The sequence below is a fragment of the Corythoichthys intestinalis genome, chromosome 14 (assembly GCF_030265065.1).
Source record: "Corythoichthys intestinalis isolate RoL2023-P3 chromosome 14, ASM3026506v1, whole genome shotgun sequence".
Lineage (NCBI taxonomy): Eukaryota > Metazoa > Chordata > Actinopteri > Syngnathiformes > Syngnathidae > Corythoichthys > Corythoichthys intestinalis.
This window is the reverse complement of record NC_080408.1, coordinates 12,878,227-13,166,584: the sequence shown is the minus strand read 5'-3', so window position 1 is coordinate 13,166,584 and position 288,358 is coordinate 12,878,227. Positions and strand designations below refer to the sequence as shown.

General features: G+C 39.4%; 6 protein-coding genes across 12 annotated transcripts in view; 4 read left to right on the top strand and 2 right to left on the bottom strand.

Annotated features, from left to right (window-relative positions):
- The window catches only part of skila (SKI-like proto-oncogene a), a 96,152-nt gene extending 5,915 nt beyond the window's left edge, over positions 1 to 90,237 (top strand). Inside the window, exons 2-8 of the mRNA XM_057856482.1 lie at positions 4,436 to 5,717; positions 66,919 to 67,023; positions 67,481 to 67,566; positions 69,736 to 69,878; positions 77,286 to 77,611; positions 77,885 to 78,115; positions 80,081 to 90,237. Of these exons, the coding sequence (XP_057712465.1) occupies positions 4,436 to 5,717; positions 66,919 to 67,023; positions 67,481 to 67,566; positions 69,736 to 69,878; positions 77,286 to 77,611; positions 77,885 to 78,115; positions 80,081 to 80,311 (2,404 nt within the window). The 3' untranslated portion in view covers positions 80,312 to 90,237. The remainder of the gene's footprint in view (positions 1 to 4,435; positions 5,718 to 66,918; positions 67,024 to 67,480; positions 67,567 to 69,735; positions 69,879 to 77,285; positions 77,612 to 77,884; positions 78,116 to 80,080) is intronic.
- Positions 90,238 to 99,282: 9,045 nt separating this feature from the next.
- Positions 99,283 to 130,344, top strand: nadkb (NAD kinase b). Of its 2 annotated transcripts, XM_057856856.1 has the most exons (12): positions 99,285 to 99,497; positions 104,228 to 104,497; positions 104,581 to 104,664; positions 109,105 to 109,234; positions 109,537 to 109,645; positions 114,271 to 114,356; positions 114,430 to 114,532; positions 116,821 to 116,999; positions 124,206 to 124,305; positions 124,377 to 124,534; positions 124,612 to 124,694; positions 129,616 to 130,307. In XM_057856856.1, the coding sequence occupies exons 2-12, from the start codon at positions 104,229 to 104,231 to the stop codon at positions 129,764 to 129,766; spliced, it is 1,452 nt and encodes a 483-aa protein (XP_057712839.1). In that variant the 5' UTR covers positions 99,285 to 99,497; position 104,228; the 3' UTR covers positions 129,767 to 130,307. The 2 variants fall into 2 exon arrangements, with proteins under 2 accessions (XP_057712840.1, XP_057712839.1); XM_057856857.1 differs by lacking the exons at positions 114,271 to 114,356; positions 114,430 to 114,532 and having other exon boundaries at positions 99,283 to 99,497; positions 129,616 to 130,344.
- On the bottom strand, positions 128,377 to 171,739 carry sec62 (SEC62 homolog, preprotein translocation factor). Of its 2 annotated transcripts, XR_009066922.1 has the most exons (9): positions 171,545 to 171,739; positions 160,027 to 160,135; positions 155,655 to 155,760; positions 148,835 to 149,024; positions 145,836 to 145,922; positions 139,120 to 139,180; positions 138,845 to 138,964; positions 129,240 to 136,897; positions 128,378 to 129,053 (listed from the first exon to the last, which is right to left on the bottom strand). XR_009066922.1 is itself a non-coding variant. In XM_057856858.1 (8 exons), the coding sequence occupies exons 1-8, from the start codon at positions 171,578 to 171,580 to the stop codon at positions 136,398 to 136,400; spliced, it is 1,209 nt and encodes a 402-aa protein (XP_057712841.1). In that variant the 5' UTR covers positions 171,581 to 171,739; the 3' UTR covers positions 128,377 to 136,397. The 2 variants fall into 2 exon arrangements, 1 of the variants encoding a protein (XP_057712841.1); XM_057856858.1 differs by having other exon boundaries at positions 128,377 to 136,897.
- Positions 171,740 to 172,642: 903 nt separating this feature from the next.
- samd7 (sterile alpha motif domain containing 7) lies at positions 172,643 to 276,982 on the bottom strand. 5 transcript variants are annotated; one of them, XM_057857963.1, is made up of 10 exons: positions 276,903 to 276,982; positions 276,408 to 276,524; positions 181,343 to 181,474; positions 181,140 to 181,266; positions 180,935 to 181,059; positions 180,781 to 180,862; positions 177,100 to 177,758; positions 175,537 to 175,652; positions 175,342 to 175,452; positions 172,643 to 173,321 (listed from the first exon to the last, which is right to left on the bottom strand). In XM_057857963.1, exons 3-10 carry the CDS (start codon positions 181,443 to 181,445, stop codon positions 173,067 to 173,069), a joined length of 1,578 nt encoding a protein of 525 aa, XP_057713946.1. In that variant the 5' UTR covers positions 181,446 to 181,474; positions 276,408 to 276,524; positions 276,903 to 276,982; the 3' UTR covers positions 172,643 to 173,066. The 5 variants fall into 5 exon arrangements, with proteins under 5 accessions (XP_057713946.1, XP_057713948.1, XP_057713945.1 ...); XM_057857965.1 differs by lacking the exons at positions 276,408 to 276,524; positions 276,903 to 276,982 and adding an exon at positions 197,296 to 197,546 and having other exon boundaries at positions 181,140 to 181,263; XM_057857962.1 differs by lacking the exons at positions 276,408 to 276,524; positions 276,903 to 276,982 and adding an exon at positions 197,296 to 197,545.
- LOC130930193 (apolipoprotein D-like) lies at positions 210,021 to 219,832 on the top strand. The gene is made up of 5 exons (XM_057857968.1): positions 210,021 to 210,029; positions 210,305 to 210,439; positions 216,682 to 216,803; positions 216,885 to 216,970; positions 219,246 to 219,832. The coding sequence occupies exons 2-5, from the start codon at positions 210,326 to 210,328 to the stop codon at positions 219,503 to 219,505; spliced, it is 582 nt and encodes a 193-aa protein (XP_057713951.1). The 5' UTR covers positions 210,021 to 210,029; positions 210,305 to 210,325; the 3' UTR covers positions 219,506 to 219,832.
- Positions 248,679 to 270,086, top strand: and2 (actinodin2). Its single transcript, XM_057857966.1, has 6 exons — positions 248,679 to 248,923; positions 248,988 to 249,064; positions 259,605 to 259,649; positions 262,084 to 262,247; positions 266,989 to 267,882; positions 269,511 to 270,086. Exons 2-6 carry the CDS (start codon positions 249,007 to 249,009, stop codon positions 269,886 to 269,888), a joined length of 1,539 nt encoding a protein of 512 aa, XP_057713949.1. The 5' UTR covers positions 248,679 to 248,923; positions 248,988 to 249,006; the 3' UTR covers positions 269,889 to 270,086.
- Positions 276,983 to 288,358: the final 11,376 nt, after the last annotated feature.

The window sequence follows — 288,358 nt, the reverse complement described above, 5'->3', positions numbered from 1 at the left end:
TATGTAAGTCGATGCCATTGACAGCCGTGCATGTCCAAATTTCCCATTCATTTTTAATGGCAGGATAACTTAGGTCTTTGTGATTTTTGACCATTTACCATGACAGCCCATTAACATTAAACTGGCACCCTAGTAAGTCGATGCCAATAACAGCCATCCACGTCCATGCCATTGCCAATCATTGCCAATGGAATTTACATTGCATTGAAGTAGGGCTGCAGCTATCGATTATTTTAGTAGTCGATTAATCGATGAGCTAGTTAGTTCGAATAACCGAGTAATCTGATATGGAACATGAAAAATTACAATACCTGAACTGAGCCTCAAATGGTATAAAAAAAAATAAATAAATGAGATTCTAAGTCCAACAAAAGAACAATTGGCTAACTTACATAGAAAAAGTCTGCTAGCTTAAACGCAAGAAAATGCTAACTTTTTTTTTTTTTTTGCAATGCTCCTAACAAATGGTTCAGACTCACTGACCTATAAATATACCTATAAACTAAATTATGAATGCATTAAAAACATTAGCTCAAACAAAAACTTACGTTGGTCTTAACATGGAGCAGTTGGATTCAGCCATGTGAAATTAGGCAGACCAGAGGTCAGTGTATCCACCCTACTCAATAAAACTAAATGCAAACACTTTCAAAATAAACCATTACAACGCCACTTTAATTAAACGAATATTCGAAGCAACAAAATTTAATATGAATATTTTTTTCTAATCGAATACTCGAGTTAATCGATTAATCGTTGCACCACTACATTGAAGCCCATTTACACGGATGCTATTGACGGCCATGTATGTCAATTCTATTGATACCAATGTACTTGGACTCCATTGACGCATATGTAAGTCGATGCCATTGACGGCCATGCATGTCCAAATTTCCCATTCATTTTCAATGGCATTTACATTGAATTGACGCCTATGTACACAGATGTCATTGGCGGCCATGTATGTCAATTCTGTTGATACCAATGTACTTGGATTCAATTGACGCATATGTAAGTCAGTGCCATTGACGGCCATGTACGTCCAAATTTCCCATTCATTTTCAATGGCACAAAAAGATCGAAGTGAAAGGATTAGCGTTGCCCCCGATTTCCGATCAGGTGATTGGATCGGGGACAGCCGTAGTCCTTTCACCTCTGGAATTTTTTGTTGCTTGTCATCCTTAACGTGTTCACTGCCATTGACAGCTATATACTGTACGTTAAATTTTTTAGAACAGGGAAGTTGAATAATCGTGTTTTCCTGCTATTCTAGATGATAGACATCCAGTCCTCCTAGTCAAAATTGATCGGGCGTCTATCGCCGTCAATTGCAGCCAATGAGTTCATACTTAACAATAAAAACAAAAAAAGGTATAAACCCGATCTTTTTCATCCGATGCCGATCTTCTAAAAATGACGTGATCGGGTCAAACCAGTTGATTAAAAAACTAAATTCGGGTGATTGCAAAAAAAAAAAAAAAAAAAAAAATGAAGGGAGGTAAAAATTAAGTCAAAACTTTTAAAAAGTTAGCAAACACAACATGACTAGCATAACCAGCAAAATCCCAGTTCAGTTGTGTTTAACTTGAAAGGGAATTTATTTGCATTTTTCATTAAGAAAACTGTAGTTTTGAAAATTTTTCATTAAAAAATGTGTTCACCTGAAATGTCTGCGCTATAAGCGAAATCGCGATGAGTGTCATATTGCGTAGCCGAAGCTAGCATGATGCATGCAGCTACTGTAAGTGGTGTTTACCTTGTTCCGCATGGTAAATTCTACCTTAAAACACATCCACACTGTTGTCTATCAAGCTGTTATAGAAGGGGGGTTCAATTGAGGCGAGATGGGCTTCTGTTAAGGCTTTCATGGAGTGTTTTTCATTTGCTTGATGGAACCAGCATGGGGTAAAAAGGCACAGTGTGGGATTTTTTTGGGCAGAGACATTTTTACTTGCTAAGTGCAAATCTTTGCATGCATAGTGGTTGGTGGGCTGGCGTTTAACAACGCAATGGTCGTGTCGCATCCACAGGTCGGGATTCTCTCTTGCTCACTTGGAGGGGAAAAAAATGAAATACCCCAGCAAATTTTGACCCCCACACACACCCAAGCACCCGGGTTCAATTACAAGTGCTGCAAAAGACTTCCTTGTGTTTGTGTGAACTATGTTAATGGCCATTTGGCTCAGTGGTGCATGCAAACAGCCATTGACCTCATCAATCCCCCCTCGTGCAGTAGCAGCCATAAAGCATTTAAAGGCTTTGCAGGCTATTTCATGCTCTTGGGTTATTTGGTTGTTTTTTTGTTCCTACCATTACAAAGGTTTAGAAAAAGTCATTTTTGTTAACTTTTTTTGTAAAAAGGTGTATTTTTCCGGAACAAAACATATACAGTATATAGTTTTTCAGAAATTTAGTTTGGTGTTTTAGAAGTAAGTTGGTATTTTGACAGGAATTTTTTGTATGCATTCCCACCAAAAAGCTGTACTGTGTTTTCTAGAAACAAAAAAAAAAATTCTGGGAATTGTTGTATTCTTAAATAATTGTAAGTAATTTTATTAACTGAAGTAGTATTTGTCAAAAAATATAAGAAAAAAAGTAATATTTCAGTGAGGGCTGCAGTTATTGATTATTTTAGTAGACGATTAATCGATGAACTAGTTAGTTTGAGTAATAAAGTAATCTAATATGGAACATTAAAAAAATAAAATGCCTGAGCTGAGCCTCAAACAGTATTAAAAAAAGAATAAATCAATGAAGATCTAAGTACAACAAAAGTACAATTGGCTAACTTACATAGCAAAGTCCACTAGCTTAAATGCTATAAAATGTTTTTTTTTTTTTTTAACAATGCTCTTAAGAAATGCTTCAAACACATATTCCCACAAAAAATGCTAAATATACCTATAAACTACATTATGAATGCAATAAAAAACCATTAGCTCAAACAAAAAATTAGCTTATGTTGGTCTTAACAGGGAGCAGCTGGATTCAGCCATGTGAAATGAGTTATGTGATATTCACTGCTGCCACAAAAGGGCAGTGTATCCACCCAAATCACTAAAACGAAATGCAAACACTTTCAAAACAAAGCATTACAACTCCACTAATTAAACGAATACTCGAAGCAGCAAAATTTAATTCGAATCTTTTTTTCTTAATCGAATTACTCGAGTTGATCGATTAATCGTTGCCGCAGTAATTTGAGTAGATATAGGTTAATCTATTGCTATATTTTAAAAAAAGGTTTAAATTTATGAAAGAAATGCATTTAAAAAAGTTTAAAATTTGCATTTCTCAGAAAAAAACTAAAAAAGTGATGTCTTGACAATTATCCTGTGGAATTCATGGTTTTAAAAGCTGTATTTTATGACTAAAATCTTTCAACATTGTTAAGACAAAAAATAATAACAAAGGCTAGGTAAAGTCGTGTATTAAGTCATCCCGTTAAGAGTGTAAAGAAGTATTTTTTTTTTCTTCAAGAATTAGTACTGTTTTCCCAGGACAGTCATTTTCTCAATGAAATTTTTAATTCAAGAGTAAACAAGACAGTCTAGAAGACATTTTTGTAACTAGAAACTGCAATTTCTGGAGAAATTAAGATGAAATTATGATGAGGCTTTTGCTCTGGTAGATACAGATCTATCATGTATCACCAGTTGATTTTGGGACATTTTGAGGACACGTCCTGTTCATATCAGATCACTTCCTTTTGATTTGGGAACATTTCGGGGACACGTTCTGTTGCATCAGTCAAAAATCACAACCATGCAGGTTTTTCTGCCATTGAAAATGAACGGGAAATTTGGACGTACATGGCTGTCAATGGCATGGACGTCGATGGCTGTCAATGACATCGACTTACTTGGGTGCCACTTTAATGTCAATGGGCTGTCATGGTAAATGGTCAAAAATCACAAAGACCTAGGGTTTTCTGCCGTTGAAAATGAATGGGAAATTTGGACGTGCATGGCTGTCAATGGCATCCCATTCAAAATGAATGGGCAAGTTTTTGGGAATCGTTGGTTTTTGCCAAATTCTGTATACAACTTTTATACCCCTTACAGTCCTGGAATTTTTGGTGTGGAAATGTTGTGATTTGGTCAAAAATTGTAGGACCAGTAGCGTTTAGATTTTTTTTTCTTTTAAAAAAACCTACATTTGCGGGCAAACGAAAAATTTTGCGGGGTCATTTTAAAAATTCTCTGCATCGTGCGAAAATGTACAGAATTTTACGACTGTATGTGTTGAAAAGCCCCATCCAACAAATCAAACTGATCCCCAATAGTTCCTGGACCTTAGGAAAGTTAACTGGTTCATCTTTACCTGCAAAAGTTGCTTTTTCTGATTTTAAGTTGCCTGTATAAATGGTGAGATGTATTTTCTGGTGTCTCTCAGTTAATTATTTTTCTGTTCTTGACTATTTTTAAATCACCAGGAAGCCTACGGGAACATCGCAGATTCTCCACGATGCATGTGTCCATCTACCGGAGGAAGAGTATCGTTTAAAAAAAGAGAAGAACAGCCCGCGGGATAAACAAAAGGAGTTGTTCCAAAAAGCCAGAAAGGAAGAGACGAGAAGAGCCAGAGCGCGCTCAGACATGGCCGGCACGCAGACCAGCTTGAAGAGCCCCTTCAAAGGCCTGAGCTCCTTCAAGGGCAGCATGAAGCGCCTGTACCGCGAGCGTCCGGAGGACGCGCCTATCAAAAAGCGAGTGATGGCCGAGATTAAGCTGAAGCGCCGCGGCTTGGAGTCTTTTCACAAGGCGGCCAAGGTAAAGCGGGAGCAGGTGGACGAGGCGCACCAGCCACTGCGACGCGCTGATGCTGAAGCCGAGTTCCTCGCGGCCGCCTCAGCCAAGGCGCTGGACCTGAGCCCGGGGCTCAAGCATACGCTGGCCCAGTTCACGTTGAGTAGCCAGAGCTCCCTCGGGGGACCGGCCGCTTTCTCGGCGCGCACCGGCCACGAGCACTCCCACGGCGGCGTGCCCCCGTTGCCCTCCCCTCCCGTGTTGGGAGGCGGCCCCCTGCTGGTCCCCTGCGACAGCTCCACCGAGCTCACCCACTCCCTGCTAGAGGGCGAATCCATCTCCTGCTTCGTGGTGGGCGGCGAGAAGCGGCTGTGCCTGCCCCAAGTGCTCAACTCGGTGTTGCGCGACTTCTCGCTCCAGCAGATCAACACGGTGTGCGACGAGCTCTACGTGTACTGCTCGCGCTGCGACGCCGAGCAGCTGCACATCCTCAAGGTGCTGGGCATCCTACCCTTCAATGCGCCGTCCTGCGGCCTCATCACGTTGACCGACGCGCAGCGGCTGTGCAACGCGCTGCTACGCCCCGGCGCCGCGCCGCCCGCAGAACTGGGCGCCGACTTGTTGGGGCGCGGCCCGCTCAAGGAGAGCGAGGCCGGCTTCCGGGTGGAGCACCAATGCCTGGGCAAGTGCCAGGGCCTCTTCCTGCCACGCTTCTACACGCAGCCCGAGGCGCCATGCGTCCAGTGCGTAGAGTGCCACCTGCTCTTCTCGCCGCAGAAGTTCGTCATGCACTCGCATAAATCGCCTGACAAGAGGACCTGCCATTGGGGATTCGACTCGGCCAAGTGGCCCTGTTACCTGCAGCTGGCCAGGAAGTACCAGGGCTCGCCCGAAGAGGGCGAGCTCCAGCGGCTGCTGGACGAGGTCAAAGACAAGTTCCACTACCAACTCAAGAGGACGCTCGACAAGGTGAGTCTTCGCTATTGTGTGATGTGTTGTCATCCTGCTCGGTGATTAGGAAGCTATGAAGTGGTTTAACTGGTCGCATGGAACGAGGCCCTCATGTCATTTGGTCATAAGCTTCCCACTGGATCTTAAAAAGGAAAACCTAACCTTATAAAGACTTTGTGTGGACATCACATTCGGGGTCCTGTTGGCCACAATGTCAACAGTTGGTATATAAGTGTCCTACAAGAGGTACAATGTGATGTCTGTCCACATATATGGATTGATAACTGCGTTACCAGAAAGAAATAGTTACTAAGAAAACTAGAAAAGTAACAAAATACAAAAATCTTTGCAAAAGACCAGCAAAATGCATCTTGGGAATTGTCATTGCAATGGCATGTCCTACGATTGGCCCAGCTTTTACTCGCTGGCTTGAACAGAGTTTGGGGGTGTGGAGGGGTTAGCCACACTAAGCCACACGGTTGCTAACCGTCATATGCTATTCTTTAGCTACAACTGGATTCATTACCTTATTACTTTTCATCCTTCACTAGGCCGCTGTAAACAGAAATGTTGTTTAATTCATCTGCAGGCAATGAGAGATCATGATTTTAGCACACTGTGCGGGTTTGCGCTGGTGCTCATGGGAAAAGGCAAAACACTACAGCTTTTGTCCAACATTGTCGCTAAAATCGACCAAACTGAAAAGCTACCAGGTGTTGCTTTAAATATGGACATTTTGGCTCATTTCAATTTGTATCATTTATATGGGACATTTATTTTTTATAACTTCAGTTGAAGTTCTCTTGTTTATCACAGAATGTTAATTTTATTTGGAAAAACTTGTAGTTGTTACATTTATCATTATTAAAGCATCCAGTGGGGCATCACAATACAATCAGCCATAACACGTTAAGGGCACGACCATGTAAATCGATATCGGTTTGATATCTGTATCGGATTTTTGGAGTTGGACGTTATCGGTTATAGCGCTGCAACGATTTAACTCGATTAATTCGATTTGAAAAAAGATTCAAATTAAATTTTGCTGCTTCGGATATTCGTGTAATTAAAGTGGCGTTGTTATGGTTTGTTTTGAAAGTGTTTTGCATTTAGTTTTATTGATTTGGGTGGATACACTCGTGGCAACAGTGAATATGACATAACTCATTTCACATGACATTGAACATTTTTTTTATGCATTTGTAATTTAGTTTATAGGTATATCTAGCCATTTTTTGTGAATATGTGTTTGAACCATTTGTTAAGAGTATTGTAAGAAAAAAAAAAAAACTTACATTTTATAGTATTTAAGCTAGCGGACTTTTGCTATGTAAGTTAGCCAATTGTTCTTTTGATGTACTTAGATCATTTTTTTTTTTTTTTATACCATTTGAGGCAGTGTTGTTTTTGGCAGTCTCAGTCTGAGTCTTGTAGACGATAATACTTATTAGTCGTAGTCATATTTTAGTCATTTCAAAATAAGTTTGTCTTTGTCCAGTCTTTATTGATGAAAACTCGAGAGTAATTTCGTCTAGTTTTAGGGTTAGGTTTACAAAAAATGTTTTCGCCTGTAAAATTAAAATGATTTACTCCATGAATAAATAAAGGTTTCCAACTATTTCAAATGAAAATCGACAGACATGCACATATTGTTGCATCCACATGGACAACGCCAACTTGGTGATAATACACACTCAGCAGGAAAACAGTACATTATTCGCAATGGATTATACCCACCTGGACGCCACGAACTGTATGTAACAAAAAAAAAAAAAAAAAGTTTTTTTTTTAAATTGTCCAACAGTTAGAGGATGCTAATGCTAACGCGAATGCTATGCTAATGCTATAAGTTACAGATAAAATGTCACATATTGTGAACGTGACGGAATTATTGCGCAATTTTGTCTCGTTCTCGTCTCGTCAGATGAAAACTGGCATTTGGCTCGTTATGTTTTAGTTTCCCAAAACTTGTTTTTAGCTCGTTATCGTCTCGTCATCTTCATGAACAAAGTGTTCGTTGACAAAATATTTTGGTTATCGTCATCATTGATGAAAACAATACTTGATTTGAGGCTCAGCTTAGGTATTTTTAAAAAGAATTTATGTTCCTTCTCTGATTACTCGATTATTCGAACTAACTTGTTCATTGATTAATCGTCTATTAAAATAACCGATAGCTGCAGCCCTAAAATCGGTTAAAAAGTAATTATCGGACAACTCTAGTTTTAATCCTTTGATTATAGTCGTATCATTCGGTACAAGCTGTTATTATTTTTATCCAATCCTTCAGGAGGATAGATAATTTTTAGGGGGGTGGTAAAGTCATGTTTTCACAAAAAGACTTATAAATATTTGATTAGATCAAAATGAGGATAAACAGTTATAAAGGCCCCACCCCAATGCCATGAGTATTTTTCCCCCCCCCCGACTAAAAAAACACGGTCGCGTGGTCATTGACTGATCAGGTGGACTAGACAGGATCACGCCTGGTGTGTTTTCTTAAACCACTGTTGACCTATTCAGTGTGTGTGTGTTTTTGAGAGAGGTCTGGGACAGGTGGTCTCTTCAGACAGATGAGGTTAGACCAACTGGTCACAGCTGAAGGGGAAGTGCATCATTTGTCCCCGCTCAGGTCACCCTGGGGTCACTGGGAATGTCACTGAACAAAAGGCCAATACATGAACCTCATAAACTGCCCGGCCGTAACCAAAGACCAGCGTTGAATAGACTCAGTGCTGTCAAAAATAGATGCGACTTTTTCAAAACGGGGGAAAACCTCACTGCTCGGACTAGTTTCTGCTGTGAATTTCAGTTAGTTTGTCACTTGTCGACATCAAATCCATTTGTACTTGGAGTGATCAAATGGATTGGATGTTTACTGCTGTCAATGACAGCCAATGTGTTAACATGGCAACACTGGTCTGAACTACATAGGGTTGTACATAAGACTTTGATTGATTCAACATGACCACATTTTATTCATATAATAGCGTTTAATCCAGGCTAAGGGTGTTCATCTGTGAATGATGACGATTGCTGCATATAAAAAACAGATGATTTATTTAACACTGTATTTCACACTTCAACAGAAGCAGAAATATGTAACATATTTTAAACAAAAAAATAAAAGAGCAGGTGCTCTACACAGCCTCGTACACGCTAAAACACACTGTCAGTTTTTCCATACCTTAATCGGGTGGATATGTGTTAAAAAACAACAAAACAACCCCCCCCCCCCCCCAAAAAAAAACCTAGAAAATGCAATTTCTTCAGGAATTGCAATATTAGCTTTACTTTGGCAGATATGTGACTTCCTGTTGATTTGAGGGCGATTTGGGGTCGCTTCCTGTTGATATCAAGAAGGGCTGCAGCTATTGATTAGTGGTCGATTGATGAACTATTTAGTTCGAATAACCGAGTAATCAGATAAGGAACATAAAAAATGTCCTAAGCTCAGCCTCAAACGGTGTAAATAAAACCCAAATGAGGATCTAAGTACAACAGAAAAACAATTGGCTAACTTACATAGCCAAAGTCTGCTAGCTTAAATGCTATAAAATGCTTTTTATTATACCTAAAATGCTAAATATACCTAAAAACTAAATTACGAATGCATTAAAAAAATTAGCTCAAACAGAAACTTAGCTTATGTTGGTTCATAGACTTCATAATATATTGACATGGCACAGGGCCAATCCATTGGGGGCCTATTTTCAAAAACTTCAAGTTCAAATATCAAAACCAAAACCAACCGACGTAAAACCAAAAAAGCCACTTACCTTAGCCATATATAAGTCTCCATGAGCAGCGGCATAAAAAAATTCAAAGTCGTTCCCTTATAAAAATCCCGATTCATTATTTTTAGTATAACAAAACCTAAAATGGCTATAAAATTCTCAGATTTTACACTAGATACACAAAAATCACCAAATGCAGAGATAATCACCTATATTTTCAAAAACAATAGTAATATTTAACATATCATATACGTTTTTGCCCAAAATAGCAACTTAATTTTTTTTCAATACCTAATAAATCACTCAGTTTTCATGTAAAAAACTTAATCATTGAGGAAAACATGCAGAACCAATTATAAATAATTTATAAATAGATTATTAATAAATTCTATATGCAATTACAACTTATTATAGAATAGGTAAGGCGTGACAAAAAAAAGACAAGTGTCAAGTCAATAGTTTTGAAGTCTATGGTTGGTTTTAACAGGGAGCAGTTGGATTCAGCCATGTGAAATGATTTTTCATATTCACTGCTGCCACTAGAGGGCAGTGTATCCACCCAAATCAATAAAACTAAATGCAAACACTTTCAAAACAAACCATTACTCAAAGCAGCAAAATTTATTTTGAATCTTTTTTTTCTAATCGAATTAATCGATTAATCGTTGCAGCGCTAATATTAAGTCACTTCCTTTTGATTTAGGGGCATTTCCGGGTAATTTCCTGTAGATATCAGATGTTTTCCTGTTGATTTGGGGGCATTTCGGGGTCATTTGGGTTGGTTTGTGTGCCAGTTTGTTTTTGTGTTATTGAAATGCATGGGAAATTTTGGCCATTGGAAATGAATGGGTATGTTTTTTGGCAAATTGTGGCCAAACTGTAGTGCATCTTAGCATCCTGAATTTTTTGATGGACCAATGATGTGATTTGATTCTTGGACAACTAGCGTTTTGAAATTTCAATTTAAAAGAAAACCAACACATTTTTGGGTGAATGGTCATTATAGGAGTGTCAAATGAATCAGAAACGCGTCACATTAGAATTCCGGTTGTTTTAGTGTATGAACCGTGTCGGTAGGTCAAACGATTTTGGCTGGGCGGCGCGTTGAAGAAACTCCATTGGGGGGAAAAAAAAGGGACATTGTAGATGGTAGCTTTTGTATTACATGCAAGGCCTAGTACAGATTTACTGTAATATGAGGTGAGGTAAGTCTTTTTTTGCCCATGGATAAGAAGATGTCCTGTCTGCTTCGGTTGTGATTAATGTTACGCGCATCTCCTGCCCTGCCTTCCTATTTGTCTTCCTCTTCTGGACCGAGAATAAGCGCGAATAAAGGTCAACAGCTGTTACAGATGAGTGTACGCTAACCTCTTCGCAAAGGTGTCGTTCACGGGAAGCTACGTGACTCGTCACCGCCGGTCGCCCTCGTAATGCTGTCTCAGCACCTTGTCAGAGGTTGTCATCCTTCTGCAGAATGTTATTTTTTGGCTGTCTGTCTTATTTGGTTTTTAACCTGTGATTCTATCGTTTTAATGACAGGTGCAGCTTGAAATTAGACTTGGAAAAGTAGATGGAATCACCAGTCTCGGACGAGCACTCACTCAGTCATTTTATCATGTAGAGCAAACTCAGATAAAAAGCTTGAAAAAATAATGAATTAGTTCAAAAGTGCAACTCTTTAGAAATGAACAAAAAACATTGTGGTGGTCAATGAATGTCAGTTTTATAGAGCGAGTTCAGGGAAAAATACAGTATATGGAATCACTCTATTCTGAGGAAAAAAATATGGAATGATGAGAAACAAACAAAGAAATAACAATCGAAACATTTCTCTACTATTTAGTAGCACCAACCTCTGGCTTTTATGACAGCTTGCAGGCTCTGAGGCATGGACTTGATGAGCATTCATCATCAATTTGGTGCCAACTCTTTCATTGCAGTTGCCAGATCATCCTTGCAGGTCGGAGCCTTGCTGTGGACCATTTTTTTAAATTTCCACCACAGGTTATCAATAGGGTTGAGATCTGGGCTATTTGCAGGCCATGGCATTGACTGGATGAGTCTTTCTCCAAGGAATGCTTTAACAGTTTTAGCTCTGTGGCATGATGCATTGTCATCTTGGAAAATAACATATTTTCAATTGAAGGGATAAGAAAGCTGTCTAAAATTTCAATGTAAACTTGTGCATTTAACCTCAGCCATCTCCCCAGTGCCTTTGCCTGACATGCAGCCCCATATCATCAAGGACTGAGGGAATTTTGAAGTCTTCTTCAGGCAGTCATCTTTGTAAATCTCACTGGAACAGCACCAAACAAAAGCTCCAGCATCATCACCTTGTCAAGAGTCAAGAATCTGCATTGGACAAGGTGTCAAGAGTCAAGAATTTGTATTGGACAAGATAGATAAATATATCAATAGACACAAAAACATGTACGTTTGCCATTTTCCCACTAAAATTACTGCGAACCGGCTGTCTAGTCGTCGGTTGTAGTATATGGACTACGTGTCCCATGATCACCCTGGGCTCACGCAGCCAATGGCATGGGACTTGGGGGTGGGGTGGGGGGCGTCTAACGTAGCACGTCTAGGTTGCTATTTGATATGTAGTGCGAAGTGCGCGAGTGTTGTTGGAGCATTAAAAAGTTAACATACGCCGCAAAACTCAAGTCTGCTCATTACTGCACAACAACAGCAAATGGCCGGTGACCGTCGCCATTTCGCGCAATGCTTAATAATAATAAATAAATAATAATTAAAGATTTGTATGCGAGCCAGATGCCGTCAAAAGAGTCAGATCTGGCTCCCAAGCCATAGGTTCCCGACCCCTGATATACTAGTATATTATAGGCAAACAGTTATATTACAGAATGGATTCTCGGCAGGAGCCTATCGATAACCTTTTTGGATACAAAGTATCACGATAAATCTCCATTTCGATATTTTGTCACATCCCTAGTATGATGTCTAGTTCCAGATGTGAACCACAAGCCACCTATTTAGTATCTCTTCATCACTCCCAGATTCCTAGAAATGATTTTAAGAAAGCGGATGTCTTTCCTCAAAGAGCCGATATGTGTAAAAGAATTAACCGAGCACACCACTTGTCTGCGTCTGTGCGGTTTCCCGAACAGGAAGTGAGGCAGACAGACTCGTCTCTCAACCTGAACATCCTCCAGACTCCCGCAGCCGCCGCCTCCGTGGCGGTGACTCATAATTTCCACATCCCAGTGGATGTTAGTAGAAGCCAGGCAGCTTATAGTAACACATACTTTTTCACACTGGCTTTTTGGGGGCTTTGGCATGTTGTTCTAACCCGTTTCCCTTTGGCCCGAATTTACACACTGCGGCTTTTTAGAAGCAGTAGAGACTCAAGCGGGGGGGGAGGGGGGTGGGGCATTCTGGAACTTTGTCACTTTTCTTCGCCGGCGACTGCTCCCGTATCCTGTTTGGTTTAAGAAAGTGCAGTTCAAACTCGCCTGCCTCTTGTGCTCTACAAACAGCACTCTGTGCCCCGCAGCGCTGCCAGTGTAAACACAGACGCAAGACACGCATTTACACCACTAATCTCACTTGTTTTAACTCATTAGCTGCCATAGACAGAGATGGATGTCCAATTCTATTGAACTTTGTTCATTTTGGGGCTGCAGCTATCGATTATTTTAGTAGTATATTAATCTATCAATTTTTTTAGTTCAAATAATCGAGTATTCGGAGTGGGATTTAATGCGTTGGGGAATACATTTTAGGAGATGTAAAGCAAAGGTTTGCTAAGGTTGCACTTTTAAATATGCGAATACAAAACAAAATTGTGTCTTTTCAAACTATTCAGAATTGCACTTTCATTTAAAATTAAGTTGAAATACCCGATCATAGCCGCTAGCTTAAATGCTATAAAATGTAAACAATTTTCTTCCATTGCTCTTAACAAATCGTTAATACACATTCTCCCACAAAAAAAAAAAACGGCTAAATGCACCTATAAACTAAATTATGAACGCATTAAAAAAACATTACCTCAAACAAAAAGTACCTTATGTTGGTCTTAACAGGGAGCAGCTGGATTCAGCCATGTTAAATGAGTTATGAGGTAGCTCATAGATAAGAAAAATTTAGCCAGGGGTGAATGTAATTAGCTAATGTTAGCACCACTCTGTTCATAGGTACCATAGGTGTGTACATTAAGGCTGCGGCTTTCAATTATTTTAGTAGTCAATTAATCGAGAAAGTAGTTAGTTCAAATAATCAGTAATCTCATAAGGTACATAAAAGATTAAAATACCTGAGCAGAGCCTCAAACGATAGAATATATGAGGATCTAAGTACAGCAAAAGAACAAATGGCTAACTTACTTGGCAAGTCCGCTAGCTTAAAAGCTATAAAATGCTAACTTTTTTTTTTTTTTTTAACAAAGCTTTTAACAAATGATTCAATCAGATATTCACAAAAAATGGTTAAATATACCTCTAAACTAAATTAAGAATGTATAAAAAAACATAAGCTCCAACAAAAACTTACCTTATGTTGGTCTTAACAGGGAACAGCTGGATTTGGCCATGTTATATGTGTCATGTCATATTAACTGTTGCCACTATAGGGCAGTGTATCCACCCAAAAGTAATAAAACTCAATGCAAACTCTGTCACAACAGACCATTCCAATGCCACTCTAATTAAACGAATCCTCGAAGCAAAAAAAACGGCTAAATACATCGATAAACTAAATTATGAATGCATTAAAAAAACATTCATAACATAAATATACCTATAGACTAAATAATGAATGCATAAAAAAACATGTTGGCTCAAACAAAAACTTACCTTATGTTGGTCTTAACAGGGAACAGCTGGATTCGGCCATGTTATATGTGTCATGTCATATTAACTGTTGCCACTATAGGGCAGTGTATCCACCCAATAGTAATAAAACTCAATGCAAATGGTACTCTGTCAAAACAGACCATTCCAATGCCACTCTAATCAAACGAATCCTCAAAGCAAAAAAACAGCTAAATACACCGATAAACTAAATAATGAATGCATTAAAAAAACATATTCATAATATAAATATACCTATAGACTAAATAATGAATGCATTAAAAAAAAACATGTTAGCTCAAACAAAAACTTACTTTATGTTGGTCTTAACAGGGAGCAGCTGGATTCAGCCATGTTATATGTGTCATATCATATTAACTGTTGCCACTAGAAGGCAGTGTATCCACCCAAATCAATAAAACTAAATGCAAACTCTTTCAAAACAAACCATTCCAACGCCATTCTAATGAAACGAATCCTCGAAGCAAAAAAATAGCTAAATACACCTATAAACTAAATTAAGAATGCATAAAAAACATAAACATAACATAAATATACCTATAAAGTAAATTATGAATGCATAAAAAACATGTTAGCTCAAACAAAAACTTCACTTATGTTGGTCTTAACAGGGAGCAGCTTTATTCAGTCATGTTACATGTATAATATCATATTGACTGAGGGCAGTGTATCCACCCAAATCAATAAAACTAAATGCAAACTCTTTCAAAACAAACCATTCCTACGCCACTTTAATTACACGAATACCCGAAGCAGCTAAATTTGATTGGAAGCTTTTTTTCTAATCGAATTACTCAAGTTAATTAATCGTTGCAGCATTATTTATATGAAAGTATTATTTTTACAGATCCTTTCATTTGCAGACATTCTTGAGTCACTTTCTTGTCAGTAACCCCAAATCATGTAAGTGTCCCAAATGAGAAAGTAAGTGACTGAAAATCAACAGGAAATGACGTGAAATGACCTAAAATGAACTCATTGCTGGGCATTGCCTATTCATTTGGGAAGACAGGAATTTTGTTCGTAAAGAATCCAGTCATGAAGACAGCACAAGTGTACAAGTGTTGGGGGCTCGGGGGTCTATTGACCTGTCGACGGACACTCGTGGGCGACAGCTGAAATGTCTGAGTGCAGATGTCAAACTGCATAAATAGAGCTGGACGTGAGCACAGGACAAGAGCTGGAGGAGGAAGAAGACGAAGAATGATTAGCACGAGGGCTCCAATCCAATTACGTCGATGACGCCCGGGAGAGCGAGCCGCCAACAGACAGATAGCCAGTGAGTGCAGCTGCGTCACTGCAGTAATGAAGTCACTGGCTTCCAAACAGCCAAATAGAGAGATGCAGCTGTCTGCCGTCTGTGCCGCAGACTCTCAGTCAGGCTGACCGCGATAGAGGAGAGCGGAGGGGGGGGAGGTCAGACAAGTGGGGAGCTGTTCTCTTCGTCTGACACTTGACTGAGCCAGCGCTACAGAACAAGCCACAACACACACACACACGCACACGTACGCACTCCCTCGCCACGGTTATGTCGACAAGGCTGGTTGAAAATATCAGGTCAGAGCGTCTGAGTCTACGTTCAACAAAAACAAAGATTACGTGACAAAACAGTCAATAAGTTGCCAAATGTTGGACAAAATCAAAGACACAGGCTTTGGCAACTAAATTTGTCCCACTGAGTTATCATTAGTAGACGTCCATTTGAAGTGGAAGCTGCCATCCCTCCCACTTCAAACGAATTGGACGTCTATGGCCGTCAGTGGCAGCCAATGCCAGGCAATGAGTCCAATTTGGCGCATTTCATGTGATTTCCTGTTTATTTTTGGTAACTTACTTTTCCTGTTGGGACATTTACATGTCACTTCCTGTTGATTTCGGGGTTGTACGAGTCACTTCGTGTTAGTGGTGCAACGATTAATCGATTAACTCGAGGATTCGATTCGAAAAAAATATTCAAATTAAATTTGTTGCTTCGAGTATTCGTTTGTAAAGCGCTTTGAGCGCCTTGAAAGGTGGAAAAGCGGTATATACTGTAAGTATAACACCATTTACCATTTAATTAAAGTGGTGTTGTAATGGTTTATTTTGAAAGTGCATTTAGTTTAATTGATTAGGTGGATACACTGCCCTCTGGTCTACCTTTTTTCACATGGCTGAATCCAACTGCTCCCTGTTAAGACCAACGTAAACTAAGTTTTTGTTTGAGGTAATGTTTTTTAATGGATTCATAATTTAGTTTATAGGTATATTCAGTCGCTTTTTGTGGGAATATGTGTCTGAACTAGGGCTGCAGTTATCGATTGTTTTAGTAGTCGATTAATCGATGAACTATTTAGTTCGAATAATCGAGTAATCGGATAAGGTACATAAAAAATTAAAATACCTGAGCTGAGCCTCAACGGTATAAAAAAAAATAATAAATATGGATCTATACACAACAAAAGAACAGTTGGCTAACTTACATAGCAAAAGTCCGCTAGCTTAAATGCTATAAAATGCTAGCGTTTTTTTTTTTTACACTGCTTTTAACAAATGGTTCAGATACGTATTCCCACAAAAATTGCTAAATATACCTATAAACTACATTACGAATGCAAAAAAAACCCCAAAACATTAGCTCAAACAAAATTTTAGCTTATGTTGGTCTTAAAAGGGAGCAGATGGATTCAGTCACGTGAAATGAGGTAGACTAGAGGGCCATGTATCCACCCAAATCAATAAAACAAAATGCAAACACTTTCAAAACAAACCATTACAACACCACTTTAATTAAACGAATACTCGAAGCAGCAAAATTTAATTTGAATCTTTTTTTCTAATCGAATACTCGAGTTAATGGATTAATCATTGCAGCACTAGTCTGAACCATTTGTAAGAGCAATGTAAAAAAAAACCTTTTAGCATTTTAAGCATTTTATAGCATTTAAGCTAGCGGACTTTTTCTGTGCAAGTTAGCCAATTGTTTTGTTGTACATAGATCCTCATTTAAAAAAAAAAATTGAGGCTCAGCTGAGGTATTTTAATTTTTCATGTTCCTTATCAGATTACTCGATTATTCGAACTAACTAGTCCATCGATTAATCGGCTACTAAAATATTTGATAGCTGCAGCCCTACTTCTTATTGATTTCAGCTCACTTCCTGTACATTTAGGGCCATTTCCTGTTCATTTCGGGGCATTTCCACACCACATTCTGTTTATCAGTCACTTCTTGTTGATTTCAGAGTATGTACGAGTCACTTCCAATCGATTTTGGCTCACTTCCTTTACATTTTGGGTCATTTCCTGTTAATTCTTGGGCATTCCCAGGTCACTTCCTGTTCATTGGTCACTCCTTGTTGATTTCAGAGTACGTACGAGTCATTTCTTATTGATTTTGGCTCACTTCAGCACATTTTGGGTCATTTCCTGCATAGACTTCAAAATATATTGACAGGACGCGCGGCCGATTACTAGGGGGCCTGTCTTCTTCAAAGCTGACTGAGTGGAAACACATACAAAGAGCTTTTTACGTTGAAAATTCTTGTGAATAAATGCGTAAATCCCTGAATTCTTTATAGATATGAATGTAAAAGTCTCGATTCTTTGTTAAAAGCAAAAATCCAGGCAGTTAACATTTTTTTAATGTAAACATTGCAAATTATGATGCTAATGCCGTAGCGGTTAATTTCTCCCATTTATTTATTTATTTTTTTCACGTTTCAAAATCCATGCATGGTACGAAAACTATAATTACCTTGAATCCTCGAACAAATCACTCCTGAGACAATCCTTCCTGTTTGTATGCGGTACAGCTTTCGTACTTTTTCAACCTAAATCCGGTGTGGGATCGCTGCATGTGTTTGTGAATAACTGCGACCGACTGACGCGGAGTGTGGGACGGCCCCCTACTTGAAGGCGTGGCGCAATGTCTGGGGAGTGTGTCCCGTCAATATAATTATGAAGTCTATGTTTCCTGTTGATTTTCCGTCACTTTCTCATGACGTCGGGGCATTTGCAGGACACTTCTTGTTGATTTCGGCTCACTTAATGTACATTTTGACTTTTTTTCCTGCTGATTTTGGGGCATTTCCGGGTCACTTCCTGCTCATTGGTCACTTTTTGTTGATTTCAGAGTATGTACGAGCCACTTCCTATTGATTTTGGCTCACTTCCTGCACATTTTGGGTCGTTTTCTGTTGGTTTTTTGTCACTTCCTGTTGATGTCGGGGCATTCTGTTCATCCGAGGCATTCCATGGTCATTTCCAGTTGATTTGGGGCATTTCGGGTTCATGTAGGGTAACTTCCATTTGATTTTGAGGCATTCCATGGTCACCTCCTGTTAATTTGGGGGCATTTCGTGGTCACTTCCCATTTCTACAGGTAACTTCCTGTCAATTGGGAGCATTTCCTTGTCACTTTCCGCTGATATCAGGTTGCTTCCTGTTGATTTGGATGCGTTTCAGCATCACTTGTTGATATTGGGTAACTTGGGTTGGAAACAATAGGAGTTAATGGAAGTTTCTGTGCTATTGAAATGAATGGAGCTTTTGGAAATGAATGGGAAATTTGGGCCGTTAGAAATGAATGAGTATGTTTTTGGCAAATTTTGGCTCAACTGTATGTTTTTAGCAAAAAACTACATAGACCATTTGTGCCTGTTAGCTTCCTGAATTGTTTGACGTATAAATGATGTTATTTGGACAAAAATTATAGGACAACTAGCGTTTTGAAATTTTACCCCCGCCCCAAAAACCTTCAATATTAGGCGAACGGTCATTTTTGGGTTGTCAAACAAAAGAGAGCCCGGGTCACATGAGAATTCCGGTCGTTGTGGTGGGTCAAATGGTTTTGGCTGAGCGGCGCGGAATATAAAAGATGGTAGCTTTTACATGCCATGCAAAGCTACCGTCAATGTGTTTTTAGGAATAGAACGCCCCCAAAATAACATGGGTAGGTTTTTGCAGGCAAATTCTGAGAAAATGTCCACATGTGCAAACAAGTCAATAGTGCCAGACACATTTCCACAGTAGTCCCCACCAGCCCCGGGCCTCAATCAGCCGACAGTAACAAAATAAGCATCAAAAGGATCCGATAAGTGGACTGTTACGTAAGCAAAGAGAGCGCTTGTGTGTCTGCGAGGCAGATGAGCGGAGAACCCAGTGGCTATCGATCCGCCCGGACCAATGCGGCGCGCTGTTTGAAGAGGAAGTGCACGAGAGAACCCGAGTCGCTATTGCGTAAGTGCTACATGTTGAGACTCGCTCTGCAATCCAGTTAACCTCACCGCTACCTTCTTATTGCGGTTCCCCAGACAGTCCGCGGTTCAGGCTGGCACTTGTGCTCAAAACAGCCGAGGAAATTGAGCATCGGTTTGTATTTTTTTGCCTGAAAATGAACACAAACCGCTCGCAACAGCCCCCTCGAACCACCAATCACAGGGTTCTCCCTTGTCTAGCCCTCCTCAGGCTAGTCGTGTACATATTTCATGTCATTTTCCAAAGAACAATTATCCATTTATCCTGGATACACAGCAGCTTCTTTGATCCTCCAGTCTGCATGTAGCGCCAAGCACAACAAGCCGGGCCTGTGTTTGCTCGCTCTTGTAAAAGGGGGCCTCGGCCATGTAGGAGGGCCCGACCCTGGGGGGTATGTCGCCATCAGGTCAACGGCAGCGGCGTAGCCGTTCGATGGCCCAATGAAGAGGCAGTCTTCACTGAATAATCAAATGACAATTGGGAATGTGCCCGTATGAGATTCTGATGGTATGACAACTTTAAGCCAACATATCATGGTTTCATGGTATCAGGATTTGTATTTTTCAAAACATATTTGCAAATTGGAACATAAGTATAATTTTAAGTTAAAATACATAAAAAAAAAAGTAACTGAAGTATTCAAAATAAAAATTAAAATAAATGCAGTCCTGTAGATGAACGTAGACCCACAGCCACAGCTCAACATTATTACCATCAACAAATATAATTGAATTATTTCCCATAAAAAGCATGTCTGTATGACTCGTATTATGTTTACATTACGCACGCACTCTCTTTCTCAACATACAGTTGCCAGAGAATTAAAAAACACCAAATTTTACCACCGCTGGACACACTAAACACACTGGAGTTAACTCTCGTTGCTGGTGGGAAACGTATGTGACAGTGTTTACTCACCTTTAATTTTGTCTATATGCAAAATCATATTGGAGGTATTGCCTCCTCGGCAGCCACCCTCCGCAAACATGTTTTACATGTCGTTTGGCCTTCATCATCTAAGCCGCGGCCGTCTGTAACTTTTCTGTAGGCAAAGTATTCCCAGTAAAGGAGTTTACCCTCCGCCAGCCATCGTGTAGCACAGCTGACTCACTGACACTGAGCAACAACAGGTGGGGGGGGGGGCTTGAGCCTTGCAGCTGCAAACGAGTGATTTCTCCCTGCATTTTTGGCACATAAAAAATAGCTAATAAGGGACGGTATGAAGGAAAATGTTTGCGGTTTTGAAACCGTGGCGTTTTCGTACCACGGTAAACCTTGAAACCGGTAATCGGCACATGTCTAGTGACAATATTATGATAAAAACATCGTCATGTTTAGGGAAAAACTGAAATCTTACAAATTTTACAATACATATGGTAGTATAGAAAAGAGATCAGTCAAGTTGTAGTTTTGCAAGATGAAAGTCGTCGTATTATGGGAGCATTCCACACAGAAATTAATTGGATGCCGGGATCAATGCAGTGTTTTTTTGGCAGCCCTTTTCATTTTTATCTTTATCTCAGTCATGTTTTAGTCATTTCAAAATATGTTTGTCTTCGTCTAGTTTTAGACAATGAAAACTCAAATTCGTTTGTCTTAGTCCACAATTGCTAAAAAATGTCGTTTGTAAGCTTCAAAAGTTTTATTCAATGAATAAATAAATTAAAGGATTGCAACAATTTCGAATGAACATTGACAGACGAGCACAAAATTGTAGTCTACAAGGACATCACCATCTTCGTGATATGCTAACATTGAAATGAGATGATAATGCGAGCACTATGCTAACGCTACAAGTTACATTTAGTGTGTGATGATCACTCACCACAGACCTTTAAAGGTGAAAGCAAGATGGCATATTGTCTCTAGCCAAAATAAGAAAACAAATCTGTTTCAAAACAAGCAAGTCTGGAGACGACACAGGTGAGTGTGTATGTGGGGTGGGTGGGCGCAAAAAAAAAAATAAAAAAATATATATATATATATATATATATATTAGTGCTGCAACGATTAATCGAGTAACTCGAGTATTCGATTAGAAGACAAATATTCAAATTAAATGTTATTGCTTCGAGTATTCGTATAATTAAAGTGGCGTTGTAATGGTTTATTTTGAAAGTGTTTGCATTTAGTTTTATTAATTAGGGTGGATAAACTGCCCTCTGGTCTGCCTCATTTCACATGGCTGAATCCAACTGCTCCCTGTTAAGACCAACGTAAGTTTTTGTTTGAGCTAATGTTTTTATGCATTCATAATTTAGTTTATAGGCATATTTAGCCGCTTTTTGTGGGAATATGTGTCTGAACCATTTGTTAAGAGTATTTAAAAAAAAAAAAAATTTTTTTTTTTTTCTATAACATTTAAGATAGCGGACTTTAGCTATACTAGTACATGTTAGCCAACTGTTCTTTTGCTGTTCATAGATCCTATTAAAATTTTTTTTTTTTAATGCCGTTTGAGGCTCAGCTCAGGTATTTTAATTTTTAATGTTCCTGATCCGATTACGCGATTCGAACTAACTAGATCATTGATTAATCGACTACTAAAATAATCTATAGCCGCAGCCCTAATATACAGTGTGTGTATATATATATATAATACTTTGGGGTAAAAAAGTGAAAAAACATGTCTAATATATACAGTGTATATATATATATATATATATTTCCAATGCTAAATCTAGATAAATACACACATACACACATTTTTGGCGGGGGTGATCACGTCCGAATGAAAAAAACAACTCATAATTACAATGATGCTTCCCATAAAAAATAAACTGCCATCTCAAAAGTCCAAATAATAAACAAACAAAAAAAAAAAACATGAAAATTCTACGATGTGTAGTCTGTTATCATCAATGTATTTTCACAAGAAAATGTTTGCAACACAAACAAGCATTATTCATGGGATTTGGGCAGTTGAAATAATTTAGCATTTAAAAATTCAACATTTTCACAGGATTTGACCTTATCCTCAAACTTCATAATTGTGTTATTTTCTGTGTACGCCCCATCTGTATAAGAAGCGCAAATCGCAGTTAGAATACAAGAGTTGTTTTTGGAAAAAGGGGGCCTCCACGAGGTTGGAGGGGGCTTCTGGAATGTGGCTATCAGGTCAAAGGCAGCCAACATGGCAGCAGTGCCACGTTTCCGCGGCTCACTGGAGGACCGCCAAATTCACCGCTTTGACGAGCCTTCGCCTTCAGTTTTGGCCACCCTCGGATTAGTTCCGCACCAGCTAACAATCGGGCCGGGAAGCAAAAGCCCATTATTCACCCGTCGTATTTAAAGCGCGCCGGCGGTTGGCGTTCCCGGCTTAGCCGAGTCTTTCCCGACTCGGGGCCCGCCGAAAGAGGAAGACGATAATGTCAGGGCTTCTGCTGCGAGCTGGGCCGCAGTGTGCGTGAGGTCGGTCAGCCGCTGGGATAGAGCGGAGCATCCGCCGCAGACTAAACAAACACAACTAAATATATTCCAGGCTTTAAAATAAACCTGCACTCAATGGCTGTGCGCGTGTTCACAGTACCGTGACACCCCAAGCCGGACTAGTTTACACACGGTTAAGTTCACACGTACGTGGACAGCTTTTAAAATATACTAGTCCAAATTATATCCATGTCAATGTACCATGTGGTTTAGTAAAAAGGAAGCCTCTCTGTGGGAATAGAAAATCTACAAGAATCTTACAATAACATGTAAATGTTCAAATACGAGAACAGGTTTGCTAGACGTCATTGCACCAAATGTCGATTAAACCTATTTGGTTTATAATTGGACTGAAGTGTGCTAATGACGCACTCACTGTCATCAGTTGTAGTTGCTGAGCTAGCATGGTTATCAATTGGGCATGTCCCAATCATATATGTTTGCGTCCGAGTCAGATCATTTTGAGGATCTGACGATATAGGGTACAAATCAAGATACTTAAAAAGCGTGTCAAAATGTCAAAAAAAAAGTTTGCGTTTATTCTACGTAAATATTGTGAACTATGATGCTAGTCAGTAAGCAAATTAGAGGCCGCCATATGTTAACAAAGAGCTTTTCCGTTGAAAATTCATGTGAATAAATGCTTAAATCCCTGAATTCCCAATAGATATGTACGTAAAACCGTCTCGATTCTTGGTTAAAAGCAAAAAAAAAAAAAAAAAAAAAAAAAAACGGTCAGTTAGCATTTATTTTACGTAAATATGTCGAATGTGCTGCTCGTTATATCACTGTGGCGGCCCCGTTAGTACGACAAATAGCTTTTTGCGTTGAAAATTCTTGTGAATAAACGCTTAAATCCCTGAATTCTTTATAGATATGGATGTGAAACACTCTTGATTATTTGTTAAAAGAGCAAAGAACCGGGCAATTAGCATTTACCCTATTGGCCCGAATATAAGACTGCCCTGATTATAGGACGACCCCCCCTTTTTCAAGACTCAAGTTTGAAAAAAGACTTTTTGAACACCAAATTAGTTTTTGTACAGAAAATAATTACAGTACAGCCGAAACAAATGATTATAACAATATATTTGGGAGAAAAAGCATATTATTTTGCCTCATTCAAATCTTATTATCTAAACATTTGAATATGTAAACTAGTGCTGCAACGATTAATCGATTAACTAGAGTATTCAATTAGAAAAAAAGATTCAAATAAAATTTTGCTGATTCGAGTATTCGTTTAATTAAAATGGTGGTGTAATGTTTTATTGTGAAAGTGTTTGCATTCTGTTTTATTGATTTGGGTGGATACACTGCCCTCTAGTCTGCCTCATTTCTCATGGCTGAATCCAGCTGCTCCATGTTAAGACCGACATAAGCCAAGTTTTTGTTTAATGCATTCGTAATTTAGTTATAGGTACGGGTATATTTAGCCGCTTTTTTGTGGGAATTGGGAATTTTTGTGGGAGCATTGCAAAAAAAAAAAACAAAAACAAAAAAAACGTTTTATAGCACAAAGATCCTTATTTATTTATTTATTTTTATATTGTTTGAGGCTCAGCTCAGGTATTTTAATTTTTCGTGTTCCTTATCCGATTACTCGATTATTCGGACTAAGCAGTTCATCGATTAACTGACTACTAAAATAATCGATAGCTGCAGCCCTAATGTAAACTAAAGTGCAATCACATTCGTAAATGAATGTCTTCTGGTTTTTGAAATGTAAATAAACCAATCTATTGTGATAAAACAACAAAATTGCAATAACTGCATTAACCATAAGGGGTTCGCTTTAGCCTGGGGAGTCAAGTTCAGCATTCGCTTCAATGATATCTGGCGCCATCTAGCGTCTTGAATGGGTATAGTGTCTAGACCCTGAATATAAGACGACCACCACTTTTTCAGTCTTATTTCAATGCAAAAAAATACTGTCTTATATTCGGGCCAATATGGTATTTTACGTAAAAATTGCGAACTATGATGCTAATGTCGTAACGGCTAATTTCTCCCCTTGATATTTTTTTCACAACGGCATGGTACGAAAAATATAATAATTACCTTGAATTCTCCAACAAATCACTTCCGAGCCAATTCTTCCTGTTTGTATGCGGTACAGCTTTTGTACTTTTTCAACCTAAATCCGGTGTAGCTAACTCATTGACTGTCATTGGCTGCCACTGACGGCCATAGACGTCCAATCTGTTTGAAGTGGGAGGGGTGGCAGCGAATGAACGAAAGTTCATTCGCTGCCACCCTCCCAGTTCAAATGGATTGGATGTCTACTAGTGATAAACTCATTCCAATTAACAGCAATTGTTGTATTGCTATATCATGGGATCGTTATAGTGAGCCTTGTATCGCATATCGTATCAAGTATAGGGACCGATTCTCCCACATGACTCCTCTACAAGGAAAAAAACAAGTGTTAGTGGGATCCTGGCTGTAGTGAAAGCATTTGTTTGGCAAATAGTTCAAAGAAGTCTCTAAAGAATCCAACGAAAAACAAAATGCGGGAACAACATTCGTAGTCTCCGTCCGGTTTGTTTTGGCGCCCGGTCTGAATAAGTAGGTGTCTCGGCAATGATGAATCGATTTGTTGACAAGGAAGTGACGCTTGGGCCGTCTGGTCTCCGTGGGAGACGCAAGACCAGGTTGTCTTTTTCATCGGAACTGATGCGTTTGCATTTGAAAGACTCCTGCGTGCCTGTCTCCCTCTGGCAGGAGCGCTGATTAATGAAGATAGAAACGCCAGAGACGGTGCTTTTTTCCATAGGCGCGTACACCATACAGGCACTTAAGAGCCCCTCTCTAATATTTCATCCATGCAGATGGGGAAGATGAGCGCCCGATATCAAAGACGTGTCACAAGTCCCGCCGGAGCACCACCGAGACGTTAAACACGGCCGCCACGCTCATCAATTATGCATGTTACAAACAACCCCGAATCAAGGGAGAATTGTCAGTGCTCGCCATAATGGGAATCCCCATTGCCCCACTTATTCCTGTAATTTATTTCACGTGTTCCGTAATTGGCCGTCGTCTGTCGTTCGACCGGACGTCTGCGTTTTTTTCAAAACACGTGAGGATTTCACCTTGCTTTTTAGCCCCGCCAGCTTCTTTACATTGCAGCTTTACCTTTGCTCCACTAACATGGAAAAACACCCTCAGCACTCCCCTCGTGCTGCCTGTAAATCCTTATCTTGCTAGTGGTTTGACTGCCTGTATGACTGACTGACTGATTGACTGCTTACAGAGACTTGCACGGTTATGTGAAGGTGAATCGACTGCCTCGAAGACTAGCATTTTACCCGTTGTTGAGTTAATTATCGAGGGTTGATTGAATATTTGCTTGATTGATTGAATATTTGCTTGTGCTCATATATACCTAATACATACATAATACATATTTCCATTTTTTTTCTTATTGATATAACCAGTAAATGATTATTGCTTGCTATAATAAGTTGTAGTATAATGTTTAAAGTGTTATAAAGTGTTAAAGAGGGTCAGGGTGACAACTGCCTTGCTTCATGGCCGCAACATTGCGTAACTACACCTTCTGGGACATCTTCAGCATCTTACGTCTAGACTTTCGAGGACATCTTCCATTCGAGGACATCTTCCATGGCCGCAGCGTTGCATAACTGAAGTGTCTGGGTCATCCTGACCACTTTATCTAAGTGCCTTTGCTTACACACATGTATTTAGTTAGTTCCGCCTACATGCTCACACATAGCCAATCAAAATCACATGGGTGTCTTCAGCTTGCTTTCCCCATCCCTTTAGGGTGGCACCTTTCTGTGTTAGGACAAGCCCCTAATAAAAGAAAGAGCAAGGAGTTTAGTTTTAGATCAATTTTGGTGACTAAACAGCGTAATCTAGCATTTCACTGTCTAGTCCCTCCTTGCTTTCCTTGGCCAAGAAAACTGAGTGTCTTCTCTCCTTATTTTTGGGTAATTTTACAAATGTCTACCTAAGGATCTATTTTTGAACTTGACAATATACATTTTGGCAATGCATTAAGAAAAAAATGAATAAAACTCAGACGAATATATACATTCAACATACAGTACATGAGTACTGTATTTGTTTATTATGACGATAAATCCTCAAGATGGCATTTACATTATTAACATTCTTTCTGTGAGAGGGATCCACGGATAGAAAGACTTGTAATTCTTAAAGGATAAATGTGACTTTGTATATTGTGACTAATATTGCCATCTAGAGTATTTGTTGAGCTTTCAGTAAATGATACTGTAGCCATTTAACTGTTCTGCCCAAATGCATGATGGGAAGTGCAACCATGACTGTGCGTAGTGGTACCAATTGATATATCTTCTCTGCGTTGGGAGATAACATAGGGTGTTAAGAAAAAGATCAATTACTACCTTTCTTCTCCACATTGCTTCCCACGATATTTCTAATCGTAGGGAGAGGGATTGTAAGGCTTTAGCCAATTAAAAAAATGCTCCAAAGGCTGCCAAAATTCACTCTACTCATTTAATGCTGCCTTTTAGCTCTATATATAGGTAAAACGGCGCCACTACAGATTCAACGCGACAATGCGTGAGTGGGTCGTGCAGCGCATGCGTTAATTGTGTTAAATATTTTAACATGATACATTTTTTGAAAAATTAATTACCCCCGTTAACGGGATACATTTGATAACCCTACCTTAAGCCTAAATTAAAGATTCTCTATGAGTGTAACATATTATGTCTGTAACGTTAAGTACAATTAGAAAACTCATTCTCATTGTGCTACACACAAGGACACAGGACAGATGTTGAGTCAGCTTTAATCCATTTTAACTGGCTGAAAGTGTTCATTTCATTATTGCCACCACCTATTTTGTGCCACAGGTCAGTAACAGTTGCTGATAATTACACAAATTAGAGAAGCATCACATGATTTTTCAAAGGGTGCCAATACTTTTGTCCAGGCCCATTTTTGGAGTTTTGTGTAAAATGATAATGATTTAAAAATTTTCCACCGTTCTCTTTTGTGTTGTTTCATTGCATGCTTCCTGCGCCAAAATAAAAGCATGCATCACACACACACACACAAAAAAAAACAAAAAAACGCCGAGACAGGCGTCGTAAAGTCGAAATCACGTAAGTCTCGTGTGTCGTCACACGGGGACGACCTGGAGGCTGGAACACTACTCCTTATTTGAATTTTTGGCTACTCTACCCACCTCTGGTAATTATCATGTAAATATGTGACACTGCCATGTAAATATGTGATAACTAGCATGTAAAGACATGATATATATAAACCTGATATGCAAAAACATACTATCAAGTAAAAATGTGATATTTATCGTGTAAAAATGTCATAATTATCGTGTAAAAACATGATTCAATCATGTAAAAACGCGATATGTAAATAATGATATGTAGAAACAAAACTACCGTAACTTTCGGACTATAAGGCGCACCTGACTGTAAGCCGCCACCCACCAAATTTGACACGAAAGGGCATTTTGTACATTGATAAGGCACACTGGACTATAAGCCGCAGCTGTCTTCACTGTATTATGGGATATTTATACCAAAAGATATTAATCGGAAACACTTTATTTGACAGCTGCATCATACGACTGTTATAAGACTAAATGAACAACCATGAAGCTTTGAACCAATTGGCTGCATAGCCTCATTGCTTCAAGAAGCTTCATTTGGCCGTCACTGCTCCCTTGGGGGAGACAGTCAACCTCTGCTGACAACACTATTGTTGTCCAACATGCCTCCTAGCATGCATTGCAGCGCTACAGATGTAAATAACAATCAAAATTCATGTTCTGTGCTAATTATTTCTTCAGTTACTGTTCCAGTTGTTTTATTAATTGCTACTTTTTAGTTAGTGACATAATTTGCCAAATGACACTTAGTGACATCTATCATAAGCGTTCATTTATGCCCATGATATTCTTTATGGCAGTGTCATGACGCCACTGTTAAATAAAGTGTTGCCTCTTAACCCAAATAAATCAACAAATGAGCCACAGCGGACTATATTCAAAATGAGGGGAAAAAAACGTCTTATCGTCCGAAAATTAACGGTAGTATGTGAAAACATAATATGATCATGTAAAAAACGTGATACTGGACTTTTTAAAAAATTTTTGGGTGGCAGCAATACGCTTCCATATAACAACAACAAAAGACCAATAGTTAAATCATTAATACAAATCCTGTTCCCTATTTACAAAAATCATTTGTAAAACCGAATTTAAAATATTTTCCACCAAAAAGGCTGTGAATAACCAAATGACAAATTTTACCAAAACAAAGTTTAATTATAATTGTTGCACTGAAAGAATAGCCCCATCACTGATAAATAAGATTTTTAATGATAATATCCATCTAAAGTAAAATTATGGTTTAAAGTCAGTTGTGCTCGAGCCTAAATTTCAGTTGCATATGTAGGCGGACGACTTTCAAGGCTGTCTGCGACTTGCGTACGTGATGTAAAGACGTGGCGCGGTGTGCAGCATTGGGAGGCGGAGCCACAGGGAAGAGCGACTCTATTTACAGGATGTAGATGAGCTAGCGTGAAACCCACAGGGAAATGAAGCAATAAGACTTATGTTTGCATGTATGCGCACCCCCTCCCTGCCCCAGACGGATGAGTCCCCTGAGCGGCGCCACACTGCAGGTGGCATAAAAACGTCAAAGCCTTTAACTCATTGACTTCCATTGACTGGGATACACGTCCAATCCATTTGACTGGATTCGGGAAAAAATGTAATTCACAGTCTAAGCTAAGCCTAAGCAACCCTCTGCGACAAGTACAATTTGTAACTTTTTTCCATTTGTCACGGCCGTCAAAACTATCGAGATGAATCACATCCCCGTCCCGGCTGCTTCGTCATTCGGCGGTAGAAAGGACACGAGGCCAGACGCTGACCTCAGCGTGATAACATCCCTCATTAAAGACATGACACACATACACACATACACTCGAATTCACAAAGATAAGCAGCTGTGTAGACCCACCCTGCAGCAACTCACTAAAAAACACACAAAAAAAAACCCTAACCAAGATGAGGTTTCACTTCTGTCACTTTGTGGTCTCGTCTTCTCCCCGTCAATCCGCGGACAGGACCAAGTTTGGTCGCTATCCTGCTCTGGTGTGTTTTCCGCCCAGGTGTGTTGACTCGGATGACTCAACTTTGATGACATTCGAGAAAGTTGACTCAGAGACGGAGACCCGACGGATAGTTGGGTTTGATCTTTATAAAAAGGGAGTGTTTACAAGCAGGACAAATGTTCTAATCGTTTAATCTATTGTTTATATTTAGCTGGCTTCAACAGGCACATTCACGGAAAGTGACTAGACTGGCAGGAGTTGAGAACATTCAATGTGAGATACTCCCAATTTTCATATTAGTTTATCGCAACTTCAGTTTCAGAATTTTTTAATTTTTTTTGTGTTGTTGTATTTGTTTTTTTTTGAGAGACAATTGTTGTCAAATGAAGCTTTTTAATCCCAGGAAATGATCCATAAAATAAATTTGCCAACCCTTTTTATTTTGGTCCTAATCTTTTGGACGATAATACTTATTACTCATAGTCATGTTTTAGTCATTTCACAATGTATTCGTCTTTGTTTAGTTTTTGTTGACAAAAACTCAGACTAATTTCGTCTAGTTTTAATTGACGTTTACTCAAAATTGTTTTCGTCTGTAAAATAGTCCAAAAAGAAATGAATAAAGGTACGGGTCACATTCGTTCGTCTAGTTTCTGTTGACTTTTTGTCTGTAAAGTCAAAGGTTTTAGTCAAAAAAATAAATAAATGAATAAATGAGGGTTTCCAACCATTTTGAATGAACATTGTAGTGCTGCAACGATTAATCGATTAACTCGAGTAATTCGATTAGAAAAAAGATTCGAATAAAATTTTGCGGCTTCCAGTATTCGTTTAATTGAAGTTGCGCTGTAATGATTTGTTTTGAAAGTGTTTGCATTTAGTGTTATTGATTTGGGTGGATAAACTGCCCTCTAGTAGCAACGGAGAGTATGACATGACTCATTTCACATGGCTGAGTCCAACTGCTCCTTGTTAAGACCAACGTTAGTTTTTGTTTGAGCTAATGTTATTTTAATGCCTTTGTAATTTAGTTCACAGGTATATTTAGCTGTTTTTTGTGGGAATTTGTGTTTGAACCATTTATTAAGAGCATTGCAAAAAATAAAAACGTTAGCATTTCATAGCATTTAAGCTAGCGGACTTTTGCCATGTAAGTTAGCCAATTGTTCTTTTGTTGTACTTAGATCCTCATTTATTTACTTTTTAATACTGTTTGAGGCTCAGCTAAGGTATTTTAATTTTCGATGTACCTTATCTGATTACTCGATTATTCGAACTAACTAGTTCATCAATGAATCGACTACTAAAATAATCGATAGCAGCAGCCCTAGAACATTGACAGGAAAACAATATATTATTTTTAAGTAATTATACCCTCCTGGATGCCATGAACTGCATGTAAAAAAAAAGTTTTCATAGAGTTTAAGAGGACGCTCTCCTTTAGCTTTAGCCTAATGCGAATGCTATGCTAAAGCTATGAGTTACATTTAGTGTGATGATCACTCAGCACAGATCTTTACAGGCTACAGCAATATTGTATATTTTCTTTTAACAAAATAAGAAAACAAATCTTACCGTGTGTGTTTCAAAACAAGCAAGCCTGGAGAAAGGATAAGTACACATAAAAATGTCACACATTGTGATCATTTGACAGAAACTATGGCACATTTTCGTCTCGTTCCCTATTCTCTAGGCTGCGTTTCGTTATGTTTTAGTCTCCTGAGACACGTTTTTATCTCGTTGTTTTATCGTCATGAAAAAAGTGGAAATATTTTCATTATCGTCATTGTTGACCAAAACAGTGCTGCTGATTTAATACTATGATTTAATTTAAGACTTTTTAAATCTTAACTTGTTTTCGTTTGATTGCTCACAACTCCAATTTATTTCTTGTACAATTATAACAATTTTTCAATACTGCTCATATAACTTTCTTACCATTGTGACTTATTTCTGATTCAGACATTCAGAGGTACGATAATCCCAGATTGTGCCACCCGTCTTTTCTCATACTGCAAATTAAAATCTGCACACAGGAAGTTAATTCAGGGGCTCTTTTTAGAGGAAGAAAGAGATGGATTTGCAGCACTGTAGCTCTGCGTGCGTGTTCGTGTGACAGAGACGGGCATGCCTGAGGGGTGCTGGGTGGTCTGCAGTAGGCGGGGGAGGCTGAGGGGGGGCAGCAAAGCCAAACTGGCCATGCAAAGAGAGGAGCAGTGGAGGCTTCAAACAAGCACTGCATGTAATATGGATGAGAGCCTGCACAGTGTTTCTCTCACTCTCTCTTCCTCTGTGCGCCTGTGATACATTTGATTTCCTCTCACATGAGCTCATATTTTTCAACATGATCCATACAGTATTACATGACTTCAACCACTGACGACGCTATGGAAGAAACAAAGCGCGTAAACTGCTAGACACAAAATGCAGAAAGTCCAAATCAAAGTATTTTCTGAATAAAAAAGTTCTAGGTGAAAGTCCTGCAGCAATCGATTATTTTAGTAGTCGATCAATCTATCAACTAATTAGTTCAAGTAATCGAGTAATCTGATTAGGAACATTTAATGCGTTGCTTAATCAATTTTGGGGAGTTGTACAACCAAACTGGTAAGATTGCACTTTTCAAAGAGCATTAAATGCAAATACAGAATAAAATTCCTGAGTGTTTCTTCAAATGTAGAATTGCACTTTCATTTAAAAATGAATTAAAATACCTGATCTTAAAATAAATGCGGGTCTAAGTACAACAAAAGAACAAATTGCTAACTTGCATAGCAAAGTCCACAAGCTTAAATGCTAACGTTTTTTTTACAATGCTCTTAACAAATTGTTCAAACACGATATTCCCCTAAAAATTGGCTAAATATACCTATTAACTAAATTACGAATGCATCAAAAACTTATGAGCTCAAACAAAAACTTATGTTGGTCTTAACAGGGAGCAGCTGGATTCAACCTTGTTAAATGAGTTATGTCATATTCACGTTTGCCACTAGAGTGGAGTGTATCCACCCAAAGCAATAAAACTAAAGGCAAACACTTGCAAAACAAACTATTATAACGTCACTCTAATTAAACGAATACTCGAAGCAGCTAAATTTGATTTGAAGCTTTGTTCTAATCGAATTACTCGAGTTAATCGATTAATCGTTGCAGCACTAATACATATAGTTATTTTTTGTAACATTCAACTTTTATTGTTAAAAAAAACATTAGGGAAAAGTTGCTGTATTTCATCTTTCTGTCTGCCAATGACGGCGGCAGACAGCTGGGGATGTCACCGATCAGATGACGTGATCGGAAAATGCGCCGATTGTGCCATTTTTCAGAGGATCGGAATCGGGTAAAATGGATTGTGTAATCCAGAAATACAAAGGTATTGCCAAAAGAAACAAAAATGTATACGTTTTATACTCCGCAACACTCCCCGAAAAAGCGGAAAAATTACTGTAAAAATACTGTACTGTAACATGTTTGGGACTTTTGTTTTTCTGGTATCGGATCGGGACTCTATCGGCAGATTCTCAAAATCAGGTGACTGACTCAGGTAATCCATTCTGAAATAGATCAGACATCTGTAACTCAATGGCAGTTAAAAAATATCACAATTATCCTTCCCTTTCATACCTTAGTCATAGACTTCACTATCAGTTGACGGGGCTTGGGGCCGATCTTTTTTTTTTTTTTTTGTATGGACGTAGAAATGTCTAAATTACATTAATGCAAACTGGTTAAACTTGAGAGTAGCTTAGATCTGTCATGACAGAACATTACTCCTCAAGTTCAGCATTCGCTTCAATTATATCTGGCGCCATCTAGCGTCGTGAATGGGAATAATGTCTAGACCCCGAATATAAGACGACTCCCACTTTTTCAGTTTTATTTCAATGCAAAAAACACTGTCTTATATTCGGGCCAATACGGTATATGGAAATTTTTAGCAATGAATGAGGTGACATTGAAATCAACATTTTTTTGTTGAAATACCATATAGTGTAACAACAAATGTTTTTTGAGTGAGTCCTTTTTTTAACATTTAGAAATTGTATAATGTCGAAAATCAACTAGAACTGACCTGTAAATGCTCCAAAAGGAAAAAGAAGTGACCGAAAATCAACTGAAATGATGTTAAATGCACCAAATTGAACTCATTGCCTGGCTATGGATACCACTGACGGCCATAGAAGTCCAATCCGTTTGAAGTGGGAGGATGGCAGCGAATGAACATTCATTCGCTGCCATCCTCCGACTTCAAATGGATTGGACGTCTACTAGTGATAAACTCATTCCAATTAACAGCAGAATACTGAAAATATCTTTGCTTTTCCTATTTATTAGTAGTATTCAATTCACATTCCCTTATTAGTGGAACACGCAACGAGTTTGTTCAAAAAACCTTTACAACAAGCCTCGGACTGCCTCGGGGCCAGACTTTTTGGGCCCTTTATCCACGTACAGTCATTTATTTCAACTCCACAATACAGAGAGGCTTGGGCCGCATCTCTACTTTGTATCGTGAAAGCAGAGCCGCGCTGGCTCGCTGTCAGCTTAGTAACGTCGCGTTCTCTCTCCTGCTCCTCTCCAGGCTTTTTTCTCTTGTTCATAGCTCTCCATCTTTTTTTGTGCTTCTATTCTGAGTTCACGAGTGTCCTCTGGCAGTGAGATTCTCCAGACTCTTACGTCCACGTTGGCCCAGTTGACGAGCACAGTCATAGACAAGATAAGAGCCCACTGGCCTCATTCGCCGTGTCCTCTTTTATGAAGTCTGTCTGTCTTTCGCCCGCGTCATCCTTCTCTTGTTTGCGCACGACCCGCTTAAGTTACACAGGTGAGCCCCGACAACTAGGCCGCGATATGACTCCGTGAAAGGAAAGTGGAGCGAACTCGCCGAGCCACAGGCGATCATTTTGTTTAATGTCCTTCACTTTACTCTGAGGCTGGGATTAACTGCTGTGCCGTAAATGTGTCAGAATTAACTTAAAGAAAATATACAGTAGGAGTCGCATCAGCAGCAAAGCGGTGATTATTGGATGAATATGCGGTCATTTGGTTTGTAACAAGCGAAACCAGATAATGAGAGGGGTGCTGCTTTTTTTTTTTCTTAACGTCTTGTACGATAGGTTGTGATATTACAGTTTTAGCACTCCAAGGCTAGGTTCATACCGCAGGTCTTAATGCACCATTCCGATATGTGTTTTTTGGCGTGCCCGTTCAGACTGCCTATGTCCACTGAGCCCGTTCAAGTATTACGCATGCGCACTAACTCGCAGTCCGACATGCGCTGAGCAAACTGACCTGCATGCGCAGAAGCATCAAAACAAATGACTAAACATGCAGACTGTACGTCACTCCAGGGTAATGCTATTTTGATTTACAAAAAGTAGAGGCGTGCGAAATTTCCTATTCTTAGATCATTAGCGATTCAGCCGGTGAAGATTCGAGAACGACTCACAAACATCCAAATTTCGAAAGCCCACCCGTCTCATCAGACAATACGACATGGTTCCAGTAATCCATGTGCTTTGTTGACATGTTTTCAGCAAACTGTTTGCGGGCTTTCTTGTGTACCGTCTGCAGAAGAGGCTTCCTCCTGGGGTGACAGCCATGCACACCAATTTGATGTAGAGTGCGGCATATGGTCTGAGCACTAACAGGCTGACCCCCCACCTCTTCAATCTCTGCAGCAATGCTGACAGCACTTCTGTAACGAGTCACATAACATTTTTGAGGAAAAATGATAAGCAGTACTTAATTTGGACATTTAGGGATGTACGTAGTTTCTAAGGGGTGTACTCACTTTTGTTGCCAGGGGTTTAGATTAGTGTTGCACCGATACCATTTTTTGGCCCCGATACCGATGCCTGGCTGTGCAGTATCGGCCGATACCGATACCATACCAATACCACCCCGATTATATATAAAAAAAATCCCCCCCCCCCCCCCAAAGAGCTACATAATTGGATGTGAAATCATTGCTATCAAGGCTTTGTCAGGCTGTTGCTTACCTTTGCAAAATAGGAAAAAGACTAGTACAAAGGATAATACTAGCCCAACAGTAAGAAAGTAAAAATTTTTCAGTTCATAATAATAAACTCTGAATGAACTGAGTAAACTTTTTTTTAAACCTCTCAAAGGCCAAATAGTGCAACTTTCATGAAATTATTGTCACATTCTGCTGCTGGTTAGATTGTGTTTTGTTGCTGGGCTGTTAGTGGCTGACGTCACACCTGAATCCAATGCGGGCTCATCAACGCAGCATTTAAGCACGGGTGAGCTCAGAGAAGGCTGCTGAGATATTTGCTTTGCTGATCGCCATTTGACATCTCGCACTATAGTCTCGCTACATTTGCTTGTTACGCCCCTGCATTGGGTTTTTTCTGGTAGTGTGCTGCACTCGTTTGTAACCTCTACCCTGTGCAGGTATTTGAGTGTTTTTATTTTGGCTTTTTGGCTCGCTGCCTATCGTCTTTTTTATTAAATGTTCGAGTTTGTAGTATTGAGCTCCGTCGACCTGCTGTCACGGACTCCTTTTGTTATTTCTACTATCCCGCGATTGCGTGTTATTTTTTGTTTGCAATCATTAAACCCTTGTACTTATCCCCCGCTTGTTGTCCGCTTCGAGGTCCAACCTTGTTTCCGCATTTGCGGACGCTCACAATTATAAGTAATATTAATTGACCACAGCATCCCGTCTCTCTATTAGCCTCGTTTTTTCGGGAGGGGGTGGGTCCCTTATTTCTATTTCTGAAAGGTGGCAACCCTACTTTGGAAACAGTTCCCAAATTACTGCAGCATTTCTTTCAGTAAAAGACAATAAAAGTTAAGTAGACGTAGTGAACTGACCAGAGATTGTTGCACCTGTCCAGCGCCCTTCCTCTGGATAGCAGTCGTGCTCTTGCAGGCTCAAACTCGTTGTGTTCGTTCACGTTTCGTCTTCACATGTTTTATCAAGTTCGAGGTATTGAAACTGGCCGATTTAACTCAACATCTCGAAACTTTCAGGCCGCAAATTTTTGCACGCAGCCATTGATTTTAATTGACGGGATTTCTATTTTGAAATATTTCCCGACCGCCGCCATGTCAGCCATGTCGGCCATGTCATTGGTCAGAAGTGGCTATTGGCCCGTTCTCATTGGTCTGGAGCAGGCCAATAGCGATAGCTGTTTGGTGGTCACGTGTCATCACACAACACAGAGACAAATGGTAGTGAGCGCCAGGAGGAAAAAAAAAGGCTGCGGTCAAATGTTATAATAATGGACCGGTAAATGGTATCGGCGCCGTCTTTGTTGGTACTCGCCGATACCGATACCACCATTTTGGGCCGTATCGGCGCCCCCTGCCGATACTAGTATCGGTATCGGTGCATCTTTAGTTTAGATATTAATGGCTATTAAGGGTGTAACGGCACATGTATTTGTATTGAACCGTTTCGGTACGGGGTGCTCGGTTTGGAACGGAGGCGTGCCGAACAAGTTTCTGACGTATTGTAACCCTTACTTTTCGAGGCTGTGAGTCGATCGGGTTACAGTTTCTTTGTGTAGATTATATTTACTCCGTCTTCTCTACTATAATGAGGACCAACAAGGTGGGACAGTATATAACCCATAAACGTCAACGGCGCAACAACGTGGCTGCCACGAGAACGCAGTGAAACTTGGGCGTTGAAGTCAATAAGCCAATGCACACCAGTCGCAGTGGGGCCGCGTGTTAGACGCTTCCCAGAAGCGGCTCAACGCAACGCACTGGAAAAGAACGGCAGAGTTTATTATTTGACACGAGACGAAATGAACCGAACCGTGACCTCAAAAACGAGGTATGTACCGAACAGAGATTTTTGTGTACCGTTACACCCCTAATGGCTGTATTTTGAGGTTTTTTGAGGGGAAAATGAATTAACTCTATTATATATGCTGCCAACGGACTACTTTTCATTGTGTCAACGTGTCATTTTGTCAGTGTTGTCACATGAAAAGATATACTTTACTTTTGTGGTACACTGTAGTTTGGTGTAGCCTGAGAGGATTTTTGAACAATTTTGGAGCTAATGTACGAAACATAAAAAGCGTGGGGGGTGGAGGGATGCATCAATAATCGATTCATAATCGAGTCGTAGCCTCTGAATCGTAATCAAATCGTTTGGTGCCCAAGAGTCACATCTCTAACAAAAAGAGTACACAAATAACAGACATTAATAATCGCTGTTTAGTTTTATATTCAAAGTTTACAAGGATTGATAGAACGCATGCACGCAACCGTGCGTGCGTGACGCACACAAATAAGTCTGCCCATGCTCGGCCATGTAAGCAAGACTGAAATATTGCTTAATTGGTGCACAGAAAGAAAACCCAACATTATCAGGCTTATAATTTTCTTCATTTTATTTATTTATTTTTTTTACTATGGTCAAGCCCGCCTCCTGCGTAAAGGCCAAGTTCAAGCTATGCGCTAATGCTAATGCACAGCTACCGCTGCCGTACTACCTGCCGCGCTCGCGCTCCTTGCTGACGTAATTGCTGTACGAATTCCGATTAGGGAGACTTGACAGTTCAGACCGCTGGCACATTTTGGAAAAATGTGACCCAGATCGGATTCAAACCACATATGAAGGTTACCCAGATCGGATTTGAAATGGTCCACTTCGATGCCAATTTTCCCGTTCAGACCGTCAACTTAATGCCTCACTCGAGTCGGACAAACACAAAAAAAAATGGATTAATGCAAGACCTGCGGTCTGAACCTAGGCTAAAGGAGGACTTTTTTTTTTCAGTGACAAACTGGATTCAAATTTGAATTTGTTAAATAAATTGAACTCAACATTTTAAGTCAACAGGTCTTCCGTTAAGTAGTCTGAACTCAAAATTGTAAGTATACTGGACTTAAATTTAAGTACAAGTGCTCTCCGGGTTACGACATACTGGACTTACGCATTTCGACTTTACAACGCCGGACTCTCGTCCACCATTTTGTTTCCACTCTTTTTTGTTGTTGTCACATGAACAGTACCTTATTGTACATCACAGTATCTTATTTTTTACTTTATTAATATGACGTGTTCTGTCCTCACTAAACGTAACATTTTTCAGCTTGACAGACATCAAACAAGGTAATTGTGCTTTTTGAAGCTTTTTACTTCATTCACTTTTGACAATTTGTAAAGCTCTAACACACATATGGACATTTATGTTCAAAATGGCATGCATTTTAAAAATACAACATTTGACAAAAAGCAATTGGTGTTCAAACGTCCATTTCATCTGATCAATATGTAAATTAAGTAATTAAATTAGCCCAATTTCCCTAACAAAAGTCCGCTCGCTTAAAAGCTACGAATGCTAACGTATTTACAGTTCTCATAGCAAATCGCTCACACGCAACTCCATAAACTGTATCAGTAAACCTAATTACAAATGCATACACAAACATATGTCGGCTGAAACAACTTACAGCCTTATGTGGGCCAAACCAGAACGCACTTGTCGTTTATCCATCTCAGACGACAGTCTGCTCCTCACTCATAGGCGACAGTCCAGCCAGTCCAAACTCTGCCACGAAAGGGCAGTGTACCCCCCATCATTAAACAAAATACTTTTGGACTTTTTGGAAAGTTATTTCGGGGTACTTAAAGGGTTAATTCCAATTTACACCGAGATTCGGTTTATGTCGCCAGCGTAGGAACGGAACTCGTTTATAACCCAGGGACTACCTGTATAGTGGTACCTCGACATATGACGGAAAATTTGACTCGCCATCGGTCTCGACATATGACCACATTTATGACAGCGTTGCAATTTCATTGTTTTTCCGCAAGACTGCAGCACATCGGATTTGAAGGTTAGTGCAGGTGGTAGTTGTGGTAAAAAAGGAAGCCATTGAAATAAAGAGAGAAATCATAGAAAAATATTAGCGTGGTGTGTGTGTGAGTGAATTGGAATTAGACAGAACACGGCTCACCGTATCCTCCAACCTCTGCCAGACTAAGCCACATGGTTGCTAATCGTCATATGCTATTGTTTAGCTACAACTGGATTAATTACTTTAATACTACTCATTCTATGCACAGCTGCCGGAAACAGAAATGTTGTTTTAATCCATCTGCAGGCGATCGAGAGTATGATTTTACTACACTGTGCCGGTGTGCGCTGGTCCTCATGGGAAAAGCAGTCTTCTTTAAGGCAAAACTTAGTCCACAGGCATTGCTAAAATTGACCAAAACTGAAAAGTTACCTAGTCTTGCTTTAGGGTACTTAAAAACTTAAGTTAGCATTTCCAAGTGTTATTTTTTACAGTGTAAAATTCCGATTTTCAAACTGTGTCTTCATAACAACACAACTTTGTCACATAATTGACTATTTTCTGATGACATAATTTACATAATATTTAAATTTTAAGAACAAAAAGATTTTTTTTAAAATAAGAACTTTAAAAGAAAACCTAACATGACCTGCAAAGTACTTGTCGGAATGTTGTTTAGCTCGTAACGCTATGATTACCAAGCGTATAAAGCAATCACTGATGAGCGTAATATAAAAGAATGTTTTGTGTTTGTTGCAATCACTCTCAGGAATGACAAACATTACCGCCTGGTGCATTATGCGGTCTAGACACGCATCATTACTAGCACATGTCGCCATCATCATCATTATTGTAATTATTGTTAACGGCTTAATTTATAGTCACGGCCAAGTAAGAGCAGCTGCACAGCGAGACACGACGTAACACTTCCAGTTTGTCATGTTTCAGTGCCATTGACAGCGACAGACGTCCAGTCCATTTGGAATGAACGTTGACAGACAAGCACATATTGTAGCGTCTACAAGGACAACACCAACTTGGTGATGACACTCAGCAGGAAATATTTTCAGGACATCGTTTTCAATTAATTATATCCACCTGGACGCCACGAACTGTATGTAAATAAGTTGCCTGAGAGTTTGAAATGACGCTTGCCACGTGAAATGCGAATGCTATGCTAACGCTGCTAGTTACATTTAGTGTGTGATGATCACTCAACACAGACGAAAGCAGCATGTGCGTTAGCAGGTTAAAGCAACATTGCATGTTCTCTCTTGGCAAGATAAGAAAACAAATCTTTCCATGTGTTACAAGCAAGTAAGCCTGAAGCCTGGAGAGGATATCAGCGAGTGTGTGTGTTTGTGTGTGTTTGGGAAAGGTGTGTGTGTGTGTTTGGTTAGCATGTCACATGAGTTACACAACCAAACACTGCCACGATGCAGGCGAACTACACACACAATAAGAAAATGTCACACATTGTAAATATATGTGATGGAAACTGTGGCACATCTTCGTCTCGTCAGATGAAATTTAGCATTTGTCTTATTATGTATCCTAGAACATTTTTTCAGCTTGTTATCGTCCCATCATTGCCGTGAAAAACTGTTCGTTGACGACATATTTTCATTGTTGCCAACGTAAACGAAAAAAACAACTGTCCAAAATGAATAGGAATGACTCAAAATCAACAGGAAGTAACCTGTACATGCCCACAAAAGAATGGCTGTGAATGTTCTGGTTTCTGTGCCATTGATGGCGCTAGACGTCTAATCCAATCAAAATGAATTGGATGTCTAGCGCCAACGTAGACACGATTCTAATAGATTTTGGCAGCAACCTGTTGGTTTCTTTGTTTTTTCTTTTCTTTTCAACAGCATATCAATAACCTTTTGGGGTACTAAGTATCGCAATGTATCACCTTTTCGAAATTTTTCACACCCCTAGTGTGCAGTATTTTTGCTAGACTATCAGGTTTTCCAGATGTATTTATAAATATATATACACACACATTTATTATATATACCATAATTTTCGGACTATCTGCCAGTATTTTTTTCCCTTCATTTTGAATCATGCAGTTAATAGTCCATTGCGGCTTATTTGTTGATTTATTTGGGTTAATAGGTAACACTTTATTTGACAGAGGTGTCATAGGACTGTCATATGACCGTCATAATTATGACATGACGCTATCATGGGCATTACTGAATGCTTATGACTAATTATGCCACTAACTCCATTTATGTCCAGTTCGGATCTTGTACATCCATTCAAAAGTGAGACAATTTGCCTTGTTGCCAATTTGTCATGAGCATTCATTAATGCTCGTGACGGTGTCATGTAATAATTATGACAATACAGTGACAGTCATATGCCACCACTGTCAAATAAAGTGTTACCAAATACCATAACTGGCAATTAACGAAACAACTGGAACAGTAACTGAAGAAATAATTAGCACAGAACATGAATTTTCATTGTTATCTACATCTGTGGCGCAGCAATGCATGCTAGGAGGCATGTTGGACGACAACAGTGTCGACAGCAGGTGGCAGCATAGGTTGACTGTCTCCCCCAAGGGAGTTGTGATGGCCAAATGAAGCTTCTTGAAGTAATGAAGCTTTGCAGCCAATAGGTTCAAAGCTTCATGGTAGTTCATTTGGTCTTATGACAGTTGTATGATACCGCTGCCAAATGAAGTGTTACTAGTTAATATCTTTGGGTGTAAATATCCCATAATACATTGAGGATGGCTGCGGCTTACAGTCCAGTGCGGCTTATCTATGAACAAACGCCGTTTTCGTGTAAAATTTGGTGGGTGGCGGCTTAGTCAGGTGTAGTGCTGCAACGATTAATCAATTGACTCGAGTAGTCGATTAGAAAAAAAATATTCGAATTAAGTTTTGCTGCCTCGAGTATTCGTTTGCTTAAAGTGGCGTTGTAATGGTTTGTTTTGAAAGTGTTTGCATTGAGTTTTATTGATTTGGGTGGATTCACTGCTCTCTGTCTCATTTCACATGGCTGAATCCAGCCACTCCCTGTTAAGACCAACATAAGCTAAGTTTTTGTTTGAGCTAATGTTTTTTTAATGCATTCGTAATTTAGTTTGAAGGTATATTTAGCCGTTTTTTTTTTTTTTTTTGTGGGAATATGTGTTTGGACTCTGTGTTAAGAGTATTGTAAAATTTTATACTTTATAGCATTTAAACTAGCGGACTTTTGTTATGTAAGTAGTATATATATATATACAGTATACTAATATATATACATATATATATATAACAGTGACACCTTTTCAAAACTACATATCAATTTTTGATGGGAGCTTATATCGATAACCTTATGGACTACAAAATATCGCGATATATCACCTTTTCGATAGAAAGTCACACCCCAAATTCCAGTAGTACAAGCGCAAATTAACCTAGATACACACTTGCAGTGGGCGTGTGTGTGTTCAGCCTGCCAAATGTATTCTCAGGCAATTTGTCCATTCATGAGCTAACGTCATTAAGACTCCCCTCGCGTACAACATTGACGTGAGCTGCCACCACCCCGCGAGGGATTTGACGTGGAGCACAGGAGATGAATAGAAAAAATTGATTGAGACAGTATATATATATCTTTTTGTATTAAGGTGTGGAAAAATAGGGAAATAAAAGGCAAAGTGCTGCAGTAAAGCAAAGAGTAGTGAGACTTTGTGCAGTTATGTTTATAACTTAGGCACTTTAACCCGCAAGACTGCAGAAGGGTGGGTTGTAAAATGGCTGACAGGTGCTGAGTGTGTGTGGGTGACGTTTTATCAATTCCTCCGAGGGCTATACAAAATTTACGACAAAATATAATGCAACGATTATCATATACTATGTAGGTCTCTGGGTAACATGAAATTTCTCTATCATGAGGAGAAAGATATAAAAGCAATGACCTAATAGACACAAGAAATCAGCCATTCTGGTTTTCACGCAACCTTGGTAGTACTAAAATAACATTTGGTAGGGATGTCCTAGGAAGCCATGCCCAACAACACATCGGAAGTACTATTGGGCAAATAAGTATTTAGTCAACCACTAATTGTGCTAACTAAAGTTCTCCCTCTTGAAAATATTAGAGAGGCCTGTAATTGTCAACATGGGTAAACCTCAACCATGAGAGACAGAATGTGGGGAAAAAAACAGTAGATCACATTGTTTGATTCTTAAAGAATTTATTTGCAAATCATGGTGGAAAATAAGTATTTATTCAATACCAAAAGTTCATCTCAATACTTTGTTATGTACCCTTTGTTGGTAATAACGGAGGACAAACGTTTTCTGTAACTCTTTACAAGCTTTTCACACACGGTTGCTGGTATTTTGGCCCAATCCTCCATGCAGATCTCCTCTAGAGGTGATGTTTTGGGGCCGTCGTTGGGCAACAAAGACTTTCAACTCCCTCCACAGATTTTCTATGGGTTGAGATCTGGAGACTGGCTAGGCCACTCCAGGACCTTGAAATGCTTCTTACGAAGCCACTCCTATGTTGCCCTGGCTGTGTGTTTGGGATCATTGTCATGCTGAAAGACCCAGCCACGTCTCATCTTCAATGCCCTTGCTGATGGAAGGAGATTTTCACTGAAAATCTCTCGATACATGGCCCCATTCATTCTTTCATTTTCACAGATCAGTCGTCCTGGTCCCTTTGCAGAAAAACAGCCCCAAAGCATGATGTTTCCACCCGCATGCTTCACAGTGGGTATGGTGTTCTTCGGATGCAATTCAGTATTCTTTCTCCTCCAAACACGAGAACCTGTGTTTCTACCAAAAAGTTCTATTTCCTATTTTCCCAGTCCTCTTCTGGATCATCCAAATGCTCTCTAGCGAACCGCAGACGGGCCTGGACGTGTACTTTCTTTAGCAGGGGGACACGTCTGGCAGTGGAGGATTTGAGTCCCTGGCGGCGAATTGTGTTACTGATCGTAGCCTTTGTTACTGTGGTCCCAGCTCTCTGTAGGTAATTCACTAGGTCCCCCTGTGTGGTTCTGGGATTATTGCTCACCGTTCTTGTTATCATTTTGACGCCACGGGGTGAGATCTTGCATGGAGCCCCAGATCGAGGGAGATTATCAGTGGTTTTGTATGTCTTCCATTTTCTAATAATTGCTCCCACAGTTGATTTATTTACACAAAGCATTTTACCTATTGCAGATTCAGTCTTCCCAGCCTGGCGCAGGTCTACAATTTTGTCTGTGATGTCCTTCGACAGCTCTTTGGTCTTGGCCATAGTGGAGTTTGGAGTGTGACTGACTGAGGTTGTGGACAGGTGTATTTTATACCAATAATGATTAAAACAGGTGCCATTAATACAGGTAACGAGTGGAGCCTCGTTAGACCTCGTTAGAAGAAGTTAGACCTCTTTGACAGCCAGAAATCTTGCTTGTTTGTAGGTGACCAAATACTTATTTTCCACTCTAATTTGGAAATAAATTCTTTACAAATCAAAATCAAACAATGTGATTTTCTGTTTTTTCTTTTCCACATTCTGTGTCTCATGGATGGTTGAGGTTTACCCATGTTGACAATTACAGGCCTCTCTAATCTTTTCAAGTAGGAGAACTTGCACAATTGGTGGTTGACTAAATACTTATTTGCCCCACAGTATGTCATTTCGGTTCATGGCTGTTGTTGGTTGTCATTTGTTTTTAAAATTTCCCTTCCCGTCAAGCCTGTGCCCATGTGGTGCGAAAATGTGCCAGCGGGCCTGAAGCCAAAGCTTATCGGGCAGAGATGAAACACACCTTATCTGTGTGTGTTTGTGTGCACATGTTGGAGGATGGGGGGACTGACATCAGGTCACATCATTGCATCCGTCTCACCTGTCTGCTGTCTCCTAAAGCTTCCTGTTTGTCCACCTGTTCAGACCTGAACGTGTGACACGCTACTTTTATTTTCCATGGCTTCCTTCAACATCTACAGAGCTTTTACATGATAAAACACGGCAATGGATATGTTACTGACATTCATTTACATCCAAAAAGTGTATTTATTTAGATGCCACAGTTTAACGTTAGCTTCCCTCATGGGATCTTTTTGATTTGGCCATTGAAACAAAGTGGAGCTCCCAGTCAGTGAATAAATGGCTTAGAGGGTTAAGTGTTTGGGGGAGTGAGAGTGGACCACCATGTACTGTATGAAGCAGATAGATGGGAGGTTTTTATGTCAGATTGTCACTGAGAAATGAAGACTTGAGTGGTGACTGTCAGCAGACAAATGCCGTCATGACATTGTTTCCATTCATTTTTGAGGGGAATTCTAAATCAGGCTGCCTAAACAGCTATGCTTTTGGCCAGGATCGTCGTCCATTGAATATGGTACGCCCGATGGTCGCTGTGTTGTACAATTAACATCTTTAGTGGGGCAAACTGAAACTCCACTCAGCATTTTGGCGGTGCTCTACGGCGTTTCATGGTCCACAAAACAAGTTTGAAAAAAATTCTGTTATCCATTTTGCATCTTCTGTCCTCTGGTGGTTTTGGCTAAGCAAAGCAAATGACCGTCTCTAAGGTGGTAGTCACATGATCTGTTTGAATTTTTTAAATTTTTGATACATTATTTAAAAAAAAAAAAAATGTTCATTTCGTTCATTTTTGTTGTTTTATTGCTTTTCAACTTTTAAAGACAACATTTTACCGGCAAAGTCTTAATTTTGAATTCATACTGTATGTAGAAACTCAATTAAATGCAATGGCATATTTGGCCACCGGGGGGGCGGTTCCCCTCTTTATCTCCGCGTATGGTCTAACCTAGCGGTGTGACAAAATATCGAAAAGGGTAATATAACATGATACTTTGTATCACAAAAAGTTATCGATATGCTCCTGCCAAGAATCATCACTTTTGTAAAATATATATATATATTTTTTAAAAACTCAATGGATGCCATTGACAGTGCTAGATGCCCAACCCATTTAGACTGAGAGGGGCGAATGAACTTTGCTTCATTTAAAACCAGCGCATTCGCAAGTCTTTTCAATTTTCAAGGCATTTACAGGACACTTTCTGTTCATTTTAGGGCATTTACACATCAAATACACGCTTCTTGTGGCTTCTTTTCTTCTTCGTGGTTTCGGACAACAATTTTTTTCCGCTCGAGGGTCAGGGCATCGAAACATGGAATCGAAATTTTAAAAATCGAACGGTTCCGGGAGCATCGAAGTGTTAAAACCAGATCCCATCGATGCCCAACACTAGTCACATAGCGTATTTAAACCACCCTTATTTGAGATTACTATTTTTTAGTGTTTTCTTAAGGCATAGTTAGTACAGTGCTGCTCGAAAGTTTGTGAACCCCACAGCGATGGTCAGATTTTTTGTAAAAAAAACTAAAATAACCTTATTAAATGTTAAGTTATACCCAAATCCACAATACTGACATTCCAAATAATGGACTGAAACAAAAGAAATAGTTATATTGTCATTCTTTATTTAACAAAAGTGGTTGATTTAAGAAAAACTCAGATATCATGTGTGCAAAAGTATGTGAACCCCTTCAGTTAAGATATTGCGCCTCCTTTTGCAGAGATTACCTCAACCAAACGGTTTCTGTAGTGACTAATCAGCCTCTCACATCTACTTTGGGGGATTTTTGCCCATTCTTCCTTGCAGAACGCAGTCAGTTGAGAGAGGTTTGATGGGCGTCTGGCATGAACTGCTCGCTTCAGGTCCCGCCACAGCATTTCAATGGGATTTAGGTCAGGACTTTGACTGGGCCAGTCCAGAACACGAATCTTCTTCTTTTTCAGCCATTCCTTGGTTGTATTGCTGGAATGCTTTGGCTCATTATCATGTTGCATGATCCACCTTCTGCCAAGCTTTAACTTCAAAACAGATGGCGTCAGGTTATGTTCTAGGATTTGACAATATTCCTCAGAATTCATGATTCCCTGGACTATGTGGAGTTGTCCAGGTCCTGAGGATGAAAAGCAAGCCCAGATCTTGACATTCCCACCTCCATGCTTCACTGTTGGGAGAAGGTTCTTTTGGTGGTATGCAGTGTTGACTTTTCGCCAGACATGGCGGTTTTGGTTGTGACCAAACAGTTCAATTTTGCACCTACATCAGTTGATGAAAACTCTTTTTAATTTAGTCTCGACAACACAACTGTTAAAAAAACAAAAAAAAACTACTGAATTGATTGATTAGGAAATCAGGTTGAAATAATAGAAAATTCCAAAATGTTGAGGGGGTTCACAAACTTTTGAGCAGCACTGTATGTTCTGTCTGTGTGCATCTAAACAAAACAAGCTGAAACCGCACGGTAGTACTTTGGGTGTCAAATTCACCTCTTGTTGGACGTTTCGACGATGTAGCACATTTTGGCAGAACACTGTTTTTTGTCATACTCTCGTCTCATTCAGTCTTTCCCGTTCATTTTGCTTTTGCTGCTCGTTTTGTGAAATATTGACAGTGCTGTCATGCTCCTTAATATCACTCTCGGGTTCGAATTGAAAGTGTTGAACAGATGACATATTTATGTCGCTAGAGTCATACTCTGGAAGCACGGCATGTGACGTCAACAGCAATGGCGACCTACTAGTCAAACTAATTTTACAAATTGTATAAAAACAAAAACATCAAGAGGGGTTTATTTTAACTAATAATAACGTTTATCTTTTAATAACTACAAGTCTTTCTATCTGTGGATCCCTTTTAAAACTCTTCAGACCATAAGGACACTCAGATTCCTATTCTCCCTGTCTAAGCAGCATTAAAATATTTTTCTTGATTTGTTTCAACTTGCAGAACAAGTTTGAAGTGTGTGCTACCGACACTTGCACGACTAGCCAAACAGCAACTACCTGAACATTTCGTTGGCTCTTTAATCCATCTTCAAAGACAGCTTTAACTTTCCGGTGCAGGCGATTAACTGGCGCAGTGCCAAAACACTTTTCAAACGGTCGACATGTATTACAGCGCTTGTGGAACATTCGGGAAAGAAAGAAGCCTCTTCCGCGCGTGATGCTGTCGAGCAGCGGAGACAGGAAGTGTGTATTTCGACAGCCCGGCGTCTGACACGGCCCGACAGACTGCGGCAGGATGTGGTGGAAGCAGACAGGGCGTGACCGTGTCTCTGCGGGCGACTCTTCCAGCAAGAGCGCACCCAAATAAAGTTGACTTCCTCCTTCTGACAAGACGCTTAAAAAAATAATATTGTCTGCTGCACAGACTCTTACTGAATGCAGAGCACATGACGAGGCCCTAAGGGTGAGAATGGAGAGACCGTATGGGTGACAGTGTTATGGTTTTCACTGAGTAATTTGAAATATACTCGTTAAAAGAAGGAAGCTGTAAAAATGTTCAGCCCTGAAGCCAATTTCAGTAAGTACCATGACATTTTGTAGGCATGTTAATCATGAGTAGTAGGGATGAGAACCTCTGCGTAGCTCACAATAACGATTATCTCACGTTAAGGGGATACAACAATTACCGTAATTTTCGGACCATAAGGCGCACCTGGCTATAAGCCGCCACGCACCAAATTTGACACGAAGACAGCATTTGTTTGTAGATAAACCGCTGCTTACACTAAAAGATATTAACCGGTAACACTCTATGTGACAGCGGCATCATAAGACTGTCATAAGACCAAATGAACCACCATGAAGCTTTGAACCAATTGGCTACAAAGCTTAATTCCTTCGAGAAGTTTCATTTGACCATCACTGCTCCTTTGGGGAAGACAGTCAACCTATGCTGCCACCTGCTGTCAACACTGTTGTCGTCCAACATGCCTCCTAGCATGCATTGCATCACTACAGATGTAAATGACAAAAACTTCTCTGCTAAATATGTCTTCAGTTACTGTTCCAGTTGTTTCATGAATTGCCAGTTACAGTGGTAACACTTTATTTGACAGTGGCGCCATAAGACAATCATAATTACGGCATGACACTGTCACGATAGTTTCATGTCATAATTATGACGGTCTTATGACGGTGTTACCTATTGACCCAAATAAATCAACAAACAAGTTGCACTAGACTAAAAGCTGCAGGATTCAAAAGAAAAAAGTAGCGGTTTATAGTCTGAAAATTACGGTATCGATACACAGGTCAGGAAATCATTCTACAATACTCTACAATACAAAAAAAAGCTGTAAATTGAAATAAGTATCACTACTGTATTGGCCCCAATATAAGGCGGTGTTAATTGTAGTGCTGCAACGATTAATCGAGTAACTCGACTATTTGATTTGAAAAAAAAGATTCTAATTAAATTTTGCTGCTTCGAGTATTCATTTAATTATTGTGGCGTTGTAATGGTTTATTTTGAATGTGTTTGCATTCAGTTTTATTGATTTGAGTGGATACACTGCCCTCTAGTCTGCCTCATTTTACATGGCTGAATCCAGCTGCTCCATGATAAAACCAACATAAGTTTTTGTTTGAGCTAATGTTTTTTTTTTGTTTTTTTTAAAAAATGCATTCGTAATTTAGTTTATGGGTGTATTTAGCCGTTTTTTGTGGGAATATGTGTCAGAACCATTTGTTAAGAGCTTTGTAAAAAAAAAAAAAAAAAAAAGTTAGCGTTTTATAGCATTTAAGCTAGTGGACTTTTGCTACGTAAGTTAGCGAATTGTTCTTTTGTTGTACATAAATCCTTATTTAAATATTTTTTTATACCGTTTGAGGCTCAGCTCAGGTATTTTAATGTTTCGTGTTCCTTATCCGATTACTCGATAATTCGACAAACTAGTTCATTGATTACTCCACTACTAAAATAATCGATAGCTGCAGCCCTAGTTTATTGCATTGAAATAACACTGAAAAAGTGGGGGTCGTCTTATATTCGCGGTCTAGACATTATACCCATTCACGACGCTAGATGGCGCCAGATATCATTGAAGCGATGTTCTGTCATGACAGATCTCAGCTACTCTCAAGTTTAACCAGTTTGCATTATTTTATTTCAATGTTTTTCCTTATTCAGATTTGTTTCAAGACTACAGTTTCAGTTAGACTTCACTTTGATGGTTAATGCAGTTATTGCAATTTTGTTGTTTTATCACAATAGATTGGTTTATTTACATTTCAAAAACCAGAAGCCATTCATTTACGAATGTGATTGCACTTTAGTTTACATATTTAAATGTTCAGATATTAAGATTTGAATGAGGCAAAATAGCATGCTTTTTCTCTCAAATATATTGTTATAATCATTTGTTTCAGATGTACTGTAATTATTTTCTGTATGAAAATTAATTTGGTGTTCAAAAAGTCTTTTTTTCAAACTTGAGTCTTGAAAAAGAGGGGGTCGTCTTATAATCAGGGCCGTCTTATATTCGGGCCAATACGGTATTTCAATATGTTCAATCCAAACAGATTTGATGTCTATTGCGGTCAATGACAACCTATGAGTTTCATGTCATTTACTGTTAATTTTCCATCACTTCCTGTTGATTTTGTGGCATTTCTGGGTCACTTCCTGTGATTTTTGGGGGCATTGACGTGTCGCTCCCTGTTGATTTTGAGTTACTGAATAGGAAGTGACCCGGGAATGTCCCCGAATGAATAGGAAGTGACTTAAAATGATCAGGAAATGACCTGTATATGCCACCAAAAATGGGAAGTGGTCATGTTTGAGTGCTATTGACGGCGCTAGACGTCCAATCCATTTTGATAGTCGGGATGAACTGAATGTTTAGAGCCGTCAATGGGAGCCAATGAGCTAAGATTGACACTATTCAGTTACACTTTATTTGAACTCGATGTCATAAGACTGTCATAATGCTGATATGACTCCTGTCATGAATATGAATGATAGCTTATGACAGATGTCATTGAGTGTCATTTAGTAAATTATGCCACTTTTGATGCAATATTGAGATTTTTAAAATCAAATGACTTTGGGTTGGGATTAAAGTTTAGGAACTGTGTTAGGACACTTGATGACATCTGTCTTAAGCATTAATGTTCATGATAGTGTCATGTTATAATTATGACGGTCTTATGAGTAAAAACGTGTTACCTACTATTGTACTGGTAGATTTAGGTAGCAAACTTTCCTTTTTTTTCAACAGTGACACTCTTTTAAAATGATATATCAATTCTTGGCGGGAGCATATCGATAACCTTTTGGGATACAAAGTGTCGCAATTTAGAGCAATTTCAATGGTTCTCAACCCCTGTGTACATACATCTACAGATGCACCTGGACACATCTTCAGTGATGTTCCTGGAATCATTGGGTGTTTTGGGTCTTTAAACATTATACACCCTCTTCCAGTTGACCCTTAGACCTGGCTTGTCTCCAGATGGCTCTCCTCTCTTGAGCCACAGCCATCTTGAGGTTCTCTCTGCCGCATCGGTTATACTGCGGATGGCTCTCCTCTTCCTCTCTCCCCCGTGCCTAAAATATTGAAGGCCTTGGCTAGAGAACGGGCTGAGAAACCCCTACATCCGACTTCAACTGGGAGTCTGGGAGACATCTTGCTCTCCACCCAGCTTGCTGGCAGTCACTTACCAGTCCCACGTACTTGGCTAGTTTCCTCTCAAAGGCTTCCCTCCAATCGATCTTCCCATAGGACTGTTAACTCAAGCAACTCCACTTGGTTGGTGGACTCAGACATGAGGACAGTGTCTGGCTGCAGGGTGGTGACAGGGATGTGACTGGGGAACTTCAGTTGTCGACCGAGGTCCACCAGTAGCCTGCCAGTCTCTTGCTGAAGCCAGAATGCCAGCAGATGTTCTTCCGGCAGATAAAGGTGATGGTTTTCCTTGAGGGTCGGGCCTGTTTAGCCACACCCATCCAGTGCTGTTAGCTTCAGCAATGGTTTTAAGGACTTGGTCATGCCTCCAACGGTACCTTCCATCTTGAAGTGCCTTGGTGCAGCTGCTGAGGATATGCTCCAGGCTTCCTTGCTTGGAACACAAGGAGCAAGCTGGTGTTTCGGCTAAGCCTCAAGTGTTCAGAATTTGTGGGCTGGGTAACACATCGTAGATTGCCTGGATGACGGACTTAATGTGCTGAAGCTCAGCTCTCCAGAGCTCGTCCAAGCTCCCTGTTGTTGCTTTGCCAAGGCCTTGACTCCTCTTCGACTGCCCTCACCTTCTCCTGAACTAGGTGCTTCCTCTCCTTTCCCTTAATCCCCTAATGCAGGGGTGGGCAAACCGGTCCTCGAGGGCCGCAGTGGCTCCTGGTCTTTGTTCCAACTGATTCAGCACAGACAGTTTAACCAATGAGGTTTCAGTGGAAACAAGAAGCACCTGACTGCAATCAACTGATTGCACTTGTAAGAAACCAGATTGGTGAAAGGTTGTCCTCATGATGAGTATGAACAAAAACCCGCATCCACTGTGGCCCTTTGTGGAATAGTTTGCCCACCCCTGGTCTAATGAGTAGACCCACGAAAAGTCATCATATGGTTGTTTTGTTTTCAAGTAAACAGATTCTTTCTGTTCAAAATATACGTTTGCTAACATCTCCTTAAAGTTTTTAATCCAGCCCGAGCTAGCTATGCCTGTAAAGGCAGAGAGTCTGCAATTTCGGTTTGAAGCGGCAATTTTGGGGTCATTTTGTTTTAAATCTGTTCTGTAGCATCTCTGATGGATTTTGACAAATTTCAGAATCACTTAGCAACATGACCTTTGACTATCACGAGTAGAGTGAAAACATCTTGACAAAGCATGCCTTAAAAGACCAGAAAAATAAGACCAGAATTTTCTGTCATTTTGTCCAAAGTACTACTCTAAGGTTTTTGAAAAACCAGCCCCTGACGCCTGTTTCATTTAGCAACATGACATTTGGCAGACAAAACTCATGCCTGAAAAGACTTCCATTTTGATTCAAAGCAGACATTTTAGGGTCATTTTTGCAATTTCCAGGGGACCTTCAAAGGTGATTACCTAGTAGAGATATACGATATGTGTGAGTGTGATGCTCCTGAGATGAAAGTTCAAACTGAAGGCCCTGCTCTCTTTTTATTATCCCTGCGATAAGATATTATGAGTATGTTTTTTACCAGCAGGTTAGTGTTTCATTTTTCACGCATACACATATACAGTAACGGCTTCTAACACAACACGTGCAACATTCCCTACACCCTACACTAACCACGCCATAAAAACTCTTATCTAAACAGCTACTTAATCATTGTTTAAGCTCCACAATTACAGTGTGTAGTTGTGACAAACGCACAAATGAGTGGTGGATTGTTGGCATGATTCATTCATGATTGACCGACATAGCGCTCTTCTTTGCACACACACTTCCTTCCCACTAGACTGCACTTTGTATGTCTGTTATGTATACAGAGTGTATATAGACTGTACATACATTATATATTCAGCAGGAAGGCTGCTTGGGTATTTATAACTGTGTGTGTGTGTGTATGGATCCACGTGAGGGAGTGGGAGCTTGACCTCAGTACTCGATTGCTGTCTGTGAGGCGGCGTGTTGGTCCGGATGAGTGTGCGTTATGTGGAAACCCAACCGCTTGCCTGCGTCGCATAACACCCACTCGCTCCAAATGGCAAAACTTCTTTGAATTTACTGGATTGAACATGTTTTGTGATGTGAGACCGCTACCGTTCCACATTATTTGTTTACGCGCAACGTGAGCACACACTGGCAGACACCTGCTTATTCCACTTGTGACAAATTTCAGCAGGTAGTCGTAAATCAGTGGTTGTCAAAGTGTGTCCGAGGGGCCGTTTACACGTTGTCTCTCCGAGAATACGAAAAATTTCAAATTTGCATTTATATGGGCCCGTCTCCATTCGAGCAATGTCGCAATTCCTCATCAAAACGATGTAGTATTCATGCCAGGCCCTAGGGGGGCAGTGCAGATTTACAAGGCGACAGCGAATGATGCACTTTGACCCCACCAAGCTCTTCAGCCCGGAAAAAAATATGCCCACCCACTCGAAGCAATGGCATTTTTCTTTTGTTCAAAAAGGCACAAAAATGGAAACATTCAACATATTTAATTTAAAAATATTATTAAAACAGTAAATTAAAGCCGACATTCCGCCATATTTGCTGTTTTTAATGTTTAGTAGCACCGCTGCGTACGCCCAATGTGACATGTACGAGTGCTGACGTTATCGGTGCGGTTTCGCGCCGCGGGAGCCTTTGATATGCATGCGGAGCAAGCCACCCTCAATCCCCCGCAATTGAATTTTTCCACTTTGGAGGCAGGATTCAGAATTTTTCGTCTTCGCCGACCCCATATGCACGCGAGTCCATTCTGCTACTCAGTCATTGCGTCTTTGTGTCGCAGAGTCGCCATGTAAACTGCCCCTGAGGCTAAATCCCTTTTTTGATTGACAGCCAAATGAGTGATTCAGTGGTCTTGTCATATTATCATCCGCGGGAGGCATTTTTTAATTTTCATTCCGTTGTTCTGAGTTGAACAAGAGACCTTAATAATCATCCTAGCGATACTTGCCTTGTTAAAAACGACGAACGAAAAATTAGGTTTATTTCTGCTGCATTTGTCTATTGTAGTGGCTTGTGTTTGGAGACTTGACTTCGAGCACTCGTTTCTTTCCCTACCGAGCAGCGGACACGCTTTAAGCTTCCACTCATTGAAATACCTGCATCCGGACCGCCACTGCTCTGATTGGATACAAGACTGAATTAAATGTTTTAACAACTTTTTTAGTATTTTCTCGACGTTCGAGCAGTTCAAAAACTGTGTGCAAGTGTACCTAGAAGAATTGATGCTGTTTTGAAGGCAAAGGGTGGTCACACCAAATATTGATTTGATTTTCTCTTCTGTTCATTCACTGCATTTTGTTAATTGTTGAAAATAAACTATTAACACTTCCATTTTTGAAAGCATTCTTAGTTTACAGCATTTTTTCACACCTGCCTAAAAGTTTTGCACAGTACTGTATATGTATATATATATATATATATATATATATATATTTTTTTTTTTAATTTAAATCGTTTTCTAATTGTATATAACGTTACAGACAAAATGTCTTACACTCATCCAGAGTAGTTTTGGCTTAAAATAGGGCTATCAAATTAATTGCGTTAACGGCGGTAATTCTTTTTTTTCTTTTTTTTCTTTTAATCACGTTAAATAATTAACGCATGCGCTGCACGACCCACTCACGCATTGTCGCGTTCAATCTATAAAGGCGCCGTTTTACCAATATATGGTAAATGGTGTTATACTTATACAGCGCTTTTCCACCTAGAGCTAAACGCTGCGTATAATGAGTAGAGAGAATTTTGACAGCCTTTGTAGCCTTTTTTTTTTTTTTTTTTTTGGCTAAAGCCTTACATTCCCTCTCTCAGCAATTAAAATTAACGTGGGAGGCAATGTGGGGAAGAAAGGTAGTAGTTGATGATTTTCTTAACACCCTATGTTCTTTCCCAACGCAGAGAAGATATATCAGTTGGTGCCCCTACGCACAGTCATGGTTGCACTTCCCATGATGCATTTGGGTTGAATGGCTTGCTGTTGGCTTCATCAAGCCATGATCTCCAACTCTCACTGGGGCGGTTTGCAGCCGAGTGTGAAGCGGTTGGGATGAAGATCAGCACCTCCAAATCCGAGACCATGGTACTCAGCCGGAAAAGGGTGGCATGCCCTCTCTGGGTTGGCGATGAGATCCTGCCCCAAGTGGAGGAGTTCAAGTATCTTGGGGTCTTGTTCACAAGTGAGGGTAGGAGGGAGCAGGAGATTGATAGGCGGATTTACTCAGTTTACCGGTCGATCTACGTTCCTACCCTCACCTATGGTCACGAGCTGTGGGTTGTGACCGAAAGAACAAGATCCTGGATAGAAGCGGCGGAAATGAGATTCCTCCGCAGGGTGTCCGGTCTCTCCCTTAGAGATCGGGTGAGAAGCTCGGTCATCCGGGAGGGGCTTGGTGTCGAGCTGCTACTCCTCCGCGTTGAGAGGAGCCAGTTGAGGTGGCTCGGGCATCTGGTTCGGATGCCTCCTGGACGCCTCCCTGGAGAGGTGTTCCGGGCATGTCCCACCGGCGGGAGGCCCCGGGGTCGACCCAGGACACGCTGGAGAGACTATGTCGCTCGACTGGCCTGGGAACGCCTTGGAATCTCGCCGGAGGAGCTGGCTGAAGTGGCTGGGGAGAGGGAAGTCTGGACTTCCCTGCTAAAGCTGCTGCCCCCGCGACCCGACCCCGGAATAAGCGGAAGATAATGGATGGATGGATGGATGGATGGCTGCAGTATCATTTACTCAAAGCTCAACAAATACACTAGATGGCAATATTTAGTCACAATATACAAAGTTATCCTTTAAGAATTACAAGTCTTTCTATCCGTGGATCCCTCTCACAGAAAGAATGTTAATAATGTAAATGCCATCTTGAGGATTTATTGTCATAATAAACCAATACAGTACTTATGTACTGCATGTTGAATGTGTGTATTCGTTCGAGTTTTATTCATTTTTTTCTTAATGCATTGCCAAAATGTATATGATCGGGAAAAATTATCGGGAATGATAGGAATTGAATCGGGAGCAAAAAAAAAAAAAAACAATCGGATCGGGAAATATCGGGATCGGCATATACTCAAACTAAAACGATCAGGATCGGATCGGGAGCAAAAAAACATGATTGGAACAACCCTAATTGCCACACCCCTAACTAGTACATGATCTGTTTACTCTAAATGTGAACGCCACTTGCCAGACTCATCTGTATGTTTATTGTTGTTTTGGTTGTTGTAGTATTTAGCAGCCTACACGTTACACAAACGTCTTTCTGCTCCAATAAAGTCGTCTGCTGCGGAGGCGTCACGTGTACTAATGGTCTGGGGAATATGCCGAGGCTGCGGAAATGGGTCACCGTCAACGTTCACATGGCCGAGTCTGTCTAGGGCAGTATGTTTCATCGAGTTGCTGTTGCCGCTACATAGTGTGCGCACATGCGTGTGTGTATGTGTGTGTGTGGCTGCAGCAGCAGGCAAGCAGACTGCTGGTGATTAGGAACAACGGGGCAGAGTTCAGCTGAGCGAGTGTGTGGAATGCTAATCCACATTGTCACAAGGCGAGGTTCGGCCTCACAGTGGGCCGGAGACGTATGCGTGTGTGTATGTGAATAATGTGCCGGGGGCTTGTATCCCCCCACATGGATGTGTGTTAGCAGCTCACATAAGAGCGCTTCATTACGACAGATTAGGACAACATGGTGTTTGTTAATAAAAACAGGGCAGGGGGGAAGGCGGTGAAAGAGCGATGTGCAACCAGGCTGGCGCGAGACAGTTGTGTTGAGGTGTGCAAACACACTCATTAAGCCAGCACAGACCTGAGGGAATAATGAGCCGAGCAGTGTTTTCGTCTGTGCGTGTGTGGGGGAGAGAGAGACAGAAAGAGTGGGTGGTGGGCGTTAAGCCGTCAACTGTCAGGTAAACTAGAATCACACGAGCAGCCATTAGCTAAGCGCGTACATCCATTTGAATATAAATGCTTATTCTACTGCATGGTAGCTGTCACAGGGACAAACATATTGTCAAATATATGGATAGTGTCTGTATTTATACACACATGAGCAGAGCAAAATTGTAGCAGTGTATCTTAAATACAACTAGAGGGGCAACGATTAATCGACAACTAATCGATTAGCAAATCGACAAATATTTTGATAACCAATTTATGGTTTAGGGAATTCGTCACCTTAAACTTATCTAAATTCTTGAAATTATAACATATATATGTCTTTTCTGTTGTAAATATTCATTATATTTTTGTTAAGTCAAAGGAGCACATGAACAAAAATCTGCTTTTACTTTGGTAAACAACAATTCACATTTTTGCCAATTTTCAGACATTTTACTGTCTAAACTAGCTTCTTAACCCTTTCAGACCCACATTTTTTTCTGCTGGGCAAAAAAGAAAAAAAAAATCTGCGCTGACTTTTACTCCCCTCAAACACCAGAACAAAGTGCATTTTTTTTGGTAGGAGATATTTCATGCTTTTATTGGTTATTTTGAATGTTATCGTTAGTGTGTTTTTGATGAGAAATGAGCACTTTCCGCTATCCTTTTTGAAGTTAACGTTTGGTCAGCCATTTTCAAGGAACCAAAAATAGCAAAGAGGGCGTGCCAAACCTTATAATTTGATTTCGATGGGTAAAGTTTCATCCAGTCATCTCCCAGAAGTGACAACAGCAACTAGATTCAGTGTATTTATTGATTTAGAGACACGCAAACGTCATGTCCTTAACTCTTTTGCTCCCAAAAACGTATCAATACGTTCTATTTTTAATTGTTTCAGCGTCCCACAAACGTATTTATAAGTCTTTTACGTTTTTTTGTTTTTTTTTTTACAAAGAAGACATCTCTGGGTCATGATTCAATTTAGCTCCAAAGCACAAAGCTTAAAATCCATTTTAAAGCAATAAAATTGGCCACTGGAGGGCAGTTGCGCATTTGGTAAGACCCGCAACCTGATTCAACGGCAACGAATGGCCAAGCCCTACAGCCGGGCGCCGGCAGAAGACGACTGAATGGATGCCAGGCGGCGGACGACCAAGCAGAACAACCGATAGGACGCCCGGGATGCGAGGCACTGGACGACCGAGCAGAACGGTCCACTAGTGCAGCGGACGTAGCCTTTGAGTCCGTGCTGCTCGCGAGCAGAGCCAGCAGGGAATTAATCTTTATGATGGGACAATGGCACTGAAACATGATCATGCACTCTCTCAAACAACTGAAAAAAAAAAAAACGTTTTAAAGCAGTACTCGTAATGAGCTGTTATACTGCTAGCTTTAACCTTCAAACAATTCTTAGAACGTGGGCCTCAGTGTCCTTCCTATACATGTCATGTGATGTTGTCTTCTCATAAAGACTACATACACACACCGCCGTGCACTATAATGAGCTGTCTCATCAGCAAAAAGCACGCCGTCGTGAGGGTCAAGCGGAGGAACGACCACCGGGCGACCTGTCGTTAGCGTGGTTCTTCTAACTTGTTTTTGTCGCCTACCGACATACACACACTGACAGGCTTCCAAGACGCACCACTGCAGTGGCTTTACCGTCGCTTTCAGTCAGTCTCTGGACAAGCGTCTCTCCCACCCTCTTCCCCCTCCCCTTCTGTCTATTGCAGCAGTAAGGAAGAAAAAAAAAATCCAGCCAATCCGGAGACAGCATCAACAGACGAGCCCCTTCGTTTTTTTTTTGCACATACACACACACCTGGCTGTGCATATGCCTCCAGGCTGTTACATGTGCAAACACAAGCTCATTCATGTGAATCTTTGTAAACACACTGCTATCCCTGACAACGCACTCATTAGGAATACATGATCAAACCTCTTTGGATGGGATCCAACATTGACGGGATCCAGTTTCATTTCATTCAGAGATGTTGGTTATTTTGAGTGGTTAGCGTTTGGGCCAGACGTTCTTTCGTCTGTGATATGGCAGAGTGTTGAGTATGTTAAATGCATACACATTTACACAACACCTATCAATATGTAGTAATAACAACATTTTGTTTGCCTACGATGTCTATATAATATCGAAAAACATCTCATTGTCCAAAAAACTCGATATGGCATTGCTTTTAGCACGTTCGTCTTTAAAAAGTTGAATGTTCATTCGCTGTCATCCCTCCCACTTCAAACGGATTGAACGTCTATGGCGGTTAGTGGCAACCAAATGAGATCAATTTTCGGACATTTCAGGTCACTTGCTGTTGATTTTCAGTAACTTCCTGTGGATTTTGGAGTCACTTACAGTTGATTTTGGGGTATTTATGGGTCACGTCCGGTTGAGTTTAGGTTAGTGAAAAGGAAGTGACCTGTAAATGCCCACAAAACACTGCTCTGGTTTCAGTGCCATTAATGGCGCTAGACGTCTAATCCAGTCAAAATTAATGGATGTCTTGCGATTCTTGGTACGACCATATTGATAACCTTTTAGGTTACAAAGTGTCACAATATATACTAATTTGATATTTTGTCACACTCCAATATATACTATGGGTGTAGCGATTAAATCGTGAATTTCTTTATTAATCTAAACATGGATTGGCAACATTTCGATATGCAGTTTTGTAAAAAATAATGGTTTTCATTAGGCTAAAGCTACCGATTAATTTTGTAGTCGATTAGTCGAACTATTTAGTTCAAATAATCGAGTTATCGTACAAGGAACGTGAAAAATTAAAATACCTGAGCTGAGCTTTAAACGGTATAAAAAAATACATGAGGAGCTAAGTACGACCAAAAAAAAAACAAAAAAACAATTGGCTAACTTAGTACATTACAAAAGTCTGCTAGCTTAAATGCTATAAAATGCAAACTTTTTTTTTTTAAACAATGCTCTTAACAAATGGTTCAAACACATATTCCCACAAAAACGGCTAAATATACTAGAGCTGTCAAATTTATCGCGTTAACGGGCGGTAATTGATTTTTTTAATCAATCATGTTAAAATATTGGACGCAATTAATGCATGCACGGAATTACCCGTTCATGCATTGCCTCAAACAGTTTACAATGACGCCGTTTTAGCACATTGGGAGCAAAAAGGCAGAGAAATGCGAGTGGACACAGGCGTTCATTGATGACCTTTTTCTTAACACGCTTAATTGAGCACAACGCAGACCATACTGTATACCATTTGCAGCCACCACTGACAGTCATGATTGCCCAACTTCCCATCATGCATTTGAGCAGAGAAGGAGATGCTCTTTTTCTTAACACGCTTAATTGAACACAACGCAGAACATATTGTATACCATTTGCAAACACTACGGACAGTCAGCCCAGTATGCATTTGGGCGGAGCTGGAGACGATCTTTTTCTTAACACACTTAATTGAACACAACCCAGAACATACTGTATACCATTTGCAGCCACCACTGACAGTCATGGTTGCCCAACTGCAACATCATGCATTTGGGCGGAACAAGTCGCTACAGTATCGTTTAGTGAAAGCACAATAAAAATAATATTCCTATTTCTCAAAAAAATAATGTTCACAAAAAGCGTTCAATGCAAAGAGAACTGGCATTCCCAATCAAAATAGCTATGCAAAATACACATAAAACTTACTCAAACTTTGCCTTGGCTAGATCTCTAATTAATTTAAAACTCGCCATTGACACCTTGAGGTGTATTTTCAATCACTACTTTACTTATCTTTCCATTCCAACAATAATTTACAGAAAATTATGGCATATTTTAGAGATGGTTTGAATTGTGATTAATTACGATTAATTCATTTTTGAGCTGTGATTAACTCGATTAAAATTTTTAATCGTTTGACAGCCCTGAAATATACATATAAACTAAACTACGAATGCATTAAAACAACACTAGCTTAAACAAAAACTTAGCTTATGTTGGTCTTAACAGGGATCAGCTGGATTCAGCCATGTGAAATGTGTTATGTCATATTCACGGTTGCCACTAGAGGGCAGTGTATCCACCCAAATCAATTAAACTAAATGCAAACACTTTCGAAACAAACCATTAGAACGCCACTTGAATGAAACAAATACTCAAAAGAAGCAAAATTTTATTTGAATCTTTTATTCTAATGGAACTACTCAAGTTAATCGAGGAATTGTTGCAGCACTATTTTTCATTGAAATGACTGAGTGTATCAGCAGCATAATGGTCAAAAACATCAAAATTGCTTTGTATTTTTATGGCTTGATGTCTTTCCAACAGGTTGTAAGTGAAATATAACTGGTTGTTTTAAATGTACACATCATATTAGGGCTGCAGCTATCGATTATTCTAATAGTCGATTAATCGATAAACTAGTTAGTTCGAATAATCAAGTAATCGGATAAGTAACATAAAAAATTAAAATATCTGAGCTGAGCCTCAAACGATATAATGAATAAATAAATAAATGAGGATCTATGTACAACAAAAAAACAATTAGCTAACTTACATAGCAAAAATCAGCTAGCTTAAATGCTATAAAATGCTAACTTTTTTTTTTTTACAATGCTCCTAACAAATGATTCAGACACATATTCCCACAATAAAATGGCTAAATATACCTATAAACTAAATTACGAATGCATTAAAAAAAAAAAACTAGCTCAAACAAAAACTAAAAAAATTAGCTTATGTTGGTTTTAACAGGGAGCAGATGGATTCAGCCATGTGAAATGAGGCAGACTAGCGAGCAGTGTATCCACCCAAATCAATAAAACTAAATGCAAACACTTTCAAAACAAACCACTGCGACGCCACTTTAACTAAACGAATACTCGAAGCAGCAAAATTTAATTTGAATCTTTTTTTGTGTGTGTGTAATCGAATACTCGAGTTAATCGATTAATCGTTGCAGCACTACATCATATGGTAATAAAACAATCAAAAGCTCTTAAATCAAATCAAATCGTTGCAGATTTACCGTATCATTATCAAAGAATCTTTATTATATTGATGCAAAATTGCAGATTTTTCACCACTAATTGATACGTCTCTCAACAATGATGCACAAAAAGTCTCAAGGACACATGCCCAGAATTAAACAGGACTATCTTGGCATTTATCACTTACCACTGGGGATACTTTTTATCCTTAGTGCTAATGACCAATGTAAGAAATAATAAAGGAGCTATTGAGAACGTGTAATCCCTCTGCTGTTACCATAATCTGCTAAACAAAACCGGATTATCCACCGCGTGTCAGGTGGTTGCTACCTGCTTGTCACAGTCATTTAAAGCTTTTGTTCTACGCTAATAGCGACATCGACTGGGAGTCCCAGTAAAAATGGATTGGATGTCTAACCCCTTGAAACGTGAACATTCACTGTCAGCTTCGTCTCTTTAAAATTCGCTATGTATTGAGAGATGCGCATCAACTCTATCAGGCCTCTTGCTGAGTGTGCCCTGGTTTTGCTGAACACATGCAAAGGCAACGGGGCTAGTATTTACCAAGCACACACACACCGGTTAAAAAAACTGATATAATGAATCATAAAGATCCAACAGCACACACATAGACATCTATAGTGTATAATATGTAGCACATCCCTACATTGAAAGAGACTCCCAGCTGTGTTGTAGCCTGCCTAGCAATGAATCACACGCACACTAGCCCGTAATGGCAGCCCGCTCGACTTTGCTCCTCTTTTATTCATAGAGCTTCCTCAGCGGCCTCCTTCACCCCTGCTACGTGCGCAATGCTTTCTGATGACATTCCTCTCAGTTTTCCATCTCCTGGATGTCATTTGTACCTCTGTCCTCAATTTCAAAAGGTGTTCATTTCAATCTTGTCTTTTCGCCTTTTCGCCGTTCCATTTTTGCACTGCTGTCAGCATGGTTTCTATCCATGGATCGAGAAGTTCACGGTGGTCACTAATGTGCCACAGTTAGCTCGTTGGCCGCCACTGACGGCAATAGACGTTCAATCAAATTTTGCTGCTTCGAGGATTCGTTTAATTAGATTGGCGTTGTAATTAGGGTTGTTCCGATCATGTTTTTTTGCTCCCGATCCGATCCCGATCATTTTAGTTTGAGTATCTGCCGATCCCGATATTTCCCGATCAGATTTTTTTTGCTCCCGATTCAATTCCAATCATTCCCGATAATTTTTCCCGTTCATATACATTTTGGCAATGCATTAAGAAAAACATGAATAAAACTCGGACCAATATATACATTCAACATACAGTACATAAGTACTGTATTTGTTTATTATGACAATAAATCCTCAAGATGGCATTTACATTATTAACATTCTTTCTGTGAGAGGGATCCACGGATAGAAAGACTTGTAATTCTTAAAGGATAAATGTGACTTTGTATATTGTGACTAAATATTGCCATCTAGTGTATTTGTTGAGCTTTCAGTAAATGATACTGCAGCCATTTAACTTCTGCCCAAATGCATGATGGGAAGTGCAACCATGACTGTGCGTAGGGGCACCAATTGATATATCTTCTCTGCGTTGGGAAAGAACATAGGGTGTTAAGAAAATGATCAACTACTACCTTTCTTCCCCACATTGCCTCCCACGATATTTTTAATTTCTGAGAGAGATATTGTAAGGCTTTAGCCACATAAAATATGGCTCCAAAGACTGTCAAATTTCTCTACTCATTATACGCTGCCTAATAGCACTATCTATAGGAAAATCGGCGTCCTTATAGATTGAACGTGACAATGTGTGAGTGGGTCGTGCAGCGCATGGGTTCATTATTTAACGTGATTAATTTTAAAAAATTAATTACCGCCGTTAACGCAATAAATTTGATAGCCCTACTTTAAGCCAAAACTACTCTGGATGAGTGTAAGACATTTGGTCTGTAACGTTAAATACAATTAGAAAACGATTTAAATAAAAAAATAAAAATTTAAAAAGCCATGTCCGATATTTTTTTGCCGATTCCGATAGTTTGAAAATGACGATGGTTTGTTTTGAAAGCGTTTGCATTTGGTGTAATGAATTGAGTGGATAGACTACCCTCTAGTGGCAGCAGTGAATATGACATAACTTTTAACATCAAAATGTAAATTTAGTAAATTAAATTAGCATAATTTGCTTGTCAAAAGTCCGCTAGCCTAAATGCTACGAATGCTAACATATTTACATTTTTCAAAGCAAATAGCTCACACAGAACTCCACAAACTGTAGCTTTAAACTTAATTAAAAATGCATACACAAACATACTGTATATTAGCTGAAACAACTTACAACTTCTGTGGGCCAAACCAGAGCACAGCTGTCGTTTATCCATGTCAGACGAGAGTCTGCTCCTCAGTCATAAGGTGACAGTCCTGCCAGACCCCACGCTGCCACCAGGGGGCAGTGTATACTCCATCATTAACTCATTCACTCCCAGCCATTTTCACCGGAGCAAGGCCCTTCGCTCGCGGCTGTTTGACTAGATTTTGACTGATATTGCAAGGCCCACAGAAAATTCTGTTCTATTGCTATATAAACATGGAACCCACCGAAAGAAAGATTAGACTCTTTTTTTTCAGCAGAAAAAAAAGTTAGTTCATGTCTTTTTCCATTCTTTAGAAATCAGCATTAGAAAATAGCTTAGTTTGAGCAATTTTCCAATTTCTGATGAAAAAACAGAGAAATTGAGCTTTTTGTAAAAGCAAACATAATTTTGACTTTAACACAACTATTTTTCGCTTTTGTGACACCCCAAACAACATAAACAACAAGACAAATAGAGCTTTTGATCGCAAAGTAACAATTTATTTACACATAACTAAACTATTGAACTGTGAACTATTTGCGCACATAACAACACGGGAAGGCTCTCGGCTGCTCCCGGTTGAATGAGGTGGCTCCCACTAATCTAATGAGTCCGGATCAAGATCGGTCTCACTTTTTTCATCAACTTCATCGTTGGTTTCAACTTCGGGCTCAGGAGTAACGCAACGTGAGCTCTGCAGAATGCGTGTGGAACTTGAAGCTCTCGTGGCAGTCACTGTCTGTCTCATCAAGATAGATTTTTTTGTGTCCTTCTTTGACGATGGTTTCGTTTTCTTTCCAAAACACTCCTCCAGTGTCGTTTGCCTTTTTTTCCAATCGTTCTCCACATTTTTCTCAAATTCTCACGCGTCTTCACAAGATCCCTCCAACTTCCATTTCCTGACAATTTTTTCACTTCCTTTCTTGGCCCAAGATGAGTTTACAAAATGCACTACTGCCCTCCAGTGGCCAGTTTTATTGCTTTAAAATTAGTTTTGAGGATTGTGCATTGCAGTTTAGGTGCAACAGAACCCAGAGATGCCTGGCCAAAAAAAAAAAGTAAAAGACGTATAAATACGTTTTGGGGACACTGAAACAATTAAAAATAGAAGATATTTATACGTTTCTGGGAGCAAATGAATGAAACAAAATAAAATACTTTTGGGAGTTTTTGGATAGTTAATTTTTAAAAGGTTAATTCCGACTTATGCGGAAATTCGGTTTTCGTTGCCAGTGTAGGAACAGAACTCGTTCGTAACCCAGGGACTTATCTGTACTAGCTATTTCTTAATTTTCAATTTTTTTCTCCCAGTACTCGCTAGTTTTTGAATGATTGTCCAATGTAATGAATAAAGATAAGCTTTATCAAAACTTCTTTTGCAGTTTCAATTTCATTTAACCTTGACGTGTCCTTCCTTCTCCCTTCTTCCAGAAGGCGGCTGCGGGGGATGAGGACCAGGAGAACCAGTCTCGCAAACCCTCGGCGGACCTTTGCTCCCCCAGCGGCAAGTTGGCTGAAGCCGAGCCCACGAGGAAGGTCAGTCTCTGAGCCGCCCCCCTTCCCCCTCCCAGTTTGCAATCTCTCATCCATCAAAATCCGTTGCTCCTGCCGCCCTCCCGTACACGCGGGTCAGCTCTCTGGGTCAACTACCTCACATACACACACACAAGACAGTCATTTTGTGATGGCACGTGCCTGCTCTGTGCAACTTGTCAGAAAACGCACACACAATAACACAGCTGCAGAGACTTGTCTAAGCTCTTTATCATGATTATCTCTTTTTTTTCCACGCACACACACAGATGCCTAGTGTTCCGCAGGTGATCCCTCATCCACAGCCACTGGCAGCATATATTAGCTCTATTAGATCAGGATCCCGACAGTGCAGCCAATTTCCTGCTTCTCGTCTCCACGTAGCGCGTACATGCTTCTAATGACCTTTTCTAATCGTTCCCCCATTCAAAATTGCACGGTGTTTTCGTTTTGTCTACAGGGTAAGACGTCTCCAACCTTGGTGTACAATCATCTTTTTCCGGACATCAAAGAGGAGCCGGGGCACCCCACGCTGGTCCACCCCAGGTACTACAGCCTCAGATGAACTGTGTGTAACATGACCGGCACAGATGTAAAATAGTCTCTGAGAATGTCGTTTGACATTATACTCGGGCATAAAGGAGAAAACAGGTTTTGAGTTGCTCTCTGATGACTGAAGCACAACTTGGCGTCAATAGCTCTTTTACATGTTTTTCTATATTTTTTACACACACAACTCATTAACACTTAAAGGGGTAGACAAAACCATTGCTTTGTGCGTCCCATTAGAAAGAATTTTGCTTAATAAACTGAAATATATACCGTAATTTTCGGACTATAAGCCGCTACTTTTCTCCCCTCATTTGGAATCCTGAGGTTTATAGTCCAGTGCGTCGTATTTGTTGATTTATTTTGGTTGATAGGTAACACTTTATTTGACAGCGGCGTCATAAGATTGCCATAAGACGATCATGGGCAGTAATGAATGCTTATGAGAGATTAAATAATTAAGTATCATCTGACAAATTATGTTACTAACAGGCTCGGATCTTTTACATTTATTCAAAAGTTAGATAATTTGCCGGATAACACAATGACATCTGTCATAAGCATTTATTAATGCTCAAGGCAGTGTCATGTCATAATTATGATGGACATATGACAGTTTCATGGTGCCACTGTCAAATAAAGTGTTACCAAATACCATAGCTAGCAATTAATGAAACAACTGGAAGAGTTACTTAAGAAATAATTAGCACAGAAGTTTTGATTGTTATTTATATCTGTTGTGCTGCAGTGAATGCTAAGAGGCATGTTGTATGACAACAGTGTTGACAGCAGGTGGCAGCAGAGGTTTACTGTCTCCTCCAAGGGAGCAGTGATGGCCAAATGAAGCTTTATGAAGCTTTGCAGCCAATTGGTTCGAAGCTTCATTGTGGTTCATTTGGTCTTATGACGGTCATATGATGCTGCTGACGAATATAAAGTTACAGGTTGAGATCTTTTGGTGTAAATATCACTTAATAAGTGAGGACAGTTGTGGTTTAGCTAAGCAAATGTCGTTTTCGTTCAAAGTTTCATGGTGGTTCATTTGGTCTAATGACAGTCTTATGATGCCGTTGTCAAATAAAGTGTTATCGGTTAATATCTTTTGGTATTACAGTGAGAACAACTGTATCTTATAGTCCAGTGCGGCTTATCTATAAACAAATGCAAATTTCCTGTCAAATTTGGTGGGTGGCTGATAGTCAGGTGCGCCTTATAGTCTGAAAATTACGGTAAGTCACAAGGCAAGCCACACTATGAAAAAAAAGTGCGACTTATAGTCCAGAAAATACCGTAGATGTCCAATCCATTTGGACTCGGAGCGATATGAAATCAATGACAGCCAATAAGTTAAAAACGGATGTTTTCTTCCCCTCCTCACCTATTTGCACTGAAGCATAAACCCGCCTGGACTGACAAACACGAAACGCGCAACCTTGGGCCGCCGTGGCCCGCACGTGACCTGCGTGACGCACTGACCGAGCGGCAACCCGCTAACATCAATCCGTCGGCGGGATTATCGCTTTTACCTCTCACCCTGCCAGAGTCGCATGACCGTCACATACGCAGCCGCCCGCATCCCTCAACCTCAAACCGGCCCGCGCCAGTTTGTAGGCATCGCGTCTGTGGCAGCGAGCCATAACCAACACGGCGCTATACATCCGTAGCACTTAGCATCACGTTCCATGTCCATTAGCGGCGCACTTGTCAACTATGAGCCGGGTGTGCATTATTCAATCAGGCCCGGGTCGCTACTGTTGTACTTTTCTGCTTAACCTACTTCGCAGAGCCTGTCTGGAGGGAGTGGGGTGGCTCTTGATGATTATGATAGTGAGGGGGCAGGGTCTCCACTAGCAAAGAAGCAGATAGCGCCACCTGGACATTTGTGATAAGCCCAAGGTCTGTTTAGGCGGAGCCGGTGTAAACACAAGATAAGACCGACCCCGATTTTCAGCGACAGTGTGCTTTTTACGGCTCGCGCGGCGTAAATTACGGCGTGTTGCATATCATCCCTGCAAAGTCCATCGCTCATAAGATTTTATAAGACCGTGAAAGGTGACATTGCTCGCCGGCAATGATGAGTCGGTCAATTATGAACAAACGGTATTAATTAAAGCTGTCTCAATGTGTATATCGGTGTTTAATCTGTTTTCTTGCTCTCTCCTATAGCTATTACCTGTACACGTATGATAAGATGGTGGCTCCCAACGTGTCCCTACGCAGGGAGGCGGAGATGAGCCCCGAGATGCTGGGAGCGCTGCTCAAGCACCACTACAGCCGAGGGGTGCCGCACCATGATGAGCCTCCCATGGGTTAGTAACTACTTGTGATAAATAAGTGGTGACAAGCATCACACTAAATTGCTTATAAAGTCACGCTTCTGCTTTTCATAAATAGGATTTTATTTTATGTAAACAGGAACACATTTAATGAAACATAAACCTGCCGGCAGTAAAGTCGGCAATAAATGTCATTTTTAACACTTTTAATGTTTTGATTGCAGTCATAATAACCCCTTAAGGGGGAAATTGTACTTAGGCTAACTAGGGCTGCAGCTATCGAATATTTTAGTAGTCGATTAATCGATGAACTAGCTAGTTCGAATAATCGAGTAATCGGATAAGGAACATAAAAAATTAAAATACCTGACCTGAGCCTCAAACGATTTAAAAAAAATAAATGTGGATATATGTACAATAAAAAAACAAATGGCTAACCTACATAACAAAATTCCGCTAGCTTAAATGCTATAAAATGCCAACGTTTTTTTTTTATTTTTTTTTTTTAGTTCAAACACATATTACCACAAAAAAACGGCTAAATGTACCTTTAAACTAAATTACAAATGCATTGAGAAAAAAAAAAGTTATCTTAACAGGGAGCAGATGGATTCAGCCATGTGAAATTAGGTGGACTAGAGGGCAGTTTACCCACCCAAATGAACAAAATGAAATGCAAACACTTTCAAAACAAACCATGACAACGCCACTTTAATTAAACGAATACTCGAAGCAGCAAAATTTAATACAAAATTTTTTTCCCAATAGAATACTCGAGTTAATCGATGAATCGTTGCAGCACTAAGGCTAACCATACGGCCTGGGAGTTTGGTGGCGTCTTGCTTAAGGGCAGATTTTTGTTCTCAGCAGGCCTCCACGCATGACCCTAACCCTTACAGAAGAGCTACTGCAAACAAAAACTGATTGTTAATTTTTTTTTTCTAGGGTGCTTAAATGTTAACATCACTTGAATGTTAACCATTTAAAGTGCCTGTGACACGATAAAAATCTTAAATATCATTATTATGTGAATTAAAATCATATTTTGAGACGATTCAACTATACGCAACAATTTGGCAAAGTGCAGATGATGAGAAATTAGTCGTTTAATCTGCCTATTAGCCCCATCTGTCATTATAGCCCTATAGCACCTCCAGCAGGGTGATGATGTCGGCAGAGTAACGATTTCAGCTACCGTAATTTTCGCAATATAAGCCGCACCTGACTACAGTGGGGCAAATGAGTATTTAGTCAACCACCAATTGTGCGAGTTCTCTGACTTGAAAAGATTAGAGAGGCCTGTAATTGTCAACATGGGTAAACCTCAACCATAAAAGACAAAATTTGAAAAAAAACCCCCAGAAAATAACAGTTTGATTTTTAAATAATTTATTTCCAAATTAGAGTGGAAAAAAAGTATTTGGTCACCTACAAACAAGTAAGATTTCTGGCTGTCAAAGAGGTCTAACTTCTTCTAACGAGACTCCACTCGTTACCTGTATTAATAGCACCTGTTTTATCTCATTATCGGTATAAAAGACACCTGTCCACAATCTTAGTCAGTCACACTCCAAACTCCACAATGGCCAAGACCAAAAAGCTATTGACAGACACCAGAGACAAAATTGTAGACCTGCACCAGGCTGGGAAGACTGAATCTGCAATAGGAAAAACGCTTGGTGTAAAGAAATCAACTGTGGGAGGAATTATTAGAAAATGGAAGAAATACAAGACCACTGATAGTCTCCCTCGATCTGGGGCTCCATGCAAGATCTCGCCCGTGGCGTCAAAATGACAACAACAACGGTGAGCAAAAATCCCAGAACCACACGGGGGGACCTAGTGAATGACCTACAGCGAGCTGGGACCACAGTAACAAAGGTTACTATCAGTGACACAATGCACCGCCAGGGACTCAAATCCTGCACTGCCAGACATGTTCCCCTGGTGAAGAAAGTACATGTCCAGGCCCGTCTGCGGTTCACTAGAGAGCATTTGGATAAGCCAGAAGAGGACTAGGAGAATGTGTTATTGTCAGATGAAACCAAAATAGAACTTTTTGGTAGAAACACAGGTTCTCGTGTTTGGAGGAGAAAGAATACTGAATTGCATCTGAAGAACACCATACCCTCTGTGAAGCATGGGGGTGGAAACATCATGCTTTGGGGCTGTTTTTCTGCAAAGGGACCAGGACGGCTGATCTGTGTAAAGGAAAGAATGAATGGGGCCATGTATCGAGAGATGTTTTTTTTTTCCACATTCTGTCTCTCATGGTTGAGGTTTACCCATGTTGACAATTACAGGCCTCTCTAATATTTTCAAGTTGGAGAACTTGCACAATTAGTGGTTGACTAAATACTTATTTGCCCCACTGTATATCAGCCACCGCCCACCAAATTTGACACAAAAAGGGCCTTTTTTCACAGATAAGCCACACTGGACAAGAAGCCGCTGCTGTCCTCACTGTATCATGGGATATTTACACCAAAAGATATTAACCGGTAACACTTGGTTTGACAGCGGCATCATATGACTGTCTTAAGACCAAAATGAACCACCATGAAGCTTTGAACCAATTGGCTGAAAAGCCTCATTGCTTCAAGAAGCTTCATTTGGCCACCTGTTGTCAACACTGTTGTTGTCCAACATGCCTCCTAGCATGCATTGCAGCGCTACAGTAAATAACAATCAAAATTCATGTTCTGTGCTAATTATTTCTTCAGTTACTGTTCCAGTTGTTTCACTAATTGCAAGTTCTGGTATTTGGTAACACTTTATTTGACAGTGGCGCCATAAGACCATCATTAGACAATCAGAATCATAACATGACACTGTCATGGGCATTAATGAATGCTTATAATAGTTGTCATTTAGTGTTATCCGGCAAATTATCTCACTTTTGAATGGATGCAAAAGATCCGAGCTGGACATAAATGGAGTTGGTGACACGATTTGCCGGATGACACTAAATTACATCTGTCATATACATTCATTAATGCCCATGTCGTAATTATGACTGTCATATGGCAGTCTTGTGACGCCTCTGTCAAACAAATTGTTGCCTATTAACCCAATAAATCAACAAATAACCCGCACTGGACTATAAGCCACAGGCATCAAAATGACGGAAAAAAGTAGCGGCTTATAGTCTGAAAATTACGGTAATTTAGAATTCAGACCAATGGGGAAGATTCAGAACGAGGAAAATGCGACAGAGAGCAGCAAAAAATCATTTTTTAAAATCTCTCTACGCAAATATTTTTACAGGATATTCTTTTGATCTAAGTATTTTTTCCCCAATTGCTAAATAAATTGTATGGGCATGACAAAAAACAGTCTTGCGCCAAATGGAAAATGAAATATTAAAAATGCATTTATTCAGTACGACAGGGCTAAATTACTGCATAATGGTCAAAACTGCCGACTTCTTAAACCTCCCAAACAGTATTTTATGCCACTGGGTTAGTCAGGCTTTTATCATTTCCCGGCTTCGGAGCTGGAGGAAAGCAAAACAGAAGGCGTGAGAGCGACATGCTAACCCGAACCGAGCGGCTCGTCCAAGTCTTTTTGTCGTTTACGAAAACGAAAAATCACACAAAACTCCCCCGACTCGTGTTACACATGGCAGTGGGGTTGTTTGTGTTCACCGATCGGCCAGCCCCCGGCGGCGAGCAAGTTTCGGCACATTGGTGTGACGCAAAAAAATAAACGAATTAATCCCCAAAATCAGCTGAATCCGCAGTCCTTCTGCACAAGATAGCAATGGCTGTATTATCAACCAGACACTATAGCAGAGGAAAATTTCAGTAGCAGCCTTTTGAATTCTTTACTAAAGTGACCCCTATTTATAACGAAATATCAATTTTTGACTGGAGCATGTCGATAACCTATGGGATACAAAGTATCGCGATTTATCACAAACATCAGTGTATTGTCACACTTCTATTTGTGGCATTGATTTCGACCGCCTGCAGAGAGTAATGCTGATAGGCATGCTAATAGGCTCAACATTTAACCCTTTAGCTCATTGGCTTCCAGCGATAGACGTTTCAACTGGGGTGGCTGGCAGCGATCATTCCCACTTGAAACGGATTGGACATCTATCGCCGTCAATGGCAGAGAATAACTGAATATCTACTTGTGACATTTAAGTACGTACGTAAAAATGAATTAGCTGCTGCATGTATGTAAATAAATGACACACATACGCGAGCTATTATCATTCTTCCGACGTGAGCGGGTGAGACAAGCATGCTTATAGGGGAAGCGTGCGCGCTGTAAACAGTAAACGCACGTGCATGCCTGCAGCCATGCACATAATCATGTGCTGACCTTCACTTGAAGACTGGGGGGAACCTCACTATTGATGAGCAAGAGGGTGGCAGTGACCTCCTTTTCCACACTTGGGCTGTGCGTCTTTCATGTATATATGCGTGCGTGCATGTTGCTAGCAAACGCCAGGAATGTCTGCACTATGCAGCATTCCAGGCTGTCTCTCCGCAAGCATTTCTCCTTCCATCCTTTTCTCATCTCTGCCGCCCACGCAGTCTGCTGTCACTTTCTCCTCTTCCCGTCCCGCAGATGCTAAAATGGCCACTTCGCACCAAAATGGTCGACTTCCTGTGTCTTTTCAGGCACTTTTTGGGAGACTTGAATTTTCAGAGATCTTCTGTCACTTTCTTTTTCTGTCAGACTACCTTTTCATCCATTAGCACATGATTCACTGCAGTTCACACATAGCATGTACGGTATGCGCTATGCATTTATTTGATCCGCTTTGTGAATAAAAGGCAAGGCAAATACGTATGACGCGGCCTGTGATGCTTAGACACTCGCTTGTTAATGTAGGGCCTGTATGCTACAGTACGGAAGCGTATTGCTGCCACCCCCCAAAAAAAAAATTAATTAAAAAAAAAAATCCAGTTACATGTTTTTACATGATAGTTATCACATTTTTGCACGATAGTATGGGTTCTTTGGCAAACCCATGATATCATGTAAAAACGCAAGAATTATCATGTAAAAACATGATAATCATCATGTAAAAACGTGATACTATCATGTCAAAATGTGATACTGTCATGTAAAAATGTGATAATTATCATGTGAAAACGTGATACTATAATGTAAAAATATGAAAATTATCGTGTAGAAATGTGATACTATTGAGTAAAATTGGGATACTATCGTGTAAAAATGGGATACTATGGTGCAAAACCGTGATCATTACCGTGTACAAACACGACGATTATTGTGTAAAAATACGACAATTATGTGTTGAAACGCAACAATTATTGTGTAGAAACGTGAAAACTATACTGTAAAAATGTGATACTGGACTTTTCTTTTTTTTTTGGGGTGGCAGTGATATGCTTGCGTACTATTGAGTATTTGTTTTTTTTTGTTTTTTTAAAAAAAAAAAACCTACCATTGTGTAAAACCGTGACAATTATCGTGTAAAAACACGACAATTATCGTGTTAAATCGTGACAATTATGTGTAAAAATGTGACAATTATTGTGTAAAAACGTGACAACTATCGTGTAAAAACATGAGAACTATTGTGTAAAAATTTGATACTATTGTGTAAAACCGTGATAACTATCGTGTAAAACAGCAATAATTATGGTGTAAAATAACGCAACAATTATCGTGTAAAAACGTGAAAACTATCGTGTAAAAATGTGATAGTATTGTGTAAAAACGTGATACTATCATGTAAAAATGTGATAATTATCGTGTAAAAACATAAAAATTATCGTGTAAAAACGGGATACTATTGTGTAAAAACGGGATACTATCGTGCAAAACCGTGATCATTAGCGTGTACAAACACGGCAACTATTGTGTAAAAATGCGAAAACTTTAGTGTAAAAATTTGATACTGGACTTTTTTTTTTTTTGGGGTGGCATTGATACGCTTGCGTACTATTGAGTATTTATTTTTATTTTTTTTAAAAACTACTATCGTGTAAAACCGTGACCATTATCGTGTAAAAACACGACAATTGTCGTGTTAAATCGTGACAATTATCATGTAAAAACGTGACCATTATCCTGTAAAAATGTGATTCTATCATGTAAAAACGTGACAATTATTGTGTGAAAATGTGATATTGTGTAAAACCATGATAATTATGGTGTAAATCGCAACAATTATCGTGTAAAAATCTAACCGCTATCGTGTAAAAACGTGACAATTATTGCATAAAAACGTGACAACTATCGTGTAAAAATGTGATATTATTGTTTAAAAACGTGATAATTATCGTGTAAAAACGCAACAATTATCGTGTTAAAACGCGACAATTATCGTTGAAAAACGTGACAATTATCGTGTAAAAATGTGATACCATTGTGTAAAACTGATAATTATGGTGTAAAAACCAAGTTATTGTGTAAAAATGTGACAATTGTCGTGTAAAAATGTGATACCATTGTGTAAAACCGTGTTAATTATGGTGTAAAAACCCACCAATTATCATGTAATAACGTGACAATTATTGCTTAAATACCTGACAACTATCGTGTAAAAATGTGATACTATTGTGTAAAAACGTGATAATTATCATGTAAAAACGCGTCAATTATCGCGTTAAAACGTGACAATTATCGTGTAAAAATGTGACTATTATCGTGCAAAAATGTGATATTATTGTGTTAAAACGTGACAATTATCGTGTTAAAACGTGACCATTATCGTGTTAAAACGTGACAATTATCGTGTTAACATGTCACAATGATTGTGTAAACATGTGACAATTATCGTGTAATAATGTGATACTATTTTGTAAAACCGTAATATTTTTTGTGTAAAAACGCGACAGTTATCGTGTAAAAACACGACAACTATCGTGTAAAACCGTGATGATTATCGTGTAAAAAGGTGATACTGAACTTTTTTTTCCCCCCCGGGTTCCAGCAATACGCTTTCGTACGACTGAGTACCGAGTAAAAAAAAAAAAAAAAAAAAAAAAGAAGAAAAGTCAAGCAGTTGGTTGCCTGTACGGCGATAGACGTCCAATCCATTTTAAGTCATTCAGTGCCATTTTGTTTTCATGGGAAAGGTGTAGGAATTAATTCCTAAAATTATTAATATTTTTTTGTTAGTACATTTTGTATTTCAAAAAAATATATTTCTAATGTTTTAGATTTTTCATTCATGGTCATGTTACGTGCCACTGACGGCAATCCCATCCATTTCAATAAGGAGGGCTAGCAGCGAATGATCACTGTCAGCCCTCCCAGTCAAAATTAATTGGAATTGTCAATTGCAGCCAATGAGTTTTTGAAAAAATCAAATGTGATCCACCCTTGTTTTAAAGCAAAACAAGTTGACAGTTGCTGCATCTGCATCACTTACTTTGCTTTCTCCAAGCTTGAGTGAGTTTTTTTTTTTTTTTTGCTAACTCACTTCTTTATCCCTCTTCTCTTCCTCAGATCTTCATGCGTCTCCTCCACTGGCTGAGGAGGCCAAATCCCAACACGACGCCGAGCGGGAATGCAAAACCCAGGCAGTTTCCATGGAGACGAGCAACCTGAGCGGCAAGATAGCCGCCCGCGCCCGCAGCCCTCCTCCTCCTCATCCCGCATCGCCGCCGCCCGTGACCGAGGCGGCAGAAGACGACACGGGATGTGCCGTCAATATGACGATGGGGGGACCGGAAGACGACAAAGACAGGATCGTGGTTGAGATCATGCAGATGTACAGCAGGCAGCAGGAGAAACTCAACTCCACTTTGCATAAGCAGCTACAGTTGGAGATGGTGAGAAATCAAGCCCAAAAGAGATTAAAAGCAGTTCATTTCAGTAAAACACAAAAAAGAGTCAGTTGCCTTCAAATACAAGACAAAAAGATGTTTGTGTTGCATAGTGAAAATGCATTCTATGCGAAATTTTTGAATGAAAGTTTGACCCCTGAAAATAACCCAAATGTCCCTCAAAGGACTCCTTCAAAAGCCCAATCTGCGCATTTCCTGTGTATTCTCAGGCTTGACTTTTTTTGGGGCTAACCCAATTTGATGCCCGTATGTTTACAGGAGCTGGAGGCGTTACGTGGCGGGGAGGCGGCGCGGCTCCGCGAGCTGAGCGCCGAGCAGAGGGAGCTACGCAGCGAGCTGGAGGCGGTCCACAGCGAGCAGGCGCGCCAGCTCGGACAGGCCCGCCAGGAACAGCTGGAGCTGGAGGCGCGTCTGGAGCAGCTTCGGCGGCAGGCGTGCACTTGCGAACCCTCCGCTCAGCGACAGCAGGAGGCGCATTATGCCGCGCAGGTACCATGTCGCACTGCACCGACCGACTACTGTGAATAGATGGAAAGAATCACTTTATTCTCATATGGACTTTAAAAAAGCTCACAGAAAAAAAGCTTTAAATGCGAATACAAAATAAAAGTGTGTTTTTAAACCTGCAGAATTGCACTTTCATTTCACAAGAGCAATAAATTAAAAAATTAAAATACCTGAGCTTAGCCTCAAATGGCATTAAAAAAATTAATAAATGAGGATCGAAGTACAACAAAAGAACAATTGGCTCACTTGCATAACAAAAGTCCGCTAGCTTAAATACTATAATAATATTTATTTAGTTTTTAAACAATGTTCTTAACAAATTGTTCCAACACATATTCCCACAAAAAACTGCTAAATATACCTCTAAAAAATTACAAATGCATAAACAATCATACTAGCCCAAACAAAAACTTGCAACCTTATGTTGGTCTTAACAGGGAGCAGCTATATCCAGCCATGCTAGATAAGTTATGTCATAATCACTGTTGCAACTAGAGGGCAGTGAAGGAATAAAACTGAATGAAAATACATTCAAAACAAACCATTACAATGCCACTCTAATTAAACAAATCCTCAAAGCAGCAAAATTTGTTTTGAGGGTTTTTTTCTAATCGAAATACTCGGGTTAATTGTTGCAGCACTAATAAAGACTTCTATTTTCGGGCTGTCCCAAACGATTAGGTTTTCTCCCGATTAGTCTGCAGACTTTTTTAACAATTAGTCGACTAGTCTAATAATTTTTGGTTCATTTAATGGTCTGTTTTGACAGTGTTTTAGTTTTTTTGTTTTCTTGTTTTATTGGTTTTGGCGGATACACTGCCCTCTTGTGGCAACAGTGAATTTGACATAACTCATTTCACCAGGCTGAATCCAGCTGCTCCCTGTTATGACCAACATAAGCTAAGTTTCGTTTGAGCGAATTTTTTTTAATGCTTTCGTAATTTAGTTTATAGGCATATTTAGCCGTTTTTTTTTTTTTTTTTTTGTCGGAATATGTGTTTGGACCCAAAAAAAAAAAAATTTGCATTTTATGGTTTTTAAGCTAGCGGACTTTTGCTTTGTAAGTTAGCCAGTTGTTCTTTTGTTGTACTTAGATCCTTATTTTATTTTACTTTTTATGCCGTTTGAGTCTCAGCTAAGGTATATTTTCTTTTTTTTAATGTTCCTTATCTGATTACTCGATTATTCGAACTTGTTCATCGATTAATCGACTACTAAAATAATCGATATAAAAACCTTCCTTTGTTTCATTGAAATAAGTCCATGCTTTGGTCACTCTGGTGCGCTTTTTTTGGCTTTGTGCCGCTTTGCCCGCTTGAATCCCGAGCGTCTGCCATTTTTTTAACCCTTTATTAACCATTGACGGGATGGTGTGCTCGTGGATGCATTTACGTCATCGATGACGTCGACTACTTCGAATAGTCGAGACAGCTCGATTCTATTCTAATCTTGGAAAATACTCATTTTTAAAAATCAGTCGATCTTTTTTTCCCTCTTTTAAGTAAAGCCATTTTACGAAAGATATTTTGTACCCAAATTTAAGTGTTTATTTTGTTATTTGAGGAAGGCCCTTATTTGGGTTAGTGTGTCTACAAGACAAATGGAGACCAATTGTATGTCATGTATAATTGATATCGTAGTAATGTGGTGTTTGCGTATCACAGTGTAGATGCACGGTGACTATTTTGAACACCAACATATGTACTGTTTAGTATTCAGCCATATGATGTTTTTTTTTTTTTTAAATTGGCGCCGGGCCTCACAGACTGTTCATTCAGTTTTTGTTAAGGGGCCCGGTCTTACTGGCTGGCCTCGCTTGTTTTTGATCTTTCCGTCTCCGCGTGCCAACAATTTCTGGCTCCGTGCCAAACCTGAGGAAAGAATCAAGTGCTTGTTGCGTTTGCTTCCTGAGATCACAATCCTAAAATGTTCTCCTCGTCTGTCCAGTTGTCGGAGCTCCGTCAGAGGTTGGAACGCGCCGAGGCGGACCGACAGGAGCTGCAGGACGAGCTGAGGCGGGAACGGGAGGCGCGCGAGAACCTAGAGCGCACCATCGGCCAGCTCAAGCAGCAGATGGCCCAGTCGGGAGGCGCCGTCCCGGCCGGGGGCAGCCCCTCGCCTCCCCTCACCCCATCCACCGGACCCCCTAACGCCCATTCGCCGGCCTCTGAGAAGTAGCCGTCCTATTTCCTCATAGAACTTTTAACATCAAAGAAGAAAATCGTCTTTTGTATTATTATTATTATTATTATTTGTAACCTTCCGCTCTGTTCTCAACAAACAGTATTTAAAGACTATTTTTGGTTTGTTCAGCATGTGATATTAATTTATACCCTTTAAACGGACACCTCCATCACCACCATTCACGCTGCTCGGTTTGGATTTCCTTAACGCGCCTCCTGAACAGCAAAGTCACGTAAAAACGGATGGGATATACTTTCGCCACCTCGCTTTTACAAAGCCGTCCTCCCGCAACACTGTGCCCCCCCCTCCATCCTTGGAAATGAAACACTGTGCTCCTTTGTTCCGGTGTACTTGACAGACCACCGCCCCGGACCCGTAGCCCCCCCTCGGGAAAGGAATGTGTTTGCATCCAGTGGGGCGTTTTTGTTTGCTTCCACGAGGAAAACAAAGGCAGCTTTTGATCATAACGCAACCGGGCGCAGAGACGTCACTCATAGTTTTTGACAAGACAACTCCCACCAATATTGTGCCACGCCTTCCCGTAGGGGGCCACCCTAGGCAGAACCTTGAGTTGGCTTTCACTGTGATAAATAGGGGTGTGACAAAATATCGAAATGGTGATATATCGTGATTAGGGGTGTCAAACGATTAAAATTTTTAATCGAGTTAATTACAGCTTAAGAATTAATTAATCGTAATTAATCGCAATTATTCGCAATTCAAACCATCTATAAAATATGCCATATTTTTCTGTAAATTATTGTTGGAATGGATAAGATAAGACCCAAGATGGATATATACATTCAACATACGGTACATAAGTACTGTATTTGTTTATTATAACAATATATCAACAAGATGGCATTACCATTATTAACATTCTGTTAAAGCGATCCATGGATAGAAAGACTTGTAGTTCTTAAAAGATAAATGTTAGTACAAGTTATAGAAATTCTATATTAAAACCCCTCTTAATGTTTTCGTTTTAATAAAATTTGTAAAATTTTCAATCAAAAAATAAACTAGGGGCAGTTTACATGGTGACTCTCCGAGAAGACGAAAAATTTCATGTTTGCATTTATAAGGTTCCGATTCCATTCGAATAATGTTGCAATTCCGTATGAAAACGATGTAGTATTCATGCCAGGACCTAGGCGGCAGTGCAGATTTACAAGGTGACAGCGAATGATGCACTTTGACCCCCTCAGCCCGGAAGACAACATGCCCGCCCTCTCCAAGAAATGGCATTTTATTTTGTTCAAAAAGGCACAAAAAAATTGTAAATTAGTAAATTAAAGCCGACGTTCCGCCATTTGCTGTTTTTAATGTTTAATAGCACCGCTGCGCACGCCCGTGTGATGTGCGCGAATGCTTCCGTCATCGAAACGAAGGCAGTTCCCGTGCATCTGAATGCACTGCAATCCCCCGTAATCGAATTCGTCCACTTTAGAGGTAAGATTCAGAATTTTTCGTCTTCGCCGACACCATATGCACGCGAGGCAATTCCGCTACTCAGTCATTGCGTCTTCATGTCGCCATGTAAACTGCCCCTAGTAGCCCTCCATTGTTGATCTCAATAAATACTTCCACAATGCTCATGGGTGCTGAAGCCTATAAAATCAGTCGCACCCAAGCGCCAGCAGAGGACGATAAAGCTCCGAATAACACAACAAGTACACATTACACTTTGCTGTCATATTAATATGTTTGAGCGGGGCATTTGTGCGTTAATTGCATCAAATATTTTAACGTGATTAATTTTAAAAATTAATTACCACCCGTTAACATAATTTTGACAGCCCTAATCGTGATACTTTGTATCCCAAAAGGTTATCGATATGCTCCTGTCAAGAATCAAGATATCGTTTAAAAAAGGTGTCAATTAGAAGGGGAAAAAAAGGCTGCCATTGACTGTGCTCGACGCCTAATCCATTTAGACTGCTAGCGTTCGTTCATTCAAAACCAGAGTATTCACAGTCATTCGGTCCGATTTTCGGGGCATTTACAGGTTACTTTCTGTTCATTTTAGGGAATTTACAGGTCATTCCTGTAGAGTTTGAGTCACTGCCTATTCATTTGGGTGATTACCAGGTCACTTCCTGTTTTGTAACGCAAAATAAACAGCAAGTGACCCATAAAATACCCCAAAATCAACAGATAGTAACTGAAAATCAACAGACCTTAAATGGCCCAAAATTACTCATGGCCTGGCATCGGCTGCCATTGACGGCCATAGACGTTCAATCCGTTTGAAGTGGGAGGGATGGCAGCGAATGAACGAATGTTCATTCGCTGCCACCCTCCCAGTTCAAATGGATTGGACGTCTACTAGTGATAAACTCATTCCAATTCACACTAGAAGCTTGTTTTCTGTTAATTAGTTTGTAGAATATCCCAGAATGATTTCCTGACCAATGTATCGATCGTCGGATCATCATTATCGTGAGCTTTGTGTCGCAAATCGTATCGTATGGTGAGGTACCAAGAGGTTCCCACTCCTAGTGATAAACACGCTGCGTTCAAACGCCGGATTTAGGTGGAAAAAGGACGAAGGTTTTACTGCATACAAGCAGGCAGGAGTGTCTCAAGAGTGATTTGGTCGAGGATTCAAGGTAATTATTATATTAAATAGCACCATGCATGCACTTTGAAACGTGAAAAAAAAACTGGATAAAATTGTTGTAAGTTTGGTTTGAAATATTCACGTAAAATGAACCATAACTGCCCGTTTTTTGCTTTCAACCAAGAATCTAGACTATTTTACGTTCATATTTTTAGAAATTCTGCGATTCAAGCATTTACTTGCAAGAATTTTGTACTTGAAAAGCTCTTTATTCCCTGACGGGCGCCATGTTGGATTAAACAATACCGTAACTTTGGCTTGAAATATTTACGTGAAATGAACGATAACTGCCTGTTTTTTTGCTTTTAACCAAGAATCTAGACTGTTTTACGTTCATATCTAGAGAAATTCAGCAATTTAAGCATTTATTTGCAAGAATTTTCAACTTAAAAAGCTCTTTGTTTTGTGACAGCCACCATGTTGGATTTTGCATCTCTAGACAATAGCGGAATTCAACCTAAATAGATTGTGATTGTATATAGAAAAATGCAAGTTTTGCTTTTGTTGAGTAAAAGTAACAAGATTCTGCATCCTCTCCTCAAGTATTAAGTTTCTGATGTGAAAATTGAGTGATTTATTAGCTCTTGGAAAAAAAAAAAGAAAAAATTCAGTTGCTGTTTTGGGCAAAAATTTATACGATATGTTAAACATTGCTATTGATCCTGAAAATATAGGTGATTATCTCTGCATTTGGAGATTTTTGCACATCTAGGGTAAAATCCGAGAATTTTATAGCCATTTTAAGTTTTGTTATACTTGTATAAAAAAAATAATTAATCGGGATTTTATCCGGGGACGACTTTTGAATTTTTTGATGTCGCTGCTCATGGAGACTCACATATGCCTAAGGGAGGTGCCTGTTTTGGTTTTAGGTCGCTGGCGGCTTTGGTTTTGAAAATACTTTAATTTAAAGTTTTTTTTCTAAATAGGCCCAAAGCCCTGTGTCCCCGATCGTGAAGTCTATGCTTCACTATGTAGATTCTTGGTGAAAAGCAAAAAAACGGGCAGTTATCATTCATTTTACGTAAATATTTCAAGCTAAAATCACGCTAATTTTTTTTTACATTCATTTCATTTTTTTTCACAATATTTCAAAGTGCTTGCATGGTGCTATTTTATGATAAAAATTACTCTAGGGCTTTCCTGTGTGGAGAGACAGATCTTTACCCCGCCCAGAGCGATCAATAGAATGGACAAACATGCCCGTCATGTTTGCCCGGCATTAAACAAAGTAAATGCCATTAGAAATGAATGGGAAAAAATTTGGACGTCCATGGCCGTCAATGGCATCGACTTACATAGGTGTCAATGGAATCCAAGTACATCAGCATCAGTAGAATGGACAAACATTGCTGTCAATGGCCTTAAACATAGTAAATGCCATTAGAAAAAATGAATGGGAAATTTGGACGTCCATGGCAGTCAATGGCATAAGACTTCTAATATATGCGTCAATCGTATCGGGGGATTTTGGGGGACACGTCCTATTGATATCTGGTCATTTCCTGTTGATTTGGGGACATTTGGTTTTTGCCATTAAAAATGAATGGGAAATTTGGGCATCCATGGCCGTCAATGGCATTGACTCACATATGCGTCGATGGCATCTAAGTACATTGGCATCAATAGAATCGACATATATGGCCGCCAATGGTATTAAACAAACTAAATGCCATTAAAAATGAATGGGAAATTTTGACGTCCATAGCCGTCAATGGTATCCAAGTATATTGTCATCAATGGAATCAACATACATGGCCGTCAATGGTATTAACGTACATAGCCCTCAAATACACGGCCGACAACGACATCAATGCAATTTGAAGGACATTGGAAATGAATGGGAAATTTGGACGTCCATGGCCGTCAGTGGAATCGACTTACATATGCGTCAATGGAGTCCAAGTACATTGGCATTAATAGAACAGAATCGACATACATAGCCGTCAATGGCATCAATGCAATGGAAATTCCATTGAAGGTGAATGGGAAATTTGAACGTTGCAACCCATTAAAAATGAATAGGAAAATTTTGGGCAAATTTCCGGGGAACCGTAATTTTTTTCCCATATTCTGTATACAACTTTTATGCCCCTCAGCGTCACGGAATTTTTGACACCCAAATTATGTAATTTGGTCAAAAATTGTAGGACTAGATTTTTTTTTTTTTGTTCTGAAAAATTGGCGTTTACGGGCAAATTTTTCGGTGCCATTTGAAAATTTACCTGCGTCGCGCAAGATTCCGGCCGTTTCAATACATGAACGGTGCCGATCGGTCAAACAGCTTGGGCTGTGCGACGTGCCGTTTTTCCCCATTAAAAATGAATAGGAAAATTTTTGGTAAATTTCTGGGGAACCGTAATTTTTTTCCATATTCTGAGTACAACTTTTATCCGTTGTTATGTGATTTGGTCAAAAATTGTAGGATTACCTTGAATCCTCGACCAAATCACGCTTAAGCACTCCTGCCTGCTTGCATGCACTAAAACCTTCATCTTGTTTCCACCTAAATCCGGCATTAGAACGCAACGTGTGTTTGAGTTCATCACAATGAAAGCCTCCTTGATGCTCTGCCTGGGTCGGCCCCCTACGGGAAGCCGTGGCGCAATTTCTGTAGGAGCTGTCTCGTCAATAACCGGGCCACCGCCCATTCTCGTGGCTCCGCCCCCATGATTTGATATGGCGGTTACGTTCACGTTATTCCTCCAAAGGAGTAACTCGGGGGGGGCAAATGGTGCCACTTTTATTCATGTTGCCAGGCGAAGTGCTTTTTATTGCCTCTTAAGCGATCCCTATAACAAAGAGTGTGTGTGTGAGTGAGTGTATTTGTGTAAATAATATTTTATGAGTAAAAAGTAGGGGTCCCTTGAACTCATTGGCTGCCATTGACGGCGATAGACGTCCAAACCATTTTTATTGGCACGTCTATCACCATCATTGGCAGCCAATGGGAACCTTTTATGCATCTGCTACAAATGCAAAATGATGACATTCCACTGTGCTCCATCACAAAGGCAGAATTTCAGTCAAGTTACCAGGGTCGGGAGGGGGCGGGGCTTGAAAGAAAATATTTAACATAATATTAAACTAAAGATTTTTCTATTCACTTTGTACATATACTAGCCATTAATATATTAACTCTTCTTCTATGGATTAACTTCCGAAGGTTAAATGAATCTGGAGAAAAGCGGCTTTTGCAAAAATATGCAAGCTCGTCGAGTGGATGTGGAGGAATAAGAAATTTAACGTCACACGTTTTCTATCAAATCCAACCAAGGCCATATGAAAATTTCTGTACAAAAAAAAAATAATTGGTGGCCTTTTTCATAACAATTTCGCTGACGTTTCTACAATTATTGCCAGGCTAGATCACACACAATGCCCGGTCACGTGTAATGTGAAAATTCATCAATAATATTGTGTACAATTGCATTTTTGGGCAAAAAAACAACCACAAAATAACAAAAAATGTACAGTTTTTTGCAGGTTTTTTTGGTGCATGTTTCGCTGCCCCTCATGTTTACGTCACATGAGATCCCACTTACACAAAAATGTCTCCCAAGCGCGCGTTAAATATTAATGAGCCGGTGAAGTTCACATGCATGAAGTTTTTGGAAATCTGATCGAGAGTATGGCTTAATATAAGGTCAGTGTGTGTGAATGCGTGAGTGAGATTGCGGCGGTTTGAAAACTATGTTTGTACATTCTTGACGCCACTGAATTCATATTCAGTAGTAGTGTTTTTTTTTTTTTTTTTTTTTTTTTGGTCTTAATTTTTTGGGGGGGTCTTAATTTCAGCAGAGCCGAGAACTAAAAAAGGTATTTGCCATGTGGCAAAAATTTTTGCCATGTGGATGCCATGGATTTTTTTTTTTTTATGTGGCATTTTTTGGGGGGGTTTAATGTCAATGCGCTGTAATGGTCAAAAATTACAGCCACACATGTCTTTCTGCCATTTAATATGAATGGAAAATTTGGACGTGCATAGCAATCAATGGCATAGCCTGACTTGGGTACCAATTGAATGTCAAAGCGCTGTAATGTAAAGTTGATGGTCAAAAATCAAAGCTACACATTTTTCTGCCATTTAAAATGGAAAAAATGAAAATTTGGACATGCATTGCAGTCAATGGCATGGACGTGCATTGCCTGCAAAAATGCCGTATACCCCAAAAAAGTGCCACATACCAACAAAAAAAAATGCCACAGACCAAAATCCATTTTGCCACATACAAAAAAAAAAATCCCACATGTCAAAATCAATTTTGCCACATAGGTAAACGAAATGCGACATGGCAAAAAAATGTCTTATGTCACATGGCAAAAAAAAAAATGCCACATGACAAAATCAGTTTTGCCACATGACAAAAAAATGCCACAAATCCATTTTTGCCACATGGCAAAAAATGTCACATGGCAAAATCCATTTTGCCACATGGCAAAAAAAAAGGTCAAATGGCAAAATCCATTTTGCCACATGACAAAATCAATTTTGCCTCATGACAAAAAATGGCACATGGCTAATAAATGCCACATGGGAAATATCCATTTTGCCACATGGCAAAAAAAATGTCACATGGCAAAATCCATTTTGCCACATGGCAAAAAAAAAATGCCACATGGCAAAATCCATTTTGCCACATGGCAAAAAAAATGCCACATGGCAATATCCATTTTGCCACATGGCAAAAAAAATGTCATATGTCACATGACAAAATCAATTTTGCCACATGACAAAAAAAATGCCACATGGCTAACAAATGCCTCATGGCAAAATCCATTTTGCCACATGGCAAATACCACTTTTGGTTCTCGCTGTCTCTCCTTGGTTTAGCAGAGCAACATGACCTTTTCAACACACGGGGGCTGCTGTTAGAGTGACGAAAGGGAAACCCCGCCCTTTCACTATGAATGACATTTAGCAATGTTACAACACACATATATTTAACACAAGAGCGAAGTTTGCCCCAACATGACGACATTTATGTATCGCCGTCAGGGTTTCACAATGACGTGGGAGGTCGAAATTATGGCACTCCTGGAATTTTACCAGAAAATACACAATTTCTCCCAGACATTAATGCATTTACAAATGTTTTCAGTACGAATGCTTTGATTTTTTTGGGGATTTGCTTTGGAAAATCACAAAAAAAAGCTGGTTCCATGAGAAAAAAAAATCTGGATTTAACTAGGGTTATAGATATTAGAGCGCTTATATTACACATATTCATTTTGATTTTTCTTTTTCTACAAATTTGAAAAAAGTACCATTTGGACCTTATTTTTTAAGTTTTGGGATTCTCTGACAATTACTTCATGTTGCAGGCATTAAGGGGATAATAAACGGTCATATTATAGGCTTCACTGTTGCATTATAATTATGCTGAATGCTTTACCCTCATAAAAGATATCAAAGAAATCACACACACACACACAGATACAAAGCCGTTTTGACAAGGTCAGAGCCGCTATCCGACTCCATCATTTTCATTTCATAACGTTAGCCTGTGGCCTGGCTACCAGTAGAAAGCACCCTTTCCTAAAATTGTGAGAACCAGGGAGGAAAGCAGGTGAAAGCCCGTTTGGAGGCCGCCAAGAGTCTACTTAATGTCGGGTGAAAGTTTGGCGAAGTTCCCTCAAGCCCGACTCCATCACGTTTGTTTGTAGCGTTAGCCGCTAGTGTTAGCCTCCCGGGCTTCTGTTTGTTCAAGTTCCTGATAACCACGTAACTTCATACCTGAGCATACCGACTACTTTCTTAAAGGGGAATGAACATAGCTGAAGAACACTGAGTCAAAGCGGGATTATTTAAAAGACGATATTGTCTTGTTTTATTAAATTACCGAATTTACCGACATGGTCAAAATTACGTCGGTCATCGTGAAGAATTTCGGTAACGGTAAATTTTCGGTATACCGCCCGGCTTTATAGTCCAGTGCTATGAACAAATGCCGTTTTCGTGCCAAATTTGGTGGGTGGATGATTAAGAGAAATAAAAAAAGCCAGATTAGTGTTTGCCTAAATGTACCTGAGTAAGCCTCAATCCTTCTGGGAGAAAGTTTTTCAGGACAGATGAGACTAAAGTACTGCTTTTTGGAAAAGCACGTCATTCTACTTTTAATAGATAAAAGAATGAGGCCTACAAAGAAAAAAAACACAGAGCCTACAGTCAAACATGGTGGAGGTTCAATGATGTTTTGGGGTTGTTTTGCTGCTTCTGGCACTGGGTACGTTGACATAATGTAAGCAGTCATGAAATCTGGCGACTATCAAAATGTTTTTGGCCGCAATGTAGGGTGTAGAGTCAGAAAACTGGGTCTGCATCAGAGGTTATGGGGGTTCTAACAGGACAATGACCCAAAATATTGCAATGAAGTGTTCCAAAATTCCATTTTTCCAAAGGATGTGCAAACAAATATTGAATTGAGGGTGCCAACTATTTAATCCAGCCTAATTTTTTTGTCTAAAATGGTGTCAATTTTGGCTTTTTTCCCCCTCAGCTTTTTTGTTTTTCCAATGCACCTCCAAGAAATAAACACAATCGTACTGAACACATTTGTAATTGTATTAATTTCTGTGAAAAACACTGTATTTTCTGGAAAAATTCCAGTGGCGCCAATTATTTCGTCCATGTCTGTATACTGTACATAAAGCAATGCTGTTAACTGAAAAACTAAAGGTGATTTCCTGACAATTAGGACAATCGGGTAACTTTCCTAAAATTTAACCACTTTGGGAACTCTTGGTGGCATGCTATTGTCATCCTTAACTAGGTACATTGTGTTTTCACTTATACACTTTTTTTCCAAGAAAATGATTAAAATATATATATAAATGTATATTCATGGCAGTGCCCATGCCGCCACACAATGCTAAAACATGACTTGCAGTGTCCGTGTATGAATATGACCATTGCCAATAACCATGTGATGAGACTCTTTGTTCTTTGCATGACTCGAGACACTGATCTCCTACCTCATGTTGTGATATATATAAATATAAATATATATATATTAAAGATGTTTTTTTAAATGCAAAGGACACTCTAACTGTTAAATGATTTAACATTGATAAATACATGATCTGAGCTGTAAATGCTTTTTTTTTTCTCCTCCCCTCTATAATACCTCACTTCTTGTATCTTAGTGGATTTTTTTTTTTATTTTTTGGAGGGGGGTATTTTTATTTTCCTGTTCTTTGCCCTCATTTTCATTTTACACCTTGTACATAGGACCCTGTGTATAGACAATGAACTTGGATCCAATTCAAGTAAAGTTCTGTAGTGTTAAGCCATCAACGCTTGTCTCCTGCTGTTCATTTTTACTAAAGATGCACCGATACCGATACTAGTATCGGCAGGGGGTGCCGATCCGGCCCGAAATGGTGGTATCGGTATCGGCGAGTACCAACAAAGACGGCGCCGATACCATTTACCGGTCCATTATTATAACATTTGACCACAGCCTTTTTCTTCTCCTGGCGCTCACTACACTCTGTCTCAGTGTTGTGTGATGACACGTGAACACCAAGCAGCTATGGCTATTTGCCTGCTCCAGACCAATGAGAGCGGGCCAATAGCCACTCCTGACCAATCAAAAGGGGGCTTTTTCATATGGACGAAAAACAAACCAGGAAATATGGCGGCGGTCGGGAAATATTTCCAAATAGAAATCCCGTCTATTAAAACCAATGGCTGCATGCAAGATTTGCGGCCTGAAAGTTTGGAGATGTGGAGTTAAATCGGCCAGTTTCAATACCTCGAACTTGATAAAACATTTGAAGAAGAAACGTGAACGAACACAACGAGTTTGAGCCTGCAAGAGCAGGACTGCTATCCAGAGGAAGAAGGCCGCTGGACCGGAGCAACAATCTCTGGTCAGTTCACTTCGTCTACTTTACTTTTATTGTCTTTTACTGAAAGAAATGCCGCAGTAATTTGGGAAGTGTTTCCAAAGTATTGTTGCCACCTTTCAGAAATAGAAATAAGGGACTCCCACCTCCCGAAAAAAGGAGAGACGGGATACTGTGTTCAATTATTATTACTTATAATTGTTAGCGTCCGCAAATGCGTAAACAAGGTTGAACCTCGAAGCAGACAACAAGCGGGGGATACATAAAAGGGTTTAATGATTGCAAACAAAAAATAACACGCGATCGCGGGACAGTAGAAATAACAAAAGGAGTCCGTGACAGCAGGTCGACGGACAAACTAAGACGATAGGCAGCGGTTACAAACGAGAGCAGCACACTAACAGAAAAACCCAATGCAGGGGCATAACAAGCAAATGTAGCGAGATTATTGTGCCAGATGTCAAATAGCGATCAGCAAGGCAAATATCTCGGCAGCCTTCTCTGAGCTCACCCGTGCTTAAATGCTGCGTTGATGAGCCCGCATTGGATTCAAGTGCCACGCCCCCACGCCCAGCAACAAAACACAATCTAACCAGCAGCAGAATGTGACAATAATTTCATGAAAGTTGCACTGTTTGGACTTTGAGAGGTTGAAAAAAGTTTATTCAGTTCATTCAGAGTTTATTATTATGAATTTATTTTTACTTTCTTACTGTTGGGCTAGTATTATACATGTTTTATTAATTTCACAAATTTAGCACTATTTTGGCCTTTGAGAGCGGAAGGTTTATTCAACTATTGTCTACTAGGGTTTAGTGTACTTTTTCCTATTTTGCAAAGGTAAGCAACAGCCTGACAAAGCCTTGATAGCAATGATTTCACATTCAATTATGTAGCTCTTTGGAAAAACAAAAAAAGAAAAAAATATATATATATAATCGGGGTGCTATCGGTATGGTATCGGTATCGGCCGATACTGCGCAGCCAGGTATCGGTATCGGGGCCAAAAAATGGTATCGGTGCAACACTAATTTTTACGTGCGCCGAATCGGATGTCTGTCGATGGCGGTGAATTATTTTAGAGTAAAAATGATGAACACAACACAAACTTTCAAAATTAATAAAGTAAATCCACATTTGTATTATCTGGCAACTAGAACAAACTAGATATACACCAAAATACTAGTCCTTCTCAAAAAATTTGCATATCGTGATAAAGTTCATTTTTTCCTTAAATGTACTGATAAACATTAGACTTGCATATATTTTAGATTCATTACACACAACTGAAGTAGTTCAAGCCTTTTATTGTTTTAATATTGATGACTTGGGCAAAAAAGTCAAGAAAAAACAAAAATCCCTATCTCAAAAAATTAGCATATTTCATCCGACCAATACAAAAGTGTTTTTCAATACAAAAAAAGTAGGGCTGTCAAATGATTAAAAATTTTCATCGAGATAATAGGCTGCTTAGGCAATACTTTTCGCCAAGATCGTCATCCATTGAATATGGTACGCCCGCCGGTGTCGTGCCCTAGTCAAAAATTGTATTCCCTGGGCGGAGCCATATGAAGGTAGATTTGTGTCTTTATTATTCAATCCAAAAAAAAAAAAAAAGTTGCTTCAATCAAAATGTATATTTTCAATCAATAAAAGTCTCTTCAATCAAAAAAAAAAGTTTGAATGCAAAAATAAATATGAAACACATGTGAAAGCTATTTTTCTTTGCTTTAATTTTTTGGGGGGGATTGGAGTCACTTTTTTGATTGAAGTAATGTTGATTTGTGTTTGGGCCACATTTTGGCTAGGCCGTTTTTGTCTTTATTATTCAATCAAAAAATAAGTTGCTTAGAAAAATATATATTTTCTAAAGGAAAAATTACTTCAATCAAAAAAACAACAACAACAAAAATAAATAAATCATAGAAAACGTTTTTGAATGTGAAAAAATATTTGAGATTAAAAAATTTGCATTTCAACACTTATTTTTTCATTGAAAAAGTTTTCTTTGATTGAAGCAATCCTTTTTGTCTTTGGGCCACATTATGGGTAGGACATTTGTGTCTAAATCATTCAATCCCCAAAAAAGTTGCTCCAATAAAATAAATATTTTCAATCAAAGAAAAAATCATTTGAAAAATATAATTGCCCCCCCCCCCCTAATTTTTGTTGTTGTTGAAAATTATATGCAAAGTAGAAGACCGTCTAAGGTGCTAGTCACATGATCTGTTTGAAAAATAATTTTGACCCATTATAAAAAAAATATTTTTTTGTTCATTTCATTCATTTTTGTTGCAGTTTCATTGCTTTACAACTTATATATATAGTGGGGCAAATAAGTATTTAGTCAACAACTAATTGTGCAAGTTCTCCTACTTGAAAATATTAGCGAGGCCTGTAATTGTCAACATGGGTAAAACCAGGGCTGGCCCAGGCCATTTGGGGGCCCTAAGCAAAATAATGCAAAGGGGCCCATATTTTTGGTTCACGATTTCGTCACAGTGTACTGTAAAACCCATACATGCAATCCAACCCATACGTCCATATTTTGTATATTAATCAGATTTTGTTGCACTGCATACTTCAAACTTCTCACCCCAAATGATTGTCAGTACTTACATTAGATAGCGCCAAACCTTTTTTCTAAAAGAGGAAAGAAAGAAGTTAAGGAAGAACCTTTATTTTTCAAGCTTGTAATCAAGTATCAAAACTCACAAAAGTCAAATAAAGCAAACTGTAGTAAACAAAATAGAATATAAATTAAACAATTGGCAGATTGGGGGCCCCCTAGTGGTCAGGGGCCCTAAGCAGCTGCATAGTCTGCGTATAGGCTGGGACAGCCCTGGGTAAACCTCAACCATGAGAGACAGAATGTGGAAAAAAACATCACATTGTTTGATTTTTAAAGAATTTATTTGCAAATCATGGTGGAAAATAAGTATTTGGTCAATACCAAAAGTTCATCTCAATACTCTGTTATGTACCCTTTGTTGGAAATAACAGAGGCCAAACGATTTGTGTAACTCTTCACAAGCTTTTCACACAATGTTGCTGGTATTTTGGCCCATTCCTCCATGCAGATCTCCTCTAGAGCAGTGATGTTTTGGGGCTGTCGTTGGGCAACACGGACTTTCAACTCTCTCCACAGATTTTCTATGGGGTTGAGATCTGGAGACTGGCTAGGCCACTCAAGGACTTGAGATGCTTCTTACGAAGCCACTCCTTTGTTGCCCTGGCTGTGTGTTTGGGATCATTGTCATGCTGAAAGACCCAGCCTCGTCTCATCTTCAATCCCCTTGCTTATGGAAGGAGATTTTCACTCAAAATCTCTCGATACATGGCCCCATTCATTCTTTCAATTACACAGATCAGTCGTCCTGGTCCTTTTGCAGGAAAACAGCCCCTAAGCATGATGTTTCCACCCCCATGCTTCACAGTGGGTATGGTGTTCTTCAGATGCACTTCAGTATTCTTTCTCCTCCAAACATGAGAACCTGTGTTTCTACCAAAAAGTTATTTTTTGGTTTCATCTGACCATAACACATTCTCCCAGTCCTCTTTTGGATCATCCAAATGCTCTCTAGCGGACCGCAGATGGGCCTGGATGTGTACTGGCTTCAGCAGGGGGACACATCTGGCAGTGCAGGATTTGAGTCCCTGGCGGCGCATTGTGTTACTGACAGTAGCCTTTGTTACTGTGGTCCCAGCTCTCTGTAGGTCATTCACTAGGTTCCCCCGTGTGGTTCTGGGATTTTTGCTCACCGTTCTTGTTATCATTTTGACGTCACGGGGTGAGATCTTGCATGGAGCCCCAGATCGAGGGAAATTATCAGTGGTCTTGTATGGCTTCCATTTTCTAATAATTGCTCCCACAGTTGATTTCTTTACACCAAGCGTTTTACCTATTGAAGATTCAGTCTCCCCAGCCTGGTGTAGGTCTACAATTTTGTCTCTGGTGTCCTTCGACAGCTCTTTGGTCTTGGCCATAGTGGAGTTTGGAGTGTGACTGACTGAGATTGTGGACAGGTGTCTTTTATACCGATAATGAGTCAAAACAGGTGCCATTAATACAAGTAACAAGTGGAGCCTCGTTAGACCTCGCTAGAAGAAGTTAGACCTCTTTGACAGCCAGAAATCTTGCCTGTTTGTAGGTGACCAAATACTTATTTTCCACTCTAATTTGGAAATAAATTCTTTAAAAACCAAACAATGTGATTTTCTGTTTTTTTTCCCACATTCTGTCTCTTATGGTTGAGGTTTACCCATGTTGACAATTACAGGCCTCTCTAATCTTTTCAAGTAGGAGAACTTGCACAATTGGTGGTTGAACATATACTTATTTGCCCCACTGTAGATAGATTCTGCTTTTTACTCCTTACTCAATCCTCACAATTACATTTCATTAAAAGTGTTTTTGCATGGGCCTCACAATGGACCATGAACACAATTAGTTCTGCATTTAGCACAAAGTTCACTAGGAGAGCCAAAATGGATTTAAGCCTCACAGAAGTGGTCTGTCTGAGCGAGTGGACACACTACAAACAGAAAACAGGCTTGCTGTCCCATCCAATGAAGCACAGCCAGGCTGCCGGACACTTCACACACAGGACCAATCCCCAAAAACTAGGGTACTAAACTTTTCTTGCCAATGATCTTGAATGGATTTGGAAGAATTAAATAGCAAGCGCCTTGGCAACCGAAGACAGAAATAGACTTGGAGTAGCGGTAGGTGGGGAACCAAAACCCACCGACCGCAGGTTCCACACACCTCTGCTTTGAATGACGATAACTCGGGGGCGGTGCCTGGGAGGTCAAAGACCCCCCTTGAAGCGTTCAAAAGTTCAACGACTGAAAGTATTTGCTTAAGTACGTGTGGGGAAGACAGTAGGAGCACAAGCACTGGGTATCAAGTTCTGTGGAAGCTTACTACAAATAGCACACACATAAGAAATAGCGCTTTTTTTTTTTTTTTGCAATGCCATACAAATTTAGATCCAGCTAAATAAGAATGGATAAAAATTCTGAATAATGATAATTGAAAAAACATTTGTAAAATATTCATTCACAAAAACACTTTTATTTGAGCTGATGATTTAACTTTTATTCTGATTCATGTCAGGTCAAATGAATTTAAAGCCCAAATCATCAAATGTGTAGCTGCTAAAAGAAGGCTTCACAGACAAAAATTCTCAACATATATATATATTTTCAACCAAAAAAGTCACTTCAACAAAAAAAAATGTGAACGCAAAAAAAAAAAAAAAAAAAAAAAAAAAAAAAAGCATGTGAAAGCTATTTTTCTTTGATTTTTTTTTGGGGGGGGGGATTAAAGTCTTTTTTTTTTAATTGAAGCAACTTTTTTGATTGAAGTAAGGTGATTTGTGTTTGGGCCACATTTTGGCTAGGACATTTTTGTCCGAAATAATTTTGACCCATTATGTTGAGTTAATTATCAAGGGTTGATTGAATATTTGCTTGATTGATTGAATATTTGCTCGTGCTCATATATACTTAATACATACATAATACATATTGCCATATTTTTTCTTATTTGATATAACCAGTAAATGATTATTGCTTGCTATACTAGGTTGTAGTATAATGTTTAAGTGTTAAAAAGTGTTAAAGAGGGTCGGGGTGACAACTGCCTTGCTTCATGGCCGCAACATTGCGTAACTAGACCTTCTGGAACATCTTCAGCACCTTATGTCTAGACTTTCGAGGACATCTTCCATTCGAGGACATCTTCCATGGCCGCAGCGTTGCATAACTGAAGTGTCTGGGTCATTCTGACCACTTTATCTAAGTGTCTTTGCTTACACACGTGTATTTAGTTAGTTCCACCTACATGCTCACACATAGCCAACCAAAATCACATGGGTGTCTCCAGCTCCTTTCTGTGTTAGGACCAGTGTTGTTAATAACGGCGTTACAATATAACGGTGTTACTAACGGCGTTATTTTTTTCAGTAGTGAGTAATCTAATTAATTGCTTTTCTCATCTTGGCAACGCCGTTACCGTTACTGAGGCGGGAAAGGCGTGCGTTACTATGTGTTACTAAGTTGGTTGAATAAAAAAAGTCGGAGACGGACTCACGGAGACGAGAGAGCAGAGCAGGAGTGCGTTGCAAACGCGATGCTAGGTGGCTCTAATAATACCTGACTGTAGCCTACAAACTACGCCCACATGATACGGTAGATATCACATATTATAGAACTAGATGCAAATGTTAGACGCGGCTGCATTGGCAACATGTTTAAGGACAACATGCGTTAGTAAACAGCTGCCATCTTAAAGCAGTAGACCTCTCAGGAAGGCTCTGTTGTAGAGATCCTTCCCAGCGAACCTAACTTTTTTTTCTTAAATCTAAAATGCTCATAAATCGGCAAAATTTTGACTTAAATCTATCTTTAAATGATGAAACAGTTTTAAAACTTACACATGTTGAAAGTAGACAGAAGGGAACTAATGCAATAGCGGGAGCAATTTTAACAACTTTAACAGTTGATTCACAACTTTAAATGACTTCCACACATAGCAAAGGTTACTATCTAGTTATCGCAATACCCTTGTGTCTAGTTAAGTGGAGGGTAAAGAATTGGGCTAGGGCCAATTGTCCCAAAAACCCTTTAAACTTCACATTGTGTGTTTTTTTTTTTTTAAAAAAAAAAAAAGAAAATGATCACTAGTTACTTTGCCAAGTGACTAATTACACTTAAATTCAGGTAACTGAGTTACTAACGCAATTACTTTTTGGGAGAAGTAATTTGTAACTGTAATTAATTACTTTTTTAAAGTATAATTAACAACACTGGTTAAGACAAACCCCTAATAAAAGAAAGAGCAAGGAGTTTAGTTTTAGATAGATTTTGGTGACTATACAGCGTAATCTAGCATTTCACTGTCTAGTCCCTCCTTGCTCTCCTTGGCCAAGAAAACTGAGTGTCTTCTCTCCTTATTTTTGGGTAATTTTATAAATGTCTACCTAAGGGTCTATTTTTGTACTTGACACATTACAAAAAAATTTTTTTTTTGTTCATTTCATTCATTTTTGTTGCAGTTTTATTGCTTTACAACTTTTATTTATATAGGAAAGTCAATTACATGCAATGACACTTTTCGGCCACCGGGGGAGGGGCTGGCCTCCCCGCCCCCCCCCAATCCGCTTTTTAAGCAAATGACCCAATAATAATAATAATAATAATAATAATAATCATTTCAAAAATTCCGATTGTATGTAAAGCATTGAGGGAAAAAACCTAGGGCTGTCAAACGATTAAAATTTTTAATCGAGTTAATTACAGCTTAAAAATTAATTAATCATAATTAATCGCAATTCAAACCATCTCTAAAACATGCCATATTTTTCTGTAAATTATTGTTTGAATGGAAAGATAACTAACACACAAGACGGATAAATACATTCAACATACGGTACATAAGTACTGTATTTGTTTATTATAACAATAAATCAACAAGATGGCATTAATATTATTAACATTCTGTTAAAGCAATCCATGGATAGAAAGACTTGTCGTTCTTAAAAGATAAATGTTAGTACAAGTTATAGAAATTGTATATCAAAACCCCTCTTAATGTTTTCGTTTTCATAAAAGTTGTCAAATTTTCAATCAAAAAAATAAACTAGTATCTCGCCACTGTTGATGTCAATAATAATTACGGTGCTGAAACCCATAAAATCAGTCGCACCCAAGCGCCAGCAGAGGGTGACAAAACACCAAAAAACACAAGTAACAAGTGGAAATGACACTTTGCTGCCATTTTAATCTGTTTGAGCGGGGCATGTGCGTTTAATGTGTCAAATATTTTAACGTGATTAATTTTTAAAAAATAATTACCGCCCGTTAACGCGATAATTTTGACAGCCTTAGTTTGAACGCAAAAATAAATTTGAAACTAAAAAAAAAAAAAAAAAATCTGAAAGCTATTTTTTTTTAATTTTTTGGATTGAAGTCTTTTTTTTTTTTTTTTTTCTTTTTTAATTGAAGTAGGACATTTTTGTCTGAAATAATTTTGACCCATTATAAATATATATATATATTTGCCATTTCATTCATTTTTGTTGCAGTTTTATTGCTTTACAACTTTTATATACATATAGGAAAGTCAATTACATGCAATGACACGCTTCGGCCACCGGGGGGGTGGCCCTGGCCCCCCTTAAAATCCGCTTATGACCCAATAATAATAATCATAATATCAAAAATTCTGATTGCATGTAAAGCATTTTGGAAAAAAAAAACTGATGGCAGATTTGACATCGGCTACCAAAAATAGAATAAAAAATTGTAAAAAGAAAACTCATGTTAGAGAAACTTGAAAAAAATGTTGGCCTCTGTAGCAACTGCAGTATGCGCCGATCCTCACTCATGGTGTAATTCTCCATCTAACCGCTAACGGACCAAAAACGTCGCTGTTGCACTCACTGCGTACCAACTCGTGTCTGAATACGTGTACGAGTGAGTTACGCGCGCGTGACCGCGCCGTGACGTCAGCTCACTCTCGGTCACGCGGTGCTTTAGCTAATGTCACTTTCGGTGTTGTTTTGGCACCGGTTTGTGTGCATGTAAGACAGTTCATGAAGAACATCCGTTTCCCTTCAGACTTACGACGCTGCTTCGAGTCCCGACGATGTCATTCATCATGAGCCTTCATCTTCATTGTATTGCATTGTCGTAACTACGGTGCGTACTTCTTGACAGCTATCTGGCTAGTTATGTTAGCTGTCAACAAACGAGAAGAGGCAACTATTATGTTTATATTTACGACAAACGTGTCTTTATATACAAGTTTCCATACTGTTATTGGAGAAATGCTGACACAAAAGACTGAACAAATAATTTAGCCAGCTGGTTAAGATTAAAGGTTGTTTGTAGGACACATGTTGTATAATTGCGTCTAATAACGTCATAAGTTTAGTACTGTGAAGGAAGTTGTGTTAAGGTAGAGCCACCAAGGTAATTATTACTTTTTTTGTGTGTGTGAATGTGGTTAAAACAAACAAACAAAAAACCCTCCTGCTACAAGTGTCGAAAAATTATTTTAAAAATAAGCTCAGACTCATTTTTTAAAAACTTTATCTAATTGTAAACATGCGCTGTTAACCTTCATTAAGAGTAGCAAAACATAATTAATTAGGGCTGCAGCTATCGATTATTTTAGTAGTTGTTTAATCGATGAACTAGTTAGTTCGAATAATCGAGTAATCGGATAAGGAACATAAAAAAATTAAAATACCTGAGCTGAGCCTCAAATGGTATAAAATAAAAAACGAGGCTCTATGTACAACAAAACAATTGGCTAACATACATAGCATAAGTCTGCTAGCTTAAATGCTATAATCCTCAAAATTTTTTTTCTTTTACAATTGTCTTAACAAATGGTTCAGACAAATATTCCCACAAAAAAAAAAAACGGCTAAATATTCTTTATGAATGCATTAAAAAAAAAAAAAAAAACATTAGCTCAAACAAAACTTTAGCTTATGTTAGTTTTAACAGGGAGCAGCTGGATTCAGCGACGTGAAATGAGGCAGACTAGAGGGCAGTGTAGCCACCCCAATCAATAAAACTAAATGCTAACACTTTCAAAACAAACCATTACAACGCCCCTTTAAAAAACGAGTACTCGAAGCAGCAAAATTTAATTCGAATCTTCGATCAATCGTTGCAGCACTATAATTAATACCCCAAAATATCTATTTTTTACAAAAAGATCGGTCAGTTTGACATCTATGAGTCAATATCCTAATATAAAATAACCCAGTAGTAATTTCACTGAAAGATATGTGTTAAAATTAGGGGATAATCCAACAACAATTTGCCTTTCAGACCCCGCATATTGGTCAGCTTTCTTTCTGAAAGAAAAAAAAAGTCCTGTGCTAAAGAGAAAAGCAATCCCAATGACAAAGATTTTAACATGTATTTTACAAATGAAATGCCTCAATGAATCATTTTTTTTTCTAAATAATGCGAACTTTTGCTTCTCGCCCGTCTCCCTCTCGCTTCTCACTACTCGGAGCTTTCCAGTCCCAGCATCTCTCTCTTAAACTGATCGTGCATAGTGTCTTGTTTTGAGCTTTTTGTTGACAAAGGTATATAACACACAACGTGCTGAAAACTTTGTTTCTTTATTAACACACGGAGCTAACAGCACGAACAGAACTTGTGGCTCTCTGCAGGCTGTGCCTCTCTATCTCACTCCTGCATCACGTGACCAAAACAACAGTTCCGTTGCGTGCACTTCAGGGTGCCTGGGAACACATTATATCAGAATATTTCACATAGTTACGGACATTACAGTATAAAATAAAATAAAATAAAATAATAATATGCATGAATTCCTTTTCAAAACAAATCCCAAGAATTGCATGTTGTTTATAAAAATTTAACGTCATTTGAAAGAGTTGGAGATTTGTTGATGCACTGAAAAGCTGGACCAACAGATCACGCCCCTAACATTTAAAAAAAAAAAAAAAAAAAAAAAAAAAATGCTTGAAATTTGCGGCATCTGGGGAGCAAGCAGCGAGGCTCAAACGGTAGAAGGAAGATGGTTCAAAATGAGTCGGAAAAGCACAAAGAAAAGAAAGAAAAAAAAAAAAGTCCCACGGCATGGCAAGTGGACATTTGAGTGTTGTTTTCGGCACCATTTTCGGCGTATGTTATGGGATCTGTGCCGATCTCGTCATCCCTGCGCTGTCATATGTACTTTGCGTTCCGGCACCTTATGATTTACAAATTAAGCACTGGCTGCAATGCATGTTAGGAGGCATGTTGGACAACAACAGTGTTGACAGCAGGTGGCAGCAGAGGTTTACCGTCTCCTCCAAGGGAGCAGTAAGGGCCAAATGAAGCTTCTTGAAGCAATGAAGCTTTACAGCCAATGGCGAACCGCAAGCAACACGTCGCTTCCGCTCATTAATATTCATGACATTAGCTACTGTTGCTAAGTAGGGAAAAGCCACCGTTTGTCCCTAATAGGAAATGAATGGAAATTGTGTACGAAGGAGATGTTTACAGAGCTAAACCTACCAATTCTCTCCGAAAATGATGTGCCTGGTGCCAAATTGACTGGCAAAGATGTGGAAGAATATAAAAATGTTCAGTTAAAGAGATGGCTTTAGTAGCTTTAATGTCGAAGGCTGAAAAAGACGAAAAAAATTGAGCCGACCTTAGCTTTTTTATCGACGCGACTGACAATGACATTCTTCTGTTTCAACAAGCTATCCTTTACCATCAGCCCCGTCTTTCTTATTTATCCTCTGGTTGTCCTACGTCTCTTACTGTTCTTGGGGGTAATTTAGTTAGTTTTGTGTAGCGATTGCAAATGCTACTCAGTGACAGCCAAAGAACACTTTTTTATTTTTTTCATTGATAACACATCTTAATCCTATAATTTCCCCCTTATTAAAGTTGTTTTTTTCATATATATAACAGAAACGGTAACAGTGGCAGTCAGATACCATTGTAATTCTTTTCAGGTCATTCATTGTCAGACAGAAGCAGTACGGCACAACGTTACGCTAAAAAATAAGTTAAAAATATAAAAATGGCTTACCTCCTTGTCCTCTGAAAGACCATGCCAACCCAACATAAGGTTTACTGCATATGAAATGTGAATGGATTCACCGAGCTGGTGTTAAAGTCCGCGCAAGTTGATTCGGTCTTCACGTTTTTTCCTGCCGAGTTTTTGGTGTCCGGAAACGTATGAAGAAAACATCCTTTATGTGTCGTAATGTCTAGAGTCGTTTTTACGAGGGTTGTTCCGATCATGTTTTTTTGCTCCCGATCCGATCCCGATTGTTTTAGTTTGAGTATCTGCCGATCCCGATATTTCCCGATCTGATTGCTTTTTTTTTTTTGCTCCCGATTCAATTCCAATCATTCCTGATAATTTTTCCCGATCATATACATTTTGGCAATGTATTAAGAAAAAAAAATGAATAAAACTCGGACGAATATATACATTCAACATACAGTACATAAGTACTGTATTTTTTTATTATGACAATAAATCCTCAAGATGGCATTTACGTTATTAACATTCTTTCTGTGAGAGGGATCCACGGATAGAAAGACTTGTAATTCTTAAAGGATAAATGTAACTTTGTATATCGTGGCTAAATATTGCCATCTAGTGTATTTGTTGAGCTTTCAGTAAATGATACTGTAGCCATGCCCAAATGCATGATGGGAAGTGCAACCATGACTGTGCTTAGTGCTACCAATTGATATATCTTCTCTGCGTTGGGAAATAAAATAGGGTGTTAAGAAAATGATCAATTACTACCTTGCTTCCCCACATTGCTTCCCATTATATTTTTAATTGTAGGGAGAGAGATTGTAAGGCTTTAGCCATTCAAAACAAGGCTCCAAACGCTGCCAAAATTCACTCTACTCATTTTACGCTGCCTTTTAGCTCTTTATATAGGTAAAAGGGCGCCATTACAGATTGAGCGCGACAATGCGTGAGTGGGTCGTGCAGTGCATTCATTAATTGCGTTAAATATTTTAACATGATACAATTTTTAAAAGATTAATTACCGCCGTTATCGGGATAAATTTGATAACCCTACCTTAAGCCTAAACTAAAGACTCTGGATAAGTGTAACATTATGTCTGTAACGTTAAATACAATTATAAAACAATTTAATTAAAAAAAAATAAAAATAAAAAAGGCATGTCCGATATTTTTTTGCCGATTCCGATACTTTAAAAATGACGTGATCGGACCCGATCGATCGATCGATCGGGACATCTCTAGTTTCTACAAGTTCCAAAAAAGCAATGTGTGATCGGCATGTTCGTTTTTGAAAGATTACTGGAGAAATGTAGCACAAATTACGTTGTGCCTATGCGAGGGCGGGTCTATAATGTCCCACTTAGGCTTTACTTCTGCTTTGCGATGCGACGTCACGGTCTAAAAATAGCCTGCGTTCGGTACGCCATTGGTTAAAAGCTTCATGGTGGTTCATTTAGTATTATGACATTCGTATGATGCTACTGTAACTGTATATAGTGCGACCAGTTAATATTTTTGGTGTAAATATCCCATAATACAGTGAGGACAGCTGCGGTTTATAGGCCAGTGCGGCTTATCTATGAACAAATGCCGTTTTCGTGTCACATTTGGTGGGTGGCGGCTTTTAGTCAGGTGCACCTTATAGTGCAAAAATTACAGTACATAAATATTATTTTAAACTCATTCTGTGTCAAAGACATGCTTTTATGGGATTTTTCCACAGGAAGGGTTGTTGGATTGTCGGCGGATGCTCTACTATGAATTTCAACTTGGTAGACAAAGTCAATTTTATTACTAGTAGGAGTCTTGTGTAAATGAAAACTGAAGAAAAATGATGTTTGCCTTGTTAGATGCGCAGCAACAGTTTGATGTTTTCGCTTTTGCCCCGGCGCAGGATGGATAACTCTGAGGGCGGCACGTCATCCGAGCCCGAGAGCGGAACGCCACGGCCGTCGTCCCGGCAGCCCTCCCGCTTCTCCGAGCACGGCGAGCCCGGATTACGACGGGAAACCAAGCAGCAGCGACGACGGCAGCAACGACGGCGGCGGGGGGATGGTCAGGAACAGCTGCTCCGGGAGACGGCACGGCAGAGGTTGCCGGGCCAACGCGAGCACTCGGAGGCGTGCGGCTCAGTGAGCGACGCAGCGGAAAGTTCGCCTAAGAGGTTTGCTCGGGCCAAATGCCAGCTGGTCGCTCATGCCACTGGCACAAGAGGGTTGACTTGACTTCTTGCTTCTCCCTTTGTAGGAGAGCTCATTTCCTTCATGGACCCTATCCAGCCACTAACTTCGGACCCAAAGCCTGCATTCTGCCTAACCCCACTTCAGTCATGTAAGCGACCGCGTGTTTGTGCACTGAAAGAAAAAAAAAAGAAAATGTACATTGTCTGCAAATAACTCAAATGTGGTCAGGTGACTTCAATTCCCCTTTTTCTAAATCACTTAAAGGAATGCTTGGAAATCCAACCTAGGAATTATGTTGGTGTAGTCAGTGATGTTACACATCTTTATGTAACACTAAATTAATTCCAGGCTACGTGAGTTTAATAAGCTCTTTATGTTAATATTCTTTGAAAGTATTATGTTGTGTTAAAACTGAGTATGTTTACATGGACAAAATTCTTCAATCCGATCAGCGTTTGGATTAAAGTTATGATTGGATAATCTGTGTTCATGGACACTTAAAATATTAGGTCTAGCGAGTTCAGAATGTCAGTTTGAACAAATTATTTTGACGTGCACAGATTGACGAAGCGTGATTATTGTAAATACGGTAAGAAGCTAAGTTTTTAAAGAAGATTATAATCAATTTGCAGGTTTCTTTGACGCTAGCATAATAATGTAGTGTACACATTTATAAAAATCTTAATTTTTGAACCAAGTGCTCGCTAAAATGTTCAGTTACAAACAAAAACTTACCATTTGAATTAGGACTGCACAAATCAATTATTTAATCCTCTAACACTTGATTAAGCGTATTTTGTCTAAATTTACATGCCTTTGATTTTGCCTTCATATTTCAAAGAAAAAAATATTCACAGTGGCCTGGTTGGGTCTCTTTTTAGGACACCATAACTAGAGATGTCCCGATCGATCGGCATCTCGTTCGATCGGGTCCGATCACGTCATTTTCAAAGTATCGGAATCGGCAAAAAAATATTGGACATGCCTTTTTTTTTAATATATACAGTTGGGAGAACAAGTATTTGATACACAGTCAATGGGAAAACCCATTGGCAGTGTATCAAATACTTGTTCTCCCCACTATATATTTTTTAATTAAATCGTTTTCTAATTTTATGTAACGTTACAGACATAATATGTTGCACTCATCCAGAGTCTTTAGTTTAGGTTTAAGGTTGGGTTATCAAATTTATCCCGTTAACGGCGTTAATTAATTTTTTTTACAAATTTATCACGTTGAAATATTTACCTCAATTAACGCATGCGCTGGACGACCCACTCACGCATTGTCGCGTTCAATCTGTAATGGCGCCGTTTTACCTATATATAGAGCTAAAAGGCAGCGTAAAATGAGTAGAGTGAAATTTGGCAGGCTTTGGAGCATTTTTATAATTGGCTAAAGCCTTACAATCCCTCTCCCTACTATCAGAAATATGGTGGGAAGAAAGGTAGTAATTGATCTTTTTCTTAACACCCTATGTTATTTCCCAACACAGAGAAGATATATCAATTGGTACCACGACGCACAGTCACGGGTGCACTTCCCATCATGCATTTGGGCACAACAGTTAAATGGCTACAATATCATTTACTGAAAGCTCAACAAATACACTAGATGGCAATATTTAGTCACAATATAAAAAGTCACATTTATCCTTTAAGAATTACAAGTATTTCTATCCGTGGATCCCTCTCACAGAAAGAATGTTAATAATGTAAATGCCATCTTGAGGATTTATTGTCATAATAAACAAATACAGTACTTATGTACTGTATGTTGAATGTATATATTCGTCCGAGTTTTATTCATTTTTTTCTTAATGCATTGCCAAAATGTATATGATCGGGAAAAATTATCGGGAATGATTGGAATTGAATCGGGAGCAAAAAAAAGCAATCGGATCGCGAAATATCGGGATCGGCAGATACTCAAACTAAAACGATCGGGATCGGATCGGGAGCAAAAAAACATGATCGGAACAACCCTAACAATAACCTCATGTCCAAACTGTTTTTTTTCTATTTGGGACCCAAAAAGACAAAAAAAATCCCTTTTTTTTGTTTGTTTTTTTTTGGTCAAAATTTGTAATATTGATGTCCTATTGACAACCAAACATGCTGGACGAACCATTTTGAAGCTTGATAATATTTATTCAACTTGTTAGGATAAACATTCAACAGAAAAATGAGACTGAATTGTTTTATATTTGACAATACAACACAAACAGCAGGTATGGTCATAGGCGTTTTTGGCACAATTATAACTGAACTACAGCTTAAATAATGGTTTCGTTTCTGTCAATAAATTTAAGGACCTACATTTTGATGTTTTTGGCTTTAAACAGCACAATCATGAACACTCATTAAGGGATCAAAAGTAAAAGATCTCATGTTAGAGATCCAAATAACTGTAAAAAGCGTAAATGTATAAAAAGTAATTTTTCTGAGCCACAGCACAAAAGTTGTTTGAGCCGAAGAAACTGTTTGGAACATTCTTGCGGAAGGAGTGCCCTTGTAAGCTCAGTGTCCCTAGAAGACCTGGAAGGTCATGGAAAATAACTGTTGGCTGACTGAACAAATATTTTTCCTGCTGAAGAAAAAAAAAAACTTTACAACAGTCGGCCAAATCAAGAACATTTTCCAGGAAATAGGTGTTTGTGTGTCAAAGACAATCAAGAGAAAACCACCAGAGCGAAGACCGGATTCACCACAAGTGTCATGGCCAGGTGGGCATGTATAGACCCTACCCACGTGACGTCACAACTCCTTCCTCCTGACTGGTGCCGCCCAATTGTCCGTCAACACATCATGTTTCCCTGTTACGGCTACGTACATTCCTCCTATTTACGACATGTTTTTCTGCTCGTTAACATTAATAATCAAAATGGTGAAGGCGTGTGTGGCGGTCGGTTGCAGTAACAGAGAAGATAGACGGAGAAGACGGAGAGACTTGAAGTTCTACCGGATTCCGAGAGACCCGGAGAGAAGAGAGCGAGATGGGCTGCTGCAATTCGACAAGAAAACTGGGCTCCAAACGATTACCACAGATTATGTAGTAGTCATTTTATATCTGGTAAGATGCATTTAATATATATTTAGAGGGTTTTGGGCTGACAACCACAATTAAGATCATTGCTAGGCTAATCGCCGACAACATACACGTATGTATGTAGTGAGAGTGCTATCGCTAAACCATATAAACATTAAAAGCCCTAACTCCATTGACAAACGACATGAAATACATTAGACTTGACAGTGGATGTTAGCAAGAACAAAAGATTTTGAATTGAAAATTTCGTAACTCACCTTTCCAAGCACAAGATAGATTCCTGCCGAATTTTTGTGGACGAGGACCTGTTTCACCCAACCAGCAACAAAGTATTTATAAGCCTCCAAGCTCTTAAAGTTTTTCAAACTTTCGTGAGAATAGGCTGATTTTGTGTGGACAAGATAGTTGTACAGTTCAGGGTAGCTAGCAGATGTCAGGCAAATATGGCGGAGACAGCGGGTCGAAAAACATCGATTTAGGCATCAAATATGGATCTGGCGAATGGATAAACTGAAGCTTTTCCACATAACGCCTTTTATGCAACGCATCAAGTGAGTTTACGGCATCCGAAAGCACCGGGTCTTCCATGAAATGCGTTATAAATTGCTCGATCAATTGAGACCATTGATAATACGGACACAAAATGACGGACAAGTGGGCGGAACCATACAGCGAGCACGGGATTTTGTGACGTCGGTGGGTAGGGTCTATAGCTCCCAGTAAAACTGCTTCCCTTGTGTTTTTTGAGGGAGTGACTGCTGACAAGAGCATCAGAATGGATTTCTGAAGCATTTCGGGCAATATCGTGATGCCAAGTGCTTCGAAAGTCATTGGCCGCCGCTTTGCAGTGCAGATGAATAATGAACCCAAAGCACACTGCATAGAGGTGTGATGTTTAGCAACAGTAGAGTCAATCACCTGACTTCAATACAATTGAACATGCATTTCTCTTACTGAAGAAAAAACTGACAGTAACATGCCCCAAAAACAAGTAAAACAAACCAGAAGAGAAGGCAGGTTTGGAATATAAAATTAGTGAAATTGACTTGAAATTTCAAGTTAAGCTAACTTTTTTGTTATTTATTTACAGTATTTACATCGGAGTAATCAGTACTAGACTGTTCGACTGATAGAAAATGCTGTCTTACGTTTTCGTAAAACATTTTTTAAATCACGTGTGTGTGCATATGGACATTGACACTGTACGCCTTGTGTAACTCAGTGAGATAAGGGGGGGGGGGGAACCAGGAACGCCGGGATTGGTTGTTTTGACTCGGAATGGGAATGGCTCATCGAGGAAGCGAGTACAGATGCTTTACTGTCACTTGGTATCACTTTGTTAGTTTCCCTTTGAGTGTGTGTTTGCTGTTTTGTTAACACAATGCCGGTGAGCCGACACGCCAAGCAGGAGCGAGAAAAAAGGTAAAGAAAATATAAAATGGGTTGTTGTTTCTGGTTGGCAAGCTTATGTAACAGCTTAAAGAAATTCCATGTTGCAATGGCGCTAATGACCATTGTGTGTGTTTGTGTGCATTACAGGCACATCCAAGACCCGGCAAGCCAGCGCCTCACCTGGAATAAACCTCCCGTCAATGTCCTGGTCATCAGGAAGATCCGAGATGAAAGCTTGGTAGAGCCTTTCAAAGACCTGTGTCGCTTTTTAGTGGAGGTGAGGCCAGCAACGCCGAACACGTGCCTGTGTGTTTGGATGAAAGAGCGTGTTTGTGTGTGACCGCGTTGCGTGACCGTTGCCAACAAACGAGTCCTTTGTACACATATGCTGTACTAAATATCGGAACTGATATGCAAGTGTAAGGAGATTTGAACCATATAACGTTCACTCTTTGGCTGCCATTGACGCCGTTCGAAGTCCAATCCTTTTGAACGCAGTGGATGTTTGGATCAAGTGGATTGGATGTTGATCGTCATCGATGGCGGTAAATGAGTTCCATGTTCTAATGTGTAACTCAGGAGAAACAAATGATGGTGTACGTGGAACGGCGGGTGGCCGATGACGGGACGCTGTCCAAGGATGAGAACTTTGGCTCCATCCGGAATCAGCTGTGCACCTTCAGAGAGGGTGAGGATGTCAGTTCTTATCAGATTTTGGGTGACTGAAAAAGGAAGTCAAATGGCAGAATTATCAAATCCAAAATGTTAATTTGGAATCATCAAGTTAGTAGGCAAAACTGACATTTCTGAGTAAACTGAACTTTAATTGTGATGTGGAGATTTTGCCTTGGCCTTACTTCCAGTGCTGTCAAAAAAGTGTACTGGCATTAGCGTGGTCATCCAGGCTGCTTTGTTAGTGGGAGGGAGCTAGACATGTGCCGGTTACCGGTTTCACGGTTTACCGTGGTGTGAAAACGTCGCAGTTTCAAACCCACTAAAATTTTCCGTCATACCTTAGTACGGTATTCGCTATTTTTCATGTGCCAAAATGCAGCCGAAAAGTGGCTTGGTGCGGCAGCGCTCACCCTTCCCCTGTTTGTTGCCGTGAGTGTTAGTGACTCTATCCTGCTAAACAGCCAGCAAACCCAAAAACAAACCCTCCAAACACAAGGCGTACTTTTCTTCAATTTATTGAGCTCTCAAATCGTGGTGAAATATACAAATGAATACATTTAAAACATTATACAATTGTATTTTTCCACATGTGAGTAGGTTCAACAGGATAGCAGTAGCACCATGAAAAAGGTCACCAAAAACAAAACATATATTTTCCTTTCAAATTCAATATACAAACTAACTTAAACTTACAAAGACGAATGTTAGCCTAGGCTAAGCTGGGAGAGCAGCTTCGTTGACGTTTTATGTCTCACAGCCGCTGAGTGAGAAACAAGCTTGAATGAAGGGGGGGAGAAAAAAAAAAAAAAGGATCGCGTCAAAGATCGCTAATTGCGAAAGGAGGTCTCACACCTCACTTTTTGTTTTAGATGAAACCTTTCCTCAACAATATTTACATTTTAACTAACTTATACATTTTTAACTAACTTATTAACTTATGAATTCTTTGTTCTTTTTAACACAAAGGCATGACATCATGTAGAAGAAAGTTGACACAGTGGCTGAAAATGGCAAAACTTCACTTGAGCTCCCCCCCCCTCAAAAAAAGTCATACAGTATATATTTTTAATTTATTTAAAAGTGTTTTACTTTTTTATAGCAATTATTTTGTTCTTGCTCTAATATTGAGCAACTTGAGCTGTGGCTGTGGGTATAGTCTAGGTTCTATTTATTTTAATTTTATATAAAATATTTGTTATTTTTTGTTAATTTATTTATTTTCACATTAATTTATTTTCACATTATATTCATGTTCCAATTTGCAAATATGTTCTGGGAAAAAAAAAACTGTTCAATGGAAAAACGTTTTTTTTTCTTTTTCTTTTTTTTTTTTTGTAAAACCCATACATCTCAAAATTTTGGAGCTATAATTGCAATACCGTGATACCGTGAAACCGCGGTATTTTTGCTCACGGTTATCGTACCGTCAAAATCTCATACCGGCACATGCCTAGAGGGAGCTACATGTTTATTTTTATTCTAATAGTGGTTACAGCATGTTCAAATAGTGCCCTGTAAAAATTCCTTTAATATTTCCTGTTAGTCATACTAACTTAACTTTAAGTAGTTTAAAGCAACACTAGGTGACTTTTCAACTATTTGTGATAATGTCAACTAGGGCTGTTCCGATCATGTTTTTTTGCTCCCGATCGTTTTAGTTTGAGTATCTGCCGATCCCGATATTTCCCAATCCGATTGCTTTTTTTTGCTCCAGATTCAATTCCAATCATTCCCGATAATTTTTCCCAATCATATTTTGGCAATGCATTAAGAAAAAAATGAATAAAACTCGGACGAATATATACATTCAACATACAGTACATAAGTACTGTATTTGTTTATTATGACAATAAATCCTCAAGATGGCATTTACATTATTAACATTCTGTCTGTGAGACTGATCCACGGATAGAAAGACTTGGAGGATAAAGGAAAGGATAAATGTGACTTTGTATATTGTGACTAAATATTGCCATCTAGTGTATTTGTTGAGCTTTCAGTAAATGGTACTGTAGCCATGCTCAAATGCATGATGGGAAGTGCAAGCATGACTGTGCGTAGTGCTACCAATTGATATATCTTCTCTGCGTTGGGAAATAACCTAGGGTGTTAAGAAAAAGATCAATTACTACCTTGCTTCCCCACATTGCTTCCCACGATATTTCTAATGGTAGGGAGAGTGATTGTAAGGCCTTAACCAATTAAAAAAAGGCTCCAAAGGCTGCCAAAATTCACTCTACTCATTTTACGCTGCCTTTTAGCTCTTTATATAGGTAAAACGGCGCCATTACAGATTGAGAGCGACAATGGGTCGTGCAGCGCATGCATTAATTGTGTGAAATATTTTAACGTGATACATTATTGAAAAAAATTAATTACCGCCGTTAACGGGATAAATTTGATAACCCTTCCTTAAGCCTAAACTAAAGACTCTGGATGAGTGTAACATATTATGTCTGTAACGTTAAATACAATTAGAAAACGATTTAATTAAAAAAAAATATATACCGTATATTAAAAAAAGGCATGTCCGATATTTTTTTGCCGATTCCGATACTTTAAAAATGACGTGATCGGACCCGATCGATCGGCATCTTGGGACATCTCTAATGTCGACTGACAGTTCTTGGCGAATTTTTGGGAACTGTACATTATTGCCAAATTCTGAAACCAACTTTTATGCCCCTAACGTCCTGGAATTTTTGATGAGTAAGTTATGTGATTTGATAAAAATAACTTGTAGGACAAGTAGCGTTTTGAAAATTTTTTGTTTTTTCAAAAAATACACTTTTATGGATAAACGGAAAATTTTGAGCGCTTGTTCGAAAAATTCCCTGCGTTGCATGAAAATTCTGTCATTTGAACGGTGACGGTTGGGCTGTGCGGCACGCCGAAGAAATGGCATTTTAAAAAATGGGCCTTGCAAAGGCCTGTCAAAAAAAAAAAAAAAAAAATCACATACAGGTCTAATTATGAACCAATTGGAAGCACGTTTTGAGCTTTATGGCCCACCCCAACTACAAATCCCGGATGTACAGTACATCTTTTAGCAATATCTTAAAAATATTGATAAGCAAACTACCATTGTGTCACACTGATTCTCTTGGTGTCGCATACTGTACAGTCCCTGACAAAAGTCTTGTCGCTTATCCATTTTGTAGAAACAATTGCAAATAACCTGACTTTTAATTATTCAATTGGTTTCAGAAATGGCTCATATGAAAGCTTAGACCCTCCCAAATGATGTTGAATGTACAAAAGTATATTCTTCACTGTTTTCTGAGTGAATCTTGGATCTATGCTGGCTCCAGTAGGTCTCCAGCAATATTTGCAGTGACTGTGGTGTAATTCAATGGAAGATTCATCTGAAAAATCCCCCTTTTGCCACAAAACAGTGAAGTTTGGTGGTGGCGAAAGCATGGTCTAGGGCAGGGGTGGGCAAACTGTTCCACAAAGGGCCACAGTGAGTGCGGGTTTTGGATCCAACCCATCATGAGGCTAGCCTTTCACCAATCTGATGTCTTACAAGTGCAATCAGTTGATTGCAATCAGGTGCTTCTTGTTTCCGCTCAAACCTCATTGGTTTTAACTGTCTGTGCTGAATCAGTTGGAACAAAGACCAGGACCCACTGCGGCCCTCGAGGACCGGTTTGCCCACCCCTGGTCTAGGGTTACATCCAGTATGGGGGTGTGCGAGAGATCTGCAGGGTGGAAGGCAACATAAATAGTCTGAAATATCAACAAATCTTAGCTGCCTCTTACATTCCTAACCATAAAAAGGGACAAATTCCGCAGCAGGATGGTGCTCCATCACATACTTCAATCTCTACCTCAAAGTTCCTCAAGGCATAGAAGATCAAGATCCTCAAGGACTGGCTAACCCAGTCACCAGACATGAACAGGATGAAAGCGGAAGCATGGAAGACGAAACCCAAGAATGTTGATGAACTCTGGGAGGCATGCAAGACTGCTTTCTTTGATGTTCCTGATGACGTCATCAATAAATTGTATGAATCCTTGCCGAACCGCATGGATGCAGTCCTTCGACCCTATGGAAGTCATACAAAATATCAAATTTGGATCTCACAGCACCACTACTTTAATTCGCTTATGTTATGTGACATATTTTTGTAGTTGAAGTACATGTTTGTTCAATTTTCACACTACTTTCTGTAGGCGACAAAACTTTTGTCTTGCCAAAATTTGACCTTTGTCTTCATTAAATGATAAATCTTTTTTTCAGTGAAACAAATATATTTTTGTACATTCAACATCATTTGGGAGGGTCTTAGCTTTCATATGAGCCATTTCTGAAACCAATTGAATAATTAAAAATCAGTTCATTAGCAATTGTTTCTACAAAATGGATAAGTGACAAGACCTTTGTCAGGGACTGTAGATACAGAGATCAGGATACATTTCTAAACCTATCCAACACAATCGAAAAACTCAAATGTATGTTCATCTTAACGAGAATTACTAGAAAAAATCATGAAGACAAGTGTACTCTTATCACTGTTCAGGATAACAATCACATTCAAACCAATTAGGTTAAATGGGAATCATCAAACAGCTGTTCCAATTCATACACAATTTGAACAGGACTGTGTGCTATTGTGGTTTTGTGATCCACCACAGGCTACGATGACATATCGAACTGCATCGACCTGATCATCTGCCTGGGCGGAGACGGCACGCTGCTCTATGCCTCTTCTCTTTTCCAGGTACATCAAATTGCCTCTTTAGCATATAGTGCATTAGCATCCGGGCTGTGCTTGACAACATTTCTGGGTCCAGGGAAGCGTTCCCCCCGTGATGGCGTTCCACCTTGGTTCGCTGGGCTTCTTGACACCCTTCAAATTTGAGTCGTACAAGACCGAAGTGGACAAAGTTTTTGAAGGTTGGCTACATTCCAAAATATCAGTCTAAAATAGGGGTCAGACAATATATGGAAAAGGTGACATCACGATATTTCGTATCCCAAAAGGTTATCGACATGCTCCCACCAGGAATCAAAAAGGAACCAACAGGTTGCTACCATAATCTTCCACTAGAATAATGTCTATGTTAGCTCACGGCTGCCATTGACGGCGCTAGACATCAAATTCATTTTGACTGAATTAGACGTCGAGTGGCGTCAATGGCACTGAAACCATAGCATTCACAGCCAGTCTTTTGTGGGCATTTACGGGTTATTTCCTGTTAATTTTGAATCACTTCCTATTCGTTAGCGGACATTCTTAAAAGGAACCACGGACAGAAAGATTTGTAGTTCTTAAAAGATGAATGTTAGTATAGGTTATAATAATTTGATATTCAAACCGCACTTAATATTTGTGATTTTGTAAAATAAAAATTTTTTTAAAAAATTAGGTCAACTAATCGGTTGCCATTTTTGTTGACGACGCAATGCTGTGACGTCACTGGGCAGTGCTGCCGTAGTTCCACAGTGTCACTCGTTAGCTAAACATGTCGTCAGTTCTGTCTGTCCAATTTGAACTCGAGCGGAAAAGTGATGAGCAGGACAGCACAGTCGATACTTCACAAAACGAGCAGCAAAAGCAATTAAATGAAAGTCTCCGGCGGGAATCAAACCCGCATTTCCTGTGTGACAGAGGAGCACTTAGACCACAGGACTAGAAGTATACTAGAAGTAGTGTTAAGTTAAGAGTCATGATTTTCCTTATAAAGCAATCGCAACCCAAATGCGCTATCTGGTCTGTGCGCTAAAACCTGAAAGGGAAACGCAACTGAAAAGAAAATGCGGCTGGCTTGACAACGTAATTAACTCATTCACTCCCAGCCATTTTCACCAGCGCAACCCCATTCGCTCCCGGCCGTTTTACTTGATTTTGACTGATTTTGCAAGGCCCACAAAAAATTCTGTTCTATTGCTATATAAACATGGAACCCACCAAAAGAAAGATGAGTTCGTATCTTTTTCCATTCTTTAGAAATCAGCATTAGAATATAGCTTTGTTTGAGCAATTTCCCAATTTCTGATGAAAAAACAGAGAAATTGAGCTTTTTGTAAAAGCATACATTTCAAACATAACTTTGACCTTAACACACCTATTTTTTGCTTTTGTGACATCCCAAACATCTGAATAATGTTTTCCTTCTACAAAATAACATAAACAACAAGACAAATAGAGCTTTTGATAGCAAAGTAACAATTAATTTACACATAACTGAGAGATGACGCTGTTGTGGCCGCGACAGCCGGGGAAACTTTTCCTTCATGGCGGCCTGTCTCATCAAGATGGATTTTTTTTAGTCTTTTTTTTTTTTGTTTTTTTTGTTTTTTTTGTGCTGCTCACTGCCTCGTGGCGGAGTTTGCCTGGTTAAATTGTGTGGGGCATGTTGTGTTCCTGGGGGGCGAACTGGTTTGGCCTTGCCCGTTTCTGGCTGAGTCGCGGAACACTGGAGGGTCGTGTGGGACGTGAGCGGCCGAGCACGGCGGCGGGGGCTCTGCTCGGCAAGCAGCACGGACTCAATGGCATAGTCCGCTGCACTGGTGGTCGTTCTGCTCGGTCGTCCAGCGCCTGGCATCCCGGGCGTCTTCAAGGTTGTTCTGCTCGGTCGTCCGCCGCCTGGCGTCCCAGACGTGCTCCCGGTCGTCCTGCTCGGACTTCCTGCGCCTGGCGTCATGGACGTCCTCCTGGTCGTCCATTCGGTCGTCTTCCGCCAGCGCCCCGGACGTTCGTTCCGTTGAATCGGGTCGTGGGTCTTACAAAATGCCCTACTGCCCTCCAGTGGCCAGTTTTATTGCTTTAAAATGGATTTTCAGCATTGTGCTACTGAGCGAAGTTGCATCAGAACCTAGAGATGTCTCTTGTGAAAAAAAAACGTAAAAGACGTATAAATACGTTTTTGGGACACTGAAACAAAAATAGAACATATTTATACGTTTTTGGGAGCAAATGAGTTAAAAAACGCGGCAGGGAATGTTCAAACGGATTGGATGCCTACTAGTGATAAACTCATTCCAATTGCAGCAGAAGGATGAAAATAGCTTGTGTTTCTGTTTATTAGTTCTGTATAATATCCTAGAATGATTTCCTGACCCATGTATCAATAATTGTGCAAATCGTATCGTGAGGTTCCCACAGTTAACCTAAAAATGCTCTGTTTCCAGTGCAACTCTTGTGTTAAGACTGTTCAAGATCCTCCACTTGATGTGTTCAGGAAACGCTGCCATCACCTTGCGCAGTCGCCTGAAGGTGAAGGTGGTGAAGGAGATGTTTGAGAGGACGGCCGCCGCGCAGCTGCAGCGGCAGGGACAAGACGGCGAACAGGAGCATAACGGCCTTGTTCCTCACCGCTACATCAGCAGTGAGGCGGGGAAGGTCACCTTGCAGCTCCAGGTGAGCGCTTCATTTCTTCCTACGTCATTGAACACCATACATGTTAACATCTGCCAAACCATAATGTTCAAGGAACTGTTTAGACATTACAGGCATATTGTATAAATAACATAGTTAAAAAAAATCAATTTTCCTACTGGGCATAATACGATACGACTTGCGATACAAGGTTCACGATAATGATTATCTCACAATATGGTGATTCAACAATTATCGATATATGGGTCAGGAAATCATTCTACAATATTTTACTATACATGAAATAAACAGAACAACAAGCTCGTTTCATCCCTCTGCCCTAAAATTAATTGAGTTTATCACTAGTAGATGTCCAATTCATTGGGAGGGGAACGGATGTCTATGCGGTCAATGACAACCAATTTGTTCAATTTTGGGGCATTTCAGGATATTTGCTGTTGATTATTAGCAGAGATTGGTAGTAACACGTTACATGTACTCTGTTACATTTACTTGAGAAACTTTTTGAGAAAAATGTACTTTTAAGAGTAGTTTTACTGAGCCATACTTTTTAGTTTTACTTATATAATTATAGATACAGTATATGGCGGAAAACACAGACAAGACTGAAAAAGCAGCTTCTGCTCTTGCACTCATCCATAAAAGAAACTGCTGTATTTTAAGCCAAAAGAACTGTTGTGTTTGATAGAACAAAATGTCTATATGCTGCCATAGCAGATTCATGGGGCATTAAGCCTCTGAACTATTTTTAATTTGTCCGTTTTACCCCGGAAACCCCCGTTTACAGATGTCGCGCAACCGTTTTTGTTTCAACCCAGCCATAAAAAGGTAATTATATTTATTATTCAAAATGTTTGTCATTTTTAACTTAAAATCATTCATTGATGTCTACCGTAATTTTCGGACTATAAGGCTCTACTTTTTTCCTTCATTTTGGTACCTGTGGCTTATAGTCCAGTGCAGCTTATTTATTGATTTTTTAAAAAATTTTATTTGACAGCGGTGTCATAAGACTGTCATAAGATAATCAAAATTATGACATGACACTATCATGGACATTACTGAATGCTTATGTCATTAAGTGTCATTTGGCAAATTATGTCACTAACTCCATCTTGGATCTTTTGCATCCATTCAAAAGTGAGATCATTTGCTGGATAACACTTAATGACATCTGTTATAAGCATTCATGAATGCTCAGGACAGACACATGTCATAATTATGATTGTGTAATGACATGACTTATGGCACCACTGTCAAATAAAGTGTTAGCAAATACCATAACTAGCAATTGATGAAAGAACTGGAAAAGTAACTGAAGAAATATTTAGCACAGAACAGGATTTTTGATTGTTATTTACATCTGTAGCGCTGCAATGCATGCTAAGAGGCATGTTGGATGACAACAGTCAACAGCAGGTGGCAGCAGAGGTTGACTGTCTCTCCGAAGGGAGCAGTGATGGCCAAATGAAGCTTCTTGAAGCAGTAAAGCTTTGCAGTAATTGCTTTAAAGTTTAATGATGGTTCATTTGGTCTTATGAGTCAGTCGTATGAGCCGCTGTCAAATAAAGTTTTACCGGTTAATATCTTTTGGTGTAAATATCCCATGATACAGTGAGGACAGCTGCGGCTTATAGTCCAATGCGGCTTATCTATGAACAAATGCCGTTTTCGTGCCAAATTTGGTGGGCTGCGGCTTATAGTGCGAAAATTTGGGTAATATTTTGTTGAAAAAACAACTTTAAAAAATTATTCACTTGCATATTTTAAACTTTTAAACAAATTTCGTCATAATGAAAAAAATGGCGTCTGTATAAAAAAAAAAAAGTCACGGATATCTACCTCATAACATCGCTAAATTGTTTTTTTTTTTTGTTACTGACGCATTTTCCCCAATATGTTAGATGATAAATAATCGATCCAAACAAAAAAAATTGAAAAAAAAAAGTTTAAAAATGTCAATATATGAAAAAGAACATCTCTACCACTCCTTGATGTCCGCGATTTCTGCATCGCGACCCTTGTTATATTACCATGTTTCACCCATAAAATAAAATTTAAAAATCCAGCTGTGGCCATTCACAGCTGTGTCTTGACACTCAGTGGTACATGCGACATGGAGTTTTTGGATCGAAACAAGGTAAGTACGCGATAATATCTCGTTAAAGTCATGGCGTCTGTAATTCTGCTCTCGCGTGCTTTGTCCTCCAAATAGGGTTTTGCAGTTTTTTTTTTTTTTAAATGCCCTCCTGTCCAAAATGCTTCTTCCCCCAGAAAATTAAGATTTTAAGCTTTCCAATAGGCCTGAACGATATTGGAAGAAACTATTGCTGCGGTTTTTTGGGAGTTTGTGATATATTGCGATATTATATTGCGATATTATATTGCGATATTAATATATATATATATATATTAGAGCAGGGCGGTAAACCGAAAATTTACCGTTACCGAAATTCTTCACGATGACCGACGTAATTTTGACCATGTCGGTAAATTCGGTAATTTAATAAAAGAAGAAAATATAGTCTTTTCATCCCGCTTTGACTCTGTGTTGTTCGGCTATGTTCATTCCCCTTTAAGAAAGCAGACAGTGCGCTTACGTTTGGAGTCACATGGTTTTCAGGAAGCCAATCAAACAGAAGCCCGGTAGGCTAACGCTAGCAGCTAACGCTAGCGGCTAACGCTACAAGTAAACGGGATGAAGTCGGGCTTAAGTTAGCTTCGCCAAACTTTCACCCGACATTAAGTAAACTCTTGACGGGTTCCAGATAGGGATGGAAAAACCGAGGCTTTCTGAAACAATCAACCACTTTTAAGACAATTGCCCTAAATTGAATCACTGTTTGACACACTGCAAGAGCCCCATCTACTGGATAAACTGTGCACGTTTCTTTTTAAAAGTAAAGTTGACAAATTGCCTCAGCATTACATATCTTCAATAGAATTAAGTGGATGTCGTCTATTTCAACCAGGAGATCGTGTCGTTATTAAGTGTGATTTACACAATTAAAGTTGACCTCTTTAAGCCTGTGTCATTGCTTTTGTCTGTGAAGATGTGTTCAAAGCAGTATTTGTAATACACGACAGTGCTAGTCTTGTAAGTGGCTCGTCCTAGATGACGGGGAGTAACTATGTATTGTTTATTTTTTGTAAAAATTACAGTAGAGTAAGCACAGTGCTTGGGAACAGGAATATTATTTATTGCATACTGTAAGGATTTCCAAAATCATAAGATGTAAATAATTGAGCCGAATAAAAGAAAGGAAAGGTTTGTGAAACATTTTATTTTTTTAATTAAGTATAATTTCTGGGGGGCGGGTGGATGTGTCGTATTTGTATCTATTCTGAATATCTAAACGTATGCCACTATCTAGTGTATAACAATGCGGAATGAATTTAATGAAATTCAAGTGATGATATTTTTCAAGTCATACAAGCTGTTATAAATGTTCACACAAGAATTCTTATTGTTTACAAGATTTTTTTTAATACCTAATGTTTAGACTGCATGTGCAATTGTTAAATTGAAAGCTGGTAAATAAATTTAATGAGAAACTGTTAATTTGTATTCCATGCATTGATTCAAATTTTCAAATTATATAACAGTTTGCTTGGGCGAATTTATCGTCATTTATCGTTATCGAGGTAAATCTGCTCAATTTATCGTGATACGTACTAAAGGCCATATCGCCCAGCCCTAATATATATATATATATTTATATTAAAAAAAAAAACATGACTCAAAAGCGTGGATTTAAACCTTTCTCCTAGTTTTTATTCGGTGCTGATTGACCAGATAAACAAAGATAATATCCTTTTAATTTCATAACAGTGAGTATGAAGGAACTATTCACTATTTGAACTAGGAACTATTTTCTCCACTAGTGGGGACTCATGCTCATGGGGGGGTGTGGTGGGGTGACGGATCTTGTTGTATTAACATCCATAGGAGGCATTTTTCATTCTGTTGTTCTGAGTTGAACCGAAGACTTTCATAATCATCCTAGCTAAACTCGCTTTGTTAAAAACAGCGAGTGAAAAATTTAGCTTCTATTTCAGGTGTTTTTTTTTTTCTTGTAGCTGCTTGTGTGTGTGACTTGACTTATGGCACTCTAGTTTCTTTCCCTATTGAGCATCGGGTGCCACTGAGCCCCTCCATCGTCACAGAGCACTCACATTCGGACTCACTTTAAGCTTCCTCTTATTCACTAGTATCCCCAAAAAAAAGCTCTACATGCGTATTACCACCCCATGAAGTCAATCAAATGCTTTCATCGCAACCAACTGCAGTTCTTTTTTTTTTTTAAACTACGTCACTGCGTCAAAGCATATGCAGTTGCGCAGTCCTCTTTACTTCCCCTGAGCTTGGCATGTTTTCATTCCCCGGCCTCTTGTGTGCACGCTAGCTGCTTTGCCATGGCAACAGTCATAATAAAGCCGGCGGGCCAAGGATGTGCAAGGAAAGCGGACGTGATGTCGTGTGCTTGTGTTGAGCCCGGTTACCGCGGAGACGATGGCGTCAACGCCAAATGGATGCTTAATGGAGTCTGCTAATACACACACACACACAGCTGCAGTGGACCCCCCACCCTTCTTCGAGTGTCTGTTCTCATGGATAGACTGAGGATGTTGATTGACGATTCTGCCGTCACAACCTCGATCCGACCTCCTCTCGGGGGCTGACGTCACCGCACCTGTCAGACGTGCGCAATACTGATCTGTATGCGCCACACACAGCCTCGTGATGATTTATTGTTTGGGTTGATATTCAGCTGGAGGGAATTTTTCACATTGAAGACTGGAGCTACTTCGGAGAAAATGTCCAGCTGTTCTCATTTGAATGAGCTGGAAGTTGACTTTGGGATAAAATATGTCATATTATGGAAATAAGATGTCATATTTGATACTTTAATGCATGGGTCTCAAACTCAGATAGGTGCGCACCTAAAACAATCTGGTGCGCACCTGAAACCTTAACATTAGCGTTATATAGCATTTAAGATAGCAGACTTTCGCTATGCAAGTTAGCTAATTGTTGTAAACATTAGCATTATATAGCACTTAAGCTAGAGGACTTTTACTATGCAAGTTAACCAATTCTTCTAAAAATTAGCATTGTATAGCACTTAAGCTAGCGGACTTTTGCTATGCAAGTTAGTCAGTTGCAACAATTGGCTAACTTGCATAGCTGCTAGCTTAAATGCTACCTAATGCTAATGATTACCAGACACAGTAATTTCCCGAACATAAAGCGCACTTTCCCCCCCCCAAAATCAACTTGTAAAATCATGGTGCGCATTATACACGGGTACAGGGATGGAGACAGAAATATAAATATATATAAATATACGGCCATGTTGTGTTGAAGAAACGTATGCGGCGATCCGTTGCCGACCATTACGGTACGTGACGTCACAATTTTGTTTCGGTCGTGGCGAGCTAGGGAAGGAGTCGGAGGCAGAGTATCAAACAACGGAGCTAATCTGCGTTGCTTTATTGACATTAAGGCTGCAACAAAATACGGTAGCAATGTCTGTCTCACATGCAACCCGCGGAAGATAACTATCTTTTCGGCTGTTCCCTCAACTAAAATACCTCCCCCCGGGAACTATGCAACGTGCCAACATAAGTTCCGCTGGTGAATTCTGTTATAACTCACTACATGGTAATACTTCACTCTGATTGGTCGAATGATTTCGTCTGTGTTAAATTCTGCTTTTTTCCACTCTTCATAAAGCACAGAATTTAGTTTCGTGAACTCATTTGAGTCAACGTTTATTGCAGGTCTACAACTTGGACCATAACAAACGTAACACAACACAGACTTCCTGTATCCGTCAACTATATCTGTCCCTCGGGAAACTCAAACCCAGATAACAATAGTTCCTATTGTTAGTCTAGTCTACAGCGATGCACTCTTCTGATTTCCGACCTAAATCACCACTTTTATTTTACCATATCAATCCATGAAAGAAACATTTATTCATCATGATGAAACGAGCAAGTTATACAGCAGGCTTTCAAAGAAAGTCAAATCTATTTTGTTTTCTCCTGGATTCTGCTAGGTTGAAGAAGTTGTCAGATCATACTATTACCGTACATATTGTCAGTTTACGGTAATGTTTTGAACTACCAATGTGCTATGCTTGTGCTGTGTTTCACCAGTCAGTAAAATTACATTTCTGTATCTGTACACAAGCTCAGTTTTCTTGTATTCTTCTATTTATTGGTGCTAAATTAGGGTGCGCGTAATACATGGGTACAACAATTTTCCCTAAAAATTCTACAAGTAAATTTGGGGTGCGCGTTATACACGGGTGCGCCTTATATTCGGGAAATTACGATAGTTTCTGGTGCGTACTAGAAACAATCTGGTACGGACTAGGTTGCTTCAGGTGCGCACCAGAATGCTTAAATTCGTTTTAGCATTATATAGCATTTAAATTAGTGGACTTTAGCTATGCAAGTTGGCCAATTGTTGTAAACATTAGCATTGGATAGCATTGGCGCTAGAAGACTTTTGCAATGCAAGTTAGCCAATTGCAACAATGTAACAGTTGGCTAACTTGCATAGCAAAAGTCCGCTAGCTTAAATCCTATGTAATGCTAATGCGTACCAGATAGTTTCTGGTGTGCACCAGATTGCTTAAATTTATCTTATTTCTGTGTATGTCTCTTTAGGGGCTCCGTAAGTCACTTTTTGTTCATTTCAGGGCATTTACAAGTATCTTCCTGTTGAGTTTGATTCATTGCCTATTCTTTTGAGGAGATTCCCGGGTCACTTCCTGTTCTGTAACCCAAAATCAATAGAAAGTGACCCATAAATGCCGCGAAATCCAGGAAGTGACTGAAAATCAACAGCACATGACCTGCAATGCCCAAAATTTAAACTAATTGGTTGCCATTGATCACCATAGACGTTCAATCCGTTTGAAGTGGGAAGGAACTTCCCAGTTCAAATGAATTGGACGTCTACTTGTGATAAATTCATTCCAATTATTATTATTATTACTCTCGTTAGGTAAAACAGCGAAGTCCTTTTTCTCCTCTAGTTTTCTCTAGAATTTTTTGTTTGGAATTTTAATTGTTTTGTCGGAGGAATAAACTAGTTTTTTAATGTATTTTTTTTCTAAATTATTATATTTCTAAGTTCTTACCAAGTGAGTTCAAATAGATGGAGCGCCTATAGCTGTCAATGCCAGATAATGAGTTCACGTGTATGTGCAGGTCCTCAATGAGGTGGTGGTTGACCGCGGACCTTCATCCTACCTGTCCAACGTGGACTTGTACCTGGACGGCCGTCTCATCACTTCGGTGCAAGGCGACGGTGAGAACCGCCGGCGGACTTTTGGTGCTTTTCTCGGCGTTTGCGTGAAAGCGGCAGCGTTTCCTCCACAGGCGTGATCGTGTCCACGCCGACGGGCAGCACGGCGTACGCGGCAGCAGCAGGGGCATCCATGATCCACCCCAATGTGCCGGCCATCATGGTGACGCCCATCTGCCCGCACTCGCTCTCCTTCAGGCCCATCGTGGTGCCTGCTGGGGTGGAGCTCATGGTAGACCAGGAAAACACAAACGTTGCTTTGGTGTACAATACACAGTATAGTGAATTAGTTGTTTTAATTTTTTTAAGATCACCTTGTCCCCCGACGCCAGGAATACGGCCTGGGTTTCATTCGATGGCAGGAAAAGACAAGAGATCCAACACGGTGATTGGTACGTCTGCTATTTGAACACAATAATAATATATATACTGCTAATAAGCAAAGATGGGTTGTAACTAGCTACAGCTATCGATTATTCTATCAATTAGTTCGAATAATCGAGTAATCGGATTACGAACATTTAATGCGTTGCACAATAAATTTTAGAATATGTTAAACAAATAAATATATTTTGGCTTGCTTAAATTAAACTTTCAAAAGAGTATTAAATGCAAATCAAAAACTTCCTGAGTTTTTCTTCAAACTGTCAAGAATTGCTCTTTCATTTGACAAAAACATATATTAAAATACCTGAGCTTAGTCTCAAAGATCTAAGAACAGTTAGTTAACTTGCATAGAAAAAGTCCGCTAGCTTAAATGTTATAAAATGCGTTTATTTTTTATACTGCTCTTAACAAATCATTTAAACACATATTCCCATGAAAAAACTGCCAAATATACTTCCAAACTAAATAATGAACGTATAATCAAACATATTAGCTCAAACAAAAACATTCCTTATGTTGGTCTTAACAGGGAGCAGCTGGACCCAGCCATGGGAAATGAGTTATGGCATATTCATTGATGCCACTAGAGCACAGTGTATCCACCCATATATATAAAACTAAATGCAACATTTAAAAAAAAAACCATTACAACATCACTTTAATTAACTGAATCCTCAGAGCAGCAAGATTTGACGATTAATCGATTATTGGATAAATTGATTAAGTGTTACATTTACTTAAGTAACTTTTAGAGAAAAATGTACTTCTTAAAGTAGTTTTACCACACAATACTTTTTACTTGAGTAGATTTGTGAAGAACACTTCTCTTACCCCTCTACTTTGGGCTACACTAGAGTCGTTACATTTTTCGTCTTTACATATTAGGGCTGCAGCTATCGATTATTTTAGTAGTCGATTACTCGATGAACTAGTTTGTCGAATAATCGAGTAATCGGATAAGGAACATGAAAAATGAAAATACCTGAGCTGAGCCTCAAACGGTATAAAAAATTTAAAAAAATTAAATAAGGATTTGTGTACAACAAAAGAACAATTCGCTAACTTACATAGCAAAAGTCTACTAGCTTAAATGCTATAAAACGCTAACTTTTTTTTTTTTTTTTTTTTTTTTTACAATGCTCTAAACAAATGGTTCAGACACATATTCCCACAAAAAAACGGCTAAAGGCACCCATAAACTAAATTACGAATGCATTAAAAAAAATTTGCTCAAACAAAAACTTAGCTTATGTTGGTTTTAACATGGAGCAGCTGGATTCAGCCATGTGAAATGAGGCAGACTAGATGGCAGTGTATCCACTCAAATCAATAAAACTGAATGCAAACACTTTCAAAATTAACCATTACAACGCCACAATAATTAAATGAATACTCGAAGCAGCTAAATTTAATTCGAATCTTTTTTTTCTCATCGAATACTGGAGTTACTCAATTAATCGTTGCAGCACTACTACATATTGAATTAATTTTTGCCCGAGATGCCGACAGTGGCCGTCTCAGTTTCTCCATTGAGACGTCGCAACATTAACCACATGACTACATTATACCAATCAGAGTTAACAATGTTTTTTCTCCACTAGAGAGCACTCATGCATTTTCGACAGTTGATGTTTCACAGCGTTGTTCTGGTCTAAATTACCTGATTTTTGTGTCATCTTTTTGGCCTAATATGTTCATGTAATAAGTTGTACTGTAGTACAGTATAATAATAATAATAACAGTTCACATAGATGAAGATGTGCTGAGGATTTTTTTTTTTTTTTTTTTTTTATCGGACATTGTGAGCTGTTACTTACAATGACTTCTTCTTAAGTCTAGTCTAGTCTACGGATACAAAATCCAACATGGCGGCCATCACAAAACAACTTTTTAAGTTGAAATTTCTTGTAAATAAATGGGGAAATCCCGTAGTTTCTATAGATATGAATGTAAAACAGATTCTTGGTTAAAAGCAAAAAACCGGGCAATTATTGATTTTACGTAAATATTTCAAGCTAAATTTCCGCTAATTATTTCCATTTTTTTCGCAACGTTTTAAAATGCACTCGTAGCGCTATTTTATTTAACTCATTCACTCTCAGCCATTTTCACCAGAGCAAGGCCCTTCGCTCCCGGACGTTTTTCTGGATTTTGACTGATTTTGCAAGGCTTACAGAAATAATCTATTGCTATATAAACATGGAACCCACCAAAAGAAAGATTAGACTCTCTTCTGTCAGCAGAAAAAAATGTAAGTTCATATCTTTTTCCATTCTTTAGAAATCAGCATTAGAAAATAGCTTAGTTTGAGCAATTTTCCAATTTCTGATGAAAAAAACAGAGAAAATGAGCTTTTTGTAAACGTATATATTTCAAACATAACTTTGACTTTAACACAGCTATTTTTTTGCATTAGTTAACATCCCAAACATCTGAATAATGTTTTCCTTTTATAAAATATCATAATGAACAAGACAAATAGAGCTTTTGATAGTAAAGTAACAATTTGTTTACACATGACTACTGAGAGATGATGCCGTTGTCGCCGCGTCTGCCGTGTAAACTTTTCCCTTATCGTTGTCTGTCTCACAAAGATGGATTATTTTTTCATCTCTGCGGGGTCTGCTTGGCGAGCCCGCTGCATGGTGGTCTCAGTCGTTTTGCTCCGTCGTCCAGCGCCTGGCATTCCAGGTGTCCTCTCGGTTGTTTTGTTTGGTCGTCCGCCGCCTGGCATATTGCCGCCAGTGCTCCGACCGTGCTGCCCGGCCTTTCATTACTGTTGAATCGGGTTGCGGGTCTTTACAAAATGCGCTACTGCCCTCCAGTGGCCAGTTTTATTGCTTTAAAATGGGTTTTGGAGCCTTGCTTTTTGTTTTTCAGATAGATCGCGAGCTATAGATTCTATTTGTAAAAAAACCCCACAAAAGACGTATCAACCGATCGATGGGGTTCGATCACGTCATTTTCAAAGTATCGGAATCGGCAAAAAAAATATCGGACTTGCCTTTTTTTAATATATATATATTATTTTTTAATTGAATCGTTTTCTAATTGTATTTAACGTTACAGACAAAATGTCTTACACTCATCCAGAGTCTTTAATTTTGGCTTAAAATAGGGCTATCAAATTTATCGTGTTAACGGCGATAATTAATTTTTAAAAAATTAATCACATTAAATTATTCGGTAAATGGTGTTATACTTATATAGTGCTTTTTAACGCAAATACTGCATGCGCTGCACGACCCACTCACGCATTGTCGCGTTCAATCTATGATGGCGCCGTTTTATCTGTATATAGAGGTAAAAGGCAGCGTAAAATGAGTAGAGTGGATTTTTTGCAGTCTTTGGAGCCTTTTTTTTAATTGGCTTAAGCCTTAAAATCCCTCTCTCAACAATTAGAAATATCGTGAGAAGCAATGTGGTGAAGAAAGGTAGTGGTCGAGCTTTTTCTTAACACCCTATGTTATTTCCCAACGCAGAGAAGATATATCAATTGGTGCCACTACGCACAGTCATGGTTGCACTTCCCGTCATGCATTTGGGCAGAACATTTAAATGGCTACAGTATCATTTACTGAAAGCTCAAAAAATACACTAGATGGCAATATTTAGTCACAATAGACAAAGTCACATTCATCCTTTAAGAATTACAAGTCTTTCTATCCGTGGATCCCTCTCACAGAAAGAATGTTAATAATGTAAATGCCATCTTGAGGATTTATTGTCATAATAAACAAATACAGTACTTATGTACTGTATGTTGAATGTATATATTCGTCCGAGTTTTATTCATTTTTTTCTTAATGCATTGCCAAAATGTATATGATCGGGAAAAATTATTGGGAACGATCGGAATTGAATCGGGAGCAAAAAAAAAAAGCAATCGGATCGGGAAATATCGGGATCAAAAAAACATGATCGGAACAACCCTAATCAATACGTTTTTGGGACAATGAAGCATTTAAAAATAAAACGTATTTATACGTTTCTGGGAGCAAATGAGTGAATAATTACCTTGAATCCTCTACCAAATCACTCGAGACACTCCTGCCAACTTGTATGCACGAAAACTTTCGTCCTGTTTCCACCTAAATCTGGCGTTAGAATGAGTTTATCGCAGTGAAAGCTGCCGCGACATTTTGCCTGGCCCGGCCCACTAAGGGAAGCCATGATTCAATGTCTGTAGAAGCTGTCTCGTCAACTGATAGTGAAGTTGTGCTGTCCTCACAACACGTCACGTGTGTTGCTATACAGCCAGCGAACCAAAAAATGAAACTCTCCAGAGACAAGGCGTACTTTTCTTGATTTTATGGAGGTCTCAATTTGTGTGTATAACGTGTGTTGTTGTTGTGATGCGGTAACTGAAATACAATACGAAATATAAATTAATAATACATTCAAAATGTTATACATTAATATCTTGCACGTGTGAGTAGCTTAGCACAAACACAATGTCCAGTCATATCAATGAATAACGAAAAAGTTCGCCATAAACAAAACACACATTTTTCCTTCAAACTCAACATACAAACCAACTAAAAACTCACAAAGACGAAGGTTAGCCAAGGCTTAGCCGGCAGAGCAAGTTCGTCGATGTTTTAAGCCTCGCAGGCGCTGAGAAACATGCTTGGAAGGAGGAAAAAAGGCTGGCGACAAAGATCGCTAATTGCGACAGATGCTCTTGCTTTGAACATAAATGCACGTTTGCTGGAAAAGGCGAGGTCTCACTCGCTATCATTTTTAGATGAACTCTTTGGACTACAATATTTACATTTGAACTAACTTACAGAATTTTAACTAACTTATTAACTTATGAATTACTTTAGTCTTTTTAACAAAAAGGCATGACAGAAGTCTATGGACATATATTTTTTTCCAATATTTCCACTCATTTGTAACCCTCGCTTTCCCGCCTTTCCTCAGCATCAAAATCACGACATCATGCTTCCCCGTGCCGTCCATCTGCTGCCACGACTTGGTGTACGACTGGTTCGAGAGCCTTGCTCAGTGTCTGCACTGGAACGTGCGCAAGCGCCAGACGCGCCTGGCCGACGCGTCCGACACGGAGAACTGAACCCGCTCTTGCCGTACGCCCGCTCCCCTTTACCGCAGCTCCTGAGCCAAACAAACACCGTGCCCGTGACGTCCCCAGCGGTGTCCCTTTTTACATTCCACATTACGTTGATTCATGAAAAACATCATGTATATATTTGTACAAATGTTTTGAGTTATTTATTGTTATATTTCAAAAGCGTAGCCTTGACTGAGCCGTGGCGCGTTCATATTTCACACTAGAAAAATGAATGCCTGAAGTTTGCATTTGTGTCGATGCCACAAGGGGGCGGCAAAGCACTTTAAACTAAGAAGCTGTTAAAGCATCAACGCCATGCTTTGAGCTTGTGCACAATGTTGAACCCATGTTACATAAATTGGTTGCAATGAAAACGTGATCATTCACTGCCAATTCAAAAATGTTTATATTGCTTTAAACAAAAAATAAATAAAGCTAAAACACGTCATGGTGCCTTTCATATGTTTATTGTAATAAGATATTTCCAGACATCCATTCTTTTTTATTATTAAATTATACTCCAATATTGCATGAGAATTGAACATGAACAACTACGAGAGAACATTGACGTCTACACTTTCCGCCTGCTGTGCGATGGTCATTTTTATGTCTTTATAATATACTACAATGTACAAGCGCAAGTGGAGAGCGAGACGCAACAGGTTAAAAAAAAGTGAATGGAATAAATTAAAGGGCGTTGGAAGAAAATGTAGTTGATGGGTATATTATTTTGACGTCAAGTCAAATAAAAACTAAACAGGACTGCAAAGCAGGAAATAAGATGAATACATATTTAACAACTCCTAAAATAGAGAAGACTTAAAGAAGCAGTTATATAGACTGCAAAATTACAGCTCGTAGATCCAACTATTACCAAGGAGCAGAAGGGGCACACTTAGTGACAACATAACTCCATTTTTTGGGCAGACAAAATTTTAACAAAAATTTGTGATTCGTTTTTCCTAGAGGAAAACAAAAGCCTATACAAAATGATGGTAAAAAAAAAAGATTGGACTTTTCCCATGACGGTTTTGATTTTAGCGACACCGGTGGACAACAGCGGTAGTGTTTTGCCTTAAGGATGCGTTTCCCATGAGGCCCAGCGCACACCCGCACAGTGTCGTAAAACCATCAATTATTCAAATATCAATCTCCCGGTTGGCAGCAGATGGATTAAATGACATTTGTTTCCAGCGACCGTGTGAAGGATGAGTAGTAATAAGGCAATGATTTCAGTTGTGGCTAAACAATAGCATATGACGGTTAGCAATTGTGTAGCTTAAGCGAGTGAAAGCCGGGCCAATGTTTATTCTTGAGCCTCCCTTTTTTCCTTCCTCGGACAAAACTTTTTTTCTCTTTTGTTGCCCTGCCATCTTTGCAGAATTCGCACAAAACCGTTAGCATCGACTCCCGTATTCATAATGAATGGGGAAAGAGGGAAGTGACATATGCCGAAAAGCAGTACATTTGTAGTTTTTTTTTTGTCACCCTCCACAAAGTTAATTAGTGCTGGTGAACATTACTTGGTCATCTTTTTTATTTATAGAAAATTTTTATTCATATTTTATTCGTTTTGCACAAATGACGCTGCTAACTTCAGGACTGTATTGCACTATTTCTGTGTTGCACATACAGTATTCCGTTCAAGCAAGCTATAATTACTCACTTATAGCCCTAGATTATCTATTTTCCTGTTATTCTATTTTTTTTAAGACATATTTTTATACTGAAGTGCCACGTCAAATTTCGTTAACAACGTTCTTGCTGACAATGACAATAAAGTTCTATTCAACAAATTGTCAGTCGACATATCACAAATGTTATGATTTTATAAAGGTTGAAAAGTTACCTAGTGTTGCTTTGAAAACATTATTAACACGTATTAACCCTTCCAAAATTTAAACAATCAAATTTAGGTTAAAATAGAACTTTTATGACTAAATTCATAAAGTTTGTCTTTTGTAATTCAATCCAAAAAGATACTTCGTAATTATATGGTAATTTTTATTCTAAGGATGTTTTAAATCTGTGTAGCCTATAACTATTATTTTTGTAAAGATGTAATCCCCCCTCGAAAAAATATTTCGTAAAAAGTATACAGTATTAGGAAAAGTCATCCAAGATGTATAATTTTTGATGAAGTGGTAATACTTGATTTTATAATAAATTGCACATTTACATATTTATTCTGGCAACCTTGCGTTACTTCACTTTGTATAGATTTCGATCAGTACAGGTAGTTCCCGGGTTACGACGTACTCGATTTAAGCGATTTCGATGACGTCTCGTCTGCCATTTTGTCTCGTTTTTTTTTTTTTTTTTTTTTTTGGTCGTATAACTATAAACAGTACCTTATTGTACCTCACTGTATCTTATTTTTTTACTTTACTTTGTCAATATGACGTGTCCTTTTCTCACTAAACGTGAAGTTATTCAGCTTTACAGTCAGCAAATTGTGCTTTTGAAGATTACTTCCTTCACTTTTGACAATTTGTGAAGCTAACAAACAAATGTACATTTATGTTCAGAACGACACGCATTTTAGTAAAAAAAACAAAAAAAAAAAACAATAGGTGTTCAAACGTCCATCTAGTCTGATAAATATGTAAATGTAGTAAATTAGCCTAATTTGCCTAACAAAAGTCCGCTAGCTTAAATGCTACGAATGCTAACGTATTTACAATTCTCATAGCAAATTGCTCACACGTAACTCCACAATGTCTAGCTGTAGACTTAATTACAAATGCATACACAAACTTAAATTGAAACAACTTACAGCCTTATGTGGGTCAAAGCAGAGCGCAGTTATCATTTATCCATGTCAGACATCTGCGTCTGCTCTTCAGTCATACAAGAAGACAGTCCAGCCAGACCCAACGCTGCCACCAGAGGGCAGTGAATCCTCCATCATAACACAAAATACAGTACTGTTAGGACTTTTCGGGAGTGATTTTGGGGGTACTTAAAAGGTGAACCCCTTCTTGCCAAATGTATCACATTTGATACACTTAGAATTTCATGATTTTGAGACCAATTCAGAATTTTGAAATATCTTATATTTATATGTTTGAAATAATTTATGTAAAAAAAAAAAAAATGAATGGCTGCAAGTCAACTCATGCCATCTGCAGGTTCTATGAGGAAAAAACAGATTTAGCAAGGGTTATAGACATTAGAGCGTTTATTACACCCCCCCCCTCTTTTTTTTTTTACAAATTTGAAAAAAAGAGGTTCCATTAAGACTAGAGATGTCCCGATCGATCGATCACGTCATTTTCAAAGTATCGGAATCGGCAAAAAAATATCGGACATGCCTTTTTTTAATATATATATTTTTTAATTAAATCGTTTTCTAATTGTATTTCACGTTACAGACATAATGTCTGTAACTCTTCCAGAGTCTTTAGTTTAAGCTTAAGGTAGGGTTATCAAATTTATCACGTTAACGGCGAGAATTAATATTTTTTACATTTATCACGTTACAATATTTAACGCATGCCCTGCACGACCCACTCACGCATTGTCGCGTTGAATCTATAATGGCTCCATTTTACCCATACAGTATATAGAGCTAAAAGGCAGCATAAAATGAATACAGTGAATTTTGGCAGCCTTTGGAGACTTTTTATAAATGGCTAAAGCCTTACATTCCCTCTCCCAACGATTAGAATAATCGTGGGAAGCAATGTGGGGGAAAAAAGGTAGTAGTTGATCTTTTTCTTAACACCCTGTTATTTCCCAACGCAGAGAAGATATATCAATTGGTACCACGACGCACAGTCATGGTTGCACTTCCCATCATGCATTTGGGCAGAAGTTAAATGGCTACAGTTTCATTTACTGAAAGCTCAACAAATACACTAGATGGCAATATTTAGTCACAATATACAAAGTCACATTCATCCTTTAAGAATAACAAATCTTTCTATCCGTGGATCGCGCTCACAGAAAGAATGTTAATAATGTAAATGCCATCTTGAGGATTTATTGTCATAATAAACAAATACAGTACTTATGTACAGTATGTTGAACGTATATATTCGTCCGAGTTTTATTCATTTTTTTCTTAATGCATTGCCAAAATGTATATGATCGAGAAAAATTATCGGGAATGATTGGAATTGAATCGGGAGCAAAAAAAAACAATCGGATCGGGAAATATCGGGATCGGCAGATACGCAAACTAAAACGATCGGGATCAGATCGGGAGCATAAAAACATGATCGGAACTACCCTAATTAAGACCTTATTTTTCAAATTTTGTGATTCTCTGACAATTGCTTCATATTTATTAAAGGTTTAATTCCAATTTGCGTGTAAATTCGGTTTACTTCGCCAGCATAGGAACGGAACTTGTTCATAACCCGGGGACTACCTGTTCATCGACTGGTTCAGCAACGATCCACCTAAATTGATCGAAACGAAAAACATCTTTAAAATATGTTTTGATAAAATTTTGTATTTTACTTTTGAAATCTGTTTACATCAAATCAGATTGCTATTGAATTTACTCTAATTGTATTTTCCAAAGAATTTCTCACATTTTGCGTTTAAATCGGTGATTTACACCCCAACTTGTAAAATGACAACTTTTATTCTCCTAGTTTTAATTGTACAACCCTTTTGCTTATACGATTAGTACTTTTCCGAGTGGAAAAATACTTTATTCATGTAACATTAAAAAAAACTTTTAAGTGTGCCCCTTCTCCTCCTTGGCAAATTACAAATGAAACATTTTAAATATAACACTTCCACCCTGTACTCTCGTTTATGGGACGACTTGAAACTGTTGTGTAATCGGCCGCCGTCACGCCTTAGTTTGGCACCTTTTATTTTGAAATTGGACTACCACCAACGCAGGGAGAAATAAAAAATCAAGTTCACCTTGGCGGATTGCCGCTCGCCTTTTTAAGTAAGAAAAAAAAAAGTTTGGTCCCTCTGGGTTGCGTCGGATGTCTGCCAGGATGATGGGACAAGAGACTTCTGTTGGACCTTGATGTATTTAGGAGAATTTCCTGGGGGATCATTTTGGAAATACTGTACTCCAGATTAGAACCTTTCCATGGGAATTGAAGTGGAAAACGTACATTGTTTTATCACAATATAGCAGAAATGTAAAATAGCTTGCTCTCCTTGCCCGCATGCGAGGGCATCATAGTACCAAAATATTTTTCCCCCTTCATATAGATGTATCTTAACAATGATCAAGTGAACACAAATAACCCTTTAACAACCCACTCGGCCAATCGCGACATATAAACTGCCATCGTTTCATGTGCAATGATGCCAGTGAATGTGTCGGCGTGGTTGGTGGTGGTAGATGTCCAATCCAATCCAGTTACCGTAATTTTCATACTATAAGGCGCACCTGACTATAAGCCGCTGCCTACTAAATTTGACACAAAAATGAAATTTGCTCATAGCTAAACCGCAACTATCCTCATTTTATTAAGGGATATTTACACCAAAAGATCTTAACCTGTTACACTATATTTGACAGAGGCATCATACGACTGTCATAAGACCAAATGAACCACCATGAAGCTTCGAACCAATTGGCTGCAAAGCTTCATTGCTTCAAGAAGGTTCATTTGGCCATCACTGCTCCTTTGTGGGAGACAGTCAACCTCTGCTTCCACCTACTGTCAACACTGTTGTTGTCCAACGTGCCTCCTAGAATGCATTGCAGCACTACAGATGTAAATAACAATCAAGATTCATGTTCTGTGCAATTATTTCATTTACTGTTCCAGTTGTTTCATTAATTGCTAGTTATGGAATTTGGTAACACTATTTGACAGTGGTTCCATAGACTATCATAATTATGACATGAAACTGCCATGAGCATTAATGAATGCTTAAGACCGATGTCATTTTGTGTTATCTGGCAAATTATCTTACTTTTCAATGGATGGAAAACATCAGAGCTGGACAGAGTTAGTGACATAATTTGCCGGACGACACTTAATGACATCTGTCATAAGCGTTCAGTAATGCCCATGGCAGTGTCATGTCATAATTATGATAGTCTTAATGGCACCAGTGTCAAATAAATAACTAGCATTTAATGAAACAACTGGAACAGTAACTGAAGAAATAATTAGCACTGAACATGAATTTTGATTGATATTTACAACTGTAGCGCTGATATGCATGCTAGGAGGCATGTTGGACAACAACAAGTGTTGACAGCAGAGGTTGACTGTCTCCCCCAAGGGAGCGGTGATGGCCAAATGAAGCTTCTTGAAGCAATGATGGTGGTTCTTTTGGTCTTATGACTGTCCTATGATGTCGCTGTCAAATAAAGTGTTACCGGTTAATATCTTTTGGTGTATTAACCCAAATAAATCAACAAATAAGCCGCACTGGACTATAAACCGCAGGATTCGAAATGAAGGCAAAAACTAGCGGTTTATAGTCCGAAAATTACCGTACATGGATTGTATGTCTATTGCTGTCAAGTGAAGCAAAACCCTGTGATTTAAGGGAAAAAAAGAAAATATTGGTCGTGAGAGGGTTAAAAGCCAACCTTGATTTTTGTCAATTCCAATGAAAAGTTTCTAACTTTGAAACCCCCCTAATGTTGTACTTGTAAGGTGAAATGGCGATGATGGTGGGGCGGGCAGTCAGGAGTTCATGATTGCTCCTCGCCGAGCGGAGTTTCTTTGGGCTCCTCTTTCTCCTTCCGCTCGTCATCGTCTTCTTCCGTGTGCTGGTCCAGTTCCTCCCTGGTGATCATCTCAAAGTCGTTGCCGTTGCTGTGCTGCGATCCGTCCTCCTCCTTGCGCTCGCTGTCCGTGTCCGAGCGCCGCTCTTCCTCCTCGCCGCTTTTCCGCTCCTTGTCATCCTCTTCTTCCTCGTCCTCCTCCTCTTCCTTCTTCTCGCTGTCCGACTTGTTGTCGTCGCTGTCTGACTTACGGGCCTCGACGCCGCCTCCTCCGCTGGCTCCACCCTTGTCGTCCTTGGCCTTCTTGCTGCCGCTTTTTCCTCCTTCTCGCGGGCCTTTGTACTCGTGCGTGTAGAGCGGGCGGAAGGAGTCCAGGAAGCCCACGTCGGCCGTCAGGTTGGGCAGGAACCAGAAGTGGTGGCGCCCGGCCGTCACTAGCCAGATGAACAGGAAGAGGATGCAGCGAGCTGGAAGGAGAGTCAACAGCGCAAATTCAATTTTAGCGCAAAAAAAAAAAACAAAAAAACAAAACTCTTCCCTAGCTTCGTTTTGGTAGCGATTTTTGGTCTTCGTTAATCGCCGATTACCAATTGTTTTTTTTTCATTTTTCATTGGTTGATAATATGTGTCAATAGGACTGTCAAAATTACAAATTTTGACAAACAAATTTAGGATTTACAGTGGGGCAAATAAGTATTTAACCAACCACCAATTGTGCAAGTTCTACTTGAAAAGAGGCTTGAAATTGTCAATATGGGTAAACCTCAACCATGAGAGACGTGGGGAAAAAAAAAAACAGAAAATCACATTGTTTGATTTTTAAAGAATTTATTTCCAAATTAGAGTGTAAAATAAGTATTTGGTCACCTACAAACAAGCAAGATTTCTGGCTGTCAAAGAGGTCTAACTTCTTCTAACAAGGTCTAACGAGGCTCCACTCGTTACCTGTATTAATGGCACCTGTTTTAACTCATTATCGGTATAAAAGACACCTGTCCACGACCTCAGTCAGTCACTCCAAACTCCAATATGGCCAAGACCAAAGAGCTTTCGAAGGACACCAGAGACAAAATTGTAGACCTGCACCAGTCTGGGAAGAGTGAATCTGCAACAGGTAAAACGCTTGGTGTAAAGAAATCAACTGTGGGAGCAATTATAGAAAATGGAAGACATACAAGACCACTGATAATCACCCTCAATCTGGGGCTCCATGCAAGATCTCAGCCCGTGGAGTCAAAATGATAAGAACGGTGGGCAAAAATCCCACAACCACACTGGGTGACACAGTGAATGACTTACAGAGATCTGGGACCACAGTAACAAAGGCTACTATCAGTAACACAATGCGCCGCCAGGGACTCAAATCCTGCACTGTCAGATGTGTCCCCCTGCTGAAGCCAGTACACGTCCAGGCCCGTCTGCGGTTCGCTAGAGAGCATTTGGATGGTCCAGAAGAGGACTGGGAGAATGTGTTATGGTCAGATGAAACTAAAATAGAACATTTTGGTAGAAACACCGGTTCTCGTATTTGAAGGAGAAACAATACTGAATTGCATCCGAAGAACACCATACCCGCTGTGAAGCATGGGGGTGGGAACATCATTCTTTGGGGCTGTTTTTCTGCAAAGGGACCAGGACGACTGATCTGTGTAAAGGAAAGAGTGAATGGGGCCATGTATCGAGAGATTTTGAGTGAATATCTCCTTCTGTCAGCGAGGGCATTGAAGATGAGACGTGGCTGGGTCTTTCAACATGACAATGATCCCAAACATACTGCCAGGGCAATAAAGGAGTGGCTTCGAAAGAACCATTTCAAGGTCTTGGAGTGGCCTAGCCAGTCTCCAGGTCTCAACCCCATTAAAAATCTGTGGAGGGAGTTGAAAGTCCGTGTTGCCCAACGACAGCCCCAAAACATCACTGCTCTAGAGGAGATCTGCAACGAGCAATGGGCCAAAATACCAGCAACAGTGTGTGAAAAGCTTGTGAAGAGTTACAGAAAACGTTTGGCCTCCGTTATAGCCAACAAAGGGTACATAACAAAGTATTGAGATTCACTTTTGCTATTGACCAAATACTTATTTTCCACCATGATTTGCAAATAAATTATTTAAAAATCAAACAATGTGATTTTCTGGGTTTTATTTCCACATTCTGTCTCTCATGGTTGAGGTTTACCCATGTTGACAATAACAGGCAAGTGGGAGAACTTGCACAATTAGTTACTGGATTTATCCTTATAGGCCCAAAATGTGGATATCATTGGTCACAGTGAAGAAAATAACAGTTTACACATGAATATTATGTTGTCCTGAAAAAAGCAATCAGGCCAATGTGAACAATTCTTTCTTTGAAATATAAAGGCAACATTAAAGGCATGCAAAATCGGACAAAAAGGGTAATGCGAGTGATCTTACCTATGGCGAGAAGTAGAATGGTCGCCACAAAGACGCCAGCGGCCACGCTCAAGTAGTACACGCCCACGCGCATCTCGGAAGGCCACAGCGGGAAAAGCGTGGCGGCGATCACAGCGATCACTGATGACGACACATAAACAAGTTCAATTCATCGCCTGCTGTTGACGGCCATGGACATCCAATCCATTTAAACGGTGCAAATGAATTGGATATGGTGTTGTCTGTCAGCCCTTCCAACTAAACCCTAACCCTGGAGAAAAGAAAAGCCAACTGACCCAAGATCAGTCCCATGGCGAACGTCTTGAAGGGGACAGGATCATAAATCCAAACGTACACCTGAAGGGAAGAGAATAACAATTTTAAAAAATTTCTTCATCTACAAAATAGTGGCCATTAGTGTTGCACCGATACGGCAGTAAAATGACGTCATCTGTATTGGGGAATACCAAGAAATTTTAGATGGCCGCCAGCTACGCACGCCACAGTAAAAAAAAAAAAAAAAAAAAAAAAAAAAAAAAATCGAGTCAGACTCTGGTGCAAAAATATGTGATCGGGAAATCCCGATTTGCGATACAAAGCTCACGATAACGATGATCTGACGATATAGCGATACAACGATTTTCGATACACTGGTCAGGAACTCATTCTAGGATATTCTACAAATGACTACATCTCTCATTTTGAGAACGATTCATTTAGTGTTGACTCCATTGAGCTTGGCGAAACACTAGCAAATACCATCACCGATATGACTCATAGTAGTAGGAAAGCCTGGAAGACTGTCCGTATCATGGGAAACGACTACACCAAGTCAAAACCAAGGCCGCAAGTCACCGCTGACCAGGTTGCCCACCAACTCCTTATGAATAGTCGGGGTAATCCTCAACAACGTACTCAAAGGGCTAAACTACCTCAAGTGTCTGATGCGCCTTCAGAAAACTTCACAAGGCCCTTCACCATGGTTGAACTAGAATCTCCAATGAAGTCCATGAAGAACAACAAAGCTGCGGGTCTGGATGATATCCTTGTGGAACAGATCAAACACTTCGGATCGGGTTCACGCAGATGGTTTCTCAGTCTGATAAATGAATGTGTCGCCTCCAACAAGATCCCAAAGATGTGGGGGAAATCACGAGTCATTGCCCTACTGAAACCTGGCAAAAATCCTGCCATCCCAAAGAGCTACAGACCAAAATTGTTACTCTGCCACATGTCCAAGTTGTTCGAACGCCTCCTCATGAATCGCATAGCTCCCTTTGTTGATGACTTACTTATTCCAGATCAATCAGGCTTCAGACCTGGGAAGTCATGCACAGGCCAATTGTTGAATCTAACCCAGTTCATCGAGGATGGTTTTGAGAAGAAGAAAATCACAGGTGCTGCGTTTGTTGATCTATCTGAAGCGTATGACACAGTCAACCACCGTATACTAACCAGGAAACCGCATGAGATGACGTCAGATGTCAGGCTCGCCCAGCTGATCTGCAATATGCTATCAAATCGCGGATTCTTCTTAGACCTCAATCAGAGGTTGCGCTAGACTTTTTCGTTGTCTGTCATTTTGACTGACAGGGTCATAAAAATCCAGTCATAATCTATTTTTACCCGTCACTTAAATTTTTAAAATGATGATAATGACATTGTGGTGACCCTTTGTTTGGCATAATTCACCTTCCGTACTTGTGTGTCCATTTGGCCGAGGGCGTTAGCGGCTACGACACAGTCACGTGACAGAGACACTTAAGAGCCGCGCGCATTCCGGCTTGAATAGAGAGTTCACAGAGAGCAGCAGAGCTACAGCAGCTGGACACAGCAATTCGAGCTAACAAGACTCTTAACACTGCATACCGCTTCAACATATTCAATAGTATTTGGTTTTCATTCATTTTAAATTAATATTCTGTCCAAACAAGCTTAACAGAGAATCCACACCGTGCCATCACACATCAAGCAGATGAATATGTAACTTTTTCTCCGCAGTGACAAAAACAGCTGACTGTGGCCCCAGTAGGTAGGCTACAATATGGAACAATGAAATTAACAGTTCACCTGCTGTGGCCTGAACGGAGTCTTACACCTTCCTCCTGGTGCGCATGGACTTGAATTGCGTGCCCGCTTGTGCAGTCCCTGTTTTTTGACCTCTTTTATCAACACCATCGTCGTTTTGGGGCTTTTTGAAGAAACTTCGGACACTCAGTTGCCTTGACATTTTTCAGAGTAAGGCCAACGACGTCATGCATCAAGAGAGACGATAGCTAATTAATATGCTCACTCGCCACCCTGTGGTCTGGAGTGTGAATTGCAACCTGTCAAAATGACAGGTGGACTTCAGTTTTTTCCGTCACCGTTTTAAAAAATTGGTCAACGACGGAAAATATTCGGTTAACGCGACCCCTGACCTGAATGGTAGTCGGTGTAGATGGAGAACACAGAAGAACGGACTCCCTCAAGGTAATGTACTCGACCCCCTGTTGTTCAACATCTACACTAATGATCAAACTACCCAACCAGACATAAGACGTTTCCTATATGCTGATGATTTGTGTATTGCGTCACAGAAGAGTACCTTTGAAGCAGTTGAAGTCTCCCTTTCAAATGCACTGGACCTGCTCATCCCTTACTATTCCATCAACCACCTAAGAGCCAACCCAGACAAAACACAAATTTGCACGTTTCCCCTGAACAACAGGGAAGCCGATCACGAGCTACAGATCAGGCTGCAGCCAATCTCAAAACCAGTCTACTTAGGGGTGACACTTGACAGGTCTCTAACCTACAATGAACACATCACAAAGACCAAAGCCAAAGTGGAATCAAGAAACAGCATTCTCAGGAAGCTTACTAACACAAAATGGGGTACTGATGCCAAGACAGTACAAACAACAGCGTTGGCTTTATGCTTCTCTCCAACGGAGTATGCATCACCTGTCTTGTGTAGATCAGCCCATGCCACCAAGATTGATGCAGCACTAAACTCTGCTTGCCGTGCTGTCACTGGCTGCTTGAGGCCTACAAAGGTTGATGACCTATACCTACTGAGTGGGATTGCTCCACCAAGCATCCGGAGGACAGTTGCGTCCCAGAAGGAAAAGCTGAGAGAAGAAACTGACACCCGCCACCAACTCTACAACCATAAACAAACAATAATTCCGATGTCACACCTACGTACCGGTGCCCTATATTCGGCTTGGACTCCAAGAGACTCCAATGGCTGGATGGAGCCCTGGTGGCCATTATTCTTGCTTCATACTTTTATGCCATTGGCGTAATCACCTGCCACTCAAACACACCGGAACTGGCGTTGAAGTTGAATCTTTGTGTCAAAATGATTCAATCGAAAAAAGTGCCTTCAAAACTTTTTCCACTTCAAAAAAAAGTGTTCAGAACTTTTTCAACTTTGAAAAAAAAAAAAGTTTATAACTTTTTGCTTTTCAAAAAAAGTGACACTTTAATAAAAAATATACTTCAAATAAAAAATATATTTTCAAAAAATATATATTTTTGCAAATGATTTTTTTTCTTTGATTAAAAATAGTGTTTTGATTAAAGCAACTTTTATTGCGATTGAATGATTTAGACACAAATGTCCTACCCCTAATATGGCTCAAACACAAAAAGGATTGCTTTAATCAAAGAAAACACTTTGAATGAAAAATAAAGTGTTCAAATGCGAATTTCTGAGTCTCAAATATTTTTTTTGCACATTCAAACCTTTTTTTCTACGATTGAATTTTTAAAAAATTTTCATTGAAGTGATTTTTCTTTTGAAAATACATATTTTTTTTAGGGCTGTCAGAATTAACGCGTTAACGCGCGGTAAGTAATTTTTAAAATTAATCACGTTAAAATATTTGACGCAATTAACGCACATGTCCCGCTCAGACAGTATTCTGCCTTTTGGTAAGTTTTACAGCAAGGCTTTTTGCGCTGTCTAACAGCGAACTCTTGTGGTCGTTTTGCGACATGGTTTATTGATTTCTTGTTGCCAGTTCAATATGGCTGCACGACGTCTCTGTTGTGCTTATATGATCCTTGGACAAGATTTGTCCGTAAGTATGGTTGTTGTAAGGAACGTACATATTATGTTAGTAAGCGAAATGTTATATTTTTTGTATGAGACGCTTTTTGTTTATCATTAGTTAACCTGTATAGCGTGCTAAGCTAACGTTGTTGCTAATGCAATGCTTGTGGAATTTTTTTTTGGTTGTTTTAAGACGGTCTAAAGAGGACAATGGTTTGAGGCCATTTTATTAATAAATCTGATGAAAAAGGAAGAAGTCTGATTATTAAGGCGTCGTTCACTAGCTGTCTAGCTTTGGAAAAGTAGACGCTTCGGAGTGAGGACAGCATAGACAGATTTAAATGACAGTAGAGTGAAATGCTCACTACAGTCCTTATGTACCGTATGTTGAATGTATATATCCATCTTGTGTCTTATCTTTCCATCCCAACAATTTATTTTACAGAATATATAGATAATTCACTGAAAAATATGGCATATTTTATAGATGGTTTGAATTGCGATTAATTGCGATTAATTACGATTAATTTATTTTTAAGCTGTAATTAACTCGATTAAAAATTTTAATCGTTTGACAGCCCTAATTTTTTTGTTTGAAGCAACTTATTTTTTGATTGAATAATAAAGACACAAATGTCCTAGCCAAAATGTGGTCCAAACGCAAAATTACATGACTTCAATCAAAAATGGCGTTTCAATAAAAAAACTTGACTTAAATTAAATAAAATAAAAAATGTCAATCAAAGAAAAATAGTTTTCACATATATTTTTTTGAGTTTCAAATTTATTTTTGCATTCAAACACATTTTTTTAGATTGAAGTGATGTTTTCTTCGATTGAAAATCTGTATTTTGATTGAAGCAACTTTTTTTCTGATTGAAGCAACTTTTTTTTTGGATTGAATAATAAAGACACAAATCTATCTCCATAGCAATGCACAAACACATGCTTCTTGTCCCTTCTTCTTCGTGGTTTTCAGCAGCATTTTTTTCCCGCTCGGCGGACAGGGCATCGAGAAATGGAATCGAAATTTTAAATTTCGAACGGTTCCGGGAGAACCACAATGCTCGATGCCCAACCCTATCCGACGACATGCTCTAAATACAACGATCTTTGACAGCACCGCAGTTTGTTTTTCGACAAGACGGACGCATGGCAGATTTTCTTGTGAGAGGACCAACATGGGTTCCAACAATGCTAGTGCAGGTGGTTAAAAAAAAAAAAAAAAGTAAAAAAGGTGATGCTTACTGTTACCATTGACATGAAAATAGATATGATAGAAAAATATGAGCGTGGGGTACGCATCCGTAATATGGTTCGCTCAACAATACAGCCGTAGACGGTCTATGACGGTCCTCCTCCGTTCGCCAGTCTTTATAAGTTAAGGTGGCAATTATTATTGTGGTAACATCGCCAAAGAAATCGCCAGCTTCGTTAGGTTTCTAATCATTTATTCCATCAACTTGTGCCTAGTGTCCCCCGCAGCAAGTAAACAAAGTGAAACTAAAAAGTCTCACTCTATCAAGTCAGCCAGGCGATGCGTTCAGGTATAGACCCTACCCACCGACGTCACAAAATCACGTGCTCGCTGTATGGTTCCGCCCACTTGTCCGTCATTTTGTGTCTGTATTATCAATGGTCTCAATTGATCGAGCAATTTATAATGCATTTCATGGAAGACCCGGTGCTTTCGGATGCCGTAAACTCACTTGATGCGTTGCATAAAAGGCGTTATGTGGAAAAGCTTCAGTTTATCCATTCGCCAGATCCATATTTGATGCCTAAATCGATGTTTTTCGACCCGCTGTCTCCGCCGTATTTGCCTGACATCTGCTAGCTACCCTGAACTGTACAACGATCTTGTCCACACAAAATCAGCCTATTCTCACGAAAGTTTGAAAAACTTTAAGAGCTTGGAGGCTTATAAATACTTCGTTGCTGGTTGGGTGAAACAGGTCCTCGTCCACGAAAATTCGGCAGGAATCTATCTATCTTGTGCTTGGAAAGGTGAGTTACGAAATTTTCAATTCAAAATCTTTTGTTATTGCTAACATCCACTGTCAAGTCTAATGTATTTCATGTCGTTTGTCAATGGAGTTAGGGCTTTTAATGTTTATATGGTTTAGCGATAGCACTCTCATTACATACATACGTGTATGTTGTCGGCGATTAGCCTAGCAATGATCTTAATTGTGGTTGTCAGCCCAAAACCCTCTAAATATATATTAAATGCATCTTACCAGATATAAAATGACTACTACATAATCTGTGGTAATCGTTTGGAGCCCAGTTTTCTCGTCGAATTGCAGCAGCCCATCTCGCTCTCTTCTCTCCGGGTCTCTCGGAATCCGGTAGAACTTCAAGTCTCTCCGTCTTCTCCGTCTATCTTCTCTGTTATTGCAACCGACCGCCACACACGCCTTCACCATTTTGATTATTAATGTTAACGAGCAGAAAAACACGTCGTAAATAGGAGGAATGTACGTAGCCGTAACAGGGAAACATGATGTGTTGACGGACAAATGGGCGGCACCAGTCAGGAGGAAGGAGTTGTGACGTCACGTGGGTAGGGTCTATACCACGCAAAAACATTTGCCTAATTAGAACCCGGTTTGTTACATTATTAAAGGTATTGTTATTATTATTGTTATTATTATATTATTATTATGATTTTTGTTCATAATGTATTTGTTTTGCTCTTTGTGAATGATATTTGCAATAGAAACACCAATTTTTATTGAGAATTTAGTGTAGGTTTTCAGATTGTGGAACGAATTAATGGAATTATAATGCATTCATATCGCAAAATCCTGCTCGACATACGACCATTTCCATAACTTCCAAACAATGTCCTGGAACAAACTTTGTATGTAGAGGTACCATTGTAATTTTTTACAGCCCTGTATCGGAATCAGTTTTCAGGAACCAAAAAATGGTATCGGTGCAACGATGGCATGTGTGGCTTCATACCTCATTTCCGTCGACGAAGATTTGGTCCTCGTGCAACTCCAGTTTAAACTTTTTCTTCACCTCCTTCTTCTTCTTCGGGCTCTCGTCCTGCAACCACCAACATCAAACTCATATGAAGCACGTATCAACACTTTGTCAAGATGACGTGCGACATGAGTTAAATTCATTCAAAGAACAGTGCTCTACATGACCCAGTAAGATGTTATTACCGTAGTCATTTTTAAAAAAGGATAAAGAAAATACCGATATGCATACGAGTATTGTTTTTTTTTTTTTTTAAAAAGTGATTATGTCCCAGGGGTTCCCAAATTACAGCCCGCGGGCCGGATACGGCCCGCTTCCACATTTAGTCCGGCCCCCCTGAACAATACCAGAGAGTATTTTGTTTTTCTTCTTTTTTTCCAATAGTGTTATTTATTTCCTGGCTTTTTTCTGTAAAGAACCCAGAGAGGGTATTTGGTTATTATCAATTTAATTAATAGTGTTATTATTATATTATATTATATTATACTATATTATTATTTTTATTTTATTTTATTTACTTTGGTTCCGTGAAGAATCCAGAGGGGGTCATTTGATTGTGGCTTTCTGAAAAACACAAAATTTTTACATTTAGGCACTCCTGCAATCGTCACACTTTTTATGTTACAAACTGACCCCGGCCTCTCACCAGAGAAGGGAAAAGTTATGTGGCTCTCACAGGAAAAAGTTTGGGGACCTCTAATATACAGAGTTTGTCATAGAGCTGTGACAACATATTGTTGTTTACATTTGCTTGGAACGCTTTGAGGTCGGAACTGGTACCATCCGAGTGGGATAAATCCGACTTCCCACTTATCTGGAATGCAGCATAAACATGATGCTTGTCTAATAGATATCATATGTATATAGAACTAGATGCAAAATGACAGACTCGACGCCGTTGGCAACACATGCATTGAAAACTTCGTGCGTTAGTAAACAGCCGCCATCTTAAAGCTGGAGACTTCCCTAGTAGGCTGTTGTAGTGAACCTTCCAAGCGAACCTAATTAACTTTTTATCTAAAATACTCCTAAATCAGCAAAATCTTGACTTGAATCTATCTTCAAAACAGTTTTAAAACTTTCACATGTCAAAAGTAGACAGAAGGGAAATTATGGAATAACGGGAGCAATTTTAACAACTTTAACAGTTGATTCGCAAAATTAAATTAATTGAATGTACCGTATTTTTCGGACTATAAGTCGCGGTTTTTTTCATATTTTGGCTGGGGGTGCGACTTATACTCAGGATCGACTTATGTGTGGAATTATTAACACATTATGATATAATTTCACATGTTATTTTGGTGTTTTGCAGTGACACTGATGGTTTTGTAAAGTTGTTAGCATGTTCTTATGCTATAGTTATCTGAATAACTCTTTATAGCTATGGCCACGTTCGCGTTCTGCCTTTGGCAGTGTATGTTCAATTGTATTATTGACTTTTTTATCTTGAAATGGATGCATTTAGTTTGTGGCGCTTTCATGCCCACGTGAGGGCGCACTCGCGCTTGTTTACGTGGAGAAGAGTGCTCACACGCCAGAAGAAGACGGACAGCTACGTAGCTCTGAGTGAGTGAGTCAGTGAGTGGGCGAGTTACAGCGAGAGAGAATAGACGGCTGCGAGCCTACTTTCATTGTTTATGCTTTAAAATCATCTCTGCAGAGGCAACGCCTGCGTGTATCATCTTTTCTGTTGTTGTTGTGTGTTTTCCACCCGCGATCGGACACTTAGAGCCAGTTGTGTGGTTGTTTGAACGATGTGCTAATGATAGCGAACACATGCTAACCTGTTACTTATTACTAATAGTACCTAATTACCATTTATTTACGTTGATGCGAACCTGTTTTCTATCGAGGACCAAATTGATTCAGCAAATTATACGGACGTCCAGCATTGTCTTTTGGGAGTTCGCTGTACAGCCAGGACCGAGCTGTAGCGTAGGACAGTATATTCCCATTTCGTTGTTCATGCACTGTACACTGTATATTTATTTAGCATGTTGTTCTCTGTTGTATTTTTATATTAAATTGCCTTTCAAGATGACATGTCTGTTCTATGTGTTGGATTTTATCAAGTAAATTTCCCCCCAAAATTCGACTTATACTCCGGTGCGACTTGTATATGTTTTTTTTCTCTTCGTTGGGCATTTTATGGCTGGATCGACTTATACTCAGGAGCGACTTGTAGTCCGAAAAATACGGTAGTTTAAAGCTGCTGATACAGAATGGGGACTTGAGTATTTTATTTACTGTTTTAAAATGTTAACTTGATACTGAAATGGTTGTTTATTTAAACCTGAGAGGCGTTTTATACAAATATTGTAACTAATGCACGAAACAATAAAAGCATCTAATAGCTTGGGAAGTTTGTGGGATTTTCCACTGACAGTTTACAATATTATTTGCACGTTTTACTGACTGACTATGCCATTTCTGTTTGTTATTTAGAATGTTTTGTGTTTGTCACTGAATAAACAGGTCAGTTTCTTGTTACCAACGATTGTGTGTTATTCAAACTCACCTAATTCAGCTGGCTAGTTGTTATCAAGAGTACTAAAACCCTTTTCAACATGAGTCTGACAACTAAGTAAGGAGGCGAAATAACTTTAAACTTTTAACACATGCTCAGATAGGCTGGTATCGGTATCGGCCAGTATCGGTATTGGATCAGAAGTGCAAAACAATATCGGTATCGGATCGGAAGTGCAAAAACCTGGATCGGGACATCCCTATTCACAGCCAGTGTTTTGTGGGTATTTACAGGTTACTTCCTGTTCATTTAGGGGTGTACTTTATGAGCTCTTTTAAACACAATGTATATTTCTCAAAATGTTACATTTGATGGTAAACTGGGGAGTTTAATTGAATCATTTTTAAATTAATTGTTTGATATTTACCAAATGGCTAAATGGTGGGAAGTTAGATGGAGCTAACGACCACCAAATGTGGAAAAAAAAAAGTGTCAGCAAACGTACGCTCTTGTCTTTCTTGGAGTCACCAGCATCCGTCACGTCCTTCTTCTTGTCTTTATCCTTTTTCCCCTTTTTGTCTTCCTCCTTAGCACTGTCACCTTTGGCCTTCTTGTCCTTGTCCTTCTTGATCTCCTTCTCAGTCTTCTTCTTCATTACTTTGAGCGCTCGGTCAAAGAACTTCTTCTTCAGGAGTCTGCAAAGCCAAGGAAAAGACAGGTGTCATTTTTAACCGTCCAAAATGTGTTGTGAACGTGCAATGTTGCATACTTTTGAAGTTTGAAATCATTAGCGAAAATATCACTCCATTTTGATTAAAGTTGTGTACCTGTTCTTACGCAACTGATTTTAGGTGACAGTGCACTCTATGGGTGACGTCTCCTCAGTCTCAAATAAAAGGCCAGTCGCAAAAGAACAGGTTTCTCAATACTTACTGTATAATATTTAGAGCTGTCCCGACTAGTCGATGTCATCGTAAATGCAACGACGAGCACAACATCCGGTCGACGGTTAATGAAGGGTTAAAAAATATATATATATGCGCAGAAAGTTGAGAATGGCGGATGCTCAGTATGCAAGCGCGGAAAGCGCACCAGAGTGGCCAAAACATTGACTTATTTCAACAAAACAAAGGAGGGTACACTGTTGTGTCCTGTCTCTTCAATACCAAGCCAGGTTGCACGCTGGCTGTGAATGAAACCCTAAAGTAGCGTCACCCAGTTGTAATTTTGGAAGACGACAGGAGACAACAAGCTGGCAGATCGTAAGTCCATCTAACTAACTAACGACATTTTTTATTGAAGTTGCTACGCCTGTCGCAATATGCAATAAGTCAATTTATCGCACGGTAAATAAAAATGAGGGCGGTAATTTTCACTCCTGCGTTTTATCGTCGCGGGCGTGCGTGCGTGTATACATTTGTGTGTGCGTGTTGATGGCATATGAGACTTCAGTTCCTTTCACAGATTTTCATTGGTAATCAACACGCCGTAGAATTAAAGTTCAGACATACAAAATAAGGAAACACATCTACCGTAATTTCCGGACTATTGAGCGCCCCTGATTACAAGCCTCACCTAGTACATTTTTAAAGGAAAAAGCATTTTGTACATACATAAGCCTCTCCTGCCCAGAAGCCGCATTTGCCAACATAGTAAACTGAAATATTTATAAAGAAATACACAGTTTTCTAAGTTTTAGTACCATACTTTAATGAATCGGGTTATGACTTACAGGGGTAAGGGAGGTGCGGAAGAGCAAGAGACATGCTGTTGTTGTTGTTGCGGGTTTGTCTGTGTGTGTGCGTCGGCTGCTAGAGGCAGTAGTCGTGTGTTGTTCCACGAGTTTCCAAGATAAAGAATTATAACCTAACTTAGCGGGTTACTCTTTGTCATCGTTACAATACCTTAACTTTTCTTTTCAAACAGCGCCAGCAACAGGGCACTTAGCTGACTCCGCAAGCTCACTCCTGAGCGTGTGTCGTCCTCTTCGTCACGCAGCCGACCGGGTTTTCGAAACGCGTTAGTGATGGTGGATTTTTTTTCACGCTGCTCCACGATGTCAGACTTTTGCAAAAGTTGCTCTTCGCATCCGGCCACTTTTGTAAACGATCTGACGCCGCTGGCCATCAAAGCCTTCAATTCAACCCGGCACGTCATATCCATTTCTTCTAGCATTTTCCATGATGCGGGTATGCTAATTTTACCAATGTACAAAGATGAGGGTCTGCTACTTTTATTCGTGCACAAAGTTAAAATAAGGGTAAGAGTGCAAACTAGCGTCTTCCTCGACACATATATTCCACATGTCTTACGCTTACATTTTATGCTCGAGCGCTCCTGGCGGTTGTGAGAAAAATTGATAAATTGGCCGCATTATTTTATACGCCGCAGGATTCAAAATGAGGGAAAAAAGTAGCGATTTGTAATCCGGAAATTACGGTATATTAAACACTGTAAAACGTTAGCATTGCTACATTGAGGCTAACGGGGAAAAATGGGATATGAGAATCCAGTTCCTTTCACAGATTTTCATTGGGAATCAACACGACGTAGAATTAAAGTTCAGACATACAAAATAAGGAAACACATCTATATTAAACACTGTAAAACGTTAGCACGGCTACTAGGGTTGTTCCGATCATGTTTTTTTTGCTCCCGATCCGATCCCGATCGTTCTAGTTTGAGTATCTGCCGATCCCGACATTTCCTGATCCGATTGCTTTCTTTTTGCTCCCGATTCAATTCCAATCATTCCCGATAATTTTTCCCGATCATATACATTTTGGCAATGCATTAAGAAAAAAATGAATAAAACTCGGACGAATATATACGTTCAACATACAGTACATAAGTACTGTATTTGTTTATTATGACAATAAATCCTCAATTTGGCATTTACATTATTAACATTCTTTCTGTGAGCGGGATCCACAGATAGAAAGACTTGTAATTCTTAAAGGATAAATGTGACTTTGTATATTGTGACTAGGCATGTGCCGGTATGAGATTTTGACGGTACGATAACCGTGAGCAAAAATACCGCGGTTTCACGGTATCACGGTATTGCAATTATAGCTCCAAAATTTTGAGATGTATGGTTTAAAAAAAAAAAAAAAAAAAAAAAAGTTTTTTTTTTCAGAACATATTTGCAAATTGGAACATGAATATAATGTGAAAATAAATTAATGTGAAAATAAACAAAAAATAACAAATATTTTATATAAAATTAAAATAAATAGAACCTAGACTATACCCACAGCCACAGCTCAAATTGCTCAATATTAGAGCAAGAACAAAATAATTGCTATAAAAAAGTAAAAACACTTCTAAATAAAATGAAAAATATATACTGTATGACTTTTTTTGAGGGGGAGAAGCTAAAGTTTTGCCATTTTCAGCCACTGTGTCAACTCTCTTCTACATGATGTCATGCCTTTGTGTTAAAAAGAACAAAGCATTCATAAGTTAATAAGTTAGTTAAAGATGTAGAAGTTAGTTTTATAAGTTAGTTAAAATGTAAATATTGTTGAGGAAAGGTTTCATCTAAAACAAAAAGTGAGGAGTGAGACCTCCTTCCGCAAATAGCGATCTTTGACGCGATCCTTTTTTTTTTTTTTTTCTCCCTCCTTCCTTTAAGCTTGTTTCTCACTCAGCGGCTGTGAGACATAAAACGTTGACGAAGCTGCCCTCCCAGCTTAGCCTAGGCTAACATTCGTCTTTGTAAGTTTTAGTTAGTTTGTATATTGAATTTGAAAGGAAAATGTGTGTTTTGTTTTTGGCGACCTTTTTCATGGTGCTACTGCTATCCTGTTGAACCTACTCACATGTGGAAAAATACAATTGTATAACGTTTTAAATGTATTCATTTGTATATTTCACCACGATTTGAGAGCTCAATAAATTGAAGAAAAGTACGCCTTGTGTTTGGAGGATTTGTTTTTGGGTTTGCTGGCTGTTTAGTGACACTCACGGCAACAAACGGGAAGGGGTGAGCGGTGCCGCACCAAGCCACTTCGGCTACATTTTGGCACATGAAAAATAGCGAATACCGTACTAAGGTATGACGGAAAATTTTAGTGGTTTTGAAACCGCGACGTTTTCACACCACGGTAAACCGTGAAACCGGTAACCGGCACATGTCTAATTGTGACTAAACATTGCCATCTAGTGTATTTGTTGAGCTTTCAGTAAATGATACTGTAGCCATTTAACTGTTCTGCCCAAATGCATGATGGGAAGTGCAACCATGACTGTGTGGAGAGGTACCAATTGATATATCTTCTCTGCGTTGGGAAATAACATAGGGTGTTAAGAAAAAGATCAATTACTACTACAATTCACTCTACTCATTTTACGCTGCCTTTTAGCTCTATATATAGGTAAAACGGCGCCATTACAGATTGAACGCGACAATTCGTGAGTGGGTCGTGCAGCGCATGCGTTAAATGCGTTAAATATTTTAACGTGATGAATTTTTTAAAAAATTAATTACCGCCGTTAACGGGATAAATTTGATAACCCTACCTTAAGCCTAAACTAAAGACTCTGGATGAGTGTAACATATTATGTCTGTAACGTTAAATACAATTAGAAAACGATTTAATAAAAAAAAATATATATATATATATATAAAGGCATGTCCAATATTTTTTTGCCGATTCCGATACTTTGAAAATGATGCCAATCGATCGGGACATCTCTAATGGCTACATTGAGGCTAATGGGGAAAAAAGACAATCTACTAACCACTTGCTATAAAACATTAGCAGTCTTCTCTATAACGCAAACTTGCGGTTAAAAGGTGACACTTCAAACATGAAAAATCGCTGGTAACAGCATTTGCAAACGAAAAAAAAAAGAAAATTAAAAAAATCTATGACTGACACCACATGCAATGAAAAAAAGTACCCTTTTTTACGGAGCATAAAGCTTACGGCTAGCGGTTTAACGAACATACTTCCGGTGAACATTTCAAAATAAAAGCACGTCATATTCAACATATAAATACCAATTTCTGGTGTTAATCTCACATACTTCAGAATTCAGATTCTACACTAAGAATAGCTTTAAAATGGCAACTTTTATGACAAATGATTGGCAATGGATAATTATTATGATTATTATCATACTATTATATATAGTAGTATACTGGAATATTAATGTTAAATAATTTTACTTTTTTAAGAATTGTTTTGAATCATGTTGGAAAGGCGAAGTCGGTGTACTGAATCTGTTTACAATCCATTCTTTTGAACTAGTTAATGCTATCAGCATTTGACTGCATTGCTTATTTGTGATTTATTATTGTTGTTTACATGTTTATTTGTACTTTAATAAAGAAATTAAGTGTTTCAAAATGTTTTTCTGTCAATATAAACGTCTTTGCTAGATTCGTAAATAAAAAACAAACAAAAAATTATTATAATTGACTAATTGTTAAAAAAAAGTCGGGGGGAAAATATTAAAATTTGACATTTAATTCCTCTAAAATATGTATGGATTAGGCCTGTCGCGATAACAAATATTAGTGTGCGATAATTATTCTCATAAATTATTGCGATATGCGATATTATTGCGCCCCCCAATTTTTTTTTAACCAATTTACAATAACAACAATAAAAAATAACAATATTGATACCGCACAGCACCACAGAATAAATAAAATGTGTTAAAAAAATTAGAAAAAAAGAGAAAAAAAAATTGCACTTAATAACTTAAGCATTTAGGCAAATGAAAACTTTTCCCCGTCATAGCTTCTGCAGTGGTGTTCCATAGGGATGCAACGATACAGTTAAGTCACGGTTCGGTACGATTTTTGATACGGGTGTCACGATTTTCGATCCGATTCAATACATTTAATGCTCCGTAAAAAAATATAACAATTATATTTTTTGTTTCGTTTTTTTTTTTTTTTTTTTTTTTTTTGCTAGCGAGCAAAAATTAAATTGCCATCATATAAACATGCATTTTAGTGCATAATATTTACTGTATGTGCTTACTTCTTACTGATCTGAAAAATGTTTGTACAAAAATGCTGAGAACAATATTTACTGTTTGTAAAGTGAGGCAAGGCACACTGTTGATTGCTACAGCTTTCTTAGCAGCTACGTTTACTACATGAGCAAGACATCCTATTTGTGGTCCGAATCCATCTGTGTCACGTACTGAATTAACAATATTTGCAACATTATCTGTAGTCACTAGTATGGAATGATTTGGCCTTCCTAACTTCCATTCAGTCATGACAGTTTAGAATTCATCGATGTAGTATATGGACTACGTAACCCATAATCACTCTGTGCTCACGTAGCCAATGGCATGGGACGTAGCACATCTAGAGTGCCATTTCATGATATCTAGTGTGTGCGCGCATTAAAAAAAGTTAACAAGCGCCGCTTAAGTCACGTCTGCTCATTACTACACAACACCAGCATATGACACAGCGCTCTTAATTTCAGTCAGCTGTTTATTGTCAAAGCGAGGTTGTTCGTAGCAGCCTAGTCGGTAACAATGTTTTGGCGGACTTCGTTGTAAATATCTGGCGTTGTGCCGAAAAACAGCCACCAGCATGAAATGTTACTCCTGACGGGAGCGCCCACACGTCAACGACACCGGCGCGCTGTAGATGGTCCACAGTCACTCCGGAGCACTGATGCGGCCGGTATACATTGAACAACAGGATATAATGGGAACGATTGGCTCCGGCGCTAGTTTTTGCCGGACTTGGAACGAAGATGCATTTTGCGCAGTTGGTAACGAGGAATCCGAACTTTTAACAGCATGTCTGCCGCACGCGCGCACGCATGTGCACGCGAGGCGATAAATCGCAGCGGAAAAATTACCGCCTTCATTTTATATATCGCGCGATAAATGGAATTATTGCATATTGCGACAGGCTTAGTATGGATGTGACGAAAAAAAGTTTTGCTTCAGTTTCATTATGTAAAGCACTTTGGACATTTTACATGCTATATAATTACAGGAGCCACATTTAAAAGTTAAATTTTACCCATTATAGAACAAGGGACTTTATATTATTGATAGAACATAAGACTGTCTTCTACTGTTAGCCAATGGAACAACTGATCGGAATTTGTAAATTCCGGGCTGTTCGCTGCTAACATATGACATATCTTTGGACTCGATACGGTCAGCTTTTATATTTTACAGGCGCAAAATGCGAATTGAAGGGTTCAAATCTGCGCTCGCACTCGTGGGCACTCCTGCTCTTTTTTCTCTACTCGCAAATAATTTTTTTTTTGCCGCAAATGCGAGCAAAACGCTCGCACTGTACAGCCCTGAATCGGCTGGTATGGTGTGGGTACCTGTTGCAGTAGTCGACCACTGATTCTCTGGTGGTAAAGAGTGCCTCTTCGCCCTTCTTGGCCTTAGCCCACTTGGAGTCCAGCATACAATCCACAGCCTTGGACGCTGGTTCACAGAACAGACAGAGAGTCCACACAGAAACACACACTATCATTACTTTTCCTTAAACAGATTAGGATTACCTACAGCTCCCTCCACGGTGTTCGGCACCCGTGACAAAAAATGTGTTCTTCAGCTTGTAAATAAATTCACCTTTTTTTCTAAATAACATAGGATCACAATAACAGTGAAATCAAACCTTAAATTCAAGTGCACTTACACGTTGAGTGCCATCGACAAGTTTCCTTGTTAAAGAGAACCTCAGAGTTAAAGACTTGTAGGCTCTAATAAGCCACAATTGTTCTCTTTTACTATGTTACTAGAAACTAGGGCTTTCAAATGATTAAAATTTTTAATCGAGTTAATCACAGCTTAAAAATTAATTAATCGTAATTAATCGCAATTCAAACCACCTCTGAAACATGCCATATTTTTCTGTAAATTATTGTTGGAATGGAAAGATAAGACAAGACGGATGTATACATTCAACATACTGTACATAAGTACCGTATTTGATTATTATAACAATAAATCCACAAGATGGCATTAACATTATAAACATTTTTTCTGTGAAAGGGATCCACGGATAGAAAGACTTGTAATTCTTAAACGATAAATGTGAGTACAAGTTATAGTAATTTTGATAGTTTGTATATTGTGACTAAATATTGCCATCTAGTGTATTTGTTGAGCTAAACCAAGTGTTTGAATAGAGTTTGACCAACGTCTGAGTATCATTTTACATAGCTATTTTGATTGGGAATGCCAGTTCTCTTTGCATTAAGCGCTTTTCTTTTCGTGAACATTATTTTTTTGAAAGATAGGAATAATATTTATGTTGTGCTTTCACTAAATGATACTGTAGCGTCCTAACTGTTCTTAACTGCCGAAATGCATGATAGGAAGTTGGGTAACCATGACTGTCAGTGGTGGCTGCAAATGGTATATCTTCTCATGTTTGGTTGTCAATGGGACATCAACATTACAAATTTTGAAAAAAGATTTGGAGAGGTTTTTTTTGTCTTTTTGGGTCCAAAATGTGGCTTATAATTGGTCAGTGAAGAAAACAACAGTTTGGACATGAAGTTCAAGGTGTCCTGAAAAAAGGGACCCAACCTGGCCATTGTGAACATTTTTTTCTTTGAAATATAAAGGCAACATCAAAGGCATGCAAATTCGGACAAAATAGGATTCGGTGTTAAAGGGTTAAACTAATTTTACAAATTTTATTAACGGGTACCTCGGACTTAAAGACTTTTAGGCTCTAATAAGCCGCAATTGCTCTTTTTAAATTTTTTTTTTTTTTTTTTTACTAAAATACGTTTAGAAACATAAAATATTGCCATTGATTTAAAAATCTATGATATTTAGTACAGGTTTTAACCTACGGAGGGCGTCATGTTGACGTAGATTGTCAGTGTCACTCGATGAATACTTTCGGGTTACTGCAATTCCTTCTATGCTTCGAGAAGTCCAACACATGCGCTTATCAGTATGAAGCGGCGAGTACTTACTATGTGTGATTTTGTTGATTCTTTTCTTACCTTTTCATTGCCTCAAAATACTTTTTGCATGTGTTTCTCCCTCATACTTTTAAGCGTTGTATTTTGTGGTAGCAACAGATTGTCGATCTGTTGACCACATTAATCACGTAACATATTTAATCCACCCCTATTTGATATCACAATGTTTAAGTATTTTCTTAAGCCATCTTTTGTCTGTATACATCTAAACAAAACAATCTGAAAGCCCACGGTAGTACTTTGAATGTCAAATTCGCCTCTTGTAGGGCGTTTCGCCGGTGTAGAACATTTTGGCAGAACACTCGTCTCATCCCGTCTTTCCTGTCCATTTTCCTTTTCCTGCTCGTTTTGTGAAATATTGACAGTGCTGTCATGCTCATTAGTGTTCCTCTTGGGTTCAAACTGAAAAGGTTGAACAGATGACATGTTTATGTCGCTAGAGTCATACTCCGGCACCGTAACCATGTGACGTCGACCTACAAGTTAAACTAATCTCACAAATTGTATAAAAACGAAAACAATAAGAGGGGTTTCAATATCAAATGTTTTTAAATAAAGATGTCCCGATCGATCGGCATCTGATCACGTCATTTTCAAAGTATCGGAATCGGCAAAAAAATATCGGACATGCCTTTTTAATTTTTTTTAATTTTTTTTTATAGTTTTCTAATTGTATTTAACGTTACAGACAAAATGTCTTACACTCATCCAGAGTAGTTTTGGCTTAAAGTAGAGCTATCAAATTTATTGCGTTAACGGCGGTATTTTTTTAAATTAATCACGTTAAGTAATTAACGCATGTGCTGCACAACCCACTCACGCATTGTCGCGTTCAATCTATAAAGACGCCGTTTTGCCTGTAGATAGCGCTAAAAAGCAGCGTATAATGAGTAGAGAGAATTTTGACAGCCTTTGGAGCCATTTTTTATATAGCTAAAGCCTTACAATACCTCTCTAAGCAATTAATAACAACATGGGAGGCAATTTGGTGAGGAAAGTAGTTGATCATTATCTTAACACCCAATGTTCTTTCCCAACGCAGAGAAGATATATCAATTGGTGCCCCTACGCACAGTCATGGTTGCACTTCCCATCATGCATTTGGGCAGAAGTTAAATGGCTGCAGTATCATTTACTGAAAGCTCAACAAATACACTAGATGGCAATATTTAGTCACAATTTACAAAGTCACATTTATCCTTTAAGAATTTCAAGTCTTTCTATCCGTGGATCCCTCTCACAGAAAGAATGTTAATAATGTAAATACCATCTTGAGGATTTATTGTCATAATAAACAAATACAGTACTTATGTACTGTATATTGAATGTATATATTCGTCTGAGTTTTATTCATTTTTTTCTTAATGCATTGCCAAAATGTATAGGATCGGGAAAAATTATCGGGAATGATTGGAATTGAATCGGGAACACAAAAAAAAAGCAATCGGATCGGGAAATATCGGGATCGGCAGATACCGTAATGTCCGGACTACAAGCCGCTACTTTTTCCCCCTCATTTTGGGTCCTGGGGCGTGTGCAATGATGCGGCCAATTTGTATATTTTTCTGATGGCCGCCAGGGGTGCTCGAGCATGGAATGTGGGAGTGAGACACGTGGAATATATGTATCGAGGAAGACGCTAGTTTGCACCATTACTGGTAGTTTAACTTTGTGTGTTGTGCATGAATAGAGGTGGCGGACCCTCGTCTTTGTGCATGAGTAGAATTGGCAGACCTGCATCATGGAAAGTGCTAGAAGAAATTAAATTGGCTATCCGAGTTGTATGGGAAGCTTTGATGACGAGCGGCGAGTGATCGTTTGCCAAGACTCGCGGCATGCGAAGAGCAGCTTTTGCACAGGTTTGCCGGGGGAGCCTGGCAGCGTGAAGCGCTGTGAAAGTGTCCGCCATTACCAACGGGTTTCGAGGGGGCCAGTCTCCTGCATGACGAGGAGGACGGCACAGGCTCGGAGTAAATTTGCCTCATTATGGGAGACATTGAAGGTGACAGCGAAGGAGAGACTAGGTGCGTGGCGAAGTGCATCTGAGCGTCTTCATATCCAACACTGAGGGCGAAGACTTTCAAACCATTTGAATGCACAGCAGGAAGATGAAGATTGCTAACAAAGACTTTTATGTTTTTATTAACCAGCACAATTAGCGCTGCACCGCCATAACACAGGTGTGTTATTAAAACTTTGAAAACTGTGTATTTCTTTGTCAATGTCTCTTGTTACTAAGTGGGCACACGCGGCTTATAGGCAGGAGAGGCTTATGTGTGTACAAAATGGTTTTTCCTTTAAAAATGTACTGGGTGAGGCTTGTTATTAGGGCCGCCCAATAGTCCAGAAATTACGGTACTCAAACTAAAACGATCAGGAACGTATGGGAAGCAAAAAAACATGATCGGAACAACCCTATTTTTAACCCATAATAACATTTATCTTTTAAGAACCACAAGTCTTTCTATCCGTGGATCCCTTTAAAAAGAAAACATTATGAGGGGATTTAATATCAAATTATTATAACTTATACTAGCATTTATCTTTTACAAATTACAGGTCATTTTATCTGTGGTACCCTTTAACTGTATTTTTTAATGAATAGACAAATGACACTCTTAGCCAGTTATCCTATCAAGCCCGGAGAGCACTTAAAGTGTTCGCTGTGGCTGGGAAACGAGTTGTGGCCTTTGATTGCCTGAAAACGCCCAGTCAGCTTGCCGTCACTGTTGCTATGGCAACCACTCACCGGTGAAGTAGTCAACTCTCTGGCCCATCATGTTGGTGGACTTGGTGGGGCAGTTAAAGCGCAGGTACTTGGCCACCGCCTTCTCCTCCTTGGTGGGATCGCTCACCTCCTACACACACATAAAGATGAAGCTTTGATTAACTTAAAAGTCGCAGGAGGCGCCCGCGTGTCCTCAGCGCATTTAGTCTTTGAAACCCCCTCACTAGGAGTGGAAACCTCTTGTCACCTCACGATACGATATGCGATACAACAATTATCAATACATTGGTCAGGAAATCATTCTAGGATATTCTACAAACAACTAATAAACAGAAAAACAAGCTTCTGCTGTGAATTGGAATGAGTTTATCACTAGTATAAATCCAATCCATTTGAACTGAAAGGGTGGCAGCGAGCCATCCCTCCCACTTCAAATGGATTGAACGTCTGTGGCCGTCAGTGGCAGCCAATGCCAGGCAATGAGGTTAATTTGGCCCATTTGAGTTTATTTACCTGTTGATTTTGAGTTACTTCCTGTTAATTTGGGGGAATTTTATGGGTCACTCCCTGTTTATTTTGAGTTACAGAACAGGAAGTGACCTGGGAATCACCAAAATGAATAGGCAGTGAGTCAAACTCAACAGGAAATGACCTGTAAATGAAAAGCGAGTGACCTGTAAATGCCCCCTGCGAATGCTCTGGTGTCAAATGAACGAACATTCCCAGTCTAAATGGATCGGAGTCGAGCACCGTCAATGGCAGCCTTACAGTTAACTGAGACAATATTATGGTGGAAGATTTTGGTAGCAACTTGTTGGTTCCCTTTTTTTAATTTTTTTTATTTTTAAACCTTGACACCTTTTTAAAACGATATCGATTCCTCGATTCAAGGGTAAGCATCACTTTTTTCCCTGTTTCACCGACTGTACCCACTTTTTTTTCAACCTGTGTTGATTTCTCACACAAGGAAATCCGTCGTGCGTTCGTTTGCGGTGCGGTGCGGTCATGTCGTCGTATTTCGAGCATGTCGCTGGATGTAGAAACAAATGGCGAGTCAAATTTTACGTCGGATGTCGAAAAGATCGTGTGTCGAAGCGATCGTATGTCAAGGTACCACTGTATATAGAGATGTCCCGATCGATCGGGTCCGATCACGTCATTTTCAAATTATCGGAATCGGCAAAAAAATATCGGCCATGCCTTTTTTTAAAACATACAGTGCCTTGCAAAAGTATTTGGCCCCCTTGAATCTTGCAACCTTTCGCCACATTTCAGGCTTCAAACATAAAGATATGAAATTTAATTTTTTTGTCAAGAATCAACAACAGGTGGGACACAATCGTGAAGTGGAACAACATTTATTGGATAATTTAAACTTTTTTACCAAATAAAAAACTGAAAAGTGGGGCGTGCAATATTATTCGGCCCCTTTACTTTCAGTGCAGCAAACTCACTCCAGAAGTTCAGTGAGGATCTCTGAATGATCCAATGTTGTCCTAAATGACTGATGATGATAAATAGAATCCACCTGTGTGTAATCAAGTCTCCGTATAAATGCACCTGATTTGTGATAGACTCAGGGTTCTGTTTAAAGTGCAGAGAGCATTATGAAAACCAAGGAACACACCAGGCAGGTCCGAGATACTGTTGTGGAGAAGTTTAAAGCCGGATTTGGATACAAAAAGATTTCCCAAGCTTTAAACATCTTAAGGAGCACTGTGCAAACCATCATATTGAAATGGAAGGAGCATCAGACCACTGCAAATCTACCAAGACCCGGCCGTCCTTCCAAACTTTCTTCTCAAACAAGGAGAAAACTGATCAGAGATGCAGCCAAGAGGCCCATGATCACTCTGGATGAACTGCAGAGATCTACAGCTGAGGTGGGAGAGTCTGTCCATAGGACAACAATCAGTCGTACACTGCACAAATCTGGCCTTTATGGAAGAGTGGCAAGAAGAAAGCCATTTCTCAAAGATATCCATAAAAAGTCTCGTTTAAGGTTTGCCACAAGCCACCTGGGAGACATACCAAACATGTGGAAGAAGGTGCTCTGGTCAGATGAAACCAAAATGGAACTTTTTGGCCACAATGCAAAACGATATGTTTGGCGTAAAAGCAACACAGCTCATCACCCTGAACACACCATCCCCACTGTCAAACATGGTGGTGGCAGCATCATGGTTTGGGCCTGCTTTTCTTCAGCAGGGACAGGGAAGATGGTTAAAATTGACGGGAAGATGGATGCAGCCAAATACAGGAACATTCTGGAAGAAAACCTGTTGGTATCTGCACAAGACCTGAGACTGGGACGGAGATTTATCTTCCAACAGGACAATGATCCAAAACATAATGCCAAATCTACAATGGAATGGTTCAAAAATAAACGTATCCAGGTGTTAGAATGGCCAAGTCAAAGTCCAGACCTGAATCCAATCGAGAATCTGTGGAAAGAGCTGAAGACTGCTGTTCACAAACACTCTCCATCCAACCTCACTGAGCTCGAGCTGTTTTGCAAGGAAGAATGGGCAAGAATGTCAGTCTCTCGATGTGCAAAACTGATAGAAACATACCCCAAGCGACTTGCAGCTGTAATTGGAGCAAAAGGTGGCGCTACAAAGTATTAACGCAAGGGGGCCGAATAATATTGCACGCCCCACTTTGCAGTTTTTTATTTGTTAAAAGAGTTTAAATTATCCAATAAATTTTGTTCCACTTCACGATTGTGTCCCACTTGTTGTTGATTCTTGACAAAAAATTAAAATTGTATATCTTTATGTTTGAAGCCTGAAATGTGGCGAAAGGTTGCAAGGTTCAAGGGGGCCGAATACTTTTGCAAGGCACTGTATATATATATTTTAATTAAAATTGTTTTCTAATTGTATTTAACGTTACAGACATAATATGTTAGTCATTCAGAGTCGTTAGTATAGGCTTAACGTAGGGTTATTATCCCGATGACGGCGGCAATTAATTAATTGAAAAATGTGAGTTGGAAAAGTGCGCGGGTAGCTCCGAGTTGACTGGCTTCATCCCTCACATTTTTGTTTTGGTCAATAAAACTATCCTTAAAGAGCCATCCGACGCCTCTCGGTGTTTTTATGCACGCCACCGCCTTCCTGAGGAGGAAATCGGACGAACGCAGACGAACCGATGACAACGGGCCAAGTGAATCGCCGGTGAGGAGTTAAAAACACCGCCAATTTCCAAAAAGGGCAGAGTTGGTAACACGTGAAAGCGGCATAAAGCCAAAAAAGCAGACCAGAATAGCCAGGGCCTGGAATTATTTCAAGGAAAATATGGAGGGTGCCACTTTGTGTACTCTTTGCTAAACTGAGCTCGCATACCACGGTAGCACGTCGGCTATGAACGAACACTTGAAGCGCCGTCACCCAAGTGTAATTTTTGAAGACAACAAGAAACAACAAGCTAGCGGATTGTAAGTCCATACAACTTTCTAACGATTTTTTAAATGGAACTTGCCTTTATGTGCGTCGTATCAACGTGCATTTTTATTTAATGAAATAATTAATATAATTATATATATATTTTTTTAGGGCTGTCAAACGATTAAAATTTTTAATCGAGTTAATTACAGCTTAAAAATTAATTAATCGTAATTCATCGCAATTAATTGCAATTCAAACCATCTATAAAATATGCCATATTTTTCTGTAAATTATATATATATCCTGTAAAACAAATTGTTGGAATGGAAAGATAAGACACAAGATGAATATATACAGTGGGGAGAACAAGTATTTGATACACTGCCAATGGGTTTTCCCAATGGCAGTGTATCAAATACTTGTTCTCCCCACTGTACATTCAACATACGGTACATAAGGACTGTAGTGGGCATTTCACTCTACTGTCATTTAAATCTGTCTATGCTGTCCTCACTCCGAAGCGTCTACTTTTTCCAAAGCTAGACAGCTAGTGAACGACGCCTTAATAATCAGACTTCTTCCTTTTTCATCTGATTTATTAATAAAATAGCCTCAAACCATTGTCCTCTTTAGACCGTCGTAAAACTACGAAAAAAAAGTACACAAGCATTGCATTAGCAACAACGTTAGCTTAGCACGCTATACAGGTTCACTAAACATAAACAAAAAGCGTCTCATACAAAAAATAGATCATTTCGCTTACTAACATAATACTGTATGTACATTCTTTACAACAACCATACTTACGGACAAATCTTGTCCAAGGATCATATAAGCACAACATTACAACGTAGGCGTCAGCCCGAGACGTCGTGCAGCCATATTGAACTGGCAAGAAAAAAATAAACCATGTCGCAAAGCGACCACAAGAGTTCGCTGTTAGACAGCACAAAAAGCCTTGCTGTAAAACTTACCAAAAGGCAGAATACTGTCTGAGCGGGACATGTGCGTTAATTGCGTCAAATATTTTAACGTGATTAATTTAAAAAAATAATTACCGCGCGTTAACGCGATAATTTTGACAGCCCTAATATTTTTTAAAATTATTGTTAAATTCATTAGGATCATGGAAGCTCCCACTTGGGGAAAATATATACATATACCCTGTATATACATAATATAATAAATATATATATGGAAACACCACTGGCCTGCTTACTGTAATCCATGACTGCACTGATGTTAGTTATTTGATATTATAAAGTTTTACATTTTGTAGTATACTATAAAATTAATACTATATATGTATTTTTTGTTACTGTGGGTATGTGTGCCTTTCATTCAAAATAATTGTGGTAATATTTCAGTGTGCCCTCTACTTTATTTATTTTCAGGTTAAAACAAACAAAAGTCGAACAGTTTTTCCCATCCCCAAAAATGCAGAATGCACACCAGAAAAAGCATCAGAACTCACACAAAGTATTCTGAAAATAGCTGTCCGGGACATTGCAATTCATTTTAACATTTAGAAATATACAATGGCATACCACAAAAAGAGTAAGAATTGTTTTGACTCCTGTTAAAGAGGTGAAGTCACAGTGTTTCAGTTTACATTTTTTTGCTGTAGTTAATGCCAGCAGCATTTGACCTCATTGTTTGAGATTTATTATTGGTACTTATGTTATTTATTTATATGTTAATAGAGAATTTAGGTGTTCCAAAATGTTTTTAGTGAATTAATAAGCTTGAACAACAAAATCATTATTACAGTAGTAAAAAAAAAAAAATAAAAAATTATTAGATTAGTCGACTAATCGTAAAAATAGTCGGCTGACTAATCGGGAGGAAATTAGTTGTTTGGGACACCCCTATTGCAGACCCTCTCCCTATGATTAGAATTGTCATGGGAAGCAATGTGGGGAAGCAAGGTGGCAATAGATCTTTGTCTTTACACCTTAACTTATTGCCCAAAGCAGAGAAGATATATCCATTGTTAGCACGACGCACAGTCATGGTTTCACCTTCTCATCATGCATTGGGGCATGCTGCAGTATCATTTACTGAAAGCTCAACAAATCCACTAGATGGCAGTATTTAGTCACAATACACAAAGTCCCAAGTCTTTCTATCCGTGGATCCCTCTCACAGAAAGAATGTTAATGTGAATACCATCTTGAGGATTTATTGTCATAATAAACAAATACAGTACTTATGTACTGTATGTTGAATGTATATATTCATCCGAGTTTTATTCATTTTTTTCTTAATGCATTGCCAAAATGTATATGATCGGGAAAAATTATCGGGAATGATTGGAATTGAATCGGGAGCCAAAAAAAGCAATCGGATCGGGAAATATCGGGATCGGCAGATACTCAAACTAAAACGATCGGGATTGGATCGGGAGCAAAAAAACATGATCGGAACAACCCTAACTGTATATATATGTTTTTTTTTTTTTTTACTGTTTTGTACTGTAGTCTACAGTACACGACCAGAGCATGTATACAGGCCAAAAACGCCTACAGGGTCCCCCCAGGATTGATAAATCTAAATTCAAGACTTTTAAGACCTTTTTTAATGCCATTTCAAATGAAAATTAATACTATTTTCGCACCCATTATTTGGATCATATTAAATGAATAAAGCACTGAACATCAAATTTAACCTCAAATAATAAGTGTGTTTAACAAAAGAATGCACATATATTGAAGATACAATTAAAACACATTTAAAGTAACATTATAAAGTCTGTCAGAATTTTTTTAAACACACACACGCACACAATAATTATGGACAAAAAGAGGAGGACAGGATTCAGACCAGCCATCTTCTGTAACAGGCTAGCCGCTAGTGCACCAGCCAAGACCCCAGTGAACATGGCTAACTCTCGAGTTAAAACGGCGAAATTGACATTCATTTGAAAGGCAAACCGAAATGTTTAAGCAGGTCCACTGCCTTCATACACCAAAACAACAGGAATATCGCGTGACTTAAACGTGCAGCAGTTGTGTGTGAAAACAATTTCCCATGTCGACTGACATGGGAAGCAGTGTGCGTAAAAGCAGGCGTTAAATTCCCGGGTCACAGCAGATGGCTGATGACTTAAATATCATAGTGGCGGCCGATGCAACTTCCTCCCTCTTCGCAGTAAGAGGAAAAGCGGTAAACAAACATTGCAATTATAAACATGACAAGCTAAATTAAACTGAAAACATGACCAAAATTAAAATGTCAATTATTATGTCGGGCCAGGCCAGGGTTCTTTCTCGCTAACTTTTTGAAATAACTATATATTAACGATGTATGAATGATAAACTATGTAGGGCTGCACCTATCGAATATTTTAGTAATCGAGTAATCGACTGAAAATTCTATCGATTAATCGAGTAATCGGATAAAACAAATATATTTTTAGGTGAAGAGCAATTATAAGTATACATGAGAAAACAAGACATTTCATCTAATCTTGAACCATTTTCAGTCAATCAATGTCTTTATTTTCGATGTATATTGTTGAAAACAGCCAACAATTGCATCTCAGATGTAGCTAGTATTTAAAAAAAAAAAGACTAATTCACTGCTTTCACTCAAAAAACTTTTAGATCTTATTTAAAAAAAAAAAAAAAATATATATATATATATATATATATATATATATATATATATATATATATATATTACCTAAAAATGCCGTTACGCTTGATAACACACATCACTTAAAAGTTAGGATTTTTTCCCACATGTTTCAATTGAATTTCTCTTTGTGTCAAGCCATTTTTAAGTTCTAGTTAAGTTTTAAGTTAGTCTAAACTGTAAGTCCTAATAGGATTTTGAGTTTTTGCAGTGTTCAAAATAAATGTATGATACAGGCTGTACTGGAGCACATTAGGGACCAGTGCTACTTGGTGTTTTATCCAGCAATGACTACTGAGCTAAAATTGATAGTTAGCATGATAAAGTTTTTATTTTACACCCTCATCACTCCACAATGCTATGTTATGTTAAAGCCTGTATGTAAGACACGTTAGCCATGCATCGACAGTGGTCATAATTAATTGAAACCTAGCCCTCCGCTAACTTTACGTGAGCTAGTAGCGACAGTAACGTTAATCTTATTTATTAGCGCTTAGCGCTCTTTACTAGCGCTTAGCGCTGTACTGCTTTAAGATGGCGTCTGTTTAATAGGGCTGCAGCTATCGATTATTTTAGTAGTCGATTATTCGATGAACTATTTATTCGAATAATCGAGTAATCGGATAAGGAACATTAAAAAATTAAAATTCCTTAGCTGTGCCTCAAAGAGTATAAAAAAAAAAAAAAAAAATCAATGAGGATCTATGTACAACAAAAGAACAGTTGGCTAACTTATATAGCAAAAATCCGCTAGCTTCAATTCTATAAAATGCTAATTTTTTTTTACAATGCTGTTAAATGGTTGACACATATTCCCATTATAAATGGCAAAATATACCCTTTAAACTAAAATACAAACGCATTAAAAAGAAAACATCTCAAACAAAAACTTAGTTTATGTTGGTCTTAACAGGGAGCAGATGGATTCAGCCATGTGAAATGAGGTAGACTAGAGGGCCGTGTATCCACCCAAATCAATTCAACTAAATGAGAACACTTTCAAAACAAACCATTACAACACCACTTTAATGAAACGAATACTCGAAGCAGCAAAATTTAATTCGAATCTTTTTTTCTAATCGAATACTCGAGTTAATCGATTAATCGTTGCGGCACTACTGTTTAATAACGCTGCCCAGACGCGGCCGAGTCTGTCATTGTGCATCTAGTTCAACATACATGTGATCTTTATGAGATGCATCAGATGCTAGCTGTTACCAACGTAGCATCGTGCGGGCTAGTATTTGGGAACGTCGGCGTCGTTTGTGGCGGCTGTCAGCTGCAGTAAGTGTTTTTTTTCCCCTTTCTTCCTCTCCGCACGTGACAGCGTGTTGTCCCACATTAAAAGTAGTCCGAGCAAAACGTGATGCTTAGACCTGTCAAAATAAACGATTACTCGAGGTGAATAAAATTACTCGGATCAGTTTTTAAACTCGAGTTACTCGAGTTGCTCGAGTACTCGTTTCAGCTCTAAAACTAAGGAATACTTGTTATAAAATAAATAATTTTGATAAAAAAAGAAGGCACTGTATGGTCATTGCAGAGCCAGAGCGTGCCTAAACGCCCTTTTTAATCTTCCCCTCTGCGAGTCTGCAAAACCGCTTGTTTATTTATATTTAACAAACTTTTCCAGCGTTATTTCGTTGTGTCAATAAATTTATAATCATCATAAAAATATGTAGTCTATTTAAACATTAAGAGAATCTGCGTTTTTTTTCTGCCAACTGAGAATTCGTTATAAAAGACAGGCTTTAATGCAGACATCGTCACAAATGTTATCACACAAAACGCGGGTCGGGCTTTAATACCTGCGGACCAGTTCGGGTCGGGCTGGACTTTTTGGGCCCGATTTGACCTCTATCTTAAAGTCTTGATGAGCTTAAATTGGCTGCAGTTATGAAGTCGGGAATGCTCCCTCCGGAAAAAAAACACGATTTGAGCAACATTATGTTTAACAAACTTTTCCAGCGTTATTTCATTGTGTAAATGCATTTATAATGGTAAAAATATGTAGACTATTTAAACATTAAGAAACTGCGTTTTTTTTCTCTGCCAACTGAAAATTCGTTACAAAAGAGTTAAGACATCGGGAACGCTCCCTCTGGAACAAAACGCAATGACCAACATTGTGACAGCCGATGCTGACCAAAAATGACGTAACATCCGAAACAGATCACCAATGGACTCATTTGAAGTATATGAATGGTGGTCTGTTTTGGTGTTCAGAATCCACAATACTTCTGCCTGCGGGGTTTTCGTTCCACCGACAAACGGACGCATTCCCGATGCAGAGGTGGGTGGATTCTCCGTTTTGCCGGCTGTGGTGGTTTGGCACGCACGAGTTGCATTTCGATTTGTAGTGCAGTGCATCATCTTCTTTATGGGTTAAAAAAAAAAAAAAAAACTTCGTCACGGATATAATTTAGGTTGCACTGAGATGTTCTTGAAAATTAAAACCATGGTGAAAAAATTCCAGACTTATGACAGCTAATTTAATACTTTTAATACCTTTAATAATGGAAAACTAAATTCAATGCTTTTTTTAATACTTTTAATAACCCGCGGGTACCCTGGCCTATGACTATACCTGCTGTTTATGTTGAATAATCAAATGTAAAACTATTATTCAATTTTTTTTGCTTTGTATGTTCATCCTAACATGTTGAATACATTTTACCAAGGTTCAAAACGATTCATTGAGAAGCATTGGTTGTACATAGGACATAAATATTACAAATCTTGAAAAAAATTTTTTTCTTTTTGGTCCCAAAATGTTGATTTATAATTGGTCCGTGAAGAAAACAACAGCTTGGACATGAAGTTCAAGGTGTCCTAAAAAAAAGGGAACTAAACCAGGCCATTATGAACAATTATTTCTTTGAAATATAAAGGCAACATCAAAGGCATGCAAAATCAGACAAAAAGGCCCGGACCTTAATGGGTTACTGTTGTCATGTTTATCATCGCGGTGTGTGGTTTGAGCTGGTGTTCGGCCATTCCTTACTACGCGGCGAAACGTCCTACACAATGCTCAGGGCGCTTGCGCATGCATTCACACGCATGCGCACATCGATTAGGGGTGGCGATTACTCACTATTTTTGTTTTTATTTAGTTATTTAGAACCTTTTCACAGCCTCAAAGATACTTTTTGCATGTATTACCCTCTCATACTTTTAACCATTGTGCTTTTTTGTGTTAGCTTTGAAGCAGTTGACCACATTAGTCACGTAGCGTGTTTAAACCGTCCTTATTTGATATAACTACATTTAAGTATTTTCTGCAGGCATTTTTTTAGTACCTTATTCCTGTATGCATCTAAACAAAACAAGTTTAGAGCGCACGGTAGTACTTTAGGTGTCAAATTCGACTAATGTAGAACGTTTCGCCGATGTAGGATATTTTGGCAGAACACAGGTGTTGTGCCGAAAAATAGCCGCCCCGCGTGAAATGTCCCCCCTGATGGGAATGCTTATTTATAACGCTTTATTGAGCGTTTATTTTATATGATTTATTTTTTAATTTATTTTATTATTGAGCGCCCACATGCCACTCGTACAAACAGCTTTTTTTTTTTTACCAATCGATGGACATGGAAACGATTTTCTTGTACCGTGAATATGTATTATTTTACTCTGCTTGAACTGATAAATGTCATACCTGTGTGATTGTCATTGAGATATGGTCGTGAAAACCTGTAGACGAATACATTTCTGTTCAAAGATGGTTATCTGGCCCAGTTCACGATTTGTTACTAAAATACAGTACTAGTATATTGTGTAATTTATTCATTTAAAACTGATTTTACAGTCGTAAATCCATTACTGTAATACGTCCATGAACTCATTTGATGTTTTCACCTCAATAAAGCGTTACAAATAAGAGTTCCCGTCAGGGGCGGCTATTTTTCGGCACAACACCGGGACGCTCATAAATTTAAAGTTGACATTCACTTGATTCTGGGGTATTTCCTGCCTCAAAATGGGACATAATTGCTATTGTTGTTATCAGTAATGATATTATCTTGAATGGACTTGTTGCTGATATGTTTTCTTCTAAATGCTATGTTGTTACCTCATTGTAAAATATGAGCATAAGGATTGCACTTTGTGGAACTATGGGTCTTCAGTGCCACATGTTATCTAATATTATGTAAACACATCTCGCATTGATTTAGAACGAAAAGTGGCTTTAGCCCTTAACACTCCGTTTTTGGTGCAAAAACACGACTGACAGTAAGTTTTGGCTAAAACAAAGGAAGTACATGCATGTTGTGTGAGCTCAAAAGCGCGTTTAAGCAAGTGAACGGCGGTTAAAGTTACGATTGAACCGAACAGTACGGCTTCAGTTGAGTTGCAACGCAAGCTAACTTAGCCACGGTAGCATCCGCTATCTTTTCCTCTAGCCGGGAACAAGCGGCCTTCAGTCGGACTCGCAAATCGACGACAGGCGTCGTCTCGTCATCTGCCACCGGCAGCGATTCGAGAAACATGAGTAGAAGGAGGAAACATCATACCTGGATTCGTTTCTTGTGCCTCCTGCGCTCCGCCATGATCCTACACAGATCAGCTCAGCTTCTCTCGACGGAGATCGCGCGTCCGTGTATCGCGAGACGTCGAACGAGAACGCTAGGGGCGGTTTGAACAGGAAACCTTACAGTCGATGGAATTTCGTGTTGTGTATGGAGGTAGATTTAACGATGACAATGAAATAAATAAATAAATGCGAGAGAAAAGCGCGTTTATTTATTTATTGATATTTAAATTAATGTTTATATTTATTTCTGCATTTTTTTCCCACATATATTTTTTCATTTATAATATTTTATTGTATTTTTCTTTTCATATTCGGTTTTATTTTATCTTTATTTATGACTTTATTTCCATATTTATTTTTGTATTTTTTTTTAAAACTTTGAATCTGATTTATTTTTGTATTCATAGCCATTTTTATTTTCACTGTTATTTTATTTTTAATTTTGTTAGCTCCATAGATTTGTCTTAATTATTCAATAATAATAAAAAAAAAAGAGTTGCTTCAAAAAAAGGTTGCTTCAATAAAAATATAAATTTTCAATAAAAAAATTCACTTCAATCAAAAAAATAAAAAAGTTTTCAAATGCTTTTTTTGAGTCTCAAATTTATTTTTGTATTCAATTTTTTTTTTTTTTTAAGTGACTTTTGATTGAAAATACATATTTTGACTGAAGCAACTCTTTTTTGATTGAAGCAACGTTTTTTGATGGAATAATAAAGACATAAACCTACTTCCATATTTGTATGCCAAAATTATTATTTTTTTAATTTCATAATTGTTAAAGTAAATTTGATGCGTATAAAAAACATGCGCAGATTAGTCAGCTTTTAATGATTCATATGTTATGATTTGTAATTTTTAAACAACTGAACTAATTAAGCATAAACAGCATAATGCCAAAATTAGATTAGATTAATTTTAGATTAGATTAATTATAATTAGAGTATTATTTACATAGTTCTTGTAGCAGATTTTTGGGAGTATGTGCAAAATCCAATACAGCATAATGTAAAATGATTATGAATTAAAACAGAACAAAATCTAAAATATTAAATGTAAACACTTGAGTATTTGTTAGTTTTTATTATTACTAATCCTCCAGTTTTGTCTTGTTCAATAATGACAATAAATCTTGATTTGAGTTTACTAATGTGAGCATGAACTTCCAATATAAAAAAAAACTTAACCTTTATTTATAATTCATTTAAACCATTTTAAAAAAGTTTGACAAATTTCAGTAATATTGCAAAAATAAATACATACATAAATCTATCTAACAGGTAATTTTTTCCACTTTTCTCATTTGTTTCACCATGTTATTGTAATGCATACCTCTGTAACGGCAACATAGAAACACACATTTTTTTCTCCAGCGAACATACTGTTTGTCGGTGTGTACAGGAACGCTAATTGTGATTATGTACTTTTCCACATGACGCAAATTAATCTTCAACCAAACACTGCTAGTGGTAAGTGCTGCTGTTTTGGTTAGCCATAAGAGTTCAAATGGGCTCAACGGATAACTCTTTAGAATGAGAGGAGTTGTTGTCCGGCTCGCAGAGGTTCTCAATGGGTTTGAGGGCATCGACGGCCTCCCGGGGGCTCGACGCCATCATCATAATCTCGTCGCTGTTGCAGTTCACCGGAGAGCCCATCTCTGATGAATGGTCTCCTGGTTTGTCGGGGGCGGCCTGTAGTGGGCCAGCGGGGAGCGGAAGGTTCACCATGTACAGCATGCCGCCCATGCGCCTGGACACCTATGGAGGGACGGATACAATATTTTTAGTAGACAGCAAAACTAATACATTTTTATTTTACACAATTCACACACAATCCGGGAAAAAAAGAAAGCAATCATCACTTAGGCTTAATACATTCATTAAGAAAAGTACAACTACTCTCTGCCTCGACTTTGCAACGCATAAACTTTTTGTTATCCCAAATGCAAATAGGCAGGTCCTCATTTTAACCCATGAAATGACTCATAAGAAAGTGGAATTTTCCAAGCAGCTATGTTATGTTCTTTACTTTCACCTTGCACCTGATAGCTGCGTGCTGCACGCTTATCTTATCCAAAGAAAGAAAGAAGACAATCCAATGTAGAAGTGTATATATCAAGTAAAATGAACAAGTACAGTGGGGCAAATAAGTATTTAGTCAACCACTAATTGTGCAAGTTCTCCTACTTGAAAACATTAGAGAAGCCTGTAATTGTCAACATGGGTAAACCTCAACCATGAGAGACAGGATGTGGGGAAAAAAAAAAAAACAGAAAATCACATTGTTTGATTTTTAAATAATTTATTTTTAGATTAGAGTGGAAAATAAGTATTTGGTCACCTACAAACAAGCAAGATTTCTGGCTGTCAAAGAGGTCAAACTTCTTCTAACGGTGTCTAACGAGGCTCCACCCGTTACCTGTATTAATGGCACCTGTTTTAACTTGTTATCGGTATAAAAGACACCTGTCCACAAGCTCAGTCAGTCACACTCCCAACTCCACAATGGGCAAGATCAAAGAGCTGTCGAAGGACACCAGAGACAAAATTGTAGACCTGCACCAGGCTGGGAAGACTGAATCTGCTATAGGTAAAACGCTTGGTGTAAAGAAATCAACTGTGGGAGCAATTATTAGAAAATGGAAGACATACAAGACCACTGATAATCTCCCTCGATCTGGGGCTCCATGCAAGATCTCAACCCGTGGCGTCAAAATGATAACAAGAACGGTGAGCAAAAATCCCAGAACCACACGGGGGGACCTAGTGAATGACCTAAAGAGAGCTGGGACCACATTAACAAAGGTTACTATTAGTAACACAATGCGCCGCCAGGGACTCAAATCCTGCACTGCCAGACGTGTCCCCCTGCTGAAGAAAGTACACGCCCAGGCCTGTCTGTGGTTCCCTAGAGAGCATTTGGATGATCCGGAAGAGGACTGGGAGAATGTGTTATGGTCAGATGAAACCAAAATAGAACATTTTGGTAGAAACACTGGTTTTCGTGTTTGGAGGAGAAAGAATACTGACTTTCATCCGAAGAACACCATACCCACTTTGAAGCATGGGGGTGCAAACATTATGCTTTGGGGCTGTTTTTCTGCAAAGGGACCAGGACGACTGATCTGTGTATAGGAAAGAATGAATGGGGCCATGTATCGAGAGATTTGAGTGAAAATCTCCTTCCATCAGCAAGGGCATTGAAGATGAGACGCGGCTGGGTCTTTCAGCATGACAATGATCCCAAACACACAGCCAGGGCAACAAAGGAGTGGCTTCGTAAGAAGCATTTCAAGGTCCTGGAGTGGCCTAGCCAGTCTCCACATCTCAACCCCATAGAAAATCTGTGGAGGGAGTTGAACGTCCGTGTTGCCCAACGACAGCCCCAAAACATCACTGCTCTAGAGGAGATCTGCATGGAAGAATGGGCCAAAATACCACCAACGGTGTGTGAAAAGCTTGTGAAGTTACAGAAAACGTTTGGCCTCCGTTATTGCCAACAAAGGGTACATTACAAAGTATTGAGATGAACTTTTGGTATTGACCAAATACTTATTTTCCACCATGATTTGCAAATAAATTCTTTAAAAATCAAACAATGTGATTTTCTGTATTTTTTTCCACATTCTGTTTACCCATGTTGACAATTACAGGCTTCTCTAATATTTTCAAGTGGAAGAACTTGCACAGAGGTTGACTAAATGCTTACGTATTTGCCCCAATGTATATGGGAAATAAATATGTCTACAGCAACTACATAGGATTATACAACATTTACCTGTGAGCGAATCTTCAGAGCAGGCCCCAGCTTCAGTCCCAGTGTGTCCAGCAAATGTTCTTCTGAAAGTAGGGGCAGCGTCTCGCCATCAATCATGTGGTCTTTGAACGTCTGCATGGTGAAATGTAGTGGTTTTTAATTGTAAAAATGACAATATTGAAGCAAAAAGTTAACAATTCAAAGTGAAACACCCACCTGAGCATACTCTGAACATGTTGGGATGTTATTGATAAAGTTGTAAACATCGTTGACACTCCACTTCCTAATGTCCTCTGACACCTCATCACTGTTTAGGAAGAGATTTGGCGGACCTGCAGAATTCACAATTTTAGTCACAAGACTCACAAAATTATGGCACCAAAAATGGTTAGCTTATTAGCATATTTAAAACATAGGCCTATAACTTAACATATATTCTAACATTTTGAGAATATAATTTTTTTTGCAAATAGATTGATATTTTTATGACAAATGCTAAGCAGTAAGGCAGGATGATGCAGCAGTGGTTAGAGTTTTTGGTATTTATGCATTAATCTCAATTTGGCAAAAATATGACTTAGGCAAATATGCTGTTAGGCTAACGATATAAAATTCCTGGGGGGAAATGTAAGTCAAGGCCACAATATTGATATAAAATTGTAACAAAATCCTCATTTGTAGACACGAAGTACGTATAAAATGAGCTTGAACTATGATTGCCAGGTAAAGTAATACAAATTAATGACGAAAATAAAGTATAATGTGCAGAAATTTATCATTTTGAGCTTACCACAATTTTCGGGCTATAAATAAAATATATAATTATTATTATTATCATTATTATTATTATTATTATTATAAGCCGCAGTTTTTTTCCCTCATTTTGAATCTTGCGGCTTATAGTCCAGTGTGGCTTATTTGTTGATTTATTTGGGTTAAGGTGTAACACTTTATTTGACAGCGTCGTCATAAGACCGCCGTAAGACCGTCATAATTATGAAATTACACTATCGCGGGCATTAATGAATGCTTATGACGGTTGTCATTTAGTGTCATCTGACAAATTATGTCACTATATCCATTTATTTCCGGCTTGGATCTTTTACATCCATTCAAAAGTGAGATAATTTGCCGGATGACACAAAATGACATCTGTTTTAAGCATTTACTCATGCTGATGGCAGTGTCATGTCATAGTTATGATGGTCTTATGGCGCTACTGTCAAATGAAGTATTACCAAACACCATAACTAGCAATTAATGAAACAACTAGAACAGTAACTGAAGAAATAATTAGCACAGAACACGAATTTTGATTGTAGTTCACATCTGTAGCGCTGCATTGCATGCTAGGAGGCATGTTGGACGACAACAGTGTTGACAGCAGGTGGCAGCAGAGGTTGACTGTCTACCCCAAGGGAGCAGTGGTGGCCAAATAAAGCTTCTTGAATCAATGAAGCTTTGCAGTCAATTGGTTCGAAGCTTCTTGGTGGTTCATTTGGCCTTATGACAGTCTTATGTTGCTGCTGTCAAATAAAGTGTTACCGGTTAATATCTTTTGATGTAAATATCCCATGATACAGTGAGAACAGCAGCGGCTTGTATTCCAGTACGGCTTATCTGTGAAAAATTGCAGTTTTCCTGTCAAATTTGGTGAGTGGAGGCTTATAGTCAGGTGCGCCTTATAGTCCGAAAATTAAGTATATTATATATCTGTACTGTAACCAAGTTTTTTAGATGCTTCTTCCAAAATAGAGCAAGAATTGTTTTCAAACTCACCAGGTGGTAGGAAACCATTCCCAGCAACGGGGAACATGTAAGGCATGCCTCCTGAGGGGTACATGAACTTCTCTTGGAAGGGGGCGCACTGGCTAGGAACGTCCTTGTCATTGCTTCCACTGTTGCTGGTGTCTGCGCATTGGTCCGGAGCGCCACTTTTATGGAGGCCCGTCTCGCCCTCCTTGTAGCTCTTCCTTCCTCCCCCAATTGCTTCAGAATCAGCTTTTACCGGGTTATGCATCTTGCCGGTTGCGCTCTCCTCCCCTACGTCTGACTTCACTTCCAACTCCTTCTCCTCCCCGCCGGACGCACCTCCTGGACTCCTCTCCACACTTTTGTCCTCTGCCAAGCACTTGACGTGGCCGGCGGGATGGTCTGCGCTCTTGTGGGCCGCGGGACGCCTGCCCACCCGCCGGCCTCGCTCTCTGTGCAGTGTGCCGATGGGGGGGTAGGGGCTTGCCGACATGAGGATGCTGTTGGAGTGGAGGTCGTCCAATGTGGGGCGGTGGACGAAGACGTCGTGGCCATCGGGCATGCGTTGGCGACCTCTGAAGGCCAAGGGGTTGGAAGGGTAGGACATAGGGTTCTCCATGGCCATTAGACCCTTTTGTTGGGCGTTCTCCAGTTCTTTCTGATGCAGGATGGCATTCATCTCCATTCTGAACACAAGAAAAAGAAGGTACCTTTTGGTAAGATCTATACAGTTACAGGACGCCTTCTGACCATGGAAGCCCAACGCGCGCGTCATACAGCTGACTGAGCAAGATTGACGCTGACAAGCAGGTGATTGGCAAGACATCTACAAGCCCACGTCTGCACCACCAAATCCTGCAATCAGCTCTTCTGGACAGTCCAAAACAAAGGAAAATCTGATACGGAGGAACCTGCGACCGAGAAAAATACTCAGCACTCACTTGGCGCTGAGGATGGCAAAATCCTTAACCAGTGTTGTTAATTTTACTTTAAAAAAGTAATCAATTACAGTTACAAATTACTTCTCCCAAAAAGTAATTGCGTTAGTAACTCAGTTACCTGAATTTAAGAGTAATTAGTTACTTGGCAAAGTAACTAGTGATAATTTTCAGGTTTTATTTTTTTTTTTCAAAGGAAAAAAAAAAAGGTCACACAATGTGAAGTTTAAAGGGTTTTTGGGACAATTGGCCTTAGCCCAATTCTTTACCCTCCACTTAACTAGACACAAGAGTATTGCGATAACTCGATAGTAACCTTTGCTATGTGTGTGGAAGTCATTTAAAGTTGTGAATCAACCGTTAAAGTTGTTAAAATTGCTCCCGCTATTGCATTAGTTCCCTTCTGTCTACTTTCAACATGTGTAAGTTTTAAAATTGTTTCATCATTTAAAGATAGATTTAAGTCAAGATTTTGCCGATTTAGGACCATTTTAGATTTTTTAAAAAATACAATAAAAAAGTAGGTTCGCTAGGAAGGCTCTCTACAACAGAGCCTTCCTGAGAGGTCTACTGCTTTAAGATGGCCGCTGTTTACTAACGCATGTAGTCCTTAAAACATGTTGCCAATGCAGACGTGTCTATCATTTGCATCTAGTTCTGTAATATGTGATATCTACCGTATCATGTGGGCGTAGTTTGTAGGCTACAGTCAGGTATTATTGGAGCCACCTAGCATCGCGTTTGCAACGGCGTTTTCCTCACTCTTGTTGTGCTCTCTCGTCTCCGTGAGTCCGTCTCTCTGACTTTTTTTATTCAACCAACTTAGTAACGCAAAGTAACGCACGCCTTTCCCGTCTCAGTAACGGTAACGGCGTTGCCAAGATGAGAAAAGTAATTAATTAGATTACTCACTACTGAAAAAAATAACGCCGTTAGTAACGCCGTTATTAACAACACTGTCCTTAACTCTCGTTGCTCTGACAATTGTAACGCCCGAATCCTCCTGTCCAATCCACAACAGACAATAATCCTGAACAGCGCCCAAACACACCCTTTTCTGGACCACAGCCCGCCTCACCAGAGTCTTTAAAAGACTGAATGTTTAACTAACCGTTGTCATTTTTCTCGGGATCTTTTGTTGACTTTTGATATGGTGACCCTGGATCCATTTTGCCTCCTCACCTGGGTCGCTCTGTGCTGTATGATTGCTGCCAACTTGCAATGAATTGTCAACTTGTGTTTCTAAGCCTTTTTCCAGCTTTTAAAATGGAGTCAGTACAAGGGGTGAAAGTGGGCGGGAACGGTCAGGAACGCAGTTCCGGTATAAGATTCAGGGCCGGAACGCTGTTCCGGTATACGGTGCTTTGATTCCAAAAATATGACGGCAACTGTCAAAACACTATGTAAAAATAAATAAATAAATAAATGCTAAGCTGTCACACATGCATTTCAGCTCCGAGAAGAAAACAATCTACCAACATCCGATTTACATACACAAGTATTAACAACGAGCATAATAAAGTGCTTGTGTAGGGTAATCCGTTTCCACCGATATTTATTATTTATTTTATTCCATGGACGGCATGGAGGTTTCCCCAGCTGCTGCAGTTATCGGAGTCTGACGGTGACAAGTCACGTCAATGTGCGAATGCACGCAGCAAAGCAAAACACCTGGACTCATTTATCCGTTCAATTGGCTGACATACTGACATGTGATCACCAGAGATAGTTAGCTCTGATTGGTTCAAATGTGCATGTTTTCTGAAACAGCAAAAAAAAGGCAATGCAACAGAAAATTGATCAAATCTTTAAGAGCAAGGAAAGAGTTAAGGTGGCTTATTTATCATATTTAGTTTTATTTGCTCTGATGGGGAGGTACAGAACATTTTAGTTGTCAATGTGCACTTTGGACTTATATTTGTTCATTTATGTTAGACTACTTATTCATTTCCTTATGATTTAAAAAGTCAATGTTGGCACGATCTTCAAAATATATTCCATTTCACTCTGCATAATATAAGTTGTAATATTTATTTTTTCTGAATGTATGTTACTGATATCTTTATTATTAAAAAACACAAAAAGTAAATGTTTACATTATCTTCAATTTTAATATACATCCTATGTTCTTAAGTAGTTAAAATTTGAGATTTGGCATTTAGTATATGAGGAAATGAGGGAAAATAAAAATTAGGAGATGGAGGTTGGGGTTATAGCTGTTTGTGTTTTATTTTGCAAATCATTGAAAGAATACAATTTTGAATGAAAGTCAGTTTTTGTATGTGTTATAGAAATAACTGACCAAAACAGTTTTCTTTGCATTTCACTCTGCCCCCCCCAAAAAAACAACAACAACAAAACAAACAAACATTTCTGTCTCTGTAGGGACCTTCACGTCGGGGAGTTCCGACAAGAAATTCTAACTACTTTCACCCCTGGTTAAGACTAAGGTGAACGCGCGGAGTTTGGCCTTTTGGCCGGGGTTCTGCCATCCGGGGTTGTTGGAATTGTGCTACTGCGGTTCCTGCGGTTTGGCTGGCATGATTCCGGCAATCTAGCTAAATGGTCAAATTCCTTCAGTGCACGAGACACGTCACCTAGGAGTCGTTAAAGATGCCCAAGCCACCTCAACTGGCAATTCTCAATTTTAAGTTTTATTCAAATTCAACTACTAGTACTACCGCAGTGACCCAGATCTCAAATAACTCAATTTCTGAATCAAGGACCCTCCGATCTCAATCTGTTTCTAATTGGCTGACCATGAACGTACCTCGCCATGTTTTGCTTGTGAATTAGTTCTTGTCGTCGGGCAACTGTTTCCATGGGCTCTGAGGCTAGGAAACCATAGCCAGCTGAGGAGAAGAAACACTCTTAAGTTTTAAGAATGACACAACGAACTGGATTGAAATTGAAAGTGTTTTTACCTGCTCCTGGAAAGCTCCTTCCTGGAAGGACACCAGCATGTGGCGCCAGAGGGGGGCCCAAGTGAGGTCCCATGTGCATCTGCCTGCCGTCAGGAGCTACCATCTCAGTTGGAGGGACCAACTCCCTTAGAGAGACGCCAGGATCACTTTTAATACTTTTGTAGGCAGGTAATGTCATCAAAATATTAGGGACATATTCCCAAACCTTTCCATGAATCGCGGTTCAAATGGTGTTGGCACTCCCTGTAACCTCTGCTGGCCCTGTGCGAGAATCTGTGGCGCCATGGCCATCTGGTTCCTCATGATCATCTCCTGTCTCTGCCTTAACTCTGCTACACACACAAGATATACATTAGGTCACCGGGATGCCAAATAAAATCAGATGCACTTTATTCCTTCAGTTCTTACCGTTTGCCGACATTCCGTTGACGAGGCGGTACCAGTGCTTCTCGTCCAAAGCGCCCTGCTCTCCCAGCGCCGTCATCTTCCTCAGCTGTTCCCTGGGGGTCATTATAAGTGCCTCTGGCCACCACGGGGATGCTAGACAAAACAGAAAAGAAAAAAAGAGGATGGAAAATTTGGAACAAAGTGTGCCAAAGCCCATTATGGTGGATATACTGTACTTAGTTTATACAGTATTCAGACAATGTACCTTTATATGAAAATGAAATCTTAGTTGGGGTTTAAATGTAAATACTGTACTGCAGTTTTTGATACAAACCACTGAGAGGCAGCAGTGAGACGTTGAAAATTATGCAAAACATGACTGCTGGCTGAAGCGCTGGTCAGAAATAAAACCATATGTTTGCATTCATTCATACATAAAACAACTTGGGGGAAAAATAGAAAAAACGTAATCATTAGTATTTCTATTATATTTTATTCAGAAACAGTTATAATTTTTTCATTCCACTAATTTTACATCAACTCTTAAAAAAGTCAAATATTTATTAATTGTATGAAAGTATGAGAATGTTATTTTTATTTATTTTGACTTACACTGCTGGCCAAAAGTATTGGCACCCCTGCAATTCTGTCAGATAATGCTCAATTTCTCCCAGAAAATGATTGCAATGACAAATGCTTTGATATTAATATCTTCATTTATTTTGTTTGCAATGAAAAAACACAAAAGAGAACGTAAAAAAAAATAAAAGGTGATGGTGGATAAAGAACCTCGACTAACATCCAAACAAGTTCAAGCTGTCCTGTAGTCCGAGGGTACAACAGTGTCCACCTGTACCATCCGTCGGCGTCTGAATGAAAATGTACTCTATGGTAGGATACCCAGGAAGACCCCACTTCTCACCCAGAGACATAAATAACCAGGTTGGAATTTGCCAATACTTACCTGAGAAAGCCAAAAACGTTTTGGAAGAATGTTCTCTGGTCAAATGAGACAAAAGGAGAGCTTTTTGGGAAAAAGGCATCAACAAAGAGTTCGCAGGAAAAAAAATCGAGGCCTTCAAAGAAAAGAACATGGTCCCCACAGTCAAACATGGCGGAGGTTCCCTGATGTTTTGGGGTTGCTTTGCTAACTCTGGCACTGGACTGCTTGACTGTGTGCATGGCATTATGAAGTCTGAAGACTACCAACAAATTTTGCAGCATAATGTAGGGCCCAACTTGAGAAAGCTGGGTCCCCCTCAGAGGCCATGGGTCTTCCAGCAGGACAATGACCCAAAACACACTTCAAAAAGCACTAGAAAATGTTTTGAGAAAAAAGCACTGGAGACTTCTAAAGTGGCCAGCAATGAGTCCAGACCTGAATCCCATAGAACACCTGTGGAGAGATCTGAAAATGGCAGTTTGGAGAAGGCACCCTTCAAATCTCAGAGACCTGGAGCAGTTGGCTAAAGAAGAATGGTCTATAATTCCAGCAGAGTATTGTAAGAAACTCATTGATGGATACCGTAAGCGGTTGTTCAAACTTATTTCGTCTAAACTTTGTGCTTCCAAGTATTAGGCTGAGTGTGCCAATACTTTTGTCCGGCCCATTTTTGAAGTTTTGTGTAAAATTATAATGATTTAATTTCTTTGTCATTCTCTTTTGTGTTTTTTCACTGCAAGCAAAATAAATGATGCTAAATAATAATAAAAGATAAATTGCAATTATTTTCTGGTAGAAATTGAGCATTATCTGACAGAATTGCAGGGGTGCCAATACTTTTGGCCAACAGTGTATATACACACACCTATAAAACAATATAAACATAAATAATATAATTAGAGAGCGACGGATTTGAGTTTTTCAGGACCGATACCAAATATTAGTAGTGACAGGGGCCGATAACCGATTTTTGGAGCCGATATTCATTTGCAGTAAAAGTGTAAAAATTGGCCTAAAAAATTAAATTAAGCAAACACTGAACTTCATTGATATGCCTAAAGCATGTTTATTGAATAAGGCCGATAAAAAAGAAGTGCCTGAATTTCCTAGACTCAGAAACATCTCTTATAAAGTTGAATAAAAGGTTAAATAAATACTCTCCAGAAAAAAAGTGTAGAACAAGAACAAGAAATAGATAAAATATGTTATCTTATCTTAATTTTGGCAAAATTCCACATTCATTTGGTAAAATATGTAAATCAAAGATCAAATTTTCATGTTTTTAGAAAAATCTTTTCTTTATATTAGGACGATTTAAGTTTCTTTGAGAACACCAAGGTTATAAGTACCAAGAGACTTTGCAAACAATACAGGCTGCGTTAAAAAAAAAAAAAAAAAAAACACTCTCGACCCTTTTAGATATTTTGTTATTATTATTTTTTGTAATTTTGTTAACTGTATGCGAATCGTTCAACATGCATTTGTTTATGTCCGGGATTAAAGTAGGCCAGAACGGTCAGGAACGCAGTTCCGGTATGAGATTGAGGGCCAGAACGCTGTTCCGGTACAGGGTGCTTTGATTCCAAAAATATGACGGCAACTGTCAATACGCTATGTAAAAAAAATATATATCCTGAACTGCCACACATGTATTTAATCTCCAAAAAGAAAACAATCTACCAACATCAGATTTACATACAAAAGTGTTAAGAACAAGCATAATAAAGTGCTTGTGTAGCGTAATCAGTTTCCACCAATATTTATTTTTTATTTCATTCCACGGACGGCATGGAGGTTTCCCCAGCTGCTGCAGTTATCTGAGTCTGACGATGATGAGTCACGTCAATATGCGAATGCACGCGGCAAAGCAAAACGCTTGGACTCATTTATCTGTTCAATTGGCTGACATACTGACATGTGATTAGCAGAGATAGCTCTGATTGGTTCATTGCTTGTTTTCTGGAACAGCAAAAAAAAAAAAAAAGTTTGTTGAATTGATGCGACATAAAACGGCAATGCAACAGAAAATGGATCAAATTATTTAAGAGCAAGGAAAGAGTTGAAGAGGCTTATTTATCATATTTAGTTTTATTTGCTCTGATTGGGAGATTCAGAACATCTTAGCTGTCAATGTGCACTTTGGACTTATATTTGTTCATTTATGTTAGGCTACTTATTCATTTGCTTATGATTTAAAAAAAGTCAAGTTTGCGTGATCTTCAAAATATATTCCATCTCACTCTGCAGTCTTTTGTACTTATTTTTCTGAATGTATTTTCCTTGTATCTTTATAATTAAAAAAAAAAGAAAAGTAAATGTTTACATTAACTTCAATTTTAATATACATCCTATGTTCTTAAGAAGTTGAAATTAAGATTTGGCATTTAGTATGTGAGGAAATGAGGGAAAATAAAAATTAGGAGATGGAGGTTGGGGTTATTGCTGTTTTTGTATTATTTTGCAAATCATTGAAAAAATACAATTTTGAACGAAAATCAGTTTTTGTTTGTGTTATTGAAACGACTGTGCCAAAACAGTTGTCTTTGCATTTCAGTAGTTTTAGGAGGTTTGAACCCCACAAAAAAATGAAAATAAATAAATAAATAAACAACGTTTCTGGCTCCGTGGCGTAGGGGAGTTCCGGCATGAAATTCTAGCCACTTTCACCCCTGGTTTATGTTGTGAATAAAGTAAAAAAATAAAAATAAAAAATAAAAAACTAATCAAAGAGCTATCCTGGTTCTGAAATATTACTGAATTTGTCCAGCAGGTTGCGCTGCGTCCCTTCTATCCAAAAACAAGCAGAAACATTCCATTTTTTCACTGTTTCACAGAACTTGAACATGACTTTCAATTTAAGACTTTTCTTACGTTCTGCCTTATGAACACAAAGTCAATAACAAATGATTTTAATCCTCAAAACATTATGAATATTTTAAATGTACAACAGGTTGAAGAAGTTTAAAAAGACACTCCTTTGAAGTTTAATATTTCAACAGCAGACTAGGGAATTTAAAAAAAAATCAGATATTGCAAAAGAAAGCCCTTTTCCCCCTTTTTTTCTTGAATTGGAAGTTTGTTGAGCAAAATGGGCCACACTAACAATTAATCCTGGAATCCCATTATGAAATACTGTTAACGACATAATCCAATAATCCAACACAAATGTGAACACTTGACTTCCTATTATGTTTACCTTTGCACATTTAGGGCTACATTATATCCAATATATTTACAGTCCTCTGCCCATAGCCTTGCGTATTATGTTCCCTATGAAAGCATCTTATCTGAGGTTTGTAATCCCCCCAATAGTCCTACAACAGTCTGGCAGCTACATCTGCTGACACCCCTCCCATCCAATGTCCACCTTCCCACCACCACCCTCTCCAACCCCCCCACACTTCCACCAGATCCTTTTAGCTAAGTCGTGGCTATACAGCACTTTAACGGGATGTGTCGGAGGTAATCCGCACGTTTAGCGTTTTACCCCCAGCAAACCTTGCTTGTAAGCATCCTGGACAATACACCCCAAGTGCTAAGCCTATTAGCCCCCATTAGCACCCAGGATGTCCTAAAAACACCTCAGGGATAAATATGGAGGGGTGGGGGGGTGCAATCGGTTTATGTGGTGCTATGTGGGCGCCATAACACTCCTGTGTCTCCTTTTTTGAGAGTGAGGGCATCTTCCAGGATTTATATCCCATGATCAATAATTTATTTTCATGTTCACACATTTCATGTGAGACGCTGTGAGGAGACACACTTCACTTATTTAAGTCTTATCGGATTATCTCGACTGTTAAACATTTGAATTGTGCTAATCCTTCCACATCGGTGTCATCAAAAAAGGGAAAAAAATCAATAAGAGTACGTACAAAAGAAAATTGGAAGTTTAACACATTCAGAGAATTTAATTATGCTTGTTTTAACAACAGTCTTGTTTGAAAGATAATATAAATAGTTTGAATGTTACTGTTAACTCATTCACTCCCAGCCATTTTCACTGGAGCAACCCCCTTCACTCCCGGCAATTTTACTGGATTTTGACTGATTTTGCAAGGCCCACAGAAAATTTTGTTCTATTGCTATATAAACATGGAACCCACCAAAAGAAAGAAAAAAAATAATTAGTTCTTATATTTTCCCATTTTTTAGAAATCAGCATTAGAAAATAGCTTAGTTTGAGCAATTTTCAAATTTCTGATGAAAAAACGGAGAAATTGAGCTTTTTGTAAAAGCATACATTTCAAACATAACTTTGACTTTAACACAGCTATTTTTTGCTTTTGTGACAACCCAAATATCTGAATAATGTTTTCCTTCTACAAAATAACATGAGAAACAAGACAAATAGAGCTTTTGATAGCTAAGTAACAATTTATTTACACATACAGTGGGGCAAATAAGCATTTAGTCAACCACCAATTGTGCAAGTTCTCCAACTTGAAAAGATTAGAGAGGCCTGTAATTGTCAACATGGGTAAACCTCAACCAAGAGAGACAGAATGTGGGGAAAAAAAAACTGAAAATCACATTGTTTGATTTTTAAAGAATTTATTTCCAAATTAGAGTGGAAAATAAGTATTTGGTTACCTACAAACAAGCAAGATTTCTGGCTGTCAAAGAGGTCGAACTTCTTCTAACGAGGCTCCACTCGTTACCTGTATTAATGGCACCTGTTTTAACTCATTATCGGTATAAAAGACACCTGTCCGCAACCTCAGTCAGTCACACTCCAAACTCCACTATGGCCAAGACCAAAGAGCTGTCGAAGGACACCAGAGACAAAATTGTAGACCTGCACCAGGCTGGGAAGACTGAATCTGCTATAGGTAAAACGCTTGGTGTAAAGAAATCAACTGTGGGAGCAATTATTAGAAAATGGAAGACATGCAAGACCACTGATAATCTCCCTCGATCTGGGGCTCCATGCAAGATCTCACCCGGTGGCGTCATAATGATAACATGAACGGTGAGCAAAAATCCCAGAACCACACGGGGGGACCTAGTGAATGACCTACAGAGAACTGGGACCACAGTAACAAAGGCTACTTACTATCAGTGGCACAATGCGCCGCCAGGGACTCAAATCCTGCACTGCCAGACGTGCCCCCCTGCTGAAGAAAGTACATGTCCAGGCCTGTCTTCGTTTTGCTAGACAGCATTTGGATGATCCAGAAGAGGACTGGGAGAATGTGTTATGGTCAGATGAAACCAAAATAGAACTTTTTGGTAGAAACACACTTTCTCGTATTTGGAGGAGAAAGAATACTGGATTGCATCTGAAGAACACCATACCCACTGTGAAGCAAGGGGGTGGAAACATCATGCTTTGGTGCTGTTTTTCTGCAAAGCGACCAGGACGACAGATCTGTGTAAAGGAAAGAATGAATGGAGCAATGTTTCGAGAGATTTTGAGTGAAAATCTCCTTCTATCAGCAAGGGCATTGAAGATGAGACGTGGCTGGGTCTTTCCGCATGACATTGATCCCAAACACACAGCCAGGGCAACAAAGGAGTGGCTTCGTAAGAAGCATTTCAAGGTCCTGGAGTGGCCTAGCCAGTCTCCAGATCTCAACCCCATAGAAAATCAGTGGAGGGAGTTGAAAGTCCGTGTTGCCTAACGACAGCCCCAAAACATCACTGCTCTAGAGGAGATCTGCATGGAGGAATGGGCCAAAATACCAGCAACAGTGTGTGAAAAGCTTGTGAAGAGTTACAGAAAACGTTTGGCCTCTGTTATTGCCAACAAAGGTTACATAACAAAGTATTGAGATGAACTTTTGGTATTGACCAAATACTTACTTTCCACCATGATTTGAAAATAAATTATTTAAAAATCAATGTGATTTTCTGTTTTTTTTTTCCACATTCTGGCTCTCATGGTTGAGGTTTAACCATGTTGACAATTACAGGCCTCTCTAATATTTTCAAGTGGGAGAACTTGCACAATTAGTGGTTGACCAAATACTTATTTGCCCCCCTGTACATTGTTACAATGCCCAAAGCGCTTTACATTAGCACACATTCTCATACTAATGGTGCTGCTGCCCTGCAAGGCGCTGCCAACCCATCGGGGGCAAATTAGGGTTCAGTGCCTTGCAAAAGGGCACTTCGACGGTGGGCAGTTGTAGCCGGGAATTAACCCGCGGACCCTCTCAGTACAACTCGAGCTACCAAGTGCGCCGATATACACTCACCGGCCACTTTAATAGGTACACCATGATAGTAACGGGTTGGACCCCCTTTTGCCTTCAGAACTGCCTCAATTCTTCGTGGCATAGATTCAACAAGGTGCTGGAAGCATTTCTCAGAGAGTTTGGTCCATATTGACATGATGGCATCACACAGTTGGTGCAGATTTGTCGGCTGCACATCCAAGATGCTTATCTCCCGTTCCACCACATCCCAAAGATGCTCTATTGGATTGAGATCTGGTGACTGTGGAGGCCATTTGAGTACAGTGAACTCACTGTAATGTTCAAGAAACCAGTCTGGGATGATTCCAGCTTTATGACATGGCGCATTATCCTGCTTAAAGTAGCCATCAGAAGTTGGGTACATTGTGGTCATAAAGGGATGGACATGGTCAGCAACAATACTCAGGTAGGCTGCGGCGTTCCAGCGATGCTCAATTGGTACCAAGGGCCCCAAAGAGTGCCAAGAAAATATTCCCCACACCATTACACCACCACCACCACCAGCCTGAACCGTATGGATCCATGGTTTCATGTTGTTGACGGCAAATTCTGACCCTACCATCCGAATGTCGCTGCAGGAATCGAGACTCATCAGACCAGGCAACGTTTTTCCAATCTTCTATTGTCCAATTTCGATGAGCTTGTGCAAATTGTAGCCACAGTTTCCTGTTCTTACCTGAAAGGAGTGGCACCCGGTGTGGGCTTCTGCTGCTATAACCCATCTGCCTCAAAGTTCGACGTACTGTGCGTTCAGAGATGCTCTTCTGCCTACCTTGGTTGTAACGGGTGGTTATTTAAGTCATTGTTGCCTTTCTATCAGCTCGAACCAGTCTGGCCATTCTCCTCTGACCTCTGGCATCAACAAGGCATTTGCGCCCACAGAACTGCCGCTCACTGGATATTTTTTCTTTTTCGGACCATTCTCTGTCAACCCTAGAGATGTTTATGCGTGAAAATCCCAGTAGATCAGCAGTTTCTGAAATACTCAGACCAGCCCTTCAGGCACCACCAACCATGCCACGTTCAAAGTCACTCAAATCACCTTTCTTTCCCATACTGATGTTCGGTTTGAACTGCAGGAGATTGTCTTAAACCATGTCTACATGCCTAAATGCACTGAGTTGCCGACATGTGATTGACTGATTAGAAATTAAGTGTTAACGAGCAGTTGGACAGGTTTACCTAATAAAGTGGCCAGTGAGTGTATAGCTCCATTTCAATATTTTCTCACACCCCTACTATATAAATAATAATTAATGGCAAGAATTGTCACTAACTGTTTCAAAAAAAGAAACAAAAATAATCAATCAATAAAGAAATAAGATTACTATACTAATAGCTCATATTTTTTTTGTATGATTAGCATTCAAATTAACAATGTATACACCTGTTATTTATATTTGTAAATTATCATCTGATCAAAAAAAAAAAAAAAAAAAATCACACACCCAAAATCCCTTGTTTTCAGTGTAAATCTACTACAAAACAGTGAAATTATCTGTAGTGCTTCAAGTAAATTTTACCCAGATTTCTTGAAATAAGAAAAATAGCTAACTGAAAATAAGTTTAACAGACTCATTTTAAGCAATAAATTAGAATATTTCATCTTTAAAAAAGCTTTGTATTTCGGAAATGTTCTTAATTCAAGAATAGATATTGTTCAAAACATTATTTTAAAAAGCAAAGTTTTCTTGATTTAGTTGAAAAATTACCAACTTTTAGATGTGTGGGCTTAATAAGATCAAATAGTAATATTTACCTAAATTAAAAAAACAATATGGGGAAAATTATTTGACTAGCCAAAAGAAAAATAGTATCATTAGGACGTTACAAATTCGCAGTGTGGCGCTTAACGCCGTGATTTCAGTCTCAAGAATAGCGTGGTTATAATTTAGCCAGCCATTCTCCGCTCCAATAACTAATATTATTATTTGGAAAAGAGAATATCCTAATGAAAGGTGAGTGCTCAGAGTATTTGTGCGACAGGCTGCAGCCTAATGCTTAGAGGATTAGACTCCTTGGGACTTACTGTTGCCCGCGTAATCCCATTACAAGAATGAATTAAAGGGAAAAATTGCTGACGATTTACCTGCAGCCTGGAGGAGGTCATATCAGACATTGTCTCGCTCCTTCTTAATCCTGAACGCACACTCACACATGCACGCGCGTGCGCACTCTAAAGCTTCGCATATTCTCAGTTACACATGGCCAATTCCATTATACGCAGCTTGTCAGTAGTAAGCACTGATTGAACAATTAAAGGAGGGTCAAGGCCTAAAATGGGTCGCAGGGTAAACACGGTAGCTCAAGTCAGCAGTGTACTGTCCTCTATAGACCTATAAGGGGCATTCGTTGGAGTAATATTGTGAAAAATAACTCGTTCATGCTAGTTTCTTCAAAAATGGCTCGAGGCACATGGTTTGGTGGCCTTGAAGTCTATTTTTGAATGAAGTTTGTTACTAAATGTGTTCCTAAGTCATACAAAAGTGTATTAAAATTGTATTTAGAGAATTTTTATTCAAATTTTGGATTTTTCTTTTTGCTAATTAGCTCGTTGGTCTACGGCTAGGTTCATACCGCACAAATCAGATTTTTTTTCCCCCCCCCGTGTTTTTCCGAGTGAGGCAATAAATTGTCTGTCTGAACAATACATGTCACATCGAAGTGTACCATTTCAAATCTGAATTAGGTCACTTTCGTATCTGGTTTTAAATCCAATCTGGGTCACATTTTTCGAGAATGTGGCTGAGGTCTGAACTGTCAAGTCTCCCAAATCAGAATTTATGTGACCACTCATGATATTACTGTATTGGCCCGAATATAAGACGTTATTTTTTGCATTGAAGTAAGAATGAAAAAGAGGGGGGTCGTCTTGTATTCGCGGTCTAAACATTATACCCATTCATGACGCTAGATGGCGCCAGATATCATTGAAGCGGTGTTCTGTCATGACAAAGCTCAGCTATTCTCAAGTTTAAACAGTTTGCATTATTTTATTGCAATGTTTTTCCTTATTCAGATTTGTTTCAGGACTACAGTTACAGTTAGACTTCACTTTGATGGTTAATGCAGTTATTGCAATTTTGTTGTTTTATCACAATAGATTGGTTTATTTACATTTCAAAAACCAGAAGCCATTCATTTACGAATGTGATTGCACTTTAGTTTACATATTTAAATGTTCAGATTAGGGCTGTCCAAATTTTCACGTTAACGGGCGTTAATTAATTTTTAAAATTAATCACGTTAAAATATTTGACGCAATTAACGCAGATGCGACGCTCAGACAGATTTAAATGACAGTACAGTCAAAAGCTCACTTGTTGTGTTTTATGGAGTTTTGCCGCCCTCTGCTGGCACTTTGGTGCGACTGATTTTATAGGCTTCAGCACCCATCAGCATTGTGCAAGTAATTATTGACATCAACAATGGCGGGCTACTAGTTTATTTTTTTATTGAAAATTTTACAAATTTTATTAAAACGAAAACATTAAGAGGGGTTTTAATATAAAATTTCTCTAACTTGTACTAACATTTTTCTTTTAAGAACTACAAGTCTTTCTATCCATGGATCGCTTCAACAGAATGTTAATAATGTTAATGCCATCTTGTTGATTTATTGTTATAATAAACAAATACAGTCCTTATGTACCGTATGTTGAATGTATATATCCATCTGTGTCTTATCTTTCCATTCCAACAATAATTTACAGAAAAATATGGTATGGTTTGATGGTTTGAATTGCGATTAATTGCGATTAATCACGATTAATTAATTTTTAAGCTGTAATTAACTCGAAAATTTTAATCGTTTGACAGCCCTAGCAGATATTAAGATTTGAATGAGGCAAGATAACATGCTTATTTGTTTCGGATGTACTGTAATTATTTTCTGTCTAAAAATTAATTTGGTTTTCAAAAAGTCTTTTTTCAAACTTGAGTCTTGAAAAAGTGGGGGTCGTCTTATAATTACGGCCGTCTTATATTCGGGCCAGAACGGTAATTTGAATTGCTTAGCAACGGGTGAATTCGCCCGATGAAGTAGTGCTCCCAATGCTCTGTAAAACAACATGAAAATTTTTAAAAATCATTTTCTACTCATCCTCCTACTCAACAACTACTAATTTGGTCTCAATATTGGTAGGGGCCTTATAACAGCATAACTTGCATGTACACTTTTTGTTGGGGACGGGACATTAATAAGACCAAACAGGGGGTCTGGGCTACATTTCTTACAAATATGAACCTAATTAATTGATAAATCAGTATTGACTTCTACTAACTTTCATGTGTATTGGTTCAGGTAATACAACATTTGATTCAAACCTTTGATTTTAAAAACTACTAAAGAAACATTTTGAAGTGCAACTAATGAAAAAAACATCTGAGATAACCAAGGACGAAAAATATGAGGCATACTAGGCTACCCCAAGACTTGAACCAAAGTACTGTCATGTAATTCTGAGGTGTGATATCATTTCACAGATTTTTTTTGTTCATGTTAGTTCATGTTCATGTCAGTGTCCCCATGGAGTGGACCCATTCTTGGATAGCTCCCCATTTTTTATTTTCAAATAAAGGGACTTGCACTCTGAAGTCACCGCGATGCATCACCGAAATGCACAAATTGCAAACAATGATCCAAATGAGGGACTGCTAGCTTGACTTTGTTGCTCCTTGTGGTGACTGGCCTGACCGCAGTACTTTTGGAGGTTAGCAAGTTCACACAGTTTAATGTTATGCTAATTCTGATGGAGGTCGGACTTGCTTTAGCAAAATTAGTGATGTTTCAAGTCATTCAGCCAATCAAATGTGCGTTTGGGGGGAAAAAATGGACTGGCACATTCAGCAAGTCGAGAGGGGGAAATGTAAGTCAGAACATCATGAAAATAATTCATTTAATAATAGTAGGTTCTATCCTTACAACATATAGGAAGTAGGGCTGTCAAATGATTAAAATTTTTATTTGAGTTCATTACAGCTTAAAAATTAATTAATCGTAATTAATCGCAATTCTAACCATCTATAAAATATGCCATATTTTTCTGTACATTATTGTTGGAATGGAAAGATAAGACACAAGATGGATATATACATTCAACATACGGTACATAAGGACTGTATTTGTTTATTATAACAATGAATCAACAAGAGGGCATTAACATTATTAACGTTCTGTTAAAGCGATCCATGGATAGAAAGACTTGTAGTTCTTAAAAGATAAATGTTAGTACAAGTTATAGAAATTTTATATTAAAACCCCTCTTAATGTTTTCGTTTGATAAAATTTGTAAAATTTTCAATCAAAAAATAAACTAGTAGCCCGCCATTGTTGATGTCAATAATTACTTACACAATGCTCATCGGTGCTGAAGCCTATCAAATCCGTCGCACCCAAGTGCCAGCAGAGGGCGGCAAAACTTCATAAAACACAATTAGCAAGTGGGCATTTCACTGTACTGTCATTTAAATCTGTCTGAGTGGGGCATGTGTGTTAATTGCTTCAAATATTTTAACGGGATTAATTAAAAAAATTAATTACCGCCCGTTAACGCGATAATTTTGACAGCCCTAATAGGAAGACAATCTAAATGACCTATATAACTGAAGTCATTTTATAATGCAAATAAGGTTGCTAAAAAGTTAGTGGGGACAATTTGAGCATCCTGAAAAGTTGGTAGTGTTATGTCCCTACCGTCCCTATGTAAACCTACGCCCTTGCTGTCTGTGCTAGCATTTGCCCACTTCCATAGCTCAAGAGTTTCAACATAAATCCAAGGACAGCGACTGCACAGACCTCCATGTTAATTATGCTAGCATAGGTTGGCGCTTCTTTCCTGCGACATATTTTTCTATACCTGTGCTTGCGCGTCACTTTACTCCGCCTGATTTTGTGATCTATCATTGGTCTTCTACACATGGGCGACACTTTTCGGGCAGTGACTGAAAATGGTAATCTGAAAGGGGATGCAAAAAGATCAGATTTGTGCAATAAGAGCTGCGGTATGAACCTAGCCTAAATTACCAAATACATTTCTTCAAAGGTTTATTGTTGATGACTAAAAAAAATATATATATACATATTCATAGGTTTAGGTTAAGTCATTGGTAACGATAACTATTTTTTCATTCACTGATTGGATGGAAGCAATTATATGACTATACTGCTTTATATTGAGTGGCATCCACTTTGGCTGGAATTTAAGTAATCAAAGAAGGTTATTTGTTATAAAATATATACTTGAAATATTTAAATAAACACTGGTAACTTTTAAACCTTTACAAAATATTTTCATAACATTTGTGATGCTATGTAGTCTAAAAATTAGTTGAATGACACCTTTTTTATATCTTGAGGGGTGTCGCCGGCACTAATTAACTTTGAGGAGGGTGGTAGGAACCCTCCCACACACACAAAAAAAACCTACAAATGTGCTGACTACTTTACGCCGTATGTCACTTCCCCCTTTTCCCATTCATTATAAAGATGGAAGTCGAAGCGAAATCTTTCATTCGAATTTGGCAAAGATGGCAGAGCAACAAAAGAGACAAAACGTTTTGTCTGAGGAGGGAGAAAAAAAGCAGGCTACCAGGATATACAGAATCAACATTGGCCCGGCTTTCACTTGCTGGCGTGACGAGTTCGGGTGGGGTTGGAGGGTTAGTCACACTAAGCCACATGGTTGCTAACCGTCATTTGCTATTGTTTAGCCACAACTGGATTCATTACCTTATTACTAATCATCCTTCAGACAGCTGCTGGAAACAAAAATGTTGATAATCCATCTGCATGCGACCGGGAGATTGATTATTGATTGAGTAATGATTTTACGACACTGTGCGGGTGTGCGCTGGTCCTCATGGGAAACGCAGTCTTCCTTAAGGCAAAACGCTACCGCTTTTGTCCACCGGCGTCGCAAAAATCGACCTAAACTGAAAGTTACCAAGTGTTGCTCTTAACATTTATTACCTTTACTGATTAAGCTGGTTGTTGTCAGATGGTTTAAGTTACCAAATATGATTTCCTTTGCAAAACCATTATTCTAGTCATTAGATTTTGAAAAATGTTTTTGAATCGCCATTATTTTTTTTAAAGAGATATTCAGATTGGTCATGGAGGAAGTTGTGGTTCTTATGCCTAATGTTGAGGTGTGTGACATTAATTGACTCAAGTTGAAGTTATTAAATATGTTTTCTTTCCCTAGAAAGTTATCCACGAATATTTTTAAATTACGCAGTCATTGAAGATCCAGTGTACATGATAATTGATAATCATTTACTGATTGGTTCTGAGTAGGGTTGTTCCGATCATGTTTTTTTGCTCCTGATCCGATCGTTTTAGTTTGAGTATCTGCCGATCCCGATATTTCCCGATCCGATTGCTTTTTTTTTTTTTGCTCCCGATTCAATTCCAATCATTCCCGATAATTTTTCCCGATCATATACATTTTGGCAATGCATTAAGAAAAAAATGAAGAAAACTCAGACGAATATATACATTCAACATACAGTACATAAGTACTGTATTTGTTTATTATGACAATAAATCCTCAAGATGGCATTTACGTTATTAACATTCTTTCTGTGAGAGGGCTCCACGGATAGAAAGACTTGTAATTCTTAAAGGATAAATGTGACTTTGTACATTGTGACAAAATATTGCCATCTACTGTATTTGTTGAGCTTTCAGTAAATGATACTGTAGCCATTTAACTGTTTTGCCCAAATGCATGATGGGAAGTGCAACCATGACTGTTCGTAGTGACACCAATTGGTATATCTTCTTTGCGTTGGGAAGTAACATAGGCTGTTAAGGAAAAGATCAACCACTACCGTTTTTCCCCACAATATTTCTAATTGTTGAGAGAGGGATTTTAAGGCTTTAGCCAATTAAAAAGAGGCTCCAAAGACTGCCAAAATTCTCTCCAGTCATTTTACGCCTCCTGTTAGTTCTATATATAGGTAAAACTGCGCCATTATAGATTGTACGCGACAATACGTGAGTGGGTCGTGCAGCGCATGCGTTAATTGCATTAAATATTTCAACGTGATTAATTAAAAAAAAAAAAAAATTACCGCCGTTTACGCGATAAATTTGATAGCCCTACTTTAAGCCAAAACTAAAGACTCTGGATGAATGTAAGACATTTTGTCTGTAACGTTAAATACAATTAGGAAACAATTTAATTGAAATATATATATATATTAAAAAAGGCATGTCCGATATTTTTTTGCCGATTCCGATACTTTGAAATGACGTGATCGGACCTGATCGATCGGCATCCTGATTAGTTATGAGTGGTCACATGGTTAAAGTTCCTTTACATACATTATAAGGTAGGTCTTACCAATTACGTGTATACGCCACAGTCAAAGGTTTTGAGACACTTCACTATCCGGCCGAATGAGAAAGTATTCAAACCTTTGACCAATAGTGTCGTATTGGTTTATTGTTGCGTAAATAGTGAGAAAGGAAAAGATTTCCAAAAGTTCTTTGAATAAAAAAAAAAAAAAAGGATTCCTTTTGAATTTTTATGCAACAAATTAACTTGGCACCTTATTACCGATTTGGGAAAATTTAGTCACAGGCCAAATTCAAATGAGATCAAATGAGTTTTAATCCTGTTTCCAGATTACGATAAGAATTTCATAGATTTGAAGGCTGTTTTGCACCCACTTGGCTACAGATCAATTACAAGAAATTATATTATATAATTCATATTGTGACACAATGTACCATAATTTCATGACAGAAAACAAAAAAAATCGTGTCAATGTCAGATAGATTTTTTTTGTTTTTACGTAAACAGAGATACTTTATAAGGACTCACCTTGGAAATCCAGTGAAAATCTTTGTTTCCGTTCAGACTAAAAAAAATCCAATAAAAAAATCCTGCAACATCCCACCGGAAGCGTCCCGTTTCGTGCGTCAACTCCTTCCCGCCACGCCGGCACACTACCTGCCAGCCTAACTGCCTTAACTAAAAAAGACCTTTTAAATACCGATTGGTTTCATCTCCATTAGCGGGCCTTATCCGCAGCGGTAAGCCCTCCCTTGTCCTGACATCACTGTGATCTCCACGGTCCAACTGCTCGAGTGCACCTTGCAAAAAACTCATGTGTAATTACTGAAGCAGCACTGCTCCTTAAGCGTTAAACCTCTTTGGACGTTTACCTCACTAATCCCTTGTTAGCACTTTAGGCCATAGTTAAGACACCTAAATGCTTAGCTACCTTTTTGCAACGGCAAAACAGGCAAAGACCTCCCGCTCGAATGCCTGATGCCGCGACGCCTTGGAAAATCCGTCTATAATTCTTGCTTGAGTTTTTTGGGGGGGAAGTGTTGCTCTTGTTAGAGTGCTGGTGTGCTGACCCAAACATGCTTGGTGGTCATTTTGTTAGAAATCCTTCTAAATTGGCCGGATCATCGACTCAGACCTCCTAAGCTGACAGTTTGTGCTCACCAGCCGCTTACTGCTAGGGGTCTACAATTTGAGGCATGTTTTCTGGATGGGAACACTGTTGGAGACTTTGTCGGCTGCAGAGTTTCTGCAAATTTAAGGCAACATGTGGAACGTAGTGTGTCTTTCACACAGAAACCATTGACATTGGAAAAATGGAATTGGACCAACAGCTTTGGCAGCCTTCACAGCATTAGGTTGCAATGGATACATGGAATAATTTTTTAAAGACAGGATTTCACAAACTTGCTCCAACATAAAATCGTCTTTATTCAGCTGTTTCACACGTAAGCCAGAGAAATAAAAAATGGTGTTAATAGCCCCCAATAATAGTGTAAGTTGCTGAAGACAGGTGATGTCATTAGAACTTTTGGTAACACTTTATTTGAATGTGTTTTATGACAGTATGATAACTAGGGTTGGGCATCGAGCATCAATGGGATCCGGTTCTAACACTCTGATGCTCCAGTAACCGTTCGAATTTTAAAATTTCGATTCCATGTTTCGATTTGCCTGGTATACCAGACTCACCGATGTTCCAACGATTGAGTCTGGTGACTGTCCGGCGGATCAAATTTCGAAGGCGGAGCAAGCCACAGCAAACAGACAGCGGAGTGGACCAATCAGCGACGGGCAGACGTGACGTTGTTAAAGCGACAAGTAATTAGCATGAGCGGAGAATGGAGAAGTTTATTCAACATGGCTAGTGCAAGCCATGTTGACTGTTGTCAATGACTTGTTTCGATGTGTTTTTGGTACCGTAATTTTAAAAAAATGGTTTTACCGCAGATTGGAACATATTCTCTCCTGTTCGCCATCTGTGTTGTTGTAGACACGACTTTCGGCGTGCAAGAGTGACGTTACTCGTTAAGAACACGTCACGCAAATAAACGAATCTGATTGGACGATTGATTTTGTACCTTGCTCGAGAGGCCGTTAAAGGGCTGGATCCCAGACTATTTCTCACAGTGTTTGAAAAATACAGGGAGAATAGTCTGGCTGTGCCAGGCAAGGTTTCGATGCCCTGACCGCAAAAATTGCTGCCGAAAACCACGAAGAAGCCACATGAAGCGTGTATTGCAACTTGATTACAACCATGGACTCGGTGCGGTGGTACTCAAAAGTTTGGCTCAACTTTACAAAAAAATAAATATAAAAAAACAGTCATATTAGTGCAACATCTGCAACACAACTACTGTATATCATGCAAAGGTGGCTGTACGACCAATATGATTAAACACCTTCATGGAATACAATGCATAGATGAGTGCCGCGTATTTGACACCCTGCGCCAGTCCCAGTGTTGGCGTTAGAATATAACGGCGTACTAACAGCGTTATTTTTTTCAGTATTGAGTAATCTAATTAATCACTTTTCTCATCTTGGCAACGTCGTTACCGTTACTGAGGCGGGAAAGGCGTGCGTTACTATGTTGGTTGAATGACACGAGAAAAGAGAGACGGACTCACGGAGACGAGAGAGCAGAGCAGGAGTGGGGAGGAGGCAAGGGAGTTGTGACGGCGTTGCAAACGCAATGCTTGGTGGCTCCAATAATACCTAACTGTAACCGATGATGCTATGGTAGATATCACATAATATAGAACTAGATGCAAATGACAGACATGGCGGCATTAGCAAACTATGCAATTTATTTCACCCTGCATTTTTTTTTTTTTTTTTTTTTTTTGACCCTGCCTCTCAAAAGCATCAGAATCGGGAATCGTTCGGAACTGGAATCATGACATGACACCTGTCGTGAGCATGAGTGAATGCTTGTGACCGAGTCCTAACCCTAAACACTAGCCCTAACCGGAACTCAAAGCATTAGAGTTGTCCTATACTGACTTTTTAACCTATATCCCGATATTGTACAACTCCAAAAATTCGATACCGATATCAAACACATACTGATATATGCGTGAGTTTAATGTAAAATGGCTTGTATTGTAATGCCCCACAGGATGCTTTAATAATGATAATGCTCACATAACAAATCCCGAGCATTTTAGGCTAGGTTCATACCACAGCTCTTAATGCACAAATCCGATTTTTTCATGTTTTTCCGAGTCGAGTGAGGCATTAAAGTGCATATGACAGGATAAAAAGTTTTAAATAGCATTATTATATGAATTAGAGTCATATTTTGAGATGATTCAACTATACAACAATTTGGCAAAGCTCAGATGACGAGAAATTAGTCTTTTAATCTGCCGTTTAGCCACTCTTGTCGTTATAGCGCTCTAGCGTCCCCAAATGGAGGATGACGTCAGTAGGGTCATAAATTCATCTGATTTAGAATTCGGCCCATTGAGGGGGAATTATTCAGAACGAAGAAAATGCGACGAAGAGAGCTGCAAAATGTCATTTTTTCAATCTATCTACTAAAATATTTATACAGGATATTGTTTTTATCCAAGTATTTTTCCCCAATTGCTAAATAAATGGTATGGTCATGACAAATAACAGTCTTGTGCTAAATGGAATATGAAACATTAAAAATGCATTAATTCAGTAGAAAATGGAACAATTACTCCATAATGGTCAAAACTGTCGACTTCACCTTTAATGTCGCACCTCCTGAACTATATTTAATGCCACCGTAGTTAGTCAGGCTTTTGTCATTTACCTGTCCCAGCTTCGGAGAATGTAAACAAACCAAGAGGCGTGACAGCTAGCCGACATGCTAACACAAACCGAGTGACGTCTCAAAGTCTTATTTTCGCTTTTCGAAGCGAAAAAAATCACACAAAACTACCTCGGGTCATGTCACACGGCGGCGGGGTTGTGGATTGTCTTCGCCGATCGGTAACCCGCCTGGCAACGAGCAAGTTACAGCTCGTCGTTCCCCTGCTGCGGGCAGGAGGGCTCGTTGTTCCTCTGCTGCGGGCAGGAGAGCTCGTTTACCGGGGAAGCAGCTGGAAAATGACCGCCGGACAAACCGGCCGACGTTGAAGGAGCGCGTAGCTACCACATAGCCAACACGAATATGGCGTAAATTAATGCTTAAAAACACGGCGAAGACATAAACAGTGAGAGAGCAGCGTGCAGTTGTTGTGTGCAGCTAACAAGGCAGGATGTGTCTGAGGAGAATTTTTCAACATGTCTATCCGTGATCAAACGTAAATAAATATTCCTTTATTTAAAGCAGTACTTCTCAAATAGTGGGGCGCGCCCCCCTGGGGGGGCGCAGAGCGATGCCAGGGGGGGCGCGTGTGACCTCGGGGAACATGCTTTTTTTTTTTTTCTGCCGTACTGGAATAACGTGTACTTGCGCATCCACTCAGTGGGTGGCAGTGGCGCTCTCATTTTCAGAGTGCGTGCAGTATTTTTGAACTAAGGAAGAGCACTCATCACACAGAAAACAAATATGAAGAGCAGTGCGCCGCCGCCGTCTTCGAAAGCCGTTTTCCGACCGGACTCACTCACGCAGCGACCCACTGTCTTGTCCGGTTCTTACGCCGCCGCCCGATAAGTGCCATTTTCGGCTTGGGATCGTCACGACGACCGCCCTCACCTACGGTTCTACCTCGGCCGCCGAGAATGCGCTTTGTTCGTGCCGTTTGCCTTTTAGCTTTGACTTTTAATACTGTGGGTGATGAGGAAAGACTGTTTACTGTGTCTAAAAATAATTATAGCGGACCGCCAGAAGCCAAATCAATTAAGACGCCACTTAAAGGCATTCGACCCCAATCTCATTGATAAGCCGCTTGATTGTTTTTCAGCGAAAACGTGCCGAATATTGCCAACAATCGTCCTGCTTTGTCAGTGTTATATCAGTAAACCAGTGAGCATTGTTAGCATGCTCATTGCAAAATGACTCCACACCATTGCAAAGGAGGTAATACTGAGTGTGAGCAGCAAAAATAAAAACTGTCCTTCTGTCCAAGGACACTCTTTTTTTCCTTTATTCATTTTTGTTTTTTCGGTCAAATTTTTTGGCATATTGTCCTCATGAGTGAATGTTTCTAATCAATTTGAATTTGTTATTATTTACTGATTTTATTACATTTTATTTTTCTGTATCAAATGGTCAAAAATGTACCTTGAGTATATTTTTACAGTTTGAATGTGACTTTTTTTTTTTTTTAAATTCAGGCAAATTGATGCACGTCAAGTCTTCTCTGTTACAAACAAAACAATGTTAATAAAGTTATACTTTATTATAAGTTGATCTGTTACTTTTTTCTTTATTAGAAAAAAAGGACACAATATTAGGCAGATGCGTATTTATAATAGTAATTTTACAGACAAATAATACTATTTACAGCGGCGGCAGAGAGTTTGGGGGGGCGCGAAACATTTACGTCTTGCTTGGGGGGGGGCGTAGCAGAAAATAATTGAGAAGCACTGATTTAAAGAAAGTTTGTAGTGTTTACTTTGTAATCGCTGTATTCGAGGCCATTTTTAACACAAAGTTGCAACTTCTGATGGGGTGGAAAATTTCTACAGAACACTGGATACACGAAGAGGGCAATAAGCCGAGTATAGCGCTCTTCCGGTGGTGCGACAAGCCGCCGGTCATCGGCCGAGTGGCATTCTCAGTGGACAAGGAGCATGTCAGCCACAGACCACAAAATGCAAGCCACCTTCATATTAGAATGTGTGACATGATCCCAGTATTTGACATTCTACAAAACACGATGTTTACTCACTTCCTCTTAAGTCCAATGGTCCCACAGTTGTCGCACACTTGCTTTGGCTGATCTCGGGGTGAACGGGAACGTTCTGAAACCAAAAAAGGCTCACAACCCTCCCCCTGGTGCAGCTACAAAAGCCTGCAGCCGTTTGGCTGGCGTGATGGAAAAAATAAACAAATTAATCCGCAAAATCAGCTGAAATCGCAGTCCATCTGCATGCTGTAAAGCAATGCTGTATTGAGATGCTGACCCGGGTGACGTCACATTCGCATTCGTCCTAAACCCGAGACTGAAGCCGGAAGTCACTCATTTTCATGGCGCGGGATTAAAAAATTTAATACATAAAACGAGCGCTTCCACACACATCCAAGCGATCTATTTGATTCAGGAGAATAAAACATTGTGTGAAATATGAAATAAACATGCTTTTTGGTGCCATACGCACTTTAACTTGACAGTCTGAATGGGAAAAGTTGCATAAAAGTTGACCATTTCAAATCTGATCTAGGACCACTTTCGTATGTGCTTAAAAATCCGATCACGGGTCACATTTTTCCAGAGTGTGGCTGCGCTCTGAACTGTCAAGTCTCCCAAATCGGCATTCATGCAGCAATTACGTCAGCAAAGAGCAAGAGGCACGGAGGACATCAGTGTTAAAGTTGTACATTACCGTTAGCGCCTAGCTTAAACTCTGCTTTTTGGTAAGAAGCGGGCTTGATAACAGTCTTTAAAAAAATCAAATGGGGATAATAAAGGCTAACCCTGAGAATACTCGGTTTTCTTTCTGTGCTCCAAATGACAGTGCATCAAAAGATGCTTGTATTTGCTATTGCCCATCATAGCTAAAATCTGTTGTAACTCCCTCACACGGAGAAATCAGATATAGGCTCCAGGCATTGAACTGGAATTGGTAGTTAATGACAATCTATCACAATACAAGCACCGTTTTGCGCTCCAAAAAGTCTAATAAAGGACTTTGGAATTAAGTATTAGGACTTAAAAACATCTAAACCAGTCATTTAGGAATCTGTGGGTCTCGTAATCTTTTTATGAGGGATTTCTGTCCATCTTGTTTGCAGGCAGTATTATAGAGTCACAGCGAGGCGAAGGGATCACGGCGGGTTTAACCTCCATGGCTATAAATTGACAAACAAGACACTCTTTCTGCTGGCCCCTCTTCTAATTACAGCAACAATCTGCCGTCCGGACGTTTCACGCCGCGGCCTAATCCCGCTAAAGTGGAAGACTTACGTCTAGATCAAATCTTGTTTAGGTCTTGTTGACTGTGAGCTGATTGTTTAGGTTGAATAATCCCAAAAATAAGCCTTCAATCTGAGTGATGGCGCCATGAAGAACATGCTGTTGTCATCACAATGAAGCGGGAAACAGTCTAAAGGTTCAGGACTATTAGCTTTTCAGTGCTTAATGAGCTTGTCTTATGATACACAGCATGCACTGAAATAGCGGGCAAGCCAAACGTTACATTTAGTCATAAAAACACCATGCTTGGCCTTAATTTGAAAGAGGGTGGTGTTAGGGTGGTCCTTATATGGGGTCAAAATTTTGGGGGGGGAAATGTTCAACTCTCACCCCCTCAATGTGTTAGGAAATAAAAAAAAGTAAACGGTGCAAATTTTCAAAGTAATTATGCAATATTTTGAGGTTGCTCACAGCCTTTGAAATTTCCAAAATGTTCGTATTTTTAGAAATTTTACCGTTATCGGTTATTTTGGAAAAAATGCTTTCAATTTCTTTATTATCAACTGAATGTAGTGAAACTTCACAATGCATACACCAGATACAAATCTAAAAATTAAAATTAAAGCATAATACAAACAACACATGGTTACATGTATATTTGTGGAATCATAAACCTAATTTGCAACCGCCTTATGATTACAGTCATTGTTACAGAATACCGCTGGTGTCCTCAGGTTCACAGCTGATGCAAAACTGTGAGGAGTGCTTCAAAAGAAGAAACAAATTGATTTGAACCAAACTATTGTCAAGATATTTTGACTGATTAATAAACTAAAAAGTATGGCAACATACGAAAGGTTCACTATCAGTGACTGATGATTATTTATTGATTTCACTCTGGAGCAGTGTGGCCTTTTTTGCATCGGGGAATCTCTTCCTGTGGTCCTGTACGACTTGCAGCAAGTATTGTTTCTGTTCCTCATCATTAGTTAACAGAGGATTGTACTCTTCGATGAGTGCCACTCCCCTTTCAGCTAAATCGTTAACAACCTTCAGACTGTGCACGATGGAAGATGCTGCCTTGAAGTCATCTCGTGAGTCCCATGTTTCTGGTTCAGCCTGGAGAAATTCTGCAGCTATATCCAAATTAGTGAAGAAAATCTTGGTGTTTCGGTTCACACACCCCACAAGGGACATTTCCTGGATGGACTTCTTGGCAGCTTATATGCGCTTTGGACCTTTTGGCAAACTATCAGAAGCAGATCCTTCCTCCAACATAGCTTCCACCATGGCTCTCTTTGTATCATTGGTTACTGCTGGGTCGAAGAGGGCCAACGCTACCAACTCTTCACTTAAATACCAAAGGTGCCCTGAAAACTTACTGACTGCAGCTTTGGAAATTGCTGGGTTGATGTCCTCATACATCTTCAAACTTTGCAAAAAACACAGATCGTGACGAGGAGCAGAGACGGCATCAGGAGCAGTGAACCGGACTCTGACGTACAATCGGACGATGAAACCAACTTTGGAACACCAAGAAGTTGGTATGTGTCAAGTCCAGATACAAGCACTGGCAAACGATCTACAAGTTCCTTTCCCGTAAGGTCCTGCAAAAGTTTTCCATCCCAGTGAACCGTTAGTGGTGTTTTAGGGTCAAATGTGTCTTTTACGTGCTTGGATATGTCCTGTCGGAGACTCAGTCGGGCTCTGCGGATATTAGACGACCTGTTGATTGTGTAATATCTAATGTCAGTTCCAAGACTTCTGGCTGTCGCAGCAAGCATAAATGTTGCCTTCCGATCCGAAAGTTTGGTTCGATCCATTGTTGGTGCCAGCTCAGGGCTGAAGAGAGTCAGAAGTTCTAACAATGTGGCAATCAGCATTCAGCAGACTCAGCATCATTTTGGAGAAAACCGGGACTGGGTGCTGAGGTCAGCAAAACCACCACCATGGGAACAGATTAAGCAACTGGATAAAACCACTGGATGTGACAAACATGAATCAGTATTAATTCACGGCTGTGTTTTTAAGAATAGCCAAGTCAATTTCAACATAAATGTATGATACAAAATACCATAATCTGGCACACAATTTTACGAAACTCAAAAATATCGAAAAACGACAATATCTTCCATTTTTTAAACTTTTTGAGCAACCTCTAAATATTCTCCAATCTCTAAAAAAAAAATTTCCTAATTATTTTTACATTGATTGTAACATGTTGGTGGGGTGAGAGCATGAGTATTTGAAGGTTGAAAAATAAGGACCACCCTAGGGTGGTGTGAATGATCTCTCTTAGTTAATATAAACCATAGACTTCAATATCAGTTGTCGGGGCGCGGGGTGTCTCCGTAGGGGGCCTATTTTCAAAACTTACAATATAAATATTTTCAAAACCAAAGCCGCTAGCAACTTAAAACCAAAACAGGCCCTAAGGTATACCGTCCCTGACAAAAGTCTTGTCGCTTATCCATTTTGTAGAAACAATTGCTAATAACCTGACTTTTAATTATTCAATTGGTTTCAGAAATGGCTCATATGAAAGCTAAGACCCTCCCAAATGATGTTGAATGTACAAAAATATATTTGTTTCACTGAAAAAAGATTCATCATTTAATGAAGACATAAAGGTCAAATTTTGGCAAGACAAAGTTTTGTCGCCTATAGAAAAGTAGTGCGAAAATTTAACAAAAAATGTACTTCAAATACAAAAATATGTTACATAACCAGTGTTGTTAATTTTAATTTAAAAAAGTAATTAATTACAGTTACAAATTACTTCTCCAAAAAAGTAATTGCGTTAGTAACTCAGTTAGCTGAATGTAACAGTAATTAGTTAGCAAAGTAACTAGTGATAATTTTCATGTTTTTTTTCTAAAAAAAAAAAAACAAAAAAAAAAAAACAACAACAACAAAAAAAAAAAAAACAGGTCATACAATGTAAAGTTTAAAGGGTTTTGGGGACAATTGGCCCTGGCACAATTCTTTACCCTCCACTTACAGTATCTAGACACAAGGGTATTGCGATAACTAGATAGTAACCTTTGCTATGTGTGGAAGTCATTTAAAGTTGTGAATCAACCGTTAAAATTGTTAAAATTGCTCCCGTTATTGCATTAGTTCCCTTCTGTCTACTTCCAACATGTGTAAGTTTTAAAACTGTTTCATCATTTAAAGATAGATTTAAGTCAAGATTTTGCCAATTTAGGAGCATTTTAGATTAAAAGAAAAAAAAAAATTACTTAGGTTCGCTAGGAAGGATCTCTTCATCTGAGCCTTCCTGAGAGGTCTACTGCTTTAAGATGACGGCTGTTTCCTAACGCATGTAGTCCTCAAAACAAGTTGCCAATGCAGCCATGTCTGTAATGCACGCGTTTCCCGCCTCAGTAACGGTAACGGCCTTGCCCAGATGAGAAAAGTAATTATTAGATTACTCATTACTGAAAAAAAATAACGCCGTTAGTAACGCCGTTATATTCTAACGCTGTTATTAACAACACTGTACATACTGTACATAAGCAAATTAAGCAGTGGTGCTGTGAGATCCAGATTTAATAATTTGTATGACTTCCATGGGCTTGAAGGACTGCATCCATGCGGTTCGGCAAGTTTTCATACAATTATTGATAAAGTCATGAGGAACATCAAAAAAAGCAGTCTTGCATGCCTCCCAGAGTTCATCAACATTCTCGGGTTTCATCTTCCTTGCTTCCTCTTTCATCCTACCCCAGACAGGCTCAATGATGTTAATGTCTGGTGACTGGGCTGGCCAGTCCCGGAGGATCTTGATCTTCTTTGCCTTGAGGAACTTTGAGGTAGAGATTGAAGTATGCGATGGAGCACCATCCTGCTGCAGAATGTGTCCCTTTTTATGGTTAGGAATGTAAGAGGCAGCTAAGATTTGTTGATATTTCAGACTATTTATGTTGCCTTCCACTCTGCATACTGGATGCAACCCCAAACCATGATTTTGCCACCACCAAACTTCACTGTTTTCTGGGTAAATCTCGGATCCATGCAATATTTGCGGAGAATGTGGTGTAATTCAATGGAAGATTCATCTGAAAAATCCACTTTTTGCCAATTTTCCAGCGTCCATCCTTTTGATAGGCTTGGCAAATGCCACATGTTTTTTTTAAATAGTCTGCACCCGGAGAGATAAATAGTCTGGGTCTTAGCTTTCATATGAGCCATTTCTGAAACTAATTGAATAATTAAAAGTCAGATTATTAGCAATTGTTTCTACAAAATGGATATGCGACAAGACTTTTGTCAGGGACTGTATATGAGTCTCCATGAGCAGCGACATCAAAAAATTTGAAGTCATTCCCTAATAAAATCCTGATTGATTATTTTTTTATATAACAAAATTTAATATGGCTATAAAATTCTCAGATTTTACACAAGATGCACAAAAATCAACAAATGCAGGCATAATCACCTATATTTTCGGGCTCAATAGTATTGTATAATTGTAATAAGTTGTAAAGCAATAAAACAACAAAAATTAAAATTAACACAAAATATTTTAATAATAGGTCAAAATTAATTTTCGAACAGATGACTTTAAGACGGTCATTTGCTTTGTTTCACCAAAACCACCTGAGGACAGAAGAAACAAGATTGATATACGTAGTTTTTTTTCTAACCTAAGCTTTCAAAAGCGATAACAACTAGTGAGCGAGAACCAAGGATTGAAGATGTGGACCATGCAACGCCGGAGAGCACAGCCAAAATGGTTAGCGGAATTTCAGTTTGTCCACGAAAGACGCTAATTGTACAACAGAGCCACAACCGGGGCACAATATTCAAGGATTTGAGTCACTGGAAAAACTTGGCATTAGATTGGATATCTCCGCGAAACGCAAAAAATCGGCGTCTACTTCTCCACAAAAATGCACACGCTCACACACGCACGCACACCTACACACACTTAACTGGTATGCCTGTATTTACGAGCATGGGCTAAGCTAATAACCGAGCATATACACTTATCTTGTAAGTTAATTTTATTGCTGACACCGCGTTTTGGGGTCATCGACATGTTTTGCCCCCCACCCCCCCGCCACAAAGTCAAACTCCGCCTATGGAATCATCTTGATTTTACTCAACAAAAGCAAATGTTGCATTTTTTCTATATACAACCACAACTTATTTAGGTTGAATTCTGATGTCAATATCTCCTCAGCACGTCTTGCCGTCTATCTGGCCCTTGTCATTTTTAAATGGAAATGTTTTATCACCTAAAAACCGATTTGTTTTTTGTATAGACGCAGAAATGTCTAAATGACTAGTTCTTTTGCCCAAAAAATGGCAGTTGGCCAAAAATGACCTGATTATTTGAATGTAAAGTTATGCTATTGTGTATGGATAGAAAATCCAACATGGCGGCCATCACAAAACAAACAGCTTTTTATGTTGAAAATTACTGTAAATAAGTGCGTAAATCTCAGAATTTCTATAGATATGAATGTAAAACAGTCTGGATTCTTGGATTTAAAAAAAACCAAAAAAACAAAAAACAGGCATTTGTAATTCATTTCATGTAAATATTCTAAACCAAAACTACGCTCATATTTTTCATTCATTTAATTTTTTTCACAACGTTTCAAAGTGCATGCATGGTGCCACATTATGTAATAATTACCTTCAATCCTCAACCAAAACACTCTTGAGACACTCCTGGCTGCTCGTATGTACTAAAACTTTCATCCTGTTTCCACCTAAATCCGGCGTTAGAACGCAGCGTTTGTTTGAGTTTGGCTTCCGTGACGCTCTGCCTGGCCCTGTCCCCTACGGGAAGCCATGGCGCAATGTCTGTAGGAGCTGTCTCGTCAACTGATAGTGAAGTCTGTGGATAAACATGAGCATCCATGTTTTCCTTTCGTGTTAGGGGTTAGCAATTTGCATTTGCATGCTAACTGCAAAAATTTGGGTTCAGGCTTAGATTAGTAGGAATATTTGATCATTTTTACTCGCTTAGAATGTCTTACACTGGCATGTTTATCTTGTTTGAGCTACAAAAAAAATGTAGCTCCCTCAAAAACCAATATTGAAGCAAATGTCTTTATAAGACACAGCAGAGGAGCATTCAAGATTGTTTTGTAACATGTCCCGCTATGTCCCCCATGACTTCAATTTACTAATAGTTGACTTCAAGTCTGGAATAAAGTGGACGCTGTGGGACAAAGGCACCATTGATGACGCAGAGAAACACAGCGGACCAATTCTTGCTCCCTTCAACATTGCTGTCCGGACACCTCAGAGGTAAGAGCTCACTCTGTATTATCTGTTTCAACTGTGTTATGATCTAAGCAAATTACATAAACTAGGATGAACCCATTTTTGAATTGTACAACTTGCTATGAATTTGTGTGTCCTCGCTGCTTCTGCCTCACGTTAGATACATTAAGATGATATAGGGCTTCACTGGGATATGAAAAGGCAAATAGAACAGCCAAAACAGTCCAAAAATATAACAATTTGTTGAAGTAATTCATGTACTTTGTCATATTTGTACTTCAATTTCTCAACTTTGACAGGTATTAAAGACAAAGCTCACCATGAAGCTGTTTTTGGCTCTGGTGGCATTCTTTGTGTCTCTCGTCAGAGGTCAGGTGCCTCATTGGGGTCCGTGTCCAGAACCGGATGTTCAACCTGCCTTCAACCTCAAACAGGTTACCGTTCTATCTCTCTGAATGTCCTAGCCTTCTGTTTCTAAACCACTGTTGCAATGACTGAATCTTGTGTGCCTCAGAGGAGTTGTTTTCCATCGCGGAAATGTAATGGTAATGATGAGAAATTTTCTCATTATAGTACACACATTTTGCTGAAATTAGTTGGGGCTGGAACAAATTCATTTCATTTCCATTCATTTCAACAGGGAAGCATGAGTTATTTATGGGTGTCTGTAAATACGACTGTAACGGGTGCACGCAGGTCCATTGTGTGCGTTGCATATGAAACGTCGCTCTCAGTGTTGTTTTGGTTAAATTTCGTCTTAGTCTTTTAGACAAAAATACCTGTTAGTGTGAGTCCAATTTAAGTCATTTCAAAAATTATAACTATTGTCTGGGATAAAAGAAAAACTAATCTATAAGTGTAGACAAAATGAACTCAATACAAATATTTTAAAATGTGTTAGTTTTCGTCTAGTTTTTGTTGACGTTTACTCAAAATGTTATCGTTTGTAAAATGAAAAAGTTTTAGTCCAAAAATAAATGAACAAATAAAGGTTTCCAACTATTTTGAATATACATTCCAGAGGTTACGCTAGACTTTTTCGTTGTCTGTCATTTTGACTGACAGGGTCATAAAAATCCGGTCATAATCTATTTTTACCCGTCACTTAAATCTTTAAAATGATAATAATGACATATTCACTAGTATTTAGTTTTCATTCATTTTTAATTAATATTCTGTCCGAACAACCTTAACAGAAAATCCACACCGTGCCATCACACATCAAGCAGATGAATATGTAACTTTTTCTCCGCAGTGACAAAAACAGCTGACTGTGGCCCCAGTAGGTAGGCTACGAGCCGACCTAAGCATAGCTTTAGCTTTTTTATCGACGCGACTGACAATGACATTCTCCTGTTTCAACAAGCTATCCTCTACCATCAGCCCTGTCTTTCTTATGTATCCTCTGGTTGTCCTACGTCTCTTACCGTTCTTGGGGGTAATTTAGTTAGCTTTGTGTAGCGATCGCAAATGCTACTCAGCGACAGCCAACGAACACTTGTAATTTTTTCATTGATAACATCTTAATCCTATAATTTATTTACACTCCTCCCTTACTAAAGTTGTTTTTTTATATATATAACAGAAACGGTAACAGTGGCAGTCAAATACCATTGTAATTCTTTTCAGGTCATTCGTTGTCAGACAGAAGCAGTACGGCACAACGTTACGCTAAAAAAATCAGTTAAAAATATAAAAATGGCTTACCTCTTTGTCCTCTGAAAGACCATGCCAACCCAACATAATGTTTACTGCATATGAAATGTGAATGGATTCGCCGAGCTGGTGTTAAAGTCCGCGCAAATTGATTCGAGCTTCACATTTTTTCCTCCCTAGTTTTTGGTTCCGGAAACGTATGAAGAAAACATCTTTCATGTGTCGTAATGTCTAGAGTCGTTTCTACAAGTTCCAAAAAAGCAATGCGTGATTGGCATGTTCGTTTTTGAAAGATTACTGGAGAAAAGTAGCACTTTTTGCGTTGGGTCTATGCAAGGCGGGTCTATAATGTCCCACTTCGGCTTTACTTCCGCTTTACGATGCGACGTCACGGTCTAAAAACAGCCTGCGTGCGGTACGCCATTGCGTGCCCGCTTGTGCATAATCAAATGTCTCAAGTGGGATTGCTGCAGAGGCTGTCCTTCATTCTCCACTGCATCAGTCCCTGTTTTTCCACCTCTTTTATCAACACCTTTGTCGTTTTGGGGCTTTTTGAAGAAACTTCGGACACTCAGTTGCCTTGACATTTTTCCGAGTAAGGCCAACGACGTCATGCATCAAGAGAGACAATAGCTAATTAATATGCTCACTCGCCGCCCTGTGGTCTGGGGTGTGAATTGCAACCTGTCAAAATGACAGATGGACTTCATTTTTTTCTGTCACCGTTTTAAAAAAACGGTCAACGACGGAAAATATTCGGTTAACGCGACCCCTGATACATTCACAGAAGAGCACATATTGTAGCTTTTACAAGGACAACGCCAACTTCATAATTATAGTACACACTCAGCAAGAAAAACTGTTTATTCATTTCAATTATGAAACTCCACGAGGTGTAAGAGGACGCTCGCCACGCCAAATGCTAAAGCTAATGTGAACGCCAATGCTATGCTAATGCTACAACTTATATTCAGTGTGTGATGGTCCCTCAGCACAGCCCTTTAACAGCTAAAGCAGTGGTTCTTAACCTGGGTTCGATCGAACCCCAGGGGTTTTAGTGAGTAAGTATAAGGCAGACATGTCCAAATTCTGGCCCGGGGGCCAAATGCAGCCCGTGGTCAAATTTCCTCCGGCCCCCAGCCTCTGTCATAAAATCAATAACGTCTGGCCCGCACACAGACTTAATAATTTGGTCAGCAGTATTGCTACCAGCATATGAAGTAGCTTACACACTAAATGCTGCTCCTCATTTACCCACTAAAAGGCAGCAGCACTCTCACATTACCCCGTGTGACCATTTACTTCCAATTTCCTAAAATTGCGACAATCAACCCAAAAAAATAATAAAGTTGACTGTGACGGCCGACACTTCAAGGATAGGTGGAAATTGGATTATTTCTTCAGTAAAATACGCAACAACTGGGTCTGCCTCATTTGCAAAGAGACGGTCGCTGTTTTTAAAGACTTCAATGTGAGGCAATATTACCAAACAAGACATGCTGACATGTACGATTACAGATTACAGGGAAGATACGCAGCGAGAAATTGAAGCAACTTGAAGCTAGTTTAATTTCACAGCAGCAGTATTTCGCAAGACCCCGAGAGTCGAAAGAGAATGCCAAAAAGGATAGTTACGAGATTGTTGAAATTATTCATTTAAAAAAATAATAAAGCAAATGTGACACACAGAACGGCTTGCTAAAATTTGCTTAAATATATTGTTCTATGTAGGAGACGTCAGCCAAGATCGGCCCTCCACATTTTTACCACACCAAATATGGCCCCCTTCGCAAAACGTTTGGACACTCCTGGTCTAAGGGGTTCGGCGTAGGTATTGAAACGTAGAGCCCTACGCTTATTAAATCAAGGCAAAGTGGCTTTTCAGACCAGGTTTTGGACAGGTTTGCTCCTAATTTACAGGCTTAATAATAATACAATTGATTTGAAGGCGTCTTTCTGGCACTCAAGATCGCTGTACAATCATTTTAAAACACATTTAAACAAATTAAAGATTGAAAACAGTAAAAATAATAAAGTATAGAACGTTTAGGGCAAATTTAAAATACTAAAGAGATGTAAAAACAATGAAAATACTAACAGATAAAATATAAGAAGCAGAAAACTAAAACACAAAGTGAATAGGGATTATTATGGACAGGCCAGTGAACAGGTGAGTTGTGATCTTGGACTGAAAAAGAGGGAATCATTAATCCATTCCTTTTAACTGCTATCCTCGATCTGATGGGCCGAGGAACTGGTTTGCTCAGTGGAAGGTTGACTCGCACTTGGTATGAGAGATTACAACAGATCAATGGGCAGCATGGTCTCAAATTTTGACCTGTTTTTAATTTCGAAGAATTTTGAACAGGGATTTGCTAAATTATTAGCTTTCTAGCTTAGATATATCGGTTTTGAATTTGAAAAGAAAAAAAAAAAACTAACTTTATTATCTAATTCTGAAGGTTTCGGTTAATCCACATGTGAAACTTGTGGGGTTCAATACCTTTAGCAAGGTTAAGAACCACTGAGTTAAAGGAACATTGCATATTCTTTCTTGCCAAGAAAACAAATTGTACCATGTGTTTCAAAACAAGCTAACCTCCTCACCCCGTGGCGTCAAAATGATAACAAGAACGGTGAGCAAAAATCCCAGAACCACACGGGGGGACCTAGTGAATGACCTACAGAGAGCTGGGACCACAGTAATAAAGGCTACTATCAGTAACATAATGCGCCGCCAGGTACTCAAATCCTGCACTGCCAGACGTGTCCCCCTGCTGAAGAAAGTACACCTCCAGGCCCGTCTGCGGCTCGCTAGAGAGCATTTGGATGATCCAGAAGAGGACTGGGAGAATGTGTTCTGGTCAGATGAAACCAAAAGAGAACTTTTTGGTAGAAACACAGGTTCTCTTATTTGGAGAAAAAAGAATACTGAATTGCACCATAGCCACTGTGAAGCATGGGGGTGGAAACATCATGCTTTGGGACTGTTTTTCTGCAAAGGGACCAGGACGACTGATCTATGTAAAGGAAAGAATGAATGGGGCCATGTATCGAGAGATTTTGAGTGAAAATCTCCTTCCATCAGCAAGGGCATTGAAGATAAGACGTGGCTGGGTCTTTCGGCATGACAATGATCCCAAACACACAGCCAGGGCAACAAAGGAGTGGCTTCGTAAGAAGAATTTCAAGGTCCTGGAGTGGCCAAGCAGGTCTCCAGATCTCAACCCCATAGAAAATCTGTGGAGGGAGTTGAAAGTCCGTGTTGCTCACCGACAGCCCCAAAACATCACTGCTCTAGAGGAGATCTGCATGGAGGAATGGGCCAAAATACCAGCAACAGTGTGTGAAAAGCTTGTGAAGAGTTACAGAAAACGTTTGGCCTCCGTTATTGCCAACAAAGGGTACATAACAAAGTATTGAGATGAACTTTTGGTATTGACCAAATACTTATTTTCCACCATGATTTGCAAATAAATTATTTAAAAATCAAACAATGTGATTTTCTGTTTTTTCCCCCACATTCTGTCTCTCATGGTTGAGGTTTACCCATGTTGACAAGTACAGGCCTCTGTAATATTTTCAAGTGGGAGAACCTGCACAGTTAGTGGTTGACAAAATACTTATTTGCCCCAATGTACGACAGAAACTATGTCACATTTTCGTCTCGTTGTCGTGTCAAAAACTGGCATTCGTCTTGTTATGTTTCAGTTTCCCAAGACACGTTCTCAGCTTGTCATCATCACGTCATCTTCATTAAAAATTTGTTTGTTGACTAAATCTTTTTGTTATCGTTGACAAAAACAACAATAGTGCTAGCGGCTACAGCTACTAGCTTAGGCTTTTGGCCTCGTGATTAGCGTGCTCTCCTCCCGTGCTGCACACGCCGTGCAGTCCTGACATGGTCACAGAACGAACAAAACTTTTGTCTCAACACACAACTGCATCTAATTTTCACTTTTTGAATTTAATCCTGGAGTCAGTCTTATAGATAGCGGTATTACAAACATAAAGACCAGTGAGTTGTCTTGAGGTGGAGAGTTAGCATGTGAAGAAGAAATGGAAAAACAATTAGAGCCATCGTAGAAATGTTTTTGTAAATGTAGCAAAGGGGAAAGAAACCCTCAAGTTCGAGGTCATGCCATCCTTCTTGGACTGCAAACTAACATCTCCTTCCATATTAGCCTCTTACACTTGAAACTAGGGCTGTCAAATTTATTGCGTTAACGGGCGGTAATTAATTTTTTAAATTAATCACGATGAAATATTTAACGCATTCAATGCATGCACGGAACAACCCACTCACGCATTGCCGCAACCAGACTACAATGGCGTCGTTTTACGTATATTGAGAGCTAAGAGGCAGAGACAAGCGAGTGGAATGGTCACAGACATTCATTGGGGCCATGCTACGTATTAGCAAAAGCTTTGGCATCTCTTTCACAACATTAACGAGCGACGTGGGGAAGAATGTCAGGAGATGATCTTTTTCTTAACACTATGTATTGAACCAAACGCAGAGAAGATATGCCATTTGTAGCCACCACTGACAGTCATGGTTGACCAACTTCCCATTATTCATTTGGGCAAACTCTATTCAAACATTTCGTTTTGCTCAACAAATACACTAGATGGCAATATTTTGTCACAATATACAGACTCACATTTATCTTTTAAGAACTACATCTTTCTATCCGTGGATCCCTTTCACAGAAAGAATGTTAATAATGTTAATGCAATCTTGTGGATTTATTGTTATAATAAACAAATACAGTACTTATGTACAGTATGTTGAATGTATATATCCGTCTTGTCTTATCTTTCGACTCCAACAATAATTTACAGAAAAATATGGCATATTTTAGAGATGGTTTGAATTGCGATTAATTACGATTAATTAATTTTTAAGCTGTGATTAGTTCGATTAAAAATTTTAATCGTTTGACAGCCCTACTTCAAACGTGATAATCAACTATCAACCTCGCACAGCGAGAAACAGTTTTTATTCTTCTCTTCACAGTTCATGGGAAGGTGGTTTGAAATTGCCAGACTGCCAACACAGTTTGAGAGGGGCCACTGCATCGAGACCAATTTCACCTTTAGGACAGACAAATCCATCCGAGTGGTCAGCTCAGAAATACTGTGAGTGAAAAAAAAAGAGGCAATTTATTTTGGTGACATTTCTAGAAAAAAAATATACAGTAGCATTGTCTCAATCAACAGGAAAGGGGAGGTGAGGAAAATTGAAGGAACCGGCGTCATCGAGGATATGAAGCATCCCGCCAAGCTGGGAATAAGCTACTCTTACGGTGAGATTTACTTCATGTAGATGGAATTGTGCTAGGAGCTGACAGTTAATTTATTTTATTGATTAATTTCTGTTCAATTGTCAAAATCATACTCCATGGGGGAGCTTTGGCAAGGGGTGGTGGGTGGCAGCCACTGTAATAAGGCAGTAGGTGGGTCCCACACTTTTCTCTATCTTCCGGGGCGTGGCCTACTCCCTGCCTGGGCTGCCGAGGCGGGGGGATCGGGGCTCCAATCCCACAATGCCCCGCGGCGCTTCTTAGCGCTCTCCTGCTTCCGCCTTCCCCCCTCTTTTCTGCCTGGGCGTCCTCCCTGTGCTCCGGCGCCGGTCGCTTGCTAGGTGCCAGTGGGCCGACTAGGTATTGCCTGCTCCGGGTGAGGATCCTGCCTTAGTCTTGGTGGGCCCCTGGGGGTCCCACAGTGTGCCATGACAGTCTTTTATTTCTGATGTACATTGTTGAAAACAGCCAACAATTGCATCTCAGATGTGACTAGAAAAAAAAAAATCCGCTTTCACTTAAAAAACTTAAAATCTTATAAAAAAACAACAACTATTTCTCACCTAAAAATGTAATTACTAATTACGCTTGATAACACACATCACTTGAAAGCTATGTGTTTTTCCCACGTTTCAATTGAATTTCCATTTGTGTCAAGCTATTATTAAGTTCCAGTTAAGTTTTAAGTTAGTCTAAACTGTAAGTACTGATAGGATTTTGAGTTTTTGCAGTGTTCAAAATAAATGTATAATACCTGCTGTATTGGAGCACATTAGGGAACAGTGCTACTTGGTGTTTTATTCAGCAATGACTGCTGAGCTAAAACTTAGAGTTAGCTTTATTATGTTTTAATTTTACACTCTCATCACTCTACAGCAATGTGTTTTTACAGATTAAATAAAGCCTGTATGTAAGACACGTTAGCCACGCATCGACAGCGGTCATAATCAATAGAAACCTAGCCCTCCGAAGGGCTAACGTTACGTGAGCGAGTGACAGTAACGTTATATCTATTAGCACTGAGAAGTCTACTGCTTAAAGATGGTGGTTGTTTACTAACGCTGCCCAGTCTCGTCCTAAATGCATGCGATATCTATGAGACACTTCGGACACTACCTGCTACCATCATGCAGGCGTAGTTTTTAGCTACGTCGGCGTAGTTTGTAGCGGCTGTCGGCTGCAGTACGTTTTTATTTCTTTTTTAATTGCTTCTTCCTCTACGTACGTGATGTCAGCGGGTTGTCCCGCATTAGAAGAAGTCCGGGCAAAACGTGATGCTTAGAGCTGGCAAAATTAAACGATTCCTCGAGGTGAATAAAATTACTCTGATCAGTTTTTAAACTCGAGTTACCCGAGTATTTGTTTCAGCTCTACTTCCATGTGATACACTGAAAGTGTTCAGTCTAGTGCTGCAACGATTATTCGATTAACTCGAGTATTCGATTAGGAAAAAAATATTCAAATTAAATTCTGTTGCTTCGAGTATTCGTTTAATTAAAGTGGTGTTGTAATAGTTTATTTTGAAAGTGTTTGCATTTAGTTTTATTGATTAAGGTGGATACACTGCCCTCTGGTCTGCCTCTTTTCACATGGCTGAATCCAACTGCTCCCCGTTAAGACCACCGTAAGCCAAGTTTTTGTTTGAGCTAATGTTTTTCAATGCATTCACAATTTAGTTTATAGGTATATTTAGCCGTTTTTTTGTGGGAATATGTGTCAGACCCATTTGTTAAGAGCATTGTAAAAAAACTTTCCCATTTGATAGCATTTAAGCTAGCGGACTTTTTCTATGTAAGTTAGCCGAAGAAGCCAAAGAAAAGTCTACCAAAGTCTAGCAATAATATCTACCAAAAATTTATACCGTTCAAGGCTAAGATCAGGTATTTTATGTTCCTTATCCGATTACTCGATTATTCGAACTAACTAGTCCATCGATTAATCGACTACTAAAATATTCGATAGGTGCAGCCCTAGTTCAGACCAATCAGACACTCAGATTTCTATTCTCCGTGTCAAACAGCTGAACAGGACAGATAAAAAAAAAAAAACAAGAATTTTAGTTCAATTGTGAAGATGATTTACAAAAACAAATTTTCTGCCCTACAGCTTAGTGGTTCAAGGGCATTTTGAAGTAAGAGACATTTGTAATATTTTCCCTGTATCTCTACTGAAAATTTTATTATTTATCTATATCACGCTAATAAGCACAACATCGGATCAATTTCTTGTTTTCTAGTTAACATAACATAATTTGCATGAATATCGATTGCTCCATCAGTGCTGCCATTTGCCCCTTACTGGATCCTGTCCACCGACTACGTGAACACAGCCCTGGTGTACTCCTGCACGGACATTCTGCGTCTTTTCCACTTGGACTTTGCTTGGATCCTGAGCCGTACACGCACCCTACCTCAGTCGACCATTGACAGCGCCATGCAGACCTTCGCCAACAACAACATCGACGTGATCCGCATGATCAACAGCAATCAACAGGGCTGTGACAAAGAAGCCCCGTGGAGTGATGACCAGCTACTGTAATACTTTTGGTTTTAATGGCACTTAATTCGGTCGGAAGTAGTGGATTCAATATGGTCTAATGTAAAAGCATGCGTCTACGTATATAACTGCTTTGACAACAAAAAACTATAACAACTGATGATACAAATTATAATAACAGTTTTACATTATTGCTTCGACTTAATATCATGTACAACTCATCAACTTGTCACATGCTTATGGCGTCAAGCAGACACAAAGCTGGCAATTAAATCAAATAAAACCTTTAAATTCAATTCATGTGAGCTCTCTTGTTAACTATTCCTTATGAAACAGTAAAGAAAAATACAAAACATTTTTTAAAAAGTGTCATGGGTGTTGAGTCACTGACAAATAGTGGCCTGGTTCCAGCTTTCTATCTTTCAAGTTGAAAGCAGAACTGCATAGAGAAAACATCTTTCAGATGAATACTAGTTACATTTTGACAAAGTCGGGTTTCACCATGATTGCGTTTAACACTATCCCCCATTTTATCATTGCAGCCACTCAGTCAATTAACCAAACAACTGCGCGAGTCACTATAATCAGAGTCACAAGTAAGGCTCGAGTCTCACCTGTTGTGGGCAAGTCGAGTCGAGTCTCAAGGTCATGTGGAGACAAGCCGATCCACAAGGCTGTAACAAATCGTGTCAAGTCTATGGTTTCTAAAGACAAGTCGTGTCAAGTCAAAAGGTTCTTGAGTCAAGTCAAGTCGAGTCACAGGTTAGTCAAGGCCTTTACCATTGCTCCTCAGCCCACACACAAAGCACTCACGTTTATTTTTAAGGGAAACCTTATCCGATACCAGGTGACTGTGCGCCAGATCCGGCGTCAGCTCGCCAGATCCGCATAGCAATCACGCCCGCTGAACGTCAGTGCACCAGATGCGGCAGGGATCATCAATCTGACATTCCAGATGATAGGTTACGCACTGGTCCGGGGCGGACATTGCAGACCAGACGCGCTAAAAACCTGAAATTTAACATTCGGCGTGTAACGTCACAACAGCGCGCACCCCAAAGGTGGGCATCCGCTGCAACACGGCAAAACGACTGCGTAGACCCTACATTGTCATTGAGTTCTGCGTCAAGGGAATGCATTGCTCTGTAATTCACCATCATGCCACTAGAGCATAGGTGTCAAACCGATTCCAGAAAGGGCCAAGTGGGTGCAGGTTTGCTTTCCAACCAATGAAGAGGACACCTTTTCACCTATCAGATCTTTTACATGTGTAATCAGTTAAACTTTGTCAGGTGCTGCTTGTTTCAGCAGGAAGTTCATTGGTTAAACTCTCTGTGCGGTATCGGTTGGAACCAAATCCAGCACCCACTTGGCCCTTTCTGGAATCGGTTTGACACCTGTGCACTTGAGCATTGTGGCTTTGTCTTTGTAAGGTTTTGGGGGACTCTTGTCGAATTCCTTTAGTTTTCCTCCGGTCATTGACAGCAATTGCAACGAAGCTGGAATGTGTGTATTTTCTGCTGCAGCTAATCAATATTGAAGAAACAAATGTTAATACAAATGTTAAAGCGTAGATGACACAGAAGACATTTGGAAATGTTTGAAAGCGGTTGTTATGCTGAAGTGTTGAAGTGTTGTTATGCTGAATCGGAAACGTTCTGAGTGGACCAATCACAGTTCTTCGCCGTTCACGTCACGCGCGTTGATGTGACGCGTTGTCAGGATTTTTTGTGGGTGCACGTCAGAATCGGCCTTAAGCAAGAGAACACGCAGGATATAGACCCTACTCAAAAAGTAGGCCAAAACATAGAGTTTGACAATTGCACTGGTTATAGGTAAGCTTGAGAACGATAAACCGATACGACCGGATATCCGGTTTTACAGGTGAGAGATACAGCTGTATCGATAGTAAAGTTACCATTCGACAGTAATTAGCCATTAAATATTTGATGAACCGATATTAGAGATAGAATTCGGCTATCGCGAGCACAAGAATCGGCTTCTAATGCTTAGTTCAATGCGTTACTTAATATGATAATTTAGCTTTTACCTCACATGCTGCGCTTGTCATTCACCACACAGCGCACTTAGATTGTGACCGCCGTCATGGTTGCCTCAACTTCCTATTCTGTTCGGCAGAACCGCTAGTAGTCGCCATCATTACCCGATCGTGACGGGCATGTCATAACAACGCGAGAGCTAACAAAACCACTGTAACGCACGCTCCGTAGCATTTTCTTCACAGCCCAAAACGAAACTAGTAGTGACAACGAAGCAACATGCTAAAACAATGGACAGTTTGCGCACCACGCCAGCGACATGCAGCGATTGATTTTCAACGCACCCAGGAAAACAAAAGTCGGACTTTGAAGTGACGAAGGCAGCCAGATCTGTTCGCATGGGACAGAGCTAGAGTGAAGTGTGAAGCGGTACAGAGATCGTGAGTTTTTAACCCTAAAAATTAACCCACGACAATGGTGGAAAGGGCGGCATATTGTTTCCATGAAACGCAGTCTACCTAAACATGAACATGTGGATCAGTTGAACTTGAAAAATCTGCCCTTCAAAAAAGATATAGACAGTGATGAGGAATAAAAAATGTGGAAGCACAGGCATAAGTGAATGACTTTGCTGTGTATAAGGTTAAAGTAATGATTATAGACCTGTCTGTGTAAAATGCCATGTTTTTATTCCCCCAGTTATAGCAGTGGTAAAGCATAATTTATTATTTATTTATGATAACACTAGCAGGTTTAATTCTTTTTTTTTCTAGAGCTGCTGCATACAATTAATATTTTTGCTTGTAAGTTGTTTATGTTGAGAGTTTGCACTTAAATTACTTATCTATTGTGTTCAAAACACCAGGAAATACAGTAATTAAATTACTGCACTTTATTGTTGTCTGTCACTGGAGTTATATTTTATTATCAATCCCATCCAACAAAATGACTGTCATATAGAAAGCTTTATTTATTTATTTATTTCATTAAAAAAATAAAACATGGCACTGGTATGAAATTTTGTTAATTTAATCTTTAATCTTTTTTTATATGTTTAAAATACTGTACGAACACACACAACAAATGTTTACTATCGTATCATTTTCACTCTGTATCGAACCGTATTGTTCTTAAACTGTATCGAATCGTATCGAATCACTCGCCCTTAAAAATGTATCGTTTTTTAATCGAATCGTAACCTGTGTATCTAGATACAGTACATATCGAATCGGCTTCATGCCAGAGATTCCCAACCCTAGTTATTGGTCGGTTACTTTATTGTAATTACTCTTACAATAAGGTAACTGAGATGCTAACTCAATTACTTTTTGAGAGAATGAATTTGCAACTGTTACTAATAACTTTTTTAAAGTAAGATTAACAGCACTGCCTCTCACTAAACTCCATTAACAGATTTGACAGGTGCTTTGAATAAACAGAAACCTGAGGGAAAAAAAAACAAATTTCTGTGAAAACAAGAACCCATAAGAAGTAGCCGTTAAATTATAAATCATCAAGATGTAAACCCTCCAGATTTGATTGTAGCCATAAAGTCTCTCTACTACAATTTGATAGAAATTGAGTTAGCATACTCTAGTCCTCAGGGTTTCAGGAAAAAAAAAAAAGACTTTATACAGCCTGCAATGTCTGATTAAAGCTGTGCGTTTGATGTATGTGGACCAATATCAGCCATCAGTCAGAGGTTGGACATCATATTAAAGCTGTTATTTGTTAATGTTTTATTTAGATAAAATGTTCCTGAAAATATGCAATTACGCCCATTTGTTCAGATGCCCTGTATATGAATAATGTACAGATTTTGCTATCTTTCAAAGAAAATGCAATTAGGTTGGTGTGGTTTGATGTACCCCCCTGAGGACATAGTTCACACTTCTATGTTTAAAGAGTGTCTCAAAGCAGGAAGTATATGCATGAGAGAGAGATTAAATACAGCAAATGTCAAAATAAGATTTATGGCCCCTTTTGAATGATTTATTGCCCTTAAGCCCCGCCCCTTTATGCACCTGTCAAGGGATAATGATCTTTAAGCCCCGCCCCTTGTTATTGATATGGAGGTATTTTTGCCCCGAGGTTAGTTCCGGAGGAAGTGTTACGGAATGTTTGGAATGTCCGGAAGTGTTTGAAGTGAAAATATTCCTTTGAAGTTTCGTAAGAAGACAATGGTTAGTATTGTTATGGTGTTTGGGGTGTGTTTTCAGCCTAGGGCGGTTCCGGAGGAAGTGTGGTGGGGTTACGGGTGGGGTATCCGGAATGTTAGGAATGTTTGGAAGTGTTTGAAGTGAAAATGTAGCTTTGAAGTTTCGTAAGAAGACAATGGTTAGTATTGTTATGGTGTTTGGGGGGTGTTTCCAGCCTAGGGCGGTTCCGGAGGAAGTGTGGTGGGGTTACGGGTGGGTTATCGGGAATGTTAGGAATGTTTGGAAGTGTTTGAAGTGGAAATGTAGCTTTGAAGTTTTGGAGAAGAAAGGTTAGGGTGGGTTAGGTCAGGGGTGAGTAGGACGGGTTTTCAAGACACGTCTGGGCAGTTTCCCAACCGGAACCCATGGTCATTGTGGGTGTGTCGCGAAGAGGTTAGTTTTGAAGCAATGCAAGTCATTTTGTGACTAGCTTACCTGAGCAGAGCGCGTTGTGTCATTGTCCTGCGTTTTGATTGTTTTCTTAGCTCAGGTAGTTTTTGTTGGGCTAAAAGATTGTAAAAGTATGTGTGAGCGCCATTTCAAGCATTTTCTAAATCTACAGTGTTTTTAAAAGTTACCCAAACAAAATCACCACTTCTACGCCAAAGTACAACGTTTTTCAAGAATGGATTCTGCTTGAACAATTCAACGCTGGTGAAACTTTTCTGATATAACTTCAGGTGAGTTTTCTCCAGAGTTTTTGATAGTTAGCATGCATAGCGTATCCAAATAATAGTTAAATAGGGACCTGGCGGCTTTTGATAGTTAGCATGTACAACGTATTTAAGAGCATACAAATAATAGTTAAATAGTTGCCTGACGGTTTTTGATAGTTAGCATGTACTATGTATTTAAAAGCATACAAATAATAGTTAAAAAGTAGCCTACCAGCATTGTTGTTTTTTGAAGAGAGAGTCTTTTTTTAGGTGTTACATCCTAGCGATCCCATGTGGAACTGATTTGAAACATGTCTCACTACCTGTTGTGAATCTCCGCCCCCTTCTGCCTGAACCAGCCTATAGCGTTTGGGGTGGGCTCGGAAAAGGCGTTGACATTTCTCAAAACCGCGCCCCTGCAAACCTGAGCACCACACCCACTGAAACGTGATACAATGGCGCTATCTAGTGTTTGAAACATATATTGCATTGTCGGGCGCGGAAATGGATGATTTACGACTTTGAACCCTTTGACCCCGCCCCCCCCCTTGACCGCAGGCCTTTGATTTAAGTTGGTATCATTATTTGATGTGGTTTTGATTGATGTAAAATGGGAGTTAATTATTGGGTTTGCGGTCATGGGTATGACTTAATGTCTTGTAATTAGAGGGTTATTGTGGTTTTGAATGATCTAATTGGGGGGTTAATTAAAGGGTTTTTGATGGGTCTAAATTGGGGAGTTAATTAAAGGGTTTAATTGGGGAGTTAATTAAAGGGTTTAATTAACTCCCCAATTTAGACCCATCAAAAACCCTTTAATTAACCCCCCAATTAGATCAATCAAAACCACAATAACCCTCTAATTACAAGACATTAAGTCATACCCATGACCGCAAACCCAATAATTAACTCCCATTTTACATCAATCAAAACCACATCAAATAATGATACCAACTTAAATCAAAGGCCTGCGGTCAAGGGGGGGGGGGCGGGGTCAAAGGGTTCAAAGTCGTAAATCATCCATTTCCGCGCCCGACAATGCAATATATGTTTCAAACACTAGATAGCGCCATTGTATCACGTTTCAGTGGGTGTGGTGCTCAGGTTTGCAGGGGCGCGGTTTTGAGAAATGTCAACGCCTTTTCCGAGCCCACCCCAAACGCTATAGGCTGGTTCAGGCAGAAGGGGGCGGAGATTCACAACAGGTAGTGAGACATGTTTCAAATCAGTTCCACATGGGATCGCTAGGATGTAACACCTAAAAAAAGACTCTCTCTTCAAAAAACAACAATGCTGGTAGGCTACTTTTTAACTATTATTTGTATGCTTTTAAATACATAGTACATGCTAACTATCAAAAACCGTCAGGCAACTATTTAACTATTATTTGTATGCTCTTAAATACGTTGTACATGCTAACTATCAAAAGCCGCCAGGTCCCTATTTAACTATTATTTGGATACGCTATGCATGCTAACTATCAAAAACTCTGGAGAAAACTCACCTGAAGTTATATCAGAAAAGTTTCACCAGCGTTGAATTGTTCAAGCAGAATCCATTCTTGAAAAACGTTGTACTTTGGCGTAGAAGTGGTGATTTTGTTTGGGTAACTTTTAAAAACACTGTAGATTTAGAAAATGCTTGAAATGGCGCTCACACATACTTTTACAATCTTTTAGCCCAACAAAAACTACCTGAGCTAAGAAAACAATCAAAACGCAGGACAATGACACAACGCGCTCTGCTCAGGTAAGCTAGTCACAAAATGACTTGCATTGCTTCAAAACTAACCTCTTCGCGACACACCCACAATGACCATGGGTTCCGGTTGGGAAACTGCCCAGACGTGTCTTGAAAACCCGTCCTACTCACCCCTGACCTAACCCACCCTAACCTTTCTTCTCCAAAACTTCAAAGCTACATTTCCACTTCAAACACTTCCAAACATTCCTAACATTCCCGATAACCCACCCGTAACCCCACCACACTTCCTCCGGAACCGCCCTAGGCTGGAAACACCCCCCAAACACCATAACAATACTAACCATTGTCTTCTTACGAAACTTCAAAGCTACATTTTCACTTCAAACACTTCCAAACATTCCTAACATTCCGGATACCCCACCCGTAACCCCACCACACTTCCTCCGGAACCGCCCTAGGCTGAAAACACACCCCAAACACCATAACAATACTAACCATTGTCTTCTTACGAAACTTCAAAGGAATATTTTCACTTCAAACACTTCCGGACATTCCAAACATTCCGTAACACTTCCTCCGGAACTAACCTCGGGGCAAAAATACCTCCATATCAATAACAAGGGGCGGGGCTTAAAGATCATTATCCTTTGACAGGTGCATAAAGGGGCGGGGCTTAAGGGCAATAAATCATTCAAAAGGGGCCATAAATCTTATTTTGACATTTGCTGTATTTAATCTCTCTCTCTTGCATGGAATGTTTTCGTGGGACCACTAAGGCGATTTCCCGCTGTGCAAGCTACACTGCTCCGATGCCTGCAGGCACGTGACTACACCTACTTCAAGATGCCCCCTAACAATCTCAACTCTCTTCATCTAGAGTTAATGTAACCACTTCCGAATGTCAATTTCCTGTAGGATATTGATGTCTTTAACTGCCCACCTAAACAATAATACTAGTACTTCCTGTTGGATAGTCTCTGCAGCTAGTTGAAGTCAACATCTACTTTTGGAAATAAATGTCTACATTAAATACGATTGCCTTCTCCCGGAAAAGAAAATAAAGGACACCTCATTCGTAGAGCCAGGCCACGATAACCGTCACCCTTGAATTTTTTTTTTTTTTTTTTTGTAAATGAAAAGTGAACCTGAATTAATTGTTACATAATTGAATGATATAAGCACATGGAAAAACAACAATAACCAGCAATATACAGAGGAGCAACTAAGTATTTAGTCAAGTTCTCCTACTTGAAAAGATTAGAGAGGCCTGTAATTGTAAACATGGGTAAACCTCAACAATGAGAGACAGAATGTGGGGAAAAAAAAAGAAAATCACATTGTTAGATTTTTAAAGAATTTATTTCCAAATTAGAGTGGAAAATAAGTATTTGGTCACCTACAAACAAGCAAGATTTCTGGCTGTCAAAAAGGTCTAACTTCTTCTAACGAGGTCTAACGAGGCTCCACTCGTTACCTGTATTAATGGCACCTGTTTTAACTCATTATCGGTATAAAAGACACCTGTCCACAACCTCAGTCAGTCACACTCCAAACTCCACTATGGCCAAGACCAAAGACCTGTCGAAGGACACCAGAGACAAAATTGTAGACCTGCACCAGGCTGGGAAGACTGAATCTGCAATAGGTAAAACGCTTGGTGTAAAGAAATCAACTGTGGGAGCAATTATAAATAGTATCCGAAGAACACCATACCCACAGTGAAGCATGGGGGTGGAAACATCATGCTTTGGGACTGTTTTTCTGCAAAGGGACCAGGACGACTGATCTATGTAAAGGAAAGAATGAATGGGGCCATGTATCGAGAGATTTTGAGTGAAAATCTCCTTCCATCAGCAAGGGCATTGAAGATAAGACGTGGCTGGGTCTCTCGGCATGACAATGATCCCAAACACACAGCCAGGGCAACAAAGGAGTGGCTTCGTAAGAAGAATTTCAAGGTCCTGGAGTGGCCAAGCGAGTCTCCAGATCTCAACCCCATAGAAAATCTGTGGAGGGAGTTGAAAGTCCGTGTTGCTCACCGACAGCACCAAAACATCACTGCTCTAGAGGAGATCTGCATGGAGGAATGGGCCAAAATACCAGCAACAGTGTGTGAAAAGCTTGTGAAGAGTTACAGAAAACGTTTGGCCTCCGTTATTGCCAACAAAGGGTACATAACAAAGTACTGAGATGAACTTTTGGTATTGACCAAATACTTATTTTCCACCATGATTTACAAATAATTTTTTAAAAATATCAAACAATGTGATTTTCTGGTTTTTTTTCCCACCTTGTGTCTTTCATGGTTGAGGTTTACCCATGTTGACAATTACAGGCCTCTCTAATATTTTCAAGTGGGAGAACTTGCTCAATTAGTGGTTGAATAAATACTTATTTGCCCCACTGTATATGTGATATCTACCGAAGCATCATGAGGGCGTAGTTTGTAGGCTATCGGCTACAGTCTGGTATCATTTGAGCCACCTAGCATAGTAGCATCACGTTTGCAATGGCGTCACACTCCCTTGCCTCCTCCCCACTCCTGCTCTGCTCTCTCGTCTCCGTGAGTCTGTCTTTTTCAGACTTTTCTCACGTCAGTCAACCAACATCGCAACGCATAGTAATGCACACCTTTCCCACCTCAGTAACGGTAACGGCGTTGCCAAAATGAGAAAAGTAATTACCGTATTTTTCGGACTATAAGTCGCGATTTTTTTCATATTTTGGCTGGGGGTGCGACTTATACTCAGGAGCGACTTATGTGTGGAATTATTAACACATTATGATATAATTTCACATTTTATTTTGGTGTTTTGCAGTGACACTGATGGTTTTGTAAAGTTGTTAGCATGTTCTTATGCTATAGTTATCTGAATAACTCTTTATAGCTATGGCCACGTTCGCGTTCTGCCTTTGGCAGTGTAAGTATTGTATTAATTAATTGTATTATTGACTTTTTTATCTTGAAATGGATGCATTTAGTTTGTGGCGCTTTCACGCCCACGTGAGGGCGCACTCGCACTTGTTTACGCGACACGCCAGAAGAAGACTGACAGCTACGTAGCTCTGAGTGAGTGAGTTAGCTAGAGAGAATAGACGGATGCGAACCTACTTTCATTGTTTATGCTTTTAAATCATCTCTACAGAGGCAACGCCTGCTTGTATCATCTTTTCTGTTGTTGTTGTGTGTTTTCCACCCGCGATCGGACACTTAGAGCCAGTTGTGTGGTTGTTTGAACGATGTGCTAATGATAGCGAACGCATGCTAACCTGTTACTTATTACTAATAGTACCTAATTGTCATTTATTTACGTTGATGCGAACCTGTTTGGTATCAAGCACCAAATTGATTCAGCACATTATATGGACGTCCAGCATCGTCATTTGGGAGTTCGCTGTATAGCCGGGACCGAGCCGTAGCGTCCTGGTAAGGACAGTATATTCTCATTTCGTTGTTCATGCACTGTACACTGTATATTTATTTAGCATGTTGTTCTCTATTGTATTTTTATATTAAATTGCCTTTCAAGATGACATGTCTGTTCTATGTGTTGGATTTTATCAAGTAAATTTCCCCCCAAAATTCGACTTATACTCCGGTGCGACTTGTATATGTTTTTTTTTCTCTTCGTTGGGCATTTTATGGCTGGATCGACTTATACTCAGGAGCGACTTGTAGTCCGAAAAATACGGTAATTAGATTACTCACTACGGAAGAAAATAACGCCGTTAGTAACGTCGTCATATTCTAACGCCGTTATTAACAACACTGCATACTAGAAATGTTAAAATTTTTCTTCATTGAAATTAAATTTTTAATCACATAAAGATAAGCAACACATTTAAAATCATTATTCAGGCACACTGGCGAGGTTGTTGTTCTTTAGTTTATTTTTTTTTAGTTTATTCTTTGGGGAGCATATAATTAGATTTACCAGTATTTATGTGACTTTAGGGGGCTATTTTATTAAATTAAAATAGGGGTTAAGTTTCTGGTCAGAAGAAAGAAAACATGTTTGCTGTGTTATCTTCTACAGCCTCTCTAGGCTATCAAAGTCTGCTCCTTGTTTTGATATCTTCTGTAGCCTTTCTAGGTACGCAACATCTACTTCCTGTCCTGCTATCTTCTATAACACATCTAGGCAATAGACAGCTACTTACTGTTTCCATATCTCCAGCCGCCTATGTTGTTAATAACCAGCTTGGATATCTTCTGCAGCCCATCTCAGCAAGAAACATCTGTTTTTCACTTTGCTATCTTCCTCAGCCTTTCAGGGCAATTAACATCTGCTCCCTGGCAATAATCACATAACTACACACAGATACTGTTTCCACACAATACCATCTGACTGATCTGATTTTACGTTTCTGACAACGTTCCTAAAATTATACTTTATAGACCGATATATCACTGCTATATTGAGACATTTTCTGATCAGTATGGCTCAACACACCCTTTTTGACTGTTTCAAAAAGGTGTCTGAACATGGAAATATTTGAACAGGGATGTTTGCAAAGCAAATGGAAGCTTTCAGCATGCAGTGGAGACTCGGTGTCTGGTGGTTTAGCATAACTCCTGGGTTAGTCGTAAACGTTAAAAGCCAACAGACATGTCAGCCTGACAAGCAAAATTAGTAAGATGCTTAAAACGTCTGCTGCTCTAACAGAATCCATCACGTTGGTAATCACAACTAATTGTGCCACAGAGTGTGTGGTCTGGTCGAACATATACGAGCAGTGCAAAAACTCTTTAACCAACAAGTATTAAATACTCCAACAGGCTTACAGTAAAGGTTCACATTTGGTTTTTTGTTAGCAGTATTTACTGTAGTACCTAAACATGGGCCAGAAATAGTAATTTTCTCTGTTGTCACACCTTTATTAGTTTTTACAGGATGCAAGCATGTCAAGTTGCCACTCATGTTGTTGTTCTTGTGGAAACTAATTTTTGAAGTCCTACTCCTCTGTCCATGGGCAGTATCTATCAATCCTAGGAGGCTGATTTTTTTTTTTTTTTTTGCTGATTACTAGGGCAGTGCAGACCTATTGCTGCCTTTGGTTATGAGTCGTTTTTAAGGCTGCAATTCCTGCTAGTTTAAGGACATAACGGGACATGAAACTACTAGATAAAACGTGGTGGACTTTGCATATGCTGATAACGTGTCATTTTTGGACAGTATTCCGAAAGAAAATAATGTGTTGGAGCACCACTTCTGGTTTCTCAGCTCCAAGGGCGTAGGTTTGGTCTCAGCATTGGTAGGGACGATATAACAGCATAACCCCCATGTACACTTTTTGCTGGGGACGGGACATTAATAAGACCAAACAGATTTTATATTTAGTTATTTTTAACACAAAGATTTTTTTTTTAAATTTTAAACCTGTCCTGTTCAGCTGTTTGACACGGAGAATGGAAGTCTGAGTGTCCGGATGGTCTGAACAGTTTTAATGTTTTACATTCAGAGTATGACATACTCCCATTGTGATCACTCAACATACCTCGTTCATTATGGCAAAGCAGGGAACAGGAAAGGGGTAATGGGGGAACAGAAGAAAATAAAGGAAACACATGAAAAGAAAGAAAAGAAACACAAACAACAACAAGAAATACATTGAATGCCTACACTAACTATGAATATGTTGGTGCTATCGTCAGCTAGATGTATTTCTGGTTGACACCATGTGGGGGGCCTGTTGACCAGGAAAAGAAAGGTAGGGGGGTGGGGGAGTTTATAAGCTAAGTGATTGGGAGGGGTGGAGTGTACACAAATCAGCTCTGTGATCTAGAAACCAGTAATCATGTGAACCCCTTGTGAGTGTAAGCCCGTTGGCAACCGACACTACGACGCCACATCGCCAATCCTGGCACCAGGACCCACTATCCGAGCGTGCCCATTCACATTCAGCCGCGCGCGAGCTCCACCAAACACGCGACGGCCACGCAAAGAAGCGGAGACGCCATGCGGGCGCCAACAGAGGGCCACGGACCCCACCCAGCCAGCCCGGGGAGGGGAGGCGGGCTCCTCCCGCAGCCCAGAAAAGGAGCCATCGTCACCCCCCCCCCCCCCCCCGGGATCCAGGGCGGTCCCCCGGGCCACCCGTGCCCCCATCAACCGGCCTTCAGGGATGGGAAGAGGGGACGCACCACCAACCCCACGCCCACTCTAACCCCGTTTGCCCACCCGGCCCACGAGCCACAGCTGCAGCCCCCCAACCGGCACAGCGCGCCACGGGACCCCCAACGGCCCACCAAGCCTAAGGCAGGGTCCCCCGCCGGAGCGGGCGATACCCAGCTGATTGACGTATAGTAACTTTTATGTGCATTGGTTCACGTGATACAATGTTCTGTTCAAACCTTTGTTTTCAAAAACTACTAAAGAAACATTTTTAACTGCAACTCCCTTTATTAAAAAAATGGGGAGCTATCCAAGAATGGGTCCACTTCTGGGGGACACTGAAGCACCACTAGACTAAAACTAAACTATTGTAATATAAAAGTGATTTGGGAAAAAAAATCATGAAAAAAAAAATCTGAGAGAACCAAGGACCGATCTACATCTGAGACAGACTCAAACCAAAGTACAGTACTGTCATGAAATTCTGATGTGTGTGCTTTCATTTCACTGATTGTTTTTTTTTCCATATGAGTTCATATCAGTGTCCCTCATAAGTGGACCCATTCTTGGGACTTGCACTATGAAGCCACCACGTTGCATTACAATAATGCACATAATGCAAACAATGATCCAAATGAGGGACGGCTAGCTTGACTTCGTTATTCCTTGTGGAGGCTGGCCTGACTGCAGTAGTTTTGCAAGTTAGCACCTTCACACAGATTAATGCTATGCAAACTCTGATGCAGGTCGGACTTTTAGTAGCAAAAGTAGTGGTGTTTCCCCCATCTGCACAATATTGACGTCTTATTACATTATTTACAGTGGCTTGTGCTGGCCCAAAAAAAACTTGTAATATCCCTCCTCTTTGAAAGGGGTGGAGGAGGCGGCATGTTGTATTTTTGTCGACGGGGTTGTGTAAGTGTGCGTCTGTGTGGTGGGAGGAGGGGGCAGGGAGTCAAGTCATCAGCCAATCAACGTGCGTTTAAGGGGGGGGGGGGAATGGACTGGCACATACAGCAAGTAAAAATGGATAAATGTAAGTCTGAATATGGATTGAATTTGTGTCGGAAAAGATGTGACAAAACAATTTGATATAATTTTTGAATGTTTTTCCTGTGTAAAAAGTGTAAAACTGAGCAGTATAGAGAGAAGTCGTTAACTTGTCTTCTTTATAGTTTTGAGGATGAAGGTTTAAATCTCTTCCTGCGTAGTTTTCATTTTTATTACAGGCAGTAGGCCTGTCAAGTTGCCACTCATGTTGTTACTGTTCTTCTTCCTGTGGACACTAACTTTGAAGTGCTACTCCATCATTTGTGTATTATTGTCTTGAAACTTGGTAGCTATGAACAGTCAATTTGGATACCCCATTAAATATTCAGTTCTTTATTAAGAAATGTTCACATATCAATGTCTGATCTTGTTTTTCTTTATCTTGAAAAAAAAAAGTGATTTAATTGCAGGTAAACAACAAAAATTAACATTGTTTTACTCATTAAACTAAACATACCAACAAAAATGTCATATTCTAACTGCGGAAAAATGTAGGACACCCTAGCACCTAATAGCTAGTGTTACCCACTTTGGCGAAATAACTTCAGTGAGACGCTTTTTGTAGCCATCTACTAGTCTTTGACATCGATCTGAAGAAAGTTTGCCTCACTCCTCAACGCAGAATACTTTCAGCTGTGAGATGTTTGAGGGGTTTCTTGCATGTATAGCCGGTTTCAAGTCACCCCACAGCATCTCAATGGTATTAAGATCTGGGCTTTAACTCGGCCATTCCAGGACTCTCCATTTCCTTTTCAGCCAGTCCTTGATGGATGTTTTAGGTCATTGTCATGTTGCAGGGTCCAGTTTCGCTTCAGCTTTAATTTAAGCGCCCTCTGATACACCATAATAGTCATGGTAGATTCTATGATGGTGAGCTGGCCAGGTCCTGCTGTAGCAAAGCATCCCCAAATCGTGACACTTCCACCTCCATGTTTGAGATTCTTTTCCTAAAATGCTGTATTGGGTTTACACTAAACATGTCCTCTGTTCTGGCGTCCAAATAGTTCAATTTTAGATTAATCTGTCCAAAGAACATTATTCCATCGTTTTAACATCATTATTACATCGTTAATTATGTTGTGTGTGCAACATACAGTATGTGGTTATGGAACATACTGTACTGTCACGGTAGATTGTAGTCAGTTGTCTCCTTGAAAAGTACATCTTGGAGCACAAAATAGTGAGCACCCCTGCTCTCAATTATCAGAGATCCAAGACATTTGCGATTTGCCTGCTTAAACACGTACTTTTAGAAACCATCTTTCACATGAAGGCCATTTATATAATGTTTTGTCTGTCCCTTTAACCCTGGCTTGAAACATCTAATTTAAACTCCTTATTCATCAGACAGGTGGATAGTATAAAATTTCATACATACAAGGGCAGCAGACATATTCTTTCTTTTTAAAACTGTGGATCTTGTAAGCTATAAAGGTACAGTTAAGGCAAAATGTCTTTACATTGCTGTAATGCCGCATTCATTGCTTTAATTCATGGAGAATTCGAGGAACTTTTCCTCGATGACGACATCCCGGAACAAGGACTGTGATGGATCCAATGAGTCCAAAGCCATGTGTCTCCATACAGAACATTCTTAATAGTAAGAACAAGAACTGTGATGGATCCTATGAGTCCAAAGCTATGGGGTCTCTATACAGAACATTCTTCCTAGTAAGAAGCAGAACTGCCATTTTGCACTGATGTCTTAATGATATATAATTTTCTTTTTGTCATCATGCTGCTTTTCAAACCTCAGCTTGCAGATGTTGAGGAATTCTTTTGCCAGTGACGAGCAACACCTGGCTGGTAATTACACACATGACGGACTCCTGTAAACATGCTATACATGACCTGATGAGTGGTGTGTTTGCACAGTGTTACGTACAGAATGTGAGATATGCTTGCTTGATACATTTGGCTATATGTTCCTTGCACTTGGCTGACTACCGGTTAGACTAAGGGTGGGCAAACCGGTCCTCGAGGGCCACAGTGGGTCCTGGTCTTTGTTCCAACTGATCCAGCACAGAGCTTTTAACCAATGAGGTTTAAATGGAAACAAGAAGCACCTGACTGCAATCAACTGATTGCACTTATAACACACCAGATTGGTAAAAAGGTGTCCTCTTGATGGGCTGCAGCAAAAACCTGCACCCACAGCGGCCCTTTGTGGAATAGTTTGCCCACCCCTGGGTTAGACTCTTAAACTGATTTAAGAAACCGATATTTGAACCAACTGTAATTTAATATCCTTGTCTTAAAAACCCTAACCCAGGCTTCAAACACAATGTAAAGCCTTCACTCAGTCTTGAAACTCTTCACCAACTTTGAATACCATGATTTTTGGACTATAAGTCGCTACTTTTTCCCTCATTTTGAAACCTGCGGCTTATAATCCAATATGGTTTATTTGTTGATTTATTGGGTTAGTAGGTTAATAAATCGGGTCGCGGGGGCAGAAGCTTCTGCAGGGAAACCCAGACTTCCCTCTGCCCAGGCCTCCTCAGGGATCCCAAGGCGTACCCAGGCTAGCCTAGAGACATAGACTCTCAAGCGTGTCCTGGGTCGTTCCCGGGGCCTCCTGCCGGTGGGACATGCCACTGCTTCAGGCAGGCGTCCAGGAGGCATCCGAACCAGATGCCCGAGCCACCTCAACTGACTCCTCTCAAGGCAGAGGAGTAGCGACTCGACACCGAGTCCATCCCGTATGGCTGAGCTTCTCACCCCAAGCTGAGGATAGCGCTCAATAGGCGGGCACGCCTTTACCAGCGACAAGCCGCACACCGTGTGGCCTTCTCGGTGGACAGGGAGCATTGTCACCCATATAATGCAAGCCACCTCCTTATTAAAAGGTTTGCCATGATCCCAGTATTTGACATAACATAAAACACATAGCTGACTCACTTAGTCATCCGTCTAATGGTCTCTTGATTGTCGGACTTGTTTTGCCCGTAATTCGCGGTGAACAGGATCTTTTGGAAATTCAAAAAGCGGTAACACTTTACAATAAGGGTCCCTTAATTAGCCCTTAATGCATTAGTTAGTGCATTTTTAGACAATAACTAATGTTTAAGTAACATGAAAATAATTCATTAAATCCCTTATCTAACATTTATTAATATATTCATTAACATGAGTTAATGCATTTAAGTTTAAGCATTAGTTCGTGCATTTTAAGACAATAGCTAATGTTTAAGTAACATTACGATAATTCATATAATCCCTTATTTAACATTTAGTAATAAATTAATTAATATTAGTTAATACATTAGTTAATGCATGAACAGACAGTAATTAATAGTTTGGTAAAATAAAAAATATAGGCCTATATAGGGTTGGGGTTTGTCAACTTAAGCATTTATAATTTCTTAGTTAAGGGACACGTGTGCTACACTTTACAATAAGGGTCTAAAAAGCATTCAGTAATGGTTGATAAAGGTTGGGGGGGGGGCACTTAAGCATTTCTAATTTCTTAGTTAAGGGACACATGTGCTACACTTTACAATAAGGGTCCAAAAAACATTCAGTAATGGTTAATTAAGGTTAATTGTTATTAGTTATTGTCTAAAAATGCATTAACTAATGCATTAAGGGCTAATTAAGGGACCCTTATTGTCAGGGGTGAAAGTGGCTAGAATTTCTTGCTGGAACTCTCCGACGTGAAGGTCACCACGGAGTCAATAATTTTATTTATCTATTTTTCTTTCTTTCTTTTTTTTTGGGGGGGGGGCTCCTAAAACTAATGAAATGCAAAGAAAACTGTTTTGGCAGTTATTTCTATAACACATACAAAAACAGATTTTCATTCAAGATTGTAGTTTTTCAATGATTTGCAAAATAAAAATGAACAAAAACAGCAATAACCCCAACCACCATCTCCTAATTTTTATTTTCCCTCATTTCCTCACATACTAAATGCCAAATCTCAATTTTAACCACTTCAGAACATAAGATTTATATTAAAATTGAAGTTAATGTAAACATTTACTTTTTTTTTTTTTTTTTTAATGAGATATAAGTAACATACATTCAGAAAAATAAGTACAAATGACTTATATTATCCAGAATGAAATAGGATATATTTTGAAGATTGCGCAAACATTGACTTTTCTTAAATCATAAGGAAATGAATAAGTAGCCAAACATAAATGAACAAATATAAGTCCAGAGTGCACATTGACAGCTAAGATGTTCTGAACCTTTCCATCAGAAAACTAAATATGATAAATAAACCTCCTCAACTCTTTCCTTGTTTTTAAAGATTTGATCAATTTTATGTTGCATTGCCCTTTTTTTGTCGTATCAATTCAACAACCATTTTTTATTTTTATTTTTGCTGTTCCAGAAAACGTCCACATCTGAACCAATCAGAGCTAACTATGTCCGCTGATCACATGTCAGTATGTCAGCCAATTGAACTGATAAATGAGTCCAGCCGTTTTGCTTTGCTGCGTGCATTCGCACATTGACGTGACTCATCATCGTCAGACACAGATAACTGCAGCAGCCAGGGAAACCTCCATGCCATCCGTGGAATAGAATGATGATAAATATTGGTGGAAACGGATTAGGCTACATTGGCTAGATTGTTTTCTTCTTGGAGATGAAATGCATGTGTGGCAGCATAGCATTTTTTTTTTTTTTTAACATAGTGTTTTGACAGCTGTCGTCATATTTTCAGAATCAAAGCACCGTGTATGGGAACAGCATTCAGGCCTTGAATCTTATACCGGAACTGCGTTCCGGCCCTGAATCTTATACCGGAACTGCGCTTCTGACCGTTCTGGCCCACTTTCACCCCTGCTTATTGTAAAGTGTTACCCAAAAAGCCTCACGTCACTCTCCCTGGTGTAGCAACAAAAGCCTGCAGCACATTGAGCTGGCGTAACGCAAAAAATAAACAAATTAATCCGCAAAATCAAATGAATCTGCAGTCCTTCTGCATACGATAGTATGTATTATGTAGTATGGCTGTATTACGAAAATGATTAGTCCGCGACGTCACATTCATCTTCTTCCTCAATCTGAGACCGTGGGCGGAAGCACGGGATTAAAAGAAATGAATAAATATATGGCTCGCTTCCACACACATCCAGGCGGTCCATTTAATTCAGGAGCATAAAATCCGCATGTAATAAGAAATAAACATGTTTTTTTGTGTCACATGCACTTTAAATCAGGCTGGCTTGACAAGCTAGTCATCAGACCCTAATTGAACTCCTTGTTTAACCCTTTAACACCGAACGTGTCGGCAGCGACGCGTTTACGCATATCGTCTTTGAAGCTTCGTCACGCTGTAATTACGTCACCCACGTGCCGCTGGTTGGTCTCATTTGAAATTGCGGAAGTTGATGTCCCACCAGTTTTTATTTGAAGTCAATCGACCAAGAAAAACGGGAGATAATGTCATTTGAATTTTATATTTTTATTGCACTCATAAATATGCATTAAAACGCTGCATGGACCATGTATCTATCTCCATATTTCCATCAGTTCTTCCCCTTTTTCAAAACCGAAAGCAGCACAAAAGACTATATATCCCGAGAGCCGTTGTGATGTCAAGAAGGACGAACCGAATGTGATCATTTTTAATAAATTTCCGAGCGAGGCGCCAACTAATGAAAGGGAGGCACGCGAAGCAAGCAACGGCCGGTTGGTTTGAGAGAGCGACTTTGAAACGTGCAGAATGAATCTAAAACTACATTTAGCGCAAGCTAATGCATTATTTCATTAACTCAAGGAGGAAGATGAGCTGTATTTGTCGTCTTTTTCTTTGCATGAGTCGGCGTCTCGGTGAGTAGAAGTGACGGCAGCGCGCAAACGGCGAAAGAGTAGGCTGTGTGACGTTGTGTGTGACGCAGCTCCGTGACCTGTTCAAGCTTTATTCGAGAAAAAAAAAAAAAAAACTTTATTGGGTCGCATGCCTGCAAATTTTGAATTGAACTGAACTACTTGTCAATATTTTTTAAAATACTTTTTTTCAATGTTATATATATTTTTTCTTTAGGCAAAGGCAAAGGCAAATTTATTTATATAGCACAATTCAACACAAGGCAATTCAAAGTGCTTTACATCACATGAAAACCATAAAAATCACATTTAAATCAACACAGCGTAAAAACCAAGACAAAAGATCGCATTTAATCACAGAATAAAAATAAATAAATGAAAATAAAACAAAAATAGAAATAAAGCAAAAACTACTACTAATAATAATCATTGAAATCAGCAATGGAGATAAGCACAAGAGGAATAGAAGGCAGGTAGATTGAAATATATAGACAGTTATGGATATGCAGTGCTAAACAAAAGCGTTTTTAGCCCTGATTTAAAGGAGCTAACGGTTTGAGCATACTTCAGACGTTCGGGTAACTTGTTCCAGAGGTGAGGAGCATAATAACTAAATGCTGCCTCACCCTGCTTGGTTCTTGTTCTTGGAACATGCAGAAGACCCGTTCCAGACGACCTTAGGGGTCTAGATGTCTCATAGGAATCTAACAAGTCAAGCATGTATTTTGGTCCAAGGCCATTAAGTGTTTTGTAGACGAGCAGTAGTATTTTATAGTCTATCCTTTGACTCACTGGAAGCCAGTGTAGCGATTTCAAAACCGGTGTAATGTGGTCCAGCTTCCTTGTATTTGTGAGGACTCTGGCTGCAGCATTCTGTACTAGCTGCAGCTTCCTGACTGATTTTTTATCAAGACCTGTAAATATACCGTTGCAGTAGTCCAATCTGCTGAAAACGAATGCATGCATAAGTTTTTCCATGTCTTGTTGAGTCAGAAGCCCCTTAATTCTGGTTATATTTTTTAGGTGGTAATAAGCGGATTTAGTGACGGACTTTAGATGGCTATCAAATTTTAGGTCTGAGTCAATAATTACGCCAAGGTTTCTGACTTGATTTGTAGCTGTAAGTGACATTGTGCTAAGTTGGCTGCTTATCTTTGACCTTTCCTTTTTTGGCCCAAAAATGATCACCTCTGTTTTCTCCACATTTAACAGGAGAAAATTCTGGCACATCCATTCATTGATTTGATGAATGCATTTACTCAGGGAGACTAAGGGACTATAATCATGTGGGGACACAGAAATGTACAGTTGTGTGTCATCTGCATAGGCGTGATAGGAGATGTCATACTGTTCCATTATCTGAGCTAACGGAAGCATATAGATGTTAAATAAGAGTGGTCCAAGAATTGACCCTTGAGGGACTCCACACGTGAATTTGGTTCGTTCTGACTGATAATTTCCGATTGACACAAAGAAATCCCTATCATGTAAATAGGATGTGAACCACTGAAGAATAGTGTCAGTAAGCCCTACCCACTGTTCCAATCTGCTGAGTAGTATGTTGTGATCAACCGTGTCAAATGCGGCGCTGAGATCCAATAGTAGCAGAACAGATGATTTGCCTGCATCGGTATTCCGACGAATATCATTTAGGACTTTGATAAGCACGGTCTCGGTGCTGTGTTGTGGCCGAAATCCAGACTGAAATGAGTTAAAAAGATTGTTTTGGATCATAAAAGTCTGGATCTGTTCAAACACAACCCTTTCGATAATTTTCCCCAGGAATGTCAGATTTGATATTGGCCTGTAATTACTAATGGTTGAGGCATCCAGATTAGGTTTTTTTAGGAGAGGTTTTATTACTGCAGTTTTTAAAGTCTGAGGAAACTCTCCTGTTTGGAGGGAAGTATTTATAATCTGAAGTATGTCTGGGGCTATGCAATGAAAAACAGTTTTGAAAAAGTTTGAAGGAAGGATGTCAAGGCAGCATGTTGTGGGCTTTAGTTTCGACACAATTTCTGTTAAAGTGGCATAGTCCAAGAGGCTAAACTGTCTAAGATTGACGTGGGGGACATGTTGGGAGGCATTTAGTGTAACATTTGTTAATCCGGAGTTGCACACAGTCTGTCTAATCATTAGTACTTTGTGTGTAAAAAATGCTGCGAAATTATTACAGGACACCTCAGATGCCAATTCCTGAGGTATTGATGCTTGTGGGTTTGTCAGTTTGTCAACAACAGAAAATAGTGTGCGAGTATTGTTGGTGTTTCTACTAATGATCTCTGAAAAATATGATTGTCTAGCATTTTTCAGTTCCTGGTTGTATTTGCGAAGACTCTCTTTGTAGATATCATAAAAAACTAGGAGTTTGTTTTTTCGCCATCTGCGTTCTGCTCGTCTACAAACTTGCTTTTGTTTTATAGCTAGTATGGCATTTCTCCAGGGTGACCTCTTCTTTCTTGACAAAGTTTTTGTCTTAATCGGGGCAATAGTGTCCATTACAGTCATCACACCGGAACTGAAACTATTTACAAGTTCTTCCACTGGAGCTATTGTAGGGGTTAATAATGAGGCATAGGCCTGTGTGAATAACGCACATGTGTTATCACTTATGTAACGCTTCCTAATAAACTCTGTTTCCCTTTTCAGAGGATGGACAGGGGTGGTCATTTTAAACATAATGCAGTAGTGATCAGACAGAGCAACATCATTCACTGTGACCTCAGAGATGTTAAGACCTTTGGATATTATTAAGTCCAGTATGTGCCCTCTGTTATGTGTTGGAACTGTGACATGCTGAGATAAACCAAATGTATCCAAAATATTTAAAAGCTCTCTAGCACATCCTTCTTCAGGATTATCAACATGAATGTTAAAGTCACCCACTAAAACAACACAATCAAAGTCCATGCACACAGAAGACAGTATTTTGGTAAACTCATCAAAAAACATTGTGTTATACTTCGGTGGTCTGTAAATTGTTACCAAGGCAGCTCTGCAAGGGCTTTTTAGCTGAATGACAATATACTCAAAGGAATCAAACTGACCACATGAAATATTCGTGCATTGAAAACTGTCCCTGATCAGACTGGCAACCCCACCTCCTTTCTTATGGGTTCTTGGCGCACTAAAGAAATTGAAGTTTGCGGGTGTTGCCTCGATCAGAACTGTCGAACTCTTATCTTGATCTAACCAAGTTTCTGTTAGGAACAACATGTCAAGGTTATGTTTGCAGATAAAATCATTAATTAAGAAAGATTTGCCAGCTAAAGATCTAATATTTAGCAGAGCCAATTGGAGATGCCAGACTGGATTCACTGGTGAGCTTTGGGAATGACATAATATGGTTAACAGGTTGGCAGAATTTATTGAACGTTTTTTATTGCTTGGCAGAATTTATTGAACGTTTTTTATTTCTCACCAGTCTAGCCCTTTTTTTGTTGTTTATCACCACTGGGATTGTTGAGCATACATACTGTACTCCATAAGGCCCCGGCTTTTGCTGGGACAGAAAAGTCTTTGTAATGTTGTCACAGCCTGGACCCGGTGCACATCATATTGGTGTCGCAAACATGGCTTCCTCCATAGAAGGATAATACCGTGTAGTTCCAGAGTTGTAGTGCTTTGGCTTTGCCCCGAGAGAATTCCAGTGGAGGCTGGTTGGTTTGTTGCCATCTTCCCCTGGCACCTGTCGGGTGTGGCAGGTACAGGGTGGAAGCGAAGACATGAACTTGAGGAGATCAAGAGACTGGTTAACCTTGCTATCTAGACCCATGGAGTCCCAATCAGGTTGACTCAATATTCCATCCAAACTAAGTCGTCGGCGGGGTGGCTTCCGGGACTGTGGGGATTTAGGCCTTGATGAGGCCTTAGCCTGACTGAGTCGGCGGAGTGGTGGCGTCTTGGAGTGTGAGGATTTGGTGCTGGATGGGGCCTTATCCTGGAGTCTGCGGCGTGGTGGCGTCTTGGAGTGTGAGGATTTGGGGCTGGATGGGGCCTTAGCCTGGAGTCGGCGGCATGGTGGCGTCTTGGAGTGCGAGGATTTGGTGCTGGATGGGGCCTCGACAGCAGAGGATTGCACGGTCGGGTCGTTCTCCTCCTGTTGAGCTGATGGAGCCACTTCTTGAGTCTCGTCTGAAGGGGGTCGATCACCTGCTACCAGGGTCTCCTTCCGTTGAGGCAGTGGAGCCTCAGCAGAGGAGGGTTGGTCACAGCCTGGCGGGGCTAGCTTAGTCACTTCCCCTTCAGCGACTATCGGCTCCATTTTTGAAGGAGAGATTGATCCTGCGTGCACACTGTCTGATTCAGCACTCATCCCAGCCACCATGTTTATCCGATGTTTTGGGACAGCTTGCCTCCTTTCCTCGAGATAAGCAGACTGTCTGTGCCTCAAGAGATAAAACATGCTGCTGCTTAGTAACCGCACTCCTGACTTATTTAGGTGAAGGCCATCGTTCTTAAAGAGGTGCCTGCGCCCTGAAAATATGTTGAAATTGTCAATGAAGTACATCGATTGTCCAGCGCATGTTGCTTTGAGCCATTTGTTAAGCATCATCACTCTGCTGAAACTTTCATCCCCCAGCCTGGGCGCGGGTATGGGTCCACTGAAAAACACCTCAGTATTTAAAGTTCCGACTTTGTTTATCAGTTCAGTGAAGTCTTGCTTTAAAAGCTCTGATTTTTGCTTCGCAATATCGAGGGCTCCTGTGTGTATTATCAGACTAGTGGCTGTTGGATGCTGAGCAGCAATGCTCAAGATATGTTCAGAGATAACAGACACCGTAGCTTTGTTTAAACAACATACTCTGGTATTGTTGCTACAAAAGTGTTTCATCCCATTCACAGCAAAGTCGCCCACTATCAGAGTGCGGGGCCCATTGGGTCGCTTTCTCTGTAGCCTGCTAGCACATGCATTAGCATCGTACCTCTCTTTCGAGCTGGGTGTTCCAACTTTCCCTGGGTCAGGAGTCTCGGAGAGTGGCGTAAATCTATTTTCCAGTAAAATTCCAGCAGCTTGAGGCACTTTGCTTTGAGCCTTTGTTGTTGCCTTGATCTGTGATAATTTTCCTTCTGGTGCCGGAGTAGATGACGCATTCTTCTGCAGAGGTGGCCATTCCTTTTCATCGTAAATCTGCCAGTGCTGGGTTCTGCCAGGGTCCCGTTGAGTCTCGATGGTGTTTGTTTGCATTCTGTGGGTCCGCTCCCACTCGCTGTTTTGGGAGATCGGCAGAGTGGTTTCATTCCCGAGCTGTCCGTTTACCTCCATATTCACTTCAAGCCGGTAGATTTTTGTTTCCAGTACTGCTATCTTCTGGAGCAGTTTGTGGTAATCATCCATTGACAGGGGAGGCATGTTGCTGCTACTTAGCTTTCGTTAGCCGAATTCCTCAGCTCCGATAAGGCAGACTTGTGTTCCAGTAACGACAAAAAAGCACTTTAAAAGGCTCAAAAATGCTCAAAAAGCCTTTGTTTGAATATAAACATGATTAAAAGATAATTCCAAGACCTCCTGAGTAATTTAGAGGTGTTTAAAAATGATTAAAAAGATGATTGAAGCTTGAGAAGCAGGAGCAAAGCAGAGAGACGTCTACACAGTAGCGAAGCAGCAAGTGAAACATCAACTTTACTATAATCTTTTCAATTTTTATGTAGATGTGTGTTCGAGAAGCTTGATTGCATGTAGGTATATACTTTTGATAAGGTGATGGGTACAACACCTAACTTCACAAAGAGATATCCTCCAAACCCTTTGTGTGTTAGTTGATATACTGTATATTAGGGGTGTCAAACGATTAAAATTTTTAATCGAGTTAATTACAGCTAAAAAATGAATTAATCGTAATTAATCGCAATTAATTGCAATTCAAACCATCTATAAAATATGCCATATTTTTCTGTAAATTATTGTTGGAATGGAAAAGACTGAGATGGACATATACATTCAACATGTGGTACATAAGTACTGTATTTCTTTATTATAACAATAAATCAACAAGATGGCATTACCATTATTAACATTCTTTTAAAGCGATCCATGGATAGATAGACTTGTAATTCTTAAAAGATAAATAAAAATTATAAATAAAATATATAAATATATATAAAAAATATAAATATTTATAAACATTATAGAAAATAAGTAAAAGATAATAACTAGTACAAGTTATAGAAATTTTATATTAAAACCCCTCTTCATGTTTTCGTTTTAATAAAATTTGTAAAATTTTCAATCAAAAAATAAACTAGTAGCCCGCCATTGTTGATGTCAATAATTACTTACACAATGCTCATGGATGCTGAAGCCTATAAAATCAGTCGCACCCAAGCGCCATCAGAGGGCGGCAAAACTCCGAAAACCCCCACAACAAGTACACCTTTCACTTTGCTGTCCTTTTAATATGTTTGAGCGGGGCATTTGGGGTTAATTGCGTCAAATATTTTAACGGGATTAATTTAAAAAATTAATTACCGCTCGTTAGCGCGTTAATTTTGAGAGCCCTACTGTATATATAATCTTTTTTCTCACTATTTTGCACCTGTTTTGACCAAAGAATGTGTAAAGGCCAAAAACGCCTATGACCATACCTGCTGTTTGTGTTGAATTGTCAAACATAAAACTATTCAATCTTATTTTTTTCTATTAAATGTTTATCCTAACAAGTTGAATAAATATTATCAAGCTTCAAAACGGTTGGTCGAGCATGTTTGGTTGTCAATGGGACATCAACATTACAAATTTTGAAAAAAGATTTTGGAATTTTTTTGTCTTTTTGGGTCCAAAATGTGGATTGTAATTGGTCAGTGAAGAAAACAACAGTTTGGATATGAAGTTCAAGGTGTCCTGAAAAAAGGGACCCAACTTGGCCATTGTAAACATTTTTTTCTTTGAAATATAAAGGCAACATCAAATGCATGCAAATTCTGCCAAAATAGGCTTAGGTGTTAAAGGGTTAAAATCCTAAACTGAATTTGGAAATTATTGGTGTTCATGGTTGTAATGTAAATCTATAGTAGACAAACTCATGAACACTCACTACTTCCAATCCCTGTACTGCTCACAGCCACTAGTAGGCACATTTTCCTGGCATCTGAGAGGATTCCTGAGGAGTCATTTACAGTTTGTCATTTACAGCAGCCTACATTTGTCCTCTATTTATTTCTTTGTCTTCAGCTAGGAACTCTGAGTGCTCAAAAACAAAAGACATTTTAAGATGTCAAGGAAATGACAGGATATTTTGTGTTACATGTTGTTAGCAGGCACCACGGTTGTGTTTACGAGCCTGTGTTTTCATAAGCTTCCCATTTACAAGCAGCATGAGGCTCTTTTTACAGCCTTTGACCCACAATTTTTTTTAGAGCGCTCTGGATAAAACATCCTGGGAATTGATTCATTTAATGTATAGAGTAGATTTAATTGTGTAATTGTTAATATGTGGCTCTTTTCATCTTTTTGCTGTAAATTCAAATGAGTTTGCTACTAGTTCTTCACTAGCAGACGTCAAATTTATTTAAACTGGGAGGGCGGCAATCACTCCCACTTCAAATGGATTGGACGTCTCGCCCCGTCAAATCATTTTTGTATTATTAAAATAACCCGTTGAACATATTTTTAAAGTTGTTCATGTAGGCTACGTGGCTTTCTCCAGCATGGTGGGCTTTACCTAACGGTTCAACTTTCTACATAGCAGCCACAGCGTGATTTAGCTTCATTAGCGTGTCTTGGTTTTGCAGTCTGTTTCCACTAACGACTCCTCCATGCCTCCGCGATAAAAAGCACGGCGCTGCTTCAAGCAGAATCATTAACATCATAATAATATATGCGTTGTATATTTTTTAATGGGGTGATGTTTAACAGAATACTTATTTAAACTCCGGACAAAATGTACTGGGACAAACCTTTTCATAAAGTATTAAGAGAGGCATGAAACCAATCTTAAACAACACTATGTAACTTTTCAACTTTTATAAAATATTTTTAGAACATTTGTGATGATATGTCCAAGAGGTGTGCGAAATTTCAGATTCTTAGATTATTCGCGATTCGGCCGTGGACGATTCGAGAACGATTCACAAACATCCAAATTCCGATTATTGAAATATGTAATATAAGTAAAGCGGAAGTAAAACACAGCGCGCCACGCGGTCTTCAGGACGCAATGAGGAACGGAGCGAGAGTAGCTAAACATCATGCTTGTCATTACCCGGCCCCTCGGGTAATGGTACGGTAGATATCATATTTATATAGGACTAGATGCAAAATAGACTCGGTGGCGTTAGCCGCATATGTACAAAAAGCTAGATGCCTGCGTTAGTAAACGGCCGCCATCTTAAAGCAGTAGACTTCCCTGCAAGGCTGTTGTAGCGAACCTTCCAAGCGAACCTAATTAACTTTTTATTTAAAATACTTCCCAAATCGGTAAAATATTGACTTGAATCTATGTTTAAAATAGTTTTAAAACTTTCACATGTCGAAAGTAGACAAAAGGGAAATTATGGAATAACGGGAGCAATTTTAACAACTTTAACGGTTGATTCAAAACATCATATTAATTGAATTTGTATTTATTTAAGCCTGCAAGTTTTTTGTTTTGTTTTTATTATTATTATTATTATTATTATTATTTTTTTTTTTTTACAGTTTTTGTAACTAATGTACAAAACATTAAAAGCAGCTAATAGCAGGGGTTAATCAATAATCGATTTGTAATCGAATCGTTAGGTGCCCAAAGATTCCCACCTCTAATATGTCCACTGACAACTAGTTGAATGGCACATTCTTTATATCTTCAGGGGGTCTGTATCACTTTTATCATCAGGAGGGTGGTAGGAACCCTGCCACACAAATAAACTACAAATGTGCTGACTGGAACTATTTTGTCCACTAGAGGGCCCCCATGGTCTTTGAACAAATAATGCTTCATTTCTGTAGATTTTTTTCTCTTGCCGGAATGCAATGATTTTTTATTTTTTATTTATTTAATTTTTTTATTTCTTTGACTTAATGTGGTTACAGTATGTAATAGGTGATAGTAAAGTATAATGATAACAGTTCATATACCGCAGATACCTTTGTGCTGTATTTTTTTAAATCAAACATTGTAGGCCCTTTACTCACAATGTTACTCATTACTTTAGTATTGTTTTCACCAAATACTTTTTTACTTATACTTGAGTAAAATTTTTTTTGACTAGTTTTACGTTGAGTTGAGAAAAACTATCTTGAAGTAACACTACCCATACTTGAATACATTTTTTGGCTACTCTATCCACCCCTGAGAATTATAATAATCTGTCAGACACTAGGACAGGGGTCCTCGAGGTCACCTATCCAGCCAATTTTCCATGTCTCCCTCCTCCAACACACCTGGATCAAATAATCAGGATCGTTATCAGGCTCCTGCAGAGCTTGCCAATGGCGTTCCTCAGGGAAATGTATTAGATCCATCAATTATCTATCATGACTCAAAACTGACTGAAAAACTTACTATTTTGCAATAGCATACTGCATAAGCACCATTTGCAAGGCTCCTGTTTGGAATTGACGGAGGTGCTCCTCGCTGCGAAGCCCGCCCCCTTCCAGGTGGACTTAATAGCTAACAGCTGTTCACTTCCACCCAATGAGCCCATCATGTTAATGTACAAAATATACCGATAGCAAAAACCAGCCCAGTGAGAAATGCCCTCTCGTTAACGCGTCCCTACGCTCAGCCCCACAGCTAATGACAGGGCTCCCATTGGTTGAGGCGGCGGCCAATCCGGTGGCCCTCGACAGAAACCCTTTGGCGTTGTTGTTCTTGCTTTTAATGATCCAGAGGGGGGCCCTTAAAACTACCGCCCCGTTTGCCTGTTCTATACAGGGCGGCAGAAAGGTGCAGAGGGGGACATAACTCAGGCCAGACTACATCAAGAAGCAGGAGAGCATATCAAGTTCACTTCAGCACCAGCTCAGGTAACACTTTTTTGTGAAAAGTTCTGCTAAAGTGCTGCTGTAAACAGTCTTGATTAAAACACAGGAAGCCCCTCATATCGAATATGGCATCGCGCTCGCTGATCCATGCTGGATTCCTCCTGGCCTTGATTTTCTTACCAGGTGAGCCTTTTTGTTGTGTTTGAAATTCATTTTAGACAAATAGAAGCTATAACTAGGGTTGTTCCGATCCCGATCGTTTTAGTTTGAGTATCTGCCGATCCCGATATTTCCCGATCCGATTGCTTTTTTTTTGCTCCCGATTCAATTCCAATCATTCCCAATAATTTTTCCCGATCATATACATTTTGGCAATGCATCAAGAAAAAAATGAATAAAACTCGGACGAATATATACATTCACCATACAGTACATAAGTACTGTATTTTTTTATTATGACAATAAATCATCAAGATGGGATTTACATTATTTACATTCTTTCTGTGAGAGGGATCCATGGATACAAAGTCTTGTAATTCTTAAAGGATAAATGTGACTTTGTATATTGTGACTAAATATTGCCATCTAGTGTATTTGTTGAGCTTTCAGTAAATGATACTGCAGCCATTTAACTTCTGTCCAAATGCATGATGGGAAGTGCAACCATGACTGTGTGTAGTGCTACCAATTGATATATCTTCTCTGTGTTGAGAATTACCATAGGGTGTTAACAAAAAGATCAATTACTTACTAATTACCACATTGCTTCCCACGATATTTCTAATCATAGGGAGAGGGATCGTAAGGCTTTAGCCAATTAAAAAAAGGCTCCAAAGGCTGCCAAAATTCACCTTACTCATTTTGCGCTGCCTTTTAGCTCTCTATATAGGTAAAACGGTGCCATTTCAGATTGAACGCGACAATGCGTGAGTGGGTCGTCCAGCCCATGCATTAATTGCGTTAAATATTTTAACGTGATACATTTTCAAAAATATTAATTACCGCCGTGATCGGGATGAATTTGATAACCCTACCTTAAGCCTAAACTAAAGACTCTGGATGAGTGTAACATATTATGACTGTAACGTTAAATACAATTAGATTTACGATTTAATTTAATTAAAAAAAAAAAAAAAATTAAAAAAGGTATGTCCGATATTTTTTTGCCGATACTTTGAAAATGACGTGATCGGACCGTATAACTGATGGTTTTATGGGCACAGATGATCCATTTTAAACTTTAAAAATTCCAAAAGCTTATAGTTGTTCCGTTACATTATATATATATATAATATACATATATATATATATATATATATATTTTTTTTTTTTAATTAAAATCGATGAAATAAAATACATAAAATTAATGACATTTAAATAAGTAGAAAAATAATGGTGGCGGGGGCAGGGGGTGACCTAGTCACCAAAAACAAAACTTTCCCTAATACTGACACACTAGTAACAAGGGTGTAGGTTTGGTCTCAACATTGGTAGGGACGATATTACTGTAATGTACATAATGCAAACAATGATCCAAATAAGAGACGGCTAGCTTGACTTCGTTGCTCCTTGTGGAGACTGGCCTGACCGCATTAGTTTTGCAGGTTAGCAACTTTAATGTTATGCTAATCTGATGCAGGTTGGACTTTCAGTAGTAAAATTAGTGGTCTTTCCCCCACCTCCACAACATTGACGTCTTTTTACATGACTAACAGTGGCTGCTGCTGGCCGGAAAAAAAAAAAACTACCCGAAGGGGGTGGCATGTTGTCGACATGAATCTATCAGGCTGTGTGAGTAAGTCTGTGTGTCTTGTGGCGTGACGGGGGACTTCAATTCATCAGCCAACCAAACGTTCGTCTGAGGGAGACATTCTGGACATTCAGCAAGTGAAAAGTCTGAACATAATGAAAATAATTGACTTAATAATGGTAGGGTCTATCTATCCTTACAACATATGGGAAGATAATCTAAATGACCTATATAACTGAACTCTTTATTTAACGCAAATAAGGTTGCTTGAAAGTTGGGAGGGACAATTTGAGCATCCTGAAAAGTTAGTGGTGTTATGTCCCTACCGTCCCTATGTAAACCTATACCCTTGACTAGTAATGATTTTGATGTCTTTGTTTTCATTTTCATTTCTAATTTGATGACTACGGTTAGCATGCTTGGTGGACGGGCCCACCAAGCATGAGGTGGTTAGCACGTCCACCTCACAGTTCTGAGATCAAGGGTTCAATCCCGGGCTCCCCGTTGATTCCGCTTTCTCCCACATCCCCAAAACATGCATGGTAGGCTTATTAATTGTCCCTACATATGAGTGCGTAAATGGTTGCTTGTGCCCCACAATTGGCTGGCAGCTGAATCAGCGTGCACGCCACCTACTACCCATAGTTAGCTGGGATAGACCCCCGCACCCCCGCGATCCTTGTGAGGATAAACAGCTCAGAAAATGTATGAATGTTAGTATGCAATGGAATACATTGAACCATGAATATTTATTTTGGAAGCGCTTTGACACTATATCGTCAATTACCTCAGCATCAGGAGCAATGTGTGGTTCAGTATCTTGCTCAAGGATACTTAGACAAGGTCACCAGAACAGGGAATTGAACAGACAACCTCTGAGTTGGAGAATGCCTACTCACTGAGCCACGCCTCCCCAACTAACAGGTTGTAATTACGGAAAATTGGTAAAGTCAACATAATTTTCTGTGGATTTTAGAAAATTAAAAAAATATATTTCCCGCATTGTTGACTTTTTTTATGCTTCTAAAAAGTTTAGTTCAGCCTGGTTTGACATTTAAAGCACGTCGTACGGCTAGAGTAGCTTGAAAGTACCAAAAGGATTACCCCCCCCCCCCCAAAATACTATATATAAATTAGGGCTGTCAAAATTATCGCGTTAACGGGCGTTAATTAATTTTTTTAATTAATCACGTTAAAATATTTGACGCAATTAACGCACTAGGCCCGCTCAGACAGATTTAAATGTCAGTACAGTGAAAGGCCAACTTGTTAAATGTGTTTTATGGAGTTTTTCCGCCCTCTGCTGGCGCTTGGGTGTGACTTGCATATGTTATGTGGCGTAATGTTGCCCTCTGCTGGCGATTCAGTGCAGCTGATTATTTGGGTTTCGGCGCGCTTTTCTGACGTGATTATATGTCGACGCGAACTCACACTAATAGACAGTGCTCTTCAGACCAGCTAACGTCCGCATCCAGTATTCAGTGGCAGTTCTCATAGCCCCATCACACTGTTTGTGTCTAATACATGCATCGCTTGTGAGTTATAGTCCTCCTTTGTTTATATTCATGAGCATTAGATAGTTATTGATGATGTGTATTTGAATTTGTTCACATACAGTATATGGTAAAATGCAGTTACATTGTTAGATGCTTGTGAGCTAATTGGCTAGTGCTACTACTCAAATGGACACGTGTGTGTACATTTTATGTTATTTTGTGATTTATGCAAGTTATTGACACATTGCCTTGTTATATTCAGTTTTACAAAAATACAAGAAACGTGCTCCTGTCAAAAAGAGATGACTTCAGTAAAGCCCATGCAACTTTGCCACACCGTCTGATTTCTTTTTGGAACTTATGTTCGCTATCTCACACACATTGAGGACAGAATAGGGCTACTAGTTTATTTTTTGATTGAAAATTTTAATAAATTTTATTAAAACGAAAACATTAAGAGGCGTTTTAATATAACATTTTATCCATGGATCACTTTAACAGAATGTTAATAATGTTAATGCCATCTTGTTGATTTATTGTTATAATAAACAAATACAGTCCTTATGTACCGTATGTTGAATGTATATATCCATCTTGTCTTATCTTTCCATTCCAACAATAATTTACAGAAAAATATGGCATATTTTATAGATGGTTTGAATTGCGATTAACTGCGATTAATTACGATTAATTAATTTTTAAGCTGTAATTAACTCGATTAAAAATTTTAATCGTTTGACAGCCTTAATATAAATATAACTACCTTAATTTTCGCACTATAAGGCACACCTGACTATAAGCCTCAACCAGGGGTCGCGTTAACCGAATATTTTCCGTCGTTGACCGATTTTTTAAAACGGTGACGGAAAAAACTGAAATCCATCCGTCATTTTGACCGGTTGCAATTCACACCCCAGACCACAGGGTGGCGAGTGAGCTTATTAATTAGCTATTGTCTCTCTTGATGCATGACGTCGTTGGCCTTACTCTGAAAAATGTCAAGACAACTGAGTGTCCGAAGTTTCTTCAAAAAGCCCCAAAACGTCGATGGTGTTGATAAAAGAGGTGAAAAAACAGGGACTGCACAAGCGGGCACGCAATTCAAGTCCATGCGCACCAGGAGGAAAGTGTGAGACTACGTTCAGGCCACAGCAGGTGAACTGTTAATTTCATTGTTCCATATGCTACATATGGTAGGCTACCTAACTACTGGGGCCACAGTTAGCTGTTTTTGTCACTGCGGAGAAAAAGTTACATATTCATCTGCTTGATGTGTGATGGCCCGGTGTGGATTCTCTGTTAAGCTTGTTCGGACAGAATATTAATTTAAAATGAATGAAAACTAAATACTATTGAATATGTTGAAGCGGTATGCAATGTTAAGAGTCTTGTTAGCTGTAGGCGCACTATCCTAGACCCCTCACTATCCACTCGCGTGGGCCTGCGCTTGTCAGTGACGTTCCTTATTCTCGCTATATGATTATACAACTTTAACATTTGTTAATAATACGCTCTGTGTTTAGTATCATCCATCGCTTTTCCTTTTTAAATGGGCACTTATAAGCGAACGCAAGAAGTAACAACGGGAACATTTTTAAACGGGCATTTCACGGGAGAGCATTTCGACTCTTCGGCCAATCATATAGCAAGAGCGAGTGGATAGTGAGGGGACCGCGCGCGGCACTTAAGTGTCTCTGTCACGTGACTGTCGTAGCCGGTAACGCGCTCGGCCAAATGGACACACAAGTACGGAAGGTGAATTATGCCAAACAAAGGGTCACCACAATGTCATTATCATCATTTTAAAAATTTAATTGACGGGTAAAAATAGATTATGACCGGTCTTTTATGACCCTGTCAGTCAAAATGACAGACAACGAAAAAGTCTAGCGCAACCTCTGGCCTCAACCCACCAAATTTGGCATGAAAACGGCATTTGTTCATGGATAAGCCTCACTGGACTATAAGCCACAGCTGTCCTCACTGTATTATGGGATATTGACACCAAAAGATATTAACCGGTAACTGGTTTATTTGAAAGCGGCATCATACGACTGTCAGAAGACCAAATGAAACACCATGAAGCTTTGAACCAATTGGCTGCTCACTGCTCCCTTGGGGGAGACAGTCAACCTCTGTTGCCACATGCTGTAAACACTGTTGTCGTCCAACATGCCTCCTAGCATAGATTGCAGCGCTACATATGTAAATAACAATCAAAACTCATGTTCTGTGCCTAAGTATTTCTTCAATTACTGTTCCAGTTGTTTCATTAATTCAGTACTTCTCAAATAGTGGGGCCCCCAGGGGGGCGCAGAGCCATGCCGGTGGTGGCGCATGTGACCTCGGGGAATCATACTTTTTTTGCCGTACAAGAATAAAGTGTACTTCCAAACCCACTTTTAGAGTGTGCACAGTATTTTTGAACAGAATAAGACCACACAGAAAATGAAAACAGTAGGAGACGAGTAAAGACCAGTCTGTTTACTGTGTGTAAAAATGTTTGCAGCGGACAGCGGGAAGTCAAATCAATTAAAACGTCACTTACACACATTAGAACGCGATCAAACTGATAAGCCACTTGATTGTTTTTCAGCGAAAACGTGCCGAATATTGCCAGCAATTGTCCCTCTTTGTCAATGTTACAGCAGTAAACCAGCATATACTGTTAGCATGCTAAGTGCAAAATAACCCAACACCATAGCAAAGGAGCTGATACTGCCCGCAGCAAAAATAAAAACTGTCCCTCCGTCCAATGTCACTCGTTTAATTTGAATTTGTTGTTATTGATTGATTTTTTAAAGTTTTATTTTTCAGTATCAAATACAGTGCCTTGCAAAAGTATTCGGCCCCCTTGAACCTTGCAACCTTTCGCCACATTTCAGGCTTCAAACATAAAGATATAAAATTTTAATTTTTTTGTCAAGAATCAACAACAAGTGAGACACAATCGTGAAGTGGAACAAAATTTATTGGATAATTTAAACTTTCTTAACAAATAAAAAACTGAAAAGTGGGGCGTGCAATATTATTCGGCCCCCTTGCGTTAATACTTTGTAGCGCCACCTTTTGCTCCAATTACAGCTGCAAGTCGCTTGGGGTATGTTTCTATCAGTTTTGCACATCGAGAGACTGACATTCTTGCCCATTCTTCCTTGCAAAACAGCTCGAGCTCAGTGTGGTTGGATGGAGAGTGTTTGTAAACAGCAGTATTCAGCTCTTTCCACAGATTCTCGATTGGATTCAGGTCTGGACTTTGACTTGGCTTTTCTAACACCTGGATACGTTTATTTTTGAACCATTCCATTGTAGATTTCGCTTTATGTTTTGGATCATTGTCCTGTTGGAAGAAAAATCTCCGTCCCAGTCTCAGGTCTTGTGCAGATACCAACAGGTTTTCTTCCAGGACGTTCCTGTATTTGGCTGCATCCATCTTCTCGTCAACTTTAACCATCTTCCCTGTCCCTGCTGAAGAAAAGCAGGCCCAAACCATGATGCTGCCACCACCATGTTTGACAGTGGGATGGTGTGTTCAGGGTGATGAGCTGTGTTGCTTTTACGCCAAACATATCGTTTTGCATTGTGGCCAAAAAGTTCAATTTTGGTTTCATCTGACCAGAGCACCTTCTTCCACATGTTTGGTGTGTCTCCCAGGTGGCTTGTGGCAAACTTTAAACGAGACTTTTTATGGATATCTTTGAGAAATGGCTTTCTTCTTGCCACTCTTCCATAAAGGCCAGATTTGTGCAGTGTACGACTGATTGTTGTCCTATGGACAGACTCTCCCACCCCAGCTGTAGATCTCTGCAGTTCATCCAGAGTGATCATGGGCCTCTTGGCTGCATCTCTGATCAGTTTTCTCCTTGTTTGAGAAGAAAGTTTGGAAGGACGGCTGGGTCTTGGTAGATTTGCAGTGGTCTGATGCTCCTTCCATTTCAATATGATGGCTTGCACAGTGCTCCTTGAGATGTTTAAAGCTTGGGAAATCTTTTTGTATCCAAATCCGGCTTTAAACTTCTCCACAACAGTATCTCGGACCTGCCTCGTGTGTTCCTTGGTTTTCATAATGCTCTCTGCACTTTAAACAGAACCCTGAGACTATCACAGAGCAGGTGCATTTATACGGAGACTTGATTACACACAGGTGGATTCTATTTATCATCATCGGTCATTTAGGACAACATTGGATCATTCAGAGATCCTCACTGAACCTCTGGAGTGAGTTTGCTGCACTGAAAGTAAAGGGGCCGAATAATATTGCACACCCCACTTTTCAGTTTTTTTATTTGTTAAAAAAGTTTAAATTATCCAATAAATGTTGTTCCACTTCACGATTGTGTCCCACTTGATGTTGATTCTTGACAAAAAAATTAAATTTCATATCTTTATGTTTGAAGCCTGAAATGTGGCGAAAGGTTGCAAGATTCAAGGGGGCCGAATACTTTTGCAAGGCACTGTAGTCAAAAAATGTACCTTGAGTGTATTTCTACAGTTTGGATGTGACTTTTTTATTCAAGCAAATTGATGCGCCTTAACTCTTTTCTGTTAACAGTGTTAATAAAGGTACACTTTATTCTAAGTTGATTTATATTACTTTTTTCGTTTAATATAAAAGGACAATGTTATGAAGAGGTGTACTTATAATAATATTTTTCAAGACAATTGGTACTATTTACAGTAGCGGCAGAGAGTTAGGGGGAGCAAAACGTTTACGTCTTTGTGGAGGGGGGGCGTAAAAGAAAATAATTGAGAAGCACTGCATTGATTGCTATTTATTGTATTTACCAAATAACACTTTACCACTTTATTTGACAGTGGCGCCATAAGCCTGTCATTAGACAATCATAATCATGACATGACACTGTCCTGCGCATTAATGAATGCTTATAACAGATGTCATTTAGTGTTACCCGGCAATTTATCTAACTTTTTAATGGATGTAAAAGATCCGAGCTGGACATAAATGGAGATAATGACATAAGTTTTCAGTAATGCCCATAATAGTGTCATGTCATAATTATGACAGTTATATGACGCCGCTGTCAAATAAAGTACAACCTATCAACCCAAATGAATCAACAAATAAGCCACAGGCATCAAAATGAAGGAAAAAAGTAGCGGCTTATAGTCCGAAAATTACGGTATGCAACAATCTTTTTAATATACTTATTGAAAAAAAAAAGAATAAGAAAAATAATCAATTAATCAAATCAATCCGAAATAAAATTTTTAAAAAGTATGTAGGTTTAGGTATCAAACAAAATTATGTCATTTTGTCATTATGTCATATCAAAATTATGTCATCATGACTCCAAGAGCCCCTTTGACTCTGAGGTGGCAAATCCACAACCCTCGTTGCCCTGACAACAGAAAATCACAAATCCTCCTGTCCAATCCACAAACAGACAATAATCCTGCTCTCGGCCCTCCCCTCGAGATTCTTCAAAAGACTGAATGTTTAACTAAGCATTGTCATTTTTTCTCGGGAACCTTTTTTTGACTTGTGATATGGTGACCTTGGATCCTTGGCTGGGTGCCTCTGTGCTGTATGATTGCTGTCGACTTAGAATAAATTGTCAACTTGTGTTTCGAAGCTTTTTTCCAGCTTTCAAAAAGGAGTCAGTACAAAGGGTTACGACTAAGGTGACCGCGCGGAGTTTGGCATTTTGGCTGGGTTGTTGGAATCTTGCCGGCCCAGGTCGCTGGAGCTGCGCCAGCACGGGTCCCACGGTTTGGCTGGCGTGATTCCGGCAATCTGGCTAAAAGGTCAGATTCCTTCAATCTCAAGTAGTGGAAGTAAGCCACGTCAGGGGGTGCCGAGGATCTTTTTTAGTTTTTCACCCATCCAAAAGCAGCCGTTTCGGTCCAAATTTGTCATGCTCATGCGTTTTCTCCATAGAAGGCGTGCCAAAAAGGCAGTACACACACATGCTGGCTAGTTCACGTACTACTACTAGGCTACTACAAAGACTGCGCTATTTCACCTACATTGTGTGGAGTTTTTGTATTAGAAAATAATAGTGCCCGTGTATTAATCCCCGCAGCTAGATGGCACAATGACACACAAATATATTTGAAAACTAAAAACTAAAAACGAAACAAAAAAATAACAAAATCAAAACTAACAATGCAAGCATGTCTTACCTATTTAAAAACACCAATGATAGATTTCCTTTCTGGATTCCTCGGTCGAAATCAGCAACTGGGTTTTCTTCACTGGGAACTATCATCGTAATCATCTTCATTTTCAACCTTGAATTGAATTTTGGAAGATTTCACTGTTTTTGTAAAGAAAAAAAATTAGGGCTGTCAAAATTATCGCGTTAACGGGCTGTAATTAATTTTATTAATTAATCACGTTAAATATTTAACACATTTAACGCACATGCACCGCTTAAACAGATTAAAATGACAGCACAGTGTCATGTACACTTGTTACTTGTGTTTTTTGGTGTTTTGTGGCCCTCTGCTGGCGCTTGGGTGCAACTGATTTTATGGGTTGCAGCACCATGAGCATTGTGTAATTACTGACATCAACAATGGCGAGCTACTAGTTTATTTTTTGATAGAAAATTTTACAAATTTTATTAAAAAAAAAAAAAACATTAAGAGGGGTTTTATTATAAAATTTCTATAACTTGGACTAACATTTATCTTTTAAGAACTACAAGTCTTTCTATCCATGGATCGCTTTAACAGAATGTTAATAATGTTCATGCCATCTTGTTGATTTATTGTTATAATAAACAAATACAGTACTTATGTACAGTATGTTGAATGTAGATATCCTTCTTGTGTCTTATCTTTCCAATCCAACAATAATTTACAGTAAAATATGGCATATTTTATAGATATAGGTTTGAATTGCAATTAATTACGATTAATTAATTTTTAAGCTGTGATTAACTCGATTAAAAATTTTAACTGTTTGACGGCCCTAAAAAAAAATCATTCTCCTGCCATGTTACCTTACCTGTTCCAATAACGCTTTATTCAACCATTTTATTAACAAACAAACTAAACAAACAAAAATTTCAATTTCCCAATTTCAAGTTGGTGCCCCAATTAACTGAATATATAGTTTTAGTTTTACTCGTGCTAAACCTTTAAAGGAAACCCCAGGTAAAGCAGGGAATATTCCACATGGGAATGCACACAAACACATCACCATACAGTTTTTAATTTTTTTTTTTTGTAACAGCACAGCGATAATTAGTTTGTTTGAGGGCCCCTCTCTTTGTAGTTTTACAGATGGAGGTGCCCCCCGGTCATTTTATAAATACACAGACGCTAGTTAAAAGCGAGGGCGGGTGCTGCCAGGGCGCCACGGTCCGGGCACCTGCCGCGTTCCACCCCTGGGGGCCCTTTTGGGCGGCTCAGCATTTTTTCCTACGTGATGAGGGAAAGCGCAACATCTGGTCCTTGTCAGTGAAGGTGCCTAATGCTTTCTAATCTAACCCTCGTTTGTCTTTTGCAGAGTTCCTTGGGGCCATACCGCTGGAGCCGCAAAAGGAGGAGGAAGGTAAGGAGCTGTTGACGTGCCAATGGGGATTCTTGGGCGTGTAATCGTGACAAACTACTATAAAGTCACATCAGAATGAAAAGAGACATATAATTAGACGGTTATCATCGTCAATGGCACCGAAAGATTTAATGTGTGATTTATTGTGTAATTTACTGTGTACCTACATTGGTATGAAAACGTTTTTGAACCTTTTGGGATTTCTCACATTTCTGCATAAAATCACCATCAAATGAGAGCTGGTCTTTGTCAAAATCACACAGATGAAAAAACAGTGTCTGCGTTGACTAAAACCAACCCAACATTTATATGTTTTCATATTTTAATGAGGATAATATGCAAAGAATGACAGAAGGCAAAAAAAAGAGTAAGTGAACCATCATATTTAATATTTTGTGGCCCACTCTTTGGCAGCAATAACTTCAACCAGTCGCTTCCTGTTTCTGAAGATCGGTCTGGCACATTGATCATCACTAATCTTGGCCTATTCTTCTCTACAAAACTGCTGTAGTTCAGTCAGATTCCTGGGATGTCTGGCATGAATTGCTGTCTTTGGGTCATAAAACAACATCTCATTGGGGTTCAAATCTGGACTTTGACGTGGCCACTCCAGAATGTGTATTTTGTTCTTCTGAAACCATTCTGAAATTGATTTACTTCTGTGTTTTAGATCATTGTCTTGTTGCAACATCCATCCTCTTTTTAGCTTCAATTGTCTGATAGACGGCCTCAGATTTTCCTGCAAAACATCCTGATAAACTTTTGAATTCATTCTTCCATAAATGATTGCACGTTCTCCAGGCCCTGAGGCAGCAAAACAGCCCTAAATCTTGATGCTCCCTCCACCATGCTTCACGGTGGGGATGAGGTGATAATGTTGGTAAGCTGTTCCAGTTTTCCTCCACACATGATGTTGTGTGTTACTTCCAAAGAATTCAACTTTGGTTTCATCAGCCCACAAAATATTTTGCCAAAACTTCCTTGGTGTGTCCAAGTCCTTTTTGCGAACATTAAACGAGCAACAACGTTTTTTTGTTTGTTTGTTTTTTTTGACAGCAATGGCTTCCTCCATGGAGTCCTCCCATGAACACTATTCTTGACCATAGTTTTACATATAGTTGATTCTGTAAGTTAAAAAAAAACAAAAAAAAACTGGTTGAAATTATTGCTGCCAAAGGGGGGCCACAAAGTATTACCTGTGATGGTTGACTTACTCTTTTCCCCCCTTCCGTCATTGTTTGCATACTATCCTCATTATAATGTGAAAACCTATAAATGTTTGGGTGGTTTCAGTTCAAGCAGGCACTTTTTTTTCATCCATGCGATTTTGACAAATATCTGATCACATTTGATGGTGATTTTATGCAGAAATGTGAGAAATTCCAAAAGGTTCAGATACTTTTTCATACCACTGTACATCTCTGCTGTCCTGCCTTGGGCTCTCGCTCTTTGCTGGCGTAATTGCTGCATGAATTCCGATTAGGGAGACCTGACAGCTCAGACCGCTGCCACATTCTGGAAAAATGTAGCCCAGATCGGATTTAATTCACATATGAAGGTGACTCAGATCGGATTTGAAATGGTCCACTTCTATGTGACATGTCCCGTTCAGACTGTCAAGTTAATGTGTTGGGAAAACAGGAAAAAAATCCTAGCCTGAACCGAGCCTTGTATATGTTTTTTTTCCCTCTTCACTGCGCATTTTTTGGCTGGTGCGACCAATACTCAGGTGCGATTTATAGTCCGAAAATTACATTATGTATATTCATATTCAAACCAATTGAGTTGCAAATTTTATAGATCTCGTTTTAATACCACAAAAACCTGGCCTTTGGACAGGAAATAAATTATGAAATAAATAAATGAATAAATTATTAATAAAAGCGAAATTAAGTGAATGTTAAATAATAACTGAAAAGTAAACATTTTATTGCAAATGTTCATATATTTAAAAAATTTATTGTGCTTGTCGTATAAAAAATAAAATAAAAATCTAGCATTATATAATTGTTCTTTCTTCCTTTTATTTTTACCAGAATAAATGTATTTCTTTTGAATAATGAAAAAAAAAATCCTTTTGTTTGTATTATTAAATAAAGTATTCTTCTTCTCTACTTCTTCCGACATTCAAATTAAAATCAAATCAAAAGTAAAAAAGATTTCAATCGTTGAACTGAAGCCCAGAATTCTCCATGGCCCACAGCTAATCCCAATATCAATAATATATTTGAAGCGGCTTAGCTTTCTCTCTGTGTTTCCCCACATCTGTGGCACTTCCACCAAGGCCAAACAATCCTAACTTGGATCAGCAGCAAATCTTCACTGAGACCCTCCTCTCATTGAAATCAAATCAAATGTCAAACACTGCACTCGATGATATCCAAGCTATTGTGTGAGCTTTTCATGCGGAAACCTTATGTTGTTTTGGCTCTAGTTCATGCGGTGACAGAAGATGTGAAGGCTGAAGTCATGGCCAACCTGAAAAAACTGGTGCGACAAAGGAGGAACGCACCTGTTGTGGCAGTGCCCCAGTTCCAACGTCTCCCCGACTTCTGGGGCTGGTACAAGTACTTCATGGACAGTCACAACCAGGAAGGGGTTAGTGTGAACAGTTTTTATTATTTAGCTTTATTTTGGCATTGGAACTTAGAAATTCCAACAATAAATTGTCATAAATGTAGTACAGAAGCGTATCGCTGCAACACTTCGTAAAAAATGAATATGAAGAATATAAAGCCTACAGTATATTTTTATATCCTAGAGCGGTGTTGTTTTTGGCAGCACTTTTAATTTTTGTCTTATTCTTAGTCTTTCGAATGAAAATACTTAATAGTCTCAGTCATATTTTAGTCATTTCAAAATGTGTTCTTGTTCGTCTAGTTTTAGTCAACAATTAAGCAAAAATGTTTTCATCTGTAAAATTAAAAAAATTATTGTCCAAATATAAAAAAGAAAAGGTTTCCAACAATTTCGAATAAACTTAGACTAGCACACATTGTCGTGTCTACAAGGACATGTTAAACTTATCATCAATATTACATTTGAAGTGCTTGAAAACATTTCTTAAAAAATATATATAAATCTTTAAAAAATTATACTTTGGGAAAAACAAAAACATGTCTTATATGTATCTTACAGAGCCCCTAAGGTGACATGGAAGAAGAAGAAAAAAATAGAACCCTAACCCTAACCCTTGAAGCAAAATATTTAAAAAAATGTTTTACATCAAAGCAAAAAAAATAAATTATATATATTTTAGGGCTGTCAAAATTATCGCATTAACGGGCGTTAATTAGTTTTTTTAATTAATCACGTTAAAATATTTGACGCAATTAACGCAGATGCCCCGCTCAGAGAGATTTAAATGACAGTACAGTGAAACGCTCACTTGTTGTGTTTTATGGAGTTTTGCCGCCCTCTGCTGGCGCTTGGGTGCGACTGATTTTATAGGCTTCAGCACCCATGAGCATTGTGTAAGTAATTATTGACATCAACTAGTTTATTTTTTGATTGAACATTTTACAAATTTGATTAAAACGAAAACATTAAGAGGGGTTTTAATATAAAATTTCTATAACTTGTACTAACATTTTTCTTTTAAGAACTACAAGTCTTTATATCCATGGATCGCTTTAACAGAATGTTAATAATGTTAATGCCATCTTGTTGATTTATTGTTATAATAAACAAATACAGTCGTTATGTACCGTATGTTGAATGTATATATCCATCTTGTGTCTTATCTTTCCATTCCAACAATAATTTACAGAAAAATATGGCATATTTTATAGATGGTTTGAATTGCGATTAATTGCGATTAATTAATTTTAAAGCTGTAATTAACTCGATTAAAAATTTTAATCGTTTGACAGCCCTAATATATTTTTCACATAAAGGCAAAATATTTTTCTTCACATCGAGGCATTTTTTTTCACATCGCAGAAAACAAAAATTGAAAAAAAAGTTAACATCGAGGCAAAAAAATAAAATCTTGGAAGATAATAACCAGTCCTCTTTTCTTACACGGAATCCATGTTCTTTGCATTTGCTGGACATTCAACGGTAACCATGTAGCTGTGGAGAGTATAGAGCCTACCCACGTACCACGTGCTTGCTGTATGGTTCCGCCCACTTGTCCGTCATTTTGACTCTGTATTAGCATTGTTTTCAATTGATGGCGGAATTTAAAATGCATTTCATGGAAGACCCGGTGCTTTCTGATGCCGCAAACTCACTGGATCTGTTGCATAAAAGGCGTTATGAGGAAAAGCTTCGTTCTATACAGTCGCCAGATCCTTATTTGATGCCCAAATCGATGTTTTTCGACCCACTGTCTTCGCCCTGTCTGCCTGACATCTGCTACGCAGATATTTACAATTATCTTCTCCACACTAAATCAGCCTATTCTCACGAAAATATGAAAAACTTCAAGAGCTTGGAGGCTTATAAATACTTCGTTGCTGGTTGGGTGAAACAGGTCCTCGTCCACGAAAATTCGGCAGGAATCTATCTTGTGCTTGGAAAGGTGAGTTACGAAATTTACGAAAATTACGAAACTTTTGTTATTGCTAACATCCACTGTCAAGTCTAATGTATTTCATGTCGTTTGTCAATGGAGTTAAGGCTTTTAATGTTTATATGGTTTAGCGATAGCACTCTCACTACATACATACGTGTATGTTGTTGGCGATTAGCCTAGCAATGATCTTAATTGTGGTTATTTGTCAGCCCCGTAGACGAGGCCAGTTTCTTTCACTTGGTACCAGCTAAATATTATTCAAAAAATAACGATGGTGGAAGAAAGGGAAGTCACAAACATCTTGAATTTGAAACTATGTCGTACTACGTCGTATGTTGTCGGCGATTAGCCTCGCAATGATCTTAATTGTGGTTATTTGTCGGCCCCGTAGACGAGGCCAGTTTCTTTCACTTGGTACCAGCTAAATATTATTCAAAAAATAACGATGGTGGAAGAAAGGGAAGTCACAAACATCTTGAATTTGAAACTATGTCGTACTACGTCGTATGTTGTCGGCGATTAGCCTAGCAATGATCTTAATTGTGGTTGTCAGGCCAAAACCCTCTAAATATATATTAAATGCATCTTACCGGATATAAAATGACTACTACATAGTCTGTGGTGATTTTTTGGTGTCCAGTTTTCACGTCGAATTGCAGCCGTCCATTTCGCTCTCCTCTTTGGATCCCTCGGAATACGGTAAAACTTCAAGTCTCTCCTTCCATCTTCTCTGTTAGTGCAACCAACAGCCACACACACCTTCACCATTTTGATTATTAATGTTAAGGAGCAGAAAAACACGCCGTAAATAGGAGAAATGTACGTAGCCGTAACAGGTTAACACTATGTTTTGACGGACAAGTGGGCGGAACCATACAGCGAGCACGTGGTACGTGGGTAGGCTCTATAGCAATTGGTTGCTAAAGAAGTCAACAAGGACCACTAAATCACAGAATGTTTTCCGGCGAAAATGTCCGGTTGAGTTTAAGACTCACTTCAAATGTCTTCTGCTTATTTGGAAAATGGGCTTAATATCAAGAATTGATCTTATGCCATCATATTTTAGGCCTATTTCGAAGTAAAACTAAAAAAAAACCTGCCCTACGGGTGAACACGCTCCATTGTTGCGATTGTTTACCTGGAAATTGAGCCGCATAACGCACGTTTAAAATACTGGAATTAACCGCGAAGAATGGGGGATCACTGTATTTTCAATTAAACCCACCTAGATGCAATGAAATTTACGAGGAAAAGAAAAGTTGCCCGAGCGTTTAAGATGACCACAGGGTTTAGGGTGACCACATTTTGATTTCCAAAAAAGAGGACACTCAGCCCGGCCTCAAGATACTTGAATTTTACTCGAAGTTCACTCAAAGATGCCTCTATTACTTTAATATATTTAAAGTGTGCCCCCTCACTCTGGGTGGAAAAATGCAGTATGAAAAAATATTAATAATAATAATAATAATAATAATATACTGTATATAGAATGCAGACCCATGGAAATGTAGTCCAGTCAATACACATACACACAGTAGGCTATGTGCCAACTAAACATTTTTATAAATTACTATCACGACAATTGTCCCTGAAGAATTGTTATTCCCATTCAATTGATATTCTCATTCAATGAGATTGCACACAAACAATAACCAAAATAAACTGACAAACTACTTAACCAGCATGTTTCCAAACGTAGCAGTTCAAAACTACGTTTCCTATAATGCGTAGCGTGGTTTAGCTTACTGATAGCTAGCTGAGGCAAAAATCAAACTTTGCTATAAAAGTTTACAATCATCGGCAGCGTAACAATGCGACAACAAACGGGATTTTACAGTCAAAGCTCCGACAGAAGTCAACAGTTGCCATTATATACGTTTTTTTTTCCCGTAAAAAACTTAACAAATGGGCAGGCGTTGTGGCCAAATCGTCAACCCAGTAGATGGCGGTAATGCCTCATGATAGGGGTAAACTGCCAACAAAAACGAGAAGAACTACTCCTTCCCTCCCTACTGCTAGGAACCATGTCATCGCAGGCAGGCGCTGCCACCCAGCGGCTGGAGGGATTCTCTTCAAATTGGTCCAGTGAAAAATCATAAAAACCAGACATTTTTATGAATTTATAAAACCCGCCCGGACGACGAGGATACTACGTGAAAGGAGGACTTGTCCGGGCAAAAGAGGTTTCGTCGCCCCAGTTTAAGAGGATGCTCACCACACTAAAGTAAATGCTAATGCTAACACTAATGCAGTGCTAACGTGACATGTTACATTTAGTGTGTGATGATCACTCAGCACAGACCTTAAAGGCTAAAGCAACATTGCATAGTCTCTCACGCCAAGATAAAAAAAAAAAATCTTACCATGTGTTTCCAAAGTAGTAACAGTTAGCGCAGCCTAGCTTGAAACACGTCCTAAACCCCGGTGAAGAGAGTGAGGGAGAGGCACCGCACATCTCACATGAGCGACACGACCCAAACATTGCTACGATGCAAGCTGACGTACTCCACGTACAATATGAAAATGTCAGGCATTGTGAACATGTGACAGAAGCTGTCGCATTTGCGTATCATTGTTGTCTCGTCAGACAAACACTGGCATTCGTCTCGTTATGTTCTAGTCTCTCGAGCCACGTTTTTAGCTCATCATCATCACGTCATCGTCATGAAAAAAATTGTTTGTCTACGGAATATTTCCGTTATCGTCATTGTTGACTAAAGCAACACTGTACTAGAGTACAAAGTGTTACCTCTGAGTTCCTAAACTTAAAAAAACAGAGAAACCGTTTTTGTTCAAATACTTTGTACTTCATACTTGTAGGTTGAGGATTTGGACCGTCTGTATATGGCGTACCTCCAGAACAAGCATAGGTCTGAGGAGGGCCCCACCTTTAATCATTACCTCACACACCTGAGCGAAATCTACAAAGCCTGTGCTGACTCTGACGACCCAGAATGCATCTCTGAGTCCACCAGCAAGCCCAAGGCGGCTGTAGTGATGCCAGCCCCCATCAAGTCCGCCGCTGTCCGGATGTGCAACCCCTACATCGACCCATACTGCCTTTTCCCGTTGACCTCCAAGGCCGCCGCTCCCGAACCGGAGCCGGCCCCTGTTAAGGCGCCTGCCCCTATCCTCACCCCCATGCTGCCCATGCCCCTGAAGAGCCCTACAGGCTTTTACTACTATGCCCCTGTCCTGGAGCCATTCCTGAGCCACGAGCAAAAGGCTGAGCTGCTGCGAATCTGCAACCATGAGGACGTAGAGTGTCTCCAGTACCACCTGAGGGCAGCGTACGGCTACCGCCCCGCCCCGGGTCCCGCGCCGTCATACGCTGCCCTCAAATGCGACCCTAAGGACCCTTACTGCAGGCCAATCTTGGCACAAAAAGCTCCCTCTGGGTACTATCACCTACTCAGCCCAAGCTGCGACCCTGCTGTGGATCCTCTTTGCGTGGGCGACGTCGCACCCGCCGGCCTGGCTGCTGACTCGGCGCCTCAGGAGCAGCACTGTAACCCGTTGTTCGACGCCGGCTGCAACCCGCTGACCGCCACCAAGCTGTCTAGCCTTACCAAGCCTGTGCTGGAGTACACCGCAAAAGGCCAACCCGCTCACGTCGCCGCTCCCCTGACCTGCGACCCCCGCTATGATCCCTACTGCATACTTAAAGTCGCCGCTGCCCTGCGCAAGCCCCAACCACAGCTCCCAGAGCAACAGGTCTGAATTTGACATTCTGAATTATGTTTTTACTCGTGTAACCCTTACTTTTATAACTTTGCTTTGACTTATAAAAAATATATAGAGTGGTACCTTGACTTAGGCGTGCCCCAAGTTTGTGTTGTGACTTGTAAAATTTTTATGAGTTTTAATAAGGAGAGGCGGGTGGTAACGAGTTACGAATTACATTTACGGGATAAATTTTTTGAGAAAAATGTACTTCTTAGAGTATCAAGATTCTAGAGTGTTTTACGTTCATATCTATTTTAAAAAATCCAGGATTTTTCGCATTTATTTACAAGAATTTTCAACTTAAAAAGGTCTGTTTTGTGACGGCTGCAACATTGGATTACACAATAGCCTCATATCTTGAAATATTTGCATAAAATGAATGATAACTGCCGTTTTCTTTTTCTTTTAACCAAGAGTCTAGACTGTTTTACGTTCATATCAACGAAAAACTCCGGGATATACGCATTTTTTTACAACAATTTTCAACTTAAAAAGCTCTGTTTTGTGACGGCTGCAACGCTGGATTAAACAATAGCCTCATAGCTCGAAATATCTACGTAAAATGAATGATAACTGCCCGTTTTTTTTTTTTTTGCTTTTAACTAAGAATCTAGACTTTTTTACATTCATAACAACAAAAAATTGCGGGATTTACGCATTTATTTACGAGAATTTTCAATTTAAAGAGCTCTGTTTTGTGACGGTCAGCACGTTGGATTACACAATGGCCTCATAGCTTGAAATATTTACATAAAATGAATAATAACTGCCCGTTTTTTTGCTTTTAACCAAAATCTAGACTGTTTTACATTCATATCTATAAAAAATCACAGATGCTATAAGTCAAAACATCGAGATACTACTCTCGAAGTTTAAAGCTCATGATGTCACTCACTAGGCCACGCCCCCACAAGCACATGTCCATCACACTATAACTATAAAAAAAGGTTATTTACATACTCATTTATTGCCTCAAAAGCAGGGCTCTTATAAAATTCTGTAACACAAAAAAAATCTAACTTATTTCAATTATAATCTGAAGTCAAGGTACCACTGTACAGTGGACTCCTTTCAATGTGTTGAGGGTAGAAAGACCATGGAAAAATATTTTTCAAGTAGCTTTGAATAGCTGTAAAATGTATCAAAAACACACTTTTTAAACATATTGGAAATGTTTCTGTACCAAAAAGCTAAAGCATAAAATGTATAGAAAATAATTAGCATATTGTAGTACATGTGTGTGTGTGTTCGGCACAGGATGTATAGGAATGGGTGGGGTAGCATCATTGCGTCTTTATGTGAATGTCTGGGTGTGAGCTGTGACCAACAGCAGCCTTTGCATGAGTCTGCTCATGCAGTTTACGTGTAATAAATGGATGAAAAGAGAATTGGTGAGTGTCTCCTTTCCCTCATAAGGGCATGACAGTAAGTATGCGCAACTGCCACCCCACCCCGAATTGCTATAAACCGCAGATATCTGCAATTGACACATAGATACGTTCTGCCCAAAACAGTCAGTGATATACTGTGAACACCGTTCTGATGTTTTTGTTGTGTTATGCTTTCACTTGCTGTCCGTTTTGAAAAAAATATCTACCCATCAATCAATCAACTAGGTCCGCTACAAGCTGGGCATCCCCGGCAAGACCAAGGAGGGCTACGATTGCTATGTGCACTATGACAAAGACTGCACCCCGACACAGCCTCAGCTAAAAGCCAAGGCTCTGACCGAGCCCCGCTGCCACCCCTTCGACCCCACCTGCGGGAAGTTTTCGGCACCTGCCGCAGTCCAAGCCCGGGGAACCGGCCAGGGCGACATCATCTTTCCCGACCCGGACTGCGACCCTGAGCTTGACTACAACTGTCGACTGCGCCGAGCTGATGCTTCTGATGAGAAAGTGGCGGAAAAGCTCGCCAAAGAACCTAAGAAGGCCACAAAATCCAGCGTTCGCTACTATGACTTCCTTCGTGGCCTCATGAGCCAGCGCAAGTAGAGACAAAATAACCTGAAACAACAACAAATGTGAGTTTTCATAAATCGGCCGCATGGTCAAGGGATTAAAAGTTGTGTTTAAGTTTGCTAAAAAGAGGTCATTGTATGTATGTTTGTATTTAGCAGGTAGGGTTAGCTTTCAGCATGTGTTGTACATTCCTTTGTAGAGTGACTCAAAGCGTATTTAATGTTTTCAATTCCGGACACTTCTTTTATTCAGTTTTGATAACACTCCTAATAAAAGATTAAAGCTAAACAGGTCCATGCACGCCTTTTTACTTGCCTCATAAAATGATCCATTTTTTAATTAGGGCTGCAGCTATTGAATATTTTAGCAATCGAGTATTCTATTGAAAATTTCATCGACTAATCGAGTAATCGGATTTTTTTTAAGGTAAAGAGCAATTATAAATATACATGAGAAAACAAGAGATTTCACCTAATATTGAACCATTTTTAGACAATCAATGTCTTTATTTTAGATGTACATTGTTGAAAACAGCCCAGATGTGACAAATTCACTGCTTTCACTCAAAAAAATGTACTATTATTATTATTAGGGTTGTTCCGATCATGTTTTTTTGCTCCCGATCCGATCGTTTTAGTTTGAGTATCTGCCGATCCCGATACTTCCCGATCCGATTGCTTTTTTTTTGTGCTCCCGATTCAATTCCAATCATTCCCGCTAATTTTTCCCGATCATATACGTACATTTTGGCAATGCATGAAGAAAAAAATGGATAAAACTCGGACGAATATATACATTCAACATACAGTACATAAGTACTGTATTTGTTTATTATGACAATAAATCCTCAAGATGGCATTTACATTAACATTCTTTCTGTGAGAGGGATCCACGGATAGAAAGACTTGTGACTTTGTATATTGTGACTAAATATTGCCATCTAGTGTATTTGTTGAGCTTTCAGTAAATGATACTACAGCCATTCAACCCAAATGCATGATGGGAAGTGGAACCATGACTGTGCGTAGTGCTACCAATTCCTATATCTTCTCTGTGTTGGGAAATAACATAAGGTGATAAGAAAAAGATCATTTGCTACCTTGCTTCCCCACATTGCTGCCCATGATATTTCTAATCGTAGGGAGAGGGATTGTAAGGCTTTAGCTTATCAAAAAAAGGCTCCAAAGGCTGCCAAAATTCACTCTATTCAGTTGGAGACCCGTACATTTCACCAGGATACGAAAAAGGAGCATCTTCAAGACCATGATCCAGAGTGTCCATTGTAAAATCATCTGCACACTCACACATACACACAAAACACTGCGTCACATCCACAGAGTGGCGCTGATGACACAGCCGATACACTTCAACCACCCAAGCGTCTTAAAAGAGGAGCTAACTGATGATATATGTCAATATCTTTAAGTAATCACCATCATCATCATCAATAAAACTCCCTGTTTCCCAATCATTGTGATAAAGACGATCATTGATTTAATGACCTCAGCGTGCATGTTTCAATCCACTTTATAGAAAGATTTAAGCGTTTAAAGCCCCTCCGTGTAATTAAATTTCATCGAAGGTTGTCTCGGGGGAGTGGAGATCAAACCGCGTGGTGGTGAGGAGGAGGTGGCGGAGGATAAGGCAAAGAAAAAAAGAAAATGTTTGGGATCAATTTCACGCCTCCGTGAAGAATAATTGCAGCAGATTGGAAACATTATGATGTGAAAGATATAAAGCTGATTTAAACCCAACAGCCATGGCCGGAATTGGAGCGGAGGCCTATGGTTGGTAATGATGATTTAATAAATTAAATAGAAACGTTCTATAGATAGATTAGCTAGTCTATAGATTGGTGGATTCTGAGTCTGCACACATCAGTTTGTTTTTTGATGATGAGACCATGATGTAATAATTTGGTTATTCTTTACAATCTCTGCTAGAAAGAAAAAAATGTAAGGAAATGTGTAATCATAGGGCTTTTGGGTTAGTCACATTCTCAACAAATTGTGCTAGGTTTGGATTGACTTCCATTTGTCATGAAATTGCATGTGATTTGCTAAATTCCGAACATACACTGCAGGCCAAAAGTATTGGCACCCCTGCAATTCTGTCAGATAATGCTCACTTTCTCCCAGAAAATGATTGCAATTACAAATGCTTTGGTCGTAATATCTTAATTTATTTTGCTTGCAATGAAAAAACACAAAAGAGAATGGATTTAAAAAAAAAAAAAAAAAAAATTATCATTTTACACAGAACTCCAAAAATGGGACGGACAAAAGTATTGGCAGCCTTTGATAAATCATTTGATGCTTGGCTAATTTGTGTAATTAACAGCACCTGTTACTTACCTGTGGCACACAACAGGTGGTGGCAATAACTAAATCACGCTTGCAGCCAGTTAAAATGGATTAAAGTTGACTCAAGCTCTGTCCTGCAGGGGTTAGGGTTGCAGGGGTGCCAGTACTTTTGGCCATCAGTGTACGTATCAGACTCAAGCTTGCCGCTCTATCATCATGCGGCCTGTTCAATCACGTAAAAGCTTAAGTATTTCACATAGAGTGCTGCCCTCAACATGACTCAAAAGCGGGGATTTCAACCTCTCTCCCAGTTTTATTTGGCACCGATTGACCACGGAAAACAGGAGATATGATCCTTTTAATTTCAAAATAAAAACTATGAAAGAACTATTCAACTATTCAAACTAGGAACTACTTTCTCCACAACACACTTGCAGCCAGTTAAAATCGATTAAAGTTGACTCAACCTCTGTCCTGTGTCCTTGTGTGTACCGCCTTGAGCATGGAGAAAAGAAAGAAGACCAGAGAACTGTCTGAGGACTTGAGAAGCACAATTGTGAGGAAGCATGGGTAATCTCAAGGCTACAAGTCCATCTCCAAATACCTGAATGTTCCTGTGTCTACCGTACGCAGTGTCATCAATAAGTGTAAAGCCCAAGGCACTGTGGCTAACCTCCCTAGATGTGGACGGAAAAGAAAAATTGATGAGGGATTTCGACGAAAGATTGTGCGGATGGTGGATAAAGAACCTCGACTAAGATCCAAACAAGTTCAAGCTGTCCTGCATTCCGAGGGTACGACAGTATCAACCCGTACTATCCATCTGCGTCTGAGTGAAAAGGGACTCTATGGTAGGAAAGAAGACCCAACTTCTGACCCAGAAACATAAAAAAGCCAGGCTGGAGTTTACAAAAACTTACCTGAGAAAGCCAAAAACGTTTTGGAAGAATGTTCTCTGGTCAGATGAGACAAAAGTAAAGCTTTTTGGGAAAAGGCATCAAGAATAGAGTTTGCAGGAAAAAAAAAAAACGAGGCCTTCAAAGAAAAGAACATAGTTCCCACAGTCAAACATGGCGGAGGTTCCCTGATGTTTTGGGGTTGCTTTGCTACTTCTGGCACTGGACTGCTTGACCGTGTGCATGGCATTACGCCCCAGAATCAAGGATTTTCTATGCTACTATTTGGAGTTTCAAATTCATTTTCCGCACTAAATGAAGGCCTACAGAGATCAAACCCATCTAAGAACATTCCCTGAAACATACTCTACAACTGTGTAAAATTATGTCAAAATCCACCCAGCTGTTTCGGAGTCCATAGAGAACGAACACGCACACAGACACACAGACAGTTCAGTTCCATGTATATGGCGGTAAACACAGACAAGACTGAAAAGCCTTTACTGCTCTTGCAATCCTCTTTAAAATAAACTGCTGTATTTTAATCCAAAACAACTGCTTGTGTTTGATAGAACAATACGTCTATATCTTGCCATAGCAGATTCATGGCGCATTAAGCCAATTTTAATTTTTCCGTTTTACCCTGGAAACCCCTGTTTACAGACGTCGCACAACCGCTTTTGTTTCAACCCAGCCATAAAACTAAGTTAATTAATTATATTTATTATTCAAAATGTCTATCATTGTTAGCTTAGAATCATTAATTGATGTCTAATATTTCATTTGAAAAAAAAAAAAAAAAAACACTTTAAAAAAATTAATCACTCGCATATATGAAACTTTTAAACAAATTGCGTCACAATGAAAAAAATGGTTTCTGTAAAAAAGTCACGGATATCTACCTCATAACTATTGCTTAATTGTATTTTTTTTGTTAGTGTCGCATTTTCTCCGATATTTTAGATGATAAATAGTTGGTCCAAATAAAGAAATATTGAAAAAAAATAAACGTTTAAAAGGGTAAATATATGAAAAAGAAAATCTCGACCACTCCTCGATGTCTCTGATTTCTGCATCGCGACCCTTGTTATATTACCATGTTTCACACATAAAATCATCCAAAAAATCCAGCTGTGGCCATTCACAGCTGTGCCTTGACACTCAGTGATACATCCTACATGGAGTTTTTGGATCGAAATAAGGTAAGTACATGATAATATCTCGTTAAAGTCATGGTGTCTTTAATTCTGCTCTTTCATGTTCTCACCTCCAGATAGGGTTTCACTGTTTAAATTTTTATTATTTAAAAAAAAATGCCCTCCTGTTCAAAAATTTTCTTCCCCAAGAAAATTAAGATTTTAAGCTTTCCAATGATTTACCACACATAAATATCGGACAATTTTGAAAGTTGGCCAAATTGGGGGCCTCAGAGCGGAACTTCAAGTCACCTGAGTGTTTTCCGCCATATATACGTAAGTATAGATATACAGTAGATTAAAGGTGAAATTTATTCCTATCTCAGTTGATTTCTATGGCTGCCATTGATGGCGCTCGACGCCCAATCCGTTTAGACTGGGAGGGTCGAACGAACGTTCATTCGATCGAAACCAGAGCATTCACAGTCACTCTTTCTGATTTCCAGGCCATTTTCAAGGCAATTTCTGTTCATTTTAGTGCATTTACAGGTCGCTTCCTGTTGAGTTTGAGTCACTGCCTATTCATTTGGGAGATTCCTGGGTCACTTCTTGTTCCGTAACCCAAAATCAACAGGAAGTGACTCATAAAATGCCCCGAAATCAACAGGAAGTGACTCAAAATCAAGAAATTCATGATCTGAAACGCCCCAAAATTACCTCGTTCCCAAGCATTGGCTGCCACTGACGGCCATAGACATGCAATCCGTTTGAAGTGGGAGGGATGGCAGCGAATTTGTTCATTCGCTGCCACCCTCCCAGTTCAAGAGGATTGGATGTCTACTAGTGGTAAACTCATTCCAATTCACAACAAAAGCTTGTTTTTCTGTTTATTAGTCGTTTTGTACAATATCTTAGAGATCATCGTTATCGTAAGCTTTGTATCGCAAATCGTATTGTATCATGAGGTACCAAGAGGTTCCCACTCCTACTCTGTAGGTAGATACCAGTAAATAGAAAAATGGAGAAATAGACATATACATTGGAAAGAAGGCCAGTCAGGCACTAGTTGGATAAACATTGTAAAGAAACAGAAAAGGGAAGTTTAGTAGGCCGGTAATTTATTAGATAGGGAGGTGGATGGATGTGTCATTATGATTACTCCCTGTCAAGAAGGTCAGGCCAGAAGGCCAGAATTTTTTTTTTTTTTGGGTGGGGGTGGGGGGGGGGGGGGGGGGGTTAAACCTTCTAAAAACCCTGAAATGCCGATACAACTGCTTTTGGTACAGTTATTCCTATAAAACGTACAAACAAAAAATCATTATCATTCAAAATAGTATTTTTTCAATGATTTGCAAAATAAGTCAACAAAAACAGAAGTAGCCCCAACCTCCATCAACCCCCCCCCCCCATTTCCTAAATGCAATTCCTCAATTTTAACTAGTTAAGAACATTGGATGCACGTTAAAATTGAAGCTAATGTAAACGTTTACTTGTATTTATTTGTTTATTTTTAATAATAGAAATATAACTAACATACAGTACAGGCCAAAAGTTTGGACAAACCTCATTCAATGCAACACAAATAAAGGTCCCTACCCCACTAATAAAGCAATAAATTCCACTAATCAACCCTGAAAAGGCATACCTGTGAAGTCAAATACTGAAATACAAAGACTCCCTCTTGAAGCTCATCAAGAGAATAGCAAGAGTGTACAAGAATTTTTTTTACGCAGTGTTCTGTCCTCACTAAACGTGAATTTGTTTAGGTGGACGGACAGCCACCGTGTCTGTCATTTGTATCTAGTTCTGTATATATGTGATATCTACCGAAGCATCATGTGGGCGTAGTTTGTAGGCTATCGGCTACAGTCAGGTATTATTGGAGCCACCTAGCATAGTAGCATCGCGTTTGCAACGACGTCACACTCCCTTGCCTCCTCCCCACTCCTGCTCTGCTCTCTCGTCTCCGTGAGTCCGTCTTTTTCATGCTATTATCGCGTCAGTCAACCAACATAGTAACGCACGCCTTTCCCACCTCAGTAACGGTAAAGGCGTTGCCAAGATGAGGAAAGTAATTAATTACATTACCCACTACTGAAGAAAATAACGCTGTTAGTAACGTCGTTATATTCTAACGCCGTTATTAACAACACTGACTACCAGTTTTCTTAATTCCACACAGTACATATTCCACGTAATTGATAAAGGTCAACTTACTGGGTGACTTTATGGGGTAGTTGTAGATGTTTTCGAACTCCACTGCAGGCCATTACTTCGGATTGTTCATCCGGCTATCAGCTGCTACTTTGTATGCGCAGATTCGCCTCCTCGCGTCTGTCGACAGTGACTCGTGATAATAGTAAGCCATGTTTAAGACATTTTTATGAAAAAAGATGCAAAACACACCTGAAATATATGAATTTCAGACGTTTGTCTACGTAATGTTTAGTTGTGCGTGCCCCCTTCGCAAAATGGCGACACGTTGCTAAGCGAGGTGACGTCATCGTGACATCACGCCGACTTCCTCCATATGTAAATTTAGTAAATCAAATCAGCGCAGTCTGCATAATAAAGTCCGCTAGCTTAGATGCTACGAATGCTAACGCATTCACACTTCTCTCACAGCAAATCGCTAAACATAACCAAGCAAACAGTATCTCCAAACTTAACCACAAATGCCAACACCAACATACATCAACTGTAACAACTTACAGCTTCAAGTGGGCCGAACCAGAGAGAGAGTAGCGAGCGTCCCTTCGCCATATCAGAAACGTACTTCTACTACTTCTAAATCATAAAAGGCAAAAGTTCAGCTACACCCAACTCCGCCACTAGAGGGCATCATTTGACAAAATACAACACTTTAAGCCAGGGGTGTCCAATTTTTTTGCAAAGGGGGCCAGATTTGGGGTGGTAAAAATGTGGGGGGCCGACCTTGGCTGACGTCCTTTACGTAGAACAATATATTTAAGCAAAATTTAGCAAGCCATTCAGTGTGTCACATTTGCTTTATTATTTTTTTTTAATGAATAATTTCAACAATCTCGCAACTAGCCTTTGCGGCGTTCTCTTTCGACTCTGGGGCTCTTGTGAAATATTACTGCTGTGAAATTAAACTAGCTTCAGGTTGCTTCAATTTCTCACTGTGTATCTTCCCTGTAATCTTGTCGTACATGTCAGCGTGTCTTGTTTAGTAATATTGCCTCACATTGAAATCTTTAAAAACAGCGGCTGTCTCTTTGCAAATGAGGCAAGACACAGTTGTTGCGTAGTTTAGTGAAGAAATAGTCCAATTTCCATCTATCCTTGAAGCGTCAGCCGTCACAGTCAACTTTTTTTTGTTGATTGACCCATTTTAGAAAATTGGAAGTAGGGGGTCACGCGGCGTAATGTTGCTTAGCCCTTAAATACCTGCAACATGAACCAATTATCAGAGAATCCCAAAATTTGAAAAATATGGTCCTAATGAAACTTTTTTTTTCAAATTTGTGAAAAGAAAAGTCAAAATGAATATGTGTAATAAGCGCTGTAATATCTATAACCCATGCGAAATCATGTTTTTTTTTCTTATGGAACCTGCAGATGCATGTGTTGACTTGCATCCATCATTTTTTTTTTTCCAAAAAGAAATGTCAAAATTCTAAATTAGTCTGAAAATCATGAAATTTTAGGTGTATCAAATGTGATACATTTGGCAATAAGGGTTTAAAGTGCTGCTGCCTTTTAGTGGGTAAATGAGGAGCAGCATTTCGTGTGTAAGCTACTTCATATGTTGGTTGCAGTACTGCTGACCAATTTATTAAGTCTGCGGGCCAGATGTTATTGATTTTATGAGGCTGGGGGCCGGATGAAATTTGACCAAGGGCCGCATTTGGCCCCCGGTCCGGACTTTGGACATGTCTGCTTTAAACAAACCATAACACATAGGATTTTGACAGTTGCCGTCATATTTTCGGGATCAAAGCACCGTCGGAACGGTGTTCCAGGTCGAAAACTCATGCCGGTGCGGAGTTCTGGCTCGTTCCGGTCCACTTTCACCCCTGTGTTGGTGTAATTTTTTTCTTGAATGGCAACTACAGATATTTTACACTGTTGTCAACATACGAAAGAGTAACAGTAACAGTAAATGTAGAAATATCCATGAAAATAATTTTTTTTTATGGCTCGGTTGCACTTTTATACTTGTTTTTAATGATTTTAACAAGCGACTATGCGCAAAATTGCTGCCGAGTAGCTAATTGCAGTAACCCCACCACCTCCTGGTGTCCCTCATTGCCATTGCGAGAGTGCAGTTTAGCATCAGCGTAGACATACTGTACTGTAATGATATTCCTGCGGCGTGGAGGCCTCGCCGAGGCGCAGTCAGCAAAAGCACCCAGCCGTGCTGACTCAAGCAGGCCCCCCATGTCCCCCAGGAACCCCCCCAGTCTCCCTGCCAGCTTCCGCATTGTTGTAGCAGCGAGTCAGCCAATGTTGCTGGAATGACAATGGAATAAAAAATGATTGAGTGCGTGCAGCGCTTTGAGACTGTTAATCATTATTACGTAGCTAAAGGAATTTTCAGCACTCCATGTGTTTAAAACCAAGTAGGGGTTATATGTGTAGGTAGATTGTCAGACAAGATGTGAATATGTTTCATGCGTAACATTTGAGCAGGACAAATAATGTCAAAATGACATAATGGCCTTGACGGAGGTCAGCTTTATCTCGTGTCCCATTTTAAGTTCTCCCTGCGGTGTCTCCTCATCAATTTTGGAATGACATTGACACCTGCAGGTCTATGTCGGCACTTGGATCAATAACAGAAGTGTCAGGCAGATGGCATCTGAAGGACCCATGCAGCGTGCGTAGTTAATGAGTTGCTGGAATGTTCGACTGACCACTGATTACACTCACTGGCTGACGACCATCAATAAGCTACTTTAAAAAACATTAGAAAAAATATATAAGGTGGTTTATGTTTGAGGCTTGGCTCCTGATTTAGTGATTGGGGGTTCAAGTGAAAACCCAGATTTTCGAATTGCATGGATTACCTAGGAGCAGGCGAAAGTGTGATGGTTGAGTTTACTAGCAGTGTTGTTTTGGGCAGACTTTTAATTTTCATCTCAGACTTTTGGACGGAAATACTTATTAATCTTAGTCATATTTTAATTATTTCCAAATTTTGTTCGTCTTCGTCTAGTTTTAGTCAACAATAACTCAGACAAATTTTATCTAGTTTTAGTCGACAATTCTCAAAAGTATACATATACATATGTATATATATATATCTATATGTATATATATATATATATATATATATATATTTTTTTTTTTTCAATTAAATCGTTTTCTAATTGTATTTAACGTTACAGACAAAATGTCTTACACTCATCGAGTCTTTCGTTTTGGCTTAAAGTAGGGCTATGAAATTTATCGCGTTAACGGCGGTAATTAATTTTTAAAAAATTAATCACGTTAAAATATTTAACGCAGTTAACGCATGCGCTGCACGACCCACTCACGCATCGTCGTGTTCAATCTATAATGGCGCCGTTTTACCTATATATAGAGCTAAAAGGCAGCATAAAATGAGTAGAGTGAATTTTGGCAGTCTTTGGAGCCTTTTTTTAAATGACTAAAGCCTTACAATCCCTCTCTCAACAATTAGAAATATCGTGGGAAACAATGTGGGGAAGAAGGGTAGTAGTTGATCTTTTTCTTAATACCCTATGGTATTTCCCAACGCAGAGAAGATATATCAATTGGTGCCACTACGCACAGTCATGGTTGCACTTCCCATCATACATTTGGGCAGAACAGATAAATGACTACAGTATCATTTACTGAAAGCTCAACAAATACACTAGATGGCAATATTTAGTCACAATATACAAAGTCACATTTATCCTTTAAGAATTACAAGTCTTTCTGTCCATGGATCCCTCTCACAGAAAGAATGTTAATAATGCAAATGCCATCTTGAGGATTTATTGTCATAACAAACAAATACAGTACTTATGTACTGTATGTTGAATGTATATATTCGTCCGAGTTTTATTCATTTTTTTCTTAATGCATTGCCAAAATGAATATGATCGGGAAAAATTATCGGGAATGATTGGAATTGAATCGGGAACAAAAAAAAGCAATCGGATTGGGAAATATCGGGATCGGCAGATACTCAAACTAAAACGATCGGGATCGGATCGGGAGCAAAAAAACATGATCGGAACAACCCTACTCAAAAGGATTTCGTCTATAAACTTCAGAAAGTTTTAGGCCATGAATAAACATCCATCCATCCATCCATCCATCCATCCATCCATCCATCCATCCATCCATCCATCCATCCATCCATCCATCCATCCATCCATCCATCCATCCATCCATCCATCCATCCATCCATCCATCCATCCATCCATCCATCCATCCATCCATCCATCCACCACTGTGTCCGGGGTGGGTTTGCAGAGGCAGCAACTTTAGGAGGGAAGTCCAGAGTTCCCTCTCTCTAGCCACTTCAACCAGCTCTTCCGGCGGGATCCCAAGGCGTTCCCAGGCCAGCTGAGAGACAGTCTCTTCTGCGTGTCCTGGGTCATCCCCGGGGCCTCCCGCCGGTGGGACATGCCCGGAACACCGCTCCAGGGAGGCGTCCAGGAGGTGTAAAGGGTACATCCGTGTCCGTAGTGTGTGGTGCGTGGAAACCTCCCTCCCGATGCCTTATTGTGGGTGCTCTAGCAGCTAAAGCTGCTAGCCTATGGCTATGGGTTAGTGCATCCGACTGCAGTGTTGACGCGTCGTACGGTGCAGGTACGAGTCCTGACCTGGACAAGGGGGACGGATTGTGTCGCACGGCGTGGTTCAATGCAAACACCGGTTACAGAGGCATCCAAACCATATGCCCGAGCCACCTCAACTGGCTCCTTTCAGCACGGAGGAGTCGCGCCTCGACACCAAGTCCCTCCCGGATGACCGAGCTCTCACCCTATCTCTAAGGGAGGGCCCAGACACCCTGCGGAGGAAACTCATTTTGACCCACAGCTCGTGACCATAGGTGAGGGTAGGAACGTAGATCAACTGGTAAATCGAGAGCTTAGCCTTTCGGCTCAGCTTCTTTTTGAATAAATAAATAAATAAAAGGTTTCCAACAATTTCAATTGAAAATTGACAGACGAGCACATAATAGCGTGCCATACGTAACACGTCATCTTTGCTCGTTAATATTCATGTAGCTAGCAGCTGTTGCTAGGGGGGTCAAACTTCCCTGCGTCATTCATGCTAGATGCATGTACAGTGGGGCAAATAAGTATTTAGTCAACCATCAATTGTGCAACTTCTCCTACTTGAAAAGATTAGAGAGGCCTGTAATTGTCAACATGGGTAAACCTCAACCATGAGAGACAGAATGTGGAAAAAAAACAGAAAATCACATTGTTTGATTTTTAAAGAATTTATTTGCAAATCATGGTGGAGAATAAGTATTTGGTCACCTACAAACAAGCAAGATTTCTGGCTGTCAAAGAGGTCTAACTTCTTCTAACAAGGTCTAACGAGGCTCCACTCGTTACCTGTATTAAGGGCACCTGTTTTAACTCATTATTGGTATAAAAGACACCTGTCCACACACTCAGTCAGTCACGCTCCAAACTCCACTATGGCCAAGACCAAAGAGCTGTCGAAGGACACCAGAGACAAAATTGTAGACCTGCACCAGGCTGGGAAGACTGAATCTGCAATAGGTAAAACACTTGGTGTAAAGAAATCAACTGTGGGAGCAATTATTAGAAAATGGAAGACATACAAGACCACTGATAATCTCCCTCGATCTGGGGCTTCATGCAAGGTCTCACCCCCGGGCATCAAAATGATAACAAGAACGGTGAGCAAAAATCCCAGAACCACACGGGGAAACCTAGTGAATGACCTACAGATAGCTGGGACCACAGTAACAAAGGCTACTATCAGTAACACAATGCGCCGGCAGGGACTCAAATCCTGCACTGCCAGATGTGTCCCCCTGCTGAATCCAGTACACGTCCAGGCCCGTCTGCGGTTCGCTAGAGAGCATTTGGATGATCCAGAAGAGGACGGGGAGAATGTGTTATGGTCAGATGAAACCAAAATAGAACTTTTTGGTAGAAACACAGGTTCTCGTGTTTGGAGGAAAAAGAATACTGAATTGCACCATACCCACTGTGAAGCATGGGGGTGGAAACATCATGCTTTGGGGCTGTTTTTCTCCAAAGGGACCAGGACGACTGATCTGTGTAAAGGAAAGAATGAATGGGGCCATTTATCGAGAGATTTTGAGTGAAAATCTCCTTCCATCAGCAAGGGCATTAAAGATGAGATGTGGCTGGGTCTTTCAGCATGACAATGATCCCAAACACACAGCCAGGGCAACAAAGGAGTGGCTTCCTAAGAAGCATTTTAAGGTCCTGGAGTGGCCTAGCCAGTCTCCAGATCTCAACCCCATAGAAAATCTGTGGAGGGAGTTGAAAGTCCGTGTTGCCCAACAACAGCCCCAAAACATCACTGCTCTAGAGGAGATCTGCATGGAGGAATGCGCCAAAATACCAACAACAGTGTGTGAAAAGCTTGTGAAGAGTTACAGAAAATCTTTGGCCTCTGTTATTGCCAGCAAAGGGTACATAACAAACTATTGAGATGAACTTTTGACCAAATACTTATTTTCCAACATGATTTGCAAATAAATTCTTTAAAAATCAAACTGTGATTTTCTGTTTGTTTTTTTTTTACCACATTCTGTCTTTCATGGTTGAGGTTTACCCATGTTGACAATTACAGGCCTCTCTAATATTTTCAAGTGGGAGAACTTGCACAATTTGTAGTTGACTAAATACTTATTTGCCCCACTGTATATAACAATCAGATTTACTATACATCATCAAAGAATATCTTTGAACACTTTTATTTTCTTCTGTTTCAGTAACATCGAGAGGTAACATAATATAGAGCTCCAACAAGATGTTTGCTGTTGAGAAGAGTATTTGCCGAGTCCACCACTTGGAGGGAAATTGCTAAAATGCGTGCTAACTACAAATACTATAAGAAAATATCACACATGTGATCTTTTGACGGAAACTATGGCATATTTTCATCTCATTCTCTACTCATCAGATGACAACTGGAAACCATTTCGTTCACGTAATAAAAAAAATGTTTGTTGACTAAATATTTTCGTGATCGTTGACGAAAACAACACTGATTAGTAGATTGAAATGACAAAGCAGATGACTGCAATGCCCTGTTACGCTAACAAGAGCTGCATTATTTTTTAGAAAAAAATGTATTCGTTAACAGTGTATTTTAGCCCAGAAAAGGAGCAAACTATTGTTGTTGTTTAGAGGATTTGTGTGCCCCATTAGTGGAATGTGGGCTTTTTCTTTTGGGAAATAAGCTAAATTTACCACCTGATCTCAAGGCCTTATCTCATTGCCAGCTAATGCGGATATTTACTGTGGCAAGCGTCTTCCTAGCAAGCATTGCAGGGTCGTTTTAAAAATGTCAAACACTACAAATCTAACTGGAGTGGAGGAGAAAACAAAAAACAATCTGGACTGAACATGTTTCAGTGTGCTGTGAAAACGTATTTACAGAAGTTATGTTAAGTTAAGAACTTGTGTCTTATTTTTAGCAGCTGCAGACAAAAGAATACATTGTTACCTCTGTAATTATTTAAAAGACATCAATAGGGAAAACCTTTTGAAATATCTGAGATTGCCGTGTTTTGCCACCAAGGATGTTTTCCCCTTGAATAAAATTAGAAAATGTTGCACTGGTTTATCATAATGTGTATTTTGAAAAGAATAAAAATAGAAGAAGCAGTACCCTACTGGCACGAGATATTATTTCACTTTATTTCATATTGTATTTTTAAGAAGATGTATAACAAATTTGATTTGACTAAGGATCTCTTCGTAAACCAAAACACATTTTTTATTTGTTTTAGGCTTTTTTTTTTTATAGTGCACACAACCTGTGTTGTTTTCATCACCGATGACGATAACAAAAATATTTCATCAACAAACACTTTGAGACAGTAAGGAGCTAAAAACGCGTTTTGAGACAAAAATGAGCAATAGTTTCCGTCACATGTTTACAACGTGTGAGATTTTAAATGCAGTTGGCCTGCATCGTAGCAGTGTCTGGTTGTGTCATTCATTTGACGTGAGCCCCCAACTCGCTGGTGTCCTCTCCTCTCAAGGCTTGCAAACACGGTAAGATTTGTTGTTTTCTTTTGGCCAGAGAGAATATGGAATGTTGCTTTAGCTTTTAAAGGTTGGTGCTGAAGGGAATAGGTACCGTTCTCGCACACACCATATAATTGTTTGCATTAGTTTAAGGCCTCACATTTTGCAGATGTCAGGTGGGGAGTGTTCTGCCCCTTGATCTTAAATTGACTACTTTTTAAGTTTGTTTCTAAACTGATATAATATTCATCTGTCCACAGGATGTCACTATTGTAACTCTGGACTCTACAGTTTTTCTTTGGTTTTGCTATGTGCACTTGGCTTCCTCTAGTGGTGACTTAGTGGAAGCAGCAGGCAAAAAGGAAAAGAATCCTTGAGGTGTACAGATGCTACACACCTCCTCTGCACCACACATCGTTGATAAAACAAAATCTGTAAGTTTGCACGTTTTAACAGAGGGTCTGATATCATTTCGGTGTGTTTTTTCTGTTACTTTGTTGTCATTTATGTGAAGCAAAGCAACACGGTTTTATGCTACGATAAATTAGCCACTTCATATGATTTGCTCATAACAGAGCTAGTTTTCATGTGGCTTCTCCTTCATACTGTTCGCCAGCTATTTTTTCCGGTCAGCGGTTAGGACATCAAAACTTGGAATCGAAATTAAAAATACGAATGGTTCCCGGAGATGTTCGATGCCCAATGTAGCTGCAGGCATCTGCATTCATTTTTGAATACGTCGTGCTTTTATTTTGACACGTTAACCGGAAGTGCGCACACTACGACGCTAACCGGTAGCTTTACATTTTTGGAGCGAAAGAGCTGGTGCGTTTGGGTTTCTCACGCATGTGATGCATATTGTATATCTATAATTTTCTCATCGTTAACAATGTTGTAAATGTAACAGTTTCATGTTAAAACATCACCTTTGACTGAGAGGAGTGCGTTTGAGAAGACTGCCATTGGTCGAATGCAGGCTAAAGTGGTCAGTGCAACTTTGTATTGTTTTTTTCCCATTAGCGCCTTTGCTGCTATGCTAACATTGTACAAATTGAATATATGTTTGTTTTTATTTAGTTCTACGGTGTTTGGTGTTCGGTGTTCAAGTGCTTTGGTGTTCTGAAGAGCAATAAACATCAGTGAATGGAACTGAAGCCTCCTTTGAAATCAATGAGCGGTACACCCAACCCTAATTATCACCTAGTTGGCGTTGTCCTTCTAGGCACTACAATATGTGCTCTTCTGCCAATATTTGTTCGAAATAGTTGTAAACCTTTATTTATTTCTTCATTCATTTTTGGAATAACATTATTCAATTTTACAGATGAAAACATTTGTAGTAAACGTGGACCAAAATTAGATTAAATCAGTCTTGAGTTATGGTCAACAAAAACTAGATGAAGACAAACACATTTTGAGATGACAAAAATATGACTTAGGGTGAGATGTCATCTTTTCAAAAAGTCAAGTAGAAACATGTTCTTTTTGTTCTCTTTATTGTCTTTCATTCCAACTCTCCATCTTTTGAAGCTTTAAAGATATTTTATTCATTCATTGCATATCATAAACAAAGGCTTTTCACATTATAATACTAATGACGTGAGAGTGCAACAAAAACAACAAAGAGTTTATGGAGTGGCCCAGAAAGGATTGTTTCTTGCCTGTGAAACCACAATTATTTATATCTTATGCATCCAAATGCACATCATTTCAAAGAAGCAAAAAAGGCTTGCTTGCTGATCAAGTTTGAAATGGAAAAGTCTCCAGGGCACTGCCTCCCTACCACTTATTTCATCCTTTAGAAGATACACTGTGGTAGATAATCACTGGACAACAGAAAACCTTTAAATAAAAACAAATCAAATGGAATCTTTCATAGGCTTGATAAAAAAATTACACACTACTTCATACATACTTTTTATCTTTGTATTTTAAAAGCCAACATTGCTATCAGTGTGCGTATCTGCCTTATGCAAGGGTTTTCGAACTAACTGTGTCTGATGTGTAATGAACCTACAATTGAAGAGATCAAAAGTGTAGAATTTTGGAGTTTAGCAAACATTGTCTTGAAAATTACGTACTGCTTCAGTGGTGCGATAAACAACTCCGTAAGTTTATTGTGAAAACTTTGTTTTTTGTCCAAAAGTCTTTTCAATCCCAGAATTATTTAGATTCTTGAAAGATATTTGAGCATCTTGGTAATGCACTAATCTTGGCCCATTCTTCTCTACAAAACTGCTGTAGTTCAGTCAGATTCCTGGGATGTCTGACATGAATCATTGTCTTTAGGTCATGCCACAGCATCTCAATGGGGTTCAAGTCTGGACTTTGACTTGGCCACTCCAGAACGTGTATTCTGTTCTTCTGAAACCATTCTGAAGTTGATTTACTTCTATGTTTTGGATTATTGACTTGTTGCAGCATCCATATTCTTTTTAGCTTCAACTGTCTGACAGACGGCCTCAGGTTTTCCTGCAAAACATCCTGATAAACATTTGAATTCATTCTTGCAGTAATGGTTGCAAAATGTCCAGGCCCTGAGGCAGCAAAACAGCCCCAAATCATGATGCTCCCTCCACCATGCTTCACGGTGAGGATGAGGTGTTGATGTTGGTGAGCTGTTCCATTTTCCCTCCACACGTGACGCTGTGTGTTACTCCCAAATAATTCAACTTTGGTTTCATCAGTCCACAAAATATTTTGCCAACACTTCTGCGGAGTGTCCTAGGGCCTTTTTGCAAACATTAAACAAGCAACAATGTATTTTTTAGACAGCAATGGCTTCCTCCGTGAAGTCCCCCCATGAACACCATTCTTGGCCATAGTTTTACATATAGTTGATGTGTGCACAGAGATATTGGACTGTGCCGGTGATTTCTGTAAGTCTTTAGCAGACACTCTAGGGTTCTTTTTTACCTCTTTGAGTATTCTGCTCTGAACTCTTGGCGTCATCTTTGGTGGACGGCCACTCCTTGGGTGAGGAGCAGCAGTGCCAAACTCTCTCCATTTGTAGACAACCTTGGTGACTGTCGATTGATGAACATCCAGACTTTTAGAGATGGTTTTGTATCCTTTCCCAGCTTTATACAAATCAACTGTACGGCTCTCTCCAGGAGAAGGGAGGGGTGAGATAAGGGTGATTCGGGAAGGGAAAGGAGAATTATAATTAAATTAAGCCGAATAAGTAATGTAATATGTCCAAATACAGTTGGTCCTCAGACTAAGTCGCGCTCCTCAAGGCGAAGGCGAGACTGCAGGTCCCTTAAGTCAATTGCCAACAGTCGCGGTCTGCCTCAACAGTTCCGCCAAATGGCGCCAGATTGCATCCACATTTTTCCATCCTTCCTCGGACTGAGCCGCGTGCCCACGGAGTGAGTCTCCAGTCCGAGCAAAAAACTCGGTCCTCCAAAGCTTTGATGTGCACCGTTTTATCCGTGGACAATTTGTTGATTTCCTTGTTGATCTCCCAAGTCAAGCAGACGAAACCCCACGACCGTCACGCCAAACAGCCAAATATCCTCGATGTTTTCAACGGATAGGACAGTTAGGCAAGTGGGCTTCCAGTGATCCCATGAATCTCTCATGTAGCCCGCATCCCATCCATAGTCCCATCTGGGCAAAACGGCTCTCCTGGGGTGCCATGTCTTGGTGAAAAAATCTTGTCAATTGCGCTTAGAGACCAACTAATCAGTTCCATTTCCGTATGAGAGATCAAAGCAGTTGATCTACAGAAGAAAAAAATGCAAAAAAAGCAGACAGACTCGACTGACGAAGACAGCAGATAGCAGGAGCAGGGAAGCTTTTTACATGCCTATCCATGATCAAACGTAAGTAGTCCTTTATTTAAGGAAAGTTTGTAGTGTTTACTTTGTAATCACTGTATTCACAGCTCTTTTTAACACAAAGTTGCAATTTCTGATTGGGTGGAAAATTTGACAGAACACCGGGCACACCAAGAGGGCAAAAGCCGAG

What these genes read in the sequence shown, in the direction of transcription:
- nadkb (XM_057856856.1), top strand. Translation starts at nt 104,229, where the DNA reads ATGGATAACTCTGAGGGCGGCACGTCATCCGAGCCCGAGAGCGGAACG. An exon ending in AGTGGACAAAGTTTTTGAAG is followed by an intron (nt 114,533 to 116,820) that starts GTTGGCTACATT and finishes TGATGTGTTCAG; the next exon opens with GAAACGCTGCCATCACCTTG. An exon ending in CACTTCGGTGCAAGGCGACG is followed by an intron (nt 124,306 to 124,376) that starts GTGAGAACCGCC and finishes TTTCCTCCACAG; the next exon opens with GCGTGATCGTGTCCACGCCG.
- sec62 (XM_057856858.1), bottom strand. Translation starts at nt 171,580, where the DNA reads ATGGCGGAGCGCAGGAGGCACAAGAAACGAATCCAG. An exon ending in GGCACAAGAAACGAATCCAG is followed by an intron (nt 160,136 to 171,544) that starts GTATGATGTTTC and finishes ATGTGTGTGTAG; the next exon opens with GAGGTGAGCGATCCCACCAA. An exon ending in CATTCTACTTCTCGCCATAG is followed by an intron (nt 136,898 to 138,844) that starts GTAAGATCACTC and finishes CTCTCCTTCCAG; the next exon opens with CTCGCTGCATCCTCTTCCTG.
- LOC130930193 (XM_057857968.1), top strand. Translation starts at nt 210,326, where the DNA reads ATGAAGCTGTTTTTGGCTCTGGTGGCATTCTTTGTGTCTCTCGTCAGA. An exon ending in GTGGTCAGCTCAGAAATACT is followed by an intron (nt 216,804 to 216,884) that starts GTGAGTGAAAAA and finishes CTCAATCAACAG; the next exon opens with GAAAGGGGAGGTGAGGAAAA. An exon ending in GGGAATAAGCTACTCTTACG is followed by an intron (nt 216,971 to 219,245) that starts GTGAGATTTACT and finishes TTGCTCCATCAG; the next exon opens with TGCTGCCATTTGCCCCTTAC.
- samd7 (XM_057857963.1), bottom strand. Translation starts at nt 181,445, where the DNA reads ATGACCCCCAGGGAACAGCTGAGGAAGATGACGGCGCTGGGAGAGCAG. An exon ending in CACAAGCAAAACATGGCGAG is followed by an intron (nt 177,759 to 180,780) that starts GTACGTTCATGG and finishes TCTTGTGTTCAG; the next exon opens with AATGGAGATGAATGCCATCC. An exon ending in GAATGGTTTCCTACCACCTG is followed by an intron (nt 175,653 to 177,099) that starts GTGAGTTTGAAA and finishes TGAATTCTGCAG; the next exon opens with GTCCGCCAAATCTCTTCCTA.
- and2 (XM_057857966.1), top strand. Translation starts at nt 249,007, where the DNA reads ATGGCATCGCGCTCGCTGATCCATGCTGGATTCCTCCTGGCCTTGATT. An exon ending in GCCGCAAAAGGAGGAGGAAG is followed by an intron (nt 259,650 to 262,083) that starts GTAAGGAGCTGT and finishes TTTTGGCTCTAG; the next exon opens with TTCATGCGGTGACAGAAGAT. An exon ending in CACAGCTCCCAGAGCAACAG is followed by an intron (nt 267,883 to 269,510) that starts GTCTGAATTTGA and finishes TCAATCAACTAG; the next exon opens with GTCCGCTACAAGCTGGGCAT.